The sequence below is a fragment of the Chelon labrosus genome (genome assembly GCF_963514085.1).
Source record: "Chelon labrosus genome assembly, chromosome: 4".
Classification (NCBI taxonomy): Eukaryota; Metazoa; Chordata; class Actinopteri; order Mugiliformes; family Mugilidae; genus Chelon; species Chelon labrosus.
The window spans coordinates 26,501,398-26,750,660 of NC_140340.1; the positions used below are offsets into that span (position 1 = coordinate 26,501,398).

At 42.1% G+C, this 249,263-nt stretch overlaps 3 protein-coding genes across 5 annotated transcripts; all 3 read left to right on the forward strand.

The window, feature by feature from the left end:
• Positions 1 to 34,381: 34,381 nt before the first annotated feature.
• Positions 34,382 to 160,055, forward strand: magi1b (membrane associated guanylate kinase, WW and PDZ domain containing 1b). 3 transcript variants are annotated; one of them, XM_084542763.1, is made up of 24 exons: positions 34,382 to 35,169; positions 94,328 to 94,444; positions 113,961 to 114,080; positions 116,088 to 116,330; positions 118,786 to 119,011; positions 119,526 to 119,608; positions 120,389 to 120,424; positions 124,451 to 124,508; positions 125,386 to 125,519; positions 126,500 to 126,619; positions 128,808 to 128,993; positions 129,148 to 129,804; positions 138,334 to 138,365; positions 138,842 to 138,886; positions 140,750 to 140,996; positions 144,777 to 144,868; positions 145,440 to 145,632; positions 146,990 to 147,364; positions 148,688 to 148,891; positions 151,672 to 151,765; positions 151,893 to 151,983; positions 152,779 to 152,922; positions 154,833 to 154,971; positions 157,972 to 160,055. In XM_084542763.1, exons 1-24 carry the CDS (start codon positions 34,872 to 34,874, stop codon positions 159,228 to 159,230), a joined length of 5,193 nt encoding a protein of 1,730 aa, XP_084398889.1. In that variant the 5' UTR covers positions 34,382 to 34,871; the 3' UTR covers positions 159,231 to 160,055. The 3 variants fall into 3 exon arrangements, with proteins under 3 accessions (XP_084398889.1, XP_084398891.1, XP_084398890.1); XM_084542765.1 differs by having other exon boundaries at positions 148,724 to 148,891; XM_084542764.1 differs by having other exon boundaries at positions 125,386 to 125,501.
• A 42,346-nt stretch (positions 160,056 to 202,401) lies between these two features.
• Positions 202,402 to 228,263, forward strand: adamts9 (ADAM metallopeptidase with thrombospondin type 1 motif, 9). Its single transcript, XM_084543115.1, has 28 exons — positions 202,402 to 202,851; positions 203,134 to 203,531; positions 205,029 to 205,191; positions 206,959 to 207,296; positions 207,942 to 208,025; positions 208,134 to 208,258; positions 208,463 to 208,503; positions 208,597 to 208,702; positions 209,788 to 209,934; positions 210,473 to 210,614; positions 211,187 to 211,291; positions 212,246 to 212,391; positions 212,827 to 213,008; positions 213,109 to 213,245; positions 214,039 to 214,156; positions 214,353 to 214,448; positions 215,026 to 215,192; positions 215,385 to 215,514; positions 216,470 to 216,596; positions 216,678 to 216,888; positions 216,988 to 217,152; positions 217,783 to 217,944; positions 218,947 to 219,066; positions 221,250 to 221,357; positions 221,443 to 221,610; positions 223,550 to 223,798; positions 225,391 to 225,552; positions 225,749 to 228,263. Exons 1-28 carry the CDS (start codon positions 202,755 to 202,757, stop codon positions 225,935 to 225,937), a joined length of 4,383 nt encoding a protein of 1,460 aa, XP_084399241.1. The 5' UTR covers positions 202,402 to 202,754; the 3' UTR covers positions 225,938 to 228,263.
• A 4,544-nt stretch (positions 228,264 to 232,807) lies between these two features.
• On the forward strand, positions 232,808 to 245,880 carry LOC311487028 (A disintegrin and metalloproteinase with thrombospondin motifs 9-like). Its single transcript, XM_084543116.1, has 11 exons — positions 232,808 to 233,049; positions 236,324 to 236,494; positions 236,678 to 236,872; positions 238,053 to 238,182; positions 238,566 to 238,660; positions 239,064 to 239,158; positions 239,313 to 239,446; positions 239,827 to 239,918; positions 240,484 to 240,588; positions 242,141 to 242,249; positions 242,432 to 245,880. The coding sequence occupies exons 1-10, from the start codon at positions 232,828 to 232,830 to the stop codon at positions 242,228 to 242,230; spliced, it is 1,329 nt and encodes a 442-aa protein (XP_084399242.1). The 5' UTR covers positions 232,808 to 232,827; the 3' UTR covers positions 242,231 to 242,249; positions 242,432 to 245,880.
• Positions 245,881 to 249,263: the final 3,383 nt, after the last annotated feature.

Below are 249,263 nucleotides of genomic sequence, written 5' to 3' on the forward strand. Positions count from 1 at the left end.
TTGGACTCCTGGGCAAAGATTTCCTGCTGCTAACTGACAACATTTAATTTTTCTAGTGTGATATAAGAGGGCAGGTAAAACTCTAAATATGGCAGACACCAAGTTGACTTGTTATTAGTGTTAATACTTTGACTACAAGCTTCATGTTCATTCAGTTTCCTAGATAACTGACTAAAAGTCAACTTGCAGCAGTGTCTCAACTTCTAGTGGCTCACACTAGAATTGGTCACGGACAACAAAGCCGAAAACACTGCTCTGACTAATGTTAACCATCAAAGAAAGTGGTGCAAAAAAAAGTTAATTTCATCAAATGTCTCTTCCCCATCATTAAGGCCAGACTAGCAGCGTTCAGTTAACTATTTCGTATCATCATTATCTGCTTCAGTTACTACTTTTTTGCTTTGCTTTCTGTTCCTCCTCTTTCTCTGTCTTTCCCTTTTCCCTCTCAGAGGCATAGCTTCTCTACAATATGAATTGTGCACCATACTTAACTACTTTAAAGAGTCATGCACATGACATTTAACTGGACAGAGTGCCCAGAGTTGTGTCAGAAAGTGGCCCCTCAGGGAGGTCTTCTACTGTCACTGAAAACTTTGCCTCTGCTATAGTTTGTCAGCCCTCATGGGCCCTTCTACTGGCCCGGGGCCTCAAGCAGCTGCCTGCCTGCCTTGCCTGTTGACAAGCTGAGCTTCTGGATGTGATGAACTAGAGCAAAATCCACCTCCCTTGGAACTCAGGTGTTTGACAAATGCTCTGAAAGAAGTAAAGAGCAATTTGCCCTCACATTTGGCTCCGTGTCTGTCTGGCTGTGAGGCTCCGTCTCTTTCCAGTGTGTCATGGAGGAGCCTGGATGTGCTTCCTGCTTAGTTGACAGTCCAAATGGATCTCCTGCAAAGATTCACTCATCATCAGCCTTCTCATCCTCATCACATTCACAAGACTCATCATCCACGCCATGAGTGGATGAGTATGGCTTCTCCTTATGCCTGATGAGAAGACAACAAATGACTTGGTCCTGAGCAACACAAGAAGATTAAAGGTCAGCTAATTTAATACAAACTATTATGGTTTCTACTTGATCTTTTTATTAAAAAACAAAAATGTATGAAAGAATGAAATGTTTTTCTGTGACCTACCTTCACACACTTGTATTGTCATCCCGTAACTGAAGGGCCTTGTGTTCTCGCGCCTCACCTCTCCCTCGTGACGCCTTTGACTGAGCGTGCTCAGGTGAGTGTGTTCTTTTCCAGTGACACGCCGACTGGGTTATTTATGGGCCGCTGTCAGCCAGGCAGCGCTTCCTATTAGGGAAGAGCAGGCGAGGGGCCACCACCTCTTTATTCAGCCCGGACCCAATGATGTCTGGGCTGAGTGCGCCCAGTTTGAAGCTCGGCGCCCGTCATCCATCTTTGTTGAAGCCGGTCTCGCAGGGATCCCGTTGGATGTGAGCCACAGCTGGACCCAGACTGGGCTGCTGTCTCTGCTGTCTTCATCTGTGCTGGGCCTGGGGACAGCAGTAGCATCTTTTATTGTCTTGATGCAGCACTTTTACACATTCAGAGGATAAATGTGGAAGGAATTCTTTGTTTCTTTTAGTGATGCTGTCATTTGCAATTATTATTCAGTGTGCTGGAGATTTTTTTTTTACATCACAGCCCATCCCTAAGGCTGACTTAAATTGCACCTCAGCTCAGTCAATGCAGGACATTAATTCTATGCCATACTTGAAATTGATCTTTTTTTTTCCTTTTGCGTTTTTGCTGAGAAGTCTGCAGTGTCCGGAGTCCTGTCTGTTCTATTACGTAAAGCCATTTATCACTTTGTCACATGGCGTCCTCGGTTATTGGGGTTGTTGTCATTTGTGCTCCAAACATTGTATGCATGGATCTCTCAGGAGCCCTTAAAGTGGCATTAAAAATGTATAAAATACTAATATGTGTGTCATTACTGAAGGATTACTGTGGGTTGTGAAGTTTGAGTATAAATAATGAAAGTTAGCTAAAGTTAGTTGGTATTAAACAGTCTGGAGTACAGATTACAGTCTGAGGCTGCAAAGACCATAGTAATAGAACACAAACTAGTCATAAGGTCCCTGACTTTTTGACGAAAGCTGTCTGAGTAGTAGTTGAATTTATCTATAGAGTGAATGCAAAATTCGACTGGATAGGAGTTGCAGTGCTCAGTTACCCCTGTGTAAGGTCAATGAGAAGCACCCAGAGTCTAGGCAGATTTGCAGGGAGCACCATTGATCTTGACCCACTCAGAGTATGATCTCAGAGATAAAAGGGAGGAGACGAGAGGGGAACTTATTCACTGTCAGCCGCGAGTCAGCAAAGGGCAATTCTAGCCCGCAGGCTGTCTTTGAAAAACTGAAGGGCAAAAGCAGAGGATTAAGCCACGAGGTGGGAAGGGAGCGAAATGCAAGCAGCCATGAGGTTTATTGTAATAACACAGAGCCGACATCTATTGCTTTGGCTCTGCTGTGGAGGCATGTGTAGGTGACAGCCGGAATGAACTCTGAGTCAAAAGGTTATGTGACTTGCACAGGTGAGGGGGTGTTCAGAGTTCCATCTGAAGTTTTTAACAATTTTTTTCTGTCTGCTTGTGTGTGTGTGTGTGTGTGTGTGTGTGCTTACATTTTAATTGTTTAAATTAGTTTTAATTTTAAAGGCCTCGTTGTTCTTTTGGACCCTGTTAAAGACCAACGATGGTCTCTTCTTTTTTTTCCTTGCATGTAATTTGAGAAAGCACCATCTGTAATGGTTGTTATTTGTGGGGAGAGAGGAGAACATGTCTTGACTCTGACACGCTGCTATTATTCATGAGACAGGGTGGTATACTTCAGCCAAAGCATGGCTCCCGCTCATTAGCCGGCCTAACATTTGCATCATTAGGACACCGCAACAGCAGGGGTAGAGGGAAATGCGACTAAGCACCTTTCACATAACTCTTTGTTTTTACTGTCAGGGTGATAGGCTACAAGAGTCCGTGACAGGGCTTGGGTGGGAGAGGGGTGGCGCTGCTCTAAACGAAGAGAGGAGGGAGGTGACAAGAGGAACGGAAGGAGGGAGCTGGGATAAAGGGAGTAAAGAAGGAGAGAAAGGTTAGGGAGAAAGAGGAGAATAAAAGAACATTCATTATAAATTCACTGAATCGACAAGCTGTCAGGCTGTGCTGCCGTCCATGTTGCATCTAAGCCTCTGCTGCACTATTGACTCCTACGTCACACCCAAAACTTCTCTCTCCTTTTCTCACCTTTGCTTACATCCGTTAACAGGCGTTTCTGCTCCACGCCACACTCTCTGAGTTGACCCCCGGGAGCCTTGCAAGGCCATGTCATCATCCCATCTTTCCCTTCCGATTCTTCCCCCCTCTGCGCCCTTATCCCCTCTGGGCCACCAGTGAAATATGAGGCGCCTGTAGCATATTGATCCCAGGCCCAGCTCCATCCTAAAGATAGATATCACAGACATGGCGGGGAACTCGTGATGCCTCCTCTTCGTCTGCAGCGCTGCCAATGGCTTCACTGACTGATATTGATCGCTGTGATCAATTTTACCACGATGCAGGCTCATAGATCCAGGGCTCATGTTGTCGTTCTGTCACTAAGTGCAGGTGAGCTGAGCGAAGGGCTGTCACTCTGAGTGAACTGTGATGGCCTTCGATTGAGAGGGAGGTGTGTAATCACCCTTGTGTTATAGCTGTCCTGTAGCCACAATAGAGGCATCACCTGTCAGTGAAGAAAATCACTTTATATAACACACATCATTTGTGCAGCATAACAGTATGGAGGGGTAATTGTTAAATTTATAGGGGAAGCTTAAAACTTTATTGAAAGTGTAATACAATCATAAATTTGTGTTTGATATGTGAGTAGATGGCAAATAATTAAGTCAGTTGGGACCACTCCTGACTAAAATATTTGTTGGGTTGTCTGCCACAAGACTATTTATGTATGATTATTGTGATCACTTCAGTTGTTAACACCTTGAAGTAAGGTTAAGTTGTTTTGCCAGTATCGTAGAAGACAAAACCTTCCAGGTACAAGCGCCACCATCTTGTGCCTTTGATGAGTGGGCAGTTGTCTTTGAGGAGTTGAGCCAGGGTATGGATGTCCCATTGAAACGCATGTACATCGCCCTGAACCTTTGACATATGCTGCCTTCAGATGGGGTAGCGTTTATCGTGTATGCAAGAAAAGTCCATAAGTGACTTCTCTTGTTGTATTCACAAACTCATAAGTGGACAGTGTCATGACGATCAGAGTTCATGAGTTGTTACCTGTTTGCTGATGTATACAGTACTTTAGTCACATAGAGTTTTCTTTGTAATTTTATAAAATATCTGAGGAAAATAATGATATCCCCTATGACCTCATCCTTTCATTATGCCTTTGCATTTCCTACATCAAGTTACCCACTCCTTAGCTTGCCAAACTGCCTTGGTGGATTCTAGTGCCAGGCGTTGCGATGTAAATACAACAACTTACCCTGGAGTCATATGTAAAAAGTCTCAAAACTTTAGTCCTTTATTTCTGGGGATGTTATTTTCTTTATTTCTGGAATAAAAACAATTATAACAGCGTGGTGAACAGCCAAATCAGCTTTCTAGCTATAGCTTTAGCTAGGTTAGCACATGCACCACGCAATATGCTAGCAACTTGGAATTAACAATGCACCACACATGTGCTTCTCTCGTGTAGTCACTGTATTTGAATTAATAGTGAAGCTTTGTTTACAGCCATCTTGACCTCCCCAGCAAGGCCAAGAGTGAGTAATATCATGAAATTCAAACATTGTCTACTGTGATTTAATTTAAGAATGATACAACAGAAGTTCTTACATTACACAGATTATACTGCTTTTTAATACAGTCTATGGTCAAAATCATTTTTTCCCCAGAACTAATAAAGTTTATGACCAAATTCCAGAAATAAACTAAGCAGTGCTAGTATGGAAGTCGTGCTAATAAAGGAATAAGATGCTAAAACAAGACAAATGTAGCATTGTCAACTCTAAGCATTAGCAAAATAGAATTATAGTGAGTACGTTAGCGTGATGATATTAGCTTTAAGCGCAATACAAGTGTATGCAGATTCACAGAATATACCTTATTGAACAAAAATATTATTAACAGTCAATGTCCTTTTGGTTTCCTTGACCATAGTATTGGGTTGTAACACCCATTGTTTAGTGTCTGCATTTAAATGTCATCTTTATCTTCCTGTGTCGGTGTGCTTGTTGTTTGTGCATGGAGTTATTTTGATTTTTCCTGTTTAATCTTAAATATAATTGCACTAAACTTGTCAAGTCGAGGCTGACTCGCTAGGTCAACTATAGGTTGTTTGTTCAAATAAATGAATAAATGCATATATGTAAAAGCTTAATGGAGAATGGACCGGTAAAATAACAATAAAATATAAGACTTTAAAGGTGATTACAGGTTAAAGGTTGTTTCGTGGTTTTAGCCTTGCCAATGCAGATAATGCGTAACGAATGTTAGCAAGGGTAAATGTGATCTCAGAGAGAAAAAAGCCAGCAGGTTAAAGCTTCTCTGAAGAATTGTGCTGACTGGTGTAAAAAGAGGAAGAAATGTGCAGCCCGGTCTACTCACAGAAAGCAGCTTGCACAAAATTATCTCAAAGGAGATACTGTATCTATTCATCACAACTAGTGTGCCTGACTTTCTCCCACAGCTGGTGTTAACAGACTGGCCTTTCGCTGCTTTGGCTCCTAGTCACAGATGACACTTGCATTTGTCACGGCCTGAACACTGAGAAGGAGAAGGTGAGAACATCCAAACTGCAATACTTCACAAAGAACTGCAAAATGAATCACGGAAGCGTTGTTTGTAGCATCTTAGCAGTGATAAATCGGCAATTCCCACTTCTTAAGAATTCACCCTTTTGCTGCACTTTGCATTTTCTATTTAAGCACACTTTCCTTCCCTACAATATGGATTACAGTCTTCAATAGGGGATGTATGCAGGTGAACAATTGGTTCTCATAAAACAACATCATTTAAAATCAGTAAAGCACAAATTCGTCTGTAACCTTTTCTGTATTTTGTAAAGAATTTAGAGTTTCATTGCAGAGAACATCTCATTGACTTCTCTAATGCTCTGTCTCTGTGGCAGCAGTGACAGATTTCACCGCCAACCCTGACCGCCCTCTAGCGGCTGATGCCCCGGGGACGCTTCAGTGGTCCGTGCAGCTTTGTCATGCATGCCATCATCTTCAAATTAAAAGTGATTGAAAACACTTAACGTCTCCAAAATAGCAGAACTATCTTTTTATAGATTTCTTTATTATGTTAGTGTCTCCATTCATTCATTTTCGGTAACCGCTGGTCCTCTGGAGGGTCGTGGAAGAGGCTGGTCCCAGCTGTCATTAGACTAGAGGCGGGGTACACCCTGGACAGGTCTTCAGTCTATCACAGGGCTAACACAGAGAGTGAGACAACCATTCACACTCACACTCACACCTACGGCCAATTTAGAATCACCAAAACCTAACCAGCATGTCTTTGGACAGTAGGGGGAAGCGGGAGTACCTGGAGAGAACCCACGCAGACACGGGGAGAACATGCAAACTTCACACAGAAAAGCCCCAGTCAGACCATGGATTTCGAACCCAGAACCTTCTTGCTGTGAGGCATCAGTCTAACCACCACACCACAAATATTATTTATTAACAGGAAATCATGACTCTTATAAAGTTCAGTTTATGTTGACAAAGCATCAGAAAGGTGGTAATTCAGCTGTGTCATTATTTTGGAGGATGTAGTTTGTGGTGCTGTTGAAGTGGATTGAGTTCAGCACAAAAGCTTTCTTGTTATTTAGATCAGCCCATTGACTAAAATGAGGTTGTCAAAATAATAGAAACACAATACATCAAGTTTATGTGCCCCCAATCCAATCCCAGTCATTAATAGACAGTTTAGTGTGCACTCCGCATCTGTATTAAATACAATAAACTTCAAAGTCAGTCCAGTATAGTAATGATTTTCACTTTTTAAATAATCAACCAACAAACCTATATACCGTAGTTCTGTGGTGTACAGCTCAACTTGAACATTCACATTATGACCACAAAGTACTGATGTTATGAAACTATACAACTCTTCTCAGCTCTGTGAAGTACTTCCAGGCAAGAGACATGTTCAGTCACGTTATTTTACATTTGGCTAGGGTTCATGGCAGCTCTAAAGCAAATGCAAAGGACTGGGTCCGATCTTGTCATTTTAAAAATGCTTTGATCGACCAGATACTGATACCGATACCCAAAACCAATCTCTGTCACAAAAGCTTCTGGAATGAAAACAAAGTTGAATCAGCAGCTCTCTCAGTTACCTTAAACTAATGCCGAACACCATAACTACTGTGACGCTAAGATTTAAACATGTAACTGAACACATATCATGAACAAAGACATGGTCCAGCCAGTCACATCCACTGGCCTATAAAACACTTATTTCTCAAGAAAAGCAAGAACACTGCAGGCCATTTAAATCCTATTTTCATTCTACAACAATCAGACAGAGGAAACCCAAACAAGCCTTTTCTCTAGGTTTACTTTTTAAACTTATTCTACCTTGATTCTACAGCCTTGGCCTATCATTTTCTTTTCTTTGACCACACAGGGCTGAAGCGTCACTTGCAGGGAACATTGTCATCTGCGCTGTTGATGTGTGGCCTCCCAGCAAAGCCCCAACCGTGCTACAGGCCTCTGCAGCACAGGGACCAGATGTGTACAAGTAGATTTCATCTTCGCTGGCAGTCATGCCCTTCAGGTATCCGCGAACGGATCAATACCGCCGGTCCCCCATCTCGGCTAGAATGAGAAGTCTTGGAGTGGCTGTTGTGGCGACGGCGTGTACAGAACTATTCGCTTCGTGTGGATCGATTCAGGACATGCACATCAAATAGGAGAGGAGGGCCAGGTTAGTGTGTGTGTGTGCCCCTTACTCCATGGAGACATCTTTATCACCTCCTATGTGGGTCAATCAAGATAGGGGAGCTGCATTACAATAAAATATGCACAAACATGCTTGTCAATCCAGCTGTATCGGTGGAGCCTAATAGAAATATGGATCTGTTCCCACACGGCCTCTGTCACTCTGACATTTGATTCATCCCTTCATGAGCTGACACAATGCCACTTTTAGTCGCAGGAGAACACTGACTAACTGCTACCGTGAATGTGCGAAACCTTTTCACGCTGCCCAGAAACCCGTAGATGAGATCCATTATGTAAACAGGAGAGATGGCACTTTAACATCACTTTTTTTTTTTTTTTTTTCCACCACGTCCAGGTTGAAGAAGAAGGTGGCGAGGGCCTGGAAATTAGAGTGTCATCCGAGCTGTGATAGCGATCAACTCCCCCACTCTGTCTCCGACGGCGATTGTGATTCAGCAACATAAATGTTACATCAGATTGTCCTCTGCTTGCAAATGATGACCTTTAAATAGCAAAGAGTGAGCTCTGAGGGAGAAGCTAACCTTTAGATTTGAATAACATCTGGGCAGCTTGGGCGGCCTCACCGTGGTGTCAGAGTGCCACCCAGTGGTTAAATGCTGCACCGACCACTTAACCTGGATGCTGTATGAGCCCTCAGTCTCGAGTGTAGACATATGCGGTTAGAAATTATACTGACAAATGCACTCTGCAGCTCACAATTTGGGAAATAATTATATGATCATATTACTCAAATACAGGCAAGGACACAAATTCACATATCACAGTAAAGCATGTATAATTTGATCATTTGACACTTTTATAAAAATATCATGTAACTCCATTACCCTTGCATGTATAATTAATAGTCTTTCAATTTATCAGCTGTCAAGCACTATGTATTGCACCGTGTCCCTCTTCAACTCTCTCCATCACACCCCATGATAGGAAGACAGAAGTCCTTTGGGACCAGTGTACCGATTGTGTGATAACAACCAATTAACATGCTAATTTTTACCATGCATCTTTGCAGTAATTGCCTCCATCAGCACAAGTGAGACAGTGCAGCCTTCATTTGCAGAACATTGTATGGGATTTCTTTTTTTTTTTCTTACAAAAAAAAGACCATTAGGATGTAAAATGGGTGGCACAGGGAAATGGTTGGTAACATGACACAGTGTGAGTGACCGTCCTTGCTATTAGGATAAATGAGTGAATCTAGGATGCTCTTCATTAACATGAAAGTCAGTGGCACACTGACTCTGACTGAGACCGTCTCACTGTTTTCTGGTTCTTATACGCAAATAATTTATAACCTGGTAGTGGAGACTGTTGAAATGATGATGAAAATGATGCATAAAGTGCAATTCGACGTCACACAACAGTTGCAGACGGATCCAAGCCAGTGCCAGCATGGTATCCTCAGAGGCTCACCATGTTAAGGGCTGCTATGGCTGCAGGTGCCAGGTTTTTCCAAAACAAGCCCTCCTGCACCCGAGGGTCCCTTAGTGAAGTGATGGCTAAGTGGATGTGCCACGTCCTGCTCTATTGTGATTGCAATGTGTGTAATAGCTGCGCTTTCCTTGTTTGAACACAATCAGGTTTCTTACAGTTGATGCTATAGTGAGTTATCCAGTAAATTGTGTTCGACCTGTCCCAGAGCTGGACTGGCAGCGCACTGAGAGAGAATGGATCACCTCTTTACCTAGTATCATCCTGTTTACCTGACCTCCCTCTCCAGGTCAAGTCACGACGTGTTAACTCATTAGAATCAGCTGCTTTTCCGCGATCTTTGACCTCCAGGTCGTCAGGGCGAGCTTCCATATGGCTCACTTCTTTTAAAATGACTCTATCAACATTCATCCTGAAAACAACAGGCCTCATCAGATAACATCCATCTGCCAAGTACTGCTGTCTCTATGTCAAGGCAGTCAGAATTTATTTTAAAAAAGAGCTGCTACTTCATTGGGATTAGACATTGCCTTTAATCTCAAACAACTACTGATATCAAAGCAAGCTCCATGCTTGCTCTGCATGTGGGAATTTCAATGTTGCAACTCCTCTTGTTATAATGCAATCCCAACCATCTGCATTTGGAGTGATTAGTTTGAAAGACACTAGATGAAGGACTACAGATGATGATGATGGGGGCATGGGAGAGGAAAATCGCCACCGAGCATCTACAATTTCCCCTCTTTTTTGAATTGCAATCGATTTCTTCAGCAAAACTTTTGGCCAAAGCAAACTTCAGTGTTACGGTCTGATCACTGTATCACTTGTCATCAATGAAAATGTAATGAAAAGTAAAAAATACTTTATATATACTTTATATAATACTGTATAATATACATTGTAAATTATATCGCATAGGGACAGTATAAAAAATCTGAGACTGTAAACTGATCTAAACACAGAATCAGTGTCAATCAGTGTGAGGTTGTGCTGCCTTGGAAAGCCTTAGTACGGACAGAAAAAGGGAAGGTGAAGGGAGTAGTTCCCAAGAGGACTCGAAAGCTTCTCAGGAACTTATCAGACCTGAAATCCTGGATCTTTCCTCGCTGGACTGTGGTCTCCAAGGAGGGAGTCAATTCAGCAAGAGCAACATGAAGAGTCATGTCTCCGGCCTTCAGCACAGGAGCATGTCTTTACTGGACTGTATCAACAGTACCCAAGGCAAAAAACAAACAAACAACAACTTACAGACCACCCTTTTTACTTGTGACCTCTAACAACACCATGTTTTAAATATCTACTGTATGTTATTATATAAAATATAAGTTTTCATTATTATATTAATTCACAGCCTCTCTGATTTGTCTTATGTGGGAGAGTGACTCCTATCAATTACGTACACATATCAGTATATAATGAGTAAGTAACAGGGCACATTTCCACACAGAGCTAGTACTTTTACTTTTTATTATTACATCTAAAACATTAAGCCTGTTTTGCTTGTGTACTTTTGCTTAAGAGGGATTTAAAATGCTGTGGTATTAATCATTTACTTAAATAGCCTCCGTGCTTCCTACGCTGCTGGTGGGCCTTTCCAACCTGCCACCCTGACAGGTGATGGATGAACTGAATGTTGGCTAACCATTAGAGGCCAGTTTTTTCATTTCCATCACTGATTCTTATGAAACTACGGCTTCGGGTCACGATGGATTCCCTTTGTTGAACTGTGCATGTAATTGCTCGGCAGTGGCATTATTAACTTTGCTGAACAAGGCAAGGCCCCATTACCTTAAACAGCTTGTTTTGCAAGCATCACAAATTAGTGTTAATGGCTTGGACAGTAAACATGGCTAATTACGCACCACCAGTACATTTCCCCCAATGTTTTTGGGGATGCCATGTGTCTTTCCATCCTAATTGGTCCCCTCATCATCCCTCATCTTAGGAAACTGCTGCTACGTAATTTTCCCAACGGTAATGATCCCAGATGCCTGCAGGCCTGCTGAAAATGACTCCCATGATGTCTTCACTGATTACTGAATCTTCTAGGCACTTGGCGGAGGTTGGGTGGCGGCAATCAACACAAGATACTATCGATGTATTAAAAATTACTGGTGTGTAGCGTAACTGTGTATGAAGATTGTTGTATAAAGGTCATTGGTTGGAACATAAAAGACATTTACTGCAGTCTTATTATCTTGTTAGAAGGAATATCAGCAATGCGGTGACAAAGATGAGCAGCTGTGGACCTGATACAGTTTAAATACCGTTTTCCTGCAGGTTTTTCCTGCTGTTTAACACACTGACAACAAGGAGAGATCAACAGCACAAATACAAGATCAGCAATGGACAATAAGATAAACTAATTTGACCAAGTCATCCTTCATAAATAATGGGCGCTCTTTCAAAAGCTCAAGGATTTTGCATATGACCTTTCTAAAAGAGCAAGTTTTTTTCAATATTTTCACTGCAGCATTGTGTCTTCCTGAGATTTATTGGTTCATATTCCAACGTCCAACACGAGATGCAATACTTAAAGATGCCAGCAGAGAAGGCACTTGTCATTCTGTTTGGATGTTAAACCTTCACAGGGTGAAACGAGAAGAAGTTTGACCGCAGACTACGTTGATACAGTGTTTTTCCTTCAGGCTGTTGATCCACTTGACACCCATGCGTCACACAGTGCTCTGCAAACAGAGAGCTCCTTCTGCTCAGCACTGCGCTGAGGTCTCGCACATAAACCATGATTTTAAACCTGCTCTGCTCCTTACTTGATCTTCTCCCAACAAGCCAGTAATAGATCTTCTTGTCAGTCAGTGAGGTTCCTTGGGGATTTGGAAGAGGGGAGATGTCATTTTCTGGATGAGAAGAGGAGCCTATCCCTGACCTGAACCCATGCAGATGTTAGGAAAAGGAGGAACAACAAATCAGAACAGAAGATTTGCAGCCCTCTGCAATGTGAGTAAAGGAGATAATGTAACAATACTAAAATAAAAACCTGTGGAAGCAGCAATTACATGGTCCAAATAAGTCTTCAAGGATGATATGTAAAGTTTATACTTGGAACGTATGAAATGAGACAAGGGTAAAGGTAAACAGAAAAAAAGCAATAAAAGGTGAGCTGGAAACAAGATCAGATTTCTTAACAGCTGCAGGGGGAGTCGGAAGAGCGAGAAAGTTGGCTTAAAGTTGTGAAGGATGGGGAGCAATTTTTCATGCCGTGCCTGTGGCTAATGGAGTCAAATAATGGCCGGTCCCCGCTTTCATCCCAGCTCCAGGTTGTTTAATTAGATCAAAAGTTGATAAATGAGTGACTTGACTTTCATATGAGACGGGTCGGGAGGTGGAGAGATCTCCATCCAACGCGGAAAATAAAGGTGACCCGGGTCTGCTGTTGACCAGGGTCTCTGTACAAGACTGGGATGATGATCTTGACTAGGATTTGTTAAGAAATGCAACATGTGCTCTTAACAGCAACACAAAGTCCTGAACTGCATTCACGCAAAATGTAACATGAACAGCACGTAACCCAAGCTATAGACTGATAACAGTACATTTGCAGATATAGTGCATGCATTCCATTGCATTTCGAGTGTTACATTAGTGCAATGCTTGAATTCATCAAAATGTATCTCTTCATCTAAGTACAGTAGTTTCACTGAGAACACTTTTCCTTGGGGCCAGAGCATTACCTCATAATACAAAAGACATTTAATCTGTCTCTCTTTCACTGCTCACCTCCCATCGCTGCTCGTCTCTGCCGTGGGTCTAATCCTCTGTGACTAATAGGCTGGATATGGGGATTATTTTTTTTTTCACCTGCAAGAGACACCGCAAAAGAGAGACTGAGGGAAAGATGGATGGATATGTAAAAACGATGATCTTTTAATGGTACGGGTAGTCACTACCCTGATCCTGAGAGTCAGCTTGAGTGCCGGGATGGTTTCAAACTAACCCTAACCCTAATATATTTCATATATTTATATATTGTGTGTTTTTACAGAATGAGTTAAAGCCACTGACTAAATCTATATTCACATCAGTCTAATGAAGATATTTTTTCTACATCTAAACTAATAAGTTCAGAGAGACATTTCAATGAAGACATTAATCACTCTGATCTCTGATCCGCTTTCCTCTGAGCCTTTCTGCTCAGTGTAAAGTATCTTAAATACTTAAGTCGTATTTTACATTTCTGCTCTTTAGATATTAGAAAAGTCAAGAATGATATGCTAATGGCAGACACTTTAAAAACATATACTAAACAGCCGCTCAAACAAGACTTTGCACACTAAGTCGGTATTTATGATCTGTTATTGTAGAAGGTTTGAAAATAAATACAAACTCACGTTGTGCCGGTCCTGTTTTTGCACTGACTTTGAAAATTTGGTCTGTCACAAAAAAAATTTGGAACAGGTTTAATTTTCTGTTTTTTTCTTATCCGAAGGCTTTAAATGTTACTGACAGCCATGGTACATGGAAACATCATCATCCAAAATGGCTTCACATAAACCATGTGTCCTCCTTTAAACAAAAAGCCAAAAAGACTTGAAAATGATCAGGACAATGGTGGGCCATCAGGGTCAGCAAAGCCTTCTCTGCTGGGATAACCTTTATCAAAATCACTGACTTACATTTATATATTTTCCCATTAATTTTATTGAATTATTCCCAATAGCTTATTCTTTTCATTCTACGACTTGGCTGTTTCACAGCTGCGGTGCTTCTGGCAATATAACTTTGCATTAGAGCTTTTATCCAATCATATTTCAGCCTTCATGTGTTGCCGGAGTCAAAGAAATCTGCCTGGGCCTTCACTGTTAAAACTGCAGGTGGCTGAATTGAAATGCATTGTAATGACTCTGTTCCTTTAACCAATCACATTTCAAGTTCCTATTATTAGGCCTTCTCTGTAGCCTATGGTAGCATCAGCATTTTCACATTCCCTGATTGGAGCGCCAGAGAGCCCCTCCGTTTAAGCCAAGCTAGCGATTCATGTTTATCTGTTGCGAGCTGCACAAGTAAATCATCCCTGTTAACATTTTGATAGCTATGTTTTGAACTCATGATGGTGAAGGAGTAGAGGCTATTGATTTGGTTGGAGATCTTCTTTGAAAGCCATTTTCAGTTTCCAGGAAAAGCTGGATATTGAGAAGAAAGCCCACCCAAGCTAGGTGGCCTGACCTAGCCGGGAAAACTTTCATGCGACGACTATGAGCGCTAACCTTGGTTGATAGGCTCCAAGGAGAACTAAACTAAATAGTTTCTTAAGTTCTGGTGAGTAAAACGCATTATATTTACATCTTTTATGTATATTTTTGTCATTTTATTGGGTCGACATTGATGCTTCTGCTGGATTTGATGTATGTGCTGCCAGTCCCTTTTTGAACATAACATTCCTCAAATAGTCTACACAACATACTATCAACTTTGTAAAACTGTACATACTGCACTTCTTTGAGCTAAATGCTAACATACATGTTAATGTGGTATAAATGTTGTCTTCTTAGCTCAGTTGAACCTCGGTTCATTTGCTAATCAGTGATAATGGAAAGTACAGCTTGGGCTGATGAGAATGTCCTTAGTTTTTACAGGTGTAAAGTATTAGACAAATAGAAAACAGAAAGTTTGAACTGATGATGGTTGAAAAGTTAAGGGATCACTGAAGAGACTGCAGTTTTGTCCCAAGTTAGACATGGATGTCTGTGGAAAAATAAAATGTCCTTCTGAACTAAATGGGAGGATCAGTCAACACACTGACATTCATACCTGACATACAACAATTCAACTAACATGACGAGAAATGTTCCCAAACCTGATCTACAGAAAAAAGACCATCATCATGACATATGGAGGAATTCCTTGAGGAGGGAAACACCTCACTACACAGGTCACCCATTTTTGCATTCACCAAGAAGTGATTTGAATATTTAAAGGCAAAAAGCGTGTTGGTACAACCTTTCTCATGCTCTCTTGACATATGGTTCACTCTTCTGATTTCAAGAGCTTTGGCTTGTTAAGATTGCATCGGTGGTTAATCAGATTTAGAAAAGAATTGAGCCAGTAAAGCTTTACGCCTGAGTTCGACAGGACAGAATTAAGCTAATCTTATTAAACAACTTCTATAGTAAATATATGCAGTGATACTCCCTTGACTGGTTCACATTGTAATCCCATCAAACGGCTTTGGACAAAGTGGAGAATGTGGACCTCTTTCAACAATCTGTCAATCCACAATGTTCCAGACAGATTCACTAATGTATTACCACTTGAGAGAGTGCTGTTGGGGTTTGGACCGACTTGTCTTGTTGTCCAGCCAGAGAGTTCATTTGGGAAAGTTGATATTAGCACAATCAATAACACACTGTCTAGCAGATAGCAACACTTTAGAGGTACAGTAGAAGGTTGTGTTTCCCCCTTCTGGCAGAGTTAGTACACAAACACTCGTGAACCCGTTTGGCAAAGGCTGGAATGGAAGGGATGTTTGTGTGTATGTCATTTGACATCTGACATATCTATCAGGATCAGGTAGCACCAGATATTCATAAATCCATGACTATGTTTGTGTATTAAGTTCTTCTCAACTACAGTTCACAGTTTAATAAATGTCTTAGCTTAGGTATTGAACACTGAGGTGGAATAATTGGTTTGTGCTCCAAAGCATCTTTGTGTCAGATCGCTTTAGTAGTCGATTCAAATTAGACTGTCCTTTTTACTAACTGTAAGTGATGAGCTACCTCTATCCTATGCTGATGATTCCCAGGATATATAATGTGTATATGAGGTTGGATATTCATTCTCAAGTTAGAGTCATGTTGTCTGCAGTGAAAACTGGATGCCCAACTCCTAAATTATCTTAAAATCTGTGTTTTCTTAGGTCTCAGTGTCAGTTAAGCCTGCACTTCCAGCACTGTCAAACTGTCTGTTTGTTTGTTTGTTTGTTGTCCCTCGTGCACATGGTCATCCAGTTCTGGATCATCACATGTCCCGATCTCTCTCTTGTGTGTATTTACATAACCTGTCCTCTTTCCAGGCCTTCATGGTGGCGAGCGGGTCATGTGGCTCAGGTCTTATCTGTCCTTCCAGATCATTCTCTTCATTCTGTATGTAAGGATTAGTTAAGTGAACTGGCTTCATCAGCTATATAAACCTTATTTAATTTAATATTTTGTAAAACTTAACGTGTGGTACAACATGTTTTCATTCAGTTATCCGTAATGCTAAGTCTCCCCTTAAAACTTTATAACTGGACTAGGACTGAATTTATGAACATGTACTGCAACTGAGGCACAGTCCAAATGAACGTAGTGCAGCAATGCCCACAGAAAGTAAAGGTCCCAGAAGCCATTGACCTAACAATATATAGGTAATACTCTGTATGACCCCTTGTAATAAAACTGTTTCCACAGAGGGATTGCTTTGTACTGCGAGCATCGTCAAAGACCAGCCTCACACCAAACTGAGTCCTCTGGGATCTCATTTACTCTGCTACCCAAGAGTTTCCTCTAACTCCTGGGAATATCTATTACTTCTACGGCTCCCAGTTATCTCCCTTATATTTATACCTGCTATCTGGTGTACACGAAATGAATACATAGAACAAATAGCATTCTATCTACACATTCAACCTGTCTGGTCACATCTGGGGGTAAAGCCTCTCTTGTCGGCGGCGGGTAATTGTTTTTTCGGGAATCACACACAGGCAAACGCATAAAAACAGGTGAACAAGGACATAAATTGACTGCGCGTAGTGGCCAACGAGCCGGTGAATACGTATTGTTCACATCCTAGCCTTTCACACACATCCTCTGCTGCCTACGCCCTTCCTTGTTAAAGGGTGGAGCGTCTGAGATTGCATCTAAGTATGTTCGAAAGAATGCATCTGCCAGAGGAATTTATATCAGCAAATGAGACAAAAAGCCTTTATTTGCCTGGACAGTATATTGAGCAGCCACTATAATGGAGCTAGTGTGAGGGAGAAACGGAATTAGTAAATCATGGATGAGGTTATGAGACGAAAGAAAGATGCTGCCAGATGTTTATTAGATAAACTTCATAATCTCCGATCCCGGCCCTAGTGGCACGATGTAAGCCTCAGGGCAAAGAGGTGTTAAAACTAGTTTATGAGCATGTTTATGGAGATCGATATGTGCAAGCTGCAGTGATAGGAGACCAAGAGCAAAGTCATCAGCGCGATTGCTGTTTTGTCTGGAGGCAGCAGCAACAGTCTCACGACAAGCCTGCCAAGTTTATTCTTGTTCTACCTGGAATTAAGTAATATTCACTATTCCAACATGTTTTAAAGATGAGGTGCAGCTGGAGCCTCTTGAGGCACGTATAACACTTTCCAAAGTGCTATCCAAAAGTAAATATGTGGACGGGGATAAAAGATGGGATGATTTCAGGCTAGCAAGCTTTGCTGTCAGTTTCAGCAGTGTTCACAGTTAAAATTGTGACTCGCGTTTCCTTTTTTGTGTCGTAATCACCTTAAGACGTTAAAAAACCTTAATAACATAATGTTATATGATTTTTGGCATTACCTTTCATGTTTGCACATATTTGAAGAGGTGTCACACCATGATGTTTTCCTAAACTGGGGAATATTTTTTTCTGCCTAAATCCACTCCAGTGACTAAAAGAGTGCAACACATTGCAACACATGTGATTGGCACTCTGATTGGCTGATGACATTTTGTGACAATTTCAAGAACCGCTATGCAATGGTGCAGCCTTTAACAGATACTGCCAAATGAAACTGATAATTTTATTTTTCATTTAAAAAAATTGTACAGTCCGTGCCAATGAAAAAAAAAAAGCAACTGACTGAGTTTTGTAACTACTTCACAAACTACAAGTTTGTATTAGCATCATCAACAATTGCATAAAGGTGACCCTAACCCCAATAACTGACTGAACACCAAACAGTAAAGCTGCGTGCAGTAGAGCCAAAACAGTTAGCTGAAAGACACTAAAATGTTCTACAGATTTGAAGGGGACAGTTCTCTGCATGCCACAACTTTATAACCTGTGCACCATGTACAATTGTTGTGACATTCAGTACAGTCGCTTATTAAGCATTAACAGCCCGGGTTGTATCCACTGTCATTGAGGGGCATCTCACTATAGCCAAGGACCCAGAAATTCTAGGTGACTGGTTGTTTATTAAAAAAAAAAATAGAGGTCCTCCAGCTAGGTATCATGTGTCATTGTGGTGTAAAGCACATTCCTTACTCCTATGTATAAGAGGAAGGCAGAAGACCTTAGGTCATGTCAAAAGTATTTTCATCTCAGCTAAAATTGTACTTAAACAGCATAAAATCTCCCCTTAGGATCAAAGTGCAATGGCTTCTGCTGGCCTCAATATTCTGCCTGTTAGGTTCCTTCAGTGGACGATGTAGGTACACCTTTTCCTAAAGAGACATGTTCACTTGTGTCTAGTATGTGTGCCACTTTCGCCATATAAAAATCTAAACTTAAACTTAAGTAAAACTTCATACACCTTCAAGGTGGGACTGGCCAGTTTTTACAGTGATTGAAATGGCCAGTGTCTTCGAGGGTATGTGAATGAGTGCATGAAAAACTGTCAAATCCATGACACAAACGTTCTGTGTCTCTTAGTGAGTTGTTGGGTTAAAGCAGAGTTTGTCACTGGCAATCATCCCATTCTGAGTTTATGTATGAGGCAATCACATTATTTTAAAGGTGAAGAAAAGGCAGGTTTAGTTGATTTTGTAAAGTAAAAAGCTAGTGTTGAAGAACTATGATGCTACAGTCTTCTTGTTTGGTGAGCTACTGGAGCAAACCTTGATTCAGTCTGCACAGCTTTCTCCCCAAAGGATCCCAAAACTGATAATGAGAGTCCTCCATAAAATGACACAATCATGACAACTTGCCTGCAGTGATAATGCAGTCTCTCACATTGTCATGGTGACGAATCTTGACCTATGCAACTCACACATATGTAGCACACCACGCTCACAAGGCCATACACATCCTGTCTGTGCACAAGCACCCGCAAGAACACATAGACACACATGACCTGTCCCCACATGCCTGATCACTTACACACTGTCCTTTCATATGACTGTAGTAGCGCACACACACATACACTGTCCATGTATGAGTCAGTGCAGCAGCGGTGCCACTTTGGATCACACTAAAAAGTCATTGAAGACCTGCAGTTTTGGAGCCCGTGGCAGAGAAACAGCCTCGGAGCGAGGCAGCTTCCTGCTGAGGACAGTAAACCCAGCACAGCACAGTGTGGCAGAGCAGGCGATCCCTCTCAGCACAGAGAACAACCGAGTTCTCCCAACCCACAGAGCAGCTCACGCTTTGCTGACTGCTCACTGAATCGGATCACTTTGTTTCCACAGTTGTACAAAAAAGCTCAACAAGAACTGTGCATCTGGTTAGTGCGCAAGTGTAACACTTTCAAGTGCGCATGCGCTCTGGAACAAGTATGCATGTACACGTCTCTGGTTAGAATCCTCTGAAGCGCCGTAAAAAAAAACTTTAATGCTTTCGAAAATAGCAAAACATAAAATATTCACCCTCAGCTGTGTCAGAGTGGACATAAAGGGCTTTGGAGCAGCTTTGTGGTGTTGTTTAACTGGGTCATGTGGAGAAGATAAAGATGCCCTTTAACACATACTTGTTAATACCAAACAAACACAAAGTTGCTAATCAGTTAGATAAGATATTCTGAAATTAAAATGATGTACATCTCTAATTGCTTTTACAGCCTTTGTAGTTTAATTTTATGGAATTCAGCAGCTGTGGTCGGCTAGCTATTTATGTCAGTCACAATGGATTCCCGTCGTAGCAAAGCAAGTACTGAAATGACCATAGAAACATATGAAACTACTTCTACTGCATAATCTACTATTAATATGCATAGTATATCCCACACTTTCCCACCCAAAAAATGATTAAATGCAGTGTTCCCATCTCAAACATCCCGCATGACCTTTCCATATTTTTATGTGCCTATTTTCCACAGGGATCATGTACGCATGGATAAACAATACCAACACATCTGAAGGCCCTCTTTTGTTGCAGCTCTGTTTTGAATTATTGTTCACTTCCTGACTGCGCACTTCCCTGCAGTTGAATGTTCTCCCAGGGTAGCTCCCCGCCTCTCCCTGTGAAACCCTATACAACTTTAACATACACAACTTTTGAATAGTAACAGCCAGGCACTCTCTGGGCCTTCTGGCCCTCGCCCCAGCGGCCCACAGCCACACTCTCAGGGGGACGACTCCTTCAATCTAACCCTTACATCTCCTGGACTTCTGCCAAGCTGTCATTCAACAAGAAACAAACTTTTACTGTTATGGAAGGCCCAGATAAGAACACTTCTGCAAGAGACGCCAACGCTGAAGGCCATGCTGTATATTACAGAATGAATATGGTAATTTAAAGCTGCGCTCAGGAATATTTTTATACCAACATTGGCACAGTGAAGGTTGTCACTCATAGAAACAAATTCTCATCAATCTTGCAGCTGCATGCCAAGTCCCAAGCACCAAAGAGACACAAGCAAAAGCATCAGTTAGTTGCTGAATATGGTGGAGCATTAGTTGCTGAATAGCTATATGTTTAGCTACATAGTTTTCAAGAACTGATTTATAATACAACAAAGCTAAAAGGAAAGCGAATATTTGATGTGTCCAGAGACCAGATGAATGCTAGTACTGCTCTTCCTCTGCAGACATATTTGCTAACAAAAATCTGTCAAAATCTGTCCCACATTTGCTGAAAAATCCTTTTATACTGCTTTAAGAAATCAAGTAGACAATTACATCAGGACATTACAGACACTACATAACTAACTTTGTTCAAATAGTTTTCACGCAGCATGGCAACATGGATACTTGTGCTTGAAACAAGCAAACATGGTGTTAGCTTAATTATTTATGATTGTCTGTTTAATGAAACAAACATACTACTTTTTATTGGTATTTATGATGAAATTTGAAGTTTAATATGCTTAAAAGGGATTTATAATGAATTATTTGTAAGCATAGGGTTTCTTTTTTAAACCATTCCTGGATACCAGTCAAGGATTCATCAGCACCTTAATGATCTTCCATCGCCATCCAAACAAATAATGGAAGCAAAGTAACGCCTGTTCAAAATGAAAATATGTTTTGCCAATAAAAACACTTTTTTGTGCCTCACAAGTGCATTTCAATTAATACCTCTCTGATTCACGCTTAACAACAAAGACTGGAATGAAAAAGCTTCACGTGCTTACAGTCTACAAGGTTCTTCTACTGAATGTATTGTACTGAACCCTATGAACGGCCTCCCTTTTGTGGTAGTCACAACCGTAAGAGGGCAGAAGAGAAACGCCCATACAAACAGTCCATTCTTGTGGTCTTCACAACATCGTGCAAATTGTTCATTAATGTCTTAATTCACAAGTTGTGACATGTGCACTGACATTTAGTCCAACATGCATATGAATTTCCTACATTAAGTTACCTGATCACTAGCTGCAGTATCTTCACGTCTTACTGGGTTATGTAACCACTTGAATACCAGGCATTTTGTGAGTACAACTCCATACAACTCTAACTATGAGCTCATGAGTTTCATTTGATGACCTTTTTCAATTCATTGCACAATTGCATATAACACAAACAATAGTGTTAACATCTTATCTGTTGGAACACATGTTGTTCAGAGACAGGAAGACATACTTAGCTTTATAATCATCATCAACAACACAGTGCCCCAGACGGTGAACCCACAACAGCTTTTTTTTCTCCTGTCTCTGTAATCAGCGTTTGGTTGAGTCACGAACTACTGGCTCCGTGTTGCACTGCAGACTGAGGATGGCTGGAGTGCCACGCACTGCTGCAGGCGTGTCAGCTGGCCATGAGTGGAGCTTAATGTATCTGTTCGTCTGCCTCTATTTACAATCTCTGGCCCATCAATTATTAATTGAAGTCTGTTGTTGTAAATGTTCACTTGTTTCTGCATTGTTTCTATCACTCAGCCTGTTGAACACCAAGATTTTTTTAAAGTGTGTGTCTGTGTTTTTTTTATAGCATAGTATGTCTGGATTGCTTGAAGGCCATTCATCAGACGATGGCCACACCAAAGCCGAAATACAGAAGACATTTCTTTTAATCAAGCAAATTATTAGCCACTGATTATATCCAAAAACATTAAAGAAAGGCACCTGGACTTATAACACTGAACCTATTCAACCTAAAAACTAAAGAAACTAGTTGGATGAGTGGCCAAACATCTTCAAGAAGCTCTACGAGTCCAGTTGGCTTTCTTTAACGTTTTTGGATATACCATGACCTGGATGATTGTGAAGATTCACAGAGCACTGACTATCTTATGTATCACAGCACCCCATTAGATAGTAGGAAAAACATTTAATGTTTTTCAATAAGGTAATAAAAAGTGCTGCAGAGTGAAACGCGATAATCTAGGCAAGGACTATAAACACCCTGAATATGGGAACAACACACAGGTGAGCTCAGTTAGGGAGAAGCCAACAATCACAGAGGAGAGAACGCAGACAAAGACAGGAATTACAACTTAACTGAAAAACACAGGGTAAGGGACCAAAAACCAAACATAATAGCAGAGAAAGTCCAAAAACTCAGTACCCTGAAGAAATGGAAAACGTTTAAAAGTCAATTCCATGACACATTCTGTCTTCAAAGTTGATGTGTTAGGAGGTAAAATATGCAAGTGGAAGGATTTGAATGACTTTGAAAAGGGACCAGTTTTGATGGCTAAGATTTTGATGAGAAGGGTCAGAAAGCTGTAGCTCTCTGTTGCATGTTCCCTGTTTGCAGTGGTCAGTACTTATTAAAAGTGGTTCAAGGAAGGAAAAGCAGTCAACAGGTAACATGTGCCCAAGGCTAGCCCGGGTGGTCCAATCCAACAGATGTGCTTCTGTAGCTGAAAAAGTTGGTGGTCTGTAGCTGAAATGCCGGTTCTGATGAAAAGTTGTCAGAACACATATTATACCTCAGGTTGCGCTGCTGCAGACCTGTCAGGGTTTCCATGCTGGCGCCTTTATCCACATAAATGCCAGGAGCCAGGATTCCCAGAAGAACATTACATCATAATGAGATCGTCAACGTTACGCACTTCACAGGTTGATGGTTTTAATGTTGTGGCTGATCGGTGTAGTGTATAACTTTGTTTTGAACTTTATAGTATATGCAGCGACCAAGAACACATGAGGTATTAAATTATCAGACATCTCAACATGGGGCACTCTAGATAAATCAAAGACCTCGTGGCTTTCATAGACAGCAAAACAGATGAAATCATTCTACGCTGGTTTCCACTGGTGGAACAAAGCATTTTTTGGCTGTTTGACGGAGCGGGTCCATTTTGCTTGAGTTGGTAAGAGGGTAACCACCTGCACTCTGACAAAAGAGCTCATGCTTCCTCCCTTTAACTGAATTCATGCCAGCTAAGGAACCGTCATAATCAGCATAAACAGTGTTTTCTTTTTTGACTCTTCTGTGAGCCAGTTGGAAAATGATTGGGCTTAGGTGCTTTTGGGGTTGGCATCCGGTTGTTTTTACAACTGGATCACCTTGAAAGTTTAATTTAATGCCATTCTAGAAAAGGCATATCCATCCATATTTCCATAGTGTGTGTGTGTACACATTATTATGTTTAAAAACTGTACAGATTTAAAGAAAATGAAGCAGGATATCACATTTTGCAAACTCTGAAATGGAGCATAAACATTGTAACATGAAACGTAAAATCAACAGAGCTGCTACTGTACCGCTTAGCAACAAAAAGGGAGAGCACGTATTTGTAGATGCCAATCACTAGAGCCCTTGGACTCTCTGGGTAGTTTCCCACCAAATCCAAACAGAGCAGAGGTGGGGAATGGAGTCACGCCTGACAGGGTGAGGAATCTGCCAAGGCCACTGTTATACGCCTGCGTCTGTGGGCTTCCACCAAGCAGCTCAGCTGAGTCAAGCAAACAAAGGAGCACCTGGACACAATAGAAGCCTTGTTTGCCGCTGTGTGATAATGTGACAGGTATTTCCAGGCCGACAAGGCTGAGAGCGGGACAGAAGAAGAAGAGTGCCCTTTAGTCTGTATATGAGTCACATGGACAATATTTATTCAACCTGAATTGATTCTGATTGGAGATTTCAAAATGATCCGATATGTTCTCATATGACCATAAACATCCCCCACAATGTCTTTTCTTTGACACAAAATGGTGGAGTCTTCTGAAGAAGAAGAAATTTTTACCCCAACTGTATTGACAACACAGAATTCAATAGAAGAAGAACCTGCTTCCAGCTTTGTTTGGCCTTTCAAACACTTTTTTGTCAACTATTTTTTCCCCTTGCTACTGTCTTTAAACACATCACATTAACTATTTAGGATGTAATTCCTCCCAGAGAGAAACAATGAGATCAGTCATTTGCTCTGTGAGGTCTTATTGTTCTGATAATTAGTGGGAGTGGGATATCAGACACTGTCTGGTTGCACATAGAGCAATTTATTCAAGACTCTGCCTGTACTGGCTCATAGCCCATGTGGGAATTGCAAATACATGCATTGTCAAGAAAGCGTTATATTCCAGTCATTTCTACTGTAGAATACATCCAGAGATGGGTGTGGTCAAAGTGAAAACACACTTTTCACTTTGTGATCCTGATCTCTCATCCTGTCTCTAAGTTTTGCTCGTTTGACATGTGCTTTTTCATGCCACCATAATTATCAGTGAATTAATTTACTAGATCATTATCCTTTCAGCTATATATACTTAACGTAAGATAAAATTAAGGGAAGAGCTGGGACAGGGAAAGATGTGAGCAGAATTAATAAACCCAAACCCTTGCAGCATTGCTAACAGCTGTCAACAAAATCTTCAAATGACACAGCTCCTTATGAAACACTTCTTCAGTGTCATTCATTTTAATTTTTGTTCTCCCACAACCGCACCCCTCCTTCTCTTCTGCTTTAATGCGTTCAGCATATAAAAAGAAGAACTATATTTCTTGAATTAGAGGTCAACCCCAAAGCCTCTCACTAACTAAACTCTGCGATGTGAACCAGGAGTGTTAATCTGCTAATAGCAGGGTATGTCTCTCTATGGTCTCTGATCTGACTGCACCATTAAAGTGCCATTTTCCACTTCTAAATGTTGACATTGGGGAAGTAAATACGTTAAGTGCTGGTAGGCACCTCTGGCCCATCAGAATAAAATGTTAAATGTTGATATCAAAACAGTATAAAATGAATGAGATTTGCACAGGAATGACATCTAACTAAATTACACCACATACAGTATTTATGCACGTCAGCAGGCCAGCAGGAACATTTTGGTTGAGTGATCTCTAATTTATCTGATCTTTTTCCGTTGGTTTAATTGTGGAGGTGACACTTGCTGGATCAAGGATTACAAAGAATGTTCTGATTGTTTGATACAAAGTTTCCGTCACAATTTTTTCATTACTTCCTTTTAATTTCTTCCTCCTCTTTGTCTTTGTGTTTACTGTGTGGCGTTTGAACTCTAAAACTGGCCTAACTTGACTGCAGCACACCTTGTATTTTATTAGCAGTTATTTCTACCCATGTCCACAGATCCCCGAGCAGCCTTCTTCAATGCTGATAACTGGAAACATACCGCTACACAGAGAGGAAAGAGATGAGAGAGAATGAGGTGAACCCCATCTCGTGTGGCCGGGCCAAACATCTTCAAGTAATCACTCCTGAAATCAGGAGGAAGCACTAAGCAGTTGCTTAAGGCAAGAGGAAGAACACAGAGTGCAATCTGGGCAGCTCATATGGTCCTGACTTGAACTATCCATCTGTGAATTGAACTGCACACTGCTCTAGTCACAATCCCTTCTTTGGTATTTTCTCTTAAATTGTTCCCCTTGTGGCGTCTTTTGAGAACATGTTTTAAGTGGGAGAGAGGCATTGTTAAAGCGGAGGCAATTAGTTCTTTTTTAAGTGACAGCTGTAGATGGCACTTGGAAGTTGCTCTTCACATATTCCCCATTAGCAGATGGAAGAAGATGTAAAACATCAGATAGAACACATCCACAGCCTGCGCAGCTGGGCCTGAACCCTGAAATGTCGACTTTACTTGCTTCTGTTCAGAGAACTAAGAAAACCTCCAGTCTGCAGCACATATCGTGTTGAGTTGCTTTGAATTATTCAGTTATGCTTTAACATGACACACGTGACCTGACCCAGCCACATCCAGCTAACCATCATGCATCATCACCATCTCTCGCTCGCTATCTCATTGCTCTGTCCTTTTTGTCTCTTTCTTTCTTTTCAGGCTTGGAGATGGAGGATGTAGGAGCACTGCACTTAAGAGTCAGGGCAATCAGGAAGTAGCTCGCAGTTAGTCATAATGTAATGTTTAAAGTAGACATAGAGTATTTTATAAATATAAACATGTAGATTTCTGTTATTGGGTTTGGTGAACAGCTACTGATTATCTCTCAGCATAGTATGCATTTGGCTAACCTGTTATCAAACATTTATACAACCAATTGTACTATTTTACTTTACTATTGTAAAGCAGTAGAACAAATAGTAGTTGTAGCATTTCGAGCTTGAAATACTTAGACTCCACTTATGAACCTTGTAAACCACCTAAGGCCTTAGTCCACAAGACTTAGAGCTGACTGGCTAATATTTTATAATTCAGTGTTTTTATACTGAAATGCAGCTGTATACAGCATCAATGTTAATCAATATTCAACACCTGTATAAAGGCATTTCAAAATGTATGGCTTTGCAAGGATTATCACCTGTTTCTATACAAGACAGTCCAAGGCAGCAAGCAAAAGGCCTTACTTGCATAAAAGTACAAATGTCCACCAGACTTCATCTGAATACACTCAGTCCCTTTCCTGAGGCTCTGAAAATGCAGATAAAAAAGATGATACTTAACTCTGCTCAACTGCCAATCCAAAAAAGGAGATGATCCTCCCTGGGTTCCCACTGATAGAAGGAGCTTTGGAGGGCAACGCGGCATGCTGCTGACACAATGACCCATATGTTACGCGTCTGAAGGCGTCATTGGGAGATGTGCTGAGTGCTGCGGGGAGGCGATGAATGCAGAGGAAGCACCTCATTTGATGACTTTTTACAAGTGTGTGGATTTGAGTGATCAGGCTGGAGCAACAAAACAAACACACCTTCCTACGGAATTATTCACAGTATATACTGTATATTCAAGGCAGATCCCAAAAGGGCTTATATACAACTGTCCCCGGCTACAAGTATAAAAATGCAATTACAAATATTCAGATGACATGCTTCTTTATCTCTCCGAGAATGAAGGGAAGTGCATTGTCACCGTTCCTGCTACCCAAGCATAAAGAGAAGAGCAGGACTGGAGGGTGTGTTCTGTGCTATATCAATGTTACGGGTGAGCCAAACATTTGCAGAATCCAGATCCAGATGATGTTTTATTGTTGGGGATCGCAGCCAGCTTTGAGAATGTGCTGACGTGAATTTAGGCCATTTAATGTGCTGAATAATGTGTACAACTCACTCAGAGTCCCTTTCCTCTCCTGGCTGGCCCTTTGTTAAAAAGCTCAGTTCTCATTGCTCACTCCTGATTTCAGATGAATAGATTTTAGTTTAGAGCTCTTGTTAGTACAGGAGATCTTACAGTGCAACAGAGTGCGTCTAACTATACCAAGTGCTTTGTAAGTGCCTGCTATGTCCCTCGCCCCTCCTTTCTGTGTCATTGGCTTTAATGTGACAGCTCTCTGCGGTCCGATCACATAATCTGATGGCCTTTTTGTGCCGAGCCATTCATGCTTAATCTTCCAGGGCAACACCAAGCTTTACAGCGCTGCTTTAGTTAAAAGAAGGATTTCACTCTTTCTCTCTCTCTCTCAGTCTGCTACTCGCTCGCTCTTTCCCTCCAACGCTTTGTGGTTATTATGATGAATGAGGCTTTATCAGGGCACAGAGGTAAAACAGATTAAAGTGACATCTAAGGCAGAGAAATGATCCTCCTCATTTACAGAGCCTGTGTTAAATGATGAGCGCGGATAAGTCATGGGTCAGCTAGCATGACTCGAGAGAATCCTGCTCGCTGCACAATGTGGGGAGCCACCCTGGGAGTTATGCTATGATGCACCTCAGAAAGGTTTCATACGGTTTTAATGACTTATGAATGATGCAGATGCTGCCTTTCAGAATTGCAAAATGGTGCATCAATACAACGTCACGCCACATATGTTACGAGGTAATGTGAGGCCTGCAGGTTGCATGTACACACGTACATGTACACAGCACTGTCAGGTTTTATCCATCAGAACACATTCTGTTCCTATTGAGGGCGTTGCGACGCTGATGTCTGATTTCATTAACCAAAGCATGAGATGTGATAGACCTGCACAAAAAAAAAAAAAAGACTTCTGGTTTTGAGGGTAGATTGACCAAATCTGAGATCCTTAAAATGAAAAATGAAACGGAGTTCAGTAAAATATTTATATACAACACGTCATTTCATATATTAAAAGTCTGCAAAGATAGCAAAACCATTAAAGATTGAGATGAGACTTGTCAGATGGAAAGCTGTTGGAAGTTTCCAAAAGGGAGGAAGCTTGAGATGTAGGAGAGGAGAGAGGTTCCATCCAGGATGGATGTGATTAAAGGTCAGGTGTCAGGCCCCGACACATTATGTCACATCCTGTGACAGCTCCAGTTAATTTAAAACATGTTCTTTCTTTCTTTCTTTCTTTCTTTTCATTAATGTCTTTTTGTTTTTCTTAGTTTGGCATCAGCGTCCTTTCTATACCAATCAGTCTCACGTGTGAATTGTAAATGATCATGTTGCAACTGTGGGACAAACATGGAGCCTGAACAATGGTTTTAAAATCCTATACAGATGAATACAGTACGACCTGTCACCTATCACCAAAATCACCTGGTCTGACATATTTATTATTTCTGCAGGATAACTCCTTAAAAAGACTTGGATGTGTTTAAATGTTTTCATTTTTGAGATGAGAACTTCATCGCTTCTAATTTCAATAAAACATACATCATAAAAACATCATTGGCCTTGAGCGACATTCATTCATTCATTAAAGCTTTATTTAAATCAGAAAAATCTCTGATGCCAACAGTACACTTACACTTACTTAATTACTTAAAAAATGACTAAACAATCAAACAGGACACAGACAAGAAAGGTTACATTTAAAGGTGGTGTGTTCAGCTTTAATGTGTTACAAGTGTGACCAGCACAAAAACTAAAAGCAGTTTTCCCTGAATTACTGGTTGCAAGTTGGACTGAGCATTAGCCAAACAGTTGTCTGGGTCACATAATAACTAACAGGACCAGTTTAAAGACAACACGAAATCAACCTTTAAGTATATTTCTAGAATACATCTCGCACTATATGTACCTATACACCAGTATGTAGTCCAGCACTGACAAAAAAAGGTCACATTTTAGGTATTCTTTCTGACTCATCTAGCACTGGCTCATCTAGCACTTGGGGGCGGGCGTACACACATTTTTCATCCAGTGAAATGCTTTCTTAAATTCTCATGTCTTTCCGCCCTCAGCTCAAACATGTATGTCAGCGTAAAGTATGATCGATATATTTAGGTCTTCATAAATCAAAGTTGATGCCTGTCACATGCCTTACTGTAAGAAACGTATTAGCAAGGTGAGTTGCAGAGTGTTCTAAAAATCTACCACATGTGATCTTAATGTACAGTATTGATAATTATCAAAAACATGTCACAAAAAATTACCCTGTGTTCACGATGCATATAGACAGGGAACTGATGGAAGCTTCAGCCACTGTGTACATCATGAAAGTGACTAATAGTAGAGATCTGCTGGAGTGTTGCCCCCGAAATCATGTGCAAGTGCAGCTGTCAGATTTGAAGGCTACATTATTACTGTTGGCCATTAAGTTGAATCCATCATTACTTGTCAGCAGAACACCCAAACTCATTGTGCAGAGTGAATGGAAATGGTGGCTAATAGTAGTTTATGATAAACATAGTATTCTCATCCAGGTACCAGGTCATTACATTTGCTGCCATAACACTGAAGCTCAATGGCAGCAAGCCATAACATGAAAGCTCTGCTTTGATGAGAGCTCTCCAAGTCCTGACATTTCTGTGTTACTCCTCAAGATCCATGCTGGCAGTGAGGCTGAGTGTAATATGCAGGTCCTGTGATGCCATACAGTACTACATGTATGTCACTGGAGATGTTACATAACCTATAAAGCATGGTTGTAAAAAGACAGCAGTTTGGTTCTATAATATTAACATCCACTACATGTAGTAAAAGCTGAGGGCAAAGCTGTGGTTGTGAAGTATGCACCTCGTGCAGTTTAGCATTGACTACTGAATGCAGCTGTGTCTTTGTACATATTCACTGATTCAGCACCAATGATATACATTTATTACAGAGTGAAAGACAGACAGAACATGACACTGAAATATAGAGAGGCAGCAAATGCTAGCAACAAGACGTTGACATATACTGATGGATGGGCAGAAAGGGAATAGGAAATTTTGGGCCCCGTGGCAGCGTGCATGCCTATGTCGATCTGATTTGGGTGACACTGTGTGACAGGAAGCTGGCAGAGGAGCTGACCGGCCCTCCAACTGGAGGTCACGGTAGAAGTTACTGGCACCCATGGAAACACAAACACACATACAACGAGTCTCAGGCTCCAACTCTGAAACTTCTTTTCCAAGTGGAAATGGGTAATTAGCCCGAGCCTTGTGAACCAAATTAATACCAGGGAACAAATACCAGGGGAGTGCAAGGCTGATAAAAGAAGTGACCATTCCTAGTTTTTGCAAATTTAAAGAGACGAGTACATCACTGCAGTAGCTCTGCAATGCTGCTCTTCGACATAATGGTGCTGACGTATATGCAGGATGTATGGCAGTTAAAATGTTTACTGTCATGCAAACTAGCACTAAACCCAGAGCTTAACTGACGCTGACGGCAATGTCTGTTTTACAGGTATTTGGTGAGAAAATTACATCTGTGGCAAACACAAAATGCTGACTCAGTATTGGCACTAGGAAAGGAATCAGAACCAAAATGATTACAATTCATTCCTTCGCTACTGTCAGCACCAAATTTCATTGTTATCCTTCAAATAGGTGTCAGCAAATTTCAGTCTGTATTAGAGTTTGACCAACCAACCTGACACCCTCACAGCCATGCCTATGAAAAACAAAGGGGAGGTTGCTGCTCCCTAAAAGTTCAGTCTGTTCTTATTGGACAGGTAGAATAGCCTGAGAAGGATCCATCCACACATGTTAGAGCAGAGAATGGACACTGGTTCTGGTGAAGGAGAGACCCCGGGGTGTGAGTGGGACAGAAAAATGCAAGAAAACGTTTTATTGGACGCAAATGCCCACAAGTGCAAGATGAGTCATCAGCATTTTCCAATCGTTTTCCAAGAAATGACACACTGTAAAATGACGTTAAGAATACCTACTTTTTAGTCAGTGTTTAGCTACACACTGGTGTACAGGCAATGAACAGTGTGAGACATGTCATAGAAAAACAATTTTATCAAAGATGCCGCCTGATTAATTTGCATAAAAGCTCCTGACTGGCACGTAGAGTAAAGCAGTAAAAATGTCATTTTTAAGTGGACTACCTCAGGCTTCTTTATTTTGGACCTATAGAGTTTCCAGTCGAGCTGGCTGCGAGCATACACCTGGGCTGACACATATATAAGATCAAACAGATCAGCTTAGCTTTACAAATGTTCCTGAACAGAATGAATAGAAATCTGAGAATAAAAAGAGTCATTCTGGAGATTATCAGATAAAGGTTTTACAGACTACTTTCCAATACAATGTGTATGGAAAAAATGTGTCTTTAAGCCCAGTGCGTGTCATATGATCAGGATGTACTGTACTGGTTTATCTATTATGTCAAAAATGCTGCACAGAACAGTGCTGTTTCTCAGGACCTGGCTACCATCCAAAAATTACTTAATTATTAGCCTACTAGAACTTCTGACCCTTGCTGACTTGTCAGAGCTTGACATGCAAGTTGCAGGTTTCCCCATCGTCCTTTTTAGTACAGAATAAGTCTCATACTCTCTCAACGTAAGGACTAGGCTTTTTGTTTCTTGTATTTCTTAACAGCTTAACTACGGCTAATGCATTTTTTATGGGCTAGTCAGGAATGTAGAGTTAGGGTTGTTTAGTTTAATGGCGCTCTGTAGAAGAATTAAGACGTTCATAATTCATGACGCCCGTGTCTTGCATTACATTTTAAGTACATTTCTATATTAATGTTTACTGTTCATCACTCGCTTGCTAGAGAATTTCCCTTGGAGGGTCCTGCACTGAACTGAACAAATATTAACCGTGCATTTCATGTATGAGCAGCTGATAATGGATAAAGATAAGGAGAAGTTTTAAGGCTCAAACTTGAAATACACTTACTATTTCCCTTCCACATGGCAGGCCAATGTTTTATTCCTCCCGTAGGACCGAGAGCGCTTTCTCTGTTATATTTAGGTTGGAAACTGCTCATTTGCTGTTCTCCAGGTAGGAGGCCCAGCTCATCTGATCCCATCAAGCAGCTGATTTTTTTTTGATTTTTTTTTTATGGTCTAATTTACAACAATCCTTATATTATGCCCTAACAGTTATGACCTGTTATCTTTTCTTTCTGTCAATCTTTTTTTTGACTCTCCCTCCCCCCACACCCTGCAGAAAACATAATTATTTTAACATAAAAACACAATATAATTATCATTTTAATTAAAATAATGATAAATGTTTCTGTGTGTAAGTCTGAAACTGCAATCACTGGAGGTCAGAAAAAAAGTCTATAGTCTTCTGCATTTTATTGACACATTAAATCTGAGTATGACGTAATGGATACAACTGATAACGTAGGTATTTTTGCTTCAGGGGAAAACCCATGCGTGAAAGTAGAGAGGGGTTAGTTTCAGGCAAGCATGAAAGCATGTCGTGCCACCTGCCTAACCTGAAATACCGGAACCCTGACTGGCTGGGTCGCAGGGGTAAGCAATGACTACTCTGCCTGGGTCATCGTCGAAGTAGCAGTTGAGTCACAATCAATGGCATCCTTGTTAAATAACAATTCATTTGAGTATCAGTCCAAGTTCTTTACATAAATCCCTACTGAGGAAAATATGCAAAATATTGAAATGAAAATATCTCACAGAGACAGTGCAGCACATTTTCATTCATTCACTGTGGGAGAATTTTAACTAGATCTGTATTCAGTTTAAAAGCCTGAAAATGTCACCAGCCAGAAGCTCTTCTATGTAAGAGGGACATCCAAGATAGCTTTTTTTCTGCTACGGGCAGCACGCATGCGCTCATTGAAATACTGCTGCCTTTGTGTGCTCTTTGCATGCTCCGAATTCCGGTATTCAAACTTAATTATGTTTTCACTTAAAACCATACCAATACAGTAAATACCCGTAATGTATACTATGTATACAGATACATTTATATAGTATATATCCCACTGTGGAACAATTTAAAGGATTATCTTATCTCTTATAATATAGTATAGTAAACCATAGTATAGTAGCCAGGTTCTACATTATTTTGCATATACAATTTAAATATGTCTGCTTTGACAGGATCAATAAACTCAGTCTAACATTGTTTAACACTAAATTAAGACTTGATTTATTTAAAATAATTTAAATCACAAATTGAAACAACTGTGGAAACGGTTCTGCTAAAATGCATCACATTACTATCTAACGTAAATCAGACTTAGGCAATATATTTATTATATTAAATGTGGTCTTAGAAACAATAAGATACTTCAAAATATTTTTTATTTTTTTATTTATTAATGGCATGACCTGTGAATGACATACACCCACAGTGGCGGTGGCGGGTAATTTGTGGAACTGAAGACATTTCCGACAGCCAGTGAACGCACCATGAACAGCAACACATTCCCAGCAGCACGGCGGAGTCTAGAGTGGGAATGAGATTCAGCTAAACACTCAAGAGCGACGTACCTGGTTAAAGGAGCCGAGGACGCCACCGACTACCGGTAAAGTCAAAGTTAGGACACGGGGTGGATAGAGTACGGTCATTGTTAAGCGGAGAAAGAAAGAAACACGATTTAAAGTGAGTTTTTAAGGGTTTTACAAGTGAACACGACTCGTGAGGTGGACCGTGGCATATGTGAAATGACAACGGTGAAGGAGGATTAAAGTGCAGGCATGTCAAGAAACTGATGAGGAGAGCATCTGCACACTAACTCCAGAGCCTACAGGAATGGCTTGATTTCTTCACCTGGTGAAAGCGGTGGGACAACACTGTCGGAGGCACTCATGTTTCTGTGGGAGAGCAAGAAAGTTTGCTGCGCTTCGCTCGGATACAAGTCTACTTTGTGAGGGACACCGCTGCCGTGACTGTTCCTGAGCTCGCCCGCTTGTCGGTGTCGGCTCCTAACTGTTCACAATGTCCAAACCCGTGGTAAAGAAGAGCCACTGGAGCTCCAGGGTGAACGAGTGCTCCGTGTCTAAAGATGCCCGCGGTGACTTGAACGTTGCTCTGCTTGGCGGCGCGGAGAACGGGGAGTTCGCCTACATCGGGCCGGTGAACGAGGATGTAGTGCTTTACAAAAGTGGAACATTAAACGAAGGGGAGCTGCTGCTGGAGGTGGAGAACCTCTCGATTTCTGGATTACCCTTGTACGACGTGCTGACCGTGATACAGAACTGCAAAGGTCCCGTCAGGTTGAAAACTGTCAGGCAAGGTAAGGGCTGGAAGAGGCGGCGGCACACGCGAAACTCCGCTCAAACTTCACCAATTTATTGTTTCTAAGTGTGCTAAATATGTCAGAGGTCAGATTTTTGTGCCAAAGCTTTTATATCTTAACAGTCTTTAATTCGGCTCGCAAATATTGAACATATGCTCAAAACTGAATCTAATTAGAAACTTTTAAATATTAATATTAGTGTGGAATTTCACCAGTGATATTAAAATCGTGTTAAAATAAACCTTACCTGGCAATATATAGATTTTTTTTTAACTTTAAAGTATGCTAAAACGTCGGGAAACAGTGATATTTTACACCTGTGGGAGAGCAAGGCCACGCTAAATGGGCAGATTTTTGAATGGTATTTGGGTGTGAGCACGTTCCTCCCAAGAGGAAAAGCCACCTGTCGGGTCCATGGAGATGGAAACAACACGGACTCACACACACTGTCTGTTCAGCTTCCCTGTTTTCTTCTATGTTCCTCTCTGCCCTTTGAAATGTTTCACGCGTTGAAGGAATCATTTCTAAATAGTTTGCGTTTACTAGCCCATTACAGAGAAACCCAGACATGCAAAACCTGGAATAATAACCCTTAAAGGTGTCAGTCTTCTCATGTCTTCAGATGGATTAAGGTTATCCGTTTTTCCAATTAGGCTAAACTTGGACTCTTTGTATTAGGTCTGCAAGAGTCATTTCTGAGGCCTCGGTTTACCTTTGAGGGAAAGCCAGCCCTAATACGAATTAATCTACAAATCTGCCCTTCTTTAGCTGAGTGTGTGTTTTGCTACACGGTATCGGATGACTCCTCAAACAGGCTAGACTGGCAGGTTTTCTGGAACAGGAATGGAAACATCAGGCACCTAACGCAAAGGCGCACATCCGGCCCGTGACGCTAGTCTGGCCAGTTCATGGTCAGCTTGACTCAGCAGGGCCGGGCGTGTTTTGACACTGAGCCACTCTGACAGGCTCCCAGCGTGGCAACACGGGCTGCTGAAGGGATGCTCGGAGCAAGCCTGGGCCACACCGACTCCCTGTTAAGACACAAGGAACTTCAAGGACGGTTTCACATATTTGAAACCATTCCTTGCTGGCAGCATTATTGGCCGGGCTTGTTCAGAAGTGCTGCGCAAAGGTGCTACAAGAGAATATATGATAAGTTATCATACAAATAATGATTTTCCTTGTTTTTGACAAACTTTTACGGCATTTCTTTAAATGCTTGTTTTTCAGCTGTGTTGAGCAGCTACTTTTCTGTGCCTGTTTCCTGTTACTGTATTGGAAGTTAAACGCCTTGAGATCAGTGGTCCGAGACACTGATTCTAAGCCCTGGTGGCACTAAACCATAGTATAAAGGATTGTGATCAGCTCAAATAATTCTGGGCGATTCTGCAATATTTTATTTTGATTCTAAACAATACAGAAAAAGGAGATATCGGGATTTTTTTCAAAGTTTTCACAAAACCATGCAAACGTCTTTTCTTCCACCTTCCATATTTGCGCGTATCCAAAGACATGTTGATAATGTTCCTCCACCAGGACATATATATAGGCAAGAGGCTATAGGTTGAATACTGTGGTGAAACCGGTCAAATGAGATACATATTCCACCTGCTCTTTATACATGTCCAAAGAATTCTTCTTAAAACACGGCCGACATTGACATATCCCACGTCTTAACTGGGAATGCTAGAATTGGAACCACTCAGATGGTGTTTACATTTCAAAAGAATATTGCATTTCCCCTTAACTTTCTTTTTATCGTGACACTTGGAAATACATTGTGCTTTCGAACTTGGAAAAACTAAAGTTAAAGAAGTCTATGGGCTTGCAAATCCCTGTCTCTATTTAGATGTCCTCTCATGTTGAAGATGGGTGGAGGCCTGTTCTCAGGGAGAAGAAAAAAGCACAAGCGCTACTAATAACAATAAGGCTTTTTTATGAAGCGTCCCAGTCCACAAAAATCCATATACAATAGGCTTAATTACACTGTACACACCTCTGTGTTTCCTTATGTGTCATCAACAAGACTTATTTGAAAAGGGTTTTAGTAGAGGTAAAACCCATTAGATCAGTGTGGGACCAGGGCACGGCAGTCATTTCAGTCTGTGCCCGCCCACACAGTGCAGAGCGGGTGTCTAATCAGAGAAAATATGGTACATTAAGGAGGCTGTAGGGTACAGACTACAATTGTAGCTCTGTTGTAATTGCTACGTCAGGGCAAAAGTTGCCATTAAAATATGTAATTACTTTAATTTTTCAGAGATCCTCAAATACTTGATTTGACACTCGTGTTGTTTACCAGTGTTTGGGTGCAGGGACCTTCCAATGGTAATGTTTTCTGACAAAACTTTTTCTGCGGGACAAACACAGCAATAAATAAATCGTAGTGCCAAATGGCGGACTTCTTTTTTAAGAGTTTGTCTCTTGAGTGCTCATTTTTGGAGACCCCTCTTGAACCGTTCTTATTGTTGAGCATGTAAACAGGAAAGCGTCCTGTCAGTTAGTTTAGCACTTTAAGGGGAATCGCCACTGCGAATGCAGAAACTTCCCACACTCTCTGCAGTGTGTAATGACTTTAAACAATAGGAGGAAACTCTCTTCTCACTTTGGACCAATCAGAAGTCTCTGGGCTCCCAGCCCCCCATCTCCTCTTTTTTTTTTTTCCAGGACATCTTCTGGGAATGTCGGGTGTCGCTGTCGTACGACGTCACGTGATCGGATTCCATTTCAAGTTTTTAATAATTCACGCTGTCTGGGAATTTCCCTCCCTAATCAGCCCTAATTGGGAAAATATGCTTGGCAACAAGGGCCATCTGTAAAAATCTAAGTGACCTAATTTTACCCAGAGCTTGTGCCATTTTCTCACTTTAATCAAGCGAGATGTGAGGGGAGGTACTGCTGCAGTGCCTTGGCTCACTGATAACACGAAGCCTTTGCTGCTGCCAGCTTGTATAGATGTGCTGAACAGTGTTACGTTGGGATGTCCATTCAGACCTATGAGCACAAATTCACACACACAGACTCAAGAACTGAAGAAGCTACTTGGATGAGTGGCGGAACATCTTTGAGAGACTCTGAAGTCCAATTGCCTTTCTTTAGCGTTCTTGGATACACAGACTGATGTTTTTATTTTTGTAAGGACATTTTCTCTGAAATAACCTGTACCTCCACTTTTCTACCTGTTGGTACTAAAAGCGCTTTACAGTCATAATGTGTTCATACAATGGCACACCCAATCATATACCACTGCCAAGTAACTTAGTGTTCAGTGGCTTGCTCAGGGGACACTTTGGCATTGTCCATGTATCTGGGATCCCTAAAACTAGATTTTAACCCTTAAAAAGTTGTGGTGCCCAGCAAGAAGGCCCACGTAATGACACAATGGCCCCACAACCTTAGTATTTCATGAAAAATTTGCCCTCACAACACACACACATTCCTAGTCTGAGCTGATAAGAAGCTATGACTAGTTCTACTGCCGAGATTGTGATGTTTACTTGGAGTATCGGTGAAAAAGAACGAGACACACAACACATTTACTCTGCAGAAGACACACCCTTGGCTCTGCTGCCGAGCCCATGCCACGATAAGTCCACTTCATTGCACGCCGATCAGGCAGATGCTGTGTGGAGTATAACTAGATTATGTAATTAAGGAGGATTACATGCAAACATAGACATGCACTCTCAACAAGCAGCTACTGACCTTACCTCAACGCAATTTAATGTTTAATGCTAATACACACTGGGAGATGTGTTGTAATGACCGAAATGGCATGCAGAGTTTGCAAACAGATATTTGCGTTTTGACAATCTGATAAGCCCTGGAAATTCTTCATGGATAATCTTTATAAGACGATGACCTGCTCTTCCACATGCTAACAGACTGCTGGTAGTACACATGGCAGCGTACAAACACATGCTTGTGCAAACACAAAATCACAAAAGAGAGGTTTCAGATTGAGACCAGACTAGTGTCACACTCTCACTGGGCTTCTGGGCTTGTAAATACGATAGTGTCTATGCGTGTTTGTGGTCTTGCATATTTACATTATAATTGGGATGGTTTAGGTTTAAAAGGGATCATCACGCAAATCTCTGTGTGTGTCTGTGTGACAGGAAAAATGGCACAGTGGCCCAGAGTTCACGGGTTTCCCCAGGCAGGAGGTGTGCTGCGTGTCGGTCGCTTTAGTCCGCAGGCTCAGCTGCACGTGACCGCGCTAGAAATCTGAATCCCATTCACATAAATATATAAAAAAACAGCCATCTCTCTCTCCCCGACCAATCAGGAATCTGTGTACTACAGCTTCGGAGGAACGTATTTCTTTTCCAAGCTGCGTTATATTACAGAGCTGGTGTGATGAACGAGGCCTCGCTAGCTATAAATTTGCGGAAGCAGAAAATATTCTCTTTTTCACATGGCAGCGCGAGTTGCTAACTAGGGCCCTCCTGCTCAAATTTACAACACCGTGTCACTGCATTAACTCCAGGCTCTCTCTGTGTGTGTGTGTGTGTGTGTGTAAGTGTTGCTGGCAGGGATTGCATATGGAAGTGTTTATTTCCTCTCTCTCAGCAGGAAGTTAGACACCCCTCCTCGCCCCAACCGTTCTTCCACCTTTGTATTCTCTGACAGCGGTGGAACGACTTCACTTCCTCCCTTGTAGCCAGCTTTGGGAAAGATCTCTGGCTTTAATTTCAGGGTGTGTGTTTATTTATTTATGTGATTGTGTGCGTGCTGAGGGCGAGAGAGAGTGAGAGCTAGACAGTTGCATGTGTACAGTGCAAGCATCCTGCCTACTTTGAGCTGAAATTGTGTTTATGTGCTCATCTTAAGCTGTGTGTTTAAATACACTGGAGGGACACTCAGTTAACAGCTAAATAGACCATGAAATGCTGTCTCACTAATGCAGTTCTCTTTGTAATCCCGCTAAGGCGGTTCGTATGCACGTGCGTGCAGCCTTTCCTCTTGTTTGCCGAAGAATTGTCTTTCTTTTCTTAATTAGCTCAAGTGTAGGCCGTTGTATTGAGTGTGAATGGGAGATGGTCACACTTGGCACTTGCAGTTACACAGTCTGTCAGAGGAGGAGAAAGGCCGACTAATTTGCGATAGCGAGCTTAGTAGGCCAAGGGAAGGCAGTGGGGCAGTTGCCTTTGAAGGGTGCTCTCGTCCCTTCTCCTCAAATTGTGTACATGTGCCTGTAGAGGAATGTGTATTTTGAGGAATGGAGACACAAAGCTCCTACAAAAAGTCCTAAGGAGCATTAGGATTGATAGGATCATTAGTTGGCGTTAGGCATTTTTCCACTGCAGGAACTGGAGGCAGGAACCTTTAAACAGTAACCCTAATTTGAACTCCTTTGTACCTTTCCATTGTGGTGTAGGATCCACTGATCTCACCAGGTGACGTGATCATTTTGCTTCCATTTGCTTGCAGTATATTTCTTAATGACTGGTCAGAAGGTGCACAGGTGCCCTAAAATTACGAAGACTGGGGTAGTTCCTGTGATTGGAACTTGCACACAGGTCCAGGCCACCCTAAAAAGGCCTGCAGGTATCTGCAGTGGAAAAAGCCCTATTGTTCTCATGTTTTGACTAGCCTTTACGAGAAATTAAAAGTTTTACATGGATTTGTAAGGGAACACTTGCTTTTATTGATCCTTTAGCTACCACTAAGGAAGTGGGCACAGCCTCATTCCAAATTTCGCTTTGAACCCTTTTCAATCTAATTCCAAACCAGCTCTAAAGAATCTGTCAACATACTGCTCTCAGTGGTCAGAATTATTTAACTGCGCTTTGCTTTTTTTCCCCCATCTGTCAGGCCAAGAAATGATTAGCTCTTTATGAGTGCACCCAGCGAAACACAAGCCCAGAGCTTAACGTGAGGCTGCTTTGGTTCGGTAAAGCAGCTGTTAACCTAGCCAAAGTGCAGGACGAGTTGACAAATCTACTCAAAAAGGCTTCACGTTTTCCCACACTGCCAGTCCCACTGCCTGGTTAGCATAATCCCTCAGCTGGGAGGTACAGGGATGCTCCAACCTCAGAGCATGTGAATGTCTTAAATGATGTCTTATTTATGGAAATAGTTGTAGGTTGCTGGTTGACATCAAACACACTAAAAAGACATCAAGTTGGATTTGGACAAACTGTAGACTACACCTCGCCAGTTGTTCACCGAGAAAATAGGAAGATTAATTTTAAATAGAGGATATTTACACCCTTCTACCCACACATTCCAATAGCCTGTTCTTCATCCTGATCCAGTTTTGTCTCTGTTGTGGAGGGTGGGTGTGCCCGAGTCTGGCTATGAAGGGTTCCTCATTTCGCAGCGAGTGTGTTCAAGCAACGACGGCGTGTTAACTTGCTCTTTAAGTTTTATAGTAGTGTGTGTTTATAGTGTGTGTGTCCAACTGTGTGCGCCGGACGGGCTGACGTGGCCAAGTCTCTCTGTCAGCTCTGCTGCTGTTAAACTCAGATGAGATGCGGTTATGCCTCCAGCGAGTATGACTATGAAGCCAAATGATGGGATTGCTTGTGTCTGTGGGCATTATTAATATGGCTGAGACTAGACCCAGCAGCAAGTGGATGTGCCTAAGAAACTGCTGCAGGTCTCATGAGAAGTTGAAGCTTTTATAAGTTCTCTCTAAATCAGCAGGGACTGTACTTTTGCACAGGGAAACATTGTGAAGTGCTTGTTCTTTTCAAACACTGTTTCCTTAAAGATGCAGTGTCTCATGTTTGATTTCTTGAGGTAGAAGAGGAGGACACTAGAAGCTTGCATGGAGTTAATTTGTTGGTGTTGCAGCTAATTGTCAAGATTGTTATCGTACTAAGTGTGGTTGTATCCTTTATCTTTCTCCGTGAAACATCAGACCCTTTTCCTCTTGTCTGCTTCCTGCCTTTCTTTACCTTTAATTCCGTTCTGCTTGAGGCCGTGGGGTCTGTTTACACAAATCCCATGAATGGGAAGTCTTTGGGAAGCTGACACGCACATTCACATGCACTCGCAGACAAAACAAGGGAGAATGTGCAGGTTTAGGGAATGGCCCAGCCTTGATTAAGAGGATTTAGACGGGAGTCTGTCTGTTTGTCCACGGGCAAGTGAACAGGCATCACAAGACCCAAACTCCCGGAGAGTTCTCGCACTGGCAATTATGCAGCAACGCTTTGCCAAGACACACTGCCTCATCCCTCCTCCTCCTCCTGCTCATCTTTTCTCGCTCCATTCATCTTGTCCGCCGTCTTTATCTCTCCCCTCTCAAGTCTTCATCCATTCTCTCCACGCCTATTGTTGTCTGAATATGGGAATGGTAGCAGCTCTTATTGAGGGGCACATTCAGAGTCCTCCCACCCAGTCCCTTTTCCTGTTTAAGCCTCGTAATGAAAAGAATGGTTGAACCGGTCAGCAGTTATGGATGACAGTGCGTGGCAAAGCATTGAGGATGGCTTTGTGTGGGGAGTCGCCACTGTGAGGGGATTATGAGATAAAGAGAAAAACTTGAATGTTAAGATTTATAATAAGCAACCTGTGATGCATCTGCTGATGAACCAACAGTGGTGGTCTTCTTGGAAGTATTTTAGCATCAGATGCATATTTATTCAGTGAGGCATTATTGCACTTACTTGTGCCTATTTCTTTATGCAACTTTTCAAAAGTTTGCTCAAAATTCTCATGACAATAGTGATGCCTTTGTACGTTTGAAGGTTGTAGATGGAGCTAGCAGCCACGTAGCTTAGCTTAACGTAAAGACTGGAAACTGGAAAACAACCAGCCTGGTACTGTCTTATTAGTGCTCAGTGTCTCTTTGTAACAAATGAAAGTTAGGAATCTAAAAATAATCTATTAATTCAGGGGCTTTCTGCCACCAAAAACTACAAATATACAAATAAACTACGAAGATACCTGCAGTTGTCCCGTCTGGAACCAAATGCCGAAGTAGCCTTAACTGACAGAGCATGTGTGCCCCACATTTATTAGTTCAGGCACCTTCAGGACACCAAATGGTGTTAAGTAATCTCTTATGATAGCAGGGGAGAAATGGCTGTGTCCTCAGCTTCATGATTGGCCTCTCAGCTCTGATAGATGTTTAGTAATAACCAGCGAGTTATCCAGAACAGTTATTACTGGTTTTCAGCTCATGGCCTAGTGACACTCTGTCTCACGGCTACAGAAACTATCTGCTGTCTCAGTGTTGGACTGTGTGACTCTGGACAACAGCTGTGTTTGTGTTTCCCCTAAAACCAAGAACTCACTCCATGACTCTTACCGCAGAAGCTCGCACCGCTCACATTAAACTGTATTGTTTTCATTAGATACATACTTCAGTTGCACACACAGTAAATGATTAACTTTAAGCGGACCACACACAAACGGTTCTTTGATCGCTTGGAATCCAAAACCTGACTGGTTATGCTGTGCATAGAGTGATGGTCCTGTGTGTTACTGAATGATCATGTTGCACATTTAGAGTTTTAATGGCAATATTTTTTTATTAGCCAGGGCGTAAAAAGTTATAAGTGAAAGTTTGTTTTTCTTAATTTTGACTGTTGCCTCCTGTTGCTTCCCAGACTAATACAGAACATAATTAACTTGATTGAAACTGCATTCAGCATTGGCCCAGATCTGCTTTTTGTGTCCCAAACTGTTTTTGTGTCTCAATTGAGGCACTTAAATTGATCTTTGGATGAGCTTTTTTACGTTTGTTTACTTCACACTGTAATTTGCCAGCTAGAAAACACAGAGAAAAATAAAACGAGGTGAAGATCTTGTTTCCCTTGAGCATGTGCGGGCTTGATTCTATCAGGTTCTAAGGGCAAAACACTGAAGATGAAGGCACAACTAATTCAATATCAGCACCTCTGTAATGACTGTGTGAGACCGTTAATATGTGCCTATAAAAACTGAACATGTTTCCGACGTCTCTTCTCATTCTGTGGTCATAGATTGTCCACACAGCACTTTATAATGTACTTGGAATTTAAAATCATGCAAATAGTTTGCAAATACAGTATGAGAATGCCTGCACCACACAGTCACCCTTACCTTTAATACAACAGGGTCAGTTTCAGATAATTTCCGATAGGCTCTTGGCCATTAGCCTTGTGGTGACACAGACTTAATCTTTTCCAAATCCTGTGTTATAGATGCGTCCAGGTCTCTGATTTCTGTATATTTATGAAGCAATTAAGATTAAGTCACTTATTTAAAACTTATTTTTACCTTGAAATAGAAAAAAAAAACAAGAACAGAAAGGTGAAGAAAAAATGGACAGCAGTTAAAACTCCAGCCAAAGAGTAAGTAGAAAAGATTAAGTAGAGAAACTTGACATCCAACATTGGTTGGAAAACTGATTCCAAGGCTTTGGCTCATGAGATCTATTCATGGGTGAACAAAAACATTTATTCTTCATTTAGGCTTACCCACATGTTTCTTCAACTGGTTATGAATGCTCCTTTTGACTTTGCATGGCATCATTATGTCCTACAGTATTTGCATTCTTCCTGGTCACATATACTGTATTTTCATACAGCTGAGTTCCCAACAAAGCTGCTCTCATTCTCACGTTTCTCTCTTTTCAACAACAATAGAACAAGCAGCAGAGACAGTGACCGAAACGTGTCCCAGTAAGACTAGGACAGAATCACGTTACACTTAAGCTACAGAATATAGCTGTGCTGTGATTTCAGCTTGAAGGTTGGAATTGGATTGTTTTATCGTCTAAATATGGCTAACAAGCCAGAAGAAGGATGGTCCTAAGCTTTGTTCAAGGGCAACAGAGTCAACAAAGCTATTTTTCTGCCTATTCGAATGCAACATTGGCAGTTCCTGTGTTCTGCACATCCAGAATGGTAGTGTTTCAAGTCCACCAGTTTCAAGAAGCTATGCGTTTTGAAAATATATTATATAAGGCAGCTATGCAAGTTAGTACATTTCATTTCTTGATCAACAGTTCAGACTCATACAGAGATGTTTTTATGCCCACCGCCCCGGGCCTTGGGCTGCAATCATCTGTCTCCTTAACCTGACCTAACCCTGGATCCAAGTCAGAATATTTAACTTGAAAGCACAATTCAGTTCAGGGACAGGTGGGCTGCTTTGATTGTCTTGGTATCACTCGGCACCATGGCAGCATAAAGTTACACTGTCCCTCTGTGTGCGTTTGTGTGTCTGATAGTGGAACTTAAAGGTCATTATGCACAGGAGCTCTTAAAGGTCAGCACACGTACTGTATGAAAACTACAAAAAGAGTTCCTCCTCATTTTTGCATTACTCTGCAGCCTTCATTAAACCAGTACATTGAATAAAATATAACAGCTCAATGATAGCATCTTAATTAGACAAGCGGAGACTAATTAGCAAAGACAGGGAAAGGATTGAGTCTTAATTAAAAGGTCACTGGTGTCCATCTTCTCTCTCCAGTGTTGGCATCAGTCACAGATGTTAATATCTAGTTTCTTGAAGTGACGTATGTTTATGTGACAACTGCAGCAGCTCCCAGTGTCAGCAGCTGAGCCTCAATGTTCCTTAAACAGAATAAGAGCCTGGCCCGACTGTCAGTTTGACGGTATCATGGTTACTGCCCTGCTAATTTTTATCAAATGTTAATGTTCTTGGTGATAAATCATAGAATTAAAAGTTTATAGTAAGTATTATAACACTTTATATGTAAATTGTCCCACCTTGACTTTTTTGCTCAATTATGATAATCCTCTTCTTTTCAGAAAGAGGGAGAATTTTTACCCCCTTCTTGCATGTGTGGATTTTACATAAAGTTAAATCCCCTTCCCCTTCAGCATAAATTGGGTTCAGTGGAGTCAGTTTAGTGTTGACCTCGACCTCTCCTCGTACAGCTGGTACAGTTATGACTACTCAACCCTTTTACAGTCTGCTGTACCAGAGCTGCTTAATGTGGACTTTATATACACCATCTTGTCTATATAGTATTAATTTTCAATGGTGTATTGTCAAAGTACTGCTCTAAACTATATTTTACATTGATTACATTAAATATTTTTCTCTGACAATAGATTAATAATAATTGCAGTAGGTTACAATAACAAATGCTTTTATTTTGAAATAGAAATGTGTTGACGTTAAGTTGCTACAAAAGAATCTTCTGGTTGCTAGGTAACGGATCTATGCTTTTTCCTCTTTGTCGTTTTATGTCGCCGTTGTTGTTTTCGTGCTTGTAACAGTGTTTATGTGTTTAAATCAGTAAATATGATCGCCTTGAATGAGAAGCAGTCGTAATCGTCTTTTCTTTAGAAGCTCCAACACATTTTGAAACAACAGATACTTGATCAGTTTGGGATCTAGTGAATTTGGAGGCCAGGTCAACACCTTGTGCTGTTCTTCATGTTTTTTTAGTTGTTCCTAAACCGTTTGTGTGTGTGTGCCTGTGTCAGGCTGTATCCTGCTGGGGATGGCTGCTGCCATCATCGAGTGTCATGTCAGGTCCAAAAGCTTCCCTGCAGAACATTGAATTGTCACAAGATGGTCAACGTTTTTTACTTCTTCTGTGGTTCTTCAGTGGTTTTAATGTTGTATAATAGGAATCTTTTCAGAAAGTCTGTACTGTCAAACTGGTGCACTCGTGTGTATTTCTGACTTCTGAATTCCCCACTTAAACCTTAAACTTAAATCTCCCACATTTGTGCTTGAGAAGGGTTTACATAAAATAGAAGCTGACAGAAGAGGCAGAGTGGTTGTGGTGTAGACAGCTACATCACTGCTTGCGCTGTGACAAGTATAATCACACATGTAAACAGTGCCATACAGCGAGATTATGACTTGACACAGACCCTTCAGGCTTTGTCATAAAGTCTGTATTTTCAGTTTGTCTAATGACGTGTCTGCGGCATACTGGTGGACTGCTCTTGGTGGGTACTTTGTGAGAGGTTTACCATGCAGAGTATACATTTAATAATGTTTGCACGTTTGCTTTTAAGTGGGTAATTCCTCATTTTTATCACCATTGCTTTAGATTCATCACACACACCACACACACACAAATGTGCACCCTAATCCTAAAACCAGGTCATAACAGGCTTTAACCCTCAAAAAGTTGTGAGGCTCAGAAACATGGCCTCACAAGGATGGCACAGTCTCTACAATGTATTCCACAAAAGTTTGGCTCCTACAACTTAAAAACAATACGGACACACACAGGGATATACACTTTTTTCCAGCTGAAAGATCTTTGCCCTGAGGAGAAGTAAGCTTTACGAATGCAAATGTCTCTCCCTCAGTTTGTATGCCTGCATATTGTCCGTCTCTCTCTCTCATATACGCATACATCACTACCACTATTTTCCTGCGCTCTTTTCGGAGCAGGAATGCCATGTTTACATAGCTGGGCCTGGTCCAGAGCACTATTTCAGTCTCTCAGGTGTCTGCTGTGTGTCACTGGCAGTTATTTTATAGCCCCCAGCACAGCCCGTTCTTTAGCTAATGTTGCTGTACCATGCCCAAATGTCACTCGTCTGGTGGATTTATAGGAGGACACGACGGCCTCGACTCTCCAGGGAATTAGCACGATCATCTAAATGTGCTTTAGTATTATTATGTCATTTATTTTTGCAGGAGAAAGTTGTGGCCTGCATTGGGGGAGGGAAACATTTTCGACTGGTCTGCTATTAGCACTGAAAAATGTGTGTTTTCAGCATATACGCTGTGTTCACCTCTGACTGGTATTCTTGCAGAAAGCCTGTCACATTGTGTGCTGCGAATGGGGGCCGACGATTTTTTTTTTTTTTTGTACAGAATTCATCTTCCTACCTGCTCCTGGAAGTGAATCTCTCCAGCCAGCTACATCATTGGAAAAGCAATGTGCTGCATCAGCATGCCTTTTTACATGATCCCTCTTTCAGACCTCCAGCCAGCTTTTCTCTCTCTCTGTCTGATGTTCCCACTCGATGCACCTTGCTGTGAAATGACAGTTCCTATACCAGTGATGTATTGCACCAATCTTTTAACACATAGGGAATCAAGTATTTTCTTAAAAACCCATTGGCGCAAATAGGCAGAAGATTGCCAGCGAACACAGACGTCCCTCCGTGTCCTCACGCTCTACTGGGCTTCAGAGCTCATAAATTAGACAAGAAATCTAATTTCCCTGAGGGGCTCTTAGGCTCAGAGTGCACACAGGCACACTGTTTCTTTTCAGGGGCAGTTGATTTCTATTCTTCTTGATGTAAATGGGCTGATAAGAGGACAGCTGGAACTGGATTGTGGCCTAGTTGCTTGCTGAGTCACTGTGGACAAGTAGCACTTTCGTTCTGTCACACCGACTGTTGGTTTCTAGCAGTGCACATGACAGGCATGCTTTGGAATCGACTCCTCACAACTGGAGGTAGTGCTTTTGTGAGAGGGTGCTAATAACGAGCATGTTGGTCCCAGGACTGTTGAGGGTCAAAAAAAGCACTGCACACATTTGAACAATGTTATCACAGAAAACAGCTGGAGACTGTGAACGACTGTGATAAGCAGAGGAATTGCTATATTTGGCATTGTCATCGGTTACCAAGCTCTGCTGTTTGGGTTTTTGTCTCCCTTTGAAGGGACTTTTTTTGTCGTTGTTGTTCATTTTCATTATCTCCTACTTTCTGTCACTCCACCACTGAATTCCTGTGCGTCACTTCCTCACTCCATTGTGTTGCTTTTGTCTTCCACGCTCTTTGTCCTGGTTGAGATTCAGAGGTGCTCTTGACATGTCCGGCTCTGTAGTGTAGAGGAGTTGAGTGCATGTTTTTGTGACACTGTTGTGAATTCGAGAACCTGCGGAGCGGTCTGACAGGTCTCAGAACAATGACACTTTTGGCTGGGTTGTGTTTCATTCGTACTCTCAAATACAAACGAGCCAATGAGATGAGTGTTTAGAAAACCAGACAACCCAGGTAATCACTGCGTCGTCATACTATGTAACCTGACTCACGCTGTCAGTTTGTGTGTGAGCAGATATTAAAATGCTACTGCTTGATTTGGTTTCATGTTCACCCTCCCTTTGTGCCATTGAGCGACAGTGAGTCTCAGTCGTCAATATCTGCCTCATAATTGTTTGTTTTCCATTCCACTCAAGAATGTGCATTCAGGATTGTCCTTGCATTTCTATTCTTGAATCATCATTTGAACATAAGGCTGGGCGATGTGACCTAAAAATAAAGTTGTGTTTGATTTTTAAGTATTTTTTTCATCCTAAAAAGTAAACTCCAAATGACAACATAATAACATAATAACAGATCTGTTAGTTAATATTTTAAACAAATAGTTTTTTTATAGTTTAAATCAGCTTGTCAGTGCTCTCTGGTACTTGGACCACGTCTGTGCAACAGTTATACACTGATATATTAGCCTGAATGCACGAAGCAGTGTGCTCACAAAACTCTTCATTCTGATCTTATCCATGGCTTGTTTTTACTTTATTAGTACTCATGGATTTATGTGACTTCCCAGTGTTTAGTCGAGAACACGCGTGAAAAGAAAGAAACATCTCTTTTTCACTGTGTTTTAATTGTTTAACACAAGGAAACATATGTTTTCAATTTGATAATTTAAAAAAACGAATCATAAGATGAGATAAGATAACATACATAATCAAATTTAGACTATTATATGTTCTGGAGTAATTGAATATGTGGGCTTCAGAGATACTATTGGTCCATTGATGCCACTTAAACCATAAAAATCCATGGAAGGTATAGTTTACCTCTCTTACCTCTCTCTCTGCGTTGGCCATCCAGGCCTTAAGTAGCTTGTCTGTCTGTATCTACTGCTGGTAGTGGCCTGAGTCCATGATATTCCTATAACGGCGGTACTGACACCAGGACGTCAATTTCACTATTGCTGTTGATCCTCTCCCTCTTCCAGCCTTTAATTTGGTAGCATCTCTACAATTCTTGAACATGTGTATGTGAGTGTTTGCACATCTTACAGCATGTATATAGTCTTTGGGGGCATTACCTATGCTGATAAACAAAAGGCCTTCAGTTATCGACAGGATCATCAGCTGTTTTAAGTGGTTAAGAGCTTTTGTCGATCTGGAGCTGACTATTTTTTTCTGTTAAGAGAAAATTGAAGTGTAATTTAAGAGGATGTTGCTATTTGAGCCTCAATGGATGAAGTTCACCATCTAAAAACATTAGAATTCATGGAATGCAGACACACCACAGTATCAGACCTTTAAAACCCCTGATCCAATGTAAGCCTGCCTGCTGGAGACAACGCTATTTTACAATCATTATTTCAACTGTCCAAACCAGTCTTAGCTCTCATATTTTCCATCTTGTAATGGTAATTTCTAACATCTCTGCCCTTGCTGTCACTGTGTTGGTGTGTATATTAGCTTGACTCAGCCCCAGCAGGCTCTTTGTCCTTTTAGAGTTAATGGTTGGAATCTTATCCAGCCAGTCTGGGCTGTTTTGCTGTTTATCATCACAACATCTCAGTTAACAGCACAAAAACCTGCCTGTGGCGAACATTCTTTTAGTCATTCTTCTCATTCAGAAGAAATGGACGAGGAAGACAGTGCGGTTTTACGTTAAGGTGACTTATCACAACCAGAGGTGCACATATACATGGTCTGTAGGGTAATATACACCGCCGCTTAAATGTTTTTGCGCCTTTCTGAATTTTCTACATTCTTGCTGATCACCGGAATGTTACCAGAAACATGTAGTCGCTGTTATTGCTTTACTAGACAGTGACAACAGATGCGTAAACAAGCATTTACATACTTTTGCAACTCACAGATATGTAATATTGACTAATTTCCTTGAATAAACAGACACACAAGTAGAGTATTTGTACTTCATTTGTTTAATAGAATTCCTTACTGTCGGGACTGAAGTTCATGTGGAAATGTAGAAAATGCTGAAGGGCACTTTTAAAGCGATACTCTAGCTTTTCCTAGAGCTCTAGAGTTGAAGTGACAAAATAGTTTATTATGGATGCAATATACAGGAAAATTCCCTCACTTTTTTCACTTTCCGTCAATAATCTACAAATAAACCGAGAAAGCATTTTCAAACTGTTATGTGATGTGTGTGTGTGTGTTGGCTCTGTTCCAAAAGCTGAGCCAGTCAGGCAGGTTGGGGTGAAACTGCAACATACCTGTACTGCACCTGTCGGCAGGTGCTCGGGGTTGCGTCACAAGGGCGGGACAAGGATTACAGATCAGAGTCTGTAGAGCTTCCTGGATATGTGACCACACCCACACACATCCTTGTTTTTACTGCGCCCTTGTTCCCTCCCTGGTTAATGCAAATTCCCTTGGGACAACCAAGCCTCTCTGGGCTCAACATTTCACTCGTTACCCAGTGCAAAGAGCCAGAATCACGTATCCACTGTGGATGGCACTTAAAAGAGATTGATTATCTCTCCACAGTCTGTGCTAGGGTGCCTTTACCCTGGTTAAATACCACACTTGAGCGCTCTCTGTCCGTCCACTCTTATCCCCTCTGTTCATCTGGGCAGAGTAAACATGACGTCCGAGGTGATTGGTGTCAAGTGACCTTTTGGTTGCCACGGCAACGGGGTCCTAAATCCCGAGGCGCCGGTCATCTCCAGGGGCAGGGCTGATTACTAAATAAAATCTTCCCGTACACAAACACAGACTTGGAAAGCAGTAGATAAACAGTGGAGGGGGAGTGGAGAGGCTTTTAGTCTCATGATGTTGCAGGAAGATAACTTTGTTTAGCTGTCTGAGAAGACAGACACACCACATTCCTGATGTCTCTCGGCACGGACTGCAAGGTACAACTGCCTGGTTGGAACTGAAAAAGCAGAAAATGAATGGGCGGGTTTTGAATGGTTACACAACATTCACTGGTGCTACAAGTATGGGGATTTGATGCTTTTCATTATCATGTCTGACGATAAACTGAATGCTATGAGGCTTTGATACAAAGTACAAGACATTTGAAAACATCCCGTTGGAGTATGTGTAATTGTAACACATATTTTAGACACTTATTTGAAAAAACAATAAACAGAGTAATTGATAATGCAAATGATTAGTTAGTTTCATTCTGTAATTCCATGCAGTTGTAGATTCAAGCCTATTAGCATATATTCAGTCCTATTTGTATTATAGCTATCATAAGAAATTAGGTTTATAGCAAGTAGTGAATTAGGGTTAGTGTTGTCCTGATCGATATGGGGCTGATCTAGGTATATTTAAAATCATTCCGATCGGCCTGAGCTCGAAGCCAAGCCCCATCTTTCGTATTTGTTTTATGCCTGCTGTAAACCAAAACCAAACGTGAAGAATGTGATAAACACGTCTGTTGTCTGGAAGTACTTTACAGAACTGAGAGGAGATTGTTGTGTTGTTGTATACTTTTATAATGCTGGTGTAAGCAGAAATGTGATTTAGCATTTGTTGTGACCTTGCGAATGTTCACGCTATGCTGAAAAGCGCAGAGCTATTTATAGAGATATTTAAGTTTCTAAGTGAGCCAATATGCTTCTAGGTTATTTATTTTCCACAACAAAGAAGGCTTCACTGTTGTGAAAGGCAAATTTTAAAGCATGGCAGGGCTATTCATCTGTCAAGCATGTAGGTCTACATTAGATTTATTGAACAGTGCACATGTGATCTAGGAGAATATCAGTAAGATAAGAAAACCCTTTATTAATCACAAGAGAGGACATTTTGTTTATTTACAAAATATATGATTGGAATTGGGCAAAAAAATCTTGCTTGGGACATCCCTACTATGAATCTGTTTACTATATTTTCTTTTATAATTTGTAATAAAAGGATCATTTTATTCTCGTCATTTTTGAATGAAAATCTGTATTTTTACGCCTTGGTGGAGTCACCTGTGCTCTACTGCACCTTTGTTCCCCACAGGTTCGCCCTCCCACAGAGGCTGGCTTCTCTTCAGTCCCAATTTCTGCTAATCGATGGCACGCAGAAGAGAAAAGTCAACGGATTAGCATGGGAAGCTGTCATTATACCTGCGGGAGGAAATATATTTTAATCAGTCTTTAAAAAAGAGGTTAAACTACTACTAAAATTATAACTGAAACTACTAGTATCACTGATTCTAAATTACACAAACCTGAATACAGATGTAACACATATAGGCTGTACTGTAACGTATACTGTAAGTGGATCCTGAGCTCACCATAAAGGCAGCAAGGAAATATGGGAAAGTAGCATTCAAGTTTTCACAGGAAAACAGTTGCTGGGAAGGTAGTTCTATTTGAATGCAGCTTTAAACAAATGATGTCAGAGCTTTTCTCTTAATTGTAAAAAGAGAGCAGAGGAAAATGTGTTGCTTTGTTCTCTTAAGTATCCAGACTCTTGACCACAGGCTTTCTGTGTGTGTGTGAGTGTGTGTGAGTGTGTGTGTGCGCACTGGCATTCATGATTGTGTGTGGTCTAAATACAGCTCTTTAATGTTTCCTAAATCATGGTACGCCAGAAGGCACAAACAAGGTCATAAAAGTGACTTTGTTTCGCTGCTCTAAACATAGACCAGTTCTGCATTTTGATAGCGTTTTTCCGAAGGCGCTTGTGTCTTTGTTTGACGTGAGTAAGCAATGGATCTCTATTCGGCTACTGTTTGCTCATGAAATGCCAACCCAGGGCCATAGTTTTGTCATCAGCACATGTGCTTCGGCTTCACGTCCCTGTTCTCAGTGGGTGTTTGTTATATTATTTCCTTTCTTAAGATTTAGAGACATTCTGCAGAGTTTGGTTGAAGTTATAGCTGTAGGATACTTCACATTCATATGTTGCTTAGCGTCAGTGACCTTTGTAAGGTAGAAAGTACCTTCAGTACCACGCGCTCGGGCATAGCCCAGTAGATGTGGGGAAATCCAACCCTTGTCCAAACTGTGATCCTGGCTTAACCCTACTCAGTTTTTTGGCAGCTATAAAGCAGAACCGCTCACGGATCAACCCCACTACACATTTCCCATCTGCCTGACACTCGGATGAATTAGAGCAGACACAGGAAGAGAGGTTGGATCTGGAGGTCTTTTAGTATATGTGTGTTAGTGTGTACCTGCTCATCTGGTCCGTTTCTCTGGCTTGTTTCTGCCCTGCTAAGCGCCAGCTGTACAGAGAGGTATTTCAGTCTACCTGACGCTCAGCGACTCGGCCTGGGTTAACCACCGAGCTCGTCACTCTATTTATAGTAAAATGAATGACGGGCAGAGGACAGTGTAGGTCTGGTTGAGGTGTAGGATGAGAGTATGTTTATGTTCATCATGTACGGGAGTTCATTGCATGAAATGTGACAGCCCTTATTTTGAAATTTGACCCTTGAATTTCAGACATAGCTTTCTCTTGATCACCTTTGACGCCAACATGAATGTGTAGCATTTAATGATTTGTTCACCTGGATAACTTTCTCAACTGCAAATTGATAGCATCAGTTACTCTTGTGTGATTTTATGTACGAGTTACGATCTCACTTTTCATGCTTGGCTGCAGACCAACCAAACTGACACTTCAACACATGCATCGGCCTGACACAGCACGCTGTAGCTGCTCCTCCTTCTGTGGCCGAATCTGTTTAAGACCCAAGAAAAGTTACAGTCGTTTGAAGGTTTAAAAATAAAATTACAAACTGAGCTCAGGATGTTTTGAGCCCTGAGTCGTGGGAACCAGAAAGACAAGAGATTTCCTCATTGTGCTCCCATTAGCATTTAAGCGCACACCCATCGAAACTTAATTTCGCTCCGTCTCTCTTGGGCCTTTCTCCTAGACTGATTGACATATGGGTCACAAAATCTGGGCGTGTAGAGTTTCTGTCGGCAGCCGTGGTCGACTTGACACGACCTAACCAAGCTCCCAGAGCCCTGAGGTGGTGAAAGGAGAATTGGTGGGGCTTTTCCTCCGACCAAGCCCCGTTTCCCTCCCCTCCTTTCCCCCCCTGAGACTCATTCCAGCGTTGAAACTAAAATCAATCCTCTTCCCTGTTGCTCTGAACCCCTCCTCCTCTCATCTCCCTCTGCATTCAGTTGCCTCATCCTGCCCTCCATTACCAGAAATCCAATTACATCACATGATTATGAACCCAGGATAATGCTACCGCTTCACTCTTTTCCCTCTTAAACACTCATTATTTATTTTTCACTTCCTACTTTCTTCTCCCATTTGATAAAGCAACATTCACCACCCTCATTTGACCCCAGGCGTGTCACTCTGCCCTGGGTCAGTGTCACCTCCTGGCCCCTCATCTCTGCTCCCTGGGTGCCTGCCTTTCTTTGCTTTCCCACACGAAACAGTTGCTGTGTTGACACTGTTCTTGTGGTGCTGTCAGGTTTTTCTGACACACAGCAGGTGAACCTTGAATGAAAACAAGCCAGCGCAAGCGTGTGAATAGGTGGATGATGGCTGTGGTGAGCCATTTGACCACAGTGGGTTTGATAGTTTGGACTTTTTCTGCAGACATATCCTCAAAATCTTTATGAAAGGGCTGTGTGTCCACACATAAATTAAACAAAAATAACCCACTTAAAGTAAGAAAAAGCACCAAAATGATAGTAACATATTTTTAATTTCAGTTATGTAGGGGTGATTTGTACTCTGTGTTTATCAGACATTGCTGGCCGGGTCGTTAAGCTGTCGGGATCCTCCGACAGAAAGCAGCAGATATTACCTCCATATTTCAGGTCTGGTGGAATGGTCCATGTCCTGTCACTCTCCTCCTCTAATCAGCCCAGAATGGACGGTGTCAATATTCAGCAGTTGCAAATCGCCCTCGTTTCTCGTTATGAGTGGGCTGTGAAACATCACTCTTTTTTCCTCACAAATATCCCACCTTTCAGTGTGTTGTGTGGCAAGTGGCTGTATGCTAATCATGGATAGGAGTGGCAGTGCAGAACGGGGAGTGACAGATTGGATTCTCCCTGCGCTGGGTGAGAGATTATGTGTGCATGCTTGCTGTTGATCTGTGGCTTCACACACTTCAGTTGTGCATACAATAAAAAGAAAACCTTTTGAAGTGCTGCTATACATACTGTGCATTTCTTTTTTGTTTTGGCGTATGTAAGCAAGCGCAGTGTTGTTCAGAGTTGATTTGCAAAATCTGTTTGGGCGTTGATCAGGGCAAAGACTACAATGGTCTTCTAATGCAAATTTTTACATGGAAGTAAGAAATGGAGTGGCTGTGATGATCACCAGTCTTTTTATTACGGTAGCATTTTGCAGGTACACCTGAAATTTTGTTTGGTGGCAAGAATAAGCCTTTGCCGTCAGAGCGGGTCTTATTCTTGGCAGCAGTGGGGCCTCCTCAGCGTATATCCTAAAATATTGTTTTCTACATGTAGCCTAGATGTTCAGTGAAGCTGAACAGGTTGATTATATATTGTTTATACCCAGACCACAGGCACACGAACCTCAGAACCCACAACAAATGTCAGTGCCCATACTACCATATTAATTAAATTATTTCCAGATTTCTTGAAATCCAAGTATCCTACAAACTTTTGAACAAACACAAGTGTTTGTCTTGATTGCCTGTAACCACAAACCAAACAAAGGCTAAATGCAACATTTATAACTTGTTACTGCATATTATTTACTTCCTGAATCTGAACAAACTACTCCACTGCCGAACGCAACCCTCATACAGACAAGAAAACAAAGCAGCTAAAAGGCAACAAGCTCATGTGGCATATCTTCCCCATAACCAAAGTATATGATGCGGCTTGCTGCAGGCGTATTGGTACAACAGAAAAGTAAAACCTCATCACAGAATCACCCCTGTAACGCAGTGAACATCACAGATTGATGAAATGCTCTATGAGAGTGTCGGAGAGGCAGGATTTCTGCTCTCCCTCAGTTAGTGTGTTTGGATGTGATGGATATGCAGCATGCTCAGTTGTGTCAGATGCCGGTGCTCGTCTGTAGTAATGACTCCCTCCCACTGCTCAGAGAGGAGGAGTGTAAACATACTCAAACAAACCCTTTGCTCGTCCTTCTCTCACTCCGCTCCTTCAACTATCGCTCTCCTTCAATTCTACTTTCTGTCAAAGTCCTACAGTGTGCTTGCGTTGTTGTATCCTCTTATATTTGACTGTTCTGCTGTGATGCTGTCAAAGTCTTTTTTTGCGTTACAACAGAAATGAACCTCAAAAATTAGTTTATTATTGACATTTTATTATTCCTTTCCTTTATCAAAGAGATTATAAGTGATGATGAATTAATATAAGTATTTCATGTCACAACCCAGTTTTCCAGGAACATAAGGACATGTGCCATAGAGAAGGTTTTTCAAATGAACTGATCATTTCTTATATGCTGTCACTCCTTTTCCAACACTCCACCACTCTGTAGTTGTCAGGAAACATCAAAAGCCATCCTCAAGCTTCACGTCTGCAGAGGAATGAACTTGTTCAGTACAGCAGATGGGTTCGAGACCTGCCTTGTATTTCAACTTTAAGTTCTAGGTCTATGAGCTGTGAGCAAAGCAGGCTCCGTGACTGGCACAGCTCCTCATAAAGTTCCACAACCCCATGGGCAGCATGCTAATGTTAACGCTGCGCTCGGCCGCCCCCTGTTTTAATCACAGTCATATGCCTCACATTCTCCCTCCCCTTGCTACCTAGACCCCGGGCCTGCCTACAGTCAGCCAGTAATATGACAAGGCACTCTGTTCGCAAGCTTGTTGATTTGCTTGGCTGAAACATCTCATTCTGGCAGACTGCCTTTTAAATATTATTTTTCAGAGTTGATATCACACCTGAGGAGGCAGGAGCCTAGTGGCTGTGAAGGCAGACTTGCGGAGGGACTGTCAGAACTGTCTGGAAAGCTGCAGAAGCTGCTTCAGAGGGCTGTAGTGCTGTGAGGAATGCTCACTAAAAAGACAAAAGCAGATTTTGAATTTCATAAAGTAGAAATAATCACCTAATGTTGTTCCATAGCTGGGAACAGAGAGAGTCTGAGGGTCCATAACCATGCTAGACTCTCTGTACTCTGGCAAAGTGGGGTGATTGAGTTTAATGCTAACATCAGCATGGTAACCTTATGTACAATATGTCCAGTACACTGTTTTCTTTGTCCTTGTTAATTTAGCACATTAGTGTCATCTCTATAATGAAATATTCTATAATGGAACTGGATTATCTATGGGAAGTAACCGTAGCAAAACATGTCATTTAATTTACTCAAGGAAGAGGGATCACATCATACCTAAACTGAAAATGCAAAGACTTTCATAACATGCTCTCAGTGTTTCATATCTCAATTCTTCATTAGCTACAACTATCTCTCCCTCTCCCTTCCTTGCTATTTCTGGTGCCACAGCAGCACTGGTTTAAGCCTACAAGTATTTGAAACTAATAAATTGCATAGCTAAGACTGCTAATAGCCATTTTCCAGACTGTCTTTATGCCTCCTCAGGATGAATATTTTTAAATATTAATCTTGATTGAGGGAGTAGAAATTCAGCATCAGAGTGTTAAGAATCAGCAGTAAATTTATCCACTGGCACAACCAGTCGATATTAACTAGCAGCTCTGTGCTGCGCGCTAACTTCAGCAACCCATCGGTATTCAATTGCTGCCTTCAAATGGTGTTGTTAGTCCACATGAACAGCCCGCTCTTGTGGGGGTTTCAACCATGTAAGTGGAAGTTTTCTTTAATTGGTCATACATCTGAGGAGAATGTTGAGCTTCCCAATGACCTCATCTTTTCATCATACCTCTGTATTTCCTATAATAAGTTACCTGCTAGCTGACTTGCTTAATTGTTGACTCAGTGGCTTCAAGCCGCTAAGCAGCAGCAGTGTTCTCAAGATTTGCAGACGATGTTACCACTTGAAAGTCAAGCATTTCATATATGTGACTTGGCGTGTTACAGTCATGAGGTCATGAGCACCGTATGAAGGCAGCACAATTTTAAATTGTAGCAAAAATGCAGGAAATCAATGTGAGGCAGTGGAGGTTAAAATTGTGGTGTACCGCCACAAGTAAATCTATGTATGAGTAACACTTGAGGTTTTCCACTTCTTTTCAAGCATTCTTATGTAATACCTAGAGTACTTAGAAGACTAAATGTTCCAGATGCTAAAGCCTCGTGTTCCTCTTTAGCCAGAGTCGATGATAGGAGGAGTAGCGTTGTGTTTTCTTTTAAGTGGGCTTGATGGCTTGATAAATTGCTGCTCCATAAGGCCCTATTTCTCTGCTCAATTAGAGTGGGGGGTTATCTGAGAACTCAGTGCACCCCACCACTGCAGCAAGCAGATGGTGACTTGGTGTGTGTTTATCTTATTTGACACTACCAGTGTCTCATGCATGATCACTCACTCTGCTCTCCTCACCCGTCCACTCTCTTTTTATGTACCCTAGTTTCCCCAGTTGTTCTTCTCCTGTCGTCCAGTCCCTCGTGCTCAATCGCTCATATGTATCTGACAGTTCAGACTTCTCCCCTGCTTTGTCTTCTGAGCCTGTGATGGATTGCTTTTATCAGAGTAAGAGCTTTGCATTCATTACGCCTGCAGACTGATTGGACAAACAAAGATTTTTTTAAAAGCCAATCAATAAAGTAATGTTTGTTTTGCTTTTGGGCATCCATGCAACCCATAAACCCCTAAAAAAAGTAGTAGAGATGCCCCAAATGTACTTGTGTGTTTTATTTCTTTAGTGGACAAGTATGACTTGGGGCATTTTTACAGTGTGCATGAACCCTTGGGAGTCAAACAAGAAACCATATTATTAGCTTTGATGTAAAATGAGGCCATTTACCTCCAGTTTGGCAGAGTTAAACAGAACGAATGAAAAAGAGAATGCGATGTATGTGGTTGGACCTGCTCTGTTGGATTGTGGGTGGTCTGATGTCATCATTTCCACATGCAGCTAGTTTCTGCCGTTGCCCTGCACAGCCCAGCTTCGGTTTCAGTGTACATTCATTTGTCTCAATTCCCTATCTGCTCAGTCTTTGATCTCCCTTCACAACTAGTGTTAAGGCACTTGGAGATTGCTTTCAGAGACCCTTTATTCCTCCACTCCTCAGGACTCTGGAAAAAAAAAAGCTGTGCAAACAACAGATGTGCGCTATGATCCCAGGCCAATGCTTCCATTTTCAAAGAATAGTATGTGCCCAAACCTTGACATAACAAAGAAGCTATATTAAAAGAACATGCCTTTTTTTTGTTGTTGTTTTTTTTAAGCAGTGAAAGTCTTTGATTTTGAATTACTCCTCTGATTTTGATGTTTTTACAAGTTGGCAGTGTTAGGATCAAGCCCGTAGCCCTTCCCACAGAGACACTGTGACAAAGGAGAAGGCATGTTTACGTGTACATGCTTGTATACACTCCCAGCAAGTGGCCCGTGCAGGTTTAGTCACACTAGATTTGCTGAGAAGACAGGAAAATCGCCTGATCGTTGCCGAAATTCCCACACTGCACAGAAACAAACAACCTCTCAGGTAAGCTCTGTCCTTTGGCTGCTTTACCAGGCAAATGCCTTTTCAGCTATATAAGAATTCTTAGGTTGTGTTTGTCATACCCGAACAATTCGATTTTTAATAGCTATCCTAAGGTATGATGTGTTTTTTTCTCGCTGCCTATGTGTCAGTGTTGTGCAGGTGCAAGCTCTGCTCTGCTAAAGGTAATTTCCCCACTTTGTGACTATTACACAAGTCAAGACGAGGTGGGAACATTTCAGGTATAAAGGCTTCACCGCTGTATATTCTTTATAGACGTTTCATTGCTAGTCATAATGTTAAATTTCATGCAATTATTCAGAAGGGCTATAAATGTGCTGAGTAGTAGTACTACTGCTTCACCTAGCCATGTGTGGTGAGAGCTGCTGTGATATTCTGGATACTGTAAGGGCTGTTTGGGTTCTTCTACTTAGGAACATTGTTGCGTCCAGCGTCTCCTTTCACATTCTAGCGTACCTCTCTGTATTTGGCAAGTTAGTTTTTAAGCAGCAGTGTCTGTTTCAGATTTCAAAGTAACCACTGCAAATATGAGACATTTATTAAAAAAAAACAAAAAAACAGTGTAATCCAGTCAGGAGGGATATCGGTCTAGCAATGTTTTGTCAGTCCACTAGTTCCTAGAGAAGGAAAGAAACATGAAAATTGTAAACCATTTCTGTAAGGACTAGTAGCCTCCGCCTCACAGCAGTGGTATTTTGTTGTGCTTGTAAACTCAGACCACATTCCTCATAAAGTCAGCTGCTTTTTCTTGCAAAGAGGATGCTGGTTGTTGCTGTTTTCCATGAAAATTGGATTGTCTAACAGCACGACGTAGAGGGTGGCAATCGTGAAGACTTTCATTAAAAACATGTCTGTTATGTCAGTATCCATCGCTGAATAAGGCAAAACAATCTTGACTGAGCTTACGGCCTACTCGTTAAACAGTTGCCATGGGTATATATTTGCATTATCACAAGCGGTGGCAACATTCACGGAAAAAGGTTATGGTAATGAATCCATAATGCAAAATCATCATCATCAGGTGTTAGTTAATGCAACGTCTGATGCAAACCGAACATTTCCTGCTGCTCCAGGACTGGCAAGACCCACATTTTCACAGTAAAATGCAGTGTGTTTTCTTAGTGAGTTTAGCACTTGCTGCTATCCATTTTTAAAAAATGTATCTACAAATCAAGATAACGGTTTTATCAGTTTTTGACAGCAGATTAGTTTCAGAAATTGCAGGGCGTGATGGAACGAGAAGGAGTGACCATAGTGAGCTGTTATATGAAGAGCTGCGTGTGACAGGCGACACACCTCCAGCTTCTCTGCAACCACCAACTCCTTTCACTGTGCCCTGCTGTTTGCAGACTCAGGCTGTGTAGAGCATGAAATCAGATCAATTTTTGTTCACAGAATGATGGATAAAAGCCAGTCGACACAGTAGTCTTTTGTTTATTTGTGCCATGAGTGTTAAACCACATTACTTCTTACCTCCAGTAACCAAATCAACCAGCACTGAAATGTTTCAGATTGCTACTTTAATACAATGCTTTCATTTTCCAAAATGCAAAGCCATGGGAACAAGAGACCAGGAGTTGCTGTAGCACTCAAACCAAATGGTTGGCTGATACTTCATCATCTTAGTAGGACCATTATTGTTGCCACATTGGACCAATTTCTTTACTAAATCCTAGCTCTTCCTACCTTTGTGTAAATGATTCTAATGTTTCCAAGATAATCTACTCATTGCTACGTGTAGGAAGTTGAAGTCTCCTCTCTCTGTGTGGGGGGGCAGCAGAGGCTGGCCAGCTGCCTTTTCCCGGCGGTAGCAGCAGCAGCCATATGGTGTCTCAGCCTTGCCGGATGCAATGGACCAAGAAAGAGGACGGAAAAATGAGTATGAGACTTTGATGTGAAAGAGTTGGTGGACGTGTCGGCGTGATGCTTCTGTCAGTTACAATTAGCGTTTTCAAACATTTCCAAACCCATTGTCTGAACCACAGTGAAGAGAGCCATAAACACGCTCTTTCCATATAATTGTTTTTTTTTTTTGCTGTGCTTCCATGCATTCTTTTTGATGACTGTGGCGTTGGCAGTGCACGCCTTATTATTCCAGCTGTGCTTTAGCTGCAGAGCTGGCAGTGGCTAAGTACAGTTAGTCAGGCTGAGGTCAGGAGGAGTTTACCACAAGCATGTGTGTCCTGCTGTAAGGTGATAGAATAACTGATCCCAATGCACAGATCCCACTCCTCTTCGCTTTATGGATGTGATTACTTCCCAGCCTCATGAGGAGAGTGATGTAATGAAAAAGCCATGTGGCCATTATGGAGGTTGATTGTGTCATGGTGGAAAGATGGCATTAACTTGCAGTTAATGAGTCACGCCGATGCTCACGGCTCATTTGTGAGGTAGTAAGTGTAATGACGGATGAGAGTGTGAGCCTGTCGTGCTACAGCAACTCACAGATCATTCATCTACTGCTGAACTCGTATGATCGTGCCACATGGCCAGGGATCTTCCCCCGTTGTGTCCCCTCTGAGTTCTGGTTGCTATGATACGCCATCGGATGGGCAGGGCTTAGGACAAGCTGGAAGATACCAATCTTGGATGATTCCCTCTGGTTAATTGATCACATGGGGTGCACAGTGGCCAGGGGGCAGCACCTGAGGAAGACCATTTGTCTTGAATTAAGTGCTAGGAATAAGACCTCACTGTGCAACTAAGTTTTGTGTTGCATACATTCACTGTAAATTGCTTTACAGTCTGTAATATTTGGTTATTGTCTTGAATTGACTTTGGCTTTTAAAGGAGTTTCTAACTTTTACCATCTGTGTAAGTACAGATGAAAACAAAAATCCTTGGATGTACTGTAAACACATATGCCATTTCTTCCTTCCTCTTCTTAGAAATCTCACTGCGGTTTCGCCAGACCGGTTTCACAAGGCTGGTCTTGCAAGTTTGACTGATGAGAGTAGTCCACGTGTGAGAGAGATTCAAAACCTGACGGAGGCCAAGACTCTGAGAGCCCAAACAAAAGATTTTCGTGTGGCAGCAGTTTGGGTTTAAAAAGTATTACAACAAAGAAGAGCTGAACAAAAGCAGAACCATAGCAAGATGTGGCAGGTGAAATATTGTGGAAATATCACACATTTTTGAAACCATTGACTTTAGATTTGTGAAGGTCTCTTTTACAACAAGCAAAATAGTTTCAAATCGAACCAGGGCTTGCAAATCGGAATCAAGTCAGCAAATCGGTAGTGATACCCAGGACTACTGGTCATTAAAAAATGTTATCCCTGCATCCTCTCCCTCTAAAATGTAGTTAGAGAGTCGAGAACAGAGATGTCACGCTATTGATCAGAGAGAGTGGGGGGCCAAAAAAAGCACTGCTCTGCCCCTATGTTTAACGACTAATTAAAGAGCCTCATTAAGAGGGCTGGGGCTGATTGTCTGCAGGGCAGAGATGGTCCAGCTTCAGTCATCCGGCCTAAACCGAGCTGAGCTGCACTCATTTGTGGAATGTGAGGGATTTGCGTAGAAGCCAATGAGCACATCAGCAGCTGGCAGGGAGAACCCTGTGGTCAGCAGCAGGTTAATTACCACAGAAACAAAGAGCGCATGCTTTTGTGTTTCAGTGTCTCTGTCTGTGTTTACAAGTTTGTATCGACTCATTTGTGAATTTGTGAGCAGTGAATTCCCACTCAATCTTGGCGACGTGGAACAGTAATCTTAATTGTGCGTGCATTTTCTGGCAGAATGAGCATCAGCCTAACTTGTCATCACTCATGCTGACATGAATTCTTCTCCTTTCCTAGAGTTTCAATAGTTTGTGTTTTCCTTCATCTTGATTATTGACGCTGGCCTTTTTCTTTTGTTTGGGTCATGTGACTGTGACAGCTGATTTGCTTGGCTGTCCTGAAGTCCCCTCTACGGTGTGTGGAGATTTCCATGAAATTGCTAGGCACTGCAGGAGCTTCTCAGGTCATTAAGGGAATGTTAGTGTAACAATGTGTTTTTAAGATCTCATCTTGTCACATGTATTTTGATGCAATGATGTCGGTGCATGCTGAATTGTGTTTCTGTGGGGTTTGTGTTGTCCAGCTGCTAGCTGTCCTCACTAATGAGAGAGAATATTCTTGTGCACCTCCCTTTTAATTTTGGTCTCACGTTTTTTTGTAGTTTTTTTTTTTTGTCAAAAGAGCTGATTCATAGTATCAGAAATGTTTCAGGTTCACAGGCCCATTGTATAACAAAAAAATCAACAGATACATTTAGATAAAGGAAAACTAAGCAGTACATGTACTAAGAAATGTATAAAGGAAAGTGAAACAGATGGCTGCCGTACATAATCTTGGGTGGTTCTCGGAATCAGACTCTCTCCATAAACCTTTATATTAATTGTACTCTAATATATCCGCAATTTCCGGTGTTCCATGAGTCAAATGTTTGACAGTGTTATCTGAGGTCTGGTCAACATAGCGCTCCTTTCTCTTTCTCTTAGTTTCATGCTCAGATGCCCTGATCCCAGTATTTATCCTAATATAACAGCCAAGTTTTTAAAAACAATAGCTTGGCTGTTGCCCTAAAAGTTCAGTTCTTTGTGTACTATCTAGAGAACAAAACCCAAAATGTAATTGAGTCAAAAAATTAAAGCTGTCTCAACTTCATTATTCGTGGCAATTTTCTTCCGTAATCAATAGAGGAGACAGAACCCCGCTGGTTGGACTGTATCATGCCAGGTACGACTTGTTGCAGACGCAGTCACGTTAAGCAGGCTAATGGGTCTGAAACTCCAGACTAATCAATCCCTCCAAATTGAAACACAAGATATGATATATATATATAATGAGACAGCATATCTCAGCTTTGGTGATTCTGATTGCTCTGCCTCACGAGATTTCATATCAGTATTAGAGGGCGGCAATTCCTGCTCCCTTTGTTTACTGTTTTCTGACTTAATTAAAGCAGCCTCTCAGAGATGTGATTTATGCGAATAAGCAATGAGTTGGTAATAATAATCAAGTCTTCTGTTATATAGTCATCTGCAAATTGATGTTGTTAGCATGCAGAGTGATACAGAGAGCCCACACGAATGTAAACAGCAGGGATGTTATCCTTTTAATGTAGACATTAGATTTTTATTCATTTGTCTTAATTAGCCATAAAACACGTTACGATTGAGATATAGGAGTGACATAAATTGCCAGGTGTTAACCTTACTTAACCTGAGTTAGCACTCACACTCTCAACTTCTGAGTTAACAGATCTATGTCTTGGACTGGTTGCAGATCAGCCCTCTGGCACGCTGGACAGAAATCAAAGCTAATTTTATTTACTGCCCAGCTTTCCAACTTTGATGGCAATTTTTTTTTTGTCCTCACAGCGATTTCCCTGCCACGGTCTAATCAGTTTGTGTTTACAACTGCAGTGTTCCAGATGGCTCAAGGTATTTTTATGGTAACGCCAGAACCTAGAAGCTGGCAACTGCAGCTCATGTTTTATTACCCGGTTTGGCTCCAGAGGGGAAAAAAACTTTTTACGGTTATATGTGAACAAAACCAGGACAACGTGGTCATCCAAGTGAGGAGGGTTGAACTAGACGACGCAGAAAAGGGGAAAATGTTTAAAGAAAATGATGAATTTAGCCATGCACATTAAATATTGGCTAAAATAACGTCTCTGCTAAGTTTTTCAGATGCAGTTCCTTCATTTTTTGTGACAGATATTACTCACTACCATGCAAGACTCATTGGAGTGCAGCTTTGCAGATGCAGACACAGTAGTGCACAAGGGCTTGGAGGCTCCAGGCTGACTTTGAAGCTAATTCAATAGTGTGTTCTCCTCTGCTCTGGTGCATAATGAGATTGGAACACAGACATTTGGTGCTTTTGATTAAAGTGTCCAATCAAAGGAAGGTTATCTGGAGACGGATTCCTCCAGCAGCCACTGTAATGGAGAGCGTTATCGCAGTCTTTGTCATTATTGTTCTCTTAATTGCAAAGGATGCCAGTGTTCGCATTGGTAGACCTTGTCGAGCATCCCAAATAATAGGGTGTGATAGCACCAATAGCGAGTGTGGAATACTAATTGAATAGCACAGGCATTATGGTCTTTCTGCATTTTTCAAGTTCAGCAGTGAAGTAACTTTACAGCCAGTGGAAAAGTCGCAAAAAAGTTTTTGTATATAATTTTTTGGTAGAGCTGCAGGTGGCAAAGAAACAGATCACAGGAAAGATCGAAAGTTCCTCACTGAAATGGGGAAGACTGGCTACCGGTACTATGCACCTCACTAATACAGTGTATCAGCTGAGAGACTTCAGAACTCTACCACCATCTACCTTTATTAATATCTGTAACGGTTCTAACTAGAGATACACTTTTTTGTGTGTATGCTTTTTTTGCTACGGTGGATGAACTGTGTTATTATGTATATGTAACATATATGCAGATATGTTTTTGTACTGAAGTCCATCTTGCCAACGAAATGTTGTTCTGGGCTTTTTGACCAACAACAAAGATGGTTAGGCAACAACAAACTGGAATCAGGATGACATGGGCATCATGAGTGAACATGTACTACACCTATGAAGACCAGTAGAAACTCAGCGTTTAATGTCAATATAGACAAAGACTGTGTTCAGAAAAGCAATTTGAACACAGAACTTGCTGAAAGGCTCATGTTAGTTTTACAGCTATGTAAAAAAAAAATAAAAAAAGAGCTGGTCTGTGAACGCGAACCAAATCTGTTTTCTGTTGGCTGATGTACCCTAAGCTAGACTTTCTGGGAAAAAAAACACCAAAGATTGCAAACAAAAAGAACTGTTTTATCAAAGAATTGTTATTTCAAGGAAGTAGACACAGAAAGTGTTTCCCTCGCCCACACAGAAGCACATATTACTCCATGTCCTCCTGATTTTATATCTCTGGCAGCTAGCTGGGGTTTAAGGAGAAGGCCAATTGTGTTCATATTTTCTCAGTCTGGCAATAACCACAGCTCTAAAGGCCAACAGCAGGTTTTCATTGGTCAACCTAAGCATTAACTAGACCACTTACTGTGGCCAGTTTATAATGACAGGGTTCACATTATTTCTTGCTTGTGAGTCTCAGAGGTGAGAAACACCGCACATGCAGGTTTGTTTTTCTTCCTGGACCTTAATATAATGCTGTCTGATGTTTGCGTTTAATATTGCACACCTTGATATGTAAAGGCCAACTTTTGTGGGCAGTACAGTACATCTGCTGACATAAAAAAGTCAGGGAAGTCATAAATGATTCTCACTACAAAGCTCTTGCTCTATAATCAAGACATTAAATGATCTGCTGTGAGACTCTTTTGAGAAGGAGGCAGCATGTATGATAGAGATCAGTTGAAAACACTTTCCTCTCATATTTGATTGGCTCAATTTTCATCTAAAATCCATTTCAAGGCTTCTCCGACCTCCTAGTTTATCTGTCATCTCCTTTTCATAATGTTTTCCTCCCTACCGCAGTGTCCCTGCAGCATGCCACCCTGACCTCTTCCCACTACAGCCCCACCACTCTCTCCTCAAAGGTCTCAATTAGTCATTGATTTTCTTTTCACTGCACATCTGTTGTCTCCGGCCTAATTTATGTTTTCTGATGACCTTTTTACCTCAGCGAGGCCCCCGCAGCTATATTGTTAGCATAGATCTGCAAGCCAAGTATGAGGCCGATAGCCTAATGTGGTTGGCGCTGAGTGATGATTAACATTTTTCTTTCCCGGCTGTAGTTTATAGAACCATAGCAGCATTCTTCAATGTTCAGGCCTTCTTGCTGTGAATGTTTTACTTCATTTGCTTCTAATCAAATGTTGAGCTACAAATATGCAATAAAACCTCTTCTCTGTCATATTAAATTTGATTTGTTACGTGTCTGGTACTGCGAAGGCCACCAAGGCTAAGGAGAGACGAGAAAAGAGGACAAACTACTCAATATATCCTTAAGAGAAAGTGTAAGGAAAAGGAAGGATGGTTGTTAGAGTTAACTGCAAAGTAAATGTTTGAACATGTAATGCCAAAATACCAAGATAGTGACTAATTTTGCAAAATAGAAAAGAGGATGTCAGTCATTGCATCTTTTTTTTATTTTTAATTAAAATGACATTTCAGTGATCTTAAGCGCTGCGGTTTGCTGATGTCGTGGGAGTATCACGGTTTAGTCAAACAAAAGAGCCAGAGAGAGCGTAACGTAGCTCTGTTGGTATGCACTGTAATGTGCTTGTGCAGTACACATGCAAATTATGACCACATGCTCCGATCTTCCGTTGTATATGCTATATGATTTTACTTGTGCCCGATCTTGTATTGAAAGCAGTTGTGCGTGCAATGCTTTCATGACAAAAATATGTCTTTTCCATGTTACTGTTTGAAAAAAAAAAAAAATTTCTTCTGCCTCTGTCTTCATTAAAACCTTTAATACCTTAAATGCTACATTGTTATGTAAAATAAAAACCAAGCTAATGCTGCATCCGGACTTATTATAGTGCACCTCACTACTACAGCTTAGTATATTCCACTATTCATTTGAGCTCTAATGTTTGGGTCATTTTACCGCTCTAAGTGAGCCAATAGTGTATAGTACTTTACATTAACAGTGATTCCCTGTGGCAAAATCTCTGCAGGTCTCTGAGCAAATGTTTGGAATAAAAAGCTGTTGACAGCCGTTGACTTTTAGCCTCCCCTGAAATTATGTGAAACTAACATCACTTAGGAGCTGCACTCTAACAGCCGCTGTGACTGGTTTGTGTATCACAGTGGAAAAGACTTGGTGTGATATTGTTTGCAAAGAATTTAATCCGTGGTAATTTACTGCTGTAAGTCTATAAGTAGTGTGTGCTTATTAGCAGGGATTCAGACCATTGAGCCAATGAAATACCATCTTGGGAGTCCATTTGGAGCAACAGATTAAGGTTTTGTCAGGTTTTGCCATGAATTTCTGTGATGGCAACCTGGATAGACTTACATTTTAGGATGTAGTGCAGAGAAGGGATTTGAGACTGTTGTGCTGCAGTATTCTACAGCTGACTCCTGATAAACTCTCTGATTGTGTTTATTTTTCTCTGACCGTGGAATATAAGCAGTGTTATAGTTCAGGGAGACGGCATGACCTTCTATTAGTTTGAACTGAAGTATTTTGTTTATACTTATTCCTTGACCTTCGACAGGTAGTTTGTGTTTGTTTAACTGTGTTGAACAATGTATGGGCCTATTCCTGTTTACATTTGAGGAGTTTCCAAAACTTGATTTGACTACTGAGCTGGATATGTTAGGGAAACTACTGCCAGGCTTTCCTCTCCTATCTCTCTGCTGCATTTGTTACTGATTATTGTTCTTGTGATGTTATGAAGGAGAATTCAACAACTTTCAAGTTGTTTCTTGCATTGTTTCTTTGTCTTGTAATCCCTTTTTCCCTCTGTCTGCCTTCAGACTATCAAATCTGCAATCTCTTCCCCCTCCTGCCACCAACATACCCATCCTCCACTCTCTCCATTCCTTCTAAAAACTGCTCCATCTTCAGTACTTCCACATCAGTGGCTTTCTCAGGAATCTGGAGGTTCAGGAGGTGGGGTGAGGGCACGGAGGCCACTCTGCTGATGACTCGGCCTGCCGGCTGATGAATCTCTCACCAAACCTTGCTGTGTCCACCACGACTTTTTGATCCATTTATTAGTCAGTTATAGCTAATTGATCATCAGCCAAATGAGCTTTTAATGACCCTGAGTTGAACCGAATTATGAAGAATGCTTCAAGGAGAATATCATGTTGGAGAAGTACAACATGAAAATTCTCAGATGGGTTTGAGGACCCAATTTCTGTTAATTTGATTGCTGAAGAGTCGGGATTGCGTTTCAGTGAATTGCAGCAATTCCCCTGTTGATCCAGTGAGTTTACTCACAAAAAAATATCAGTCCTCCCGCTGTTGTGGTTTCAGCTGTTCCTTAAATGATGCTCCAAGAGATACTCCTATATTTTATAGCTCTAAAGTGAAATGGCTCATAGAAATTCCTCCAAATGGAAGAGTGCTTCATTTTTAATCACTGTAATGCCTTTTTTGTTTAAAGGACCACTGTGTAGGATTTAGTGACATCTAGTGGGGAGGTAGCAAATTGCCTCCAACTGAATACCCCCTCCCTCAATCTTCTTTTCCAAATTGTAGGAAAGCCTAGGGTGCTCGACACTTCAACGTTAAAATGGGGAATGCTCTCTTTATTGTCAGTGTCTGGTTTGTCCATTGTAGGCAATGGTAGGAACACGTTTTTTTTTTTTTTTAACTTTTGGACTCTTAGAATGATCCCTTAATTTCTATAGGGAGCAGGTTTTCTTCTGAAGAACAAAACCATGAGACTTTGTAGTTATTATACACTAAAGAAAAAACAATTATGAACAGTACATTGGTATCGATAGATTCCCCTAACTTAAACACAATGGTGCTTTAAGTTTAATCCTTTCACAAGATGTCCTAGGGCAGTGTTTATATGAGTTCCTCTTCCATTTTTCCATGAGGTGTGGAGGTGGGTGACGGGTTAATCTGGATGTTAAGTCAGTTGTTTGGAGAGCTGTTTCTAGTTCAGCAGCCTTATATACAGACTCCGCTGCAGGGGGAGTGAGAACAGTGGAGGGAGGGAGGATTGTGGGAGTGAGGGTGTAGGGGAGCTGGGGGTTCAGTTGACTAATTGTTGTAATGCGGTCCAACGGTGAACGACTCTTCATCTCTGTCGTTTTGCGTCGACGATTCTCTCCTCACTCGTCTGGAATGCACACTTTACCATGCATGTGTGCACACATGAGTGAGATGGATCCACACACACACACTGGCATACACCTCTTCTACCTCTCGGGGAAGTCAAACACAAATCGTTAAGTTTATCCACTCCTTCTCTGTGTTTATTTTTCCAGCATTTATGTCATCATCCTCGATTTCCCCTCAGAGTTCCCTGGTGTTAGCTGCCGTAAAGTGCTGCCATTGACTTGTTCTTGTTAGCTGGAATGGGGACTGCATGCTGAGAAGTTATGAATTCTTCTGCTTGCCTCTGGTCCTGGAAGGCTCAATAAAAAGAAAGGTTGAGAACCTTTGTAAGTGAGCATGACTGTCTCTTGGGCTTCCACAGTAAAAAATGAATGAGTCTTTCGCCATGGCTTTGTGATACGCTGGTCTTCCAGTTTTGCACGCACATGAATACCTGTCAAAGTGAATGATGCGACCAACTCTGGTATTGCTTATAGTATTGTTTGCTTTTTGGCGTTGTTGCAAACTCTGTCTTGTAAAGAAAGGTGTGTAGTTGTGTGTTTCCTGTTTGGTAAAATCTCTGCAATCCTTATAGGGATTTATTTTCTTCTGATAAGTAAAATAATTTGCATACTGTGTGTTTCTATGTTGCAACGGTAATAAGTTTGTCCCAGTTGTATTTTTTTTACAGTTGTGTTTTCCATTTTCTGTGTGTTTTCTACATACTGCATGTCAGAGCAGTCTGAGCTGGCAGGAGGATAAGCTCTGGAGACTGAACACACCAGGTCTTTTGGAAAGCACCCTGAGTAATTGTTATAATTTGGCATGGTATCACAGTAATTTAGTTCAATTAGCTAATGAAGGACTTTTTGAACTTTTATTTTGATGATTATGCGCTGGTGCTCTGGATCATCTGTAATGAAAGATGCAGTAAAAACACGAATGATAGTTTATGCAAATGCTTAATGTCCCAGAGGACAGATGAGAGGTCTGACTGATTGGAGTTTGTTGTAGAAGGTCACTCTATTGTTGACTGGAAACGATTACAAAGCAATCTTTTCTTTCAACCAAGCCAAGATTTCCTTTCAGCTAAGCCAAGTTGATTTTTTTCTAAATGCTGCTATAAACTAAATTTAGTTTAGGTTTAAGAAGGCCAGATCTCCATATAATTTCAGGAGTGATTCTATAAAAGGCCTGTCAAACTTTCAGTTTCTCATGAACTGCGGCTCCCCTATAAATGATAGAGCATGACACCTCTATCATTTATCTGGATTTGGTTTTCAGCTTCAACTAATGATCTTCTCAATTGATCAGTAAACTTTTTGTCTATAATATATCAGAAAATTATGAAAGCCCAAGCTGATGTCCAAGACATAGTCCAAAACAAAGATATTCATTTTAATGAATAATAAATTAAGATTTTCGCTATGTTATTCTTAATTGATTGATTGAATTTTCACCTAATTCTTTTAGCTGCATCAGAATTATATTTTCTCTTGTGCACTTTCTGTTGGTGCCCACACTGAGGGCGTACCATTACCTGAAATATTGGCACAGTGCTTGTTGGCAGGATGTCCACTGGTTTGGTTTGAATATGAAAACATTCAAATAATCCAAATGGCTGAGCAGATTAGCTAAATTGTTTAAGTTATAAATAAATAAGAGAGCCATCAATAAGATGGATCTTATTGTTTGAAATTCTTCTGATTCCAACTAAACTGTTTACATGGACACCAAATAAAATGACCTGATTTATTTTTGACATGTCCGTAGTGGTCCTGCCTCTAATGTGACCGAAGAAGATTTTCACAACATTGAAGACTGAAGAATTGAATTTTTTTTTTTTTAACAACATGATATTTTACTACCACCATGTTATTGTCTCTCCTAGAAACTAATCAGATCTTTGATATTTAGCTTTTTTAATTTGAAAATTTCTTCCGATTAAGTTGCTGATATTCGTCTAATACTCTAAATATTGGTGTAATGCTAATGTCCATGTAAACATAGCCACTGCATCCACTTCCTTGTCTCTGCATTCGCGTTTCTGCCACTTTGCACCGCCTTTCTTTTGGTTCATTGCGGGAGGACTGATGAAACAAACGTTTTGATGAGAGGAAGCACATTCCCTGACTGTGGTCCCTGCTTCACCTCCCATCTTTCACCCAGCCATCTCCTCCACAGTATAAAAAAACAACACAAGTTCTCTAGTGGATTTAGGGGTTAGCCACATCTCGCTGCATTCACCCTTTTCACTGAGCTGTCACTGATTGAAGCTCATTTGCATATAAATGGACATCTAATTCTCTCCTCCTTAATAGAGCTTGCTTGAAAGATTTCGGCACAATAGAAAACTGCTTTTGCAAAGTTTTTGAATTGTCTTCATGTTTGACCTCAAATTAAAATCTTTTTTATATATATTTGTATAAACTTTAAGTGCCCCAGGAAGATATGCTTTCTACATCTGCCTCTCATATTGTAGATAATGAGATTGCAGCAGTGTCCAGCCAGACCATTCTGGTTTCTGGTTGTTTCTTTCCCAGCATGCACAGCAAAGATGTTTGTGAGCCGATGGATTGGTCTCTTTCTCTCTTTAGACAGTTTCCACACTGGTCATCTTATCTGTGATCTGTCCATTAAAAGCATCAGATGGTGGTGAGGGTTAAATGGAGGAAGGTAAAGGGGAAGAACCATGAGGCTTTGGCAAATATATGGACCTCTCTTCTCCTCTCCTCTCCTCTCCTCTCCTCCTTCCCCTTCCCTTTTCCCCACATCCTCTCATTCCTCCACTCCTCTCTGACTCATATCCTCTCTGCATTCCTTCTCCTCTTTCTCCCCCTTGTTCCTCACCCAATATCCTCTGGGTGTTTTTCTTTGTTTCCTTCCCGGTCCAAACCATTTTTGTTTTGCTTCTTGTGAGCACTGTTGTCTTTTGTTCTATAGAACTTCAACGGCTGTTTGTGACCCACTCGCCATATGGTTACTGAATTTCTACAGCTGTTTTTAACTTGTGTGTTATCATTAAGTGTTTAAGATTATTGCATATATCAGCTTTTCTTGGGTACTAAAGACGCCAGCCTGTGAAGCCTGTGAAAAGCGTCATTGTTGTAAGTTTCATAGTTCCCAGTGTTTAATTCAGAAGCATGTTATACATTCTTGAACTTCTTCCAGCCAACTGAAGCGGCATTTGTTTGCACTTGCATCCATCATATTAGTGAACTTATCTTGCACTTTGCACAAATCTCCTCTTACTAGAAAGTCTGAGTTCCAGTGGTGTTCTCCAGTTCATTTCTACATTGCTGCTGTGTTGTTGCAGTCAAAAAGAGATAAAAAAGAAGACCATGGATGATGCTCCCTCTGCCCTATCCTGTCAGTACCTGTGTCAGCTCCAGCTGATCATTCACAAAGCTTTGCCTCTCTCCTTCTCTGTTTCTTGCACACACTTCTCGCAACTCCTAATTACCATATCTTTGGCTGCATAAGCAAAAGCAAACAAAAAAAATGGGAGGAAAAGGTGTTGTTCCTGTGGTCTGATGCTTGTATCTCCCTCAGAGAGGAAGCTGCATTGCCCCATAAACCTGACCTGTCTGTGCGCAGATGGAAATGAAGGTGAACTGAGGACATTGAGCCTCTTCTTCACCACACACTCATTCACCCAGTGACAAACACAGCTGACCTTTCGCTTGTTTTATTGCGCATTTATGTAAATTGATTAGTACACTTCTTGTGGAATTGATCTTAATGCAGCATTTTGACCAAATTCCAAACCACAGATTGATTACCTCGGAGGACGAGGGGAGGAGGGGAGGAGGCGATGCTTTTTGTCTTGACAGCGTGTGGCAAGAAATATGACAACTGACCTCTTTGTGTTTATGGTTGTCTCTCCTCTTTCCTTCATCTCTCTCTCTCTTGTCTACTTGATTAATCCTCCAGATAAGCATATCAGTGCTCCCGCCCCCATCCACTCCTCTTTCCCGCTTTTCAATCTCTCATCTCCCATTTTGTATTTTTTCATCACAAAACAGCATCATTATCTGGGCTCATCTGTCCACAGTGACTGGAAGATGTAGTTTTCCTGCTGGCTCCTCCAAAAACATTGATTAATGATGCACCTTTCCCTGCGCCGGCGGGGACGGTACGCACGCCCCAGTTTTGAAGAAAATTAATTGCATCAACAAGCTTTCACTCATTGCCTCTTCTTATCAGCAACTTCCTCTATCAGGTTTCTTCCTCCTCGTCTGTCTGGTCTTAGTTTTATCTACTATTTCAATGTGTCTGCTTTTTTTTTTGGTAAGTCCAGACAGGACCTGCTGTTAAATAAAAGAAAGACATGTTGTGATGTCTTCTTGACAGCTGTCACTTGTTCACAGTCTGCTGATAACTGTGTCCCTGTCAACATTTTATAATCTGCAGCTGAAGCAAACCCTCTAAATGGGACACTATTTTGTCCTCTCTCTCTCCCTCTGGAGGATCAGCTGTTGTGTCGCTGCACCTGAAATCACACTCAGAGCTGGGTAGGACGTCTTTTTATTAAGGGCTCCCGAAAAACAAAGTAGTAAACAATGGGTTTACTGCCATAGATACCTATAAATGTGTTACTCACCCAGCTGTCAAAATCTTATTTGCTGCCTCTGTATGATGAACCCTCCATGTGAACATAGATGAAGAGGCAGAGTGGTTTACACATGAAGCTCTTAGCATGCATATGTTCGTTTTCATTTCAAATTACTTGATTTAGAGTTCATAAAGGGAATCTTTTGGACCTGGCATTCATGTGGGTGTCACAAAAACCTTTTTGGAACAACTCAAAAAATATGAAGAACAGCACAAGGTATTGACCTGGCCTCCAAAATCACTAGATCCCACTGATCAAGTATCTGTGGGATGATCCACAGAGGCCCCTTCCCTCAACCCATAGGACCTAAAGGCCCCCACTAACAACATTCTGATGTCAGACACCACAGGACACCCTCAGAAGGACCATGTCCATTCTCTGATGAGTCACAACTGTTTTGGAGGCACAAGGGAGACCTACACGATATTAGAAAGGCGGTCATAATGTTATGCCTGATCGGTGTATCTCTATCTTGTCTGCTCCTGCGTGTTAGTGTGAGATACTGTGTTTTATTCAGACTGGTGAGTCTCTGTGTCTTTCTTTAGCTTTTATGAGCTGAGAGCATCACTGAGTTATAACTCTCCATTTGCCCCGCCAGCCTCCAAGGTAAACACGTCTATAAGCCTGAGCAGCCTTGGCTCAGTGTAATGTTGGCTTTGGGTCTGGCTCCCGCACATTGCTCAAGTTAACGCTAATGCTTCTGACTGCACCCCGGGACTTATCACGAGCGCTAACATCAACACCATAAGCCCTCACCTCCTAATTAAAACAAAGTCAATTTCCACCATGACCCAGATTTTGTTCTGCGTTTCCTCAGGCTTGCCAGGACCTGCGGTGAGATCACGTTGTGATGGTGTTTAGAACTCGTTAAGTATTTCTCTTGGGCTACCTAGGCAAGATTTTCTTACACTGAGTTTTGTAATGGGATCTTAATTATCTACTCCCCAAACTTTAGTTGCCCATGTGTGACACCTCAGTTTTATGGCTTTGTGAGTAACCTTTGTTTACCTTTGCAGTTTCATTTGATTTTATTCGCGCTTATGGAGATGCAAGCAGTCTGAGCGGATGAGTTGCCAGTGAAAGCAATTATAGGGTGTCTGACTCAGCATTATCAGTCAGTCGAGGAGTTAGTTCTGGCAGAATGCAAGTATGTGTGCACTGTATTGATTCCGAAACTCAAAACTAATTTTAGTTTTTGTTTTGTCTCTAGTCCAATTTGCCCGAATCACGTTTTATGTTGCCGGTGCTACATAGTGTCTACGTACATCTATGAACATGGGATTCATGTAACCTGACGTGCATCTCCCCAGAAATGTAACTATACGTTGCGGTGACATGGATCATAACAAGTGTGATTTTAGTGAAACCAACTGTTGATCCACGTTATTAACGTCAGCGCCAACATGAGCTGCTCAGTTTCACTCGCCATTGTGTGAATTACAGAACAGTACGGACACACCCCCTACGCTGTAGCTACGCTGTCAACATCCTGCGGTCCTATAAATGACCCTTTAGTGTGTCCTGTTGGATTCAGATGTCGTGACTGCAGAGACCATTCAAACCAGTTTGGCTGATCTCATTCGACCTCATTAATCAACAAGGTGTTTCTGTCACATAGCTGCTGGATGTTTTTGTTTTGCTCACCTGTCTGAGTAGACCATTCACTATTGTGAAATGGTCTGCTCAGGTAACAAATGACTCAAACCAGCCTGTCTGGCAGCAACAATATTATCGTGTTGAAGATCACATTTTTTCTTTTCTGTTGTTTAATATGTACAACTGAAGCTCCTGGCCTGTATCTGCATAATTTCATGTATTCCCACATGATTTCTCGATTGAATGATTGCATGAATCACCGGGTCAATGTCAGTCTGTTGGCCTTTCTGTCCAGCACTTAAGTCCAGAGCTATCTGAAATATTTGAACAAGGTCTGGTAAACATTATACCTTCCAAACATTTGCTTGTTAAAAGCGAGATTTATACGTCTGCGTTAGATCTACGCCGTAGCCCGATGTGAACCTTCCCAGAAATGTGAGCACATGTCAGGCAACAAAAAACAAAACCATGACTGGTCCAAAATGCATTTCCTTGTTTATGTCTCTCAGTGGCCAGATAAGCACAAAAAAATCACCCTCCCAACTGTTCCACATTTAATAGCTCCAGCCCCATCATCATCGGCTCAGTTCCTGTTGCCATTGTTTGAAGTTCACAAAGAAGCTCAGTGCAGTGGTACTGGTGACGTAATTACAGAGTTACGCAGACACACCAGCTCACAAATATAATTGCTCGCTATGGTGTAGGCCACTGGTAAAGAATACAACATGTTGCAGAAGTACAAACCAAGTGTAACACCAAGGCCAAAGCCTTCTTATTCTTCCATGTTTCTTGAAGTAGCATTGTCAAATGTACATGCAACAACGATTCTGCTCCCATTCTAGCTTCATATGAACCAGTTCAGTGTTTCTAACATGTTGTCTTTTTCTTCTCTTTATGTATCTCTCTGTGATTGTCCTGGCTTCCTGTTGCTTGACAATGACTCTTCTTCAATCATTCATTCAGGTAAGAAAAATACATCCTTATTTGTACAGATGGTGCTGTAATGAATGTACTGTTGTTCTACATTTCCTTCGTCCACCTGCTATGACAGGAATAAAAGGGTCGTATTTCCATAGTTCCACAAATTGTAAGCAGGAGAGAAGAAGGAAGCCACAAAGATGAGGAATGGGGCAGATATTTCCGCACTGCTCAGTGTTCAGTGGGGGTTTACAATAACATTTGGACAGTGAATTACTCTATCTGTCTGCATACCAGAGTCCTGATGACAGTGGTAGTCGCAGCACAGCAAGGTATTGAGGTGTGGCGGAGTGGTCCGCAGGTTCGGAGATGGAAATGGAAGGGTTTCAGCAATGACATTTTTTTTCCCCTTGCCCTGTTTGAAGGCTCGCTGTGTCACCGTTACTGACGTTTAGTCCATTTTCCATTCCGTTCTTCTGATCTCCAAAAAATGCAGAGCCACAGTAAGGATCCAGTCTTCAGAGCTCAACAGAGGGGCTGTAGATAAACCTAACGTGAAACGGCAGCGTGATAAATCTCGCAGGGGGGAGTCTTCTAATGGAAATGAAGGTTTTTGCAGTGTGGTTTTCATCTTTTTTACCTCATGCATATATACCACTCTTGGACACATTTATAGTACCTAAAGTGCATATATTTTTGAAACGATAGCTCCCAGTGAACCACCTCTCTATGTATAAGCCTCAAAGAGTAAACCAATAAAAAGTCTTTGGGGCTCTCCCATTAAAAACGTATACTTTTCAGTGCTTATAAAATGTATATAGAACTTGGTGGCTGGCTCCAGTAAAGGTTGAACCCGGGATAGTCTGATATAATGGTAAAGGAAAAAATCCATCCCTTCATACTCCTACTCATCATGATACTCATTATGCTCAATTGTTTACTGATATGAAACCATTTGAACTGGATGCCTGCGTTTGTCAGACCTACTGATGGCTTGAGTCCTTGTCATCACCAGAACCTTATTATTCCCAAGAGTTTAACAGTCAAAAAGTGAGCCCTAATTCAGAATGAATGATTTGGAGTTGGGCCCTAAAATTTACTGAAGCATTCTTCTGGATCTGCCATCTGTCATCTTTGTGATTGTCATCTAGGGTCTCTATGAACTGTGTAGTGTGCTTGGGTGGTCCTGAATACGTGGTGTCTTTGGCTAAATGAGAGCTGCTGGAGCCTGTGTGTATACTGTATGTGAGTGTGTAGGGCGTTCCTATCCACTCAGATGTGGGGGCACATCTGTGACACGCTCCCGGCCCCTGGCAGCCCGCCAGCCTGCCATGCCTACCTCCCTCCCTCAGATCCCTCCTTTTCCCTTTCCTCTGTTTTTGCTTGTCTGTCACTTTTTTTTGCAGCAGTTTTTTTCTTTCTCTTCTTCTACCTCTACTTTCTCCCCTCTTCAATTTCTGCGTTATTTTCTTTCAGCACTAATGCCATCCTAGTCCTTTGCTCGCTCTCTCTTGCTCCTAACTTTTCATTAAAAGTGGGTCGTATCCAAGTCCAAACCGGTTTGACAGTCTTGAAGGAATAACAACAGTTTTCACAGGCTGAGTTGTACTTTCCAGAATAACCTTGATGTGTAATAACAGTTTGAAGTCTATTTATAGATTTACAACTCTTACGAAAGGTTATGCTTTCGGTTTATCTTGTAGCCATGATCTTAGTCTGAATTGCAGTCCTAGGTAGAAACCAAGTCAACAACAGCAGCTCCAATTCATTCTCTACAGACTGAAATAAATAAATGGCTTTACCCATTTTTTCTGCGGCCCCCATCTACTCTCAGTTGAGCTCTTCTTCTCCAGAGGTTATCTGGTCCACACACCCCAATTGCGAAACAGGTCTCCTCACCCATTGTCAGTCTGAAAGCTGCTGCTCATGAAAGTTGCAGCTGAGAATTCCATGCCTTGCCTTGCTGGCCGTTCGTCAAATATGTGGGAATTTTTCTCCACATTTCACTTGATTGCAGATGAACTCCTGACAACAAATCGTTGTTGTCTTTTCCTCACCAAACCTCAACACTTCAGGAGGAGTGGTGACTGGTTGTCAACGTACTAATTCACAGCACTTGGCCCACATATATCATAGTCTCACTGGAGTGAAATTGAAGTGTGCTGTGACTTAGGAAGTGTGGGACATGTTGGTAAGAGCGATATTAAAGACAGACTTCAGACTGGCAGCATTTGTTCAGTGTTTGTGTCTTTGTCCTGCTCAGTTGTCTCAGTGAAAGGTGGAGTTTTAACCTTTTTAGCTGCATGAATGTGGCTGTATTTGCATGGCTATGTTCAAACACTTGATCGTAGCACACAGTGAGCTACTATTGGTGATTACTGGCCGGTTGGTTCAAAGCCAGCTGATTCCCTCTCTGTTTGGAGAGTAGGCCTGCCCTGCTCCGCTCTGCACGCTCATCCTCTTCTTTGGCTTAATTTCTCTGCGACTGAGAGGCACACTGCTCTGAGCGTCTCTCTCTGGTCTTATCAGACTGAAATAAATAAAGGTCTCGTTGATCTGACAAATATTTTCTAATCGGACCTCACCAACATTTCTCGTAAATTGTCCTTTATATAAAGAGAAACATAATCCATCATGCACCTGCCCCTTTTGCTCCGGTCTCCTGGTTGATTTTCTGCAAAGAAGAAACATGAGCATACCAATATAAACTATTAAGATGGGCATTGATGTGGAAAGTTGAACCTTTAAAATACCAAATAGAACAAAAAAAAGAAATGCTTTCCATCTGTCCATCAGCTGTTTGTGTCCTGTCACAGCAGCAGAGAAGAACTGTGACACAGTGGAAGCAGAGAGGGAGGTGTGTCTCTCCATCAGCGTGTCGTCACCGAGGTTTGGAAGTGGACCCCCGAGGTGGATTAAGGCTTTCAGCTGGCAGCCAAGACCTCAGACCTGGGCTCGCTCCAGCCTGAGCCTCTGTTGTAAATACGCTGGTGTTTGAAGAAGTGTCGAACACGCCTCTGTGTGTACAAACAAGACTGTCATTCTCGGTCTGTTTGTGAGTGGGTGTGTTCGCCTGCCATGACTTCATCAGAACAGGCTGAACAGCCCAGTTACACAAGCAGTTGCGGCCTTTTAGCTTGATCTCTGCGCACACAGAGCTCCTCACGTTGCTCCCTTGGCTTCGTTTTGCTCATCATGGTATGGTGCTGGCACATTGCAGATAAATATAAAGGCAGCACTTGGTCCAATGCAGAGACGTGACCTCACGCATAACATGTCTTGTTTGTGTAGAGGTTCATCAAGTCTGTGCTTGCGTTGTGACCTGTGGGTGAGTTAGTGCATGTGATAAACTCATAGGTCGAATGTATCTGGTCCTGAGAGTTTTATTTTTGGTCACACTGAGCACATAATAGCACCTTATATTTGAATGCATTAATTAATGTTAGTGTACTGCTGATTTGTTACTTTGAGTGTTCATACTCATCTGCCTCTGCTGGTTGTAAGCTGTGTGTATTTTTGTGTGTGTCTGCGCATGTCTGGCCTGGAGTCAGCTGTTAAGGGATGCAGGGCTGGATGAGCTATGCCTGATGCTGACCCAGAAACGACTGTAGACGTAAGCAGCAGTGACTGCTGCTCCATTAGCCCACAGCCCTAAAATTTCCTAATGTAGGTTTGCAAGGGTGCGTTTAAATTGGATTTTCTTTTCTGAACATTTTTTGTACGTGTGGAGAAAAGCACGCGCGGTATTCTGATAAAACTTTATCAGCGTCGGCCTGCTTGCATTTCCACAAAATAATCAAATAAAAGGTAGACACAGTAGTAAATGTGAAAAACTTAGCCTTTTTAGTGTTTTCTTTCTTTTCTTTCTGCTGTTACAATCTGTGCTTTTTCTTGAGTTCATATATGTGCATTCTCATCATGTTTCTAAAGTTAGAGCAGTGAGCAGATGTGCTGCGTCTCGATGCCTTCTTTATGTGCATACGTTGCCAAATGTATTCATCCGTAGGAGCAAGGCAGTTTGTATCTGTGCATTCACACAGCATCTTGAGCGCGTCTTGAGTCAGCAGAGTGACAGGGTGACAGGGCCAGAAAAGTGGGTCAGTCATGCCCTCTCCAGGCATCATGGATTGGTGGAAGGATGAATGGATGGATGGTTATAAGAAGAAAACTAGAGGTGGATGCTGGTTGCTGAAAGGGTGTGGCTGAATAGGAAATAAATATTTTAATGATGGAAATGAGGTTAAGTAAGGAATTACATAAGAAGAGAGGAGGTACTTTGGTATTAAAATGTGGAGACAGAAGAAAAAGCATAAAATGTGGAGTATAAGTATTCAACTGGAAAGAAAACAAGTGTTGCAAAGCATAAAAAGTAGGAAGCAAAGCTTAAACTGACATTTTCAAACTGACATGGCTTTTTATTTATTTTTTTGTTCGACATTAAGTTGAATATTGTTGTGTTTTGCTGTTTGACAGATAAAATGACAAGCTTCTAAAAACATATTTTCAGTTCTCTATTTTCAGGACTAATTATTATTAATAAAACAATAACTGCTATACTCAGGATCAACAGTGGTTTTTCATCTGTGAAGCCAATCTGCTAACAGATCAACTCTGATCTGACGATTCTGTAAATGCATTTCTTTTTTTTTTTTTTTGTTTTTACTGTACATGCCCGCACCTATAACTGAAAGACAGAACAATGCTCAGGGTGAGCACACACGCTGTGTAGCGACTGCCTCTCTCTTTTAATGATCCTGAGTGACATGTGCCCCCTGGTGGCTGAGTTAATGAGCTCGCCCTGCGCCCTGAGGTGAGGCCGGCTGTGGCAGACCCCGCTTAATCATAGAGAGTAACTGACTGTTCCCCGAGTGGCCAATTAGAATCCAGGAAATCTGTGATTAAGACACAGAGCCCCAACAGCTGCTCATACAGTTGTAGACGAATAGGACTACACTTCATATTGTCACATCTCTCTCATTCTCTTTGGTCTTTCATTTTTTATTTATCACCCTATGTTCCTGACTTTCTTGTTTTTTACATTGTGCTTTTAATGTGACTTCAAATTCTCCTTCCTTTGTTATTCCTCCCTCCCTCCCTCACCCTCTCCGCCTGTGACCAGCGGTTGGTCTGTCGGTGCAGTGTTCCCCCACTGTGGGCCTGGGGTGACTTAGCACACTGCCTCTGATTACGCCCCAGCAGTTGCCCATTTATCTTGCCGCGAAATGGAATATGGGCGGAGAGAGGCCGAAGCATATTATGGTAATACGTCTCACCGCTGTAAAGGCCTAATAAACAGGGAAATTTCCAGCTTAGTCATACACTTGTACAGTCATTCATCTGTAGCTGTGCAAGTTATTTGCTGATGGTCTTTTTTTATTTCAGTGTGACATCTTTGCTTTGGATTGCTTTTTCTTTTCCCCCCTGATATTTTTCCCTGTCCTAGATGTTTTGTGTACAGGCCTCTGCGTCTTTGGCTGTTGGCGTCTCTTATGTTGCTGTATATATGTGCAATTTAAACTCGGAAAACCTTTTAGAAATTTGCATTTGACATTTAGATTGTTGTAGATGTTGCATTTAAAGAGCAACGATTTTGTATTTTTGTCACAGGGAATATTGCATGCCATGTAAAAAAAAATCAGTTGTAAAATGTTTAGTTGTATCTGGAGGAGCAGATACAGAAATAACAACTTCTCTGCTGCATTTGACTGGTAGTTGTAGCATTTTCTGTTAGCGTTTGTGGTTACGTGATAGAGTAGTCGCCTATGTGTTTTCTTTCCATTTAATACCTATGTGCACATTTTCTTTTGGTTAGTTCTGTATGATGTTAAATTATAAAGACCTCTGTGTAAATGATCAAATCAAGAAGAGAGTCTGTCTGATTTGTATGAATGTATCTGATGCTTTAATCCGATTCATAAAGTAACACTGCTGTGATCTTTTTACATACTTTATGGTCATCTTTGTGGCTATTCCTTCTGCTGACGCATATCTCTGTTTGAACGTGAAGAGCTAAACGACAGCTGAAGTGTGTGAATGTTTACACTGTATCAGTGTCAGGACGTCTTCCCTGTGCACACACTGAGGCCTCTGCTGTCTCATTTCTCAGTGGCAACATTTACATGGACACTAGCATTTGTCTAATAATCAGAATAATAACCCTATCTGAATAATGGACTAACCACAGCGGTGTAACCTGTCAATAATCTGTTCAATAGGGAAATCATGCCTGATCAACTGTGTTAACACTAGGTCTGATTGTTTCTCTCTGGTTGGAATAAATACATGTGGGGTAAACTCAAGTTAGTAGCAAATCAAGTTCTTTAAACAAAGAAGGACAAAGCTGTAAATGATGTGGACAGCGGCCTCGAAACACGTGGCCTTTTTGGTCTTCTCCTTCTATCGAATGAATTCGGTGTTTTCAGTAAAGTTCCTCTTCCCCTGTGATATTTCTGACATGTTCTGGGACATATAAACACATGTATCTTACTGGATCATTTGTAAACAGTATAGTAGGAATCTAATCAGACATTGACTGAGGAAGGAGAGAAGAGCAAAGGAAATATAGGTTCAGCGCTTCAATGTAAGTTATTGTTAGTGATAACGTCATTGGAGTATTTAACATTATTACGGCCCGTTGCAGTTTTTCTCTGGGTTTAACTGCTGGTTGGCCCTCTTAGCCAGGGGCCCTGTAAATCTGGGAGCCAATCACCCGGCCTGTCATGGGAGACTAATACTCCCATTGGTCTTGAAATGTCGCCTGTCGGTGAGGAGAGGCCGTGATCGAGAGGTAATTACCTCCAAAATACTTGCGTCCCACTGGCTTATGCATCAGTCAGTCAATAATCTCATCATTAGCTGAGCAAATCCTGGCCTCAGAGAAAGTTTGCATCAATGAAACCTTGAATTCAAAGACCTGTGTTAATAATGGTCCACTTTGCTTTTTAGTATTCTGTAGAGACTTTATTGGGGAACGTGAAGGACTTTGTGGTGGTATGTTAATGGATCCTCTCATTCACATGCCTCTCTGCGGAGATACTTAAGCTCTTTGTAGGTATCATCACATGAATATTAATAACATAACTTGTGGTATTTTGGTCAGCACGCGCATAAATCTGGCTGTCCGAGTCCTTGGCTAGCGGATGCTGATGTTTGTCACATCAGACAGGTGCTTGTGTTTTGTAAATGATAGCCTCCACAAATACCAACTGTACATCACTCACACGCATACAGCACACACACACAGTATATAAAAAGTCACGTGTGTGCTTCCCGTAGTCCGCTGTCAGATTGCAGAAGGGAAAATGACACCTCTACCTCCGCCTTTTTAGCTGTTCTACGTGCTGAAATAAATCCTCTGAGGATTTTCTTTTCCCTGTGCGGTGGCGCCACGATCAATGAAAGCAATCTGGAACATAGTAAACAGGCAAGCAGCTCCAGGACACACAGCCATATAGACAGGATTGAAAATGTTTTCAGAGATTTAACCCCGAGTGCGTCGGAGCTGGTGTTTTTCTATCTCCACTCAACAAGGCGCTGATGTCAAACGATAAGACTCAGTTCTTGTTATTTCACAGCTGTATGTACAAATTGAACCACAGTGATGTATGTCATGTGAAACTCTTGCACCCCAGCTTCTCTAAGCTCATCGAGCTGATAAGGTGAGGGGATTCTTCCTGTGTTGTGCCTCCCTTTACCTGGGTCCTGATTTGTAAAGCAGTTTCTGTAGCAATCTCACAAAAAGCTCCCATTTATATCTGATTGCGCCCTGTTTAATACGTGATCAGTAGAGCCTATGGTTCATGATAGTCTCTGAGTTTTCCCTTGCTGTAATGAGGGAAACAGCACCCTGGTTGGAGTAGATTTTCCTCCGAGGAAATAGATTGGTTTTCATTCTTTGAAAGTCATGTCCAGATACATGATTACTGTGTCTGAGGGCATTTGCTCCTCAGCTTAGAGCGGCATACCGCCTCATACAAGCATTGATTGAAAATCTTTCCTAATAGTTTCCTTGCCTCCAACGGCTACTAGAAAGCTGTTTCATTAACATGTGCATTTGCAAGAAATTACTATTCGAACGAATACACAGTCTCGGTCAGAAACTGTCCCTCACTTGAAACAATGTAAAGAAATGAAATCTACATGCAAGGCTTAAACTCGGATCTCAGACAGCTGAAGGCGATCTCTGAACTCACTTCACTTTGCATGTATTTCCTTTTTAATATAACAGAGAACCCTTTGAACCGCTCCCTGTCATCAGGTCTTTACCACATGATTAAATTGGCTATAATTAAAAATATAATTAAAACCCACCTTTTCTCCTTGGCTTTTGACACGTAGCAAGACATTGGACTCTATTTTACTTATTGTTTGGATTGTATGACTGTTATTTTTACTCATGTTTTATGTTTTTACTCTTGTTTTATGTCTTTTAATTTATTTTATTTATTTATTTTTCTTAATCTTCTATGTCTTTTGAGCGGTTTTGTCTTTTACTTATCAGTGTCCTTTTGAAGCGACACAGTACTTATTATTTTATTATTTTATTTCTCTATACAGCACTTTGGTCAGCTGTGGTTGTTTTTAAAGTGCTTAACAAATAAAATTGGATTGGATTGGATAATGCACAGTAGACTTTATAAACGTGCAGGTTTTCATTATTTCTTATATTGTTATAGTTGAGCAAGTCAGTTTAGGCTCAGTAAGACACATTTTCAATCGATCAATGATTTAACGACTGATTGATATTAGAATATGATGCTTGTATCTACTAATTACTGTATCTTGCATTGCAGGGTCATTACATTGTTTTGAGAATTATGATTTTTTTTTCTTTTTTTAAGTTGTTTAAGTTAGTAGAAATGTTTGTGTAATATTTCGGTGGATCTCCGTCTCATGGATTCTAACTGCAGTACATTGAATTACACTGAGGAGAAAAATAATACTGGAAAGATTTATGTATTTTATTAAAATCCCAGAGTTTATTACTGTAAGATTTCTCCTTTGTTTTTGTAACGCCATGAGAGTCCAGATGGGGGCAGCAGACTATGCCTGGCTGTGACCCTTCACCACAGTCCTACTCATCTGGCAGCTGTTGCTATGGTTACAGAGCCCGGCCATTGCTGTGATACAAGCCTCTTCTTAGGGGGGGACATAGTGGGTAGTATTGAGCTCAGAGGCTGTGAAACACACACACACCTGTCTGCTCTTTGAATACGAAATCTCTGCTGTGTGCTTTGGGACTCCTTACTTTAAGAGCTATTTAGTATTGTTTTATTTTGATAAGTGCCTTAGTAAAAGTTTCAAAGGAAAAACGTTTGCCATTTTCATTTTAAGCTTCTTTTGTCAATATTTGAATACCTGATCTGCAGGTGCCCGCAGATCTTAAGATTATGACGTATGGTTAAGCTCTTATCAGTGGTGATGGAAACGTTAACTGTAGTTAGATTCTGCTGGTCAAATCAATTAGACTCTGATTAGCCCTGATTATCTGATTAACTAGAGTCATGAACGGACTGCTCACTTAAGAGATGATTACTTAAGACTCTGGGCAGCTTGTGTACGTGGCTAAGTTGATCTTATAATAGGTCAGGTTTGAGTGGCATAAATCCATTAGTCTTTTAAACCCCCTTTACTATGTCCTCTGGGGGAAAAAATATTTATAATCATAGATTCTCTCTGGCAAAATGCCACTCTGTGTTTAAAAGACAAATGAAGAGAGAAGAAAAAAAAAGTTGTTACCTTGTGTGCCAGACTGTTTGTGTATTCTACATTGATACAACACTCAGTGCCCAGCCAAACATGGTGGCTTTGCCAAATCTGACTTGGCTAAGTGGAAAACAGACTGGCATCCTGGCATATGACTGTGTGTTCTGCTTTGCCATTTAGACTGTTTCCTTTTGTTAAGATGGTGATTGTGTCTACCATTGCCTAGTATGATGAGTGAAGTTTATTAGATGCCTCTGCATGAGGGCCATTTCAAACACTTCAGGACATGTACAGTATGTAGTTATTACCAATTCCCCACTACTAAAACTTGCTAAGGCTAATGGGGTTCGATTTGCAAACATATGGAGCAAATTGTAGTGGACAAACTCAAAGTCAAACCAATGAGTCACCAATGTTTTTACGATTCACCTAAACAATATTCACACATTTTGAGTGTCCTACCACTGTGACAGTGTTGCACAACTATATGCACTTTATACCCTGATTACACTGTAATTATTTACTTTAGTCCTGTGAAGGGTACTCGCAAAGTAAGAATTGCATTGCTCAGTGTAGCCTTTGCTGTGTCTATGAGAATAAACTCCTCGAACCATGAGGTAGACATGAATGTTTCTTTTCCATGGCAATCTGTTCAGGAGTTTGCGCACATTTCAGCCAAAACTACAAATCCATGGCTGACAACTACGTGCTTAACATTTCTGGATAATTCTTGATGGAAAGCCAGATGATCACCAAAGTAATTGAGAACATAAATATGGAACATTGTGCTTATCCATCTGGTACTAGTTGGGGTTTGGGATATTTTACTGGAAACTGGAAATGTGAAAATCTTCACCTTCTGATGGCACTACAGAAATAGTTAATGAATCATTTAAGTCCCCGTGATTCATCTTCTGAGATGAGGATGTGTTAATGAATCAGTCTGATAGCTGTTTACATGAACATTTTGGTTGCACCAGTGAAAAGGTCAGGCAGATTTCAACCGTTGGGAATCATGGACATTTGTACCAAATCTATTTAACAGTCATTGAGATATTTTAGTCTGGACCAATGTGAAGGAGAGATAGCTGGGTCAACTCCCCAAAACTGTCATTCTTGACAAAATTGGATTATGTTTATAAAATGCAGAATCTTCTGTCTCGTGCTCAGAAAGCATGTTGAGCTTCCATGACACAGATTCTACCAGTGAAAGTAATCAACTCTAAGTTGGGACTCTAGCTTCAGTCAATGGACTCCCTCAGCTACTTTTAAACAGTACGCACCAGAAAGATTCATTTCAGGATCAGCAGTGAGCTTATGCAAAGACGTCCAGTCGCATTAACTTAGCTGTAGGTTTTGAATTTTAAACAAGTTGCTGGGTCTCTATGACATTCCTTGTCTAGAGTTCCATACAAGTCCATGACTCTTGCTATTTCCAAATCAGCAGAAATCGGTCAAATCTTTTCCTCTTACTACGGCTGCCCTGTGAGCAGGAGGATAGAGTTTCACTTGAAGGTTGCTTTTTCCATGCTGTGAATACAGATGTCAGCTGCCAGCGGAGGGTCTAGCTGGTGCCATGTCTGGCTATGCATGTCTGAGCAGGGCCTTGGCTGGCTGATCAGAGACGTGGGGTGCAAGGGTGGGCTCAATGGGAGATGCCTGGAAAGTAGTGGGGCTTTCCACATTTGGGCCGTGTCTAAGACTCTTTTGATGTTTTGTCTGGCTCGCTCTGATGTTCGCGTTGTGTGTGACAGACTCTGCCTCTCTCTCTCTCTCTCCCTCTCTTTCTCTCCTTCTCTCTCTTGTATAAACCCCCTCTCCTTCCCCTCCCTTCTGTCATGGATTGTGTGTCTCCTTTCCCAAACCTTGCTTGTTTTAGGGGGCTTATGGAAAATCTATAACAGGTGGGCTGTGTTTGAAGGATACGTCTTGTCTAATTATCTGTGTGCAGCAGGACTATAGTGGCTGGGGCCAAATGGTCTCCCAACCCCACCCAACTGCCTGCCTGTTCTTTGTAGGTTTTGGGTGTAGTGTGTGTTAGTTCAATACCAAACTTAAGAAAAAAATCAGATCATATTTACGCGTAATACATCAAATAGATAAATATGGAATTTATTTGAATGCACCAGTTATGTATCCATTCACAGTTCTGTATAGTTTATTACCAGGTATGATTAAAACAGCGATCAAGCAAGCTTCCTTTGTTTGCCATTGGAAGCAAAGTGCCATTTCCATTATATAGACGGCACCAAAAACAGACCAAGGCAACGTAGTAGCGGTTAATGGGCTTATGGTGTTAACACATACTTGACATTGGGTTTAAGGAGCTGACTAGCTGCCTTAAAGGCTTACACAGGAGTGAGCTATGATCTTCTTGACCTTGTTGCCCATCATGTAGGTGACAGATTGCTGGTAGAACATACACTGAATATTGATCTTAAGGATAACACTGTCGGCTGTATTTTATAGAATGAAATTAGTTTCACTACGGTCACAAATTCGTATTTCATGATCTACAAGTGAAACATGAGATTTACAAATGCATACAATGATTTGTGTGTGAATTTGGGTGGTCACAACATGAGACATCACCACTGTGTAATTTCATGAAACTAAAAAATACTATGAACCACAAAACTCCAATGGTTTGTAAAGATGTATTTTCACTACAGGAATGTTCTGTCTCACTCTGCCCAAAATACAGATTTCCCAGTTTCCCTGTGATACATAAATGCACCATGCATTTGTGAATGTGTGTGGCTCTGAGCAGCGTGAAAACAGTCTCAAAACTCAACGTGAGTGCGCAGGAAGCCTTTTGAAAGCAAAAATTAGGAGTTCTGTGAAGTTGAACGTCAGGATTTTTGAAATGTGCATAGAATAATAATATTTATTTAGACTGCTATGTGTGCATTTGGGAAATTATTTTTGCACGCATCTTCAAATTGCTCAGCACGCATTTGTGACCACCCAAATTCACACACAAATTGTTGTACGAATTTGTTAATCTCCTGTTTCACTTGTTTATCATGGAACAGGCATTTGTGGCCATTTTGAGAGTAATTTCACTCCATAGTATTCGTACTACAGCTGGACTGGCAGGAAGAAAAAAGAGCCAAATAACTGAAACTCCCCACATTGTGGGAGCACTTAAGGAGAGTGGTTTTAAAGTAGTCAGCAGTTGATTTAAGAAGTGGACGGGAAGGAGGAAGGGAAAGGAAATGTGGTTGAATGGTATTTGACCTCGTAACAGCAACAGCATATTAAGTTGGATAGCTGCTAAATAGTTTGAGTTGAACTTCAAGGCCTCATACATTCTTCTGTCCAGGTCAGTTCTTTAGCACAGGCCAATAAAAAGCTAGTTTTTAAGTTATCTTTCATTTCATTTGAAGCTGTTGATGGCACCGGTATACATAGTGTGCTTTTTTGAACCAATGTGTAAGTCTGAATATATCATTGTGCAAGCAAGTCTGTAGAGGGGTTGGCTCCATACTTGTGGTTGACATAAAGGTAACTACTTTCTTTTATGTATAGGTTATCCTATTAATGTCAAGCATTGGACGATGTAGTTAGTTGACGTTGCTTCCACGTTGGTCATTAAGAGCAGTACTGTTCAGAAGACTGCTTCATGGTCCATATGTCAGCACCGGATGACACAAAGTGCCCAGAAACAGAGGGACAACAGAAAGTGGCATGTGTCTCCAAATTACCTTTTTCCTCATTTACCAGTGAAGAAGTCCTTCCCGGATTTATTCATACTGTTGTGTACAGATCTCCGTTCATTTTTGTGAAAGCATGAGTGTTTCATCAAGATAAGCATGCACAAAGAGAGAGTGAGGGGAGGAGGGAATCGACATAACTGGATTAAAGTTTATGTAATAGGTCCTCTAGTTTCTGTTGCTGGAGGCCTAAACTAGATTCCTAAACACTGTTCGCACAGTACAACCTAAAAACAAAAAAGCGTGTAGTGTTGGGGGATAGTCAGAAACTTGTAACATTTGCGTGAACTGAATCAAGGTTAAATGCAACATTGTAACATACTTTATCAGTTACTCACTGGATTGGGATAAGAATAGGTGTTAGATTGAAAGTCAACTGTTTACTATTAGTTTTATTCGCTGATACTTTATTTAATCTTACATACATTTTTCTATAGAATTCCACATCTCAACAGCATTATGTTTAGTTTTCCTGTGTATAAACTGCACAGGCTGTGTCGATAAATCCAATATCCGCATTGTTATGGTAATTTTAAAGACGGATTTATGGACTGATCCAAAACGCGTGATCATAATCGGTGTGCATTCATATACTGTAGTTTTTAATAGTTGGGATAACATCATAGTGGGTATTAGGGGCTTTTATCAAGACAGTAGATACAAATAATGTACTGGTATCAGTATTATATACCTGTTGTTGGCATTCTTGCCTAAATTCTTGTCAACTCAACCTCTGGTCTGGCTGGGTGATCTTTTCGTTACATTACATCCAACCCAAATGTCTCGCTGCATCAGTTATAGGTCTAGCTGTGAGAAAAAAACATTTCTGTCCAGTAACTGTGTACAAGAGCACATGAGGGAGTGTATTAGGCCCTGTCTCTCTCTGTTGGCCTGAGTGTTAGCTTGTGACCTGTTGTGAGGATTAAAACAGAGTGATATGTCTGGACGAGGCAGTGCCAGGAGCAGTGATTCCTCCCAGGAAGAGCTTAGACTCAACCTCTCTGTTTACCAAACGGACTCATCATCTGTTTGGTATGAGCCTAATTATGGTTGCTCAAATGGACTCCTGTAAGTTGCTTATGTAGTCGGTGAACTATGACTCAAGAGGGCTATGCATAAATTAAAGAAAGTTTCCAGATTAGTTTCCACATAATAAGGAACCTTCCAAGAAAAGGCCTAGTCTCTTACAAATGTAGTTTGTTTTGTATACATTGATTTTATGTATTACCTAAGGGGTGTGACACACCACCTGATGGTCAGGCATTTTCCAGTTTCCAGCATAGAAAAGAAAACAACAACATTGTCCATTTATATTCCTTCAGGAAAATGTTAGAATGTATATACTAATTAAAAGGAACTAAAAAGAAAAGCAATGAAATGGTTTTCCAAAAAAGGCTGTACAACAACTACACAACATGTTATTCTCTGGACTGCTTCCAAACCACACTGCAATGATTCAATAGATTTTTTATTTAATTTGTTTTTAAATCCTCTTCACATCTTTCTTCACATTATTATGTATGACAGTCAAAATCCTGTGTACATTAAAGTGAAAAGCAGTCATATGTGATCTGTGGGGTTTGTCAGTTGTATTTTTATTATATGAACCTACAATCGTTTTGACAACCAGTGAAGAATCCTCTTCTGTACTGTGCTAACAATCTCAATCATCTTATTAAACACATACGCAGGCGCGCACATGCACAGACACAGATACACACACACACTCGCATATACACACAGTTTCCATGGAAACAGGATCCAGGGCCTTTCTGACTGGTTGTTTGCCCAAGACAACCAAAAATGGTCTCAGCAGCCATGCAAAGATGGGAGATAAACCATGTGTATAGAAAATAATGGCACACTCCGTAACGTATCACGTGATGAGATGAAGACAGTGTCATTTTCATGAAGAAAATTACCTCATTGTCTGTCTGTATGGTGCCATACATTTCCACTCATTTTGTCTGTTATGCTGTCACATTGATTGTGCTGTGTTTGCACGTGCATAGTACTGCCATTAGTGTGGATACGCAGCCGCACGCTGACACACATTCAGAAACGAACACACGCGTTCGGACACTTTCCAGCCATGCTGCCCTTCAGTAGCCTCATGTGTGTCTGAGGTCCAGATGGCGAAGCGGTAGGAGGGCTGCTTCGCACTGTTAGCCTTAGTGCTAGCAGTCTAGGTTTTGGCTAGCCCTGGCTGGTTAGAGGGAGAGCCTGGAGCCAGATTCCCCTCTGAGTGACAATGGCAAGTGAACAATTCACGCACTACGCACCCAGCATCCAGATTTACTATTGTTGAAAAATACACTTGTGTATTTCTTTTTAAGGGAGCCAAGCGGCGTGGTCGTTTGACACTTCACCATAGACCAACAGCTTAATTGTGTCACTCGTGATGTTTTTATGCTTGCATGCCTTTATTTTATTTAAAGCACTCACGTCATGTCTTTTTATTTGTGTTCACAATGACAGGAAGCAAGCTGAACAAGGACCTGAAGCATTATCTGAGCCAGCGCTTCCAGAAGTCGTCTCCTGACCACGAACTGCAGCAGACCATCCGAGACAACCTCTACCGCCACGCCGTGCCTTGTGAGTCCATGCACCTTGCTCTCACGTCTTTCACAGCCTGCTCTTCTGTCTTCTCCGTGTCCTCGCATTTGTATGAGACATTCTTTTCAGTCCCATTGATACAGTGGCTTGTTTATGTGAGGTACTGTGAAGCCTTTTTGTTGTCTGACATCCAGATCAAAACCAGGCTTTCAATTGCCCCACACAAACACTCTACACTGTCTGTACAGGCTGGTATATTGGCCATGTATTGGTTACTTTATATCCTCCTTGATGTGTTTTATTATCTTCAGTCCAAAGTGAACATTTCCACCTGATTAGCAGTGAGCCATGCTGCACCCTCCACCCTTTCTGTCAGCACTGTGTTTGCTTGGCTAATATTGTCTGCTCAGTAAAAAGGAAAAGTCTTGTGACTCCACAGTGAATAGGCTTGTAGTATCGCATGTCCACTGAATCAATACAACTAGCAATTATTGGCACCGTCCAAGTCCCTCATCCTCTATTGCTAGCCAGTGTCTCCTCTGCCAGAGCTTGCAGTGCAGTCCAGTAATAGAGGTTTTTGTCTTTGTGCTAATGTCACAAAGCTTTAAATGCTGCATATTTCTCCTGCAGCTGCTGCTGCTGCTGCTCAGAAATTAAAGTATATATTTGTAGTTTGATTCCTCCCTTCTATCACAAACAACCCCTGAATGCTATGTTTCTGAGACTGCTGCATTAACACCGTGATACCACAGTGAAATATGCAATAACACGTCCTATTTGGAGGGAAAAAAAGTACCTAGAGGGACGGACTGATGAACCGGGCTGCATGATGTCAGTTTTGTCTTCTCCTTGATTTGCATACAACTCTGAAATCAATCACTTGGACCAATCAGAGCCTGGTTCATCATTAACACGATACTGGAGTTAAAATTCCCTACTGGTTCTGGTCACAGCAGGCCTCACTTGTGAAGATGGAGACACAGGAACAAAAGAGGAAAAAAGACAAAACGCCAGAAGTGACTGGGGTGTATGCATGTCATTTTGCCTTAGCATAGCCTTAGCCTATCATTTATTATTTTGCCTTTGTCTCGCAATTATAGTTCATCTGAGAAGGAGCTTCTTCCATTACCACAAACCAGTCCTTGTTCTCATTTGTGTGCTACTTTATTCATGGTCTTTTCACACCAATTGAATACAGTCTGCATTCAGGAGGCTTGTTTGTGGGACTTTATCTGCATTACCTCCAGTGCCATATGTCAACCAGACACTGGTAGAGGGTGGGCGTCTGGCCATAATGGCCATTTTAATCACTTAGTGGTCTAAGGCACACCAGTAAAAATCCTGGTGTTGTTAGCAGTAAACAAAGCATAAAGGTCCTCTCCGGGCCACATGTTTTATAGGACCGTAAAGGTTTTGTTGTCATGCACTTGTAGAAGAGGGTAATTCTCTTAGCGGAATATTAAGTTTACAAATCCTTTGCCACAGCTTAATTTTTTTCTTTTGTGTTCTGGGAGGACATGTTACATTGGGCTGTGAGTCCATATATAAATGCTTCCCTGCGTTCTTCACACACATTAGAATAGTCCAGCAAAGCAATTGCATAGAAAAGCATATGTAAGGGAGATGGATTTACTTCTGCTGTTGGCCCGTAAATGAGAGAGGTCAGCGTGTGTCCATGTTGATGCATGTCCAAAGATTGTTCAAGGCACTGTCCATGTGAATGTGTAGGTGTGATTAAAGCACACAGAGCAGGTGGAGAAACAGATGGAGAAGCGTGACTTGCCTAAACATGGAAACATGGTAACTCAGCTCAACCACCTCCTACCGCCATATTGTGAATTATCCTTTAATTCTTTTGCTGACCATTTAAATGCAAATCTTTATCTTTAGGAACACTTTTGATTTGCACAACAGCACATGCTAGAACCTCGTCCTAATAAACTAGCCTTTTGGTAGCGATTTGTCTAGCTGAATCCTATACGTGGCTTCCTTTTTATTGGTCATCTGGTAGTTTCCCTGGTGCTTGTGGAGGTTCATGTTAGCTCCTTACAACCCTACAATTGGAGTCAAAAGAGAAGCAATATGGACCATGATCACTCCCCTCCCATTGCCAAGAGCGAGGCATCACTGCCAATCATGTTGATTCTAGCGCCATGCCGTATGCAGCACAGCAAGGGTTCAACACAGTTTACCATCGTGGTGAATGAGTGTTTTCTCTGTGCCAGCCATACACACCACCTTTCCAATATCTCCTTACCAGAAACAGTCACATGGTTTTCACTAGTTTGGCTGTCACCATGTGGAGTCTCAAGCTTCATGTTGGTATCAGATTCAGTTATTTGTATGACGCGTTGTCCAACCCTGTTCGAACAAGCTTTTGTACTTGATCCGAATGGCTCACACCATGTCCATGAAATGCTGTCATACTGCATATCTTATCATTGCTCAAAGAATTTGGTCATATGCGGTCCAGACCACCTCCGAATCTAAAGTGATCTGATCGCAATGTGTTGGGTGCTTTAATACCTGTACTTAGGGCTACAGTGGATGTTGCAGATTGTGGCACTGTTAACATGAAAAGTGCCACAAGAGTTGTGTAACACATGGAAAATCTTATATTGGAATGTTATAGAAATGGTCAGACAAAGCACCTCCGTTATCTGGCATCAAAAAGATAATGACTGTGTGTATTCAACAAGCAGACTACACAACCATTTAACAGCTGTTAATTGTTCCATATTTCAGCATCAACTGGTTTCCACACTCGCATGTCCAAAACGTCAGCTGTCCCTGTAACCCTGTTAAACTCTGAAGCGCAGCACTCTCACCCTCCCCCATCTGCTGGGGCATTCATCTGCTTCCGTTGTGGTCACCCCATCCGCACTTTCAGCACTCCCAGTCTCCTATTATCCCCAGCAAGCCCTCCACTCCCTCTGTCCTGCACTCATTCCTGACCCCCCCCCCCAACTTATGACACCTCTGCCTCTCGTCCTCCCGCTGCCACTGCTACTCCCTCTCTCCCTCTGTTTCAGTCTTTGTCCTCCTCTCTCATTTTTGCTGCCACTTGTCAGCAGTCGGAGCAGTAGGCAGGAGACGAAGAAGAGAGGATTGCTGTGTTGGGGTTTACACCTGGTTTCAGAGCTCACCATTCTGTGTCGGCAAGCCTTGCAAAGGGAGCTCTGGTCTCTCCTGCATCAAGGCAAGTAGCAGTATTGCTGTGACGCTGATGGCTTGGTGGTCGCTCCTCAAATGAACAAGGTTTGCAGAAGCCCGTGTTCACGTGCGCGTGTGATGAATTGCAGGAGTAGAAGCGCAGGCGATTGGACAGCCTGTATATAGGCTAAGAGGACGGTTCGGAGGGAGGTGGGGGGCTGAAGCCGTGGGGGTGGGGTGGAGTTTGGGTGTAGGATGGGGGCAAGAAGGGGGGATGGGCAGTGAGGAGAAAAAGAGAGAGGGGATGGAGGGATGGGAAAAAAAATAACTCTCGTTCTCAAATCTGTGCTGATTCAAGCTAGCCGGGCAAGCTAACATAAATATATGTGCACATATGAGTTGTGGTTGTGTCAGACTTTTCTGTGCTGGCAAGTTTCTGTATGTGTCTACAGTGTAAAAAAAAAAAAAAAGCAGCGTCTCTGGTGCTGGTTACACATTGGACCCACAGATGCAATCACATTGTTATACCTGAACAAAAGAAATGCTGTCACTGTGAGAATGTGCGTGTCATTCCTAAAGAACTTTGCAAACTGAGAAGAAGCTGTGTCTCAGTCAAATATTCTGTGTGTCCAGTATTTGTCATGCATTAAGGGATGTTGGTTTTGTCAGGGCATGGTAAATGCATTTGGACATGTCTTCCCGTTGAGTGATCATTCCTGTTATACCAGTTTGGTTTTTTGTCCTCTACTGAACAGCTAAAACAGTTCCAATCCATCGTCATCTCTATTATTGGATAAAATTAAGGAGGAACATCGAGTAAGACAGTAAACTCAATCTTTCACCCTTATTACAGACTTGTTTTCCTCTGGTAATGATAAAACATATAATTGTGGAATTCAAATGCTATGTTGTTGTTGTTGTTTTTTTTTAGATGAAAGGATAGTTTGACATGTGTACTTGTATCTTAATAGAAGCCATGAAGTCAGGGCACAATTAGCTTAGCCTTAAAAAGAGCAGGGAAATGAGAAGCCTGGCTCTGTCCAAATATAATTGTTTCCCCATGTTTCTATTTTGTGAATGAAGCTGAGCTCATGTCTCAGTCACCGTATTTGCCATTCAGACATAAGAGTGGTGCTGACTGTGTTACTGGCTACTTGGCAAGAAAGTGAATATTCAGAAAATATGCTTTTGCTTCTGAGAAGAAAATCAGATATATGCTGAAATGTGTCCTAAATTCTCTTAAATGTGTTACCATTTTTTTAAACACTAGTTTATAGGTCACATCACAGTACCTCTGTCAGTTTGATTTGAAATAGAAGTTCCCAGCATGCTGCAGGTAGATCAGACAGAGACTTTGAGGGAAACAATAGGGGCTGAATTGATGCTGGTGAAGAAGTTTTTTTTGAACTGCTAACACTATTAGCATGAGTCAAAGGAGTGTTGTCAAACAGGGGGTGAATGATGGGAGGAGTCCCCCTAGATTCATGGATCCCACCTGCTCCACCCCCAACACTCAATCATCGACACTGTTGTCTTCACTCTGATGATGCAGCTCAGAGATAGTTTCAGTAATTTACTTATATTTAAACAGGTAGTGTAGGTTGTAATGCATTCCAAATTCTTATTTTGCCTCTTTGTCCGAGCTTGTTTTGAAATTCCTTTCCATTTTTAGAAAGAGACTGAACAACACTTTCAGTTGAATTTTTTAGGACCATTACATGAACTAGAGATGTTCTGATAGATAGTTTCGAGTACTGATCCGATTCCAGTCCATTTACATGTTTATATCAGATAATTCATCTATCCGTGATCTGTAACCACTTATCTTGTGATTGAGCGAAATAACCATTCACACTCACATGCACACCTACAGCCAATTTAAAATGACCAGTCAATCTCATAGGTGTGTCTTTGAACTGTAGGAGGAAGCCAGAAACCTACGAAGCTACAAGGAACACTTGCGTACTTCACACAGCGTTGTATGCAGCTTGACCTCATTGGGATGTAATGTAATTACACAGTACAACTTTCTGTGTAGGCCACTGTTCTAGAGCATTCGTGGAGCATTCACCAGAACTATCAAAATATCTGTCCTTTGGCAGTAGTACTCTGGAAAAATATAGTAACAGATTGATGCATAGACTGGTGTACTCAATAGTTCCTGATCCAAGGCATCGTTGTAGCCAGTATGAAGGAATTTCTCTTTGCTGGTTTTGGAACAATTCTGGTATAATCTGATATGTTCCTAGTACTGAGAATTACATCCATTTAGTAGAATGTTAATGCAAACAGTGACAAGAGTTCTGTCCTGAATTAGTTTTGTATTTAAGTTTTACTTATGGAGCAAACTGTTTTGACAGTTAATATATGGGTTCCTGAAATTGCGACCTCAAAAAGCTGCTTCTAATGTAAGATTTGGAAAAAATGTTGTCCTCACCACTGCCCACAATTAGTTTTAATCTTTTCCAGCTGGGAGTTGCTCCTCCGTTACATACGCAAAAAGAAGTCGACAACAATACTGTCCATCAACACCACACTCAAAAACACAAGTCAATTTGATAGGCACACTAACATCTTCGAGTATTTCACATGACCTTTGACCCTACTCCCTTTTTTCCCCCTTGTGTTTTCCCAACCCCCTCCATGACCACAGAGCATAACAAATGAGCCCTACACAAAGTTGCATCTCTTCTTAAATTTGCACAAATTTGTGCCAGTTGGGGAGTTTCACTCAGCAGAATAATTTCTGTGTCCATATTTTCAACACGAGCATTTTCTGACTCTTTCATGAAAGACATTGGATCTTGTTGTTTTGGGTTTCTTTCAAAGCTCATTGGCATCCCGGTTGCTCTGTGTTATTGTCCTATATTGGACTTGTAACACCTGTAAATATTGGTGATGAGGAATTGCGCTTAACTTTAGATATCAATCTTTTGTATTTAACATTTAAATTTATGCAAATCCTGCATATCCCTTGTCCCAGCTTTTATTTTTTTCATTTAAACTTCAGCGTTGCTGTAAAGGTTCCTCCCTTGACTCCTGTCCTCTTCACATGTTGGTCAAGGATGACTTGTTCAGAACTTGTTCAACATCCAGTGCATGTGTTGGAGTTTGTGTGTGCAAGAGCATTGATATCTCTCTGGGAGAGAAAAGAAGCTGAGGTGCTTGTTGGGATCTGATGGGATCCGCGAGAGCAAGAAAGAATAGGGGTGAACAGCCAAGAGAAGGGGAGGGAGCAAGAGAGGGAGAGGGGGGAGGTGGGCGGGTGCATGTTGGGTGCCTGCGAGACGGGAAACAGCGGGGCTCAGTCAGTGAGAGAGGGAGAGACAGAAGCCCAGCATTGGTGTGTGTGGGTATGAGACGGAGCACATTATAAGCCACTGTGTTGGATGCTGCTTAGCTTAGCTCCCATTAGCTTAGCATCACAAAGCCAAAGCTGGACAGAGGACAGACGCCCCGGAGGAGGAAGAGGGAGGTGGAAAGGAGAAGGAACTGTGAATCTGCACTGTTTTTTCATCCACTCGTCTGCACCTGATTGGATTTTTTTTTCTTTTTCTCCCTGTGACTCCTGTCGACGTGGTGTTGTTCTGTGGACTGTAAGGGACGGAGCAGAAACCCCTGGCAGGCTCCCTGATTGAGGTATTTCACTTTGAGTCTCATTTGCAGAAGGGACAGCGAGGGCTGCCGTGATTTAATGGTTAGGGGTTTGGGGATGGAGAGGCAGGCGGCGAGGATGGCTGTGCATCAGGCGGAAGGTATCAGGAGCAGAGCGAGGGAGACGGAGGCACACCGCTGGCAGTAATGGAGGCTGATGTGTTGTGGTCAAACGGAAGCTGTGTGTGTCTGTGTCTGTCTGTCTCAAGGTACGCTCGTGTCTGTGTGTGTTTGTCTGTGGCCCGGTTTGATGCCCGTGCATGTGTATGCATAGTGTCACTTCCCGTATACAGTGTGTGTGTGTGTGTGTGTGTGTGTGTGGAAGCACTTCGGCTCTGTGATGGCTATATTAAGACTATGTGATCTGTTGACATGTGTGATCTTATTGGAAGCCATTACCTCCAAAAGCTGCCTGTCTGTTTGTCTGTCTGGAGCTTCTAGGATGCTAAGGTTAGCCTCTGCCTCTCCTTCATCCTCCCTTTTTCTTCCTCCCCATTCTCTCTCTCCTCTCTTTCTTCCTTTTTCGATCCATCTCATGTCTGGATGACCCCCCCCCCCCCCCCCCCCCCTCCCCTTCTTCATCTCTCTATTTGTCCATCCATCCCCACTCCCTCCCCGCCCCTCTAAATGGATCCTTTTAAAGCCTTTCTTTCCCATTTCCATGTTGCTGTAGGTAGTAGCTAGCCCATGGTGCTTTTTTTCTGGGTGGAATAAAAAGACAAAGGCCGGCTGTGAGTGTGTGCGGGGGGCATTTTCAGGCAGGTTTCTGGCTGATTTAGCTTCACACCGGCCCCTCGGGTTTTTTTGTTTTTTAATCTCTCACTCACATTTCCTACATCTTTCTGTAAGGGAATTATTTGTAGCTGAAAAAAGGGATGAATGAAGGGAATAAAATTATCACGTCACATGTTCAGAGAAAGGCCTGTTTTGATCTCATTGTGGGGCGTATGTGTGTTGTTTTTTTTGTATGTGTGTGTGTGTGTTGTCTCTTCTTCACAAGCCCCTTTCAGTCAGTCAGAGCAGTGAAAACAGCCTCCCCCCGACTCAAAACACATCTCAAATGAAAGGCATTCGCGCCAATCATTAAAAACCCACAACAAAAACTACCCCCTCTGCCATTTAATTCCCTGTCACCACCACCTGAGGAGATTTTGAAGGCTCGAAGAATCAGGTGGGACGCTTGGCTTGTCCATAAAGCTCCATGAGGGATTGTAACCACTCCTTCTCTCAAAAACGAAGAGCAAAACAAAACAAAATGTAGCCAGAATTTAGCCAGAAATGTGATGACTAGATAAATGCTGGAATCTGTGGCCTGTGCTTTTGGTTGGATTAACCCTTTACTGGGACAGATGGCTCCATCCCCCTGCCGAGCTGACAGACCCCAGTCAGCTCATCACCCCTCCTACATTTTTTGTGTGTCTGTCTTTCACCAAAAAAAACAAAAAAAAAACAAGACACACTGGCAGACTGGCTCTGGCCAAGATGGTGGATGGGTCTGTTTTGGTTTTGGAATATGACGGCAGTCTGCCATCCCTCCCCTTGTGTTTGTGTGCGCATGCTTGCAGTTGTGTGTGTCTTGAAAATCATCCATGAGGACATGCCTCAGTATCTTCTTGGAAAATGTGGACTAGCCGCCTAGCTTGACATGAGAGCATGTTTATTGCGGTGATTTTGAGAAATGCTTCTCTAATAGCTTCTGTACAACAGTTGGGTCTGAGACTGTTGCCAGATTTTCGCAGAATCCACCAGCGACAAGACTCTTTAAATGGCCACTTATTTCAGCAGGACAGATGCTCTAGAAACCCAATGCAATTAACAAAATGTGGACAGTTTGAAAACCATGTATGCCAAATTACACCAGAAAATTGAGAAATGATGGCTTGGTTTTTGCACAGTTCAATGTTATACCGCCTGTGGAGGGAATACAGTAGATGGCATACATGCATTGAGTTTGACTTGAAAATAAGTGGCTGGATTGGCTAATTCAATCTACTGCCAGGCCTGCCTTTAATGTAACATCATATTTCATTTCAGAGCAGCATGATTCACTGCATAGAGGCATTCTGTTTTAGTCAATACAGGCAAGACTAAGAAAAAACATTTTCTTGCCGTATGTTGAGGCACCTATCTTTATTAGAGCCAGAGCCTGATCCGTTAGTGTGCATATCGGTCCACTGCTTCACTCCTTCATTCTATGTTCCTGCGTGAGGTGATGGACAGAGTTTGGACGGTAGAGCTGTGACTGATGCTCATGTCATGTCACTGATTTTTGCTGGAGATACAGAATTAGCCAAAGGCATTTTGTATCCCATATTTCTCTGATTGGTCTGCTGACCACCAATCAGAGGGCTCCTCTCCTTTGTCATGTCCTTTGTCAACAGTAACATGACGTCCTATGTTACTGCCAAAACTGGGTAAAAGTTTTTGGTTCTGACATAACCTTTCAAGGTTTATATGGTTGATACCAGTGATATACACCTATCAGGCATTCCGTTATGATCACCTTTCTTATATTGTGTCCAAAACAGTTGTGACTCATCAGAGAATGGACATGAGCCTTCTGAATGTGTCATGTGGTGTCTGGCAACACAATGTTGTTAGTGGGGGCCTTTGGGTCCTATGAGTTGAGAGGAGAGGAGGGGCCTCTGTGGATCATCCCACAGATACTTGATCAGTTTGGGATCTAGTGAATTTAGAGGCCAATGCACCACCTTGTGCTGTTTTTCATGTTTTTGAGTTGTTCCCAAACCATTTTTGTGTGTGTGTATCTGTGTCAGGCTGCTACCATCAAGGAGTGTCATTGCTATGGGGTTGGGGTGCCTGGTCTGGTCTAGGTGGGTGCTACATGTCTAAGTAACATCCACATGAATGCCAGGTCCAAAAGTTTTCCAGCAGAACATTGTATTGTCACAAGATGGTCAATTTTATTTATTTCTCCTGCCAGTGGTTTTAATGTTGTGGCTGATCAGTTTATATTATTCTCATTAGCCACCCTTTTCCTGGCACTGTACAGAATATTAGAGAATGGTGATTAGCATTATCCTTCATATGTCTCTTTGTTTCAATACAGCAGCCAAGAGGAATGAGACAGGAGTTATTTGGTCTACTTCTGGATTACGTGACATCATCAACATCAGAGCAGTGAAACAGGGTTTGGGCTCTTGGCAGGTCTCAGTCGGCGGCTTGAGAAAAACCACATTTGTCCTCCAGTGAAGCCCAAAAGCGGGAACAGTTTTGCCTGGCCACACAGGCAGTTATCACAACTGCCAAATGTACTGGAGACAGAGAAAACACAAATGAGCAGATCAGAGACTGGGCGGAGGCGTCTGTGGTATTAATTTTCTTAATATACTTTGTATGAACGAACAGACGAATTATGGCTTAAAGATTAAAGGAGAGAGTTGGTAGTACTATAGATGTAAAGACCAAGAACTACTGATTGGACCAGTAGAGGGAATAAAAAAAGCATAAAGGAAAGAATGAGGGAGGAGAGAAAGAAGCAGAAAGGAGAGATGGTGGGGAGGGCAGCAGAGGGAATACCACATGACCGCTGTACTATCCTCTGGGTCATGCTCATGAAAGTTTTAGTCAAAGAGAGAACATGTTCTTCTCTATCCTATATCATACACACGGTTTTAACCATTGCTGTGTTTACATGGACACTAGTATTCCACTAATAATCAGAATAATAGCCCTGGAATTAAAATGCCTCATGTGACCACTCTGATATTAAATATTGGTGCCTAAGTACACTCTTTCTGCTCATGTTTGCTCCACGTGGGTCAAACATCAGGTGACATGATCATTTTCTGGGACATGGCGGTAGAAAAAAGAGTACTTGAAAAGACGAGCAAAGCCGAAATCGATGGCCAGTACTGCTTAAAAGGTTTGTCTGTCTGGTCATCTTTTTCAGTTGAATCAATTCAATTGGGGAAGAAAACAACTTTTTGATATTTCTGTCTGGCTTGACACCCCACAGCTAGTAGAACCTCTTTCTGCACGTGAAAAAAGTTATATTCTTACTGAGGTGTTGGGGCGTGTAAATGCATTTATCTAAATATGATTTGATTCATCGATGTAAGCAGTTAATTTGGAATCTCCAATCATAATTAATTCAGTCAGGTTAAAGACATAGTGGTGCATGTGTGTCTTATCCATTATGGAGAACAAACATTTCCCAAACATGCTGTCAGGGTTTTGGAGTGTTGTCATCGTCCCCATGTCAGTTGCAGACCACTTAAAAAGCGCTCTTTTCAAATAACTCCTGTCCTGAATGACCTGAATGCCAGCACACAAACCGAATAAGAATAGCTGGGTCTATTAATAGAACAATTATGATAATGAATCATTGCCAAACACATTTATGATGGCCTAGTTTTCCCTTATGGCACTGATCACGTCACAATGATGAAAATGTTGAAACAATTCACATTTTCCCCTTTGTTTTGTTTGATTGATCCACAAATTCTGAATTGCCCAGAAAAGAATTTCCAACAAAAATCTCAAAACTTACTGTGCATGTTGTTTCTCTGAACCCTCTGACTTTAGAAGACAGTTTGTATGTAGGTCATTCTGAAGTATGTTTATCAGTTGTTGTAGTCTGTGAACACCTCACTCTGATTGAAAGTTAGATCATTTGGTTTTCTTAGGTGATTAGAATCCACATTAAAACCGCACAATTCCCTCAGTGTTCTTAGTGACAGTCTGATAGTCACCATCATGCTTACCATGTGGTAAGCAGTTCGGTTAAAGTACCAGGGTGATTCATCAACCTGTACCCGACTCTTGTGACATGTTACCCGTCATAAACATTATTAGACTGGAAAGATGCTGCAGAAAGTGATATTTCTGAGAGCAGAAATAGCTGTGACGTGCAGAATATTTCTAAATATAACCACAGAGTGTGACATCCGGGCTGTGTGTGCATTAACCCAATTATTCTTGTTTTTCTAAGTGATGCCGTTATGTCATCAGTAGTGACACAATGACTTACGTTTGTTGTGATTGCTTCAGAGTAGATTGACACTGGTCACTGTAACTTTCGTTACATGCAAACACTTTATTTTCTAGCGCCTTAGGCAACCTGGCTCACTTCTCCGTCTGCCAGTTCTTTACTGGTATTGGGAGACATTCAGTTTTGGGTGGAGCAGTGTTTTAGTTATACTCCCCTTTAAGTCTTAACAGCCCGGGGGTCAGAAAGAGGTCCTCCTCCTAGTTTGTCCATCAAACAGAAAGTCTGCATGTGTGTTTTTACCAAATAGTGCTGTGGAGCTGTTATTCTACAAAATAGTTTTGACGTCTCAGAGAAAGAATTCATCAAGAAAGGCATTTTGAATCTAATTTAATCGGATTATTCAGTGCAAGACAAAAGCTGGATAAAGACACTTTCTACACCTTGTTTTTGTGGGACTACTTTCCAAGTATATTTGGACACATTCAACTGGATCTCATGGTTTCATTTCATTGGATCAGCACATAGCCATGTTCACTCTTCTGTCACTGAAGCTTTGTGGGTGTTTTAGATTCTGCAAAAAGAGAAAGAAAACTGTCTCTGTGAGTGAGGTGTCAGAAACTAGTTTCCTTTCCTCTTCGGAAATCGTGAAAGCTGAAGACATGCTTCTGGAGATCATCAAGCTGGATCATGAAACTGGATTTAATGAAGACGCAGTCGGCCAAGAAGTCAACCTCAACATTGTCCTTGTGGAGGGAATTAAATGTAGGTCACAGCTAAAATGCGAGGCCAGGCCTGGGGGATATGTGTGCCCAGGGTGCTCTATTGCTCTGGGGGAAACAAACATATTTTTTACACATGGTTATTTTTAGATGCCGGGTTGTACATGTCTGTACAGCCTCCTTTTATGTTTTTCATGTGTTTTGATGCCATTGTGTTAAAGGAATGATGGCTCATTTTAACTTCTTGTGTTAAACTTGTTGTCAGGCCGAGCTACTGTCTTCCCTCATCCTTTATCATGGTTGAAGTGATTGTAATTTACCTCTCCTTCTCTTTCATCGTGTTGTGCTTGTTGTTTCAGTGGTGCGTAATTAAATAACATAGTCATTTTGGTCTTTCTTATAATGTCATTGTACTCTCAAATGTAATCTTTGTGTCATTCCCCACCTTCACAAATGTCAGCAACCTTAGTTTGAGTCTGGCATGCCTCTAGAAGGGCAGACACTCCCTTAAAATAGTCTTTCATCAATTAAATATAGATGAGCTGCTTGGATTTGTCTGCCAGTGAGCGTTAGTTGCGCTATAAGAGGTGAAGATCTTCCATATATTATGTACATTCCATTTCGTTTTTATAGTACTTTAATCATGAGATCTAATTAAGGTTTTGTGTTGATGGTTTCTTCAGATTGAGACATCCAACACTTTTGTCTTTGAATTATTCCCATAAAGAAGAGGCAAGGTCTCACTGTTTGTCCAACACAAGCTAGAGGCGTGACCCAGTGAGGCAGAGGTAGTTTTAGATTTGCTTTTTTGGATTTTTTCTTATTAGTCATGTTAAGTATTAACTGTCAAAAACAGCTATTTGCTATTGATTTTTGCGTATGGCATTCAGTAGGGCAATTGAAACCATCATGTTATTGTCCTCATTGTTGTCCTTGAACCAAGATGACCCTTGAACACCACAGTTCAGTCGGTTCAGTCGAGTTGATGGGAAGAAGATGTGGCGGACGCAATCTGATATTGATCCGCTGTAATCTGAGTGACAGTGTAGACAAAGTGGGAAGGCCAAGGTCACGGCGAGGGTTGTGACCAATTGCTGTCATCCATTGATTGTGGTTTGAAAGACATCATGGTGTAACTTGATGCTCTCTTAGCTGATAAGCCCAATCCTGAGAGGGGAAACATTGTGATTGATGCTAAGGTCACAGTGACACCAAAGCTGTAGCTCTAGGAACTGTAAAAGAGTGATTGCAGGCCAATTTTGTTTTATAAAAATGAATGAATCTTTTTAGACTAAAATAACTGCTTCAGTATCATAGTAAGTAACAGAGAATGAAAACTGATGGGCTTTGTCACTGCCATTTAAAGAACTAGAATCCTGTAATTACCACCTGTATCCATCGAGACTGCTGTTGCCACTGCTTAGCAAAGTTGCGCTGTGTTGATTAGAATCATTTTTACTTACAGAAACATGGTTATAGCTTCAAATTTTGACACAATCCAATTGGCCTGTTCTCAGCTGAAATAGTTTGTTGAACTGAGGTGAATGAGCTGCGGTTTAGTGCACCTAAAACTGAAAAAAAGAAACATATGTGATGGTATGCAATTGAGTATAAAGATGATAGCACTTGTGGCACATTTGACGGGTTTTAGGCTTTTCATGTGTCATTTTAAAGCATTAAATGGTTAGGGTTAGCGCTGAGAACTGTGGTGGGGGGTCCTTCATTGAGATTATGCGATGTGAAGTGTCTCGCTAAAAATGTAAACTGATGCTGATGTATGCTGAAAGCACACAACAAGACTGGCATGTTACTCAGATGTCTGACTAGGGTTGCAAAGGGGTGGACAATTTCCGGTAAATTTCCAGAAACTTTCCATGGGAAGTTAAACTGGGGAATTTTGGAAATATTCCAAATTAGAAACTTTCCATGGGAATTATGGGAATTATGGGAATTATTGGGAATTTATGGGAATTAACTGGAAATTGGGGGTAATTTAAACAAACTGTATCATATCCAAACATAAATGTAAATATTTTTGTCATAAGCAGACATCCATGCAAAATAATACAAAAACATGACATTTCAACAGCCGAGATTTCAACAATCTCTTCTCCAGAGAGAATGCCCCTGTCATATATAACAACCATTGGCTGTGCTGCCCATACTCTTAATCTTTCATTTAGCACCTAACTTACCAGATAGTTAGCTACTGTATTAATACATTTTTATTTAATATTTGCAAGTTAAACATTAATAACGTTATAGATCAAATATATTTACGCCATGATATTATCAAAACTTACTTGACTATATATAGTCCGCGGGCTCAAATGTGTGGCTTCAATAGTCTTGTGCTTTGAGCTCAAAAGTGTGGCCTCCAGGCTTCAAGAAATCACCTGTCCATGTGATGGAGGAATGCACAGTGCATGTAGGGGGCGTGGCCTCAATAGCCCTGCAGTAAGCAGTGCTGTGTGCATGTGATTGAGGAGTGTACTTGCATTAAATCTGGTTGTTTTAGCCAAGACTATGCTACAATATATTCCCCCCAACTATATTTAAGTTCCCTGTTAAGGGCCAACCTTCAATTTTGTAAATTTCTTATTTATTGCTGTTTATTCCCATATATTCCCGTTAATTCCCGTTAATTCCCATATATTCCCGTTAATTCCCATGGAAAGTTTCCAACTTTGAAAATTCCCGGAATTTTGCAACCCTATGCCTGACTAAAAACTCTGCTTTGCTTTGTTTAGTTTTCACAATATTTATCTTTTTTAATCACTGATCTGCTATACCTTTCTGTCGTTGTGTGCCGGAAGGGAAGCGTACACTTGATATGCAGCGTAAATGCTGATCGAATAAACAAAGTGATCTGTGTAGAACTTCAGGGTAGTGGGCTCAGTTTCACTCTTCTCACAACATTCAAGTGATGCTATGAGTTTTTACAAAAGAATCAAACTTAAAGTGTGATTATGTTTGCTGGCTGTTGGCTCTTCTGGTTTAGAGGCTGCAGGAGTTAACTGGTATAATTCTATCGGGATTTGTGAAATCACAGTCCATCTTGCAGGCTGTGCACTTTGTGGTTGAAGTTCAGTGATTCCGACTAACCAGCCTTATTGTAGCTTTGGCCGTGTTTTAGCCGCAACTACGCTTAATGACAACAAGCAGTGGTCAGATTTCGATAAACAGATCTTTCAGTGACCTGCCAACTTTATTTATTTATTTTTTATTTTTTTTGTGTCCGTCCTTTTTGAACAGCTTCCAAGGACGACTTCTCTGATGGCTCTGTGTAACAAACCATCTGGTGCATCAGGTTAGAAGTCTGTTGCCAACTTTTAAGATATGAGTTGTAGTATTTGCACATGTCACCCAGTTGCTCTGTGATCAGCATCAATATGGCCTGTCTCAACATGAATAGCAATGGGCTGAGTGTACATCCCTGTGAACAGTTCGATGGTACTGGAGGTTATGTTTTTGACCTGGCCCTGAATGGTGACTGTTTTTAACTCAGAGGGGCTCTAGGAAAGATTCCAGTCTTGATAACTGAGTTCAAAAGTATTGAAAAGCATATAGATGTCTTATATCCTTTTGGTGTGTTGAGAAAGAATATGCCATTAGCTGTGCACCAGAGACTGCTTTGTTACCTGAACATATCGCAGTTTATGCTGCCGTGTCCTGCAGTGTTACCTGGCTAAAAATAGAAACATGACTGAGGATATTGACATAGCAGATAGAATACTACAACATGTGCATGGCATGGTGCATATTTTGGTTCTCCAAGAAAAAGGATTATTAATGAATTGCTTCTATGACTTTTCTTAAATTATAATTAAATTAGGCCTAAACCAACAGATTATGTGTTGAGGAATTATAGGCCTAAGAACTTCCTGGTCCATTTTCAGCATATTTTACTGTCTTTTTGTTTGTGTGTGTGTTTGTACTTACCGTGGTGCTGTTTCATAGACATAAATATGTTTTTGGTCACATTTATCATAGGAATTCTCCATACTGAATGACAGTTAATACAGTTAAGTATCAGTTGCACCTATGTGGACGTCCACTCCCTCTCTCAAATGCCTGTGTGCATACTTTCTGTAAATCTTTAGCTTCCTCTTTCTACCTCTCTCCTTTGGAGCCTGATGAAACATAATATCACTTAGTTTATTTCAGTTCCTAATAGCAGAGCCTGGTCTGCAAAGCTAAACAGAGGTGCTGAACCTAAGTTGCTCTCCTAATAGTAGGGGTCTAATCTGGTCACCATAGGTGGTACAAAGCATAGACAGGACAGTGCAGTGCCCCATTGTAGTAGTTATGGTAATGGAACTGTGTGTGTGTGTGTGTTGCAAAGTGCATAAAGCTCCATTAAGTGATTACCCTCCTTTTAGCCCCAGACCATGCCATTTGGTGGCACCTCCTCCCCACAGTGGGTGTGTGTGTACACATGAAGGCCTACATATGTGTGTGCTGGCTGGCAGGGGGCAACAGCTGTTGATTATGACAGGAAGTGTTGCCTTCTCAACCCTGTTTGTACCATTACAGGCCAACAAGTGTGCGTGTCTGGCATTTGTATACAGTTCTGTGACTGTCAAGCTTCTGCTGGGATGCCTGGGGGAAAAGGTGGCTCAACTTTCTGCCCTTTCTCACTGATGGACAGAGAGGTGAACAGCTAAGAGTAAAGGTTACAGAGCTCCATGTGTTCAATTGTGAAAACACAATAAGTCTTCCCTCATAAAGCAGTTAGCGTTAATCAGATCTGGTTTTGAAGCATTGGTAGCCGTTTTGAGCTCCCAGCGCTTTAGACAGTATCTCAACATTTGTTTCCCTGATCATCTTGTGGAAATGCTAATGATGATTTTTTATTTTACATCGCCCACCCACCCATCCCAGCTGGTAAAGATCCTGAAACCGTCAAGGCACAAGCCAGCCAATGTTAGATAAACAACATCACGACAAATCTCCAAGCCTTCATTGTATGTGCCAGTAGCTGGATTATTCGAACTCTTAGTTTTGGGGTTCTCACTTCTTCTCGTCCTGAAGAGTTTGACTCAACCAGTCCCAACTCTAGGCAGGAGTCTCTATGCACAACCTGTCTTTCCCTCTCAGTTCATTTCACAGCTTGGTCAATGGAGCTTTTGTAGGGAGGGGATATTGAATTAATTAGGCCTATAGCGATAACAGTGTCTTACCCCTGGGTGTAAGCCAAGGCTCTGCATTTCTACCCCTTTTGAAACACTGGTCACAATTGCACTTCCTATTTAGTTTTCCAAGAGTAGCAGTATCTAAATGGAGTCGAATCAATGGCCACTTTTGTATGGGAAGTGAACTGACAGTAGGCCGAACACTCAGGCTCAGCTGAGGACTCTCCAAGGTTGACATTTGGTAAAAGACTTGGTGCTTGGGAAGGCATTAACTGCGATAGTTTATTTGATAGGATCTGACAGAAAATGTACTCTTGAAACATAAATGTTATAGCAGTGCTAATGGGGAATTCTACTAACATAAGAAAAAAAATCTCTCTGTGCTCTTATAGTATCTTGATAAAGATAAAATAGAAGAAAATACAGTTACGGTGGCAGTTCGGTAATTGAGCTAATTCATTTTAAGAATATTTTGTGGAAGGGATTTCAGACAACACACATTCTTCTCTACATGTTTTGTGGGCTTGTGTGAGTATAATGCTTTCTTGTGTTGGGGTGCGCACATCTGTGATTTATCACCAGTGTCACTGAACGTGGCTGCAGTGGGAGCCTCTCCTTGTATCCACATACATCTATTTTTACCAGCTTATTGCTTACCAGCCCACTGGAGACAAAGTGATTGGGAGATAAGACAGATCAGGAGATGGAAGGCAAAGGAAGCCAGCAAAGAAGAAGGGAAAGCCCTCTGTTGTCACTTAAAAGATGACAAAGATATTTTGCCATGGGCGCCGTCTAGATGCTGTTATTAGTAACGTTACTTATGCTACAGATAGAAGGATTTCATTTTTGTAGTAGAGAGTGAGATACCTTCTAAGAGAAAACGAGAGCAGCCTGACAATAGTGTGGAAATATGCACCAGTGAGGCAAAGACTGAATGATTGAAGTGAACAAAGGAAGCAGGATGGAACAATTTGAAAAGAACATTTATCGTCGCTTAAATCCACTGTGTTGTCGTCTCACCAATGTTTCTGCTGTAAAGCTGTTTACCACTGATGGCACACTGGCCAACTGTCAGCAGCCATTAAAGGCAAGTGCTAGAATCTCACAGGCTACATGCCAAATCACACACATACTCATTTTCCCCTCACATATGGCAGGGTCTCACTAAGGTGCTACTACAACACCTCACACCCTACCCCAGTGTGAAGCATTATAACGGATTATGTTAAACAGTGGATTATTCCCTTTAAGGGTGTGCTGTTTGTGACTTTCACCACTACCAGTAACAGTGTCATGCCATGTCTAATTTATGTGATGAAACTGAATAGTTTTACATTTTGGAGGGGCTTGTGCATGGCTTGTGCATACTCCGCAGAAAGTGGAAGTGGGCATCGTTAATGCGAAAAAGCGGAAATGCTAGCGGCTACTCTGTGAGCTCCCAGATGCTAATATTTGCAGTGTGACCGCTAATCTCTCCTGGGTAGATATCAGCATACTGTGTGTGGGTGCATGCTGAATGAACGGTGTGATCCGACGGACACTGGCTGACATCCAGTAATAAGAAAAGTGCCTCTCGTTGGCTGTCTCCCGCATATCCCACAATGCTTAGCGCATGTGACGTATGCTGCTATGGGAGGGCCATATGAGGACTTCCCCAGAGTTTCTGGTGGAGTATAAATGACCTGGCTAGAACGAAGTTGAACTTGCTCACCTTGAGAACAAGAACAAATTTCTTGCTTCTTGTGTAGTATGTAACACGCTTAAGTCTAAACACAAGTAGTTGGCAACATAGCCCTCAGACCACCAGTGCAATGAATGAAATGATCTACCAAGTGCAAAAAAAAATAAAAAGCCAACCAAGATTTTAGATGGTTTGTCTAAGTAGAAAATGATTAAGGCAATGCACTACTAACTTCTGCTCTGTCTCTCTTTGTGTCTAGGTACTACTCGCGCCCCACGTGAAGGAGAAGTTCCTGGCGTGGACTATAACTTCCTCTCAGTGGACGACTTCCTGAAGTTGGAGAAGACTGGGACCCTGTTGGAGATAGGAACGTATGAAGGTAAATCAGAACACTGTCACCCTTTGGTTGTGTGTACTGTTGACAGTTTCTAGCCATTTGGATTTCATTATGTGACATGTTTCAACTAATACGGAGAGAAAAAATATCTCTGCACTCAGCTGAAAAAGTCCCACAACCAGTCAGAGGCAAATTCAACTCTGTGGTGCTCAGATGAGGTGTATGACTATGTCTACTTTAGTGTCCATCGCTACATAAAGCACGCCCAAATGATTTGATTTGCCCGGCATATCTTGGCCCAGACATAATCCGTTCCAACAGAGCAACTCCAGATAAAAAGAATTGTGGGCCGGGAAGTTGTTGTCATACAAAGACACAATGATACTTGTACATACGTCTACAATATGCATTGATTACACACAAGAACAGGCTGTTACTGTCTGTTTGTGTTAATCAGTAAACATGCTTAAATGGCATTTAACCTGACTCAGGACTGGTTTGCCAGCCTGAATGGGATATATAGCGATGTCCCTTTTCACGTCCCACTCGCACTTGATCTCGCCCACCTGTCGTACATTGTTAGCAAGGAGGTGTGTCGTACCTCCATCCAGGTCAATCAGTCTACTGGTGGACAGGTACAAATACTGCCACAGCATGTTCCTTCTCTGCCTCTATTGGGCACTCAATGCCAACCCACACAAAAGTGAAGTTTTAGTGTTGGTGCCAAAGACCACATGCTTCACCTTTTACCTCTAGAAATCTATTCCACCTCTGTCTGAACACTTGGTCTCTGAAATACAAAGCAACAAGAAGACTTTAAATTGAGAAGATTTTTCTTATTCTAGTTCTTTCATTTATTGACATGCTCTACTGTTGTCCTCCATGTCCACCATGAATAGGGGCCTATAGCATATACAGTATACATTCACAGCCTCTCTTCAGGTCTATCAAGAGTTATTTTCTGATGACGATGAAGGACAAATTCTATTATGTTATGTTATAAAGGTATTAAATAAAGGGTCTGGTGAATGCTAGGCATATTCAAAGGCCACTGTTCATTGCTTGGTTATTATGTTTTGTATAAGTTTTCTCACACTGACAGATTGACACATGAATGCGTATATCTCTCTCTAGGCTTTGTTTCAGTGGTTGGCTGATAAAGTCAAACAGTATGTTTTGGATATATTAGACACGTACGTATGGATTAAGTGAGGACCATTAGCATTGACTCCATCAGAAAGTACTCTTCTTTTAATTGTAACTAAGGCAGTTCTAGACAACAAACACAAATACATTGACGGATCATGCCACGTGACACACTGTCATGTGTCACATGAGCTTTTGCTTTACTTAAGAAAGTCACTGCAGACACACTGAAAGTACTGTCAACAACAACTCTGCATGTAGCATTTCCATTCAGTCAGCTGATGTTTAATTAAGTATCTGCTGTGTCCACATGGCTTGTGCACTGTTCCACAACAATGGTGGCGGCAAGCTAGGAGGAACAAACAAGGCCAGTGGACTTCTGGCTCTCAGCTAGCTCACTCACTTCACTGATCCCAGTGTGTAGGAAACCAGGCTGAAATGTGGTATAGGAACCTGAAGAACATTTTAGCTGAAAAAATGTGTGAACTACAAGGAGGAAAACCAGTACTAATGTGTTTCAGTTCCTTACATTTCCCGATAGTGTGTGGAAACTAGTGTTGTGCCTCTGACACACAATTTAACAAAACAGTCGAAAGTGATGTGATATTGTTAGTTAAAATGACTGGAGTTTAATATTTAAGTGTTTTTGTTAAGTTAAAACTTATTTGTTGGAAAAGTTTAATGGGGTTAACAAGGAAAAGATGTAGTTTTGCTTTGGAGATTAACATTCTCCCACAGACAAACTCTGCCATTCTATTTGCATACAAAGCCTGTGACTAAACCCCCTCCAACACACACACAAAAACTCTTTGACCCCTCCTCTCATGACCTCCTACTACTTTTTTCTGTCTTTTTAATCCCACCCTCCCATCTCCTCTCCCCACCTCCTTCTCCGTCGCCTAGGTAACTATTATGGGACGCCCAAGCCACCGGTGCAGCCCCCCAGTGGGAAAGTGATTAGCAGCAGCGGTAGCGGCGGTGATGCCCCACTGCCAGACGGGCTCAGCAGTAGCCTGCCGGGCTCGCAGCACTCCACTCCTCTACGCAGCAAGTCCTACAATGACATGCACAATGCTGGAATAGGGCCTGGAGAGCAGCAGCAGGAGGACGACGAGGACCTCCCTGACATGAACAGCAGCTTTACAGGTGAGTGGAGAGGAGAGGAGGTCGAGGAGGAGGGAGAGGAAAGAAGAAAAGTTAGAGGATGTGGATAGATAGTTGAAGGCTATTGGTACTGATTGATATCCCCACAGTTTAGAGATTGAGAGACTTTAATGAAAATTCTCTTTTTATCGGGTTGGATGCCACCTCTCTTCAATTTATTTAGTTTTGCCAAATGTAGGACTGAATTTTTAGAGGTGAGGAAGTCACAGTGATCAGGAGCTTTGCTGAACATTATGCCAGTGGTAGGAAGCAAGTCTGATCTCCCACTTTCACATGTATCCCTGGCTCTGGATTATGTAATTTATTGAGTAGAAATGGAAAATAATTCTTGTATTGAAAAAGCAATCATCTCCTTTATACATTAAGTTATATTCACCTTACTTTAATGTAGAGCACTGCAATAGTTTTATAATGTCATCTATGACTCTCCCAAACTGGAGAATATAACTGGTGATCTTGTCAAGGATATCTCTCCTGGAACACATATGTACAAAGAAGGCCTGCCTTTCACACTGTACAGAAGTAGTACTACAGATTTCTGTCCTTTGCTTGACTATTTTAACTTACTTACCTTATAAGAGAATATTGCATTGGCTGGTAAATCTAAAGAGCTTTTTATTTATCTGAAAAAATATTTGATAGAGTTATGTTATATGTTGAAGAAACCGTATGAATTGAGGCCAAGCCAAACACTCTTTTCTGTAGCTGTTATGTTGAGCACAGATGTGGATTCTTCCACGTGAACTAGCTTTACATTATGAGTAGGGAAGTGAAATTCAATAACAAGTGGTCGCTCAAGATGCCTTTGAATCACATTCTGAAGCCAGGTGTCACCAGCCTTCTCTCTCAGATTGATTTAGGCACAAATGTAATTTATTTGGACAAAAAAAATACCGCCCACAGTGCTGGCAGAGTCCCAGCTACTAAATTAAGTTTGGCTTCTTTGCATAGGACACATTCGAAATGAAAGCCACATTTGGCGCTGATAAACACAGGTCCACATGACAGGTTTCTCCACCGCCTGACAATTGCGCCTGTCACCAATCAGCAGCTGTAGTTGTTTCTTAACTCCACCTTGTTTTCTGGGAGTCGCAGCTCCTTTAGCTCCTGTGGACACCCTTAACAAACAGACCTGCAGGCAGCTGCTTGGAGATCCATCTTTGACAACAGCCTGAGAACATGCTGTGCTGTGTTTAGTTTGGACTACAACACTGGTATGCGATCCTGTTTTCTGCTGCTCTGTTTGAGGGGAGAGAGACGGTGAGGCTGATGCTGATGGATAAAGGGGAGGGAAATGGAGAGATGGTAGCAGGAAATTAAAGAAGAAAGTGGGAGTGGCTGGGAAGGGGGGAGAAGTCTGAAAAGGACTGAGCGGAGAAAAAGAGACGAGTGAGGGACGGTTTTATTGAGTGAAGTAGTCCAAGAAAATGAAGAAGCAGGAGAAAGCATAAAAGAAGTGAAGAGAGAGCTTTGGTGTGGTGAGGGGCTGCAGAATACAAAAGCTTCTTTGATTGGTAAGTGGTTTCAGGGTTTGACTACATCTGTCTGCATAGCTGCATCCAAAAATGTAAAACAGTGCCACCTGGCTGCAAGCAGCAGAAGGTGGATGTCTGAGCAGCCCCCATATGTGAAATGATTCAGGGTCATGTATGTGTTAGAGGGAGATATTTTTTTAATCGATTGAAACGGTATACAGACACCAGTGCTGCTTTAGGCTCTCTTCTAACCTTGAATTAAACAACTTCCTCAGATTTTAGATCATTTTTTACGCCCTCCTGTGTGTTCGTAGGTCAGTGGGCATGTTAGGGAGGTTGACTCAGCCCTAAAGCTGTTTCTGCCATGTGTTTTTCGAAAGGTGGGACCAAAAGTTGTTTATTTGCCGTCTGTGATTGTGTGAGCACCAAGGGTGCTAGTCAAGTATGAGTGTGAAAATGAGATAACAGGAAGCCAGGTGATGGCACTTCAGAGGCCATCATTCTAGGTGTGAACTGGTCACTCAGCTAGCTGTAGTAAACGTTTAGTTTAGCATGAATGGATATGCTCAGCTGTGTTATTTCTAAAACCTGCTTTAGTCTTGAAAGTATTTCGACTTCGCAGGTCAAATAGATTTTTTTATTGATGTAGAATTTCAAATATTTTAGAAATATGAGAGCTAAATTTATATTTCCCTGCTTTTCATTTTTACTTTGCTCTCAAAACTGCAGTTTTTCTTGAAACATTTTACAGTCCATAATATTTGTCACCCGAGTAAATTTTAAAGCAAAGCATCGACCTTTTTAAGCAATGGAAGCAATTGTTCCCGTTGTGGTGTGGTCTCGAGGCTCCTCTCGCGGTACTCACCTTGTCTTCGCAGCTACTTTTTGTTCCTGAAAGTCTTACAGGCGTCATCTAATCAAAATGTTCCTGACACCTCTGTGCTCGTTTTTGATCCCACCAGGAGACTCTAGTGAATTTGACGATATTCATCACTCGGTGCGCCCCTTCGCCCCCCACCTGAGTGACCCGTCCTACGCTGGGACAACGCCCTCACCACCGGCCATCACGGAGAGCACACAGCAGACACACCCTCACCTGAGCCATCCTCCCTCTGAGGACCCTCTGGGACCTCTGCCTGACAACTGGGAGATGGCCTACACCGAGAATGGAGAGGTCTACTTTATAGAGTAAGTAATAAAGGATGTTAGTCATAATAGAGTATGATTTAGTCCTATTAAATGTGGAATTTCAATCTCATTTGTGCTAAATTTTTGGTGGGTCTGACTCTCATGCTGTAGCATCCAGGTTCCCAGTTACACAATGTGATGTATGTATGCTATTATAAAACTAATGAGAATGCACTATCCAGTTCCTTTGTTTTAGCTTTGTTTTTTGGACATACAGTACCATGACTCAGATGATGAGTATCTTTACAGACATACTCATTAATATTAAATAAATTTAAATGCCGGATTCCAGGGTATTTAATCTATTATAGCAAATAGCTGTAGCAAATTCTGTTGTAGTATAGTTTAGGTCAACTTCAACCATTGCACACATGTAACAAACATTATTCTGACAATCCTTATCTAAAATATGTACTGTAACTTTTTTATTTTATGGTTATACATGATAATGAGAGGAGATAAAGATTTCTTTTATCCGCATCCAAGTAACTTTATTCTTGTTTGTTCTGTGTAGCCACAATACAAAGACAACCTCCTGGATAGACCCTCGGTGCCTGGACAAACCTCAGAAACCCCTGGAAGAATGTGACGATGATGGTATGTGCAAGCATGATTGCTCGTGGGATTATGACTCTATCTGCTTCTCCTTTAGTCTTTCTTTCTTTCTTAGCCTAAACAAATCTTGATCTTACAATGTTGCGTTGTCATGAAAAGGCCACCTAGTAGAGGTTCCACCAGTAGCCCTTAGGTGTCAGTGTTGGGTCACAGAACATGGTGAGCAGTCATGGGGTGGTGCTGCTCTGCTCTGCTCATTCCTCCAGCTGTTTCTCGTGGTAAGACGCCACACAGCTCCAGTGAACTAACTGCATCATCAATATCGTCCTTCTTAAATAAATAATGCCCTCCCTGACTGTTCGGAGATGTTTAACACAAATATTGGTTTGCAGGCGCACATATACATACATATGGTAATTTTATGATGAGATGAGGCATGTAATTTATGTAGTTTTGTAGAGATATACTCTTTATCTTCCCCTTTTAAAATGTGCATGCATTTAAAAATGAAATTATAAGTGGTTCCATTTGTAGATCTTTCCATCATTTGGGTAGAACAAAAGTCTTCATCAGCTCTACTCCATTTTTTTCTCCATTTTTTTTACACCGCACACAAAGATCTGGTCCTTTGGGGAAAACACCTTGAGATTTTTGTAAACATGGATTGTCTCATGAGGTCGATGCTCTGGCTTTGATGAACTCTCTCCACCCAGTGGCCGCATGTTGTTACTACATGCAGCTAACCCGCAGATGTAACGTTTTCTCTCTCTTGTCTTGCCAACAATCCTTTGCTGCTCCTGCGCTGTCCATCCCGCTGAGTAGAAGGGGTACATACGGAGGAGCTGGATAATGACCTAGGTAGGAGCTTCTGTCTTCTTTTACACCTCCCTGCTGGTGCACAAACATATAACTTTACTAACCATGTCACCATCAGTATCACCTTGATTTTACACCAACCCATTGTTGCAGTTAAACAGCCACATTTAAACACGTTCTAATGGGTAAACGAAAAAAAAAGAAAAAGAAAAATAGGGCTCACCGCAGCTAAGTGCTCATCTACATAATCACATGCACAGCATCACCACAGAGTCATTTAACAGTTGGTGAGAGGTGACTATGACCGTCACGCTAATCATCTGAAAATGAGACATTATGCCAGCAGACTCTTGACATTTATCTAATATTTGGCTTTGATTTCCTACAAACACACTCTGTATGTGGCCTTGAACACATCATTGTCAACTTACCCACATGCCTTCTAACGTCACGCCACACGCACACCCAAAACGCTGCCGCATAAGCAGGCTGTCATCTCATACATAAGAGGCAAAAGCTGATTTGAAGAAGATTGTTATTATGATGATTTCCTAATGGGTGTCTGTCTGAGCCAGACAGCGACAGGCCCTTTTTTCCCTGAGACCCATCATCACACTAACTAGCCTATCAGACACAGCAGTGAGACCACTTGTGCAGGATAAATGGTGTCTGGAGACGGACATGGAGACGGACATTCATTACCAGTGCACCGTTCTGCACTGGTAATGAATGATGTCATTCCAGTAGGGGAGATATCTGATAAATGATGGCACTAGGCCTTTATCATTTCCATATTTTGACATAACCTGGCGGTACACTGAAACACAGGTACACGTATAATAAATATACACATGTGATCATCGTTCTCTTTCCAGAATAGCTCTGAAAGGAGAGTAATAGTTTTTTTTGTTTTGTAAAATAAACTCTCCAGGATCAGGAAAATTGGAACTAAGTATTCTGTGCTGCCTTAAAGCTACATTAATCAATATTTTCTTCTATTAACATTGAGTGAAATGACTAAATGTAATATGAATGGGATCACCCACTGAGAAATATCTACAGTAAGCCTTTCATTAGCCCCTGCTGCAAGAAAGCAATAAAATGGGAGAAAGAAAGAAATCTACTTTGAAAGAAGTTTCTAAGATGCTGTGAAGGTGAAGCCAGCGTCTATCAGGTTTTTTTTCTGTTGTATTTCGTTAAGCTGCTTAAACAGCTGCCATGTTAAAATTGTCAGGTTACAAGTCCCCTGTCCAAAAGACAGCTCTCAACTGGCTGAACATGCTCAATAATTATCGATCAGCACAATTCAATAAAGGTGGGCAAAGAAACGCAATTAACTTTTGTCCTCCAAGGAGGAGCAGACGAGCACATTTTATGCGCACACACATGCACAAAGTCTCACACACACACACGCATATTCGCACAAAGATCCTCTCTGCAGCACATGCTTACTCAGGAGAAATCAATCACTGGTCTGTATCAGGAGAATGAGATGCAAACAGTTAAACATGTAATTCATCACACTTGACTCCCCCTTGAATTCACAATATGTTCTGGAAAGTGGGATGAAGCATATGCGGTGAGAGGAAAACACTGCATAATGAGTGACAGCTTTTTCTCTCGGTGTCTTTCTCATTTGTGTTTCCACACACTTAACTTCATTCCATGCCTTTAAGACGTTTGCAGCACCAAGCGTCCTTTTTGCACTCTCTCTCTCTCTCTCTCTCTCTCTCTCTCTCTCTCTCTCTCTCTCTCTCTCTCTCTCTCTCTCTCTCTCTCTCTCTCTCTCTCTCTCTCTCTCACACACACACACAACGGTAAATCTCCTGGAGCAGAACTAGTGCAGTGTGAAATCAAGTGGGTGATTAAAATTTTGCGTGACGTGAGGCGGGACCACATTCCATTTAATGTTTCAGCTCAAAACATCTGAATGATAATTCACCGTGCCTGCTTTGTGGGTCCACTGTTGCTACATCGCTTAACACTGTAACCTTGCATTCCATCTTTGCGGCTTGTGCTTTTTGTACTATCTGCAGCGCTTGTCGAAAATCTGGAATAAGAGGAGCTCAAGTTGCTTATGTGCGTGAAACTGTCGACTGATTATAGATTCATCTGCGGTTTCTCTGAATCTGCCTCACTTACAAATCATAGATACGTAGGCAGTGTAGGTGTGATAGTCTGATGCAGCACATGGTTTGTTACACTGAACTGTTCTTGGAAACTGTTGGGAAAAGGGCACACACATCCAAAAATACCTAGCAGGTGATTGGCTGAACCGTCTGTCTATCACCTACTATGAAAAGCCAACTTCCACCAATCAGGTTGCTTCTTGCGGTAGACCATTGTCACATCTGTCAGAATGCTGACTGGTAAGAAAACCACTGTGGTTTAGCGTGAAGCCTGGGAAGATGGATTCACACGCGATCTCCCAAATATCTATGCAAGATAAGCAGCATGCCTCAGGACAGATTTCAGATTTTATTGCATATGCTGCTGACTCCACTCCAGCTCTTCCTTATTAAAAAGCACAGGGAGGCTCTCCAAGTTGAATGAGTGTAATTACTGTCTGTTCACACACAGGGCACGGCTGAATTGGCTGAGTGTAATAGTATGTAAAACTTATACATCACAAGAGAGGATTATTGAGCAATCTGTGTTTTTAGCCAATTAGAACCCTCTGACATTATCTATGTGCCAATAATCAGTGCAGCTGTAATCAGACTTTAAAATGGACTCTGATGGCTGTGTTGAAGATAACGGCAAAGAGACACTAAACTGTAGAAACACACAAAGATTACGCCATCGGGGTACGGCTCACTGCTGCAGTGGGTCTAGTCATATTCATATCTTTTCTTAATTAACACTGAATTTAAACTTTATTCTAAAAATCAGTGTCTTTACATGCGTGCTTGCTTCGCCTTGAGCTGGCAGTCACTCTCAGCGCCAGAGAATGAGCTTTTTATTCATGCAAGGTTAAAATTTAGCCCACAAAGCAGAAGCACATGTGAAGCCTGGTCTGCGCTACATTCACACACGTTGGCACAGTGACGGATGAAACATAATTAACAACAGACTGAAATCAAACACCACAACATTGTGTTTGAACCAAGTACAGATACGCAGATATTCACCAATTTAGCCAATGGATTAACTGTTGGTGTGGGTCTCTAATGTTTGTCATTGGTATAAAAAAAAAACAACAACTAAAGCTTGGTTTACACTTCCTACACCACAGGGGGCTACGCTGTTGCAAGGATTTATACTTGTGCACTGATTTGTTGGCATTGTTCTGCGATTAAGCTAAAACACTGGGCACTGACCAGTCAGCTGTATTAGGTTTCACTCTGTAGTTCCCACAAAGGCGACTGGAACTGAGCCACTCATGTTGGAGTTGATGGTATAAAGTGTGGATCAACAGTTACTGCTTCTGAAATCACTGCAACACAAAACATAGAGAAGACATTAGAGTAAATGGTGTGTAGCCGCTGAGACATGTGAACAAGGAACTGCATTCTGGACCAGTCACAGCTGTCTGTGGTGCGTAGTTACATTTCTGGTGATGTGCACGTCAGGCCATGTTGTACTGTTCAAGACCTCGCCAGTCATTTTCTCACTGTTCACTACACAATGTATCAAGTCTTTTGGGGTGTTTTGTACAGTTTGTTATTCCACCATCTTCCTCTCCTTTATATTATCACCTGTCTCCCTTCCTTTTTTCTACTTTTTTTTTTCTATCCTACCTGCCGTCCCTCTCTCTGACCTCTCTCCACTCCTTCCTCCCTTCATTTCCCCTCACTCTTCATTCATCTGTCCGTCAGTGCCCAAGGGGCTCTTGCTCTGCTCTTATCTGATGTGTGGAAATGTCAGCTGTGTGTTAAGGGACAGAGGCAGGGACAGTCAGACGGTCCCTGAATCTGTTGAGTTGCTCTGGCCTCTGGAGACTGACTGACAGGCAGGCACAATGGAGAGGCAAAAGGTCTCTCCTGGCCTTGTCTCTTAATAGCTCAATACATGGCCTTGAGTTTTCCTCATCCTCTCATTGTCTTGTTTGTTCTTTGTTTTTTACAGAACTTCCACCAGGATGGGAGAAAATAGATGATCCAGTGTATGGGGTCTACTATGTTGAGTAAGTGACGCACAGTATGCAACACAAGGACACTCAAACGTGCAGGCTGACGCTGCACAAAAGTCTTGCATGCAGAAAATAAAGAGACGAAGAGATTGTTCTCTTCATGCACATAAATAGAAGCGCGTCAACACTCTTTTTTTATTCTCACACACTCTTCCCCTCACTGTAAATGGGAGTTGCTCTAATGTATGTACAGTTCCGCTCTGACATCACAGCCAGATTTTAGCATCAGCTATTTTGGTCTTTTGTGTGCTAGAAAATGTAGGCCATTTTGTTTGTGTCATTACCATCTGGGAAAATATTCAGCCAGTGTGCGTGCATCTTGTGCTGTGTGTAGCCGCTGGGCCTCTGTATTAACACAAATGTGTTTCATTCGTTTTTGATGTTGTTCAAAATAGCACCTGGGGTTTCAAGGCAGTGGGATTCTTTATTTTTGCTTTGTTTTTTTGTTTTTTTAATATACATTATTCACCATTTCCTCTATTTGCTGTATAATATGGTGCTTTCAGATTTCAATTTTCAGTGCTGGTTAAGTTAGCAGGGAACCTCCCAGGCTCAGTGGGGAATGTGGGAGATGTTTGTGGTTTCTCTGAATTAAGCCATCATCACACACAGATCTATTAGATGTGATTTGTGGGCGTAATTGTGTCATGCATGTCTCTGTGAGGGGTTTCTGTGCGGTTGCATGTGTATTGTGTCACTTTGTATTAATCAGAGTGTATTTTCACCTCCCCCTTCCCCATTTCTTGACTCTGTCTCACTTTTCTGTTACCTTACCTTCTCCTTTATATCTCCGCTTTCCTTCATCCTGTTATCTATTCCTCCTGTGCTGCGTTTCCTCAACCCCCATCCTCTCCTTCCACCTGTCTCAAAGTCATATCAACAGGAAGACCCAGTATGAAAATCCGATGCTGGAGGCTAAGAGGCGCAGGCAGCTGGAGCAGCAGCCGCCTCAGCAGCCTCAGCCCCAAAGCCAGCAGCCACCTGAAGGTGAGCGCTACATCCGAGGTTCGTCCACAAGCCCCTGCCGGGGGCGTCATTTTCTTTATTTCTATTCATGTGTATGAATGAGTTGCCAGTCTATGTGTCTTTGTGTGCAAGCGTGACTGTATCTGTCTATGCCAGTTATTGCTGCGGTATTTAATGTTGCCTGCTACTGCCTTATGATTTGCTAAGTGCTCTTCCATAAAGGCATAACTATTATTTGCGGCTGTACCACGCAGCCTTTTTGAAGTTAATTTCAGTTTTCTGTGCTACTTTTGGATTCTTGTTTGTTGAAATAACTTGAAAGCCCTTTTTCCTAAGCAGAAGACAGGTGAGTTTGACTTCTGCTGCAAATGATCTGAAAATCTCCATTCTAATTTGTGTGCCTTAAGAAAATCTGCCATTAATCACAGTAATAATATAGCACACAGTAGCCAAATCTCAGCCAACAGGTAACCTAAGGTTGCTCCTGCCTACAGTCTTAAGCCTCACAGGACACCCCACAGAGAAATTCATTGTGAATGCAGGAGGGAATTCACCTAAAGCGCTCCACCTTCTGCTCATTCAGCAGAAAACATTTGATTCACCTTGATTACCTTTTGATTCCTCCTGTATGAAACCTGAGTCTCCCTCATTTAGAGATTTTTTCTTTTTTTCCCCACATCTGCATTGATTGGAGTATTAATGAAGGCTGCGGTCTGATCTGTGCCATGACGCTGTAACACACACCTAACTTTTATTTCAGTAAAGAGATGTGAAACAGCACTGAAGCTCACATAGCCTGTTCAAATTGAACTTCTTAAGGTTTCACATAATTATTTGAACACACGTACATTCGCCCCTTGCTTAGCACGTCTTCAAAGAAACCAAAATGGCTCGGTCCCAAACGCAGCACTGCGGGACATGTTGTCCAAGAACCTTTAGCATTGGTGTGTTCTACAAGTAGGACAGCTGTTAACATGTCTAGACGCCATCTAGAGAATATGTGCCTCTTGCCGTTGCAGAATGGATCGAGGACGCAGCGCTGGCAGGGGCCCCATTGGCCAGCTATGCGGCCAACCACCAGGAGACCTACAGGGACCCTCAGACAGGTCCACCAGTGCCCAATGCGATGGGCCAAAAACGTAAGTTATCATCTGTATAAGTAAAGTCTGAAACTTTATGAGAACAGGAGTGCTTTTCTGTTTCTAGACTGTGTTACCCAGAGTGACTCATTACGAGTTAAACAAAATTCAACTCTTACAGTAGAGTTTGTTTTTCTGTGCTGCTGCCTCCGGCTGTGTTTTAGGTTTCATGATGCAGGGACGGTTATGAATTGCCATTAGAGAGCTGCTCTCTGAAGGACTCATATTATATATTGTTAATAAGTCAAGTAAAACTCAACCCATCTGGTATGTACAGTAGACTACATCTAGTCGAATCGAGCTCTGGAGACAACGTTTGTATTTTTGTGAAGACATAGTGAACGCTGCCAAGCACAGCTTGCTTTCCCTCATCGGATGTTTATCATGGCCACATGTTGATTCTTGCGAAACCTCTGATTTGTTGTTTGTTTTCTCGATCTAATAATGGCCTCATTTCACCCATCATTTAGCAATGAACACACCTACAAACATAGTGTCTAGCCATTACTGTGGGTTTCCTTCTCCTGGTTGCCAGCTCCTTTTATACCAGCCTCCCACTAGCAGCTTGTCTAATTAGCACAGCCATGGCAGAGAATTAACTACCTCAGCCCGTCTCTCCCTCTTGCTCTCCCTTGCCGCGCTGTCGGCCGCCTTTTCCTTTACCATCATCGATCTCTTTATTTTATTGCTCACATTTGCTGTCGGGCTGGCTTTTGTCTTGTCTCCCACAACTCTCTGCTTTGGTTCAGTTGTCGGTACTGTCCATCTTTCTGTCTCACTCTCTACTTACCGGCTCCTACCGACTGTCTAAGCTCTTGATATTCCTCCAGAGGAAGACGTCATTTGAAAACTCTTGATCTAACAGCCTGCTTTCATGTTTCCCCTGCATCCTGGTCTGCTCTTGCATCCCTTGTGGATAAAACTGCCATATCAGCTAACAGTTTTGTTACATCTTTCCTGTTCTGAAAAATGCAATTCGAAGGCAAAGCACACAAACACACACACACCTCCAAACAATAAAAACAAGAGGACACAAACTGACTCTAAGGGTAATACATTTTGCATTAAATGTGCAAGTTGTTGCATTTTCATAGCCTGGTGTGGTGCCGTAGGAGACTTAGCCCACATTCACCTCTCGCAACATCTACTACTCCTCAGTGCAGTGATGTATATGTTAGTCTGTTTCTGTGGCATGTGCTTTATGTTTTGTCTTAATAGACAACTGGAGTTCAGCCTGTCTCTCTACTTAACTGTTGCTCTGCATTGTTCATTTTTTTATTTAGACTGAGTCTCTATCCAAGATATTTCTTAATTTTATCCTTAATGCCAGATAATGGTAGAGAAGGCAAGAAGAAGGAAATGACTGGAATTCGGTTTAGATTACAGAAGTCAGAGCAATTCATCTTTCTTTAGACCGTTGTGAAATATGCTTGGTGTAGATTTCTGTGTTAATTAAACCCTCACTACCAGTATTGAATAATACAGATGTTTTGCTGACAGATGAGGTTTCAGTAACTGTTTATCAAGGGAGAACCTTGTCTCATGCGAACATGTTCGATTCACATTCATATGTGAGGAATGCCATCGGTGTTAGATGTCAAGGCTTTAATATCTGGTGCATCTCTTCCAATACAAAACCACCACTGAAAATGTGATCCAGGCCAATCAGTCCGCTGACACAGTGTCATTTAATTTACACTCTGGAAATTAAAAATTCCTTTGTCTTATCATGGCAACTTGTTTGGGTTTCTTTTAAGGATGGGTTATGATCTGTGCTTTTGATATCATGCACTTTAAAGCAATCACTATTGCCTTAGGTATTACTATATCTATATTTGATCCTTTACAATCATATTACACAGACATTGTTTAGGTATTTTATACCAATTCTAAAGACTGCAGTTGTCAGATATGACCATTCCGTGGTTGATGCCTACACAAGGTGATGCTAGTACTCTGAATTGGGTTTATCCCTTCGACCTAATGAATCAACTTTTTTTAAATCAGATCAGATCCTCACAGACAGTTAACATTAGTTGTGTGTTACTAGTTTGAGCCAATGAGCCAAAATCACTTTACCACACTTTATCATCAGGGGTATGCACACTGAATGCAGTTCTTAATCAGTTGAGTTTGTATTATTACATCGGTGTGATCATCACTGAATATTCTTTTTCTTTGTGTCCAGGAGGGAAGCCTTTCTTTACTCGGAACCGATCTGAACTGAAGGGCACTTTCATCAATACCAAACTGAAGAAGAGTCGTCGGGGGTTCGGTTTTACGGTTGTAGGAGGGGACGAGCCAGACGAGTTCCTGCAGATAAAGAGTCTGGTCCTAGATGGACCTGCCGCCCTCGATGGCAAAATGGAGACAGGTTGGTGTTCTTATTTTATCAAAGTTCAGTTGTTTTCTGATTGCTTGATCGTCTGACGAATAAATAGAAAAGTTTAACGTGTGTCCTGCAGGGAAATGTTGTATTTTACCAGATTTAATTGACTTCTGTTTCTTTTTTTTCTTCTTCCTCTAAGGTGATGTGATCGTGAGCGTTAACGACACCTGTGTGCTGGGCTACACCCATGCTCAAGTTGTGAAGATCTTCCAGTCCATCCCAATCGGTTCCATGGTCAACTTGGAGCTGTGCCGTGGCTACCCGCTGCCTTTTGACCCAGATGACCCCAACACCAGCCTGGTTACCTCAGTGGCTATTCTTGACAACAAAGATCCCATCATTGTCAACGGCCAGGAGGCCCCTAACAACTTCGACTCACCCTCCAGCCACAGCAGTCAGAACAACAACGGCCCGGCAAACGGTGGAGCGCCCCTCAACGGCCTCCCCCGACCCCACAGCCCCTCTGCAGAAGTGGCTTCCGATACCTCTTCCCAGCTCGGCTACCCCAGCGATGTGGTCACCCTGGCCTCATCCATTGCAACGCAACCAGAGCTCATCACTGTACACATGGAGAAAGGAGACAAGGGCTTCGGCTTCACCATTGCTGACAGTCTAGGAGGTGGAGGGCAGAGAGTGAAACAGATTGTGGACTACCCACGCTGCCGTGGCCTCAGGGAGGGTGACATCATCGTGGAGGTGAACAAGAGGAATGTGCAGAGCATGTCTCACAACCAGGTGGTCGACCTGCTCAGCAAGTGTCCCAAAGGCAGCGAGGTCACCATGCTGGTGCAAAGAGGTGAGTGAAGGATAATCTCTCCTTATGCACGCGTGTTTTGTCAGTAAACATGTCAGCTGTATTGTAACTCAGGAGAGCAGATGGAGGGGAAGACGGTGGAGAGAACAGGTGTCAGCTTATATGGAAATATCTGATTTATGCGTCCATATGCTGAAAACAAAACAAGTCTTTCCCATGAATCTGCTTGATGCTGTTGACAAAAAATAATAGGCTCCTGCCTTTCAGGCTGTTCCCTTTCACAGAGAGCTGTATTTTATTGACACGCATATTTATTTATTCATGCAGATAGAGGGTAGAAGCGTAAAAGTGATGGCAAAGAAGGTAAAATAGAAGGATAATTATGGTATGGAGGGAGAAAAGCAGCTGCAGAGAAAGTTGAAATAACATTTGAGGACATGGATGAGGGTGTAGGGGTGTGAGAGAGTGAGGTGTTTGCACTGAATGGCATTGCCAGTCAGTCATAGCTGTCCTGAAATGGAAAGGAGGCGTAAGAAGGAAAGTTAAAAGGGTAGATGGAGGAAGTATGAAAAGAACAGTAAACCCAAGAGAAAAACTTGTGAGGTGTTAAGGACAAAGAGTCCAAATGGCATCTCTCTTTTTCAGTCTTTTTCATAACCAGGTTTCTTTGCATTCAGTCGTTTATTCCTTCTGTGTGTTTTGGGCTTTTAGTATCCTGCCATGTTAAAACCATTCGCTTTAAAGATGTCACCAATTGTGTCGGCATGCCTTTTATCCACCCAACCGGCTATCTGGCTTGGCACAAACTGAGATCTGTGACATTTTCCCCTTAAAATAAAAATTTCAGTGTTATTTGGTCAATGTCAGTTCTTTGAAAACAGTGCATCGACGTGTGAATGCCTCTATTCAATGCGCACCACACAGCTTTTGTCATGGCTTCTGATTGAAAATCGCCGTTGCACAGAAGCACTAAATGGAAACAAAGCAACTGTGAATGGAGGATAAAACTGAAATGATTGAATTTCAGTATTTTTCCTCCAATCCCTCTCAGACTCAAAGACCTCCAGAGCTCCAAATGCCCTGTGTGAGACAAGTAATTGGACCATTTTCTCTGTCAGACTGTCCCTAGCTTGCTTTGCGGCTTATTAATTCAAGTAACTAAAAAGTTTTGTGTGTATGTGTGCACACGTGTAGTTTATCTTCTCCGTAGGTTTAAGCGCTTAGAACTGTCAAGGAAAATTGGCCAGATGAATGGCGGCTGAGTCACATTGTACTTTCTATCTTTTACTTGAAATGTGCTGCTCCGTCTCAACTCATGTCTTCATCTCTTTCTTCATTCTGTCACTCTCTCTGCCTGGTTCAGACACACAGCCACGCTCCGAAAAAACACAGGCGAAGCAGTTCCTCTCTCCGTCTCTCTCTTTTATTAACGGGTAGCATTTCTACATCGTGCAAGTGTACACGAGCCCATAAAGTGATATGGCGTCATCATGGGTAGGGCCTTAATGGGCTGTCAATAAAACAGAGGGCAGAGTTTAGCTTGGCTCCTGGAAATGCAGTGAGTCGCTTTGATAGGCGTAGCCAGGCTCTGATAATTGAGTTAAACCCATGCATGACATGAATGATCATAATACGTATAGAGCATTTTAAATGAAACAACATTTCTAAATAAAATGTACTGTTTGCTCATGTGCCTTCATAATAGAGGCAGGTCTCCGATTTTCTCAGTTAAGTACCACTTCCCGGTATTCAAGTGCTTGATGGCTCCATCATCATATCACAACCAGTAATTAGCGAACCGGCATACAAATGGGAGGAGTATAGTCCTTTTTCTTTTTTTTTTGCAATTGTTATTGAATTAAATCCTAATCCTTCTGATGTTAAATTATATTTTATACTGATTGGAAAAGAAAATGGAAACACATGCTTAGTAAATTAGTCTGAAAGTATCTGGAATCTGGCATTCATGTCGACACTAGTATTGTTTGCATGCATTTTTTTGTGCATATGAAAATCATGGTTTAGTTATTATTTCTATCATATAATTTAGTTTTCATCAATAGATGTATGTAATTAAGTCTAAAAAAAGAAAAGGTGAAATATGCCCATCTGTGTTCCCTAGAGTCAGGGGTCAGATGTCCAGCCATCAAGCTAAAATCTAAATATCTTAAATTTTCATTAAAACAGACATAAATCATCATATTGGAGAAGCTGGAATTGGTAATTGATTGCTTTTTCAGCTTCATAAATGACTTAAACTTTCATCGCTTATCAAATTAATATTTCTCACGATGAACTCCTCAGGTAATTGACTAATTATTATCAGCAATTTAGTGTGTTCACTCTGGGCAAATAGTAAACCTCTCCAAATGTCGCGTTAAATACATACATAGAATTCATTTAAGCTCTGTGTTATAGGTGCATAGAGGAACAGATAACAGGGTTAGCATTTCTCCATCAAACCTCATGTCACTGCTCTTCCTCCCCCTGAATCCGCACACATTTCCCATCTGTCTGAATCCTCATTGTCAAAGTCATACATTTTCTTGCTTGTCGCAATCGTGCTCCGTCACTCGCATGCCATGTGTGTTGCTGATATGTACACGCACAGTCACACTTACGGGAGCATCAGCTGAGGTTTTAGTCGCTGTGCCTTAATTACTCTTCTGCTCATGCTCTCTCCGACGCCGTCTCACTCCAGATCACTCCACCAGTAGCGGCAAAGCTCACCGGCCTCTAATTGGGGTCCTGATGTCAGCTTTGCTTATAATACACACATCTTTTTATTCTCTCTTGCGCTTTCTTTACCTCTCACTCTCCTTCTATCCATCAAGAATTCCTCCTCCTTTGAAGAAACGCTGCATGTGCATGTGCACACACACTCGGTCAGTGTCAAACGTGAACAGTCATGCAACCAATTATAGATTAGACGCAGAAAGGCCCTGGCTCAGTCTTAATTGGCGGAGATCCTCCACCCCCTTTTCTCTGTTTCTGTTCCCCCACTGCCAGTATGTAGATAGACACCTGCTCGCCCACATGGAGTTGGGGCAGCCAATCGCCGAGGACCTGCACACGGAGAAGCACACTCATTAAGGCTGCAGTGTGCAACAGTATGCCCCCTCGCCCCTCTCCCGCTGTTATTCTCACAGTGAGCGTATACACAAGTCTGCTTGTGTGGAAACTCGTGTTTTCATTCCACACCGGAGACAATGTGCTGAATTTCTGGGGGTCAAAAAGAAACTACTCACTCAAACTATTCACTACGCTAGTCAGAATGGAGATGTGACATTGTTCTTCTTTGTCTGAGCAAGCTACATTAGTCATCAATGATCTTTTGTGACCTTTTTTCCTCAGTTAATAAATGCAAAAGAAGAGCAGCCATAGTTCAGTGGCAGTGCTGTGAGACCTGTTTCCCAGGTTAAACACATGAGACTCGGTAGTTTTGTACTCTTAGATGTACTTCTTATAAAGAGCTGGGAATGATTTATTACTTCAATCACTTCAGTGTTTCGTGATACAGCGTTCTTTCATTTGTCTAATTACACCGCTCTAATGTGCTCATTTTCCCCTGCCTGTCTTCTCCTGCCCCCACTGATGCACTGATATAATTCATTTTGGCCCCTGATGTCTTGCAATGACAGCGATGTTCATTTCTTCTCCCTTGTTCCTTTTAAACATGTGTAAATGTTACAGGGTCCTCAGGGACGCATGCACCTGCTGCATAAGCTTTTGTCAGTGAAAACCTGATGTCTGAGACGCAGCCTCTCAATAGCCGAGCAGCTCATGTCATTAGTCAGCAGTAGAAAAATGAATCATTAACGTGTTTGTAAGGCAGGGCAAGTGCTGCAATGAACGCAAGGTAATTTGTGCTTGGCTGTAGTAACTGGATACATGAGATACATAGCTGCAGTGGGTGAAGAGAGAGGAAGAGAGGGGTGGATGGAAGGATGTCAGAGGATCAGAGAGATGATGAAAGAGCAGCACAGAAACCCCCATGATGCGCGCTCTCTCTCTAGTTTCTTCTCTCTCCCCCCACTTCATGATTCATCAGTCAACAGTGACACATTAGTCCCTGCTGGGCAATCGGGCCTCACCCCCCTCTCTTCTCTTGCAATGAGAGAAATGGACCTTTTCTCTCCTCCCACGTAGCCAGTGGTCAGACAAATGGCAGTTTACGGGACTGAAACAGTCAAGAGGCGTTAAACTGCTTCACAAATGTCATTGTATCTGATGAACCCTTGCTTTACATGTATATACGTATGTAAACGAGGAGCCAAATACCCAAAGGCATGGCCAAGGCCTTAGTTTATCTACGTGATTTCTTGCCTTGAAGACTGCAGCATTCATTTGCTAAACACCCATAGTGTTAAAGCAAATGGGTTCATTTCCTCTTATTTAGTTTGTTAAATAATTGCTCATTGCTTTTAAGAGCCGTTTAAAGGAGATTTATTATACTGTTGAAGGTAAAATTTGCGTTTAAATGTGTGTTTTCCTTTGCTTTTATTGATGGACATGTAACTTAAAGAGGGTAAAGACACCAAGTGGATCATTGCCACACTAGATAGCTCTTATTGGCATAATGGCAGGGAAGTGCAGCGGCATCTTGTAAAGGCCTCCTGTCAAAAAGCACTCCACGGATCAGTGTACTTTGAGGACACACACTGGTAGACACAAACACAAATATTTGAACTTACATAACCCTCATAAACAAACTCACAGTTACCGGCATGCACATTCATAAGGCTCATTTTTAATGTGGAAGGTCTTGTACACACCCATTAGGAAGAGATAAACGCTGATGATGGGTCCCTGCACAGACCAAAGCAGGAAATCAATTCACTGTACGGGCAGGAAGCGTCGTATTTTTGCCCACTTCGCATTAAAAATTCTGCTGACTGAACGCTCCAGTGGCACCATAACGAACGGCATTGCAGTTCGGAAAAGCAGTGATGGGAGCGCAGTCTACCCGCTTGGTGCCCAAGATTCACCTCTGTTCATTTTTGGCTTGCTGGAGGCTTGGCTCGGTGAATCACTGCGTGTTGCGAAGGGACAAGGTGAGCCTTTCTCATCCCCCAACCCCTACCAATCTCCCATGTCTTCACACCTCCATGGCCATTGGGTGAGTCGTAAATCTCCACCATTGCACCATCTTTTGTTTCCATGACAATGCTCTGCAGATAATCTGCACTGGGGTCTCCTCTGGGTGGAAGTGTGCATGTGGGAGGAGGGGATTTCACCCCTGCTTTTTTTTTAAAACCCCACGGTATATCAACGCTCGCTGCTTTAGAATTTTTAGATAATAAACGGCCTTCCTCCAAAGATGCCATTTCTCTTTATTTATTCTTTGCTTTTTAAATGCATGTTTTCTTGGTCGTCTTTCCTGCCTATTCAGCCACACTGATAAGATCCTCCGCCACATTTAATTTCACTGTTTACACACACATAGAGGGAGCTAAATAAAGCTGCACTCGGCAGGGCTGTCACATTCGGGCTACTGATATACACAGCTGATATGAGCCTTTCGCTCCTTCACCGTACAGCGGAGAGCAGCTCACCACAACAGCCGTTGCTTGGAGACCGTCTGTCAGTTCCCCGCGGTCACCGGGCACTGTCGCCACGGTGACAGATGGACCTGCCTGTTGGAAGCCATCACTCTGCTGAGATCTACCAGCACGTACACACACACGCGCGCCGTGGACAGACAACATAATCTGCTTAGTAATGGTTTCCGTTTAGCGACTGCTACGCTGCCAGGTCAGTGCAACAGTTCCTATCTGTTGAACTGTACAAGGTGTACCGCAGAAAGTACATTACTTCTTGACAGACTGTACCCAGTTCAACAGAATACAATTAATCCAAACCAAGATCCTTTGGCACCGAGTTTTGCTGAATTCATTTTTTGGGAATACTCGCATTAGGTCTTTTATGTACGAAGTAGCGGTTCAACCAAAAATGCTATTTTTTTCAGAATAGACCCACATACATCGTCTTCATACATACAAAGTGTTAGAACTGCACCAGCTGTGAGGCTGTCACATAGAGAAAAACAAGTCCTGTCCGGTGAAAGTCATGTTTTTCTTCCCCTCAGGCAGTGAGACTGTTTTTCTGTCGAGCACAATAAAATATATTACTGCAGTCCTCAAATATACTTCATTCTTTTTGCTTTCTTGGAATCAATAATATTCTGTTGATATATCATTAGTCATAGAAACAACATGGATAGATTTGGTGCACTGTAAGTCGATTATTCACTGTTAAGAAAGTTTTTTTCTGCCAAACATTTCAAGATTTAGTACACATAATAAAATGATCAGGAGGGCCCACGGCGGTCCTGGTCCTTTATTTGAGAGCTGGAGGCGCTGAGGTTTTATCAGGCCCCTCTCTCTCTCTCACTCAGGCTGTCAATGTGCGGGCCTGGCCAGAATGCCCACCTGTCCAAAGGCGTGCTTTCCTCTCTCTTTTATGTAATTAGAACTGGAGGTTGGCCCAAACATCCAGAATACCTTTTGATGTGAGAGCTTCCAACAAACCAAGTCTTCTGCACACACAGACTTGCAAAACCCAGTGGAGCTGCTTCTGTCTACAAGTGTGGTGCTGACCTTTGCACCGTTTGATTAATGAGAAGTTGTCAGGACGTTCAGAACCCATCAGAAGTTGTCAGAACATTTTCTTATATTTCATTTTCAAGTCAAAAAGCTACACATATTTAGTTTAGCTTCAGATTTTAAAAGCTGATTATCCAAAAGCTCTTAAGTAACTCATAACGTTGATTTTAGACTGAAGCGTAAAGATTTCAAAGTGAAACAGAAAAAGTTCTGAACCAACCCACGTTTGCTTGGGTGTGCGTTTTCTGTATCTGATCGCGAAGCTCGGAGATAAGACTGTGCTGAGAGACACTGACATACAACAGCTGCTCCAGATCAGTTGCAGTAGGTAGATGAAGGGTAATCAGACGCTATCCTCACACTTTGACTGACGGTGTCCTCAGCCGGCGTGATTTTGCGTACGTGTATTATGTAGGAGATTCCTGTGAGCTCCTGATTGAATGATACTTATCGATTGAAAAAAGGTGAAAAGGCGGGAGAAGGGAGGAGGGGCAAGGAGATGAAAAACTGCAGGCAAGACACAGTGGGAGCTGTCAGTTGTGAATGAACCCAGATAAGAAAGATAAGGAGGAAAAGTGTGTGTGATTGTGTGTGTGTGTGTAAAAGATCTTATCCTCTCAGCTTCCCAAAAGGTTTGACATGCAATAGTGGCCCATTTTCTGAGATGAAAAGGCGGCTAGTTCTCGCACATGTATGTATGTCAGAAGTGTGTGTGTGTGTGTGTGTGTGTGTGTGTGGTTCAAATTCCTCCTCATTGTTGAATTTTAAATATTCTGGAGGCACATGAAACTATAATTCTCGCGTTTTCTCTATGTTTCGTGCATCGCTTCTCCTGTTCTCATTTCCATAGCTTCATGCAACTGTTTATTTCATGTAGAGCTGAGGGAGGGATGGATCTGGGGAGGGAGAGAGGGCAGGTATTTGCCCAGTTAGACCCAGGCTGTGTTAGCATTTTAGTAGTCTGTCCAGTGTGTGTGTGTTTGTGTGATAATGATATTTCTCCAGTGATATTTTCTGGTCACTGCTCACCCATGCAGAACCACGTCTGTCGTACGCTGAGCACACTTTGATTTGTGTTGAGAGTGCTGTGTGGAGCCATCTGATGCCTCCCTTTGTGTGTGTATGTGCAGCTGCATAGCTGTTTACCAGCACGTAGAGGTGGGAGGGGGACTGAGACGGAGCGTAGAGAAGAAGAGGGAGGGAGGGCGATGATGCTGAGGGAAGAAAAGGAGGGAGGGAGGACAGTGTGCAGTGAGGTGAGAGAGGGAGAGAGAGAACGGGGGAAAAAAAGGAAAAGGCAGCAGGAATAGGAGAGACTGGGAGGACGCGCCAACTGCCTATAGATGCTGGAGCCTTCGACAGCGGAGCGCGACGCTCAGCGGACACAGGAAGATGGTCTCAGTAAGAGGGGAACTGACGGTTGCCTATAATTTAATGTTCAGTATCTTGGACTCCTTCTCCATGGGTAATGCTACGGCCAGGAACTCCAGAGCAAAGCTCGCTTTTGTTCTCTTTCCTCCTTTCTCTTTATTCTCTGGCTTAGTTGCTCTCCAGGATTCTGTCCTTCCCTCTTAACTCCGTCTTTCCTCCCTCAAACACTCACTCACTCACATGTGTGCGCCGCCGTCGGGTAGCCAGGGTCTAGTGAGCGCCGGGTTCGCCCTCGAGGCTGGCCCCGCTCTTCCGCTGCACCAGTCAAGCCAAGCACTGGCCGCGGCAGTGATGCAGATAGATCGCGCTGACTGCCCCCCTCCTCCTCAAACGCCAGCCGCGGATAGGCGAGTGAAAAAGAGGAAAGGAGGGAGAAGGAGATAAGGGCTAGATGAGCACTGTTGTGACATTGTTTGGGAGTCTGCGTTATTAATTTTTCCCCCCTTTTTTTGCATTCAGCCTTTATCTGAGCGTGGACTACAGTCTATAACTCCACTGGTAACCTTCTCCCTTTTTCTTCTTTTTGGCTTCGCAGGAGTGGCACCTGCAAAGAAGAGCCCAAAATTGGTAAGTAGTAGTTTCCTTATATTTTTCCTATCCATCCACCACTTCTCTTTCCTCCATTGACATGTGTGCATCTTTCCGAGGAATACCCGTCTCGCTTTCGCTGCCTCTCGACTCCTTCCTCATCTCTAACTCCCCTCTGTATGGTGGAAGTTGTGCTGGTGTTGTGGGCCTGTTTGTAGACATGGGAAGCTCTGCTGTGCGGGGGAGGATCCCTGTAGCTTCACATCAGCCTCTCACCCCCCTCACATCCCCACCTCCGCCGCGACGGGGGATGGGATGAGGGGCTTTGAAGCGCCGCGTGAGCTGGGTTGCTAACATGCTGATGATCGCATGGTGCTGGGTGCTAAGTTTGCAGTCTGAGAGTTGAATGTATGATTGCTGCTTAGAGACGGCCCCCTCCTGCGATGTCTTTATTAATAGAGGGACCCTGTTGACTGTGTCTGACTCAACGTGTGTTTGTCAATTTTGTTTTGCAGGACGATTTTGACCTGGCTCCTCCATACAGAGATTACACTAGGATGGTACGTGATGCTGTTTAGATGGGGGCGAAAGTCTTTGGGAATGAGATGTTGTGGTATTGGTGCTGGGGAGATAATGGTGACGGATAAGCTGATAATGGTGTTAGTGCACATTGTTTACGTGCAGGAAAACAAAACTACTGACTGAGGACTGAGGACTGATGACTGCTAATGCTGCGATGAATCAAGGCAGTGAACCTGAGTCTGGTCTGTTAGTGGCAAAGCAGGGCTAAGCTGAGGATGAGGAAGCAGCAAGGATTTGTTGTCATTGCCCCACCTCCCCATCCCTCCACCCCCTTTCCATCCGATGTCTCCTTAATAAGTTATTGGAGCAGGAGAAACCAATGCATTAGACCAGTCCCGGAGCGCAGGGGCGAGAACACAATGACTGCAGAAGGTCAAAGCAAATAGATCCATCAGGCACAAGAGATTTGTTTTCATTTGAGCGGGGATAAGATCTGGACTTTCTGTGCATCAAACTGAGAGAAAAGTGAAGAAACATGCTGCCTCACTGGCTAATGCAGGCACCATTTTGTTTGATGGAATGAAAGCCACCAAAAAAATCATTTTGAGGTCAAGAGAAATGCATCACTCTAGAGGTCTGACTTCAGCACCAAAGAAGGCCTGTGTTTTTGATTAATTATCAGACTCCATTGATTTTTAGTTAACCACAGAGCCCGATGAGGTTTCACTCCTAACACCGGCAGAGTAAGCGCTCCAGATGGAGCCACAGCTCTGACTTAATATTTGCTAAAGCGTCAAGCTCCTTTTATGTCTAACAAGGATGATGAATATAAACATGAATTGCAGAGGTGTCGGAGACTGATTCAGGGAGTAATGAGTCTGAATTTATTGAAGCCATGGCTGCACTTTGAAGGCCAAACACTTTGATATTTGAGAACAGATGAGCCACTTGCCACCGCCCTTTCCTGGTGTATTTTTGTCCACCACATCCGAAGCAATGTGAGGTCACGTGATGTGAGGAGACTGAACCGCTGTCATTTTCTCTTAAAATATCTGCCTTTCTTTCTCATGCTCTCTCGGTAACCCTTTTACTTCAGAGCTTTCTGTTTGAAGTCTTCACAGCGGTGTGGATTCTACAGACTAATGCTGAAGATGTGACTGTAAAGGCAGACGAGTATGATAAACAGGATTTCTGCTTTCGCTTGCATTGTACTTGAGCTCAGGACTGTGTGTGCCGTACCCTCCTCAATACACCTCAGATCCTTGAGCAGGTGCTTAAATGTCCATGTTATTGAAGGGCCAGCGGCAATTCATGAGGAGTTTTACATTTGTGCCTTCACCAGTAAAATCCTCCCCTCGATTTAAACCCCACGAGTGCTTTATTCACTGTGAATCTCTCTCCATATACAGCAGGGGATGCAGTTCCTTGTTAATACATTCCACTCCGTTAAACAAAAGGAATAGGCAATGTACGCTTGTACGTTGAGCCAGTGTTTTTCTCCCGTAGCCGAATGACTTAATCATAAGAAACCATTGAGGTCTTTTTTTCTCTCTTTGTTAGCTGAAAGAACTCTCTGAATAAAACTGTGATGTTATTCTTTGTGTTGAAAATATAGCAACAAAACAATGGTTGACATTACACTCTTACAACCTGTTCTCAAAGGAGAAGCAATCTTTAATATTTTTGAAGTCTAATCCAAATTTCTTCTTTATTCATATCTTCACTGTCCCTGTTGTCCTCTCTACAGACTAAGCCCTTGTTCCCTTTTTCTTTTCCACTGCTGGCCACGCAGTAACCTTTTCAAGTTTAAGTCTCTGCCTGTCCGCTCTGAGTTTATCTTCCATGCTCCTCCACAGCTCCACTCTGCATAGTCAAATGATATTGATCTGCTTCTCCAACAGCATTTGTCAAGGAAGGACAGTCAGAACAGCTCCCAGCATAGCGTTTCCAGCCACCGGAGCACCCACACAGACTCGCCTGTGCACCAGTCCCTGGCACCCCCTCTCAGCGAGAGCAGCGCTCCCCCGCCCCCCTCGCAGCCCCTGCCAGGGCTCCCGCCCCAGGACTCCTCAGCCGACGGGACCATCCAGAGAAAACCAGACCCCTTTAAGATCTGGGCTCAGTCCAGGAGCATGTATGAAAGTAGGCGTAAGTATATACATTTTTGGTGGCGGTTGGATGAGGGCTGCATGTGGTGTTGGCTCGGTGGAGACCCTTGGTGTATATAAATGGTACTGCAGATATTGGTTTACACCTGAAGACGTGAGCAGCAGCAATGGCTTCTAGGTAAGGGATATGCTCTCTGTTTGATGCTGAGGTCATATATGTGGTTCTCTAATTTACACTTGCCACTTGCATAACTAAAAACAATCGATTTCACCATTCCTCTTTTTATTCATCAGAGTTAAAATGTTCAAGTTTTTCATGAGAGCTGTTGAAACAACTTAGGGCCATTTTATTATTATAGTTTGGGGCTCTGTCATATACAGAGAGGTGTATCTGCTATGTAACCTACTCCTGATGGACAAAATCGTACAAACATCTGCCTCCAAAGTGAACATACAGCCAAACCAGCCCCTCTCTAAAACTGTTTCAGCAAACCATAACATTTTAACCATCGTGAAGAGAGTATTTATTGCATAACTGTTATATTAGACTTAGTTTTACCTATTAATAAACTGGCAGCTGTAAAAGAGTACTGCATACATGAAAATAGACTAAACAGTGCTTAGAACTAAGGATGGAAATACAATTTTTCTAATGTAAATTTATTTATTCATTCATTCATTATCTGTTACGGCTTATCCTCTAGAGGGTTGCTGGCACTTATTCCAGCTGTCATTGGTTGAGAGGCGGGGTATACCCTGGACAGGTCGCCATTCTGTTACAGTGCTAACATAGAAAAATGTACTCAAATTCAAGTTAACTAAATGCCATTTTTAAATACACTCACTGTCTTGAAACATTATTCTTATTTTTGGAATATGACACTATGTCCTCATAACGCTGTGGTGTTACGTCCCCTTCTTTTTAACTTAACTTCTAATATGGTGACAGTAAAGAAACTGTAGCCAACAAATGCAGTTGAAAAACAAACATATGAAGACATTCTTCAAAGGTTTGACAGAGGCAATTAATTTGTTGTATCACCTTAAAACGTGACTGCCCAACGACTGACTGATATGTGCACTAAATATAAAGCCAGAGCCAGAAGGCAATCAATTTGGCTTTGCTCACATAGATACGTGAGCTAAGACCTAATGTGTGATGTTTTGCTTTAAAATGTAATGGGGGATGGATTTTACTCTTCAGAGAGCCAAGCTAGCTGTTTCTGTTCGACTCTAGTCTTTGTGCTAGGCTATGCTAATCACTTTTGGCATAAGAAAGTATCTTCATCTTCACATCTTCTCATCTAACTCCAACTATAGTTATTTCCCAAGAGAATTTCTGTTAAAGCAGTTCTTCAAAGCTACACAGTTATCTTGGATTTTATTGTCACCAGAATTGTAAAGCAGAAGTCCTCCACATGTTCTCGGCCCTGGCGTTAAGACACTACTTGTTGGCGCTGTCGGTTGTCGGCGTTGGCACCAGTGACATACTTTTAAACTGGACTTCCCTTTAGAGGCACATGGCGTATAACTAGCACCAATAGGGAAATAGATGTCAGTGCATGCATAACCTTTCCCCCTCCTCCTTGCCAAAGCAAGGTGATGCCATCACTCCAATTAAAACATACAAGTCTTGGAACTACTGTCATACAAAAATCAGGAGTTCAAGAGAAAAACCAAGAGTCTGCAAGGGCTGAAAAATTGTAACATTGTATTATTTTCCCGGACACCGTCACTCAAAGATTTTCATTATTTAGAGGAAAGTGAAAAGAATGGCAGGACGTGGGCTAATAGTTCAGGCACCTGTTGGAAAGCTGCCATGAATAGGTGAGGGGACAATAGAGTTTGATTTAAAAAGGAAATTAGGAATACCAAGTGAGATTGAAAGAAACCTAGACCAGGGGGTAGTACATAACTGTCCTAATGTGATTGAATCTCAACAGGGGTTTTCTAAATTACCTGTTCTCCGTACGAATGGAAAGACATGGAAAGGAAGCACAAAGAACAATGAAGGAGGAATCAAAAGATGTAAAAAAAAGAAATGTTAGGATATGGTCATACGTCGGTAGATGAAGGGAGTCTGAGGTATAGAAAAGTTTAGAATGACCGGGACGACAGCTGACCTGTGCCAGCAGGTACAAATCCTCTGCTTCCTGACACTGCATTAAGCTCTGTTCCTAAGATTCTTCAGTATGCACCCCATAGGGCTCAGGCCTTGGCAGAGAAATTTCTCCACGCAACATTCACTGTAATGAACAGTTCTGCTGAGATCAAGGTCTTAAAACGCTTCATGTGGGGAACGATTTCTGTTTGCAGACGAAAAAATCCTCCAGAAAAAACTCGCACAGCATTAACCTGCTCTGAAAAGCAGAGGCCAGAAATGGTATGAGACTCTGTCGTGCTTTATTGGACTTCATTTTCATTATTGTTGGGCTTTAACGGGTTCCCAGTTTAATTTCCTCAGTGTTTGAACCGTCCTTTCTCTTTATTAGCCCTCGTCACTCGCAAAGCCACGTCGGACCGTCTGTCTTTGTAAAATATTGATCCGTTCATGCCTTGTTGCCTCACTGCGGGGATCACTTATGGCTCTATTAATCGTCAGGAGCAGGGTGTGAAACTGACCCTTCTGAGTGCGGGTGCAGGTGTAGATTACGACAGTTAGCCTTTGACTCCTCGTCTCCTAGTTCTTCCGTGAAAACTTTGTGATGGATTGGAGGAGATAGCTGCACTCTGCAGGGATTTTAGCTGTTGACTGAAGGAACAGATTGGAAGCAGGCTGCTTGCGCTTTCAGCCATTCCACCACTGCTTAGTGGCTTTCGAGGCCCTGGCAGCAGAGGCCTGTGCTGAAGCAAAAAGGAAATCACCCGTCAGTTTACACAGAGGCGCTTGTTTGCCATCACATATAGCACAGCTGTGCCCATGCAGTTACATGGACATGTAAATTAACATAAACATACCTAAGCAGATGAGCTCATTTGTGTCCGGGGTGAGGCCACATACATGCACTTTCACTCTCTCTGGCCTCAGGCTCACAGTATCCCCCCAACGCTCCCAACCTCCGCTGCTACATGAAACATGAGCTGCCAGTCACTGCCTCTTTTATAGTACTTTGCCTTTCTAGTGTCTAGCACACACACACACACACACACTCGATTCTGTCTCTTGTGAGTAGGAGTGGACTGTGAACTAGCCATACTCTACTCAATAATATATAGCCCATTCCAGCATGTATTACCGCCTCTGTCAGGTGGGAAGTGCGCTCCAGCGTAGGCAAGGGTGGAAATGGAAGCATCGCATGTCACACATCGCTTCATAAAAGAAACAGCGTGATCCATTCGAATATGTCCAGTGTCACTGAGAATGTTTTAAAAAGCAAATAGAAAGTAATACCATTCTATTTTAGACATCAGAGGGGAGTTTTAGTGAGATCATTTCTAATTATGGGACCATTCCATCTCCTGTCTGATTGTTGATGGTTTATTTTATCTCTATACTTAACATTCTTTACTCAAAATAGATCCTTCTATCTTTTCATGGATAGGTTGTTTGTACTTTGTAATGAGCGTTACCTTGGTGACAAAGCTCAGAATAGTTAAAAGAACGTTTTCATGTTAACATAGGCAAGCGGATGTTTTGACTCTCTGAAATCAGTATGTGCACCCACTATTGACACGCTGCAAAACTTTTTACAAAACATTGTACTAAATGTCTAATGGTGTGCTAGCGCTGTAGTGTTCTTGTACTAATGCAGGCACAGGGAAGCCTCTGGGCTGACTCTTAGTATGCAGAAATGTTAATGGTGGTTTCGTGATTTTACAGTTCCAGATTTCCAGGAGCAGGACATCTTCCTGTGGAGGAAGGACACGGGGTTCGGCTTCAGGATCCTCGGAGGCAACGAGCCAGGAGAGCCTGTGAGTCTCTCTTAAACTTTTCCCATCTGTCACAGCTGAAATCTCCCCAGTTTCCTTAATCTATATGCTCATGTGAAATATATTAAATACAACTGACAAAAATCTGTCAGCTGACTGATGAAAAGGATGCTAAATATTCCCATTGCTAGTCGGAGCAGCATCTATAGGGTGTTTATCTTCTTCCCGCGCTTCCATCTGAGCTTGTGTGTTGACCCAAAGTCATATCAGGGATTTCTACAGCACAGTTTCCATTTGATCTGACCAGAGTAGCTTCAATCTAGAAGCCTCACTCAGTTAAAAAATATAAAAACTCCTACAGGGAATTAAAGTTTCTTGCTCACTGGCTCCTGTTGAGATTTTTTACTCCTTTGGAAGAAAGAAATAATGATTTACTTACTTTACTACTTCAGTAGTGAAGGTGTAATGCTACCTTTCATTTGGGAACAGGCGTGTAGTCCATGCCAAATTTCCAGCTGCTGTGAAAAATCTGGTCATTTTGATTTTTATCATTCCATGTACAGTATATACAATAATAAAGCATAGCTGTCTCATTCATCCACTCGTGTTTCAGATCTACATCGGCCACATAGTGAAGTACGGAGCTGCAGACGAGGACAGCCGCCTGCGATCCGGCGACGAGCTGATATGTGTAGACGGCACGGCAGTGGTGGGCAAGTCGCACCAACTGGTGGTGCAGCTGATGCAGCAGGCTGCCAAGCAGGGCCACGTCAACCTCACTGTGCGACGCAAAACCAGCTACGCCGGTAAGAAGAGGGCGGGTCAAGATGAGGAGAAAGAGAGCAGCTAAGCCTGTTAAAGAACTGCTGACAAGTCCATAAAAAAAAAAAAAAAAGGTTTAATGTGGATCTGTCGACTGAAGTTCAAAAACTTGTTCAGGGCTTAACAGGAATTATGTCAAATTCATGAAATACACAGGGCAAGAGTGAGTCAGTGACTTGAAGTTGGATGCAGCATGAAAGTTTTACACACTGGAGCAGGACATAAAAAAGTTAGTTGTGGAGAAGTTGGAAGTTTGCAGCCTGTTGCCTACAGCTTTTCATACAACATCTCACACTTCATTACTCCGTGAAATATTTAAAGGCAACCAACTATCAAAAAATGTAAAAGAATATACAAGTCTTGTCTTGTAGGTGCATTATTACGTACAATAGCAGTTAGAGCTGCAGTATGTGCTGTGATTATTGCATCATGTTTCACCAGTCGAATGTTTTGAATGTGAAGTAGCAGCATATTCTGTCTACATTAGCATTAACTCTCTGGCTCAAGGAAAAAATGTTGAAATTTCCTCTTAGTTGTAGTTGTCATGTTTAATAACGAGTATTGCTGTACTATTTTGTATCAGCAGTGAGTTTTATTACTTAATGAGTCCATTTGCAACTGTATTTAAGTCATATATCCACGTGGACCGCGGGGCCCTGCTTACTATATGCAGGGTTTGCCCCATCACCTTCCTCTGCTTTAATCTGCATGCGGAAGCAAACACCTCCCTGCCCCCACCGCTGCCTCCACACCATGGCCCGCTCCTCAGCGGGCCGTAAAGAACAGTCCATAAATATGATGGAGAGGGTGGTCAACCTTCGGCCCAATGACAGCAGCCAGACGTTAGTGCACTGCTGCTCCCTCTCTGCCTCTGAGCGTCGACAATATGAGGCGCCTTCCCCGAGCAGCGGTACAGGAAATGAAATGTGGAATAAAATGTCCAGATACAACAGGCTGACCACATCTTCACTTCATCTTTTGTTCAAAACAGATCAGATGAGAGATTGTTGAAGAGGCCCTTTTTCCTAAGATGCCTTGCTGGCTTTTTTTCTTTATCATAACAAGATAAACCAGCTGTGCTGGGAGAGGAAAATGTTTTTTCTTACATTTATTTATTTTCAGATTGTACAGATGATGCAACATTTAGCTGTGTCGTTGTATCTTGACAGTTTTGTTTTAATATTATCTTGCCCCATTTAAGCATTAGTTTTTTACTCTGCTCCTATTTCCTGAACTTCTTGTATAACAGTGGCTGGCCTAATTTTTATCATCTTCCATCTTAAACTTTTGATGTTGTCTCCTGCATCTTTCTCACTGTTATCTCTTTTCTGCCATTTCTAGTCAAAGCGGAGGGAGACGTGCCTCCATCGCCAGCATCCTCACACCACAGCAGCACCCAGGCGCCCAGCCTGACAGAGGATATAGGGAAGCGCACCCCGCAGGGCAGCCAGAACTCCCTCAACACGGTCAGCTCCGGAAGCGGCTCCACCTCCGGCATCGGCAGCGGGGGAGGAGGCGGAGGGGCGGGGGGCAGCGGTAATGCTGTGGTCCCTGCTGCAGCAGTCACCACCTCTTCTCAGCCCCCCAACACCACCTCTATTGCCGCCCCCTCCGCTTTGCAGCCCTACGACGTAGAGATCCGCCGTGGCGAGAATGAAGGATTCGGTTTTGTCATAGTCTCGTCGGTGTCGCGACCTGAAGCTGGCACCACCTTTGGTAAGAGATGCCACACTCTTCTGTCTGCCGTGCTCTCAGTGCCACAAAATATCTTTGTTGTTACTTGTGAATATAACAAAAATAATTTCTACTCAGCAAGACTTAAAGCACGCTCTATAGCTTTTCCTCATCACCGGGGCCTTTCATCTTTCTGTCTTCTTCGTGGTATTCCTTTGTATCATCCATAAAAGCCACTGAACGCTAAATAGCCTGACAGCCAGCACAGATTCCAGCTATTTACAGTCCCACCAGATCAATATCAACACTCTTCAAAGTAGTGGTTCTTCTTCTCATTTTTGTCTGAGTCTGTCAAGCCAAGACACTGAAACCCTTTCTTTGCCTGCAGCTGCTGCTACACTCACACAAGGCTTTCATAATTGATCACAAATGAAGTGGTTCTTACATAAGGCACTTGTATTATTCAGCTGAACTTAAATGGCTTCTGGAGCAGGTTGACACTAAAAGGCTAATGGCGCCTTAATGAGAACAAGTGCTGCAAACAGGATAAATAGTAAAATTATAAAATTATTTTGCAACATACGATCAGAGAGATTCACTCTCTCACAATCGTCTGTTTATTTTCGATTATTTCGCATTAATTAGACGTTTGTAAATCTCTATTTGATATCACCCGTCCTCCAAATAATTTCATATAAACTAGTTGTGTCTCTTCTATAGAGTTCACTCTTTGCCCCACTGCCATGGCTTCCAACCTACATTACTGCTGACATTCCTCTGTTCTCTGTCAGTGTGGGTGTACTGAAGAGGTTTTAAAATGCTCAGCTTTACGTGTTGGTGTAAAAAGTAGAGCGCACGGGCCAGCATGAGCTTTATTTGCTTGTCATCTTTAACCTTTCTCATGTGCAGGTATTTGGGATTTAGAAACAGAAGTATTTGATGCAGAGATGCAAATTCAGTAATGGTACTTGTTTTAAAAATCTGGTAGGATATCTGGTCTCTCTGTATAGGGGCTGAAGTTCAAGTTTTACAATGTTTGATTCAAAACCTATTTGCAGGAAAAATACTGAGAACTACAGCATGCCAGGTTCTCTTTATTACTGTAAAGAGCACATTTAAATTTGCTTCTCTGCCAACGCTTGCATATTATCCTGCCATATTTCAATCTTCTCTTAGTGACTTTGCTTGGCTGGCTGCTGGTGAATTAACCCGTAACCCTTCTGTTCCTCTTTTTCTGCTCCTTTCCCTTCTTTTTCCTTCTCTCTCCAAACACCATCCCCAAACGCCTGCACAAACGCACACGCTTTCAAACACACGCACACACACACTAAATCACACATCACGACATGTCAATGGTGACCATAGTCGGAAATGCATGTGTGGCCATGCCCCACAAAATAGGGCGCATCATTGAGGGGAGCCCAGCGGACCGCTGCGGGAAGCTGAAAGTCGGAGACCGCATCCTGGCTGTTAACCAATGCTCCATCACCAACAAGTCCCACTCTGACATTGTCAACCTCATCAAGGAGGCCGGGAACACAGTCACGCTACGCATCATTCCTGGAGATGGTGAGTAGAGAACTATAATGGAGGCTTCCAAACTGCTCCTGTCCTGTATAGAGTATGTGATTTTATTTGTAACTGCTAAATTAGGGCCACAGCAAACTCAGGGCGTCTTTAAAAGTCCTTGCAAATGGGTAGGCTCTTAGCACCATAAAGATCAACCTAATACACATTAGGCTAAATCAGGTAAGAGTGCAGGTTCTTCTTTGCTCCACAGTACATTGATGGAAGTCAAACAGTACCATTAGCTAATTCTAGTATCATGCTAGTCAGATTATATTTGGCCGATTGTATTCGCATTCTTTCAGTCATTACCCAAAGTTCATGACCATAGGTGAGAGTTGGAACGTAGATTAACCAATAAAGAGGGAGCTTTCGGCTTAGCTCTCTCTTTGCCACGATAGACCGAATAAGCGCTTGCATCACTGTGGAAGAAGACGAGATGAGATGACTTTATATTTGGGGGATCTCTGTCCTGAGTTTTTTTAAGTATGCCTCTCGTGTTATATAAAGCTCACAGCTTCTTCATTTGCTTTCAAAGTGTCCTGAACCCCTCTGCAGTGTTGACAGAAGTGCTTCTTTGGGGATATTTGGGAAAATATTCCCAGCTTTTGAATTTCAGTCGCCGGCATTCACTCGCTTTTATAACATGCAAGGGTAATTTCTGTCTGTGTGTGTCTGTGTGTGTGTGTGTTTAAAAAGAGAGAAATGCAGAAATTTTCTCTCTTTGTGTGGGTGTGTCTTTTCTGTCAAAGTGGTTTTAAGGAAAAGTTTGAGCACATTGTATGTTGTGCTGTGAAGCTGAGAGCTCTCGCTACTTTGTGCTGACAGATCACCCTGGCATGCTTCACAAATACTGTTTAATTAAGTGTGTGTGTGTGTGTGTGTGTGCCAGGGAGGCGATACTCCCCGTCAACCTGCGCTCTGGTAGAAATTGGAGCTATTTGTCCGCCGCTCTTTGCTTTCCGGCTCACTTCTTATGGATGAGGCGTGTTTTTTTCCTGCAGAGCAGTTGATGAGAACACTGAGCCAAAATTGCTCTGCCAAGAAAACACAGAGAGCAAGAGAGGAGGCGTCGGAGAGGAATAACTGGATATACTTTATCGGAAAGTTCTGCTTTGTGTTTATGTGCATGTGTCAAACAAACAGACGCTGTCTGATGTGGAGACAGAGAGGGTGTCAGGAAGAGATTGTGGCTTGTGTTTCTAAGTTGTTTCTCTGAGTGACTGTTCTCCCTGCTTCTGTTTACAAAAGGCTGAGCATGCCTATTTCTGTGCGGATGCGTCCTGTCTAAACTTTCTGATGTGAATAAATACCGTAGCAAGAGCATCTTCCAAGGTGAAATCAGATTCAGCTCGTTTCCACTGAGCTCACCTCTCCCATGTGTGGGAGTGCGGATGGAGTTTTGTAGTGACTGATGCACAATACTTCAGCAGCGACAAGGAAAACGGGCTGCACTGTAATGCATGCACCAGCAGCTAATGTCTTCATCAGAGCTTATGTCTGCAGCACTGACTCAAGTGGCAGACTAAGCACATCTCATTGTAAGAAGGGAGATAGACATGCCGGAGGTGTTATGATTTTTTGTAGCATATTTATTATATATTAGATATTGTAAAGTATAGACCCACTGCTCTTATCCCTTCTCCAGTTCTTTCCTCCTGCATTACTCTTTCTCTCTCCTGAATTTCTCATTTTGATTGTACCTGCTCCCCTGCCTTGCTTTGTCCATTCAAGGCAGGAGGTCATATTGCCCGACACAAATTACAGAAACAGCTAGGTGCTGTGTCTGTGCGGCATGAATGTTTTTTAAAGCAAGAATAGAGGAAAGAGGCAGCGGGTCGCGAGGGGAACGCAAAGACAAAGAGAAATAATTTCTAGACAGAAAACAGTTGGGAGAGAGATGAATGGGGAGAGGCAACAGAATGGAAGGAGTGGGTTATGCAAACTAGCAGATGGAGGAGTGAATGGGGTTTACAAGAGCAAATGTGAAGCTGAGAAAGTGAGAAATTAGTAGCATAAAATATGTAGAAATGTAACATGTGGGGGGTGTCCTCGTGCTGAAGACTGAGCTGAAACATTCATCACCGTGCTCACATGCGTCTAGAAGGTTCCCCTCTGAGGGGAGTGGTGGAGGGGGGAAGTGACTGTGAGAGGAATAATCAGCAGCAGAAGACGGGAGGGCCGCGTTATAATCAAACATGCGATAGCTGTGGATGGCCACGAAAGATTTGATTAAGGAAGAGAAAGGTTCCTCTTTGCAGTGTAATGATGGTCTATTTGACTCAGCCGGTGTATTTCCCTGCAAAGATAGAAGAAGACAGAATAAACCTGGAGCTTTTATGTCACTAGAGGCTACTAAGTGTGTATATCTGACAGGCCGACAGGATTAGTTTCAGTCCAAAATGGGCTGTGAGATGAGACGTGTGTGCATCTTTTGGGGGAAAATACAGATCGACTATTACCTTGACAAAATGATTGATGGCACAAATTGGTGTATTACCCTGTTGCCCCAGATCTTGGCTAAGTGATGGAAGAAGCCTGGAGGCTGCTGGTGGTCCTCGAAGGTCAGCTTATGTCTATCACTGACAGCTGCTTAATAGACACCAGTGTACACACTAGAAAAAAAAGAAGTTTTTGCCCGTGTGCAATATAGATTTAATTCCACCACAAAGAGGTTTTCTGTGCAAATGATAATGTATTGAATTATAAATTGTATGAAGAAAAAGGCAATTTGTTGGGATGAAACTCTTGTGGCAACCCCTGTCTTCTCCCACCCTCCACAGAGTCATCAAACGCATCGCTGTTGACAAATGCGGAGAAGATCGCCACTATAACCACCACACACACACCTCAGCAACAGGCTGCACCGGAGGCCAGGTGAGAAGGGACACACTGAGTAATTGAGTACTTTGAACATGTAGTGTAGTCTGCAGAATGTAGTTCTACGTATAGTGCTGATTGATTACAACTGATATTTCACACTGACTGCTCTATCTTGTTTCAGGACCAACACTAAACCAAAACAGGAGTCTTTTGACTTTAATGCGCCACAAGGTCCTCCTCCCCAGCCCCCGACACAACCAATCTCAGCTCAAGTAAGTCATTCACCTGCTGCGTCATCCATTCATCCATCCACCCATGTCATGTCTCAGTCTAACACATCAGTACTTCACACTCCATCCAGTCAACTTCTTACCCACCTCCATATGTGTCTTTTCAAACACCCACCCCGCTGTTTGAGCATCCACCCATCACCCATTCATCCCGCAGTACAGCCACCCTCCTTCCCAAGGACAGACCAAGTGCACTTTTATTTATTTATCTCTTTACACCTACCTGCTGGCTGTTATCTGCGCATTAAGTAAAGCCTGTTTGCTTTCAAAGTAGCCCCTCATTCCACTGTGTTCACTGCTGAATTAATCTGCCGCTGTATAGATGGCTCTCACAGATAGCATTGATCCTTCAGCAGAGGAGATTAGGAGGGCGTGAAGACAGGAGCTGCTGTGGCTGTCTGGCTGTCCTTGTGGTGCCCAGCCCTTCTCTCCCTCTCTTTCTGTCTGTGCCCTCTCTCTTGTTTCGCCCTGAGCCCACAGCATCAATAATTCAGCATCCTTACACCTGAGCATATGCAGGTACACACACACACAAAGAGAGAGAGAGAGAGTCTGGCACAACTATTAAATAGGTGTGACTTTCCTGAAGGTGGCATTTGTCCCATGCTCCTGAAATAGGAGCCCGCTTCAAAGGACACACACACACACACACACACACACACACACACACACACACACACACACACACTTGAAATCTAAATCACAAAAGTGACCTTGATCTCTCTCTCTCTCCCTCTCCCCCTCTCTCCGTACACTTGTGTGGTCTGTCTCCATCAGGATGCTGAGTTCTACTCGGTGGACCTGGAGCGAGACAACAAAGGCTTTGGCTTCAGCCTGCGGGGAGGCAGAGAATACAGCATGGACCTGTACGTGCTGAGGCTAGCTGAGGATGGAGCAGCTGTACGCAACGGAAAGATGAGGGTAGGGGCACAAAGCAACAAAAGCACCGGCGTTTACGCACCACAAATCATTAATCATTTAGTCACAGAGAAGAACCCACAGACTAGAAGATCTTTGCTGTTAAAGGGTTGTACAATGTGCTCTTGAAGTCCTATTTTACACATAATATGTAGTTGCATTATGGGAAATGCAGGCCATTGATCAACAAGACAGTACAAGACAGTAAACTTGACAATATCCCATACAGAGCATCTCGCATGAATTAAAACTACCTAGTAAGGCAATAATAAAGAGCTGGAGTACCGCTTTAATTTTGATATAAGTGCTACAATATTTGACATATGTCCATTTGTGTCAACGTGAAAACTGTGATCTCAGCAAGACTGTTTAATAAATTAAGACTTTATGCAGCTGTGCAGCAGTGATAAAATGTTCCCCCTGTAACGGGAATAATTCCAAATGAATTATTGAAACCTTTATGTCCAGATCTGTGAGAAATGCGCCCAGGGAATCTTGACAAATGTAACTGTTAACAAACACAATGAGGAATAGTTTAGAGCCTCCATTATTACAGTATGTATGAGCTATGTAAGAGACATTTCCCTATATCTCCAAACATTAAAGTGCCATGAATTCATTTTTTTTTTTTTTAAATCTAAGTTTATTTAACATCAGTACTGGAACCATTTTCTCAGCCCACAGAAGAACCTGTAATCCATACATTTATCTGAAACACTTGAATACAAGGGACGTCTTTAGATGACATTGAACATTTCTGTACATTTTTATAGTATAACATATCTGAAAATGTTGATTTGATCTATTATATACTGACTGTAAGGTGCAGTCTGAGCCAGTTGACTATTTTGATTAGATATGGGCCTCCTGGGCTATACAGCATTCAGAATAATATTATCATTCAGTATAACTGCTTGTGCATAATGTACTCCCTAATTACCGCAAACTGAATATAAACACAGTCACCTCCAGGCTTGGCCACTTTACTGTGTGCATGTAATATCGAAAAACACTGCAGTCTGTAGTCATGGACCATGACTACAGACCGAATATGTACACCACAAATTAACGCTGCACTACGAGCTTGTATTCACAGATGCCACAGGAGCTGTCACCAAACTGTAATATTTAACCTTTTAATGTGATTAATTGTGCCACAGAAACTGTAGCCCCTCCCCCTGATGGAGCTGCTTAATTAAACATACAATTAATTTATTTCCCTCTGCGTGTTTGCATGTGAGACAGCGATGTGTGAGTGTACCCGAAAAAGGAGTTTTTCATGTATATTATGTGTTGGGGAAGTGTGTCGAGTGAGGTTGTGCATGTATTAACACAATACATGCATATATGAATACAGCCGTTTGTGTTTGTGCACATTATTAGCAGAGATATTAATAGTAGCAGCTCTGTGAGGCAGCGAGAGGTGTCGGAGAAATATTCCCGAGGTGCAGACAGCCCTGACAGATAACCTGAGGAGCGGATTCCAAGTATCAGAAAGAAAAGTGTTTCTTCTGCTTTCTCTCCATCTCTCTCTCTCAGTTCATGTCCCTCTCTCCACATCACAGTTGCTGGTTTTTAATGCGATTCGATGTCTGTTTAACTGTTGATTTACAAACAAAATGTTGCTATTGAGCATTTTAGCATTCATTGAACCTGATATGTAACTTCTCCTCAATCTGTCTGCCCCTTCCTTCCCCTTCTCTTTCACTGTGTACCTTTAAACCTCTGTGCTTCTCATCTTTGCTCTTGTATACCTTCATCTCCGCTGTCTCTTGCTCGCTCTTCTTTTCCCCACTTATTTACCTCCTCTCCCCTCCATCTTCACCTGTCACTCTGTTTCTCTTCTGTTTCACCTCCCACCTTCTTCTTCTTCCTTCTCCTCCTTTCCTTCCTGGTCCTCTTCCTTCCTGCAGGTCGGCGATGAAATCCTAGAGATCAACGGCGAGAGCACCAAGGGCATGAAGCACGCGCGGGCCATCGAGCTCATCAAGAACGGAGGCCGCCGCGCCCACCTGGTGCTTAAGCGGGGTGACGGCTCTGTGCCCGAATATGGTGGGTCAATCTACGAAAACATTCCCTTCTCACCCATCTTCACGCCCTGAGCCAGGGGACGCCCAGTGGACAGTGGTGGGTCGATGGGGAAAGAACTAAATCGCCCTGCCAGGACCCTTCACCCATCCCTGGGACAAACCCACCAGGGATTGGAGAGGGGGCTGCTTGGTGTTGGGTCTCTTTCTGGTGGCGGTCACTCCTGTGTTGTTTTCGGAGTGAAGCAGGGCTGGAGTTTGCTCCTGTGGGTGCTGTTTTCTCCTCCCGCTGTCACCTGCTCTCGGTTTCCATGTCATCCCGCTGTCACTTTTCACCTTCTGACCACTGAGCAAAAGCACTCTGCTGGGACTTTACTGAAAGGTGGTGGGTGTGATTTCATTGCTACATGAAAAAAAAAAAAAGAAACTGTTTACAGGGTTTGAATGACCAGAGTAGTGAAAATCAGTGTTTCTTGTGGGTAAGAACTAACATTGAAGGCTCCAGCACCTCTTTAAACACTAATTTAGTATTAAGAGAAAACTTGATCCATCCCATGATAAAATGGGACCTCTCACAGCTTTGGTTAGGATGTGACACAGACATATTTATGATAATTTATTGAAGGTGAATGTAAGCTACTGAACTCTTAAGGGTTTTAAGCGAGAACTGTATTGAGAAGAAAAGACAGTAATGAGTTTTTTTTTATTATTTGTTGCCATTTTTAAGAGAAGATCTCACTATACTGTGCTTGACATCTACTCACTCATCCATGGATTTTCTTTTTGCACCCACTATTAATGTCATTGAAAAGCTGTGAAGATCCCCACCCATCCCCATTCAAAAAGGACACGAGTTGTTCCAGTTCTATAAACATTTTGTACAGTGATGATCAGAATAGAGGCATTTTTACAAGTATTTTTGTTCAGTGTACAGAGCCATGAATCAAAGCCACATATTAATGGATAAAAGTCTATTGCTGCATGAACTTGTCAAAAGTGTAAATTGGATTCCCCCCCCTTCTATTGTCTATTCTCCATAATATTTATGGAACTTTTTTTTATGATTATTCGTATTGACCAGTTTTGATTGATAGTCCCGAGTCATTGTAAATGTTTTCTTTTGTTGCTTTTTTTACTTTTTGAGTGGAGATACATTTGCCTGTCTTGAAAAGTTCATCAGTAAGTGTATTTGCGCTAAGAATGTGCCGTCTGAACCTGCACCAGTATGACATCACGTGAACTGTGTATATTTTGGATCATTGTTTGTACTTTTTAGTTGGCACAACCTGTGACAGTCTCTTCGGTATTTCTTTCGATTTCTGTCAGCAATGTAACACTGCTTCATACGCTGTTGTGGGTTTGCCAGTCTTCTTCACTGTCTTCTTTTTTGGGATTTGGTTCTTCTGCTGCTTCTGTGTCCACATGTTTAGGTGTGTGTGTGTGTGGGGGGGAAGTTACTGTGTCTGAGTGTGTGCACGCTTGTTTCCAGGATGTGTCTCTGTAACTGATGGTTTCCACTGAAGGGTTTGGGCAATTTCCTGGACTGTCTCTTTATTCTGAATGACTCAATGATCAAATAAACACATTTTTTTTATTTACCAATCAACACAGAAAAATAATTCTCCTTTCCTTCCTTCAAGTTGGTTCCAAGCAATCTAAACTACTGTGCTCTTCTCTCTTTTCTGTTTTTGTGTATCTTCCCTTCTTCCTGTATTGCGCTGGGCTCTTGTCTTCCTTCAGGGATGGTCGCTCCCCATCTCACTGCATGTATGAGAAATGACAAGATGGGGGAGGCCTCTGTCCTCCAAAATCAGACCACGGTTTGTAACAGTCCTCCTGTGTCGTCTGGCTCTCCCACTTTCTCTTTCTTTCTATCTTTCTCCATCCTGACATGTGTGGTGTTGCCTCAATTCAACTCACCTGTGCCCGTGCTTTACTCCATGCGTACAAATCCATTCACCTAAATTCATTGCCAGTGCCGTAGCTGTTGTTCTGGGTACTTCGTGCACGTCTTTGTACAAGATCCATTTAGCCTTTTGGCAACAAGTCCGGAGATGAAATCAGGGTGTTGGTTTGTTCTTGTAAATCGGTTTAGGTACGTTCAGTGCTTAAAACCCATGGTTTCCAGCCCAGAAATTAAAAGGGGAGGGATTCTTGAGGTTGTCAAAATTAGACACGGCTGTGACCTGTAAATCTCTATGACCCTATGAATCTCTAAGTCAAATAGCGGATAGCTGGCAAGTTTCCCTACACTGAGAGCGTCGCTGTATTTTATAGATGAATCATCATCATCAGATTGGATATAAGAACAGGGAGCTTCATGGAAAAAAGGTTGGGAACCAGTGTTTTAGAACACCTATGTTATTGCTTAGTTGTTATCTCTGCAGTTTGTAGTATTTAACATTTAGACACATGCACGTAGAAGTGAGTTAAACTAAACATTGCATATGTAGAGGCTTTAGTGATGCTAAAATTATTCATTGCACCCAGTCCACACCCGATAATAGCTATGCATTTATAGCAGTTAGTGGTTTTTGGATGTCATCTTGAGCATTTAATTTACCTTAAAGATTCTTCTAAGGCATCATTGCAGTGCATGAAAAGAGCATGGCTAATCCGTACAATCAAGCAGCATCATTCATCAATACGCAGCACGCTGGCACTAACTGTATCCTGCCTTAAGCCCAGCCACCTGACCAACCACGTCCAGTTCTGCTGAAAGGTGGCTGCACAGAAACCAGGGAACAGGTTTGTAATGGGTAACAATCAAACAGTGGCTGCTCCACCAGTCTATCAGTGTCTCTTTATTCTGTGTAAGCTACACAGTCTTACCATTGGCTGTTGCTGTGCCATCTTTGCTGGCATTAACATCAGAATGGCTTCCATTGGAAATGCTCCTAATTTAATGTCTGGGTAATTCCGCATGATTAATGTCAAAGCAGATAAGAGTGCTGTACGCTGTGTTAGAGTTTGAGATGCATGTTTGATCCCCCTGCCATCGTCTGTATGTCACACTCTGTTTCAGACGGCAGCCCCAACGACAGCAGCGCAGCCAACCCAGCCTCAGGGTTACAAAACGCTGCGGAAGTGAGCACCCTTCACTCAACCAACGCGCCATCAGAGTCAAGCTACCCACCAGAACCCAAACAAGCATCCCGGAGCAAGAAGGAGGCGACCCGCCGCTCTAATGGCACTGGCAAGCACCCCCATTCCAAACACCACCGCCACCACTCCCCCACCAAGAAAACCAGCGCAGGAAAACACAAGGGGAAAAAGTCCACGGGGAAGAATGTGCCCAAGCATACCAAGAAGAAGGATGAAAAGGGAGGTGATGGTCATCGCCACCATTCTAGTGGGAACCACCACCGCAGCCGCCACCGCTCGCCTAATAAGGGGCACGGCAGGTCACGCAGCACAGAGAACAACCTGGACGGCCGACACGGGGGGCACCACCGTGGCCGGTCCCCGGACAAGCGCCACGGTCAACACTCCTCATCTCACCACCGCCACCACTCACCGCACCGGTCTCCTTACCGCTCGCCTCACCGCTCGCCTCACCGTCACAGGTCCCCCTACCGCTCTCGGCACCACTCCCCCACCAGACGCTACGCCCACTCCGCAGACCCCTACCGCCGCCATGCCTCCCCAGAGAGACAGAACCGCACCAACGAGAAGCCCAACGGAAGCGAGGCCGTATTGAAGGAACTAGCCAAGTCTCCTGAACCCAGCCTCCCTCTAGAGGACAGCATCCTGCGAGAGAGCCCGGCCCTGGACCGTCTGAACAGGGAGGCTACGCGTCCTCAACCTTACAGGGAGGGCCGCCTGTATGGGGAGGACAGCTTGCTGATGAGAGCCTCCTCCATGGAGAGGGCCTATAATGGGGAAAGCCTGCTGAGGGACATTGCATCCCGCCAAAGAGACGCCTACAGAGACACCACCCTGCCCAGAGTGCGCACTCCTGACTCAGATTCAGCCTATAAGAGGTACACCTCATTGCTAAGAGGGCAGTCATCTGATAGGATGGACAGGGAGGGGCGCTACGCCAGTCGAGGTAGCTCACCTGAACCTCAGTACCGAGCCCGCAGCCTGGGACGAGACATCTCCCCGATCAGGAGCCCCAGAAGGGATGACTCAGAGGATGAAGAGGATGATGACAATTTCGTAGCGGAAAGGGTGAGGGAGTACTACAGCACGCTTAAGACCAACACCAGTCGCTCGCCTAAGCCCACGCTCCCTGAGCCCAAGAAGACCTACAAGGAGAATCCCAAAGACCTGAGCATCTGATTGGACAGCTGTCAGCCAATCACAGAAACCACCCACAGAACACCTCAAGTACTCAGTCCCATTCTCACTCGGTTCAACAAAATGTGTACACATGCTCAAACACGCAACACACCACACACACACGCACATATCACGCACACATTATTTAACAATGTTGAGTTACTAACAAGACAGTGATTCCAAATGACTTTTGAAAGCTGTTTTTTTCTTTTCTTTTTTAATTGTATGTTTTCTTTTCATTTATTTTTTTCTCGTTTTTGTTGAAGCATTCTACATTTACACTAACACAGACTTTTCCAGAAAATGTAAAACCATAAAAAACAATGATGTGCCTAACAGTTCCATTAACAAGCAACATTTTGTTTTTGGTTTTGATATGTGGAGGGCATTTTGTGCCCCACTGTCAGACGATGAAATGTATGTACTTTTCCACAAGGATCCCATGGAAGCACCACGCACCCTGATCACCATAACCGGTGCTCACAACGATGCTGTGCATGTCTCTACCGGTTTCAGTGTCTCTCTCTCTCTCTCTCTCTTTGTCTCTTTCACTCTCTCTCTGCCTCTCTCTCTCTCTCTCTCTCTCTCTCTCTCTCTCTCTCTCTCTCTCTCTCTCTCTCTCTCTCTCTCTTTCTCTTTCCTCCCAGTGCCACTGTTTTTTAGACATTTGACCAGACTATAGCACAAGCCTGCATTTGTTTGTATATTTTTGACAGTTTGCAGTATGTGTACATTCAGAGGTGATCATTTTAAATGAATGAAGGGAAAATTAAAAGTTAAACTATGATGATGATGATGTTAAAATAAAATAATATATTCAACAAATGAACAAGTGTGTGGCTGTTTTGCCTTTATCTCTCTGTGCAGCTCTGTCACCACCATCTGAAGTGGCAAGGCAGATACCGGGTGGCAGGTAGAACGGTGTCTCCGTACCTTTTTTGCACAGCTCATTATTGGGGCAAAAAAAAAAAAAGACAAAATAGCAAGGAAGTGCGCGTTATCTAACGATTTCTCAGGCCTCGCGAAGCATGGGAAGTCTTTGAAGAAAAGTAAAGCAAAGATCTGCCATCCTGTCACAACATCAAAGCGAGGATAGGACATTCTTATAAATGTTCCTTCACTGCTTGCTTTGATTTGTGCGTTTTCTCTTTTCTCTCTTTCTCCCGTCGCCCTTTACACTCCTTCCCCTTCCTCTGTCTCCTCTGCATCCACTCTCTTTGCTGAAAGATTTTTTTTTTATCTGATAGAGAACAAACAGTGGGGAAGCTGCGTCCCTGTTTCAGGACAGTGACAGCAGTAGGTGGATGATGCAGGAAGAGGCCTGTGGAAATGACGATGGGGAAATGAGAAATGGCAGAGAACAGAATGGTCACTTTTGGTAAACAATAAATCCTAAAATAAATTTACTATTGCAGAAAAATTCAATATTTTCTCCAGATGCAGACATGTTAGAATTTTATATTTTAGTTCTCAGTAGCTTCTGAGATTCAGCTTTTAAGATACACGAACCTAAATCCCTCACAGGCTGCATGTGAGTCTCTTATTGCATGTGTTTATATTTACCTTTCTCACACCCTTACCTAAGACACTGCAAATATCTGCTTGAACATGCAGACCACTGAAGATTTTCAGATCTCCCGTCACATAAAGTTTCTGCCCCATACTGCAGCACATGCCATGGCACTTAACGCCATATGCTCAAAAATATGCATTCAAGATTACCCTGTGGACACAATCAGTGCAGCTCATGAGAGGAAATGGGAAACGGAGATAAAGCATCGTGATCAAACAGTTAACACATCCAAGCTTTTTTTGGCCCGGTTTCTCTGCAATTCAAGGGGGCCTCAGTGTGCTTGAGTCCTTTTGATGCAACGATCTGAAAGTGTTTTTACATGGCCACATTAACGGAATCCGGCTTCTGCTTATTTTTAAGACTACCAAGCTACTGCCAAGATTTTCAGATTTTAATTGTCTGCGGTTTTCGCATGTTGTGAGTAGTGTCTTTTATTTTCTCAAAGAGACATAGAGGAGATGTTTGTGGCCTGCACATGCTCTTCTTTTCTCTCTCACAGACGGAGAAGCAGCTCCTAAATAATGGATGTAATCCACTTTCCAGCTCTGCTCCCTTCTCTTTAAATATCTCTCACCACTCTTCATTATCGAACACGCAGAACCCCGGCGTTGTTGCTTGTGCAGCCCCAGAAATGATTAACAGCCCGTGTCTGTTGATGATTCATCACGTCTGTGCCGTTCAGGAGGAAGCGGCGGTAATGAAATATCCAATAACGGCGTGAAGCACATCTCGGCATGGTGCCAGTCTACCTCTGTCTACCTCTGTTCTCCCATCAGCTCAGCTCCAGGTGCTCTCGCCCTGACCTCAGAGATTCTCTGCTGGCCCGTTGCCATGGCAACACCGATGCAACAGGCCCTTTCCCTCAAGCTGACTGGAGCAGACGTGAGTTGTCGACGTGTAAATATGAAGGCTGAGCGAGAACAGGAAACAAGAGCACTGGGTTATTTTTGGCCGTGTGCTCGAGCTGCTCAAGGGTTTTCGAGCTGCTTTCAGTCAGGAAGTTTCTAAATTTTGAAATTGCCTCTCTCACAGGAGGCTCCGCATACTGTATAACAAGCCCGCTGTGCTTCCCGCTGCTGTCATGTGGAAGCTATTCTTCGTCCTAATGCTGTATCTGTCTCGTGCTCGGCTGTGCGTGGCGAGGAGCGGCGGAGGAACGTGCTGCGGCTGCTCAAATGGAATTTCATACAGTGTGTGGTTTTCTTATCAAGGTTACTGTAACAGTACTCATAGCACACAGTGCATGTAAGGCTGGTGGCTCCTGTGGGGGAGGGGTTTATTAAGTAGTAGAATGGCTGCGGCCTCCTGCAGTGGTCACGCTAATCAATCAGCAGCTGTTGAAAGGGAATCCACAGACTGTCTCAAAACCTTCGAGCAATTTTTTCAATTAAATTCTGCCTTTCCTCATTTTGTTGAAGCGTCCAGGTTTGTAGTTTATCTCAGGGATACCTTGACAAATATCTTTGGCAGACGTACCTTTCAAAAAATCCCAAAGGAACTTAATTGTTTAATTAGCACAGATGACTTGATTCACCAGAAGTCACACTGGTCACATTACCACGTTATTATAGGACAGAGATTTCCCTCATGATGATCTGTGATCTTTTGATTTCTCCTGCAGCACCTGTTATGATCCCACTTGAGGGCTGCAACATAAGATGGAAACATTCATTCATCTTCTGTAACCGCTTGTTCCTGTGAAGGGTCGCGGGGTCTGCTGGAGCCTATCCCAGCTGTCATCGGGCGAGAGGCAGGGTACACCCTGGACAGGTCACTAGTCTATCACAGGGCTAACATAGAGAGACAGACAACCATTCACACCTACACCTAATTTAGAATCACCAATTAACCTAACAAGCCCAGTCAGCCCATGGATTCGAACCCGGGATCTTCTCTCTGTGAGGCATCAGTGCTAACCACCTCGCTACTGTGCCACCCAAGATGGAGTAATTTGTTTGCATCAGGTGAAATGTAATGAGAGCATCTTAAACCCAAGCACTAGACAAGGACACTCACACTGCCACTGCAAGGTCAGTGGGGGTGCAGATGGGTGTCTAAATCTCATCACAGATGTCTGATGACCTAACATCTGCTTGTCATCAGGTTTAAGTAGATAGTTTAATTTATGTGCAGGTGTTTCTGCTCTGGGTGAAGCATCCATTTTGTGATTGTCCTGATGCTTGTTTGCGCTCATTGTATTTAGTCACTGGATCAATAGACTATCCTGCCAACGCTTGAATTGAGGTGCGCGTCAGACGCCTTCACTGACAGTTCAGGTTGCCCAGATCTTGCTCTTGAATTTCCTTATGTGGCTCCAGAAGTGGAGGGTCCATGCCCCCCCCAGTGACCACTCCTTGACTGAACTCTTGCCTGCTCAACAGGCGTGGCCCCGGGTGTCCCTGCTCTGTCTGTTACGGGTAAATAAACGAACCCCTGACTTGTGCATGCACTGCACACAGTGCATGTCTTTTTAGGTCTTGTCTCCACATTTCAACTAACTCCTTTGTGGGGTTTCATGCATACAGCGCTCCTGATCAAAGGCAAATTGTGCACCTCATGGTAAGAATAAAGTAGTTTTAAGAGTGACTCATCCGCTTTTAGAAAAGAAACGGCCCTCTGAAAGTTGCCTCTGACTGAGCCGATGAAATAGTTATACTTTCATAAGAAATGCATTCGTAAATGTCAACCTCGCCTGTTGCACTGATGAATGATTCATTTCCAACTCTGTACGAGGCTGTGTGGTCATGGTTGTTCCAAGAAGAAAACATTCCACCTTCTACCTTCTAATGAGTAGTTTTATCCACATCTTTCTTTGTAATCTGTTTCAATTCAGAACCAATATGAAAAAAACACATCATTTGTTCAGAAGAACAGTTTGTTGCAATGTCACTGTTCAGTCAGTCAAAGAACTGTCAGAGAGTGCATCAGATGGTGTTATTTAGGTGTTTTGAGAGAGGAGACACTGACCTGGAGGACACAGAGGTGTTGGTCTAAGATGCTACCTCCTCCTCCTCCTCCTCCTCCTCCTCCTCCTCCTCCCCCTCCCCCTTCTCCTTGAACATGTTTTCACAGCACATCACCTTCAGTGGCTGTAGCAGCTATGCCAACTGTCCATCAGGAGCAAAGTAAGGGAGGTGACATTTTTATAGATTTTTATTTTCAACATGATTTGTAACTGAAGGCGCTTACAAATGATGCCCCGCTTATACAGGAGACCTGAGCTGGCAGACACAGGTAGCCACTGTCTGCGCCAGAATCCATCAGCGCCTCCACTTTTTACGCAGACTGCGGTTGTTTGGTGTCAGCAAAAACATAATGTTAATTTTTTATAGGGCAGCAATAGAGTCTATCTTACGGTACGGTATCACCAGTTGGTTTGGTAATCTGAGTGTCAAACTTAAATCACAGATTCTCAACCTGGTCAGAGTAGCGGGCAGGATTATGGGTCACCCCCCCCCCTTAACCCTCAGGAACTGTTCAATGAGGCTGTCATTACTCAGGCAAAAAACATTTTAAATGACAGTTCCCATGTTTTGTTCAGCGAATACTCGCAGATGCCCTCAGGGAGAAGATACAGGGTCTCCTTATGTAAACACAACCGGTTCAAACATTCCTTTGTCCCAGTGTCAGTTAAGCTCATTAATGAGCAAATGTAGGGAGGTTTTACCAGAACTGTAACATGTACCAGCATCTTTTTAATCCGTACCAGCATTTAACTGCACTTTAAATGTGTATTAGCAATGTACTTCAAGTATTAGGTAGGGCAGATTGCACAGCTCAGCTCAGATCCTCTTGCACTTTGGTCCCTATCTGGTTGCCAGTTATGTACCCTCTCCTTTGTTTGGATGTTTATATGTTTTATGTTTATATGTTTTACGTCTTATGTCTGTCTATGCAGCAGTACCCTGTCTCTAAACCAAATTTCTCCCAAGGGAGACGAATAAACGAACTTGACTTGACTTGACTTGAATATGTGTCAAATGTTGTCATTTAATCTAGAGGACTGCTGAAGAAGGACAAAGTGGACAAAGGGATGGTGACATAGACGAGAAACACGTAGATAGCAAAGTCTTGTTGGTGTAGTCACCACCAGGGGATGCTTTCAGGAATGTGACATGGCCAACCAACAAGAGGGCAGACGTCAGCTGAATCCATAATCCAGATATAGACTGAGTGGAATAAGCTGCCTCCACCTTTGAACACTAATGACATGAGAGCACTTTCACCAAAGAATTATCTTCTGGCATGACTTCACCTGCTACCAAGGTGCAAGGAGGAGGAAAAGAAATTGTATAAAGTTCAACACTCCATCACCATTTTTTTAGTATATGGAACCAACCTCATTATGTATGAAGTGATCATTGAACCAGACGGGCTAAGGAGACGAATGCATTTAAACTGTGCTGCATGAAGCTACTGGCACATCCAGTGAGGTGCTCTTGAAAGCAGATGCAACAACTTAGGAATGCAAAAAAAAAGTGGCCAAACTACAATGATTTTGAATCGCTGAATTGAGCATCAGTGTGATGATTCTGCTCCTCTATTCTGCTCCACCCGATTCAGATTTGTAGATGTCTGTGAATTCTCTCCTGAAAGTGCCAGAGTCTGACCTCAGCAGCAACGCTCACAGGATAGAGCTTGCTCTACTTTTATTGTCATAAAGTATTACTGCCATCACAAAACGAAAGTACACAGAAGTAATCCTTAGCATGTGAAGGAGTCTGCTCTGTGCAGCTCTGAGCTGTCCCTCAGGTCCCCACCACATCCCATTAGTTCCTGTGTAATCAAGAGAGTAGTCATTAATGACTGGGATCTGTGTTACGACTGCCATCCACACAGTGTGCCCGTGTCGCGTTCAAACTGGGAGTGGAAATCAGTCATGTTCAACGCAGGTCTACAGGCAGGCACACTTCAAAGCACTGTCTTCCCATCAGCGTCACTTCTTTTTTTAGATTTGACATTGTCAGGTTAAATATTGATGCTCTGAAGTTGCTTCAAAGGAGAGGAAGACAAAAGAAGGGGAGAGGGTTACTTTGGAAACATACAAAAGGAGTATTGAGATTTGTCTAAGTGGGTGCGGAATTTGGGAAAGGCGAGAACCAAATCAGATAAATTATTCTTATACAGTACATGTACACTCATTTGCCAGTTTATTAGGTACACCAGTGAAATCAAATGTGGTCTATTGTAACAGTCCTGTACTAAATCCTCCTTCATGACTGCTCTAATGTTCAGTTGAGGTTGAATCAGCGTCAGGAAGGTAGTGATTTAACTGTACGATCATTTTGGGAGACGTAGTCTGTGGTGCTGTTAAACTGGATTGAATTAAACGCTGAAGCCCACTGACTAAAATGGGGTGGCCAAAATAATAGAAACATGCATCGGCACAACACAATACAATTCAACAGTCCTGCAAACCACAGCTTCTACAATGAAAACAGTTGAAACAGCAGCTCTCAGTTATTTTAAACAAATGCTCAATACTATAACCTACATGAAAATAAGATTTAATGCAGGACTGTTATATTAGAATGGATTTGTTTTTTTACAGGCGTACCTAATGAGTAAGTGAATGTAAAGTCAAAAAAGACTCGATAGGTACTGCTTTTACACTTGACTCATTAGTTCTGTTACATAAAGTCATAAAGGAAAATAGCACTCGCAACTCAAATTGTAAGGACCAAATTCACGACTACCGCTACCTTCCTCATCTCAGACATCTTTTGCACCAGCCTGCCTCCGGAGGCTCAGTTATTTTATGTATGCAGTCAACGGCTGCATTCTATTAGTAATCAGACGACAGCAAATGGGGATCAGACACACTTAGTAAAAATCACCTCCACAGTGTCTAAACATACATTCGTCGGTAACCTCCGTCCATAAATAAACACTCCTTGACACATATATGGGTGCAGAATGAGCCTCATAAATATTTACACCTGGCGAACAGAATTCACGCAGCATGATATAATTGGCACTCAAAATGTTAATGTTGATGTGACGGTGAATATCATGTTACAGATTAGTACTGTTATTTTATAAAGCACACGAGCTGAACTGACGATGCTTGCCTAGATTGTTGGTTGAGCTAGAAATACTGATTAATTAATTGTAGTTTAAAATAATATAATTCATCCTTTCCAGTACAAAAGTACAAAGCTATTTGATGGATGGGATAAATATAATAAAGATCAAATGATCATTTTAAAATCCTAGTGCATCTGCCTAGGCTACACTAACATATCTGACAGCAGTTGCGTGATTGGTTTGACAGGACCACCTTTTCTGGCTCGCAGGTGTTTGAAGAATGACTGGGGTTGTGAACAGGAGGGGACGCTGCTGCAGAAAGCTGCTGCTTCAGGCTGCTTGAAGATGTAACAAACTGTCTGATCCGCTGGTCCTGATAGATGCTAGTCTGCAGAGGACGCTGGGACGTGACGTTTCTGTTGCAAAGAAGCCACCTCCACGATTTTGCAGGCAGAGTGGACAAATGCTCTGAGGGAGCTACATTGTTGGTTAACATAAGTAAACGCTCTGATGCTTCATTAATGTCACCCTGGGTGAACGGGAGCTGCTGGTTCTCTTTTTCATTGATGTGAAGGAAGAGAAATCCCAGACGTCTTGTGTCATACTTAAAAGAGCGCAGAAGAAAAGCTGGTTTAAGGTGGAATAGTTTTGATCAGGTGAAACGTTCTACAGTACAATCCAGTTTAAACTAAGCTAATTTAGTGTGTCTTCCTGATTACACTAAATTACATTATTCTAAAAATGTTAAATAGTATGATGTTTATTAACACAGAGTTATCAGAACTTGACTGATGAGCTTAATAAATGCAGTACCTAGAAACACTCCTCATTTCCATCAGTAGGCCTAATTGCATTGCTGTGGATTTCAGTTAGTGAGTTTGTGTGGAAGTTAACATCTTGTGCAGCTCAACTCCAGTGACGTGTTGCCATGGTTTCCGTTATATAATCAGTGCCTGGAGAGCAACAAGTAGTGATATCCTCATGTTCCACACTTGTTAATCATTTCCACTAATTCCTTGGTGAGATTTGTTGTGTCATTTGAGCAGCTACAGTTATAGTATTACAGCTGGTAATGCTGAATTATTAAAGGAGTTTTTTAAAGGGGCACTCAACAGTTTTACCCAGAAGGCTCAGTCTTTATCACAGTAAAATAAATAAATAAATAAATGTTTTCAGAGACCAAGCTGAGAATACAGTGAAGACAGTTTTATTAGGGAAAGTCAGGGATACAATCTGAAATGTGGAGATTAAAAAAAATGCCTGTAATTATATACCAGGTAGAAACGATCAATCAAAAGGTTGCATTGTGGCAAATGTAAGATCCACGTTTTTTGTTTGCCACCATGTTGTTTGGGAGGGCTAACACTAATGTGCACCTTGGAAATGCAAATTTGATGAAAAAAAGATATTTATGGATTTATGGCTTTTCAATATGGATATATTAAAAAAAGAATTTCAGTCGTGGATATTACATGAAAAAACTAAAAAATATTGCTAGAGGTACCGACTGTGTCCCACAGCGACATCTTGTGGCAGGTTTCAGACATCGCACTCTCCCTCCTGCAGGGATCATTGCCCCGCCAGTTGCCTTGCCATTCAGAGACTCAACAGATCACTTCCAGTGTCTCCTCCCAAATCATAACTCACCAACTGTGAGTGTAGCTGATGCTCTGAAATGAGAGCAATCCACCCTCCAGATTGTACACTTAAAAGCAGAGGGTTTCCTGCCACGGTGTCAGACGTCCGACATCTAAGGCCAAGGACTCTGTCAGAAAGAGAGACGGATCGATATGTCAACAAAGACATTTTTGTGTTCGTGCGCTCGTTTGACCACAGTCAGGGTCAGAAGGAGATGATGGTCTGGAGCGCCTTTGTTTGTGGTATTGATTCAGTCTGGCAGAGACTGAGCTGATGTCACAGAGTAGCTTGCTGGCTCAGGGTCAGTGATGCTGTGGTAAAACGCCCTCTACTGCTGCTCCAGTAAAGGTATTTTCACGATTAAATTCACTTTATAGCCTATTTGGAAAGGGCTTTTTTTACATACCATGAGCTGGATAGATATTTTTGTGGGTCAAGAAGGAGTTGTGAGTTTCATTTAATCTTCCTTTTATTTGAACTGACTAAGCATTAAACGTCTGGGTGAATTATCTGTCTGTGCTGGGGGTGAGTTGATAGCTCTTATCAGCTGAGCACCTTTTTGGAAATGGGCTCTGTGCACTTAGACGTACATTCTATCATAAAATCCTGTGAGTTCTGGATTTAAAGTGCTTTAAAAAGTCTAGGAGTCAGAGAAGATGGGAGGCCCTGCGTGGAAACTACTTGAAAAGAGTAACTCACGTTCCTCGCTATATACTGTACGCCTGTCCAGCAAACACATGCTCACACACAAACAACACAGGGTTTGCTTTTAAGCTGAGTTATTGCCTGACCACTGCATGGTGCGTTTTCCGTAGCCCTTTATGCATCACTACATCAAAGTGCCAATTCATCTATAGCACGGCCTGCAGGGAATAGACACAGACTCATCAGCAAAAAAAAAAAAAACCCGGTGCAGAAATATGCTGAGTCGACACAAGCTAAGTGTTTTCTTATGGCTTCTTTAACAATTTTTTTTCTCTCTTTCAACAGCAGCCTCTCTGTTATAACCAGTTCTGTGGAGACAGTATGAGCTATAGTTAACAACAAAGATTTGTGTTAAGTGACAGCTTCTATTAGAGAGCACTGTGTAACACAATGAGGTTGTGCTGGAATGTACGCTCCACACAGAGTTAAGAAAACATAGTGTTGAAATTAACCGATTTAATTCAGTCCCAAATGTGTGGCTTTGGGAGTCCTGACATTATCTAATGTGCACAAACTGCATTGCTTTTGCAGTGAAGGGCATGCACACACAGAGCCACTCTCCACCTCGGCAGGAGTTGCGAGGAGTTCCACAGCATGTTAATAAGGGTGCAGTCAGCCAAGAAAAACACAAATCAGATATACATCTGCGCCTTGACCTCGCCAGTGGCCTGTAGCAGAAAACAAAGAAGAGGTAATGAAAGATACATTTGCAGTAAGCATTTCCACCAACACCGGCTTTTGTGCATTGTGATTGTAACTGCATAGAGGTGTTTCAGACGTTTTAGTACCTGGATCTACAGCTGGATCACAAACTGGACTGGTCGATTAACATAGACTCAGTGTACAAAAAAAGGTCAGAGCTGTCTCTATTTTCTCGTTGCCAGTGCCCTCTTCTACGCTGTGGTGTGCTGGGGAGGCAGCACTAAGAAGAGGGGCACCTCGCGGCTGGACAATCTGATACAGAAGGTGGGCTCTGTAGTAGGGGCAGAGCAGGAGTCCATCATGAACAATGTCCACCACCCTCTCTACACGACACCATAGTCAGACAGAGAAGCTCGTTCAGTGACAGGCTGCTGTCTCTGTCCTGCTCCATGGTTGTTTGTCCCTCAGGCCATATGAATATACAACACCTCCCTGTGAGGAACCAACTGAACTTTGGTCATTGCTGCCAATACTGTATATTTTCTACACAGCATTATATATTCATGTTATTATATAACTTAAATATCTTTGTTTCTATGTGATGAAGCTACTGGAATGAATTTCCCACGGGATAAATAAAGTATCTATCTATTCTAATCGAAGTGATTTTGTCATGTAGAAAGGAACCTGTGACCTCAGTATACACCCTATGTGTAGCATAATGTGGGCATATTGGCAGCTCCCTGCTATGACCACAGATAAAATTGTGATACAGGGAATCTTCAGGTTGTAAATCCAAAACAACTGAGCTGAAAGGTGCTAAAATGCTCTGTAGGGTTATGGGTCAGCTGGCTGGCAATTCTCTGAAGGATCGCCAGTACAAGAGCCTCGACAGTCAATGATTTCATCCTGATAAGAGCTTGATCAGTCTGATAAGAATCAACGGGTAAATGATTGTGTAGCCACTAGTGTGATAGAGTCATCTAAAGCAGCAGTGGTAACATATGCCTGTGAAAGGGTCCTGGAGCAATGAGACGAGGGAATATTTTTTTTAAAGAAAAATGTTTATACCAGAATAAATATTTATTAATGAGGGCCGCGGATCAGAGCAACATCTAAGTCAACACTACACTATCTGGTGAATTAAAAGAAAAGACTAGACAGACACACATACACAGACTCCTTCATTTATTGTGTTACCGAGATGTCTATTTAAAGCTGCATGGGTCAGTCCAGCATGGGGAACAGAGGGTCGTGTGACTATGTGAATCATGGTCTCTCAATGGGACATCATAGCTTTAAATAAATTTGTGGTTTGGAATCAGCGTGCAGGTACTAACGCTGTTTTCCAAGAGTCAGGTGAGGAATGCTTTATTGCACAGCTTTTTGAGCCAAAAGAATTCCTTTCAATTTCAGTTTCAGGCCGAGAATTAGGTTGTGTCCTGAAGCGGGAGCAGATGAATGCAGGTGGTTTAGAGGTAGACACTGCGGTTACCTGACATTCCTCGTTAATCTTCCCTCTCTCTGCAGCCGTCGAGAACATCTTCGGTCACTGTGATTTGTGGGGGCACAGAGCTGCAAACAACACAATCCCCGAGATTGCATCTTTTGACGAATGCCTTGGAATACATGATGTATGGTGTTTCATTATACCTGTAAGCAAACAATTTAAAGCAGGGAGAAGAGGAAAGAGATGATGGATATCCAGTTGACCTCTTGTCTCTGTTTCTTTCACGAGATAAAATTGGAAAACAGACTGCAAGAATCCATTTTTTGGATAACTACATGAGACACCATCCAGGATACCCCTGAGTGAGTGTGTCATTATTATGAGCTTTTGAGGTCTTATCACCTGAGGCTCCAGCTGAACAGTCTCGCTGCTCTACCTATCAGTAGTCATTCAAGGGAAATCCCTGTAGTGTTGTTGTAAAGGCACAGTTGTGAGGCACACAACAGGGATTCAACAATGAAGCAATGGAAAGATGAATTTAATATATTTCTTTAGGCCTCTTTAGGGATTCAGTGTACAGTAGTTCTTGTCTCAAAGTAAAATCCGTTACTGTCGTGCCTGTGAAGATGCAGGAGATCTGATCTATTCCTGTACCAGTGTGTTAATATCTCCACAGGAAGACTGACTAGCACCGAAGGGGTGGAAGATAACTGGAAAATGAAGACGAGGTAGTTATGACCATAAATCCTGACTGGTCTATTTCAGTTGGGAAATATTAAAAACTACATGTACAAAGACGGGAAGAACAAACAGGAGCGTTTCCTGCTTCTGTTTACTCTTCGGTATCTCGAGCCAGAAGTTTTGATTCATAGGACGTTCTCCTGAGCAATAAAACTTATTAAGTGATGACGTACACCTCCACTGAGTGTTGGAGTAGAGCCAGTAGTGTGTGCCGAGCTGGGTCGACGAGACTGGTGTGTGTAAGAGACTCTGTGTTCCTTCCATGAATTCTTTTCTGCTCCGCGCTGCATCCTCTGAGGGTAATGTGGGAGTGAGCACGTGTGTGTGTCCAGGATCTGACGTACTACGGCAAAGGGATGAATGAAGATTATGAAAGGTGTGCATGTGTGTGTGCGTATAAACTTCCCACAGTGGGGGAAAAGTGACCAGGCGCACACACTCCCACATCCCACCCTGTGCTGGACAATGCAGGGGTGGTGGGCTGGTGATTAACAGGACAGGGCTGTGGCTAGACAGAACACGGGGCTGTCTCATACCTGGAGCAGCCGGATGGGTTGTGCAAAACGCCTCTGAGCTCGAACGTGGACTTCCCCATGAAGTCTGACTGGGACACATATCCTGGAAGGACTCATGGAGCCACAAGTTTGGGGTGTAAACAAAGTTGAGTGAGGGGTCATTTATAACTTCTGACTCCAAAAATGAAGAGGCACTGGAAGTAATTCAACATTAATTCTCCTTTTAAATCCATGTTCTTTCGGTAAAGTGAGGTCAGTAGTGTGTTATACAAGAGCAGAGCCAGCATGGGCTGGGCTGACCAGCAGTCTCAAGGAAACAACAGCTCCCTGGGCAGCATGACACAGTATGTAGTAAGGAGAGGGTCACACAGCAGGACTGAAGATGTAAACCAAGCCAGTTCTGTGGGAAAGAAACAGTGAGCATGCTCCATGACCCCTGCTGACCAGCTTCTCCACATATGATCGGGACTTCTCCAGAGAGGAGCCCCAGAGGACGTCTCTCTGCTTTGCCTGCTGTGCAGAAAATACAATCACAGTCTCAATCCTTCTTTAGTTTTTCTGTCTTTTTCTCACACAGTGAAAAACAGTCGACCCTTTCTCCTTAGTCAACTTTGCACGTCTATAAAAAAAAACATCTGCAGCTGTATATATGCCTCCTGTCTGCATCATTTCTTGTAATCATTGTATCCATGTGAGCAATAGACTTGCAGTGACGTCCCCCAGACTCGCAGAGTAGATCCTCACTTCTCAAAGTGTGTGCGTGCAACCGGAGCGTTTCCCGCCCATACTTCACCCTGCTGATGTAACAGGCCTGCCAATGCTCTTAGGGACTTGAGCGCTGTGACGTCTGCTGAATGCAGGACTTTACAACTCTGCTCTGGCTTATGCCACTTGTACAGAGTCAGACATAAGAACTGCATCACTGTGATGTCAATGCATTTGACTGTACAGGAGCTTGGTCGTGTTGTTGTTGGAGCTACTGTTACACTTGTGGACTATTTTAATATTGTATGCTCTACCTGGGGTTTGAATCAGAAAGTTTTGTATATGTGAAACTTTTGTATTTGACTGAAGGTTAAAAACTTCTTTCTTTAGATTTCAATACAAAGTTGTCAGTAAATAATCCAAATGATCAACTTGTGTGGAAGACAAATGAAGAAAACACCAAAGGAAACTGTACCAGTGTATAAAGTCTGTCTCTGTTCACACATACTCTTTGTATAGTTGGGTTAGTGACCTCTGCTGACCTTCTGTCTGACCTCTGTCTGGCAGATGATGTCAGACACAGAGGTCACCAGGGGTTATCAGGACTGACTATCAAGCCAGTTTGGGCCTTGAGTGTTTGAATGCTCCCATGAGACTGAGGGTGGTCAAGTAATCCACCCCACGTTGACTCAGCATCCCCAGATTCTCTGTCTCTTTCACTCACACACACACTGCCTGGCCAAAAAAAAAGACATGCCATCAGGGAAGAAAAAACTCCATTGATGGAATAACCTGGTCATTCAGTATATTCAGGTAGTCAGCTGACCTCATTCTTTGGGCACATAATGTTGCTGAACCTAGACCTGAGCAACTGCAGCAACCCCAGATCATAGCACTGCCCCCACAGGCTTGTACAGTAGACACTAGGCATCACTTCATCTGCCTCTCCTCTTACCCTGATGTGTTGATTAACCACTGTCCTTCCAGTTTCTAATAATACGTTGGACGGTTCTTAACCCAATTTTAGTAGTTTCTTCAATCTCCATAGATGTTTTCTCTGCTTGATGCATGCCAATGGTTTGACTCTTCTCAAACAGACTAACATCTTTTCCACGACCACAGGATGTGTCTTTTGACATGGTTGTTTAAGAAATGAGAAGCTACTCATTGGATCAGTTGGGGTTAAATAACTTGTTGCCAGCTGAAAGGTAAACACCCATGCAGTAATTATCCAATAGGATGCTCGTACCTATTTGCTTAGTTACATCCATGTGGCGACTTTCTTTTTGGCCAGGCGATGTAAATTGTGGAGGGAGTCGCCATTGAGCACTAGCAGGTTCTGTGTCTGTAGACTTAACCCAGGATGTTTTCATATGTGCGTGCGGTGATCCTGTTCACTGCTTTACTCCTTATTGTCAACAAGGCTTTTTTTGTTTGACCTTTGACCTTCACAGTCAGTGGCACCATGATATTTGCTAGCAGGCCTCAGATGTTTATGGTCCATGCAGGTTGGTTAACTTGTAGAGAGGCTAATGGGGCTGACGACTCTCACGGTCATTAGGTTTTGGTTCTTTGAAGTTTCTGTGTCATCATTCAGTAAAAAAAAAAAAAAAAAAAAAAAAAAAAAACAGCAGTCTGGGCTGTTTGCAGTCCTTCTTTTAAAAAAAACAATTGATGAAACTCCATCCGCAGCCAAGGAGTGTGGGATGTACCCGTACTGATGCTTATCTATTGGTCCAGAATACAGTGGATACAACCACACCCAGTACCACCATGTTAACCTCTTGAGAGCTGCACAGGTAGGCAACCATGGGTGCATCTAAATTAGTTGTTTTTCTCTGGTTCTGATTTATGATGATATGGTGGCAGTTGGACGTAAGAAGTTGGACATTTTGAACGTTCCGCCCAAGCCGACTCCCACCTGGACATTCTTGGTCTGCTCAAGCAGACTTCTAAAAAGACTCCAGCTGGAACAGCACATACTACATACTAGTAGCATGCAGTAGTTTTTTCTGGCTCTGTTTGAGGAGTTAACCAGAAGAGTGAGCTCCAGTGATGAGACGTGATTCCTGATGTGACTAAAGTATACTTGAGAGACTTGTGGCAGATGAGGACAATTATATCAAAACGATTAAAGGAGCCTGAGCTGCAGCTGTCAAAAGAAAAACCTAATTTCAGACCTTGTCTTTCGCCAGCTTAAATAGTATTTTTTAGATCTCTTTTAGATATAAATATTTCTTCTCAGAGATCAACACCACTACAGAGGTGATATTGGGTTATCCCAAGGTCTGATGTCAGAATAAAACACATTTTGAAAGTCCCATTTAGGGGAGGCACATAGATAATAGTGGTGCAAATAAGGTATGAAAATTAAAGGTAGATGCAGGTAAAGGTGTCACAATTGTGAGTGAGTAATAAAAAAAAAAAAATAGTAAGTGAGTCAAAAAAGAAGAGTGAGTGAGTAATGAAAATGAATAAATGAGTGGACAAATTGTGAAGTGAATGAGTGAAAAATCCATTTAGATCCCAGATCCATGAAATCCCCATAATACCTCCCATTTCGTTTCATGTTTTCACCAACACATGTCAACGCATTTCAGTCAACCTCTTCTTATTCTTGTCTTTGGTCTTCCTCATTCCTGGCAGAAAAGGTAATGCAGAGAAAAGAAGAAGAAGAAGAAGAAGAAGAGGGGGAGAAAGAGAAAATCTCATCTCTTCATCTCGTCTTCCTTTATGCGGTTAATTAGATGAGAGAGTGTGTTCATGAACGCACATTCCCTGGATGTTCAAACTATCAGTACGGTACAATGGGGCCAGGAGCACAAGCCACAGGGGGTGAGTAGGAGGTTGTTTGTGCGTGTGTGTATGTGGCTGTTTGAGTTGTGTGTGCATGCAGGGGGATCTGAAGCCTTGGAGAGATGGGAGACAGAGACACAGAGAGTAGGGTTGTGATCATGAGATTGAGAACTGAATTTGCAGCTGCAACATTATTATTTTCTTCTCTTTCAAATGTTCCTCCTCCGTGCTTCTGTTTTTGTTCTGTCCTCTCATGAGACAGTAGCGCCTGTGTGTTTTATGATATCTCTTATTTTCACACGTGCCCATTTATTCACATATGCTGTCATTGCATAAGGTCCTCATAAAATGACACCTGCTCGTACTGCCGTCCGTCTCTTCTTCTCAGACACATGGTGTGAGCACTTGGCTCCTATTTTTAGCAATACGATGTAGAAAGGTGTAATAAAAACCAAGACTTCACTCAGATGCTCTTTGAAGGTATGATAGATCTGTCTATAACCCTCCCATCTTTTGCGTCATAAGAAGTGAAGCCAGAAGTCACCAGATGCTCCCAAAAGGCATTCAGTAAATGAAATGCATTTCCAGTGCGGCATTTCAAGGAAGGGTTTGACATTTTGAGAAATGCTTTTCAGCATTCTTGTCTTGAGTTAGATGAGAAGATTGACCACGTGTCAGCCATGAGACAGACAAAGAATGGTGAGGCTTACAGTGGTTTGACTTCTGTGTAATATAGGAAGGGTGCTTCTTCCAACTGTCCTGCTCACTCTGTCTAAACCTGATTTATCTGGACAGTCGCTTCCTCTGATTCTCTCTCTAGGTGGCCCTGACTTGTCACTCACACCAACCGCAGCAAATCGCCAATTCCCCATTACAGGCCAGGATTCTTGTTTCTCATCATCCAGTCTGCCTGGCTTCCTTATCAGCCTACAGAGTGTTTCATCTGCCTCTCTGGTCCTCTGCCACGCCACCAGATTCTCGTTTAGCCTCCCTCCCCGGGAGCAAAGCTGTTTTATCTTTCATCTTTGTGGGTGGACGTTTAGATTTAAGTGGAAACTATCTGACTGTGTAGGTTAGATGTAATAGCATTTATTAGCTCATTAGACTGCATATTGGGATATTTGCTGAAATATTTTTAGATATATTTGGTTTTGTTTCTTCTAAGTTTGGTTTGATGTCCTGCTTTTTCCATCAATCATTTTATAGGATTAGTTAATTTCCAAATACCCCGAGAGAGCTTTCTGTGTGGTTGTGTCTGTGTACAGGGCTGAGGTAAGCTCCACTGTGCTGCACGGGATCCAGTGGATTGGAGAAGAAAGTTTCTATGGATCCAGATTTTAGTCAAGGCTAAGCTGGAGATCTGAACCCAGGTTTTATGATGAGAAAAAAAATTTACAAATCTGTGGGTCTATTGTCCTGACAGCACACTGGCGATGCTTGGAACTCAGTAGTTTCCCTTGGCGCTTGGACCTGGTGACTGGGACCTGCTGGTGGAGACAAAGGGCCTTAGATTTGGCCCTCATCTACCTCCAACCGAGGGACTCTGCAGGCACTAATTCTAATCTGTCAAACCCTGTCAACCCCTGCTCATTACACCACTTACTGGGAAACCTCTGGTGTGTACCTCTGCACAGAAATGGTACGATACCTTTGTGGAATGTGAAATACCAACAATGCAGTGTGGGAATATTACACGGGCGCGGGGAATGGAGAGCAGTTTATAACAAATAACCTTGTTCTTCCTGTCAGTGTTGAAAACACGTGACAGTATTTTCTTTCAGTTTTTTTTTTTTTTTTTTAGAGAAAATGTGTATGTTGAATCTGAATGGTGGGCTCAGCCCCTTTTCAAACCAGAGTTGCTCTAAACTTTTACAGAAAAGCAGCAGAGTTCGTAATGTGTCACATTTTTTATCCAACTGTCCCTGACAGGGCATCCCCTGTCTAACCCAACCTGATGGCACTCACACCAAAACTTTCTCCAGCTGTCTTGTCTTTCTTTCTGCTACAATCAACACTGACTGCTTGGTAAGCTGCCAGATGAAAACTGTCAACAGGTATTCTCTCACAGATTTGGATGTGCAGGGAGATACTGTTTCTGATTTTCTATCACTTAATGGGAATATTTGGCACATTTTATGTCGATATCAAAATAAAATCATATCAAAACATTGTATCTAGCTGAAGAGATAAATTCCTCTGAGCATGCTATATTGAGAAGTCCTGTTCACACAGCCACTATTACAATGATTACAGGGTGCATTAGACACAAGCAGGTTCCAAAACCTGCCTAGCTTGTAGAGATGTTTACACCTGCTATGCTGACCAGGTTCTGTGTCCAAACGGAAGAGGAATTTGAATTAACATAGTCATGCGAATGCAAAGTTTGGCAAAAAAACAAAAAAAGTTTGGCTAATGCAGCTGCAGCCTCAGCATTTCTCACTTAGATTGCTTTTTCCTGTCTCTGGTGTAAAAAATAAATCCTTTGGTTTTCTCTCAACAAACAAAATATCTTATTGCATTACATCCTCATCTTCTTTGCAAACTTAATTTTGGAAAAATACACATTTGCCAGTAACATTGTTGCCACGCTGACTTCACCTCTGAACCCAGAAGCAATCCTTAACCCCTTATTTCAACCCTTTGCTTAACTCTGCAAAAATAAGGTTGTTTTTAACAGCATTTGCATCTACACCTGCATGTGTTGTGTTTTTTCTGAAGATGCATACAGAATAGAATGCGTGTTCTCTCCCTGGTTAAAATCAGAGCCCCTATATGCACTGAACAGCCACAACATTATGACCACCTTCCTAATATTGTGTAGGTCTTCCTTGTGCCTCCAAAACAGTTGTGACTCATCAGAGAATGGACATGAGCCTTCTGAGGGTGTCCTGTGATGTCTGGCAACAGAATTTTGTTAGTGGGGGCCTTTGGGTCCTATGGGTTGAGGAGAGTGGCCTCTGTGGATTATCCCACAGATACTTGGATCAGTTTGGGATCTAGGGAATTTGAAGGCCAGGTCACCACCTTGTGCTGTTTTTCATGTTTTTTGAGTTGATCCTGAACCGTTTTTGTGTGTGTGCCTGTGTCAGGCTGCATTCTGCTGGGAATGACTGCTGCCATCAAGGAGTGTCATTGCTATGGGGTGGGGGTGTCTGGTCTGGTCTGGTCTAGGTGGGTGGTACATGTCTAACTAACATCCACATGAATGCCAGGTCCAAAAGTGCAGAACAGTCAGAGCAGTGCAATGTCACAAGATGGTCAATCACCTCTCCTGTTAATAGTCATAATGTTATGCCTGATCGGTGTAAATGTGGATTTACCTTCCTGAGTTGTCTGCAGGACTTTCTAAGGAATGAGAGATGATCTCTGATCCGACCGTTCTCCATCTCTCCCATCCCTCCCTTTTCCTTTTTACTCCTGCTCTAATGCTCCCCACAAGATGCAGCTGGTTTGTGAGCTCATCCCTGCTCCAACAGACTGTAAATAAACCATCTCCGTCCTCTCCCTCGCACTTCCCAGCTCTGTCTCTCTCAGTTCTCTTCTCTTATCAGTCCAACTTTCCTCAAGGAACACATCTCGCTCTGTTTGTTGCTGATTTGTCAGACAAGCTGTCAGCACACCTGGAGAATAAAGTTTTACACACTTTAGATGTGGCTGTCACTGAGATGAAGTGAGGTAATGATGTGAAGTGGGCTTCAGATCACTAGAACTACAATATTTGGGCACGGCACACTTGTGGATATGACTTCAAAAAACTCCTCACAACTATAGTCACTGTCTTTCATGGATTTTTGTGGTCACATCCATATTCATGGTGTTCTGAAAACAACCTGAAGAAGTTATTCGAGGGTTATCTGTAGTTTGCACATAACAAGTGTTTTTTGTCTTACAATGAAGCTTATGTAAATGGTCTCCATTCGTTGTCCTTGAACTTCTGTTACCTATGTAGCACCTACGTTAGTGAACGCCAGATTCCTCTGATGAAAACTGCACTAACACAATGCCCCTAGTGAGGCCAGGAAGGAAGAATTAGTAACACATCCTCTACACGAAAGCCCTGGCCCAGTTCATCATATCGTTACACATAACACATCCGTTAATTCAATTAAGTTAATTTATCACCACTGCTCAGAAGGCCTCATGTGCTTTTCCACACTCTCTGGCTCTGGCAATGACTGATAAGTTAGCTTGATTCCTGCAAAGGATGCAGTGAGATTGATAGATGACGACAAGGAAAAAGTTCAAGATGTTCGGCATGGTCTTTTGACCTCACTCGGGATGATCTTGCTGAACGTTGCAGACAGATAAGATCCATCAGTGGTTTGTGGTTGGCCCACCGCAGCTCTTCTGGCACTGTTTATATCCCATGTCTCCTGTGCGCTCTCACAGAGAGAGGCACATCTGCGGGCATTCTTCCCCAAAACATGAGGAATATTTCTAATTAAAACATCTTAATTGCAAAACTGGATGCAGCCATCCCAAAGTTGTAGGAAACACAATGCAGTTCAGCGTAAACTCTTTACCCCATTCCATGAGGACAATTGTTGGCCCGGATGGCTGTCCTAGAAAATAAACAGGCTAGTATTTGGTAGATGCTTGAAGAAGTTTTCTTCAAAAATGACTATCTGAGCCTTTGTTGCAGCTTAGGATCTTTTGCATGCTAACAAAAATATTCCTGGGTTCCACATGTACTGATGTGTTTGCAAGGAAGTCAGATTCTCTTTCAAACTCTTCAGGAATTCTGTGGCTGGCAGAGGGTTTGGTAATGACAGAAGAAGAGTCCATACACATCTTGAGGTTGTAAACACATGCAGCTTTATGGAATGTCTTTCATATCACAAGCAAACCATGTCGGGTTTAGAACAAGGGGTTGAGTCTAAAACATGGACTTGTTGATTGGTAGCAGGCGGGTCCACCATGCCTCTTCAAACTTGAACTTTCATCTTGTCAGTGTGATTAGTGGTGTTTCAACCCAGTTTGTTCCAAGATTGTTTTTGTAATTTCTGTTTTCTTTGTCCTGTGTTTAAGATCTAAATGTGTCTTCAAATATGTCTCGCCATGTATTGTTACAAGAGCAGCAAAAGTGCACTGTGATATTTTCAAGTAAGATCCCTTCAAGATTATGTGGGAAAGCTGATAAATAAGCTAATAGACGAGTTTTAGGATGTGGTCTGGTAATGAGGCCATTGACCAGACATATCAAATGGGAGGGAAACAGGAAAGAGACAGTGTATATCAACTAGACTATTTAGTCTATTCCATAACTTGGCAAGGACTTATTGATAACACACTGCAGAAACCACAGCATTATTGGCAAATACTGGCTGAGTGTTAATACGGGTGAATGAAACATGAAAGTTCATTTCCATGCTGTATATCCCTACCTCTGCAGTCAGTTGAATTCTTGTTTGTAGTTTCTTATTATGATTATTTGAGTTGGAGGTGGCTCAGTTCAAAGAAGATCCTCTGTTCAGTCAGTGTAAAACATTATTATTCAGTTGTCTTAACTTTGTTCATATTCTGAGGAGATAACATGTGATTTAGTATTAGCTCCAACTGCTTTGTGAAGAAGACACAGGACTATCAACTGATAGTTCATCAGCTGTTTGCTACCTCAGTATATCACCTGGATAATAGCCCCACTGTACAGACAATGACCATCTTAAACAAACCATTCTATTAGGATGAGCATGTTTGATGCCATAATGGAATACAAGTGATGATTTGCCCAAAATACATTCTTATACAGTTTTCTTAAGAATGACACAATAAAATCCAAACCCAAACCCAAACCCAAAACAAACTGTTGCAAAGATAAAACCTAATCTAAAAACAACCTAATCTAATGCTACTGTTTGATTTAGACACACACAAAATAATAATGTTTTGGTTAAGATGGTCTGAGTATACAGCAGGAAAAAATCTGGTGTGGATGTTTTTAAACCTCCCAAATCTATCACCAGAGCAGCTTAAATTAATATCAAACCTCTTTGGTATTCAAAATTTCAGAATCAGTACTTTCCAATAAACAATGAGAGAAACAAGTCTAAAAGGAGATAAAGCATCTTTCAGTGTTTTCAAACAGCTTTCAACTTTCTAATCTCTGGGGAAAGCAGGAGCTAGCCTGCTACTCTTGACAAATATCAAAACAACAAGTTAAAATTTGACCTCCAGTTCTCTCTGAAGAATGGACACCATGTGTTGAGTGTGTCACCCGAACATGTTTATCATTCACAGTTGTTTAGTTGGGTCGGACCCCTGAAGCCCAGAATTAGGCATCCTGTGTTTTATTGACCTGTCCTACAACCCTGACCTCCTCTTCCCATTTCCACCCTACTTCTCTCTAGAAGTCATAATTCATGCGGCTGTTTTGTCATGTAAACTTCTCTTCTCTCTTCATCATCTGTAAAACTGGAACATGAATGAGGAATGATGTTGTTGGAGCTGTCAGGTGTCATGTATACCAGCATGGCCTGAAAGAGCCAAGCCAAGCTCAGCATCCAGCGTGCAGTCTGCCGTTTCTTTAAAGCCAAGTCAGTGCAAGAATCCACAATCCAACACTGTTACAATCTCAAAAAGCAGTTTTTTTAAGCTCTGTGTGAAAATAACAATTGGTCTTAACTATTATTATTCAATTATTTAAGAGGGGCTGTGCCAACATCCATATCTGGTTGTCCATTCTGGCATTTCTAAAGCATTCAGCCACCGTCATCAGTGAAGACTGAGTTGACTGAGCTGGTGTATCAGTAACTTCAAGCTGTTTTTGTACGTCTAGTCTGGCAAACTATTTTCTGTGTTTCCGGCACTCTTGTGGGCGTTACATGGTGACACAGCACGCATCGTGACAACATTTGGCATAAACAGTGTGTCTCACGTTCAAGTGGCTTGAGGTAAAGCCACACAAAGCTCCATAACAAAGCCCATGTTGACAAGTATGTGAATATGCCCAACTCCTCTCGTGACATTCAGGTCTTTTCTTAGCTTCTATGGACATAATGACACTGTCCTCAAATGCTGGTCCAGAGAAATGGGTAACATATGAGATTAACCAAATTGGAGCCAGTTCCAAACTGATGGATGATACTGTTCTAAGGATAGGTAGAATGCATTTAATCAAATATTGTCCCTGTCTGAGGATGCGGTATTCTATATGAATATTTGTTTATTATATATCCTGTTTTCTTTAACTGCCTCCTGTTAGCCATCCTCCCATTTCCTCCCTCTTTTCTTCCTTTTCTGGTCAACTTATTTATTGTATTTACATATGAGTGGTAACCCTAACTATGGGGCACATTATCATACTAAGATCCAAAACAGTGGGACAGAAGGAGGCCATTGCAAATAAACAGATTTGGACAAATAAGCAACATACCATCATCAGTCTTCATCTAAAGAGCCAGAGTAAATAAGGAAAATAATTGGACAGTAAATCCATGCATTGTTTGCAATTCACGACAGGACTGCACAAACCTACAGTTTTCTTGCAGATTCTGTTTCTTGTTGAGCTACCCCTGCACGTCAGAAGAGTCACAGCAGAGGCGTGAGTAGACATGATGGCTCCCAAGTGAATTTCTTTGATGTTATGGGGACAAAAAAGTGTTTCTTTGGCAGACAGAGCAGGTACCAGTAGAAGTCATATGTGGCCATGTGTCAGATCAGAGGTTGTTATTGTGTAGCCTATATACCCGGCTTCATTTCGGTGCTAACAAAAACAGATCTGCAAGGATATGCTGCAGTTAAACCTACTCAGTGATCAAAAGGTTTGTGTAATATAGTTTTATGAGTGAAATCAGAAAACAAAAAGAGTGCTCACTAATATTGGCAGCTCTGTAAGCCTGAGGGCTGATTAGTGAGTTCATGGCCTAAGTTTGAAGAAGGTGAGTTAAACATCATTCCTTACAGGCACATGCAGTTCAACACTTTGAGTGATTGTGCAGAAAGTTTGACATTTTAGTTTTTTTTGGCATAACTGAAATTACAAGTCAGTGCTGCGAGCGAAAATGGACATTGGCCTTTCACAACCTCAATCTGAAATGCTTATCAGCCAGTGAGGTCCACAACAACATGGTGGCAACACTAGGGAACGGAGTTGCTGCTATTTTTACAGTGGAGATAATGTTATGGCTGCTGTGGTCCATACTTTCTGATGCTGACTTCTACCTAGAAGGGATCTTCTTGCTTCACAGCCCTGGACTGAGTGGGTTGTAGTTGTACTTAACCCCTGGCATAGACAGCAAGACAAATACAAACATGTAAACATGTAATCAAAAAATCATATTTCAGACAAATTAAAAGTCATTCTTAGCAGGCCATGAATATCTACACCAAATTTTACGACAATGCATTCAATAGTTGCACTGTTAGAAATTGCTGTTAATTTACAGCAGAATTCTAACAGTATTAACCTGTTATTTTTGAATACATCACTCTACTGTTAATACAAACAAAAAACTGTGAAATTTTGGTGATTTACTGTTCTTTTAACAGAACTATACTGTTTTCCTAAAATACAGCATTTTACCGCTAATCATTCATCCAAATCTTCTAAATCACGGTATCATGATGTATTTTTTGCATTCTGGGAAATTTAACCTGATCTACACATGGGAAGCTGGAGCTGTTCGGGTGGCACAGTGGCGAGGTGGTTAGCACTGATGCCTCACAGCGAGAACGTCCCGGGTTTGAATCCATGTTGCATTTATACAGGAAAGTAATAAAAAAACATTCCCATACTGTATTTTTCAATAACAGTACAAAACTGTAAATTTTAGTGACAGTAAAAAAATGTTAATTTTACAGTAACATAATGGCAACCCTGCTGCCAGTTCTTTACTGTTATTTTACAGGAAAATTCTTAACAGTGTGGGAAGACAGTTAGCAGGAAAATGGCAACAGCAGAAAAAGACATGCAAAAAGCAAGCTGAAACAAGAGCTACTGGACTTTCTTGAAGACCTTTCACAACTCATCAGTGGCGAAAGGTCAGTTCTAGTTGGGGTTTAAATAGGTACATCTATAGGCATTGCATGACTAGGCTCTCATAAGAGGTTCCTGTAGTCTGCAACAGTCCTCTCATACTCCCTCACCAGGGAGGGCCAACTGAACTTGTTGCATATCTGAAACTCACATGACAGGGGTCAACAGGAGGGATGTAATGTTATTTATCTGTAACTGACTATGAACAGTCTCAGTAGTAAGGGACTTAACCAAAGATATACTTAGATTGGACTACCAGTAAATACACTTTTCTTCAAGACTGTCACAAACATCTGACCATAATCCGATAAAACTGTGTGGACGGACCTCACGTGAGGAAACCCACCAACATCCCAGAGCTGAAACTGTTCTCTAAAATGGAGCGGGAGCACGACAACATTTTGTCTGATTTGTGTAATTGACTTCATCAAGTTTTGGCAGTGTGAAAAACTAATTTTGTTTAGGCCTTTTTTGTACAAAAATAGAAAATCCTAAAGGGTTCACAAACTTTCAAGCAACACTGTTTATATTCACATTTCTCTGCAGGGCCACAGCCAGCTGTATTCCATTGGCAGCTCTAAACCCTTAAGTTCCATAATGCCTTATTTTATTTTAGCTAGACACACCATATGGTTCGGCTCCTCTCCACTTGTGAGCTCACCTCAGGTCCATTCACAACTTCATCGGAAACACCACCATGTTTTGTGGTGTCTCACAAGCACATCTCTAGAAACACACAGACATACTATCTCCCTGAGAATGACAACACAGCAAGTCATATTGTTAGTAGAGATTAGCTCCCCAGCTCTTTGAAGTTTAAACTCTGGTCAAACTGTTTATTTGGTCCATTTTAAGACAAAAAAAAAGATAAATGTTGGTTTATTTTTGTGTTTGGTGTGAGAGTTTTTGTGCAAAAGTGTCAGAGTTTGTTGAAGGAGATCAAGAGCATTTTAATGGACTTTTAACACTGTTTATTAAAGGCTTTGATTTGTTAACGCTGAGATAAAACTCAGTGACACAACGGCGTTTCTCCCTCTGGTGAGACGGCAGTGTTTGCATGATAATATGCAAGCATAATAAATAAGTAATGAAAAGGAGTTGCATGCTTTTTCTTTGCTCAAAGAGAAAAAGATGTTAAACCTCTGATATTCAGAAGATCAAGATGCTCATTAACATAATAGGCACTGTTTGCATGGTTTAATGTATCTATTTATTTATTTTTTTGTGGAGCACATCTGGACTTCACTCAGATTAAACATCCTGAGTGTGACCTGAGCTGGAAACGATTAGTTCACCGGCAGTGCCGCGGTCGCTGCCAAAAGGCAAGGGGGTGGGGAGGGTGGCAGTGGGTGATGATTCCTGTGAAAGGATATGGTGGGTATGCAGAGTTCCTCTTTCCTTAAGATTTAGTTGTGTAGTAGTAGGACACTTGGTTGTGTTTGAAGATCTCCCATTTGATTTCTATTCAGCAGGCAGGATGGGAGGGTGCTGGTGCATGCTCCCCTGGGCTGCCACTTCCAACCCATATCAGGGACAGGCATATAAACACTGATTAAAACACTGGAAATGGCAACAAAATATAGCAAGAAAGAAGACTATGGTGAAATCATTTTTGTACACATTCTTTAAATCTATATTTATCAAGATAAAATAGTTGAAAAGGTTCAGTAGAAATTCAAGTGTTATATCCTTCTTCATCTCTTGAATGACCCTTAAACCTGCAGAAGAGAACATGGTGTCGTGTATTGTTAACGTCATCATGTGCATACTATGTTTATCTCAGCATCTGAAACAGATGCCACAGGTTCAGAGGGCACGTCTGAGCTGATTTCAGCTTTTTATTACAACCAGATAGAGACGAAAAAAAGATGGGGGCTGATGATGGTGTCCGCAGCCCCACACGGAGCCTGTACGAAAAAAAAAAAAAAAAAAAAAACTTCACTGATCGCATTACAGCACAGAATAACGCAAGTATGAGGCGTGAGGTTTCATCTGGTAGCATTCATCTTCTCCTTTTTTCTTGTTTAAAAAAACCAAAAGAACAAAAAAAAGATTTATTTTCATACTTGTAATGTTAAGTCTTGGAAATGAACACAAATATGTTGCTGCTGCAGGCTCGGAATAAATGTAAATGATTTGAGTATCGCGGTCATTGTATGATAACCACAGTGAAATAATTCCATAAGAGACTGACTTAAAACATATGTCTGCTCAGTGAGTCCATGCTTGCATTTAGAGCGTCCCCAAAGCCATTACATTACAGTGTGGGAAAACAAATCTGCAAAAGAAGCCTTAAATGAACATTTGAAAACTGTAATTAGACCAGTATCCGCGGTAACATCAGTTTTTGGCCTGAAAGACAGCTACATTCGTACTCACACAAACCAAATATGAAAACATCTGAATAAATCTGTTAAAGCTGATTCAAATGACTCCCTTTGTAGGCCTTCATGTCTGAAGGAAGATGGATAACCTTAGAGGGGGGTGCTGGGCTGATTCATAACTTACCTTCACCCTGCAGGGCACCCAGTGGCCCGCTTATCAGATAAAAACCAAAACTGAGGGAATCATCAGGTTAAAAGCTTTCAACTAATGAGATGGAAATGACTTAATGAGGTTCATCTGTTGTTCATTTGATTGAGCCGTCCTTGTGCATCCACTTGGACTCTGTGTAGTGCGCCGAGGGAAGTTTGCAAACTGATGTGTGAGAAAAAGCTGCAACAGACTGCGATGCATGTTTTGTAAAAAGATCTGTGTTTTCTATTCAGCTGTGAATCGAACAAAATTATCATTAGATTATCATCAGCTATAGAATTTTGTGTTAGACTGGAGTCTGTTTTGATGCAGGGCTACAGCGTTTCCTCCAGCAACACAAACCTCTTCCAGGCCCCCCTGACCTGGCATATGAATCTGAAATAATAAAATATAGTGCTTTTCTTAATGAAAGTGGCTTTTTGTAAAATCCAAAATATGGAAAATTGAGAGACGTGTTTATGCTTCTGCCGTTGTAATATGATTATTTGCTGGTTTTATTTAAATACTCTGGAATCTGTCTGTACCACCGCCACATCTTTTCATGGGTTAGAATCCTTTTCTTGTGGTTTCGAAGTAATTCTCAACTTGAGCACCGCAAAATTACAGGATTTGTAAATTTGGACTGAAGTTTCTTAAGTGTGGTATTTTTGAATGAATGAATATTGAGGCTGTTGGTTTCGGGGAGCTATTGAAATGACTGTGACGAGACAAGCCCATCAGACACTTCATATTGTTAACCTGCCTCTTTTAGTTGTCCGCTATAGCTGCCTTCTGTCTTCCTAGTGCCGGAATATAGTACAAAGACATTTCTGAACACACTTTGGACTGTATAATGCTCCATGTAGAACTTTGATGTAAAAATGTGGGGCTGCAAATCACTGGTTGTAGGGTTCTGTTGGAAATCATCCACAGCCGTTCTGAGAAAGAACATATTAATTCACTGCTTCATTCATCTTCTGTAACCCCTTGTCCTGTGAAGGCTCGCGAGGGGTTCTGGAGCCTGTCCCAGATGTCATCAGGCGAGAGGTGGGGTACACCCTGGACAGGTCGCCAGTCTATCGTAGGGCTAACACAGAGAGACAGACAACCAGATAACCATCCATTAACCTAATGAGCATGTCTTTGGACAGTGGGAGGAAGCCGGAGTACCCAGAGAGAACCCACGCAGACACAGGGAGAACATGCAAACTAGAAAGAACATATGATGCAAACCCCCCCCCCCCCAAAAAAAACCCCCAAAACGTGTTCTTACTCATTTAATAAAAGTATACACCGAAGTAAATTGTAAACTTAAAGAGAAATCTGTCTCCATAGATTAACATAAAGTTCTTCTACATACTGTATTTATTTGCAATATTTCCCACGTTTTTGGCCATACCTTAAAAATAATGAGAACAAATAATGAATGTCGTAAGTAAGTGTGTACTTCAGTTGGATGGTAAATAAGCTGCCTGGGGCGTATTCTTTACTGCTCATTGACAAACATGATCTGCTTTCCTTTTCTGTTGAAGTCACTGAAGAGAAATGGCACGGCACTTGTCCTGCCAGGTAGGATTTCCCCTCTTTTAACCTTTCTTTCACGCCTCTTGTACTTGCTCCTTCTTCCTTCCGCTTTTAATCTTTCCTGTTCTCATCCCTTCCCAGGACAAGTGAGTGACGAAGTTTAGGAACAGACTCATTGGCCATTGTAGTGTGGCTCATCAGAATCCAGACCATCACAGCTGCTGGCACGTTTGATAGTCGTACCGAAAGGGAGGTTAAACATTCATCGAACTACTCATCCTCATGTGGATGGGCCTATTAAAGATCGGCCACTGACTACAAAGACTACAAAGGAGAAACCTGAGAGCTGACATTCAGTTTTACTTAGCTTTTTGAGAGAGAAATTACTTTCTGAAACATCAAAAAGATACTCTAATTGCCATGAGTGAAACCCATAAAAAAAGGTTTTATGGGTCGAAGTAATTCTGTCCACAGCAGGACGACAAAATGAATGAATTCTTTGTTGCGGGCCGTACAGTATATGAATCCACTTTATTTGTGCCTGTCCTCTTTCCTCAGGCCATGTAGAGAGCAGAGCAGAGCAGTTGCAGATGGCTTGTTTCAGGAAACCGCGGGCCCAAAAGGGATCCCTCTTTGCCGTGCATTTAGTATACAAACTACAAAGGCAGGCTGTGGTCAGCACACCCTTGTGAAAGGGGCTAAAATAGTGTCAGCAGGATGTCCAACAGACTGCAAGCAAGCAGAGGAGAGAGCGGCACAGAAAACTACGTGTGAAGGAGAGGGGAGCGCACTTTGATCGCACAATCCAGTCACCTTCTTCTATGATAAATGGAGAATTGCAGAGAATAACATATTAAAAAAAAAAAAGATTTGTTTGAGCTCTTACTTGAAAAGCATTTTTTTGGCTTCTGGGTTTAGTCTCGCATTGTGAGGCTCACTGCACATGTGCATCCATCTTTTTTTTTTTTACACTCGGCCCAAAAGGTTTTACTTTGGGCACAGAGCTTTTCTATGCTCTGGAAAAGTTCGACAAATAATAATAGCATGTAGCTCATGGTCTACTTCTGTGAAACCAGTGGTTTCATCAAATATCAGAGGTTTCATTATAGGTTTCCACTTTTATTACTGTAAACTAAATATGTGCAGTGCTAGAGCACAAAGATTGACAGACTTAGCAACAGTAACTCAATGAGCTGCGCTTAGTAAAGGGCCAGTTCACTGACCAATGCAGTAAAAACAAGAGCTGCTGAACAGCATCTGTGCTGTATAAAAGTATGGCAGTATCTGCATCTTTTATTTCCCAAACTTATCTTCTGCTTCCTTCAATACTCTCCTTCTCTCATGGACTTTGTTTGGTCTAAAATGCTTTCACTTTAACAATAATTGTGAGTAAATTTGTTTCTTCTGCGTCTCCTGGCTTCCAGATTACACGGTGTAGGCTCAAATTTAAAGGTTGTTTTTTTTTTTTTGCTAATAACTCAACCTATTTGTTTTTTTTTCCCGAGTGAGATGTTGTGCAAATGGCCTGACTTGCCATTCCACACTCATCAGAGGGCAGCCCGTATTTGATCACGATTAGCTGATCATGAGGGTCTAAACTTGCCTCACCATACCATATATTTCACCATGTTTGTGCATTCCTTATGAAAGTGGCTAGTCTCTTGAAATGTCAAAAACAGAGCCCCGCTCCTCCTACACAGGCAATAACAGTGCAGCTTTCTTCTTCTCTGACTCTGTAGACTTACATGCTGCTTTCAACTTTTAGCATTGTCTTTGTGTCAAAAGTTGGCATTCCTGTAAAATTAAAACATTCTTGTACAGCTATTTTCCAGGCCTGACCTGAAAAGATGTGATTAGGAATGAGGAGAGCAACAGTGAGAGGGCTGTGATGAATTTTTCCTCCTGTTTGGCTCGCTGATAAAAACACTTTCACTCCTCCAGGCCTTCAAAACAACACGTGCTATGTTCCGCCGTTTTTCTTTTTTTTTTAGACATATCTTACACATATTAGAGCGCTAGGAGCTTTCATATATTTCTGTAATGGGCATACGTCACTTTCAAAATGTCTGGGTTTGTTTTTACTAGTATACCCCTCACTGACTCAACTAGAAAAACAAGAGGTATTTAATACCAGCACTGGGACTCAGGCTAAGTTACCATCCTAATATTCGACCAAAGGTGTGACACAGAATTAAAGTCTCCCTGGAGACTCAAATAAGGTGAGAACAAACTCCAAACTAATGTGTGATGATGTGTCCTCGGCTCTGGGACGCCAACGCTTGAATAGGATTGAAACTGGACCTCAGGGTGATCCAAGTGGGAGTAAATGTGAAAAACATGATGAGAGAGAGCAGAGTAAACGTGAGCAAAGCTGATCTCTTTGGACTCCTTGCCCTCCTCTGTGTGTCTGTAGGCAAGCGTATTAAAGAAGCATTAAGAATGAAGCTCCAGTCATCTACAGAGACTGGACGTTTTTCTTAGGCTTCATGGACATTATTTGTAATTATAGTGTTGTCCAAGAGGCTTTGGAAAAATGTATATGTAAAGGCTTTACTGAGCAAATCTTTATTGTGCGTGTAACAATAACTTTTTAAATCTCCTCTACAACCTTACAGCCAAGCAGTCCCGTCTGCTGTACCCAATTTCCTTCATAGACTGGTCCTCTTACTTTTATATCTGGCTGTGGAATGATTTCCTCAGGATGTAATCTAAAGGAATCCTAGCCATCTCACATGGGATATTTCCTGTTTCTCCGTAGACATCCATTCCTAAACAGAAATGTACAGAAAAGAAGATGTGAAGTATGGCTTGAACTGCCAAAGGCCGACAAGTGTGTGACGTATTCTTTTCACAGCAGTATTTTTCAGAAATGATTTTCCATGTTGCAACGGCAACATTTTGAGATGTTTGTGTTTGACTCAGAATGGGTTTGACTTCTAACTAGCACTGGATTATATCATATCACACATCTAGTCCATGTTCCCTAAGAATAAGAATAAGAATAAGAAAACCTTTATTTGTCCCACAATGGGGTTCTAACTCAGAGTCAAATCTGTTTCTCTTTCTGATGTTTTTCAACACAGACAGGATATGGGAAAATAAGCAAAGAAAGAATGTCTTGATCCCGACCACACTAAGAATCAGCAACAAATTATTTGTCTGTTGACACTAAACTGATTATTTCAAGAAGATCATGCTGCGACAAAGAATAAATGTCTTTTAAATAAATTGTGAAGATGCAACCAGTCCATGAAGGACGGTGACACACGTGACATCATTTAATTTAGACTTTCTAACACTGAGACGGCAAATTATTTGATGGGATGTAGGCAAGTCGCAGACAAAATATAGTTTCCTGTTCTTTACCGGCCATATTCACAGCTTGCTACTTATTTTCGGTTGCATATTGTGCCATTTGCGTTTTTTGTGCAGTTTGTGTTTTTTTTCTGCATCTAATTAGCTGTGTTAAAGTCCTATCTGAGACTTAGTTGGTTATCTTTACATATTATGTTTCTGTGTCTGGTGTAATTTCATTTGAAGACAGCCTGGTTTTGTGCATTTTATTTGTCTAACCAAGCATGAATTCTCCGGCAGCGCAAAGATGAGAAAAGCCCGAAACAATTACGGAGGTGACTCAATGAGTGTCTACTTCTGAAGTCACTGAAATAAGTCAAGACAAAGCTAAAATCAACTTATTGTTTCCTTTAATGTCTAAATAACAGGCTGCATTACTCAGTTATTCTGTTTGCTAAATGTCTTTGTGCATTTGGTGAAGCATTTTGTTGGGTTTCATAATTACAGTTTCACCATATTGTATTGTTTAGAGGCTTAGAGCAATGTCCCTGTGGTTCTTTCATAAGTGAAAAATAGTATGCTTGTTCCGAGTTCTTTGAGATGTAATCAACTGGACCATTTCTTCTCTATTTTTGTTCATAAAAACTTTGCGCACAAAAACAACCCATATTCAGACTTTAAACCTTCATTGTAGCTTCTTATTTTTAAGTGACTGTATGATTAGAATAAACAGGATGACACAAGTCTCTGAGTATGTTCTTCTTCCATTTAAATTAATTTTTGTTGCATTATACGTTAATAAAGTATGGTGGAATGGAAACGTGAGACTGACTCTGGGTTTTTCACAGCATGTGCATGCTGTCAGTCAAAGCCTTCTTAGTGTGTGCTTGGTGCCATTCACCCTGCTGTGTTAAATCTATAATACGATTATTGATTAATAATGAAAATCTTTTCTTTGTTAAGTGATAATCTTAGATGCCTTCGGGGAGCTTAGACTGAGACAGATAATAAACGTTATCCAGTGAAACAGACACTCTGTTTGGCTACTTGGGCAAGTGATGGAATCCTTCCAGGTGGCAGTTTACTGCACGGCATGGCTAACCTCAAAACATATTCTGGCTTGCAGAATAAGCATGCATCTCAGTTATATCTCAGCCCACCTGTTGATTACAGATTTCTGTCTGCATTAACGCAGAATGAAAAACAAAACTTCTTTGTGCTTTTGCAGGCCTTTCCTTGTAGCAAAGATTTTCCCCGTCACATCCAGCTGGGTCCCGGTGCACACTGCTGTGTGCCTGTCAGCTATAGTGAGCTCGCTGGCTCCTATTGCTCCCAGATGACCCACTTACACAGTGGCCCTGCCAGCAGGACCTGGGCCAGCCTATTCTACAAGTCCTGACAGCCACAAAATAGAGTCCTTGACCCAGAACACTAAACTTTATCCATTATGACAAAGGAGTAGATGAAGCAGAGGGGAAACAGATCTCAGTGTAGAGTGATGTGTGGATTAAAGCAGTAAAGAGTGCAGGCTTGCATGATGGTACAGTGCATACAGTCTGCAGCTCAAGCGTCTTTTAATATTGGGAATATCATAGGTGAAAACTCTCTTCTTTTTCCACAATATGTTCTATATTTACTTTCCATTGCCACCTGTTTCAATTGTTTTATTTTATATATGATATACAAAGATGTAGGCCCATTTTCAATTGCATGACCATGCTTTTATACTACAACATGCATGCTTTGAATTAACATGGGTGCTCATATGTGAGAGCGCCTATACTACTCATAACATTATTAAACATGTTTGGCACTGCAGGAAACAGATGGAGAAAGAGAACCGCAGGATCATGCTTTGTCGTATTCATTGAGGAATTTTAAATAACTGTGTGTTTTCAGCTCTGGAAAACCAATAATCTTACTCCTCTGCGTCCAATCCCTCGCTCTGCTCTTTTGTTCTGCAATCAGGCTGTCGATCCAGCTGTGCCGTATCCTTACAAAAAGTCAGGTGGCGTATTCCTAAAGATTCTTAGCGCAAAGAGTTGCTCCTAAATTTAAAGAAAATTCTTAGAATCATGATGGTTTGTAAGAATTTCCTCTCAAAGTTAAGAGCAGATCCAGGTAAAGATAAAAGGTATTCCTAAAGAATCTTAGCTCTTAAGAGTGCTCCTAAGGTGAGATCTGTTAAGAGCAGGGAGGAGGACTTTTAAGAGGCTTAGGAGTTTCTTAAGCAGAGGAGAAAATTGTGGAAAGGAGGCATTTATCTGTTGTGCTTGGCTTGTAGTTCGACATAGGGGCCAAATCTACCTCTCAAAACACTTTATTCTCATTGACCAGTTCAGCCAGAAGCAAACACTGTTCCTCTGTCCAGATGTGTTTCCTGCTTCATTTCTTCTCCATTGCTGTTCAGTTTGTGGAAGATTTGAATGTCAACCAACAGTGCTTCTTATAGGATGGTTGGAAATCACAGAAACTGATGAAAGATGAGCCATTCTACCCTTGTTAATACCAAATGGATGAAGTAAAAAAATTACCAGCATGGTAAATGAATGTAAGCAAATAAATATAACTATCAGCATGTGAATACTGTGCAAGCGGGCCTGAGTTTTCACACATTTTGTAGGATATTTTTTTAAAGTATAGCTTGCTATTTATTTAACAGAGATTTACTTTTTATGTAAAATATTATTTATAATTACACAGTCTTCATAGAGATTAGATTTATTATTATTATTTATTATTATTAACTCTATTGATTTGATGTTCCATTCTATGTCCATTATCACCAAAAGTGTATTTTTATCTAGCTTTTAGATCAACCAATCACACCTTTTGAAATGATGACTCATACCTAGCAACAGGGTCAGCCACACCTCCTCACTAAGATCAGAGTTTCTGTCCATTCCTTGCTAAGAGTTCTCTGAGAATGTTCTGTAGTCACTCCTAAGTTAAGACTCCAAGTTAGGAGCTCTCTGAGAGGATTCTCAGAATCTTTATTAAATACGGGCCCTGGTGTTTAAAGAGTGACATGATATTTTTCTTTTTTTTCTTTCCTCTCTTGTTTCTCTTGCAGCTGAGAGTGATTAGGTCATCACGCTGTCCTTTTGTGAAGCATGGGAGGCCAAGTGAGCTGAAGGGGGGAGGGCGTGCTGAGGCCAGGGTACGACTGCAAACCGATGACATCAGGACGCTGAGAAACAAGATCACTGCTGACCAATATCATTCTCATGGTAAGTCATGGTGTGTTGCACACCTTAACACCATAGCTTTCTTTGCTCCCAACAGTCCCCTTGACCCTCCAGCCCCATCAACAGCAGACCTTGGCCTTCACCTTGGCCAAGTGCACTCAACATAATTAAGTGCACTTGCTATGAAGTAATACATTCCCTTCTACAAAGGTTTAGTGCAGGAAAAATTAGTCTGTTAGCCCACTCCCTTGTATACAGAGGAGAGCAATGAGAGTTTTTGGAATTCAGAGGGCAACAAAGTTTGGTTCTCCTTAGTGCTTGGATAGGTCATGTCAGATGATACCCAGGCTACGCTACACTACACCTCTGATGACTTTGCGCTCTTCTCTTCAACCTGGGGAGTGATTAATTTGGTCTCTGGCATGAGGTCTATTGTTGCCATTCCACAGAGAGCCAGAAAATCTGGGAAGCATTCAGATTTTGGAGGGACCTGCTGACAGCTGTTGTACGACTTGGGCAGAGTCCAATCCCCTATCTTGTGGTCTGTGAAAGCTCCTCCAAAGCCCTAATTGCACTTCAGATGTTGAGCGTTGTTTTTGCTCAGCTCTCACCCAACATAAACCTGCCTAAGACTATCCTCAAAAGCCCATTTACAGAATCACCTCCCACTCTCCCTCTCTCCCTGGTAACGCTCTCAGCGCCTGGTGTCTGCTTTTCCAGTTAAAAGAATAATCCGACACAGCTCGAACATGTGTACCCATCCTTTTGTAGGTGCGTGCAGCTGTCAGCGCATGTCTTTAGGTCTGAGGGAGCCGTGTGTCTATTTTTCAATGGATGTTTGCCTAATTATTGCTGGAAGTCTAAGTAATGCCACGTTGAAAAAAGTAATAATTGTGCAGCCACAGAATTAAACTATGGCTCCGAGAAAATGATTCTCTCTAGGATGAGCTTGTTACAATGACACATTTTATGGACAGACAACAAATATGGAAACGCCCCAGAATTATGTTACATTCAATTTCAAAAATACATCCAGCTTTATTTCAATTTGTTGTGCTGTTCAGAGAACAAATGCCTGTCGGAAATAAAAATGTTTTGTATTTCAGGAATCAAAGACATTTTTCATGGCGTCACAAAAAAAACTCAAAAGGCAAGATTTACTGAGGTGTCTTAAATAAACTGATATACCCTGAAAAGATTGCATTGACATAGTGTACATTTGCATATAGTTACGGTACAAATAATGTGTCAGTTTTGCATTTTTATTTGGCACCGCTTATACTGTTTTTGGTCCAAAGTAAAGTACTTAAACATCTAGAATGATTTCCCAGAAAGACTAGTACAGTTTTTCACAGTCCCCACATGATGACCCCTGAATTTGGTGATGCCCTGCAGTTTTCTCTAGTGCTAATATTAGTATTTGTGGTTTCATGTAAAATGGCTTATTACCATCAAATTTGGTGCACAAATTGCCTAAGGAATTGTTGTAATAACTCTGGTAACTCTTATCCTTTAATTTAGACCCATCCTCAAGCCAAAACCTGAATTAACTCCCATCAGTCTCAGCTGCGCTAGTTTTGATGATGATTAGTAAACCAGAATCAGAATACTTTATTAATCCTTCAAGGAAATTGTTTAAAGAGCATGTTTCTGCCCGGTTTCGAGCCGGGGGCCTTTCGCGTGTTAGGCGAACGCGATAACCACTACACTATGGAAACTGACACGCTTACAAAACTTGCACATCACTGAAATAAGATGAACATGGCAAGCATTAATCTTGCACACTGTCTGTGTGTGGTCTAGTGATAGGAGATACTGGCTTGGAAAGGATAAGCAGTGCTTTATATCAACATCTGAAGTGCTCTTAAGCAGCACCCTGGAACTGCCCCCAAGGTGCTGCACACATCTGCCCACAGATCCGAGTGCGCTCACTACTAGTTGTGTGTATGAATAGATAGGTTAAATGTAAAAAGCAAATTTCCCCAATCAATAAAGGATAATTCCTTTCTATTTTTCTTCTCGCTATTGTGTTTACAACCATGTTCATGTTCAGATTAGATATCTACGACCTCTCATAGCTGCAAACACAAACGTCCATTTCCATTGTTCCTTGTTTGTGATTAATATTCCTACACCACAAGCTTGAAGTGGCCCATTGGTCTGAACAATTTAAAATACCGGTGCACTCTCCACTTCACTGCATGAAGATATTGTCTTGTAATGAAGAGAAGTTCAGTGGGCCAAGAAAGTCTGCCGGGTGGGGGCAGAGGGTAAAACGGAGTAAAAGGCCATTTTGAAAGCTCAACAATTAAAGTGTATCTCTTTGAAATGCCAGGCCAAGCTTGGCTACTTCATTCAAGCTTTCCGCTCCCTATCTGCCTTTTATCAGATCTGGAAGGGAAGTGAAGTTTACTCTGCTGATAGCTGCTCTGAATGATGCTGCCTGCGCACAACATAGGAAGAGTGACTCTGATGACCTCAGTGACCACCGTCCATTGAGAACACACACACACCCATATGGAGACACCCACGGCTAGAGTGACTGCTCCATTGAGAAACCAGGACTCAAGATGAGCTCACTGAACATTGTGGCCATACACTGCTGTTTACGGCACAGGAGTCACTTTTTAATGCCTTCTCACTGCCACATGTTAGCAGTTTGACTGAGTCAAATGACCATTCATTGAGATCTTGGCATGGTTATTCTTAGTTTGAAATGATGGGTGTCTGTAACAACTATACAGCAGCTACAGCAACACATTAAAGAGTAAATGGTCCACTTAAAGTTTTAGCTGCTGCACATGAAAACACTGCCTTAGCACAAATTTTCCCAAGTGATCTCACTTGGGAAAACCCCCTGCCCTGCAAAAAATGTTTTATGGAGAAAGCTGGGAAAAGGGGGCTAATTGTGAATGTGACCTACAGCGGCCCGCGTTAATGTTTTTGTTAATCCCCTGAGAAAGATTTCCAAATGGGAAGAAAAAGCACCTCCTGTGTAAAGGTTGGGCATTCTGGGACTGATGACATGAGATATTCTCAGGACTTCAAGTGCCTGTTTTTCGTTACAACCAGCCATCTCAAGTGTTAACATTTCAGTGACCCCACAAATCTACTTACTTAATTAGGTCCATGATACTGGAAAATGAGCACAAACTGTTGCAAATGGGTGGCCCTTGACTGTTTAGCAGATGATGTTGGTTTTACAAAAGCTGGTGTGAATTTATTGATAATGATGCTCTCTCCAAAGCATGATTATAACTCTTCACACCACCACAGGCCTGCACATGTTATCCCCATAATGACAGAAGAAAAGGCTTTTTGGCCTGCTACTCAGCAAGAATCCAGTGGGTATGCATCATCATCATCATCATCTCTGTGTAATTCTGAAACCAGTGCATCAAAGTTACATGTAGCCTCCTTAATAACAGCACATGTTTGATGTACACAACAAATGAGCTCTAATGTCATGTGCCAGATGATAGCATTTAACACATGAGGGACAGGAGACATGCACAGACGCCTGCAGTGATCTGGCTCTGAAAAAAAGTAACGACACAGAATCCACCTGAGTACATCTTAGGGTATAGATTAATCACTGTAATAATTCAGTTTCAGATTCATCCCTCTTAGAGAAGACTGACAAAGAGTTCAGGACTGGCAATTCTTGAAATCATACGTAAGCTAAAGTCATTATTTCTCTGCTGTATATATTCTTATTAGGTTAGTAATATTGTTTTACAAAAAATAATATATGTAATCTAACAAATTCTAATTCTCTCTTTGTACCAATAACCTTGTTATTGATCATAAAAAAAGATTATTTCTTCACCTTTAGTGGAATTTATATTCTAAATTCAAATATGACACTTCTGGGTTTGTAAATTTAAGATACATGTTGATAATAATGGGCGGCACAGTGGCGAGGTGGTTAGCACTGATGCCTTACAGTGAGAAGGTCCCGGGTTCAAATCCATGACCGACTGTGGAGTTTGCATGTTCTCCCTGTGTCTGCATGGGTTCTCTCCGGGTACTCCAGCTTCCTCCCACTGTCCAAAGACATGCTCTTTAGGTTAATTGGTGATTCTAAAGAGTGTGAGTGGTTGTCTGTCTCTCTGTATTAGCCCTGAGATAGACTGGCGACCTGTCCGGGGGGAGACAGCTGGGATAGGCTCCAGCAAACTCTGTGACCCTTCAAAGGAACAAGCGGTCAAAGAAGATGAATAAATGTTGATAATAAGACAATCTGAATTACTTTCTCAACTTATGGTAGTGTGTAGATTTTTAACAATGACCAAAGTTGTATCTAGTTACCTGGTGTATCCTTGGTAATGACATATGGAACTACAGAATCGTTAAGAAGAACAGCGACAGTGAATATGAGAAGGACTAGATTAAATAGATACAACAAAACGAAACAAAGCCAGTAAACTTTTGTTTTTCACCAAGTAATTTTAAATACAAGGCTGTTTTAGACGTGCCCTTGGGTCTTACCAATCACAACTGGACAGCTCTAAATGCAGCTGTGAACACACCCAAGACACATTGAGGATACATTAAGAAACTATAGTGGGTCAGTCGGAATAAACTGAGGTCTCTTAGCTCTTCTCATGTTTCAGCAAATACATACAATAATTGTAACTAATTGTATAGTCCTATGTGTGTAGAAATCAACACACACACACGTGATGCGGTAAGTTCATAAGTTCATTCATCATCATCACCATCAGTAGTACACCTGTGCTTTCCAGACATGACAAGTGGTCAAGATGTCTGCCAATAGAAGAGTCTACTGTTGCTCTGGGGAACTCTCAGGTGAATTTGTGTACTTCTTCATGAGACTAATGAGTAACAAGTACTGAGATATTATAATACAATATGTTAGTCTGTCTATGAAACCTTACTTAATTGTGAGTTCACCAGCTAATGTTGTTAGGCTTGGGACTTTAAACTCGATAGTTGCCAGTGAACTTGTCCATTTAACTGACTCTTAAAATTGCTCAATGAAACCTAATTAACTTTTCAGTTGGTTTAGGTTTAGCAGCAGTGAAGAATTAAAAGTGAAAGGCTCTCCCACCATCTCTTTACCTATCCTACACCACAAATTTACAAAATTCACAGTTTTGCCAGATATTAGATATTACATTGATGTTTTATTTAGTACTTTAACCACCCAGATTGCTTACTATAGCCTTTCATAAAAAGCAATGCAGTTGAAGCATAGACACCTTACATCAACGAAACCACAGCAGCCAACCACCACAACTTCTCACCTCCAGCTACTATGAAGCCATGTTATGCAGTCAACTGATGGGCAACTGTTTCTCTACTTTTTAGAACGCTGCATCTCGAACAGCTATACTGAACACTGCTTGTCATATAATGACAATACAGTAGATATCTTCCTTTTTGCCTCTTTACACAAGCAGAGCACCTGCAGTGCATGCATGCTCACACAGGTTGTCTTGGAAGGAGTATATGCACTTTGGTTTTGTTTTCAAATCAGCATTTGAAAGCATAACTCTTAAATGTAACCAAGAAGTGTAAAGATGGCTTTTCCAGACAGACACAAATCTGTCTGTGATTGCACAATAACATGTAAAGCCAAGAGACAGATAGAACGAAGGAATGCTTAAAAAAAAAAGTTGCCCTAGTTTTTTTCAAACTACCAAACAGTGAATGAACCACAATGGAAATATTTCAATATGTGGTTAGTGTTTTTCAACTGATAAACTGTATTTCTACAGTAAAAAAAAAAAAAACACCCCATCACAAATATTACATTACCTTTTGTGCACTTAATCTTGAAGAAGTTTATCAGAAAACGAGTGTGAAGCACCTGCTTCTCACAGCAGCTCAGGACTAACCCTGCATCCAACCATGGAATTTCGTTGTACAGTGTTGTATAATGACAAATGAAGCACTTTACTTTACTTGAATGAATGAAAATGATTTGACAAACAAAGCACAGTAGGCAACATCACAGGTGTAATTAATAGCAAGAACATGTCTGTTCCAGGGTCAAGGTATTGTTGCATGGTCATTCACCTGCCTTGCTGTACTGGGATATTTTATCGGAATATAGCCGCCACTAAAAATATTAGTTGTACCTGTGCTCTTCCTGAAAAGTCAAAATGTCTGCTGTTTGGTGAGACATGGTTCCATGTTTACTTGGTCTTTATAGTGAATATTATAGACTCAGTGGGCTGATGTTGATATTTAAGAGCTCACTGATGACGATATACTAATTTAAACTATATTATGAAATGCGTGTCGGAAAAATTTGTGTATTCTGTCTGTAGCTGTGTGTGTGGGTTTGGGTGGGGGGTGGCTTGCATTGCATGAATGGGGTAGGAGGCAGACTGGATAGACCACTCTTTGATCCTCTGCATAACAAAGGCACCTACAAAGGCTTCCATACAGCCTGTTGCATTGTTCTGCTGAGGAGACTATAGCTCATAAAACCATTACCATTATCCCCACACAATACCTTTTTCAGCACCTACTTAAGACCCCAGATCACGACTGTATGTGGCTATACTGCTTGCCAGTTTGAATTTTGTCACTCTGTGATCCCATGAACTTCTAAGTATACAGCCATGCCCAGATTATCTCACTTGTGGCCCCAGGGCATGCATTTCCTACATGGGCCCCACCTCACTGTCATTGTGACTGATCTGCTCTGCACACTGTGCAACTGCCCAACCCTTCAAAACCTGAATAACCCAAGCCTATTAAACTATGCCAGTGGGTCAAGCAGTATAATATAGGACATTTAATTGTAGATATTATAAAGTCAATTCCTGGATTCGTCACACGGTGTTAACTCAGAGTGAGCAACACAGACTCGTATTACTCCTCCAAAGTGGGCATAGACTATGTGACCACCCTTGTCACTATTCTATATAACGGAAGTGACTGCACTGTAGCAGTGTACCTTGCTTGGCTGATCCCGCCCCTAGCTGGGGAGAGAGCTGGTTCACGGGCTAGCAGAGCCCATCGCAGTTGACTGTTCGAGCAGCCCACCCCTCTCTGCAGTATGCATGTTCGCCAGGGAATCCGCGAAGCGCTCACGTCCCAGCAGTGTACTTCACCGGCCAGAGACCATCTACTCAAGAGCCGAGGATAATAAAAAATTGGATGTGGCAGACGGACCGGAGGCGGAAAGCCCGGAGTGACCACAGGAATACAGTATTACTACAGGAATACAGGCTGCCTTTATCCTCTGAACGTGGACAATCATGCATGTGCTCTTCTGGGGCTTGGGGTTCCTACTATTCCCTGATTTCTTGAATGTAGTCGCATCTACGGGGACACTGCTTTTGAATTCCAGCACAGGTAAAGTATCCCGTTCTGACAAGCCCGCGTTTTTTTTTTCACCCTAGGAGTTATTTGGTAACTCTGAAGGCAGAGAATGAATGAGTTTTGAATCCAGCCAAGCACATGACCTGCAGCAGTTCTAGATGCCTAAAGTTCACTGGCTGAATACAGTTTATTTGCAGAGCTGTACAACTGATTTTTTCACAGTATCTTGTAAAACATCTGGCTTGTCTGATTGATGCTGTCGGACTGTTACTTGAGCCCTTATTGCACTGTTATTCTTCTGCCTGTATCCCACAGTAAAAGAGGAGATCGGCGCGTATGAGATTGTAACACCGGTGCGAGTGAATGAAGCCGGTGACAAGTTTCCAACCAGTGTGCACTTCAAGAGGAAAAGGCGAAGTTTGAGCGAGGACACCGACAATATTACGGATCACTGGGCCTCGGAAAATATCCACTACAGGATATCTGCTTTCGGACAAAACTATCACCTCAACCTCACGCTGGATTCGGGGTTTATCGCACCTCTCTACACTGTGACAGTACTTGGAGTACCGCGAGGAAATAACATAACGGATTTTGCAACAGATGGGGAGGGAGAGGAGGAGGAGGACACGGAGTTAAGGCACTGCTTCTATAAAGGGCATGTAAATGCACAAACAGAACACGCCGCAGTCATCAGTTTGTGCGCCGGACTGGTGAGTTTTTACGCACGGCTAGACTTCATGCGATGCATTTACGACCGGGTGGTTTACTTTTCCACCATGGGATTTTGGGGGCTATATTGCTTATACAAAACCTGAAATAGTGTTTCTCGATTGCCACAGGAGATAAATAATAATAATACTAAATTTAAAACTTTGCGCGCAACCTGCTTTTGAAATTGACCGCGCAACAAATAACATGTCATAGTTTTTACAGGTTTTTCATTCAGAAAAGTTGCCTCTAAGAATAGAAAGTCTTATCTATGTATATTTTGTACTCATTTAAGTGGACGCACGGTTGATTGTGAAGACTCTATTAAAATAAATAAATAAATAAATCCTTCTGAGTTGTTGAGGGATTTATGACCAGTAGGATCATGTTGTAGGACGCTGTCAGAGACTTACAAAACAAAGAACAGCCGTGCCGACTTGCGATGATCCTAAGTCTTCTGCCAATAGTCAAGTTTAATAAACACATACATCTTACTCCCATGCCCCCCCCCCCCCCCCTGCTCTCCCAGTCCTCGGTGACGTCTTTACGCACGCTGGTGGAGTAGTACGAGCGGTACTGACGTCATCACGAACTGGTCCTACTCCCAGGCTTGCTGAAGCACGAGTTTTGGCACAGAGCAAAAGTGCACTCGGAGTTTATACATAGAAATCCCAGTGAGGTGACAGATACGAGCACGGGGTCAATTTCTTCCCAAATGACAAATCAAATACAAAACGCCTTGAGTGCTCTGCGAGGGCTTTGAGGAGGGAGTTGAGCTGACAGTTATGGAGCATATCTCATTATTTATTCAAGACCTCTGCGGGCACATATATTTTAAAACAGTCTGCCTTTTATTTCTTTGCATCGTTCTTTTTTTTTTGTGAGGGAACTTGTAGAGAGATTCTCTTATGCTTTGCCAACTCCCCAGGTCAATCAAAGTGCAGGTCCTAGCACAGTAATAGGAATTACTGAAGGAAATGTTAGCTGGAAGCATCCCTTGCTGAACCACAGTCTGCCTTTCTGCACATTTTTGCACATGCAGCAACATTCGTGGCTTGCCTGATAATAAGTCTTGTTGCAGTTTATCATCAGGGATCATAAATATGGCTTTCCCCTGAATTTTTATCAGAACCCCCTAGCTGCCGCGATGGTTCTCCTCAGTCAGATGTGCTTGGCTTGGCATACGCCTTATCTGGAACATCACAGACCTCCAAGTTAACCAGTCACGCTTAATGTGCCATGTGAAATACATAAAACAAGGGTTTCCGCATGCTTTCCAAGAACAAACAGTCTCACCGTATTCATTCATGTAAAAACTGCATTGCATTAGAGAGGTATGGAAACACTGTGGATTCATTCCAAAAAGATTTTTAAAAAACGATTCCCTGGGACCTGTCTATGTTGGAGTTGTGTTTATGTTTGCTGATTTAGATTTGTAGAAACAGAAAACTGGTTGATGGAGACTAACTGATGTACTTTTTTCCCCTTCGTCTATCCAGTTTGGCACTTTCAGGTCTCCAGAGGGGGACTATTTTGTGGAGCCCCTGCACAGCTATCAAGGGGAACACTATGAAGAGGAACACACAAAACCTCATATTGTATACAGGAAGAGTGCCCCCAAGAAACAGACATCTGGGGAGACCTCAAGTTGTGACACTCCAGGTACGGTGTGTTTCATGAAGAAACGACGTGTCTGCAATTTAGACGTTCCTTACAAATATACCCACATACAGACAACACTGTCTCTACACATATGCTTGCAAACCACAGCACATGCACGCAGAGCTCTATACCTACAACTAGCTGCTCTCAGCAATCTACTAAACATCTGCTCCTGTCAGCTCTCACTCACTATCCTCTTTCTAGCAAAACAAACGCACTGCTGCTTCCGAGCATGGATGTCCAAGGGTCTATGTAAGTTTAAAAAACAGCGAGTATATGCAGTTGGTTCTTGTCCACGCAAGCACAGGCTTTTCCATACTTCATTCATGTGTTCAATTTAAAGGGTGCGTATGTGCACGCACCCTTTAAATTGGTTCCCACAGACGTAATCAGGCGTTATCATTGCGTCACCAAAGTCTCCGCTATCATTTGCAACAGGAACCAATTATGTAATAGTAACTGAGCAACTGAGCTATTACAGTGATTGTTCCAGGGTACTGTAGAATCCCATGTAGATTTTCTTAATACAAGCAAAACCCTGGATTGTGTCTGGATATTGAGGTAGATTTTAAAAGGCTGAAAATTAAGAATGAGATTTACTCAGTGGTGCTCATGTCTTTAGTGTGAAATAAAAAAAAAACTTTAGAAGAAGTACAATGACTTAATTAAAGTGGAAGTATGCCGTCAGATATAATGTCAGAGCCTGCACGATGTAATGCCTTCAGCTACAGCGTAGTAGTGAGGAAGCCTCCCAACTCTCACTCAGGAAAAACCATTTGTAACCATTTCACTCTTGTATCTTCCCATCTCAGTTTACTGGCTGGACTTCCTGTTGACTCTTGCACTTCCTCTGCTTCTTTGATAAGAAAGCTGGGTTGACCCACTGCCATGACCACATAGTGTAAATTGTATACTAACTGAGTGATGCCAACGCGAAGCAGTCAAATAATCAAAACTAAGAAAATAAATCTGGAAGTATTTCGCTTTCTCTGCTAGAGATCTCGCTGCAGATGTTTGCTTTCGCTGTGTATGTACAGTAAATGTTTGTGTTTCTCTTTTGATTCAGTCATACTGTATGTGTGCGGGAGTGTGAATGTGTATGTGTGTATCTAGTATAGCTTGAAGCACATACACTTGGAATAATCATTTCCATCCCTGCCTTAGCATATGCACCATAAATTGGAAGCACTTTCCTGGTCATCTGATCATATATATGTTGGATCTACCAATAGGCTGTTGTCCAGCCATGCATGTCTGTGTATTGGAGTGGTCTAGAGAGGGTGAACTGCTGGAAAGAGGCACTTGTGTTCTGCAGTTTTGTTGCAGATGATTAAAAGCAGACTAAAATCTCCTCAGTGTTGAGAAGTTTTGCCGCCCATCTGTTGAACTGCCCTCCTTTGGTGTGTGCACAGCCTTTGTGTATCATTTTTTTAATGGCTGGCTGCCAGGTTTACCTAGGCTGAACTCTATACCCTCTTCTCTTCCCTCTTCAGAAAATGGAGAGTGAGAGAAGAGAGTCGCTCCAAGCAGCAGTGTTCATTTTTCAATGCATGCTTACTGAAAGAGAAAACATATTTTAACAATAGCCACTTCCACACTGCCATGTCACCATTTTTAAAGACACGAAGCACAAATTTAGCGTGACTGTAATCACATCCGCTTGATAAACAATGACTTACACGTTGTCTTTTTTTGACGGTACTTTCCTTCAGCCCTGCATCTTTGTATATTTACCCATGCTCCATTCCCTCTGGCTTCTCACTACAGGACACAAACACAGACAAAAGAGACACAAGCTGAGGAGGAGGCCAGCAGCTGGGGTCACCAGTGTTTCTAATGCAGCCCCTGTGGTCAGCGCTGATGTATTCACTGACGTGGAGTCCTTGAGTGCTGGCCTGGCCAGCAATGCTTTGCTCAGATCAGAGAGCAGCAGTGCTAGCACTAGACCGTCAAACGATAGCAGCGGTGACTCAGGACCTCACAGGAGATCAAAGCGCTTCCTCTCCTACCCGCGCTTTGTTGAAGTCATGCTGGTGGCCGACAGCAAAATGGTGGAGCGTCACGGCAGCAACCTACAGCACTACATACTCACATTAATGTCTATAGTAAGTAGTACTCTTTATGTTTGGTTCATGGAAGTGTGCCTTTATCCATGTATCTAGACAGAGAGGCTGAGAATGTGCACATGGGTGCAATAATCATAAGTACCGTACCTGCTCCGGTTTGCTGTTTGTGTTGCAAGTTGCTGCGCCTGCTTTTTGCAGGAGGGCTGTGGGAGGGAAAAGGGCAGCCTGGGGCAGGGGTAAACACCATTTTCAAACGGCCAGGGTGAAGAGAAGGCAGCTTGTATGAGAGCCTGTGTGACAGCTGTGATGAATGTTAAAAAATAAGCTCAGGTATGTCACATAGGCCGCATACTCTCAGCCGCTTCAAAAACCAGCTTCCACAGGCGTCTGGAGCCGACAATCCTCAGGGGGAGGCTGAGATGACCTATATTCTGTTCTTGGCAAAGGCTGCCTTCTCCACAGGGGCTCAGGCTATTATCAACTTGATCCTCCAATCAACCAAATTCCTTTTTACTTTCTTAAAACTGCAGAAAGGCTTCCTATGTGAGAGTTACTAGTAAATACGCTGTGCCCCATCTCAGCTGGCTCAGCATACCAAAAACATTTATATTCACCCTGATGTTGACTCATCCTTACAAGTTTTCATCCAGAGGTTTGAGGTGACGTTTTCTTTCCTTTATTCAGGTGTCTTCCATCTACAAGGACCCCAGCATTGGCAATCTGATTAACATTGTGATTGTAAAGTTAGTCATAATAAACAATGAGCTGGTAAGTCCACTGCTTCTTTTGTTTAATCTCTATAATAAGAAATAAGAAAGAATGCCACGTGTGTTCTTATCAATGAAGTTGCACCATTTATTAATCCTTTTTTGTCAGGAGGGTCCAGTCATTTCATTTAATGCAGAGACAACTTTAAAGAACTTCTGCATCTGGCAGCAGAGCCAGAACATCCTGGATGATAACCATCACTCCCATCACGACACTGCCATCCTTATCACCAGGTGCAAGAACAATTATCAAGCTTTTAACTAAATCCAGAAGGTACTTTAAAGTACTTTAAATACATCAAGCAGTTGGAATAAGTATATGAAGAGATAATCAAATGTGCTCCAATTGAGAATCCAAACATGGAGAGTGTTTGGGTAACTGTTCTTCTGTTATACAGCGCCATTGACCATGACTCATTATCTTTATCTTCACCACAGGCAGGACATCTGCAGAGCGATGGATAAGTGTGACACCTTAGGTAAGTGGATTTTAAAAATTAAGCTGATAAACTAGCAATGATTATAATCATGGTGTGCATTAGGGAAACTTAAGTGCATCTCTTGTTGTTCAGGACTTGCAGAGTTGGGGACAGTTTGTGATCCATACAGAAGCTGCAGCATCAGCGAGGACAATGGACTCAGCACTGCCTTCACTGTCGCCCATGAACTTGGCCATGTGTAAGCATCACAAGCCTCCATCTCCCATACTGTCAACACTTCTAGTTAGTGAGAGTTTTGGCTTTAGTTGGACACTGGCAGAGCTCCAGGTGTTTCCCTAGGAATCCAATCCAAGTCTTCCCAGCAGAAGGAAAGCAAGGAGAATTACAGCATTTCTGTTTTTTCAGTATTTTGTGACACTTCTGTGTGTGTGTTCTGATCACATTTTCCATGTGTGCCTGCCTAATTAGAAAGGGAATAGAGACTGTAGTCTGGACTCTCAGAAGTGAACTCAAGCCACTGCTTGGGGACACTTGCCTTTCAGCAAACTCTGCAATGTCCAAAGTCCTGAGCCAGTCGGAGATGGGGGTGTTAGCCCTTTACAGTGGAGACTGTTACAGACGTTAACAGTCCTCATCTCTAACAAATGCTCTTTCTTACTTCTAAACAAAAGATGGGATTATTGAATTCCTTGTTTATCCGCATCAAGCGGTGACAGCATGCTTTATGACTGCTTAGCATCGAAGCTCGGTGGTGGTACCTGTCAATTGGGAAGCTTATTAGCAGGCGGTGTGGTGCTGTACCTGTGTCCACCATCAACCGGGGTCATATTTGTTCACCCTGCAGGAGCCTGAATGCTTCCCTTGGTCTTTCTGAGCTCTAACTTCTACGTTTTTCTTCTGCATCTACGGCCCAGTTTAAAAAAACAAAAACAAATTTAATATCATACTGCTTTCTTTCCAAGGCTGGCAGGTTATACCGATGCTCTGCATTATTTTCAATGGCAACACTGAATGAGTTTTAGAAAGCCAGTAACACAGTAATACAACTGTGACAGAGGAACTATAGAATCACTGTTTAGATTTAAAACACGTGGTTTAAAAAATTAAACCACAAAACACAGAGGAACAGAGAGGAACTAACATTTGTCTGTGTTAGTATAATAAACTAACCTAAAATTGGCTTTTGTTACATTTATCTTATTGAGAATTGTGCAATTACAACAAGCAGAGTTATTGGAAAAATGAAGGGAGAGATATATTCACCTCTCAATCAGTTCAATATCCAGTTCAATACAATATGTTCTTCTCTTTTCTTTCCGCTAGGTTCAATATGCCTCATGATGACAATGTCAAGTGCAAGGAGGATGGAGTTAAGATTCAGCAACATGTGATGGCACGCACACTTAACTACAACACAAACCCTTGGATGTGGTCCAAGTGTAGCAGGAAGTACATCACAGAGTTCCTTGAGTATGTCATCCTATTTTCTTCATCCTTTGAAGCTGTGGAAAGTTGTAAAATATACTGGAACTGACCTTCAAATCTGCAGCCAGACATGTTTTAAGAATTCTGTATTTAAAAACAGTGTATAATGATTCCATAAAAACACATATGGCGCAGTCTACTCCCACTTTTTTGTAACAACAGCCTTATTTTAAAGTAATAAGGAAAATACAGTGCCTTCATTTCTTAGTGCTGTTGCATCTGCTAGTTTCTTCTCTTCCGAAGGCTCATGCACTGACCGAGAAAACAAGAAAACTAGTATTGTATAAAAGAGTAAATGGGCCAAACTATCCCTGTCCATACCCCCAACTATGAAAATGTCTCTCTGTATCCCTTAGATCCTGAGTTCACCACCACTTACTACGTATTGCTGGCTGCAATCTGTCAAGATTCATATGTACAGAGAAATGACCACTCCGGCTGTACTGAGTGTACTTTCTGTCTGTTTGTGTCTCTTGTTTTTCTCTTTTTTTCTTGAAGTCATTTTATTTTTATTTCTTAATAGCACCGGATATGGTGAGTGCTTGCTCGACGAGCCCGTTTCTAGGCCGTACAGTCTCTCGCAGCAGCTGCCTGGGCGGATATACAATGTCAATAAACAGTGTGAATTGATATTTGGGCCGGGAACGCAGGTGTGCCCTTATATGGTAAGAGGAGTCGCCGTGTGATTATGAACTGTCATGTTGCACATGTGGGTTTGTGAGGGGAAGCCTCTGGAGTTGGGATAAAGTGCTGCAGAGGTCTGCGTCTGAATTCGAGGCCTTTTAGATCACTTTCTATGTTTAGGACCATGTTAATGATTCTGTTTGTGATACGAGCAAACAAAAAGACATTTAGACATTTAATGGATATATAAACATGAAAATCTTTTTATGCTAAGATTTCAGTTACTTATGCAGAAAAATGGAATTCAATTCTGTGTATTCATCTTGGTACAAATACGTCCAAACTATGAATGGCACTGTGGAATAGTTTCCTTACCACAAGATTTATGCCCAGACTGAAAAGTCATGCGACCCACTGGCTAAGAAACACATGGCAAATAAGACGAGAGCAGCAAATATGGTGTATAAACTGACTGTCTGTTAACTTAAGTCCATATATTAACGGAATTGTCTACAATGAGGTTATTAAATGCTGCATTTATGTGCCCTATCTGACTCTCTGTAGAATCTCAGCCTTAACACTTAGTGTATGTGCCCGTGTGTGTGTTTATTAGACTCAGTGTCGGAGGTTGTGGTGCACTAGTCCAGAGGGCGCCCAGCGGGGCTGCAGGACCCAGCACATGCCGTGGGCAGACGGCACTGACTGTTCCCCCGGAAAGGTAAGTTGCTTATAGAAAAGAGCAAAATTAATTGTAGTAAAAGTTTGGGATGAATTCGTAGATGGGAATTGTTTTGACACTGAATTCCACATTTTTATCCTTTACTTTGAATACTCATATGGTTCTCTGTTATGCTCTAACATCCCTCACCACATTTCTTTTGCTGTTTTGATTTTACTCCTTTTCCAGTGACTCATGACCATGAAATTGTTCACAGGCGTTATAATCCGGAAAGCGAAATGACAAAAGGAAACAAGTTTCAAAACACTGACCAAAAACGGTCCTGGCGTTGACACGTGTGTAAACCCTAGTAATTGAACATGGCTGGCATGTAAGTGGGTGCTGTAAAGTTGTGAATGATGGTTGCTCTCCAGGCGACTGTCTTAGCGTAGCTTTTAATTAGGACTTTCTCACTAACCCGTCTCTTCCTGCCACTAAGACCGAGAGGACATGAAAGCGGCATGGGCCGGCTGAGATCCATGGGTCTCAAGACATACACACACATGTTGAAACTTCTTGTGTTTACGCCAACCTCTCATCCCATGTCATGCCAGAGTGCACCGCAATGAACACTTAAAATGAAGTGTGTTTGTTGAAGAGTGTAAGATTATCCTCTTGTTTTGATCTGAGACATATTTATTGACTGTGAGCGTGACATTTTCTTGTCTGCTCTCCGGCCAGGCAGCTATGAAATGTCTTTTTGTGGTTCCTCCTCAAAGCACAGGAGAGCAGATAGATGTGTTGCCAGTTTCATTGGTAACATTTTTCATTCTCTCTGTGTGTTCCTCTGCCATCTTTTCAACTTTTCTCTCTTAGTCTTTCATTTTTCGTTTACTTATCTTCTCTTCCTTTTATTGTCTCCGTCTTACACTTTCATTTTTCTTTCTTTTATTCACCTCACCTTGTCTCCTACTTATGCTCTCTTAACTCACCTGTTTTTCTCTCCCCTTGCAGCACTGCAAACATGGCCTGTGTATTGCCAAAGAGCATGACGCCACACCTGTGGAGGGAGCATGGGGAGTCTGGAGTCCTTTTGGTACCTGCTCGCGGACCTGCGGCGGAGGCATAAAGATTGCCATTCGCGAATGCAACCGACCCGTGTGAGCAGTCCATTTCTTTGTAGTCGTGCATGCCTAGTGGACCATGTCTCCATCTAAGCTGCCAAAGTCAATGTTCCATAGATCAAAACTCCTTAAGGGAATTCTTTCCATACCTAGTGTTCATAAAACAAGCTCCCATAAAACAGGCAGGTCTTACACGGTTGTTTCCTGGAGATATTTCAATGTCCCTGAATATCTCCTTTCATCCCAGATTAATGGACAGATAAAGAGATGAATGGGGCATTATGAGAATGCATTTGAAACAGAAAAACTGTGGCAATTACATACTGTAGGTGTGTGTGATGGCGGGCAGCAGGCTGAAAAGAAGAATGGACAGATAGATGAAGTACACCGTGGGGGAAAGATGCTTACTATAGCGTAAATAATTTCCTGAATTACTCCAGTGATGGGCCACTTTCATGTTTTCACTGTCAGGCCCAGGAATGGAGGAATGTATTGTGTTGGTCGCCGCATGAAGTTTCGTTCCTGTAACTCGGAGCCCTGCTCGAAGCAGAAGAAGGACTTCAGAGAGGAACAATGTGCAGCTTTTGATGGGAGGCACTTTAACATCAACGGTCTACCTCCTAATGTTCGCTGGGTGCCTAAGTACAGCGGAAGTGAGATTTCTTTTTTTTTAAGGCACTGACACAAAACACAATGTAAGCCATCCACTGATTCCAACTGGTATTAAGTACTTCCTTTTGTCTCCTTTGTCAGTCCTGATGAAGGACAGGTGTAAGCTGTTCTGCAGGGTGGCGGGCAGCACCGCCTACTATCAGCTCAGGGACAGGGTCATTGATGGCACGCCATGTGGACCCGATACCAACGACATCTGTGTCCAGGGCCTATGCAGGGTGAGCTTTAAGAACACACTTCTCGTGCAGTAACTGTCTGGTGTTTCTTCATCCTTACAGTGAATATTTTCCCAAAAATATTTCAGTCCTTTGCCAAACCAGACTGTTTATTTCTGCAAACATGTGATAGATAGATTTTTAGGTTCAAAGCTTGATTACAAACATACTCTGCACAACAGTATGGTTATGGAACGAAGCAGTGGGCTGCTTTGTGTACACAACGAACAACACACAGAGTCACAGAGTTAAACTTTGGTTTAGTAGGTTGCTCTTCTGCCATTGGCACCTTAGCTGCACCAAAGCTAAGCTCTTCATTCTTGACAGAAAATCTGAAATGTGTCTCACTATAAGCAGTTTTCGTGCAGAGCGGCTCATGCCTGTTTGAAGTGTGTGGTTTTTTTTTTTTTGATGGAAATGTTTTACAAGTGAAACTGCAGTACATCAATAAGTTCACTTATAATTTTTTTTTTTTACATTACATGTACCTGTATTTTATTAGCATTAAGCAATGAGAAATTACCATATGGATGACTATTTATGTGGCATGCAAATATTGCAGTGGTGAACATTTGTGACTGGAATGGAGTGGAGTGCTAGTCAGAAGCAATATTTATATTTCCTTTATAAATATCAGTCAAACCTTCCTGTTTTTGCAGCCCACCAATGCACTGTTCTCTGTTATCCTCGCTCTTATCCATATCATCATTCTAAATTTTATCCCTCTTCTGATTCCATGTCTTCCTCTTCAAATTTATTTTGTTCTGCTCTTCCCTTCTGCCTCTCTGCTGAGCAGCAAGCGGGCTGCGATCACGTTTTGAACTCTAAAGCCAGGAGGGACAAATGTGGCGTGTGTGGAGGCGATAACTCGTCCTGCAAAACCGTAGCAGACACCTTCAACACTGTACGCTACGGTGAGCTACAGCCACTTTTACTACCCCATCACTCTACATTCAGTACATATAACTGACAACAGCAGTTGTTATATGGCTTCAACACATCCGTACCTGTCTTGACTCATCAAAAGTATAGCACTGAGACATGGGCGGCTCAGCAAAGGAACTGAGCTTGGTATACTAATGATCTAAACACACTGCATGCTATTTGCAGGCTATAATGAAGTGGTGCGAATACCCAGTGGTGCTACAAACATAGATGTGCGTCAACACAGCTACTCAGGGAAACCGGAGGATGACAACTACCTCGGTAAGGCATCCAATATTGTTAGTATTGTGAGTGTATATTTCACATTTACACTGATGCTGATTCAGGCCATGTCTGATGCAATGTGCTGCTAATAAGAGAAAAACTGTGTTCAGGCTCGATTACACTACACATATTATTCATTAATGTGCACATTGTTTTCCATTTGTAGCCATTTCTTGTGTAAGGGTGTGCATTTGGATTATGGGCAGCAGTTTGAGGCCCAAAGTGGGGATGACTTCTTCGGATTTTAACGCTCCTCTCCATGGCCATATTAGTGTAATGGGTGAAATGATGAGGAAAGTAAAGGCAGGAAATTAGCTCCATAATCGCATTAGGTTGAGTAAGTGCACAGCACTGCCTATTGAACAGAACAGAACGTCCCTGGATTGGACTTCTTCGGGACCAGAGGATTATTTTAGCCCATTAACGCTTCGCTGTTGTCCACCATGTGTGCAGTACTGTACATTTTAATGTTAGCCCCTGTGTTTCTAAGTACTCTGTTGCATGCAATCATTTTCTGCCAGTTAAGCAACGACAGTTTGATCTTACTAAAGTAACTCTGTTTGTCTCCATGTAGCCATATCAAATAGCCGTGGAGAGTTCCTGCTAAACGGAGAGTTTGTGGTCAGCATGTTCAAAAGGGAAATCAAAGTAGGAAATGCCGTCATTGAGTACAGTGGCTCGGACCATGTCATTGAGAGGATCAACTGTACTGACCGCATTGAAGAGGAGATCATTATCCAGGTAAAGCGTCTGTATCAGTAATAATAACCAGTTTAACACACAACATGAGAAGAGAGGAGCTTAAATGCTTCTACAGGCTTGATCTCCAAAAATGTATGCTCTCACTTTGGAAGATGTGGATCATCCATGATATTAAAAATCCATAATCTCACTGTATTGAAATGTGTATCATATTTCCTGCGATTTCTCCAGGTGCTGTCTGTGGGGAACCTTTACAACCCAGAAGTCAGATACTCCTTTAATATCCCAATAGAGGATAAGCCTCAGCAGTTCTTCTGGGATGCCTATGGGCCCTGGCAGGAGTGCAACCTCTTGTGCCAAGGTGAGGGGGAGGCACATGTGGTTGGCAGGGTGGGGTGATGATAAACGGTGTGGTGAGAGTAAAGATGAGGCGCAGAGGAGAGAGGAGAATCCCCAGGGGTGGACACATAGAAGAGAGAGGATTGTTTGGCTAAATTTGACAGGCTCGTGCTAGACGTATAGCTTTCAAACAAGTGATTGAGGTGCAGCTTTTTAATATGCTATGGCAGACTACCTTCTGTGGCATAACTGTGGATATGTCAGAGTGTGTGGATGTGCAGAGGCGTATTGCAGGTAAACTCGAAAACTTGTGTTACAACTCTGCCCCGTTTCTTTCTGGATGTTTTGACACTACTCTGCGGGATCAACCACCAGTAAATTCCAAAGAGAAACCAAGAACTTCACAGTTCAAAGCAGGATAAACAGCTAATATGTAACACACTCAGCAGGGGCTCAGGTTCTCATAGCACTGAGCTGCAAAACTTGGTAACACTAGGTACTGATGTGTGAGGTTTGTATCTGTCTTATTCTGTGCAGTGGTGCTCTGTGATTCAACACAAGAGCCAAGGTGAAGCACACACACTCTGCTTCTGGTATTACAGTCCAGATGATGATTTATGTTTTACTTGAGCAAGATGTTGCGTCGACACAGATAACTCCTTGCAGGATCTCACAGAATCTGAGGTCAGGCCACACATGTTCAGTTTCATTTGAGGACAAAGTTAAGAAACCCTGAACTGCAACTCAAGGCAAGAGTTACAGTATATTACCTGGTCATTTTTTAAATTACAGAACAGCACGCAATGTGAGCAAAATGTTTATTTAAAAGCCCAAACCTTCTAGAATATCCTTGGACACTTAACAGTCGTGGTTACAAAAAATGTGATGTCTTTATTATATTGTATTACATTATGTTGTGGACAAGAATTAAAGAGGGGCCTTGAGTTTTTAAATGTGCCATGTTTGTGTCTGCACAGGAGAGCGCAAGCGGAAGATTCTCTGTAGCAGAGAGTCGGACAGGGTGGTGGTGTCAGACCAGAGGTGTCACGGTACAGCTAGACCTTCTGTCGTCACAGAGCCCTGCAACACTGAATGTGAACTCAGGTCTGTATCGCTTGTTTAACCAGCCTTTAGTGTCTATATGAAGCAATTAACAAGTTGTTTTCATCATCTGTCTTGTCCCAGGTGGCACGTGGCTCGTAAAAGTGAATGCACAGCCCAGTGTGGCCTGGGATATCGTACCCTGGAAATATACTGTGCCAAAATTAGCCACACAGATGGAAAGACCCAGAAGGTTGATGACCGCTACTGTAGTGGTCAGAGGAAACCTGATGACAAGGAAGGTTGCCATGGAGACTGTAACCCGGGTGGGTGGGAGTACTCATCCTGGTCAGAGGTACGATTATTGTCTCTCAGGCCAAATTTTTGCCAGAAGTGTATCTCGGCTTGCGTACATGTGTTTACACTTGCTGATGCTCATATGTTTGTACTGCAGTGCTCCAAGAGCTGTGGTGGGGGCACCCGCCGTCGAGGGGCAGTGTGTCGAAAGGCAGCTGAGGCCGGTGGTGATGAGAGCAAATGCAGTCAAAGGGACAGGCTGACCGTCCAACCCTGCAATGAATTCCTCTGTCCACAATGGAAGACTGGAGACTGGTCTGAGGTCAGTTCAGCTCTTACAGTATAATATTTTCTTCCCCTTCCCTTAGATGATAGGATCACATGTACTAAATGCATTAAAATGTTTCTTTAATTTCCTGTCCGTTACATAGCACGTATGCTGTACACGGTGTGTATATAGTGAGGTTCAAGTCAAGTTTCTATAAAGCAAAACAGACTCTTAGTATTATAGATTTAAGCCACCAGGGTTCTGAGCCAAATGTAAAATCACAGTCTTAATTGTGCACGTCTTAACTTTTGGAGAGTTACTGCCCTCCCTCCTCTACAAATGAGTGTTGGGAAAGTGGTGATTGCAGGGTAAAATCGTACTTAACTGCCGCACAGTTTACACATCGTAGAGAAAGGGGCTTGCAAAGCTGTGGGCCGCATTCCAGGAATTTTTCAGATCTCCCATGTGGTGCTGCCAAAACACTTACTGTACTGTATACATATGGACTGTACTCACACATAAATAAACACACTGGGCCTGGTTTTTAGTCTCGTACAACCTTGAATCTTCTTTGAATTCTGCATACCAAGAGGTCTTGTCATGAACATGCTGGTAAAAACTAGTTGCTATGTACTGTGCTAGACACATACAGCAGCGATGTAACTTGAAATTTTCCTCCTTCAGTGCCTTGTGACATGCGGGAAAGGCTACAAGCACCGTCAGACGTGGTGTCAGTTTGGTGAGGACCGCCTAGATGATCGTTTTTGTGGCTCATCTAAACCCGAGTCAGTGCAGATGTGCCAGCAGCAGGAGTGTGCCTCTTGGCAGGTTGGACCATGGGGACAGGTGAGACACTCCTGTGCTTACAGTATGTATAGTATGCAGGCAAGAGTAATGTATTCTTTCTTCAGGTTTGTCAAAAAATATGACACAGTTAAATTCATAAAACCAGCTGCTGTTGAGATGCTCATGCATAGACTTTGTCCTGCTGTGGTAGGCTGTTTTAGAGTGCATCTTGTTGGATCTCTGTTTCCCACTCTGTTGATGAGCATGTTCGGGCTCTTTCTGTCATTTTTACTACGCCTAGGTGTGACGAACTGTATTCCACAGATATCAGTGCATATACACAATCAATGTCATAAATTGGATGTGCACCTAAAATCAACCTGAGTAAAAATTGAGTCAGTTAGAAGATCATAATCAGTTAACCAATTTGATCCATTAACTGCAGAGAAAATTAAGCGTGTTTTTTTTCCTGGGCATTTACAAAGGTGTCCTGCATTATCTTGATCCACATGCACTGCTTTTATATACTGTATATGAGATTCTACCGAGTTGATAGGATGCGGTGCAGCAGTTGTTCCTCAGTTCAGACACCAGAGCACTTCTTGGAAAAATAACAATGAACACACAAAAGCTCTGGACAATCTTTTACAGAGCTTCTCATGAGAAGGCTCACGGCACACAGTGTCTCATTTGTGTAAGTGGACAGGACGGCCAAAAATATGAGGTATTTTTGTTCCCACCCTGTCAAAGGATGAGCGCATGTTAAGGTATATTTGAAGTAGTTTAATGGAGCGTGGTCAGATGGTAGCTGAAGTTGCCGCCAAACAAGTTTGACCCTGCTTCAGCGAAGGCAGTGAGCCAGAAGAAAGAGCAGGGCAGTACCCACTGGAAAAACAACCAGTGCAATTTATATGAGCATCTCTTTGTGTTTTTTTTCTTAATTTGTTTGTGTGTGATGGTTGCTTTGTTTTCTCAGATGAACGGTTGTCTTTTACACAAGTTTATTTTTGGCTCATCTTTCCCAACCACTCCCCCTCCCTTTTTTTCTCTCTTTGAACCCAGTGCACTACCTCTTGTGGGTCAGGCTACCAGATGCGAGCAGTGAAGTGCGTGGTCGGCTCTTATGGTGTTGTCATGGATGACACTGAATGTAATGCTGCCACCCGACCCACTGACACCCAGGTAAGGAGGGGTTAGCTTCCTTCCTTTCTCGCCCATAATCTCTTTATCTGCTCCATGCTGCGAGAGCAACGGTTTTTGCATGGTTTAGTGTGATGAAAGAAGAAAGCATCCGTGTTCACGCACACTTCCAACAGACCCAGATAAGCACACACATTTCATTTCCACCTGGCCTCAATAAAGCTATTTTGTCTTATCTGATCTGGTTAGAGAAAGACAGAGGAAAGTTATAACAGCCTCACTGTCTTCACACAGAATCCCTCAAAGCTCGTGTGTTATGTTTGCTGCATGATCTTCAAGATCGTCTCACCTTCATTATACATACTCTTGAAGCGTAGCAGAAGTCATGTGTCCAGCTATGTTTCAGCACATGAATAACTCACACTTGAAGCTATTTCCACCAGCTAGCATAGATTATAGTCTTTGACACCTAGGTAGGAGCATACTTAAACCATTTACTGAATAAATACACCAGACAACACACTAAGATACTGGGCACTTGGAGGTTTTAGAGGTCGACCACACAGCAAATCACCAAGTCTTTCATTACTTTGAAAACTAGCAAATACCAAGCATATCTGCTGATACTACTACTACTACTACATTGCAAACTCCAAAAACTTCAGGCTTTTTCTTCACATTCTTATTTTAATGACAGAGATCCATGCAGGCATTGAAAACTAAAACCTATTAGTAGTTAAAAACGTGTTGGAACCAATTTTCCAATTATAAGAACTAAAATGCAAGATTAACAATATATATCAATATATGTTGCAGCTGTTCTCTTGTCTCTGCTCTTTTTTCAAAGCAACTTTAGTAACATCTGATTATTAAAAAACGTAGGCAATACACCAAGTCTGACACCATCAGCATAATGAAGCAAGGACAAATAATATCGGTTGAAAAACATGGATGCTCCGGTCAGAATAATGGTCAAAGCAACAGCCATTCTGGTCCTTTCAGGTTGAATCTCCATTTCATAATTTCCCTTAATTGTGACAGCTGTCCACAGACCTAAATAACGCATAATTCAGTGACATATTTCAAGTTTTTTTTAATGGATCTTCTTCACACATCACGCTTAATCATTTCTGTTGGTATAGCTGCGTGTTAAGTGTGCACACACACACACACAGATGCACGCACACACAAATGCAAAGTGACACAGAAACACCAAAGAAACTGTAGTTCCTTTGAGCTGAATGAAAGTTTTGTTTGGTCAGCATGGGGCGTAGAGCCATTTGAGAGGGCTGAGCATGCAGACCCAGGATGAGGCCCCCCTCTAGTCGCAGCAGCTCTTAATTCCGGTGCCTGGGTCGGCAGAGACTGGTGACCAGTGACCCTGAAGCAGTCGCCCCACCTCGTTGTGATTCTAACCAGCCAGCCATGAAGTGGGCCACCAGGCCACTAGTCCCACCACCAGCCGCCACCAAGCAGAGCTTAGAAAAAGAAGGGCAGATAGACAGAGAGATGGAGGGTTGAGTACAAGGAGAACAGCGATGGAGGGAAGAGATTGTTTGCTCAATATTTCCACACAGACATTAGAGAAAAGCTGCACAGTGCCTGACTCTCTTATGTCATTTATAAAAGCTTCAAAGCCATTGTTTATACATGGACGATGTGAATACAACAGGAAGTGTGTGTAGAGGTACCGAAATACTATTTGTTTCTTTTAGGAGGCAGAGTGTGGAATGTGTAGTCTACCCAGAGCCCGTTCAACCTGATTAAGGCCCTTATTTCTAAAGACAGGGGGTCAGAGGGCATGAGAGGGCATGGGGGAAAAAAAGAGGAAAGGGCGGAAGGTGAGAGACAAGGGGGTGGATTAGGGGTGGAGTTTACAACCACGCCAGCATGGGCATTGGAGCCCTGAATACCACTCCACTATGACCTGTTATGACAGGGATCAGGGCTTTATGCTGAATGGCTTACTGCCACAATCCATAGTTTGAACTGACGGGGCGGACCTTGTTAATGTTGTTTTGGTAAGGTAGGGGGAAGGGACTGATGGGAAACATGCTCTCAAACATGGAGCTTAAAAATATAGTTTAAGTCGTTGACGAATGTTTCATGTCAGAAGAACTATCTCTGATATTCATGGTATTTTGTGGGCAGGGGCAGATGTTGTTACAGTATATTCATTTTGTTAATCGCTGCATGAATGAGTGTATGTGTCCCTTCTTCCACAGGACTGTGAAATAGCCCAGTGTCCCAGCAGCCACCCTATTCCCCCAGGAACCAAAGTCCCTTCCCACCAGGGCCACAAAACCCAGTGGCGGTTTGGTTCTTGGACCCAGGTTAGTGGTCTTGTGGCATTCTCAGTTTGACTATTTGTCTATTTGTTGCTTTCCGTCAACCTAACCTTTCCATTTTGCACAACAGTGCAGTGCCAGTTGTGGCAAAGGGACGCGGATGCGCTATGTAAGTTGCCGTGACAACCAGGGTGGTGTGGCAGATGAGTCGGCATGTGCCCACTTACCAAAACCTCCGGCCAGGGAAGTGTGCCTGGTAGTGGCTTGTGGGCAGTGGAAAGTGCTTGAATGGACAACGGTAAGAAAACCACTCACAGTCATTCTGTTGTACATTACCTCACTATGTTACACTGCTAGCCCAGATTTTAATGAATGAAAACATCCTGTTAATCATTTCCTCTCAGAACTGCATTGTGTTAAAAAGATAGACAAAACTGTTAATTACCCTAAATTGCGTCATCAATGTTTCCATGCAGCTGTTTTTCTTCCTTTAAGATTTATTTATTTCATTGTACTCTAGGTTAATCTTCACCTACACTGACAGTGCCTGCACACGCTATGTAGATGTTAGTGCGAGCAATGAGAGACAGGGGGGAGCTGGAATGCAAGCGTGGATCGAGGACAGGAGGAGGGCTGCAGAGAGGCTAGACGAGGAGTGTATTTGTGTGCATGTGAGAAAGCGAGAGAGAGAGACAGACAGAAAGTAAGAAAGAAAGAATGAGAGAAAGAGAGGAGAACTGGGGCTGAGGCACAAGTTTATGGAACTGGTAGATGCAAGGGGCTGCAGCGAGGGGCTCCAGTCTTGTTTACAGATGTTTCTCATCATACAGTGATACAGCACAGTCAGCTTGCAGGTCTGGTCACCATATACATGCGCGGCGCACACAAACACACATCCATGCACACCAACACACATACCACAGAGCCAAAGACACTCATTGACCCCCTCAAAGGAAACAGTCCATCCCAAGGCCAAAAAAGATTTCAGAGGCCCATCCCAGCCACACACTGACACACAGAAAACACACACTAGATTTACTACCTAAAACCAAATATCCTTCTCTGTCTGGAAGTGACAGGACACGTCAACACGACAGATTGTTGTTGCTATTCTTGGTATCTTTACAGCTTGCAGTAGAGTTCCATTTAGTGTCACATCATATACCTCAACTTTATGTATGTACAATTGCCTCAGAGAATCTATAATCATGTGAGACATTGTGACAGAGCTGTGTAAACCTCTGGATAGTGTAACTAGGCTAGGTTTTCGAGGAGAAGGCTGTTACATAAATATAATAGATCATATTATGCAACACAGAAAGTGGACTCTGCTAGGGAGAAGCTAAGGAATACACCATTAGGACTTGATGGAATATGTGCCCTGTGTTATTTTCCCCCAAAAAGTGCGTGTGCTTGGGTTTGTCAAGCCATTAGTAGGCCAGTGCAAGAGCCTGTTAAAGTGGAATGAGAGATGTGTCTGAATCCTCCACACCAAGTCAAGCTGGTGTTGGATGTGTTTTGTGTGAATGAGTCTTGTCAGTGTTTTTAAAAGTTCTGTGCAGCTTTTCTACTTTGGTAAGGTTTGGTCTTTAGTTGTAGTTAACCCTAGTATAGCCCCCCGCTCTGTAAAAACACCGCCAAAACGCTAGTCAGCGCTGCGTTTTTTTTTGTTTCTACTTCCTGCTTCACTTTCAACAATAGCAACTGCAACTTTCGCCAAAATGTTGTCGAAGAGGAGTCATAGAAATGTTTGTGTCTCCGAACCTCCTCCGTTAACCTTTCCTGGATGTGTTCCATCTTTATTGATCCAAAACAATCAATTCGAAAATCGCAGTAATGGAGAAGCAGCCAGAAATACTAAAGCAGAAATATGCTGCTACCAACCTTTTGAGACATACGGTTGAATGAATCCAGAAGCTTCAGCGATTCAGGATTCAGGAAGTGATTCAGACCACAGTGGGGAAAAGGTATATGAACCTGGACTTGAAATTCCCAGCCAAGTGTCTCCGGTTGTCACAAACATTACGTAGTGAAAGATGACATAAGACAAAAATAAGTTTTTTTATATATAACATGTTTCAGTATCTGGAGAAAATGGTAAATGAGTCAGAAACACAGACATAAAACATATACATTTTTATTTGAGTACTCATGTTTGATAGCATGTGGATTTGTATTAGGATAAATTTATGTTCATGAATATTTTCTTCACCCACTCTATATGCTTGTGTTTTCAGTGCTCAGTAACCTGTGGCCAGGGAAAGACGACGCGACAGGTGCTTTGTGTGAACTTCAGTGACCAAGAAGTAAACGTTAGTGAGTGTGACCCAGACGATCGTCCTTCCACAGAGCAGGACTGTGCTATGTCTCAGTGCCCATCCCGCTCCAGTGAGCCCCGATCTTTGCCGTCCTCACCAAACACCGGCACCAGGAACAACCTGCCCCGTAGTCAATCCCACCAGTGGCGGACTGGACCCTGGGGCGCGGTGAGGCATCTTTCACTCAACAAACCGTTTATGTGTGGGGTAGAGACCATTTGAAATGTTGTTCTGTGCAGCCATTCATTCAAACAGTAAAATGCCAGAGAAAGGTTTAGTAAGAAAATTAGGTGGCTGTAAACTGAGGTTGAGATGGAAGTTTAGGAAACTACTGTGCAGTCAAGGCTGTTCCTTTCATGTACACAGTGTTATCTTGTGTTTATCTTTAACTTGTTTCAGTGAGCTGACTATATTTTCTCACAGGCCCTTAAATCTTAAGAACAACATTCTGTCCTATGGTGAAGTCAGATGGCAGTTTTGCAACATTTCATACAGTCAGATTTTAAAAAGGGAGTTTTAAAGGTTTACAGGTAGGTAGAGTTTGGGTTTTGTTACCCCTGTTTATATACATATACATATCCATCTGTCTCAGAACAAAAAGGTACATAAGATTTCTAAATATTCCTTTGAGATCCTAATGCTTCCATCCTTCAGATGAATAGTCTACATGAACGGCCCCCTCTTGTGGTAATTATAACCTCATAAGCTGAAATTTTCCACAAGGTCCGAGTTCATGACTTGTATCATGTCTGATGGGGTTTTCAGAAATGGTGGATGGTTAATTATTATAATCGCAGTTACTTTCAGTTTTCTTTCTTTATATTATAGAAAATGCTGATGTTCCCACAGGCCTTATGCTTCTTTATGCCTCTGCTCTTCCTTTGTTAAGTTACCTAGTCGCTTGTTAAAATGTTTGCTTCAGTGGCTTGTAGACACCAACAGTCACCTCGCAGCAGTGTTCCCACGACTTAAGGCTCAATTTACTTCTTGAACACCAAGCTTTTTGTCTAGACCACGTCCCAAGTTGGAACCACGAGTTCACAGGTTCCACTTGAAGGCAGTTCACATTTCTCAGGATGCCAATATTTTCTCTGTCCATTATTATTTTGATGTAATGGGTGTATGGTAGTTTAAATGGTAGTAAACTATAGATTCCACCTGTTCCGATAACATTTAGAAAATCAACTACATTTCGATGTGATGTGTTGTGCAACCTGAGAAGTTTGATAACTGTTCAAGGAGCTAAATTCTTCAGCTTACATTTTAAGATGAGGCCTCATCATTACCACAGGCCATCCCTGCCCCGATTTATTGCTGTGCCCTTTTTCTTTATTTTGTTTCTTTCTAGTTAGTTATAATCTCACAACAAAAATATCTCTGACCTTTAAATAATCCTGGGTTGAGTGATTAAAGCTATTTCTGGTCACCCTTCCTTCCTTCCTCCTGTCCTGAGAATGTGAACTTTAATATAGCAGCAGAAATCTTCAGTCATTTGACATAAGATGTCTGAGTATGATCTGAGTTTCTGTGGGGCTGTGTGTATACACGAAACATACCTTACCTCATTGTACATGTTCTGTGGATCCATGGATGCACTGATTTAATTATTAGCAGCTGGGAGTTTTACTTTGTTGTGCTTGTCGTTGTGTCTAAAGGGATTATATATTCCCGATGTACTCATTTACAGTCATACACTGAGCATCTGGTTTTGAGAAGCGTCCTTTTGAAAGTGTGCACTCTTTTTGTCTCCATAAAAACAGTGCTCCAGCACATGTGCAGGAGGTTTCCAGAGGCGTGTAGTAGTGTGCCAGGATGAGAACGGCTACCCGGCGAACAGCTGTGAGGATCGCAGCCGACCCAGTGAGCAACGATCCTGTGAGTCAGGGCCCTGTCCGCAGTGGATCTACGGCAGCTGGGGAGAGGTAAGACAGACACCGCTTCAGATGGTTAGAGATAGTCATCTAGCTTTGAATAATTGCTAGTGTGGGGATATGAACATGCCTTAGGAATCAGCTATTATGTTTTACACTAGACATATCTACTTTTCTTAGTTTTCTTCAGAAAGTCTTGTTCTCATACACAACTGTAATGCAAACCTTCTGCTCTCGCTGTCAACAGTGCACTAAGCCGTGTGGAGGTGGGATAAAGACGAGGCTGGTGGTGTGTCAGCGTCCAAACGGCGAGCGCTTCAATGACCTGAGCTGCGAGATCCACGACAAGCCACCAGATCGCGAGCAGTGCAATACTCAGCCATGTCCGTCTAGCCCCCACTGGAGCACAGACCCATGGAGCTCGGTACGCTCATAAAAAATACTCTATGCCTTGTTTTTCAACCTCACATTTTCAAATACTTGTAGTCTTACTCTTTCACAAACGGTCTTAAAGGGGCAGGATGAGCTTCTCTACTTTTATCTTCAACCCTCTCCACCTCCTGTTCCCTCACGGGTGTGATTGGCCAATATTTCTTTGAGACATTCGTAAAGTTAGTTTCTGTCGCACTTGAATTGCAAAGACCCGCTCACTTTTCAAAAAAAAAAAAAAACACTACAAAAACACTTCAGTGACAGCTCTGACCATAAGAACGTTTTGTTTTTTTTTTGTTTTTTTTGTCAGTCATAGTTACAATAAAACTGTTGTTGAGCCTTGTGTTAGTTTTGGAAAAATTCAGGATCACTTTGTATCACAATCAAAGTTAGCTTTGTAAAATATTGTTTTTAAAAATAATTTATTATTATTAAGATATTTTTTTCCTTTTTATCTCTTGTATATAGCATTAACTTTAAAAAGTGATTTATTTTGTGTCTTAGCTTTTTGTATTCGCACATTTAGCCAATCATTGTTTATATGCAAATACTGATGAATGTTTTTGTATATCAGGAATATACGGTAAGATGCCTTGTTCTTTTATTATCCAAAGAATGGCCCATTATCTCCAAATATGTGGTGTAACACAATATAGTCGATGTTCTGTTCTGAACATTAGGAGCACCAACTTACATACAGTAGGATTGTACTACATATACATCTTTGTGCTATATACATCTTTGAAATGGCTATTGTTTTAAGAATTCAATTTGTCTCAAGGCACATGTGGTTTTTAGAGGTTACTAATCTTATTTAGACACTTTATTTTACAGTTTATGTATCCAACCAAACCAACAATGATGTTGCTCCGAAGTTTCATTGACACTGACGCAGACATACATTAACTCAAAAGTTCCTGAAACGTCCAGTATCAGTAGTAAACACCAACAAACAGCAGCTGTACTAGTACTGTAAAATAAAGTGTCTCTCTGAGTTTGTGGTAGTTAGAACTAATAGCCATTGTATTCCGGTTTTGCGGAGGCCTTTGACCCAGATTTCCTTAGTGTGGCCAAAACAATAGTTTTAAAGCTCTCTGCTTCAAAGGTGCTTGATATGAGTGTATTTATACAGTGTTAGTCCATGTTTGCTTTGTACAGTAAGTACTTGGAGTTGCTAAATATGCTATGCTATGCTCAACAATACCTCACTTGGAACAAAATACAACTCAACTAGCCATTTAACAATGAGAACCTTGAGTACAGTGGTGCTTTGGCTGAACAAGGGAAATACAAGATATACAAATCAGAAATGTATCATCACCGTGGCACAATGCTATTTCATGCTGCCTCTTTTCTATTTCTTTCCATGAGCAGTGTGTGTGTGTGTGTGTGTGTGTGTGTGCATTGATCGAACTGATCAGCTAAATGCAAAGTATCCCAGATTTGATGAAATAATGTTGAATTCCTTTGGCTGTCCAAAAAATGCATTGCTTAACCTTTATGATAATGGGCTGTTAAATGTCGTACATTGAACATGTGATACCTGTGACCACAGGGGAAGTTATTGGTGTTTTGTATCCAGAGCTCTTACTCTGAGCCAACCTAATGTGTCTACCTCAGTCCCTGTTATGATTGCCCCCCTGCCGTATCTTTCTCTCCCTTGTACTGGAGGGATTTTGGCTGGCTAAGATTAAGCTAAGAGTTGTTGAGGCTTCCCAGTGCAATCGATGGCCCTAAACACAGATCTGAAGTGCGTGCCATCGCCCACTTTGTTATCCTTACTATCCCTTTGAGGACGGTGAAAACTGGTCCAGAATCTGTGGTTAGGGGCAACTTTGCCTGCAGCCCACCCAGTTGACTCCTCCTGGTCATAAATGTCTGTACTGACATCACACCTTATTTTAAGGGCCTGTTAACACAGCAGTGAGTACACCTTTCTACCACACATCATTTACTAATTGATTGTAATGTCTCCCATGTGTGACTGCAAGGTTGAATGAGAGAAAGTTAGAACACAGTATCAATGCGAATTATCCTCGTAATCAAATCTAGTTTCACTTTCAGTCTTTCAGTTTGACTCTTTGTGGTCGACCTCTGCTGCAAACAGCAGTACAGCACAAACGCCACATCAACAGGCTCTTGAAATAAGTAGAATGTGTGTCTGTTATTCACAAATGGCAGTATTAGTCTATGTTTCAAGGACATTTCTGTATATTTATGTAATTACTTGTATTTATTGTTCATTATAATGTTATGTCAATATTTAATTTTTTTATGGATTTGTTGGATTTCTGTTCATTTCCAGAAAAGGTTACGATTAAAGTGAAGTAGAGGTACTATAAAAGGCTTTTTTTCATTCTTACTTGAACCAGACACCTTGTCACATACAGTGACCAAGGCAAGGCCACGTCAAATTAAGGGACAAGGGTAAAAAACAACTCAAAACTCGCTGGCAACTTACATGGACTAGTACGAACAATCCATGAACCAGCCTTCAACAACCTTCAATAAAACTAATAGCCTCACTGCTTACAACGCTGTACTCCTGCTGCTATGCCCTGTATTGAAATGTTTAACAGATCACCAACTCCAGCTTTACGGTAATTACAGTGTGTTTGTGGATAAGGAAGTGGCGTGTAGTGCTTCACCTATGGATTTGGCTAAAATATTTAAAGGGAGGCCTGGCAAATAGCTCATAAAGCAGTCCTCCCTGCTTTATTCAATGGGGAGTTTTTCTTGAATGAAACGCACAAATCACAGAGCAATAGCCATGTCTTTTTATGAGGTCAGGGCCTCTATTGACCCCTTTCAGTGACCCTTCTTTAACCATCTGTGTCAGGAGTTAAGAGCTGTTTCCGTCAAGGTAAATCTCCATCCTATGTGACAACACCTCAGTATACTTCCCGTTTCATTTACCGTGCTCATTCACTCTTAATGCATACCCAGGCCTTTTCTGGTATGTTTGGTGACGCATGCTCGGCTATGAAGTTGCTAGCACCCTTTTTTTTTTTTTACCTCTTACTGTCAGGCCCTGCTACTCTAGTCTAAGGCAGACTGATGACAGCATACCATTGTGGGGGCCGCTGACAGTGACTCGGATACGGTGAGGCGTCAGCAAGACAATACAGTGGTGTATTGGCAGGTCAAAGGTCACGTTTTGATCTGGAGAGGGGCCCCTTCCCGGTACATCACATCAGCACAGACAGACTTCTGGGAAATTGTCTGTGATCCCGATTTAAAAAAACTAAACTAAACAAAAAAAAAAAAGTTGTTCAATAGAAATCCCAAACACAGCATTGACATTGGAGGGGGTAGATGGGGTCTGTCTGTATGTGTGTTTCTGCATGTGTGTTTCTGCGTTTGTGGAGGGGTTCATGCCACATTGTGCAGAGCTGGGACTCTTGCTTCTGTGGAGGGATGTGTGTCTGATCATCATTTTATCTTCAGATGCTAGCTCAGGGTGCAAGCCACCTTTTTGTTTTTGTGGGAAGTGCTCTAAAAACAGAAATTGCAATGCAACATAAATGACACAAAACTCAGCTTAGTTGAGTAGTCTAACAATGCGACCCAGGACGCAGCTCCCAGTTATGGTTCCTCCAAGGAACTCTTTTGAACTGTGTTCATATGTCAGTTATGATAGGTCAGACTTGCATGCAAATAAAACTCTCTTGTTATTACAGAGGGAATGTTAAGGACAAGTGTGTGTAACTAATAGTGTTTGTGTCTGTGCACAGAATAATTACAGAAGCCCAGGAAACTAGTGGGGAAAATTAATGAACCTTGCATTGGAGGGGGTTGTAATGATAAAACACAATTTGCTTTAATTCGACACATCTGCGCGCATTCCCATGGTATTCTGAGGAGATATCAGCACAGGGAAACAGCAGGGAAGCCCTCACAAAAAAATGTATGAAGGAATTACCTCACATTTGAAGGGAACAGTCTGGAATAAGGCCTCAGACTAGATTTAATTATTTGAACCTTTACTGGAAAGCCTGCTTTCCCCTGGGGTTACCCACTTTGTCTCCTCAGTAGTTGTTACAGTCAGTGGTGCTTCTCCATATTTAGACACCATGTCACTCAAGGACTTATTGCAACTACCATTAAGTCTGTTATCGCCTTGCATGTGCTACGATTTATTATTGATGATATCCCAGAAAAGACACATAAGCAACGCATTCAAGGTCATTTTTATTCAAATTTAAGCACATTGTCCTCAAAACCATCACGATGTTGAGATGATTTTTTTATATCTTGGCAAAAAAAGCAAAACTAAACTGTTTTTACTGAAAGAATAAATCGCTAACCTATTGACAGCACAATTCCAGTAAAACTTGTGCAGTCCATATTATATTGGGGCGTGGAGATTGCCTTTATTTCTAAATAGAAAGGAGCATTTTTGTAGTTCCTCCTTTCATGAGCTGCCCTCCTACCTGAATGAGGTGAGAGGTCACAGCATGTTCCTGTCCTGTACAGTCCGGTGCTGGTCAAGACAGAACCACACGCTGGGCCTCGTACTCGTTCACCTCTGAGCATGTCGCTTTCCATCCATCCCCACATGCAACGCCCCCTTTGATTATCCAAGCACAGTCCAGCCCTGCTCCACTCCTGTAACGCTGCTGTGTGTGTGTGCATGTGCATGTGTGTGTGTCTGCCTGTCACAATGAGTTAGACTTTCAGTAACTCGGTGAACCCGGAGGTGAAGCAAACTGCTGCCGGGGTGATCAGGCACGCTTTGCCATTGGACAAGCTATGCACATGTAACTGGGTCTCATATGTGTATTATTTTTGACTAAACAATATCCACAAATTAAAATTGCTAACCATTGTTTTTAAAAGCATCTGTTTCTTTTATTGTGACAGTTCCAATTTAAATCTGACTTTCAACAAATTAAACCCCAGAAAAGATAAAAAGACACATTTGAATTTCATTAATTTGGAGTTTGTCCTGCTTGACAGCTGCATATCTAACACAAGACATATCTTTTCCTTTCTATTAATTTTAGCTCTTTCTGTCCAATTTGCAGTGCTCAGCCTCCTGTGGAAGAGGTTTCAAATCCCGGAAGGTGAGCTGTGTGACCGGGTCAGGGCGCCTTGTCCCAGAGGAAAACTGCCAGCACCTGTCCCCTAAACCCAGCAAGCAGAGGCGCTGCCGAGGTGGACGATGCCCCAAGTGGAAGACCGGGAACTGGGGCGAGGTAGGACTCTGCCATTAAAAAAAACTCTATTCTTATGTTCTCACGCTGCCAGACATATTGGCTTATTTTTTCTCTTCCACTTTAATGCTTACCAGCTTGCTGACGAGTATGTCCATGTGTGTGAGGCATGTGTAGCTGAAGCTGACTGTATTTGTGCATCATGCCAGGCCACTAACCAAGGCAGGGTGCCTTTACACATCACGTGGTAGTTTGCTGGGTTGCAGCTCAGGCTTGGGGTGACAGTAAACAGAGAGTTGGAGGTGGTGCAGACTGGGGTTATGACCCCACAGTACAGTGAGTTGGACAGTGAAGCGGATGTGCACCCTTCTCTTTGATCTGAAGTCCAGCCAGTATAAATCCCTTCTCATCTCTTTATTTTCTCTTCCTCTGGCCCTTGCCTTCCTCTCCTCCCTGTCCCTTTTATCCTCTCTCTCACTGCACCCGCCATCACTTTTTTTTCTCTGAAGCCCTCTTTCCCTTTTTTTCTCTCTCTATCTTCTGCCACAATACAATTGGGACCACATGTTAGCCTTTTCTTTGAAAGCGCTACTAGAGGCAGTTCACTCACGTCATCATGCCAGACAAACTCACCAAGTGCACCTGGGCTGCAGGAGAGACTGCAGTTCTCTCTTTATTTGAGTACAGGAAGGGCCTTTACTCTCTATGTCTCTCTTTCTCTCTCTCTCCTCTCCTGTCCTCTTTCTCTGAATTCACCCCACTGGTTTGAGCACAGAGACACATCTGTACTCCATGCGTCAGAGAGGATGTCTGTCTGCTCTAAACAGCTGTGGAGCAAGCACGCATGCCAGGAGTAAATGATATCAGAAGCTGAGCTGCTTCAGGGTGTGCTATGTGAATGGAAATCTAAACGTATTTTTGTTGTTATAGATTTACGCAGAAATCTATAAAAACTCCAGCACACAGAAATAAATATTGCATGTACCTCAATAAGCCCTACCCAGTCACTTCATAAGTTCATAAGTTATTATGAGGTATCATGTAGTCCAAGGTATCTTGTGTTTAAAAGGAGACAAGTCAAAAATTAGAGATGAATATCTGTTTCAAAAGAGAAATGCAAAGTTTAAAGTTGGAAAAAGCAAGCATGTGTTCACAATTTCAGTCTAGGGTCAACTGATAAACAGAACTGGCACAAAATAAAACCTTTATTCGTTCTTCACCCCGCTCTCGTTCTTTTTGTTGTCTGCAGAAATGTGTTTTGCATTATAGCATATAAAACACATTTAAAGCATCGCTGCTACAGATTAGACACAGACGGAAGAAACCATCCACATTCCAGGCTCCAGTGTCAGCCTCTCCTCACTTCTGTAAAACCAATATAAATATGAGCCATGTTAATTAAACATAAACTTAAATTAGATTTCTTTAAACGTCATATGGCATACAATGTGTGCTATTCATTAATATTGTTAAAAGATGCAGATGAGCTATAGAGACCTGGTTGATAACATGCAAAGAAAGAATATTTAGTACTGACCATGCTGAGATAAAAGCTGGGTCTTATCAGCTGAGAAGTAAAAAAAAAAAAAAAAAATCGAAAAGTTAAGGAACACAAGGGAAACATCAACAACACAACTGAATATCGAGCATAAATGACAATAAACCAGAATTCATACCATTTAGTAAACTAAATATCATGTGTGAGTATGGTTACAGAGTTAAGGGTTAGTAATTGTTTATGAGTAATAAAGTGTTGACTTTTCCTTACCTGCCCCGCTTTCAGTGTTCAGCATCATGCGGAGACGGCGTCCAGCGCCGGGAGGTGTTCTGCCAGGTCGGAGACCGACGGAGTGCTCAGGATACCGGCTGCCCCCAGCGCTCCCGGCCGGTGTCCAACCAGAGCTGCCGGGTCGCGGACTGTCCCTCTCGATACCGGTGGAGTGAAGGAGACTGGCAGACGGTGAGCTCTCAAAGCCTGCACGGATAAACACTGTGTGCTGTGTGCTCTCTCGCTCGGCCGAAGATGAATTAGCTCTGTCATATCTGGTGAGGTCTGAGAGTCGCTGCTTCAGTCTGAGGCGCTGGTGCCTGCCAGGAGGCCAGGGGGGAGGAGAGGGGAGGAGAGGGGAGAGAGGAGCAGCCACATGCCCCTGATCAAAATCACATGACCCGTTTTTTTCATCCAACAAAACCGAATTCTTGATTAGAAAATGTTTAATTCCGGCGCTGACAAGCTAGGAAATGCACACCTGGGTGCAGAGGCACAGCTTGCCAATAAGGCAGGCTTTGGCCCCCATGCCAACAGGGCCCCCCACAAGGGCTGGCAAGCTTTAAACAAGAGCAGTGGCACTGTGCTAACGTTTCAATGACAGTGTTCAGACTTTGCATGTTCTGGGGAGTCAGTGGCAAGTACAGGTGTGAACACACCCAGAATGTATTTTAGTGATATAGTCTCTGACCCCATTTGGCCTGGGATGCATTTGACTTAATTCCTTTGGTAGTGGCGGGTCACCTTTTATAATATTCTGTCCTCGTAGCTGTTACTAAATAACATCTGAACAAGAAATAACTAATTATTTAATAGGAGTACAGTGTGTGGGCGGGACAGTGGTGTAGTGGTTAGCACTGATGCCTGACAGCAATAAGGTTCCCCGCAACCCTTCACAGGACAAGCGTTTACAGAAGATGAATGAATGAATGAATGAATGAGTACAGTGTGTGATTCTGTCATTCATTTCTTAATTATTAGATAATTACTTATACGATCATAATAATGTATAACAAATCGTGTGTAGTTAAGTTACGTATTTCTTCAATGTTATATGCATATTTTGTATATTATGTATTAGTTATAATATTGTACATGTCTCTAAAATAACTAAGGTCAGGGTGGAGAGAAAATCAATAATAATATAAACTTAATACGTCTTTCAGTGAGACAGAGTTCACAGCTTGTTCCAAAATGTGTATCATCTTCCTAAGTCGTGACGCAAAAAGAAACACAACAAACACAAGTTTGTGGTTTTAGTACACTGGTAGAGATCCACTAAAGACAACAGCCGTCAACAGATCTCAAGTCCTTGCAGGTGACACATGTGAAGACACATTTTAATGCCAGGTGTGATCACAGATACTTAATGCTGGTCAATGTTAATGAAGAGTCTAGTCTCCCATCTGTCGCCTCTTCTATAACCAATCGCCGCCCACGATTCTTTAAAGTAGTTAAATATGACAGCAGAGCCCACTTCAAAACGAAAAGAGAGATAGGAGAAAAGAAGGCAAGACAGTGCTAAGTGAAGCAAACAATGCTGATTAATGATAATGCTATATGGCTAACTGAATGCTGCTAATCTAGCCTTTTGACATTTGAATGAAATAACTGACACTAGCTTCACAATATTGTATTTGTTCTTTCTTCATTAGTGAACTTAGCAAGCAGAGCAGCTCTGTCAGTCTAGTGTTTGAACCGCCAGCAGGAGTCAAAACACCGCTTCGGTCGTCTTGTTAGCTTAGCTAGGAGGCTGGAAGAACATGAATAAGCCAGTAGTTAAAGTCAGAATATTTATGAGATAATGGTGATGAATGCTGGTTGGAGAGGCCCACCTGGAATTTGCTTGCCTGGGGCCTAGTAGACTCGAGAATCGCCTCTGCCTGTGTGGCAAAACTGTTAATTTAGAAGCCTACTGTTGCACTTAAAGCTGCGTAGGCTAAACTAAAGGCCTGGACAAAAATATGAGTGATGTAGCCCTATATGAGTGCTGATGAATGCACAGTACCATACAGATACAGATACAGATCATCCTTGCTGGTTTATTAGATCAGGCCTCTGCAGGAGGACTTACTTCTTTGTCTTGTTCCAGTGATATTGAATCTGGGTCACTGAGCAGCATGAAATGCCTTTGTGAGAGGAGAGTCTAATTAGTGTAGAGAGGTGTTTGTAGGTCCCTGCCTGTGTGTCCCAATTAACAGCTGGATGTAATTAAACCAGTTCAACTGGCAAGGGTTAACACGACCGCCTGTTTTATGCTTTTTTCTAGACTCCACAAATTTGATGCTTAATGTTATACCAGTGCTATTTCTGTTGCACATGTACATCATATTGTTGTTCCGATAAACCTCGGCTATTGTATGTGTCAGAAGGGAATATTTTATATTGTCTGCTGTTGGTTTTACCAGGACATACTAAAACCTAAGTACCTGTCAGCATAGCACAACTCAACAGAGCAGCTCTAGGTATTTCAGTGTTTGACAGTGTTCAGCATATTAAGAGTGATGAAGACCATCTGGAGCCGGCTGTTGTCGTATAACACCATGTTGAGCAGTGAGTGTTTGTGACGCAAGTGGAAATCCTTCTGAGCTCTTGTTAGACCGTCCAGTGTTTGCATTATGACTCTGAAGGACCAGAATGTCGTAACATGACGAGTTACCTCGTCAGTCTGTGTGCAGTGAGACATTGTTACGGTGTTCCTTAGACTCTGGATTAAAGGTAGCACTAGAAACACAGGCTGTCTCTTTTGATTGAGAGAACAACAAGTCACGGTGCTATTCTTTGACTAAACCTATTAAAAGTGAAACCTTTGCATTGCAGATGTGTCTGACCTGGGTCAAAGTGGAGTGGTCAGACCCAAAGTATAAAGGGTTTTTCTCCAAATTACTATTAGATTATGATTTCCTGAAAGAATATATGAGTGTTTCAGCCATCAGATATTAGTCTGGTATGCATATAAATGGTATGCATAAGTTGAACACCAATATACAATGTAAAACATAATAGTACACTCAAGATAATAGTGCATTGATTGCATCGAAATAAAACTATTATTGTAATATTTTTCTGGAGGAAATGTCTGGATGTTAAGATTGAGGTCGTCACTTACTGAATTACAGAACTTTCATTGCTAGCATGGTGTGTAAATCATTTCAGGAGTTCTCAGGACTTGGCCATGTCCTCAGCTTAAGTTTTTCTTCTTCTCAATAGCACACTGTGTTCCTCTCAGCTCTTATCAACTGTTTTGACATTGTGCTCCACACTCCACTGTGGTAAAAGTACTAGTAAAGTTTAATTATTCTCTGTTCTTGTTGCTGTGTTGTGATACCTTAACTTTAATGAGTAATGAATAAACAAATCCTATTGAATGGCAGCTTGTCTGAAATTTAAAAAATTCTCTTAATAATGTTAATACATGAGTCAGTATTTCTGTAAAACTCTGACCTCTGTCTTGCCTTCACTACAGTGCAGTAAGTCATGCGGATCGGGCCACAGGCAACGCACCTTGCAGTGTGTGGATCACAACCAGCGGGAGGTCCATGCTATGTACTGTGTGAATCTGATCAGGCCACCAGACATAGAGAGCTGCAACGCCCATGCCTGTGAATTCATCTGGATCACAGGGGAATGGTCGGAGGTGAGAGTCAAACAAAATGTGTGCCATCTAGAGAATGTAGAGGTTAGTTTCAAATCTCAGTAAAAACAAAAAAGTTAGTCTGGGTTCAATAGGTGTTGCTTCACCCTTTAATATTAAATCCAATAATGCTGTTACAGAAATCACAGTTTCTATCTCATACCGGCGATTTATCTTCTCTTCCAGTGCTCAGCCACCTGTGGTCAGGGCTACCGCCAGCGTCTGATCTCCTGCAGTGAAGTGCATGTGGAGAATGAAAACTATGAGTATGGCCATCAGTCTTTGTCCAACTGCCCAGGGACCCCCCCTGAGAGCTACATGCCCTGTAATCTGGAGCCGTGCCCGGCGCCGCTGGAGTGGAGGGCTGGAATCTGGGGGCCGGTGAGCGAGCCTTTGCTCCTCAGTGTTGTCTAGTTATTTATTAGTATTTTATCGAGAGGGACAGGCATGTTAGAAACTTTAGTTTCCGTACAATAAAATCATAAGACCATACTTGTTCAAGGAAACCGTTTTGTGAAGTTGTGATTTATCAAAAAACTGATTGAAGTCCGATGTCTGGCAAATTTCTCAGGGGGAGATGACTGCACACTGTTGCTATGAATGGCTAAATTGAAATTGTACAGAAACATTCACATTACAATGTTTTTTGTTGTTCAACTCAGGTAGCAATACCACTAATAACCACTAGATGGCAACATCTCACAAATATGTTGTCTAAAGCTACAGACTTTGCAGTATTTTTGGACAGCTACAACCTGAAATTGACAATCTCTGTACAGAGTTTTTGACAATAAACAGACCTCCTACGGTTATTATTAACGGATAGGTTGCAGATTTGGATGCAAAGGCAGCTAGTTAATGAAAGTAAACTGACTCCTCACAGTCATCTGATTCAGTACATCAGCAAGTCCCGAAAAAATAGCAGTGGCTCTGGAGTGGAGTATAACTATACAGTGTAACTCACTACCAGTGTGTATTTCTTTACGCATTTACGTTTACGTGTCTCTCCTGCAAAGCATCAAGCATCGGGCAAGTTCCTGATTTGTTCCCTCTGCATGAAAAACATAACCAGAGCATTCAGATGTTCCTGACTTAAAAAAGGAACGTAGGTTATGCATGATGAAGGAATGTTAGGGCAAGCCCTTTCTGAACCCATTCAGACTGAACTGCAGCATCTGCAGCAAACTGTCTTGATAGAAGAGTCTATGAAAATAATCTGGGTGGTTTGTTGACACTCTGAAATTTCTTCAAAGGGGCACGCCAACAGTATTTCATGGAACACTGCTTGATGTTGATCACTGGACAACATTCAGAGTCTACAACACTAAAAGTTTCGTCCACAACACGGACAACACCGTGGTTGAATGTGGTGAAGAAAAACCCTTTTTTCCCCAAAATCCATCAGTATGATGTAGTAAATCAGGATTGGGGTTAGGCCAAATGAATAAAGTCACATTTCACCTGACTGAAAACTAAATGAGTCTTTGAAGGTTGAAGTTACAGACAGACTGTCATCTGTCAACTGTGTTTCACACTGCTGTGTTCTGTTGCTTCCTTTCAGTGTTCAACGAGCTGTGGGGATGGAATGATGGAGCGGACGGTGCAGTGTGTGTCAGCAGATGGTCGGGAAAGCGATAGGTGTTCACCAGAGGCAAAGCCAGAAGCCAGAAAAGTCTGCAGAAATCCCAGCTGTGAGTTCTGCAAGAAAACTCCCGTTCTTTTAACAAAGGTCAATGCTGCTAGGATTAGATAAAAGCCAAATGGAAGCATCTGTAATTGCAGTATGGCAGGTATGACTCAACATGACATGTTCAACTAGGAGATTTGACCTTTAGTAAAATATTTATAAGCAAAGATTTACTGATCAGTGTATTTACTTCCCTACACTACCATTGCACATCAAAGAGTGAGTGGCTTTTTGTTTTCTTTGATTCGATGAAGTGATTTGTCACACTCGACTTGACTGATGAAATGTGTGCGTGTGCATGCGTGCAGATCTGTGTAAGCAGCCTGTTGCCCTTCAATAATGCACCTGTGAATACTTGCTTATTTCAACCTCTGTTATGTCTCCAAGGCCGTTTACCCTCTAGCTGTCAAGACGTCCAGAGCGTGAGCGGCCCCATTCCAGACAGCGAACACTTTCTCAGCATTCAGGGAAAAGCTGTCAAGGTAAGATGATATCATCTTACTGTTTCCCAAGTACAGAAAACACAGATTGTATAGGCATGCCAGATTTCATTCATGATGGGAAGCAGACACTTAAAAAAGTAGGTTTCTTTTATGAACGTTAACAAATGTTTCTCTGCATGGGTTGCATGCAACAATTAGCCTATCCACTAATCAGGCATAACATTATGACCACCTTCTTAATATTTTTTATACCTCCAAAACAGTTGTGATTCATCAGAGATTTTCGTTTTCTAATCTGCACATCCTCTGTACTTAAATAATTCTTCTTTACCTTCCCTTTTCACCTCTCTGTCTTTCCTTTATCCCTGCTTCACTAATTCTTCTTCATTTCATCTCCCAACTCTACTTTCCCTCTTACTCCTCCTTCGCCTTTCTTCCTCAGGTCTACTGTGCAGGAATGCAGACAGAGACTCCACAGGAGTACATCACCTTGACAACTGGCGAAGGGGAGAATTTTTCAGAGATCTTTGGTTTCAGGTAAACAGCCAAAAGGATAACAATAAGAACATGTTTCATTGCGAATCCTGCTGACTCCTAGCTGTGTTTTTTTCTCCCTCTGTAAATGAACAAATTCCATGGAAGCTAAGGTATGTTTTGCATGTGTGTGTGTGTGTGTGTGTGTGTTTTCCAGACTCAATGACCCCACCCAGTGTCCATCCAACGGCTCCAGAAGAGAAGACTGTGACTGTCGGAGAGACTACCCTGCCGCAGCCATCACCACCTTCTCAAAAGTCCGCCTGGACATCAGCAAGTTGGACATCATCAGTGAGTTGCTCACACTCTCACAGACAGCATGGGACACACACATAACACACACCGGCAACAACATCCTGTGCCAGTGTAAACTCTACATTAGCCTCAAATGAGCACTTCCTTTGCCATTTAATTATGTCCATGCTCAGGGACGGTTAATGGGCTCAAGATGTCTTTAAAGTTCATTTAAGCAACACACAATTACAAGGCTGGAGGGAATGAAATTCTCTAACTAGATGGAGTTATACTGATATTGCCATTTGGCTGAGCCTGAAACGAAGGCCACATTTATCCGTGAATAACATCAAATTTGGTCATTATGGCAGATGTAAGTTATCATTATAAAGGTTCGGTATAAGTGATGAGCTTGTCACTTTATCTTTGATGTTCAGCTACGGACTGGCGGTTTGCTTTAACCCGCGAAGGGAAGAACGTTCCATTTGCTACAGCTGGAGACTGCTACAGTATGGCCCGCTGTCCACAGGTGAGAACAAAAACAGCCGTCAGATGTTAAAGCTGTCACAAAAGAAAAAGTGCAAGTGTAACAAATATCGTCAGTGATTGCTCAGTTCCATCCAGTGTCAGGAAAGCCATTCGTTTTCAAAGGAATGTAGTTGTTATTAGTGTTATTAATTACACATGTGCCTTTCTTGCTGAGGCACGTCCAAAGTTTCTGGCCTCTAGCTTCGAAATATGTTCTTGGAAAGCTTCTAAAAACAGTACAGTTTAACATTTTGTACCGAGGCCAATCAACTGTATTTTTAATAAGGAAGATTTATGTGCTGCTTAGGTACATAGATTAAATGATTATGTCTTGTGCTTTTCTGTGTGTATTCTCTGGTCGTATTTAATATGCCCCATGGTATGTATCGCTGGTCTATGTCGTATTCGTTCTGATCCCTATACAAATAAATGCTGTAAAAAGGATAAAGCTACTGAAGATGTTTGTCTTAAAATGAAATTAATTTAACAGAACTGCTTGAATGAATTGCTTTTGAAATACACTTCAATATCAAGACTTTTTTCTCTTTGTTTCTCTCTTGTTTTAGGGACGCTTCAGGATCAACCTGTCAGGAACAGGTTTCAGGGTGGCTGAGGACACCTCATGGATCTCCCAGGGCAACTATGCAGTATCTAATATACAGAAATCACAGGTAGCTTTTCACATGCGCTGATCCGACATAACATTATGATCACCTTCCTGTGTAGGTCTCCCTTGTGCTTCGAAAACAGTTGTGACTCATCAGAATGGACATGGGCCTCCTGAGGGTGTCCTGTGGTGTCTGGAAACAGAATGTTGTTAGTGGGGGCCTTTGGGTCCTATGGGTGGAGGGGAGGGCCCTCTGTGGATCATCCCACAGATACTTGATCAGTTTGGGATCTAGTGAATTTGGAGGCCAGGTCAACACATTTGAGTTGTTCCTAAACCGTTTTTGTGTGTGCCTGTGTCAGGCTGCATCCTGCTGGGGATGGCTGCTGCCATCAAGGAGTGTCATTGCTATGGGGTGGGGGTGCCTGGTCTGGTCTCGGTTGGCGGTACATGTCTAAGTAACATCCACATGAATGCCAGGTCCAGAAGTTTCCCAGCAGAGAAGAACTGTCACAAGATGATCAATGTTATTTACTTCTCTTGTCAGGTGTAAATTTCTGTTATACCCAAGGGAACACTCACAAAATAACCATTAACATTGACTGAACGGCCAATTTTAACCATCTTTTCTATGACAGAAGGAGGAATGCTTGAGAATAAGGACTTCATGACTGATCCATGGTGATAGATGATAAGATCTATTCACATTCTATTCCCACTTCATGTCCTCTGGGCTTTGGACCACCAGGAGGGCATAGCCCCAAATGGATTCAGTGTTCCCAGCTCCGCTTCTGTCCTTAAACATGCTGAGAAAGGACCTTTCTTGGGTAGCTGCTCTCTCAAGTGCCCTCTCCCCCTACAAGCCGACCTTTGAAATGGAGATCAGCCTGGAGAGCGCTTCTTGGCAAGGCAAAAACAGGAGGCAGCAGAGATGCCAAGAAGTGTTCACAGGCTGATGCCCAAAGCCAGCTGGCCCTCTTGGGGCACTCGATGCAGTTTAAATAAAGCCTTGTTGTGACAGTGGGATGGAGACAGCACTCAAGTAAAGATCAGACAAACCACTCGCTGCACGCTGTGGTTTTCATGTCGTGGGATAGTGATTTTGGCGTACGCGTCTGATGCAATGTCTTTCTTGTTTCTATGTTTATTTCAAACCACCATTTTGTTGCATGCAAATGATCCTGGTGAAGGGCTTGTGAGTGATTAGCTTGCATTTTTCTGCTAGTTGATGAGGGTGCTTACCCAATTCATACCTGGGGAAAAACTCCTGGGTGGGCTTTGAAAAGAAAAGACAGATTTCAGAGCTGCCAAAACAACCCGGGTGGCAAATAATTACTATAAGTAAAAAAAATTTAAAAAAAATTGATATTCTCAAAGTACAAGTAGAAGTCCCTTAAATGTTAGGATTCTTTAAATATTATTAATATCCTGTTTTTGCATGTAATATGGCAGGAGAATATTTCTCTTCAATGCAACACACAAAAAAAAAAACACAAGAAGCAGTGACACAAAGTATTTTTTCTTGATTTTTCTTTAAACGAAAATTTATTTTTGAAGCAACAGAATCTTACAGTTTATATATATATATATATGTCATGTTCCTCTTGTGTCCACAGGATGGCAGCAGAGTGTCAGGGATGTGTGGAGGCTATTGCGGTAAATGTACACCATCCACTGGCCGCAGTCTACCTGTAACACTGGAGTAGATCTACAGACATCAAGAAGGTGTGGGATGCTTTAACATGTATGGTATATATAAATAATTGTATATTGTAAAATATATAGCTGAAATCTGCATTTCTGCTCAACAGTCTTTTCATTGTCCAGTCTTTATCCTAATCTGCAGTTTTATGAGCTTTTAGTGACTGATTGAGTGAAAATTGCTGTTTGTATGTGTTTTTCCACAGTCTTCAGGTGCTCATTGTTTGAACAAATCCCTCCTCTTTGGTGCTACAGCTTCAAATCCATCCTTCTCTCAACCTCCCATGTGTGTACAGTGTAAATGAATTTAGTGTAAGTACTGTATATAGCAGGAGAAATGTATTATTTATTGTACTCGCCATTTATTTTTGTAATGTAATGTAATTTAAAGGTTTTGTTATCAATAGCAAACACCACACAGTTGGCATTTATTGTTGGGATGGTCAGCAGCTCTGTAGTTCTCATGCAGTGAGGTGTCTCCAGGCAGTGGGTCTTTTTCAAATTCTTTACTGCTCCAAGCAGGGTTTATAGATGAACGATTGGAAATACAGCTCTTTAGATGGAGTTGAATCTTGTGGTGCGTTTTTTTTTCTTTTTATGAGACATTCTCTGTTCTTTTGATAGAAGATTGTATTTTTACCCTGCATTTACTCTGAATTGTTGATTTCTGATTTGCTAAAATTGCATTCCAGTCTATCTGTCCTTTTTTTTAATTGATGAGGTCCATATATTGTTGCGTTTTTCAGTTGCTAGTTTAGTCTGCAGGCATTAGGGAACATCTCTAAATTGTAGCTACAGAAAATGACCCAGGTTACACTCTCCTCCTCCGTATCAGCTTTCATATCAAAGTGCCACCCACTACCGCAAGTAAATTCTCAGACTGTGGGAAATACTGCAGTGATCTTTGGGCACAACAGCTCTCCCTGAGTTTGACTTATTTTCCTCCGTCTGTGGCAATGAGCAGTTGAAAAGAATTGTATAATTTGCAAAGGTAAGATGATTACTATGGAAACATATGCAGTATTATCACTATTAACTACTCAGCAACTCCATAAGAGGACGTGTTTGGTGCAGTGTGTTAATTTTCTACTTCAAATGTAGTTTTTGTCACACGTGACCAAAGACTTTGTGTAACAGATGGACCTAGCCACAGTGACACCACTCATTGGTTTGTGGACAACCGTTTTGGAACCTTGAAGTTTAGCATTTGGTATTTGGAAGTCATTATCTTGGGTTTTTTGGAGCCAGGAGTGGCCATATTTGGATGAGAGGGAGGTGCTGGAGAACAGTGAGGTGTTACGCTTGTCAATCACTCCTGACCAGACATAGCAGTCCAGCCAGGCACAGCCTGGACAGTTTTCAGTGTGCGTCTGTTGAGCCAGAGATATTTTGGAGACATCACCTAACCGCCATCAGCTACACTGCAATTTCATTTTCACTTTTGTCTACATCCATCTTTGATATGCAGTCTATATACAGTATGCACCGATCTGGCTTTCATACAATGGATGCAGCTCACACTACAAACTTCACAGCTTCCCTGACTGTATTTGTAGCTGATCATGTCCAGTTGTCACAAACCAACTGGACAGTGCTTTCCAGCTGTTAATTACAGATGGAGGTCTGAGAGGAGAGTGCATGCTTGTGAGCTGATTTTCTCTCTCATTAAGGGTCAAGTACCAGGGTCACGTGCATCAATTACACCATGTAAGGAAGGACCAGGTGTAGCTGCTATGCTGCTTTGCTAATTTGAAGTGCTTTTATTGAATGTTGCAGTTAAATCCACAAACACATAGAGGCGTGATACACCTTACTTACTGGACCATAAGGAAAAGGGTATAGGTCACAAGAACCATAGAGAATATGCGCTGCCAGACATCAGAGAGACCCAAATTCCTCTGTGTTCCTGAATATCTCTTAGGTAGCGTGCTGTGACCAGGGAGAGCCATTAGCCTTTAGCTTTTTACAGAACAGTCAGGTTATCTTATCTGGAACAACTTGAGAGACTTGCCAGAAAAAACAAAACAAAAACAGACGTCACCTCAGGCCAATAAAATTCCTCTCGATGCTCCGGAGATATAATGTCATGGTCTGATCCTGGAGACCTGGAGACACCTCTCATACTGCTGATCTCACAGGCCCTGCAGTGGGATTTCTGTCCACACGCCGCTGCTCGGAAACCATTGCATCCTGAACCTCACACTCTTTTCCTCCATATTTGTTTTTAAAAGTCTGTCCAAACTGTGTGCTCCTGTTCAGAGAATTCTGATTTGCCGTTCTTTGTGAAGATATCAGGGTGCTTTTTATTTTGTGTTTAAGTATGTTTTCGTATCTCTTGGCCACTGTTTTGCAGTATTATGAGCTGATTTTTTTTTTATTATTTAAAATAAAAAACAATTTGGTGCAGAATAATACAGAAAATCTAGAAGGAAATGCAAAAAATATATCTATATATTCTTTGTATTCTTTAATTTTAGGTTTGTGTATGATTAAGAAGCCATATTCGCTTTTATAAGCCATTCTGTATGGTGCTATCTCACTGCCTTACGTGGCAGTTGTGCACACTTCAACTACAAAGGGACTTCAACACACAATCTGAAACTAAACAAGTACAAAAGACACAGGGAAGAAAACATTTTGTGCCTTACTCACGGTCACAGCTGACAAGTGCACTTCTCATTGTGAATGTCAGGATGTAGTTAAGTCGACAGAGCTCTCAGGTGTCATTAATGAAGGGATTATTATATTTAAGTGTATTTATCTTATTCTACACACATGTTTATCATGCAGCCACACCTGTATTGTTATCATTTAACAATGTACAGTGTCTCTGTATTCTTTATCTTATTTTTATTTTATATGCAAATATTTATTTGATCTTTTCTTGTGAATGTACATAAACCTTGGCCATAAATGTTTAAGAATTACCACACAGTATTGCCATAAAATGAACCATCTGGCAGCACATTTCCTGTTTTATGAGTACATTTATTTATACATCTATATGTGTCATATCCGCCTGGATTGTATAAGCAGAGCTGGGTGCTGCCTCATGAAATAATGATTTATGTATGAGACCGGATAAGGCAATGATTGGAGAGTAATAAAAAGCGTTACACGCACCGCACATGTCTGTCTGCTTTTCACACTGACCTATCATTTTCACTCAAATGTGTCCTTGATGTGTCACCTGATCGTAACACTGGCTGTGAAAATATTAAGGAAAGGTGAAAGCCTGGTTAATATTTTGGCCATAACATTCTCACTCCGTAACACTCGTGTAATTATGATTACACAGCACCATAACAGCCTGGCAGTTGACCTGACAGATGTGTTTTATGACACTAATCTAGTCTCTGTCTGTGCTCATGACAGTTCATTATTAGGCCATTTACCTGGTGTCACCACTGGGCCTCCTAAATAAATATGATTCACTGCGTTGGGTGCACCTGAACCTGTATCTTAAAGATCTACACTAAGGCATTATTTTAGGATTTAAACAAAATGACTGCTCTCCTGCAGTCATTTTTTTCTTATTGAAATCGGGCTCAAACAAATACACAATATTTTTAGTTTCAGAAGACATTAAAAAGGTAACCGAGAAGTCTGACTTAATGTCAGATTTAAAGGGAAGCTGATGCACATCCATCTGCACAAAAAAAGTCAAACATCCCAACAAAACAACTTTTTAATGGAACTATCACTAGCATTACATGAACATCAAGAAAAATGTACTACACAAATCTTTAATCTTTAAATTATTAATCTTTAATAATAAAAGTGAGAAGTGAGAAAATTGCTCACTACCGTCAGTGATCTTGTAACTCACTGTAGCTTAAACTGTGAATGTTGTTGTCTTGAGCTTGTTCATCAGTCTCCCGTCACCTTGTACGTAACCTAATGTTAATTTCAAGCGGAGTGTGGAATAAATTACCAGCTGTGTGCCAGGATGAATATGCATTTTAGCAACACTGCCTAGTTCACATAAGCTTACATGATCTGCACCATTCTAGTAACCTCAGGTGGGCTGTAGCAACACGATCCAGTCAGTGACTTTGAGAAATGACTCCTCGAATGTCTGTCAACAGTTTCGGTAATCTGCTGCTTGAGAGCGGTTGTTGTATGCTCGACGAGGAAAAGAGTGTAGAGGAAATGGGAAGTAGTGTTGGGGGAGAAAGAAGCTTTCAACAGCTCCACGGGGCTTGTCTAAACCTAAGAACGTGATTCAGATGTGGATCTGCAAACATCTCGGAGGTCCGCTTGCAGAAAAAAAAAATCTCCATTTCCCTTTTCCTTTTTTGCGTGCACATGAAATGTGTAACAGGAGTCGACAGTATAGATGACAGCAGCGTGTCAGCAGGTTTGTATTACACCAGATATTCCTGAAAAAGAAATGACATACAGGCAAGTCTTCTTTCAGAGGCCCTGCAACAGTGTTAAACATTACAGTATGATGAAGCATCTATCTATCTATCTATCTATCTATCTATCTATCTATCTATCTATCTATCTATCTATCTATCTATCTATCTATCTATCTGTCTATCTATCTATCTATGTGCAGACTGTGTCGCCTCAGGCTGACACGGCGTCCTTGGTGGTATTCTTTCTCAGCCTGTAGTTTTTCCTCTTGTCTCACGGGTCAGGTAACTGAACTATGCAGCTGCTGCCTTCAATGATGAAAGGCTGGTTGCTTTTTTGTCTAAAAAAATCTTTGGGTTAGTGCAAATAAGCCAGAGAGTAGTGGGTCTGGACAGAGAACATCGGACAATTGATAGTGGTGCTCTAAACGGTAGCTTTCCTAACATACAGGGGACATCCGACATTTCCACTGTTGTCATTTCTGTGAGTACCGTCTCTGGGTGTCTGCATGTCTAAATTCTACTGAGTACAGTACTGAGTGCAGGTTTTCCCACTCTAGCCTCACAGACCTTCCCACAAGGATTACATGTAAGCTGCTGCGGTTGAGACTGTACTAGACGTTCCCAACACGTCTGAATGTCATGTCTGCCACCTTGCAAGCAGATGCCAACTGAACCCAAATAAGACCTGACAGACATCTGCAGGTCTGAAGTTCACTGGCAAAATATTTTAGATAATACGGGGCAAAATACGCACTGCACATTGAACTGATGCAGCCGTAAAAAAAGACCAATATAGCTGTACTGTACTAACACTCGTTGACTGCAACCAAAGAAGGAGCTTTTCCTCATCTCCCACACCAGTTTTTGCACAGACCTTCATGGAAGCTGTTTTCGATTCTGCCACGAGTCTTTAGACTCCTAACTTAAGACTTAATGAGGAGAGTTTTAAAGCCATGAGTCCCCAGGGTCAGCTCCCCCTGCCATCATTATCATCATCATTCCTGAAGGTAATCTGGGCAGACTTTGAACTGAGGCTCAGCAGTAAGCCTCAGGCCTTCATGCACACACAAAAAATCTGGATGCCCAGATACAGTATCCTGTGTGTTTATCTGAGTGTGGGAAGAGTGCATTAGTGTGGGACTATATGTCTGTTTGGTGAGTATGCGCGAGTTGGTTTTGTGTTCGCTCCCCTGTCACGCTGCCATCGTTTCCCTCCAGGCTTCTCAAGCCTAACAAGGAGGTTTTTATTTTGCCCGAGTAACTGTCCCAAGGTCGCCTGTCTGTCCTTGAGACGAAGCAGAACTCTTCACACGAGAAGCAGTTTGCCTGCCGCGTTTCGTGTTCAATTTATTCTGTGTTGTTGTAGCAACACCTGCACTTCTTTATCTCTTTTGTTTGTCATTCCTGACAAGTAATACAAATGTGCTGGCAACAACTCCTCAGAGTAAAAAAAACTAAAAACATCATTGTTAGTAGAGGATTTTTAAGGAAGGAAAGTCATGGATAAAAACAAGACACACTTTTGGCTTTCACACTGGCCAAACAAATGCTCATTTGACTTCTTAGCTGTGTGCGGCACCACAGTTGCTGTATATATCTCCAAACTGAAAGAGGATGTGTTAGGCGGGACCAACATTTGTGCAATCTTCTCATTTAATCGCAAAACAAAAGAAAAAAAAAAATTGTAGAACACCACAGCTTTGCATGCATTCCACTTTAAAGTGGCTGACAGAGCTGCATGATTGGGTATTTAATAAGGCCTTGAGAAAAATATGTATCTAGAAATTAGAGAGTACATCTTGGTAAAGCTGCCTTTGAGTCACTCTCACAGTGATGTTGTGCCTCTGAAGCTCAAAAACTTTTCTTATTATTTTGCGGATAAACAGAAGAGAAGGTCAACACCGTCAGACCATAGGGAAGAAAAAACTCAGAGGGGATGATGGCAGAAATATCTGATGAGATGTAAAAAGAAAGTACAGAACATTTTTATTTTTTTCTGAAGGGACGCAGCACTGGCTGTACTTCTTGTTGAGTGGGAACGGGAGAAATGACACTGTGTTAGGATGTAAAAACATCTAACTGTTTTTGCAGTGTGTTAATATTTACAGTCTGATATTAACAATAATAGCATGTTCATATTGAACAACAGGAGGAGATGGGCATAAAACATTTATTTCCTGAATGATAGGGTGGACACAACTCGTTTACTCTGTCATTTACCACCAGCGCTCTGGTTTCATCCAAATATAATTACAGTTTGTCTTTTTTTTTTTTTTTTTTTTTTCGTATTTTACCAGTGTTCTATTGGCTGTGAGGAAACAGGGTGGAGCTGCTAACCGGAACAGTGCAGCTTCATTCATTAATGAGAGGGTTAATAGGACAGAGTGTAGACACGACTCTGTGCGTTTGGAAAAATTGTGAGGTTCCTTTTTTAAAACAAAAAACAAAAAGCGGACGGGTCTCCAATTTCCTCTGTGCGTCTCCGTGGTGTACCACTGTTTCCGTCAGTGTCCTGGGTTCAGCTTGTCATGTTCAGCCGCGTCTCCAAGAGGAGAGATTCCAGCAGATCGGTAGGTTGGCGAGTCAAACTTTGATGGTTTCCATAGCGCATGGTTTAACTCGCTCCTAAGATTACGCATGCGATTTTACTTGTTAGTTGTGAGTCGCCCCCCAT

What these genes read in the sequence shown, in the direction of transcription:
- adamts9 (XM_084543115.1), top strand. Translation starts at nt 202,755, where the DNA reads ATGCATGTGCTCTTCTGGGGCTTGGGGTTCCTACTATTCCCTGATTTC. An exon ending in CGCGAATGCAACCGACCCGT is followed by an intron (nt 212,392 to 212,826) that starts GTGAGCAGTCCA and finishes TTTCACTGTCAG; the next exon opens with GCCCAGGAATGGAGGAATGT. An exon ending in AGACTGGAGACTGGTCTGAG is followed by an intron (nt 217,153 to 217,782) that starts GTCAGTTCAGCT and finishes TTCCTCCTTCAG; the next exon opens with TGCCTTGTGACATGCGGGAA.
- LOC311487028 (XM_084543116.1), top strand. Translation starts at nt 232,828, where the DNA reads ATGAGTAATAAAGTGTTGACTTTTCCTTACCTGCCCCGCTTTCAGTGT. An exon ending in GTGAAGGAGACTGGCAGACG is followed by an intron (nt 233,050 to 236,323) that starts GTGAGCTCTCAA and finishes CCTTCACTACAG; the next exon opens with TGCAGTAAGTCATGCGGATC. An exon ending in GTATGGCCCGCTGTCCACAG is followed by an intron (nt 239,919 to 240,483) that starts GTGAGAACAAAA and finishes CTCTTGTTTTAG; the next exon opens with GGACGCTTCAGGATCAACCT.
- magi1b (XM_084542763.1), top strand. Translation starts at nt 34,872, where the DNA reads ATGTCCAAACCCGTGGTAAAGAAGAGCCACTGGAGCTCCAGGGTGAAC. An exon ending in GAGCATGTATGAAAGTAGGC is followed by an intron (nt 140,997 to 144,776) that starts GTAAGTATATAC and finishes GTGATTTTACAG; the next exon opens with TTCCAGATTTCCAGGAGCAG. An exon ending in ACGCATCATTCCTGGAGATG is followed by an intron (nt 148,892 to 151,671) that starts GTGAGTAGAGAA and finishes CACCCTCCACAG; the next exon opens with AGTCATCAAACGCATCGCTG.